We start from the raw sequence: 288,358 nt of genomic DNA, 5'->3' as shown, positions 1-288,358 counted from the left end.
ATCTTAAGGAGCTAAAAAGCTTTCCTTATTCATTCATTTTTAATATAAACCTGTAATTGGATCATTTGGTTTTAACAGGTTCTTTGATTTAGAGAACCATACTCATTATAATTGCTATTTATAAATTCACGTCAAAGAGAAATGTATTAAGAATTCTGGTTAAATTTGAAATTGGCCAATATAAGAAATTTTTTCTATTAATCCTGAGATATATTTCTTCATAACAGTTTTTAAATAATTTAACGCTAAGATATTGCAACTGGAAATTTTAACCATTTTTAAAAGATAGTTAAAACTGCCATAAAACAGAAAAATCTTCCCAATATATTATTCCATGCCACAATGGGAAACCATAGCGCAGCCTGAAAAGGCAATTAATTTACATATTATTGCCTAGAAAAGTATCTCTAAGTGCACAATAATAGAGAGTAATTTTATTTGAAAACTCAAAACACCTTAAAAGACCAATAAAATGTTAAAATTATAATCCCTTATAGATAGTGAAGCTACACACATATTCCTGTGTGTACCTTCATATCATTTCTGAATATTATTATTCTGCTCATAAAAATGCTGTACTTTTTCTAAGGGAGATTATATACTAAATTCTTCATGGAATCTTTGGGAATTTGTGCCCATGCTAAAGCAATACACCAAAGCAGAATTCTAAAAGAAGCTGTTTTTAAACAAAAATGAATTGAAAGGCAATAATGTATTTATCTATTAGGAAGTTAAATATATAATCTCTTAATTTGAAGTCAGAAGATTAAAATTGCCTTTTCATTTACCTATACCACTACCCAAACCATTAAGGCAGTTGGCTTATGATTTCTACTTTGGCCTTTCTGGTCAACTGTCTGCCAGAAAGCAATGTAATTACCTCTTTGAACTTTAACTACTGCATCAGAAATAATGAGAACAATACTTTCTAAAATTCTATGACTTTACAGAGTATCTAGAAGACTCTGTATTTCATGATGTTGCTTCAACATAGTTGATTCAAAGTTCAAATAGCTTTCTAATTCTGCAGCTCTTTGTGACTGTTTTATTTATCATTACCTGGGAATTACTGGAGTATTCATATATGCACTGATCTTATCATTAATTTAATGGATATTCTCTTTTATCACAAACTCTGGAGTATTCTATTAGTCTTTAGGAAAAGAATGTCAGGAAGTAAGAAACTGGCTCCATCTCCATGGACACTATCGTTTCAAGTCAAAATAGAGTCAAAAGGAACCCCATCACATGCTGTAAGCAACTAGAAAAAATCAGACAAAACATAGGAAACACTGGTTTAGAGGCATTTGAAAAGAGGCATTATAAGACTGTGATCCCTGAGAGAAAGAAACCAGATGATGAGATGTTAACCTGCACCACCTTACTTCCTGTAGGCAGTTTCCAGGCAACAGCACAGAGTTAGGCAGTCTTTTTAAGCTGAAGAAAGAGAGATTAGAATTCAGGGATATTACAAAAGGTGGAGTTCGTGGGGCATGGTAGCACAGACGAAGGAGCTGCACAAAAAAGGAACTCTGGAGATCTGCAGTAGGGTCTGGAGGAGGCTTTGCCTAAGTACTGATCTGTGCATGCATGAGAGGAAATGACTCAAGCTTGGGAAAAAAACACAAGAAAGGAATAGTCAGAAATATTCCTGCAGCTCACAGAGCGCTAGGAATTGTTCATGTTCCCACCAGCCAAGATGAAACAATAACAACAACAACAAAATTTTAAAAACCAAAAACCAAATATATAAGGTATCAAGTAAAAGCTTGAGAATGGTATTAGATTCCAAAGCACTATATAATTAAATGGCCAAAAACTAATGATAAAAAGATAATCTTAAGATCAGCCATAAAAATAAGACACATTGCGACACACTGCAAACAAAGCAATAAAGAGAAGAATGATAGCAGACTTCCATCATAAACTATGCGAGCCAGATGTATTGAGAGGGGGAAATATTGTCTACCTACATTTCTTTATCAAGAAAAATATATTTCCAATATGAAGAATGAATGTCCATTTCTGGAAGAACAAAATGAAGAGAATTCATCACCAAAAGAATTCCACTCCAACAATGCTAAAGGAAGTTCTTTAGGCAGAGCTAAAATAACACCAGGTGGAAAATTAAATCTACACAAAGGATTAAAGAAAGCCAGAAATGGTAAGTATGTAGAGGAATGTAAAAAAACAATTTTCTCATTTTACAAAATATCATCGAAATAGAATCGACTGTTTAAAGCAAAAATGAGAGCAGTGTAGTATGGGATTCACAGCAAACATGGAAGTTAAATACATGAGAACAGCAGCCATCAGGACAAAGAGATGGAAGCACCCTGTTGTGAGGTTCTTATACTGCATGTGAAGAGGTATAAGGTAGATTGGGATAAGTTTTTTCTAATGAAAATTATTTGTATTTTTTTTTACCTCAATATGTGACTTTTTAAAAAATTTTAGGTTTGGGGTACACGTGCAGGTTTGTTACATAGGTAAATTGCATGTCACAGGGTTTGGTGTACAGATTATTTCATCATCCAGTAATAAGCATAATGCCTGATAGGTAGTTTTTGGATCTTCACTCTCCTCTCATCCTCCACCCTCAAATAGACCCTGGTGTCTGTTGTTCCCTTATTTGTGTCCATACCCAATGTTTAATTCCCACTTATAAGTGAGAACATGCAGTATTTGGTATTCTGTTCAGGCAACGGCCTACAGCTTCATTCATGTTGCTGCAAAGGACATGATCTTGTACTTTTTTATGGCTGCATAGTATTCGATGGTGTATATGTACCACATTTTCTTTAACTAGTCTACCATTGACGGGCATTTAGGTTGATTCCATGTCTTTGCTATTGTGAATACTGCTGTGATGAACATATGTGTGCATGTGTCTTTATGGTAGAATGACTTATATTCCTTTTAGTATATACCCAATAATGGAATTGCTGGATAAAATCTTAATTCTGTTTTAAGTTCTTTGAGAAATGGCCAAACTGCTTTCTACAATGGCTGAACTAATTTACATTCCCCCCAGCAGTGTATAAGTTTTCTCTTTTCTCCACAATCTCGCCAGCTAGACTGTGATAAATTAAAGTCCTTCGCTCTTCTGCTGAAAGGAAACTCCAGGTGATTTGGCATTTGATTAAAATTATTAGGCCACCATAGGTATGTCTCTGAGAATGTTCTGCGAAGAGATTAGAATTTGAGTCTTTGAACTGAGTGGGGAAGATCCACCCTTAATGTGGGCAGATACCTTTCAATTGGCTGGGGGTCCTGATGGAATAAAAGGGTGGAGAAAGGGCAAAATCTTGCTCTGTCTTCTAAAGCTAGGATAACTTCCAGCTGCTCTTGAATGTTACAACTCCCCTTCTCAGCTTTTGGACTCTGGGAAACACACCGGCAACCCCCAGGCTCCCAGGTTTTTGGCCTTGGACTGAGAGTTATGCTATTGGCTTCCTTGGTTCTGAAGCCTTCACACTTTGCAGTGAGCCATGCTACCAGTTGCCCTGGTTCTCTAGCTTGCAGACGCCTATCATGGGACTTCTCAGCCTCCATAATCAACTGAGCTAATTCATATATCTTATCAGTTCTGCCTCTCTGGAGAACCATGACTAAAACACCTATTGATTACTTATAATATGCCAGAAATGTTCTAAGTAATTTATACATATTGTCATTTAATTATCATAGTTCCAAATAGATGGGCACTATTATTAAACCCATTCTACAGAAGTAGTCCTAAGGCACTTGCCCAATGTAGATGTATGATGCTTTAGGAGTTCAGAAACAGGAGAAGGAGAAATTTAGGACCAGGAGGAACAATGAGAACTGTATTAGCCTACAGAAGTTGTCATGGAAGGTATAAGACTTGAGCTAGCTCTTGCAAAGGTATATGCTAATGACTACCAGAATTGTCACACCAAATGTCACAATCTAATATTATCAAAGATCTAGTACTTCAGCAGAGTAATTTAAATCAATTCCTCAGATCTCTCAACATTTATTAAATACCTATTATGTTTTAGCCTCCGCAATCAAAGAGATAAACAAAAAATGGCTATCTATTGAAAATGTATATATGATACTCAGCATATTACTAGATGTCACTGGGGTACAGCCCCCATTTTTGAAAAGCTTGTAATCTAGTTGGTCGTGTGTGTGTGCATGTGTGTGTATATGTACACGTGTGCAAACTAAAAAGCAACTGAGACTAGGTTATAATCATGAGCTACACTGAGCAATGCTCTATGATTCAGGAAAGCAGATTTCTGTGAATTACCCAGATAGCTTCACAGAGGAGATGGCTTGGAGCTGAATATTGAAAAAGCAGCCACATTTATATAAGTAAAGGAAGCAGGAAGAATTTACCAGCTGGTGATAACAAGATGAGAAGGACTTAGGTAGGGATAAGCATAGTTGGTGTGACTAAGAGTGAATAATATTAAAAGATAGCTGAAAATAAAGTCACACATTTGGGACACAAATTGGACATTAAAATTAACTCAAATCCCAGATTGTTGTTGAGAATATAGGCTTGATAATTTTCATCCTCAAATGCTAACTAAATCTTTCTGTTTTACTTATGCAGGAGAAAGGGCAGAAATATAAGAGAGAGTGCAGAGAATACTAAAAATAATAGAAAAAAATAAGGTTTCAAAGACCATCTGATATGTAAGTAATTTCCTTGGAATTCAGAAATACCAATAAAATTTAAAACAGAGAATGTTACCTGATCCAAGATCTTATTTTTAAGCCCAAATCTTCTGTAAGCAATTAACAAACAGGCATCATGGATCCCACTAAACATCATCAAACTATATAGAAAATGCGAACTTTATATCAAAGAGCAGCATGGATACTGACATCCCCATGGGCTGGTGACGTGCCTGCACTGCTCAAATGACAGGGCACTGGGCCTTCCATGCGTCCAGGGGATATTCCCACTGTAATGTGTCAGCAGATTTGCAAATGTTCTCGGTGACAGCAGCACACAGTCCAGGAATATATCCTTACCCCTGTGCTCAGCTCAGATCGCCTCAGTGCAACGTCGCTCTGCCCTGCGGGGTCCCTCTAATGGCCCCAGCTGGCAATGAAACACCTTCATCATCTCTGTATCTAAAATGGGACGAAGGTATCAAGTTTGGCTGCCTGATGAGACTAATTAAGTACTTTGCAGAGATGTGAAGAAGTAATCAGTCCTAGCCAGTGAGAAAAGAAAAAGAAAACATGAAGGAAACCCCCAGAGGTGACTCTGACACAGTTCCTGTCTCTATTGATGATTCATAAGATCACAGCTGAAAGAACCTCTACCATAAATCGAGGACCTGTGTTAACAGCAGGAAACGAAACATCATCTCACAACTCTTCCCCCACTAATTCAGCACATCAACCCCGCATCCTAAAATCGTTACATTGCTGTATACTGACACCTAGTGTCCAGAGTTAGGTGAGCCCAAAGGCAACATTTTTTTCGGTCAAACTGTGGGACATGGCTCTCTCCCGCATCAGGTTTCCTGGTGTGATTCCTCACTCTGCTTCAGGGCATCCACGTGAAAGTGTCATTAAGAATTTACTTTAGTACAGTTAAACTCCCATTTTGTGGCCTACCCTCCTCAAGTACTTTGAAACTGCAAAGTGTTCCCCAGGACGACCCTTCTTTCTACTGAGCACACAGCAAACTCCCACCTTTCCTTCTTCCTCCTCTCCTTCAGTATCAGGATGTGGTCTTTCTTTATATAAAGTCTATATATTTTAATAGCATTATTTGCTATACCAAATATAATTGGAAAGAGAAAGCTGTACCAAAAATGCCTCAGAATTGTTCATAACAGCAACATGTAAGTGGCTTTCGAATTATTTCATTTTGGAGAGTCACTTCTTCCCTCCTTCTACTCCCACAACCACGCAGTGAGACAGAGAAAGAGATGTTAATGAATAATCAAAAGTCAACAGAATAACAGCACACAAAAAAAATCAAAAATAATCCCAAGGAGTAAGTACTTAAGTGACTCTATTTTATTCTAAGCAATCTTTAGAGATAAGCCGGAGCCGTTTCTAGACAGGAAGTGTAAAAATTTTGGAAGATGTGAGCTTTCAGATAGCAATAATTTCTCTCAAGACCATTTTTAGATCTACATTACTGTCTTTGAGTCAGACTTTTTCCATACAGGCAAAATAGAAGATGTAAGCAATTAGATGAGATTGGTGAGTAGAAGATGCATGAATGTAGATAGCATTTGGTCTTGGAGTTAGATTTTCCAGTTTGCTGTGCAATATATGGGACATAGTCATACTAAAAAATTATTCATTGTCCTCTCGGCCTTAGCACCATTTTCTTGAAAACCTCTGTGCCATAAGAGCCAAGTGGAGGAAGAAGCGAACGCGCAGGTTGAAGCACAAAAGAAGAAAGATGAGTCAGATGTCCAAACCATTAGCTTCTTGTACCATGGAGGCCACAGGAGCAGAAACATGGAATGCTAGACGCTGGGGATGCTGGTACAAGTTGTAGGACTGCATGCTACTGTCCAGAGCTTATCTCATGATCTAGAACTTCATCACCCTCTGATCGCCAATCACCTGTAAGACCCATGTTGCTCATAACCAAAACTGCCCATTTTGGTCCTTTGCCCTGGACTTGTGACATTCTGGACTATTTCTGTGTTTACTTGTGGCCAAGTGTAACAACCATACAACAAATCATCTCTTCCGCTGTCTTAGCTGAAGAATTAAAAAGAAATCATTGTTTACATGAAATCAAACTTCATATCAAACTTACCTGGCTGTCCAGTATTTTATCAGGCAACGCTATTTGGGGTGGGGAAAAAAAATTACCTAACTAGGAAAAGTAACTAGGCTCCTAGTGAAACCTGAGTCATTTTTATGGAAATGGGTGCTATAGTGGGGTTCCAAAGATCAAATATAAAAGTGAAAGCCCAATGCCATAAGCATTCAAGTACTACTTTGCATTTATTTAATGCTTCATAATTGGTAGAGCATTTCATATTTATTATATTATCTGGATCCTCCTCATGACAACCCTTATGTGGGTATTTTTATGCACACTAAAAGACTCAGAGATGTTAAGGAATTGTCATTGTAATCTGCACGAGGCTATAAGGAAAAGACAGAATTCGAATCCAAGTCTCCCAGTATGGTGCAGTGTCTACAAATACAGAAAAAGTTCCTTTGAATACTGCACAAGACTTTTAATCCCTGAGCTACACAGGAAAATTAAGTATCTGAAAAACCCAGTAACATCAGGACATAATGCCAAGAAAATGAAAAGATATTCTTAGAAAGAGTCATTGACCTGCCTTACATACTTTCAAACTGTAGAGTCCAGTTTGGTTTTAAAACCACAAAAGCATTCACTTTATTTCCCCAAGTAGAGTAAGACATTATTCTGACATGGACTTACTCACACTTACCCAAAATCTCTAAATCTCCAAACACTACTCTCTGTAAACTATTTATATGTCTAGAGATCTTTGATAAAATCACAGGATAATTCAAATCTGTTTAACTTAGAGCTCATGTTCCCTAGATCTTTATTTCAAATTTAGAAAATGTTCTTGTAATAATTCTTTTCACTATTAACCATCAAGGTCGCTTTTAAATTGTAGAGTACTGACAGCTGGTGTTCATAGTGTATATTGCACTTCTCCCCTGAACTGTTTTTATTTCTTACCTGTGATCTTCAAATTGCAGTGTTTATAAAAATTCCCTGAGGAGCTTGTTAAAACATAGATTCCTAAGTCCCCACTCTTATAGATTCTGATTCTATATATCTGGGGCTATGTACATTGCAAGCACCACTGCTACCATCCGTTTTCCCACCTCTTGGCCAATCCTATTCAAGAGTCTGGAGCAGGGCTTTTCAAACATTATTGAGCATATGAGTCACTAGCAACCTTGTTAAAATACATATTCTGGGACAGTAGTTTGGGGATAGGACCAGAGATCTTGCATATCTAACAAGCTCTGGGTTGCTTTATACCCCGATTTTAAACCTAAGCATTTCCAGTTCTTATGTAGCTAGATCACCACAGACCAAATCCTCTGAGTTTACAAAATGCAACTTATAGGTGCTTCTTGCTCAGTGACTAAAGAGATTTTGCTTAAGTCTTCTCCTTAACCCTGTTCTCAACTCTGTCCACATGCTTGGGGCCTAAAGGATAGCCATAGTCACCTCAAGAAGTAGCTAGGAACAAAGAAGGCCATTATCCTGGTGGGAGTCCCACTAAAACCTTTGCCTGCTTTTCTCTAAACCAAATCATTTCCTGATACAAAGGAGACAGAAAGGCCCAGGGCAATATCACTCCCTATAAATCACAGTCAAACTAAGCACCAAAATATTAAATCAAGGGCTTCTTTTCTATTGTATCTCAGAGGCATGTAACATTCACTCTCCATAACATTTCTCTATGCCATTCACGCATTTCACCTAACAACAGATGGCTAGAACACAGAGGATAGCCTTGGCTTTTCTGGAAATGGCCAGAGCATATGCCTGTCTTCATATACTAAATACTGAAGAATTCTTGCAGCAACCATGCAGGCAACTTCAAAAATGCATTCTCAACAGTTGAGTTGTATAACCAGGTCTAGTATGTTCACATACTTTTACTTAATCTTTTTTATTCTTATTACCTTTTTTTACATGTTATTTTCTTACCACCAGGTAATAATGCTATAGAATCTTTTCTTAAAATAACACAGAATATTGTCTCCAAACTGCAAATGTGCTTTTAGATATGCTTAGTTGCGTGGGAAATATTCCCTGTTGTCTCTTTTGGTTTTATAATACTATTGTCTTTACCGAAAAAGCAGACTGCAATCCAATATTCTTTCCAGGTTGAGCATTTAGTGATAACTATATATGCCTTAGTTTGCTTAAGTATGCATCCTTTGTTATTCAGATCTAGTGTTTTCTAGAGTAAAAAGGAGACCATATGTTAATCAGAAAGCGTTAATACAGGCAGCTGTAAGGGTGAGATGAGAAAGGAAACCCCAAGGATTACATATTAGCCTCCAAATAATCTCATAATCTGGTACTTTGATCAACCTTTATAGCTCTCTGAAGGCTCCTCTTTACCTCTGAAGGATAAGAACAACCCAAGAGTGAAAGGAGGAAAACATGTAGATAAGGGAAAATAGAATAACCACTGAGAGACAGCTATTCACCTCTGTCTCTTCTCCTTAGTTTTGCTGTAGTGGGGGAAAAAAAAAAAAAAAAAAAAAAAAACCACCTAGAAATTTTGGAGCCAGATAAATCCAAGTTTGAATCTCACATCCATCATTGTGTGTTGCTATATGGCTTCAGGTAGTTTACTTAGCCTCTTTGAGTCTCAGTCTGTTTATGAAACACAGAAACTACTCCTTCCCTGGCAGAATTCTTGAGAAGATAGATGTTAGGTAGGTATGGAGCCTGAAAATAGAACAACAAAGAAAAGCTGTTATTAATGGTCGCTGCCACCACTTCTTCATCTGTTCAACTTTCAACAATATTTATTGATTACCTCTCTGTAGCAGGAATATAGTGCAGTCCTAAGACAGTGAACAGACAAAAAAATCTCTGTCCTCAAGAGGTTTGTGTTTCATCCTTTGAACACCACAGTAATCAAAATTTCATCTCTTACTGTTCCACTGAAATTCCTCCAGCAAAGTCACCATTGGCCTATCAAATATGATGATCTCTTTTTGGTCCTTAATAAGACCATTGTGTAGCATCTAATAATCTTGAGCAATTATCTTCATGATGTTTAAAATACGTCTTTCTCCTGATTTTTGTCTACCCACTGACTAAAGTTTTTCAGTCTCTGTTGCTAGTTTTCTTCTTCGGTTACTCCTTTAATTGATACTTCCTAGAGCTCTGAATTTTGCCCTTTTTCTTTTATACTCTCCACTAGTGGCCCTTGATCTTTTCAGAGGCACAGACTCCTTCAAAGACCTAAACAAGCTCAGCTCCCTTGAAGGGGAAACAGAACCTACTTATAAATATTCAGGAATTTACATGCATTTTCAGGAATTTCACAAATCTTCTTCACTCTCTGCAAAGCCCATCATTGTACTCCAGTTCAAGGGGTTCCAATGGCTTTAACTCTTTGTTAAAAACTCTCAAATTTTGGCTGGGCATGGTGGCTCACACCTGTAATCTCAGCACTTTGGGAGGCCAAGGTTGGCAGATCACTTGAAGTCAGGAGTTTGAGACCAGCTTGGCCAACATGGTGAAACCGGTCTCTACTAAAGATACAAAAATTAGCCCCAGCATGGTGGCGCATGCCTGTAATCCCAGATAATCGGGAAGTTGAGGCAGAAGAATCGCTTGAACCTGGGAGGCAGATGTTGCAGTGAGCAGAGATCACTCAGTGCACTCCAGCCTGGGTGTCAGAGCAAGACTCTGTCAAAAAAAAAAAAAATCTCAAATCTTGATCTCTCAGACAAGCCACTTTCTTGAGCAATAGACCTTTCAAATGACTTCTTGGACAAAAACCCACATGAATGCTCTCAGGCATCTTAAATTAAAATTCAAAATTCAAACTAAGCATATTATCATTCTCCTTAAATTTGCTTTCCTCTTAGGAGGAAGTATCCTATGAAAAAGGGAATACTAGTTTTAAACCAAACAGATTCAGATTTAAATCCAGCCCCAGAAGCTTCAGTAATATATTTCCTCTTTTTGCTTTCATTTTTTCATTTATGATATGAAGATAATAATACCTCAATTTTCTGCATGATTGAGGATTAAAATAGATATTGAAAAAATGCCTATCCAAGTGCCTGCCACGTAGGATATATTATACAAATATCCACTTTTTACTGGATTCCCAATCTCAGTAAAAGGAACCCCATTCGCCAAATATCCTGAATCAAAAATTTAGAAGTTGAAGATTCAACTTGTCCTCTTTTCCTCATCAGCAACCCATGGATAGCTATGTCATGTTGATTCCTTAACGCTCCCCTTCCCTTAGTTCAGGCTCTTTGTGTTCTTCCTCATGGATACTACAAGAGTCTCCTAACTGCTTGATCTAATTGCAGCCCAACACCCTTCCAATCTATTCTCTGTGCTGTAGCCAGAAGATCTTCCCAAGACACAAATCTGATAATGGCATGACTGCTTAAATCTGCCCACTTACTTTTCATTGCTTCCAGGATTACATCCGCCTTAGTATTGCATTGAAGACCAATTATGATCTGATCCCCATCTACCTCCAACTCAATTCCTTGAACTAGTTGTGGATCTCTCAAACTGCCCACAGTCTTTTGGATTCGATTCCTCTATTCATGTTGCTTCCTTTGCCTGAAATGTTCTCAACCCCCTACACTTCTTCTGGCCACAAGATGATGAAGCACACGGGCCCTCAGAAGATTCTAGCATATACTCTTGGACTTCCAGCTCCATAACCATGACCTAAATAAATTTCTTTATAAATTAGTCAGTCTGTGGGATTATGTTGTTATTTTATAACAATATGAAATAGACTAAGACAATGACTTAGCTAGAAATGTCAGATTCAAGAATCCAATAAGGGCCATATGGTGTTAGTCTATACCTGTACCATTACATACAACATTCTGCCTTTATAGAATAGCATCAGTAGTGGTGGTAGAGGTCTTCAGGCTGGTAACTCCTGGACATACTTAGTTTGGAAGGATAATCTAGAATTCTCTCTTCAAATTTAGAATTTCTCCTCAACTCTAGTTTCCTATCACTAATGTTTGCAAAGTAAAGGTCTCAAATCACCAGCTTCTTTGGCACTTTTCTGCTCTCTTCATCACTAAACAACTTGACACCCACAGACTTTAACTAGGAATCACAAAGTCACAACAGAGAAAGAGAGCTCCCACCCCTTCCTTGGTTGTGCCTTACATCTAGCATTTTCTGTAAGAAAATATGCAGCTCTCTTTCAATTTCACATCTCAGAAACTGAAAGAGAGTCTGATGATTTTAGTAATTGGCCCACTTTTGGAGCAACAAATTCCCAGCATAAAAAAGCATCAATTAAAGAAAAAGACAATTTGAAGTCAAAATTTTTGACTTCCATCCCACTACTGACCAGCTGTCTCCTACTATGTATAGGAAAAGAGGAAATAAATGTACAACATGAGAATTCTGGGGCAGGGATAATTTCCTAAGATTAAGGTTTTTTGAGATATCAGATGGTTTCCAAGGAAAGTCCTAGAATTCCTTCCCTGGATATCCTTAACAAAGACATTCCAAGATATTCTCCTTTATCTGTGATTGAGTATTCATTGATTTGAACAGCTAAAGGAGTGTCAGCCTGTGATTCGTAAAGCCTACTAATTTGTACATTACCAATTTGTAGTAATTGGACAGGAGTGGAATGAAGTTTGCTCTATGTTATCAATATAGAAGAGCATTTCTTAAATTAACTATATGTATGATTGTGGGGAAGATGCTCAAATAACCTAGCAGAACTATTTTCAAATATCTTATAAAAATACAATTGCCAGCAATTGTGCTTCTAGATATTTACTCAACTGACTTGAAACATGTTCACAGAAAAACCTGCACTTAAATACTTAATACCAGCTTTATTCACAATTGTCAAAAACTGGAAGAATCACAATGTTCTTTAATAGGTATAAACGGTGGTACATCTATACATTAGAATACTATTCAGGGATCAAAAAGACAGAAATAAAGACCAGGCATGGAGGCTCATACCTGTAATACTAATGCTTTGTGAGCTGATGTGGGAGGATCCCTTGAGGCCAGAAGTTTGAGGCCCCCTTCTCTACAAAAAAGTTTTTACAATTAGTGAAGCATGATGATGTGCACCTGTAGTCCCAGCTACGTGGGAAGCTGAGGCAGGAGGATTGCTTGAGCCCAGGAATTTGAGGTTACAGTGAGCTATGATCGTGCCACTGGACTGCAGCCTGGGCAACAGAGCTATCAGACCCTGTCTTAAAAAAGAATCCATAAAAAGACAGGAATGAACTGTTATGCCACACAAAAACATGGATGAATCTTAAATGTAGCTATTACTATGTGAAGAAAATGAGTCTGAAAATGCTACATGCTGTATTATTCCATTTCTATGTCATTCTGGAAAAGTCAAAATTATAGAGATGGTAAACACATCAGTGGTTGCTAGAGGTATAGGAAGGTGGGAGGGTTTACTACTAGATGAAACAAAGGGGATCTTTTTAGAACTACAACTTTTCTGTATGACACTGTAATAATGGTGGATCCATGACACTATGTATGGATTTGTCAAACCCCATAGAAAGAAAATTTGAAGTGAAAAAAATTTTTACTTCTATCCCACTACTGACCAGCTGTCTGCTATTATGTACAGGAAAAGAAAAAAATAAATGTGCAATATGAGGATTGCACAAAGAGAACTTAAACGGAGGAAGATTTTTTAAAAAATCTTGGGAACTCAAAGAATCCCAGGAGTAATGCAGATTGTGGCAAAAGATTACAACTGTATTATGAGCATATAAAATAACTTCACTGAGGCCGGGTAGAGGTAGGAGGGAGGGCTGCTGAGTTCAGTAACTTTGAAAATAAGTGGAGTCTATAAGATTAAAAGCAAAAGAACTATACATAAGCACTGTACTCTAATCGGTAAATCTGTTTCTCACAGGTATACCTGATAACAGTTCAGAAACAACTATACATGTACTCTGAATACGGGTTGACGGTTCTGAATCCATTACACATGTAACCTGGAATTGAACAATTAGGTAAATGGATGGCAGATGATGAGAGCCAGGTGTCTCACACTGGAGTGGAAGGCTACAGACAAGCAAGGGGAGAAGGCTGCAATGATCCATATGGTGCTGGAATTGAACTGAAGATAACAGCTCTAGTATTTGAACCTAGAACGCCTGTGTAGCTGTCAAAGATACAGATGGATACATATATAAATACTTACAGATATGCGTATTTAGTCAGGTTAGCATATGCACAAATATTTCCTTGCTCTGTCAGCTGAGAGTGTCTAGAAGCAACAACATCCCAAATGTCCAAATCTTGATTTCTAATATCATTTTCCATTAAAAGTACCCTTGACTCTTTGGGGAAACAGCTGATTCTAGGATTGGGGCAGGGAATATACAAGATGAGCCTGGAGCAACTTATAGAAATTAAGAAAATGCTCAAGAAAAAAATCGATAAACATAAAACGAGGAGGGTTTGTCAAAAAGACACAAATGTCAACTAAAGGAAATCTCAATAGCCAAAGCTGGAACCAATATGAACAACAAAATAAAGTAGTATTGGATTATAACCCAAAATGTAAAATAAATATCCATGAGTCCATACTGACATAAATGATTGAATACATAAATAAATGCAGTACAGACAAATCTCCCATGCAGAAGAATTCCAAATAATTCATGAAGATATTCTGCCCTCATAAAGGTGGAGTATAACAATTTTCCATTCCTACAGTTTGGGCTGCACAGAGTGATGTCCTTCCAAAGAGTATAGTATGGAGAGGAAAAGAAAAACAGTAACCTCACAGTGGAGAAACCTGACAAACCCTACATAGGGAGGTGGAAGGGGTTACTAGATGAAACAAAGGGGATCTTTGTAGAACTATAAAACTTTTCTGTATGACACTGTAATAATGGTGATAAAGGTTAGCATCAACAGTAATAAGTCATGTTGATAGTATACACCCTTGATGTGATGTGATGAGAAGATCACTTTACCTTACCTCTTAACTCAAGAAAAACCCATAACCTCAGTTAATGCATGAGAAAAATACAGGCAAAACCCAATTGAAGGACATTTGACCAAATGACCGATAAGTCGCTTCAAAACTATTAAGGTTATCAAAAACAAGGAAAGTCTGAGAAACAGTCACGGTCCAGAGGAGCCTGGAAGACATGGTGATGTACTCCGGACAGGATCCTGGAATGGAAAAGAATACCAGGTCGAAAACTAAGGACATCTGGAATAAAATATGGGCTTATGGGCTTTAATCAATTTTTAAAAAAGTATTAGATACATGAAAATGATACACGATTTACAAATCAATCGCCTAATATTTATCGAGCATATTGAGAGCCTGGCACTGTGGTAGGGCTGGGGACACAGAAAGAGGTAAGTGCCCTATGCTCAAAAACAGCGATTCATGAAAAATAAACAACTATGACAAAAAGAACAGAAGACTGTATCTCCTGGAGGCAGTAAGGAAGGCTTAAGTTGGGAGGACTATCAAACGCATCAAGGAGTTACTGAAGATTAACTGACCCGCCTAACGCAGGTCGGAAGCCCTCCTCTCCGTCCACCCAAATCACCCCTGCCCCACCTTTTCTCCTCCCTTGCGTTTACCCAATGGCAGGTCGGCTCCACGTAGGCCTACTTTGCGCGTGCGCATCATCGTTTCGACGCGCTCGGAAGCAACTTCTTTTGTCTGCTCACCGCCAGCGTAGGTGCCACCACCGCTGCCGTCGCCGCCGCCATTTTGATGGCAGGAAGAGTCCGGTTCTGGGACAGCTGGAGACAGTGGTGGTGACTGGTACGGATGGTTTCCGCCCATGTTAGCCCCTCCAAATTTGCCCGTGTTAGGGTTACAGCCCTCGGTATTGCCCGTATTTTCACTGGGTCCCTGTCGTTGTCCCCAGCCATCCTGTCCGTCTGTCTTTAGTCTCTTTTCTGCTTCCTCATCCTTCAGCTTAGCCTGAAGCTTTGCCTGGAGCTGTTGTTACGCAGCCCCAACCTCTGTTAAAGCAGCCGCTTCGATCCTCTGGACTGAATTTTGGCCGCCCAGCCCCCATTCCCCTCCCCGATCTGGTCCGAGTTGTTTTTCCGCGGCTGTAAACCGGAAGGGCTCTGAGCTGCACTGCCGGCTCCGGGCTGGGGGATCTGTGCCAGGCATGGGGGCGAGTTCTGGCCTCCTTAGGGTACGGGGAGAGCTTGGACTTTGGTCCTGACGTGGTGGACGACACACCTTCGAAGAGTGGACGTTACCTCAGTTGTCTGTTGTTAGAGTTTAATCGATCACTCGTCTGTTTTGTTGTGTTCTTTCCCAGAAATAACTTTACCAAAGGAAAGCTATTTTGCGAACTATCCTCTCCAGTGGAGATGGCCAATGTGAGTAAATTATCTCCTAAGAATCAGCATAGTAAACTCATTTGGGAATGTTAGGAAATGAAAGAACGGGTTTAATTATGATGGCATTAGGTGGCATAGTGTTAGATATAATGTATCAAAAATGTCAAGGGAAGCAAGTGGTGTGAAATTATGTTATGCTTTGAAGATGGTAGCATTCTTTGCACTGCAAATACACTTATTTATACAATTTCATTTGTACAGATGTGGAAATTCAAGCACCCTTTCGGTATTTTTTAAATACAGCGTTTCAGTAAATATTAGAATCTATGTTTAGGCTCTTTTTTAGCTTTTGGGTTAGCTAAACTGAAGGGTTTTTTAAATCTTTTTTTCTTTTTTTTTAAACAGTTTCCATATTGGAAGTGACCTTCTAAATCCTACAAAATAAGAATAGGAGATACTCTCACACACCAGAGATATTTATTGACTGTAACTTTCCAGTGATTAGACACATCCTATCTATAGAATTCATGTGTAGCGGTCATAAGACATATATAAAAACAGCTACAATTAAAGGATAAAGTAGTAATTTTTTTTAGAACCTACACGAAGGTGCAATGCAGATTCAAGTCTTTGTGGAGAGGAGTTTGGGATCACTTCATGAGGGAAACATTTAACTTGAGGTTTGAAAGATAGGTGGGATTTGTATAGTCTAAAATATGAGCGGGAAGGACAGGAAGGTATATTCAAAGAACTCTCCACCCCGCCTACCGCTTTGAAAAACTGAAAAGTGACTGCTGCCTGCCAACCTGAATGTAAGATGTATGAAAGAGATAAGTGGGAGATAAGGTTGAATTGTGAGGTTGGTACCAAGTAAATGAGAGCCTTGAATGCCGAACTCAGTAATTTAGACTTTATTCTTTAAATTGTGATTATTCACTTAGAGCTGTGTGCTAGGAAGATTTATATGGCAGCATTTAGCCAGGATGCTATTTCTGTAATTGAACATGGTATATTAAGTCTAAAGTGTGACTATAGAGACAAGTCATAAGAATAGATTACTAGTCTTGGCCAAGTTCTGTGGTGAATTTTTGCCTACCCGTAACCTGCACAGAAAGAGAATGCTGTAAAAGAAGTATGTGGTACTTTCGAAGGAGAGAAATTAATTGAAGTAGAATAGAATGCTATTATTTGACCTGGTTTTATTTTGGTTTAAATGAATAAATTATAATAGTTCAGTAGGGAAGATCCTTTTTTAAGTCTTTTGTTAGAAAGAAGTTAATATTAAATTTAAGTTTCAGTATCCAAATGTACGATAACAATTTTTGTGTTAATTTATATGGATTGTAAATTCTGGATGGATGTTACTAATGAAATATGCAGATAGTGTTTCATAACAAGGGGCAAAAATGTTCATGTTTCAGAGTCTAGACAGGTACATTAAGAAGCCTTCGTGGGGACTGTGACAAAGCCTTTCTGAACAAAGGGGAGCAGGCTTCCCTTAGCTACAGTGATTTGTTGCTAACTAATGCCATTTGGTTATGGGAATCCAATACTGCCAGATCTTCTGAGTTTTCAAGAAGAGCCAAATTTCTGGACCTTTTGTGTAAATATTTCGATTTCTCAATGTTTGTATTTAACTCAAATATCTTGCAACACTGTGGGATGCACAAAAATGTCTGGATAGATGTGGATGCACTACATAAACTACCAGTTTTTAGTTTTTGTACAGACCATATTTTTTCCTCACATGATCAAAAGCAGAACTTAGTCCTAAGGCAGTGCACAAAAGGCACTTTATATACTAATAAGGATTTTACAGTTAAAACATAATAGCATGTCATCTTCCCAAGTCTAGAAGTTTGAATTTAATCATATATAAAATAAGTGCTTTTCCTCAATCTAGAATGAACTCTCTGCTGTAATTTTGACTTGCTTTTTGGCTATTATCTTTAATTATGTTCACCAGCTGAACCAGTCATAAAATCTGTCAAGTTGTCAGAAAATATTCCACTTCCACAATTACAATTACAGATTTGTTTTTCTTTTTTTTTTTTTTTTGAGACGGAGTTTCACTCTTGTTTCCCAGGCCGGAGTGCAATGGCGGGATCTCTGCTCTCTGAAAGCCTGGCTCCTGGGTTCAAGTAATTCTCCTGCCTCAGCCTCCTGAGTAGCTGGGATTATAGGCACTCGCCACGATGCCCGGCTAATTGGCTTTTTTTGTATTTTTAGTAGAAATGGGGTTTCATCATGTTGGCCAGGCTAGACCTCAGGTAATCCACCCGCCTTCGCCTCCCTAAGAGCTGGGATTACAGGCATGAGCCACTGCACCTGGCCAAGATTTGAGAATCTTACAGGCTAACGGGTAAGGTTTGAAACAGTTTAGTACTATCATCAACTGTCCCTTTCAGTGGGCAATTTAGATACTGGTTTATTTTGCTATTAAAATGAAATTTGGTAATTGGATTTTCTTAGGCTAGGAACAAAACTCATATTTTATTATATAACTTTTGTTAAAAGTTCTATCACCAAGAAAAGAATGTCAAAATATAATCTAATGGCCTTGATAGGCTAAAATAATAAATAATAGGCGATTTTTGAAATAATTTGGATGATCTTCCTCTTCCTTCTGTTTTTTGCTTGTGAAACGATGTGAATGATCGCAGATTGTAGTTTAACCATGCTGAAACTAGTTCTAATAACAGTATATAGAATTGTTATGGAAATTAAATAAAACAATGTATATGTACAGCACTTACTATAGAACTTGGACCCATAGTGTCCAACATTGATTACATGCTCTCCAACTATTACATGCTCTCAAATATTGGCCCCTTCAGATAATCTTTTATTTTGCTGCTGCTTATTTTGAGCCCTTGCTGAAAATATTTTTGGAATTTGAAATTTTAGATTCCTTTAGATCCTGAGGCATTCTCTTAAATATCCTTAGTTGTAAAGGTAAATTTGTATTATATAAACACCCAAAAGTCTGAGTTTGTTTAGTAAGTAAAAAGCCAAATAATTACCATTTTTGTTTCTTTGGGCAAGTTGGGTACAGACCCCAAGAGAGGCGGCCTAAATTTTCAGGTTGACAGAATGCTTTGGAGACACGTATCACAAAGGAGGTTATATTTATCCAGGTCTTAAAGAAAAAGTAAGAATTTGCTAGAATTTTCTAGAACGATAAGGAAACAGTATCTTTTAGCAGAAGAATTCTTATGGCAGTATAAAGAATGAAGAGAAATGGGAAATGTTGGGGAGATATTTTTATGTGATTGAAAAGTAGAGTAAGGGAAGGGAGGGTAAATTTGTAGGAAATTATGTCAGAAAGGCAAAAAGACCAGTTAAGATACACTCATAGTGACAAAGGAGGAAGGAAAAAATAGGTTGGATATTAGAATACTGTACTTTGTGAAAGGGAAATAAAATAATTCTCAAGTGTCAGATGGCTGGATTTTTCCAACATCCTGGTAACTGATTTTCACACCACCTCTCTACTCCTCCTCCAGTCCATTTTTTATACTGCCCTTAGTGGTACATTTCTTAAAACAGCCTTTGTTTTTGTCAGTTTGCTCTGACTCTTTCCTGCCTACAAATTAAAATTCCGACTTACTATCTTGATGTAACAAGCCCTTTACCATCTGTATCAAATATACAGTCTTTTATAGTTGCCCATAAGTTCAATTTCAAACCTTTTTTTAATTGCATTCTTATACCTACCCTCACTGAATTTGTCACTCTTTGAAATATGTCTTCATTCCTTTGTTCCTGAAAGTCACTCACTGAAATGCACCTTTTCCCAAGCAAATTTTTACTGTCTTCAAAACTTAGTATATCCTCCATGAAATTTATTACCTTTTCTCCCAAGGATTTCTTAACAATTATTCAAATCTTTTCATAGCATTTCACAGATGATTTGATATTTGTTTTTACATCTTTTTCACTAAACTGAGAGTTGCCAATGTCTGTGTGTATGTGTGTTTTTAATACAAATATCCGAATAGTGCATATTTTAGGCTTTGTGGGCCACAGAATATCTCTTGTAACTACTTAACTCTGCCATTGTCATGGGAAAGTGATCATAGGCAGTACGTAAATTAGTATGGCTATGTTACAGTAAAACTTGATTTACCAAAACAGTGGGCTGTATTGGGAAATCGTTCGCCAATCCCTGCATTAAATTGTTCTGACCCAAGTACTTCGTTAAAAAATTTATGAATGAAAGATATTTACACATTCATCCATTGTAATACATGACCTCACTGTCTAATAAGTGAACATATAAGCAGAAAAAAATATACCACAAAGATATGTGCTGAAATGGAGAAAAGCAGACATTGCCATGAAACCACAATGAAAGGACAGTATGGGAGGGAATTAGCGCAATTTATAGCAGTAAAAGAAGAGAGAAAAGTTCAAAAGTAACAGATTTTGGTCCAAAGAGATGTCTTGAGAGTTCTTTATTGAGGATAGAAGAATCTTGTTAGTTGTGCTACCTTTTTAGTGTTGTGTCTAAATAAGACAACTTTTAGATGTCTATTCTGTCATGTGTGGCACTCTTGAATTCTAGCCTTTATTGAAAAGTACATAGACTTTTACCCAAGCTAACTTACTTGTTTTTTTAATTTTAATTTTTATTTTTAAAATTACAAATATATATAATGCTTTCATATAGTAGGTGTTCAGTAAAAGTAGAATAAATGTTGGTTTTAAAAGAACCTTGCAGTGTGAAGTTTGCCAGAGATTGTCTATGTAAGTATAACATTTATATTCAGAACAAATAGTTTTAATTTTGTGTCATTTTTAGGTGCTTTGTAACAGAGCCAGACTGGTTTCCTATCTCCCAGGATTTTGCTCTTTAGTTAAAAGGGTTGTCAATCCCAAAGCCTTTTTGACTGCAGGATCATCAGGTTCGGATGAGTCTCATGTGGCTGCTGCACCTCCAGATATATGTAAGTGAAAGTTGTTACTGCTTTACTTATAATTGTTTCAAAACATTTTTAGTTGTATTTTCCTCTAATATTTCTTCTTAAGGCTTAATGGATTTTTCTAAAGTTGTGTTTATTCAGTTGAAAATGAATCACAGCTCTGCCTAAATATATTTATGTCAGAAAGCTACAGTATTAAAAAGGAAAAAAGAATAAGTACTGGTTTCTAAAACTTACTTCTTAAACTTTTCTATCTTCAAACATAGAGTCTTCCCTGAAACAAATCTCCTTTTGGTCCTGTTAAACCATATTATTATTTCTTCCCATTCTTTGCTAGATTTCATAAATGTACCTTGTACTTTTTATGTGTTAGTGTTTATTGAACTTACCTGCTTTCTACAAAGTCTGTTTCTTCTAACCTGTTTGGTACACCACTACCATGCTAATCATTCTAAATTATTTTAACCATGTCCCTTTCTTGAAAAACCTGTTATCTTTCATTGCTTTCAGCAGTAGTTCCCCGACTACCTTCAAGCCATGAAGCTTTGTTCAAGGTTAAAAAGAAAAAGTGGGGGTAGGGGGATAGTCTGTGTGGTAGGTAAGTTTGAGAAATGCTACATGCCATATTCCTGTCTTGGAGGCTTATAAGGCACACTAAAATATTAAAGACTTTTAGAAACTTAACCTAATGTGTCCTAAAGATATTGGACATGGAATCCTTTTTTCATGGCACACATTACTTACAACGTAATTTAAGTTCACTTGAGCGTTCAGAGCCTTCCATCCTGCCCAAGTTTTCTAACTCTCTGACTACTCCCCAATTTACATCAACTAAAGACTAACCATATATTTATAATAAATGAAAGATTTTGCCATTCAAATTATATAAGATGTTAGTATCTGGAATATATAAAGAATTTATAATAGATCAATAGGAAAAGATAACCCAACAGAAAATCAGAAAACAAAAGGACATGAATAGGCCTTTCACAGAAAAGAAAACCTAAAATGACCAGTAAACATATGGTCAAATCCACTGCCCAAATCTACTATTAACATGGGATGCTTGTTTTCTGTAAAGAGAATCTAGAGATTGTTAGACTTTTAAAAACCATCTTGTTCAAAAATAGCTAACAGGTTTTCTCTTGGGAAGTGACTTGAGTAGTCATTAGTGGCTGTCTAGATAGAGCCTTGTTATTCAACATGATCTGCATCAGTATCATTTAGGAGCTTGTTAGAAATACAAAATCTTGAGCCCCACTCCAGACCTATTAAATCAGAATCTGCATTTAAACTAGATCCCAGATGTATCTTAAGTACATCTTTAGAGTTTGAGGGGCACTGGACTAGAGTGTTTATGTTGAGAATCTTGAGACATTGTCTGGGTTCAGCAGGAAATGGTTCCATGATTGATGGGTGATGTATGTCGTAAGTGTGGAAGAGGGATATGGTGGCTCATGATCCAGGAATGAGACAGCCATACTGACATGGCCATTCTCAGTTACTTAGTTCTCTGACAGGATATTTTTAAATATCTATTTTTATTGCTAAGTAATATGCATAGCAGTTGTCCCTCTGTTTCTCTAAGCCCAGATCTCTACTCTGAGTAATTATTAGTTTAATTTTCTACTTTATTCTTTTCTGAATCTTTCTGAATTTTTTATAAGTTAGGATTTTTTTAAAGTTTTAAGTGAATAAAGTAATGTGGTCTGTTCTATATTTGCAATCCATATTAACTCATGTGGCTGGTAAACAGAGCATTAGGTCACGTGATGCATGATTTTTTTTCCCATTCATATTTTGTGCCACCAGATAACAGCAGCAGAATGCCCCTCCCCAGATGACCATTACTAAGTTTCATTTTAGATCTTCTCTTTACTTAAAAACATGGGCCTGGCACAGTGGCTCATGACTGTAATCCCAGCACTTTGGGAGGCTGAGGGAGGAGGAGACCTTGTGTCTACCAAAAATAAACAAAATTAGCTGGGCATAGTGGTGTGCACCAGTGGTCCCAGCTACTTGGGAGGCTAAGGTGGACCTCAGAGGTCAAGGCTTCAGTGAGCTGCGATCACACCACTGTACTGCAAGAGACCCGTCTCAAAAACAAAACAATACATGAATATGGGGATGTAAATAAATGTTATTATACATGCTGTTCTTTGACTTAGCTTTTTCTTTTAATGCATTGTATCCTGGATTTCATTCAGTGTCAGTATGTAAAGGTTTATTGTCTTCTTTTTAATGACGTTCGAGCATTTCGTAGTATGGATTAGAGTATTTTATTCAGTCTTTCCCCTAATAACGGACTTGCCTGTGATCTGTCAATCAGTTGCTTTGATTAGTGTTTTGGAAACAATAGGAAACTATCTCTTTATATTCACATGGGAAAGCAGATTTTGAAGATCTTTTAGATAAAAATATACATAATTTTAAGAAGAGCATTCTTTCAGTCTACCAATATACTTGACTATTAAGGAGAAACTGTTCCTTTTGTTGTTTCTCTTCAGGCTCTCGAACAGTGTGGCCTGATGAAACTATGGGACCCTTTGGACCTCAAGATCAGAGGTTCCAGCTTCCTGGGAACATAGGTTTTGATTGTCACCTCAATGGGACTGCTTCACAGAAGAAAAGCCTGGTTCATAAAACTTTGCCTGATGTTCTAGCAGAACCCTTATCAAGTGAAAGACATGAGTTTGTGATGGCACAATATGTGAATGAATTTCAGGTAAATTGTTGGTAACATTTATTGTGCTTTCCTGATTGTTACTGCTATATGACTTTTGATTATTATAAGCATGTTACTTTTGTTGAAAAAGTAAAAAATCAATTTAATTCCAATACATGTGTATACAAAAACAGCATATATAGCTTTGGAAAACTTGGCATTGTCCTCTACAAAGTGTTTGCTATATAATTTTTTTACTGTAGATTATAATATTTTTAAAATATTTCTTGAAAAATATGTTTTTAAGTAACTACTCTAGATATACATAATGTAATTACGTCTGTATACTGGAAATTTAGGTTCCCTGTTTTTCATTTTTAATAAATGGCAATTAAATTTGTATATGGATCTAATTCCAACTGGTTCTGTATTCCTCTAGCCATTTAAAAGCTTAAGAAAAATTTGAGATCTCTGAAATTGTTCAGATATAGTAAAAAAAAAAAAAAAAAAGGAACCAGTTTCATAAGTTTATTTTTTCTTAAACAATTTATTAAGGTTTGTTTGGGTTTTTTTTTTTCGTTTTTAAATATTTTAAACTTGCATTTATGATTATTTATTTAAGTGGAAAGCTACATGCAATTCAGGGTTTTTGTCAAACCCCTGATGGTTATCATTTTTCATATTTTTGCATAGTTTTAGGCTGAGTTTTTTTTTTATCAAAGCCATATTATAAGCAGTACCAATTCCTTACATTTGAGTTATGTTAGATGACATGACACTGAGACACAGTTGACCTGTCCTATCTTTTTATCTCAGATAATTCCTTCTCAGCCTTCTTGGCTCCTTGTTCTTCGTGTCTACCAATTAAATTACATTTCCCATAAGTTTCTGTCCTACAGCTTCTCATTTGAATCACCCCTTGGTCACTTAATCCCTTGGCCTCCTCCACAGTCTATGTTTTTATAATTTCCAATTCAGTATTTCTATTTCTGACATTTCCAGTTCTGTATTTCTATATGCCTACTGAACCATCTTTGTTTGGATGTCTCACAAGTCCCCAGATTTTGTGTGTCTAATACTGAATTAATCTTTTTTTTCCTTAAAAACCTATCCTAACTCCTGTATAACCAATACTATTAGTGGAATAACCATCCTCCCCTCTCTCCTAAGATAAAACTTATAGCACCAACCTTCTTTCTCCATCATATCACTATAAATAATATAAAAATCACATCGCTTTTATCTCTCAAGTTGCTCCTAAAATATTAGTGTCCTTTGAATTCTTTGCCAGAGTTCAAGGCCTCTTTGTCTTACCTGGATTTTTAGAGTCATTGTAGCATGACACACAATGAAGATAGAATAAATCTGGGTTCAAAGATTGACTCTGCAACTTACTTAATTTTGTGACCTCGAGGAAATTACTTAACCTTTCTAAGCTCCTGTTTCTTTGTTGTTGTTGTTGTTGTTTGGTTTGTTTGTTTTGAGATGAAGTCTCGCTCTGTCACTAGGCTAGAATGCAGTAGTGCGATCTTGGCTCACTGCAACCTCCGACTCCCTAGTTCAAGTGATTCTCCTGCCTCAGCCTCCCAAGTAGCTGAGGTTACAGGCGTGCACTACCACACCCAGCTGATTTTTGTATTTTTAGTAGAGGTGGGGTTTCACCATGTTGGCTAGGATGGTCTCGATCACCTGACCTTGTGATCTGGCCGCCTTGGCCTCCCAAAGTTCTGGGATTACAGGCATGAGCCAGTGCGCCTGACCACTCCTGTTTCTTTATATGTCACACGAGGATAGTAATAATCTCTAGCCCACAAAATTTTTTTTTTCTTTCTTTTTTTTTTTGAGACAGAGTTTTGCTCTGTTGCCCAGGCTGGAGTGCAATGGCACGATCTTGGCTCACTGCAACCTCTGCCTCCTGGATTCAAGCAATTCTCATGCCTCAGCCTCCCAACGAGCAGGGATTACAGGCATATGCCACCATTCCTGGCTAATTTTTGTATTTGATATTGCTGTTTCTCTTTGCCTGTAGACTAAAGTCCACATTTCTTAATGCTGAATAAATGGCATTTCAGAATTTTGATCCCTTATCTTTCCCACCTTATCTGCCACTACTTCCTATTCCCTCTGCACTCCAGCCACAACATACTTGCCATTTTTCTTGAATACACATTCTGTGTCTTTGTACTTTATTATCTTTTGCTGGACTATTTTTCCTCCTGAATTCCTAACCTCTGTACCAGCTATTTTTTACCTGTCAGACATAACACATCAACTAACTTGTAGCTCAAATATCACCATTTCAATCATTTCCTGATTCCTCCCAGCAAAGTAAGTTTCTTCCTCATCTGTGCCCCTAGAAGACTTTATTCATAACTCTGTAGCACTTGTCATATTTAATTGCATTTATTTGCTTGTGCTTATTTTTTTTTATTAGGCCTGAAATAGCTGAGAGTGAGGACTGAATTTTTTACCATTGCAGCGCCTGCTCCTGTCATAGTGCCTGATGTATAGTAGGCTGTCAGTAAATTTCAGTTGAATAAAAGCCTCTAAGCTCTTCCTGTAGGAGAGGCTGTATTATTTAGTCATGTATCTTGTAAGTTAGTATCATTATCCCCCTTTTACAGATTATAGAAGAAAAGATAATTAAATATTACCATAAAATGGAAGAGGTAACATTATGAGACACATTATGGCATTTTAGTTACTTAGCCAATTTCTGTTTATACCAAGTTTTAGAATATCAGTATATTTATATATTCATGCTCTGCTGTATTCACATTTTTTGAACTTCCAAATCTTATATTCATTGTAGAGAAAAGTTTGAGTAAATGAGAAAATGTTATTACCTCACCTCCCAGTTAGATTATAATTTTTTGTTAAAACAAACAAAAAGCTTTCTAAGGAAGACAAGTTTATAACAGGCAAGATACCGTTTTATTTGAACTCCAGATTTTGTTGACTTACATCCTTGTTCCCCTTAGGGTAATGATGCACCTGTTGAACAAGAAATTAACAGTGCAGAAACTTACTTTGAAAGTGCCAGAGTAGAGTGTGCAATACAAACATGTCCAGAATTGCTGCGAAAAGGTATGTCATGCTTTATACTTTGAAACACTGTTATTAATTTTTTTAATATGTTGAATAATGTACTCTATAGAAATTGGAACGCTGTATACCTTAATATTATATTTTACCGTATCTGGCTGAAAGTGATTGCATGGCCAAGATAAAGGCTTTCAAATGTCCTGTGACATCTGACCTCATGCTGCCATTAGATAGGAAGAGTAAAATTTTTAATAACTTTTTTCCTAAGGCTAAATTAAAGTCATTTTTACTCCTGGGTGATTATTAGAGTTATAATTTTATGAGTTAATATAATACGGAAAAATCTTAACAGTAAGCATTTTTGAAAATTATATTAACCCCAAATAATGTGTAATCCTACTTACCCTTCAGGATTGTTGGTAGTAATATTTCAGTTCATCCAACAAAAGCAGAAGTAAACAAAACTAAGTGAATTTTACCCTTTTCAAAAATAACATACATTTATAAAAATTAACTAATACCACAGTAATTTTACTTAATCAGCATTTTTCTAAAGAAGTACTTTTATCCTTCTTTAAAAATTTGTTCTTTAAAAATCAAATTCTTTTCTACCTGGAATGTTTATTCTTATTTGTAGATTTTGAATCACTGTTTCCAGAAGTAGCTAATGGCAAACTAATGATTCTGACTGTAACACAAAAAACTAAGAATGATATGACTGTTTGGAGTGAAGAAGTAGAAATTGAAAGAGAAGTGCTCTTAGAAAAGGTAATTCTTTCAATTGCTAATAATTTAATTTTACGGTCATTATTTAAGTAATAGTGAATCAGTGTCTTAAAATGATGACTGTCATTTCCACCCTTTATTCATTTTCTGCCAAAGTATTATAATACTAAAGGACTTACATCTTTTTTGAGAATAAAAGTGCAGCTTTTTAGTATCCTTAAAAGTTTAGATTCTGTTTATTACTTTCCTCAATTTATTTTTAAAAAGTCTATTTTGGAAAATTTGGAAAATGACAAAAAGGTAAAATTAACTCTTTATCCTTCTCCCCTCAGCCTCCCCCTCCCTCTCCTTCTCCATCTCCCCCTTCATCTCCCCGTCTTCCCCTCCAAATCTATCCCCTTTCTCCTGGGCTTAGAACATGTCAAAATAAAGAGTGAAAATTATGCCAGCTCTCTCCAAGAGTAAACAGTAACAGTATGCAGTACAATAATAGTATAATAATGTATACCCACATTTTTTTCTGTGGTTTGCTTTTAACCTAAAGTATGCTTTGACATGTTTCCATGCTTACACATAGATATATTTCATTCTTTATAAAATCTGCATAGTATTAATATCACAGGGTAAACCATAAACTTTTTAATTTATTTAAGAATTTTAACCCTAGTGCAGTGGCTCACGCCTATAATTCTAACACTTTGGGAGGCTGAGGCTGGAGGATTGCTTGAATCCAGGAGTTTGAGACCAACCTGGGCACTGTAGTGAGACCCTGTCTCTACAAAAAAAATTATACAGGTTTAGTGGTACGCACCTGTAGTCCCAGCTACTCTGGAGGCTGAGGTGGCGGATCACTGGAGCCTGAGAGGTCGAGGCTGTAGTGAGCCTTGATGGTGCTACTGCCCTTCAGCCTGAGCGACAAAGTGATACCTCCCATCTCTTATAAAAGAAGTTTCTTAGTCATTTATAAGTTTAAAATCCAACTTTTGGCTATTATAGGCAACAAGCAGTGACAGTCTTTTTACAAATACTTTTATGCATGCTAATGTCTATAGATTCCTAAATAGAGAATTGCTGAATCAATGTGTATCTACATTTTAAATTTTGATAAGACACTTCCAATTTGCCCATCAAAAAGATTGTTCTAGTATATAAGCTGTCACGCTAGCTTACCCTGGGTGTTAGCAGTTCTTTCCAACTCAGGTTAGCTAAGGGGCCCAAGTCACTAACTTGAGTTAAAAAATCCCTTTAGTGATTTCTGTGTAGGATGTTAGGAAGTATTTTATATTTGGAATTAGATGTATGGTCTTTATTTGTAAAAGTATATTGTAATTTACATATTCAACAATATTATAATTTCACATTTAAATGTCACATAACTGCTAATAGATTTTGTGTGGTTTTTAACAATCACAAGCATATTAGTTATATACTAATTAACAAGGGAGTTATAGAGAGGTATAGGATATTTTCTATTTACATATTAAAATAATGCTTAGTAAATATATACTCATCACTATCATTGAAGTGCTAGTATATTGTCACATCTATATTGCATTAGTGGTTCTAATTTTTGGTCAGTTTAAGATTCTGAACCTAATTTGATACTGACTCCAGTATAGTTCTAAGTTTCCTATAACCAGTTTGAATGGCAACATGCTTCATCTTGAGAGTTTTAATTTTGTAATGACTGAAGCTATTTTATTTTCTGTGAAAAAAGATTTTTTTTTTTAAAGATTTCTTCATGATTATTTTGGAACCACACCTAGCTCTCCAAGTAAATATTTGATATTTTATGGTTTAAATCTGTTCTAATTTTTTCCAGCAGATGTCAGTGTTGGTGAACAGAAATCCTAAGAAAAATACTTCAGCTGGTTTTTTTGTTTTAATTTGAGATTCTTTCAGTTAACCTTTGTAAACATTTGATCGCATTGCATTGTTTTGCTCTCCTTGTAGTGTTTATGTATGACACATCTGTTCATTAAATTGAAATACATTCTAATGACTATTTTCTAAGCCATATTCAGTAGTTTTCTATTTTTAAGAATTATGAGGATTAATAAAATACAGCAATAAATATTAAACATGGAAGATAATCTAAAGAATACAGTATTATCTTAATGGTTATTGTTAGTTTATAAGAAAGTATTAAGAGAAAAGTTACCTTAGATCAAATAACTTTTTCTATAAAGGGTGTTAAAAGACAAATTATAACAAATTTAAAGATCTAATTGGTTTTTATTTCAAATTCTAGAATTAAGCAACGCCTCATTCTGTAAAATAGATTTGAGTGTTACAAACAGCTAAGCAGAGGAGGTTGGCTTTATAGACGGCAAAGGGCTGGAGAAAGCAGAAATAGGAAACAAGAAGCAGATTGTTCCTTTCAAAGTTACTTTCCTTACAGGGTTAAAACACAGGTGGCTTTCTTATGCTGGCTCAGGTAAACTAGGCCCATTATGATTGGATGCTGTGAATCTCCTGGGTTTTTTGTTGTTTGTTTGTTTGAAAACTAGTCTGTTTCAGAATTCAGTTCAATTAGGCAGTACCTAGCATGAGTGACCCCATTGTGGTTTGGTCTCATCTCCTGCGACCTAGTGCAGGAGGCTAGTTCAAAACAAGGAGCTCCCATAAAATTTGTTTAACAAGGGACAAATAGTAAATAGTTTAGCTTTTATAGGCCCTAGAGTCTCAGCTACCCAGCTCTACCCTTGTGTTGTTAAAGCATCTGTAGACAATATGTAAATGAATTGCCATGGCTGTGTCCAGTAAAACTGTTTATCCAAACAGGCACCGGATCAGATTTGGCCCTTGGGCTGTAGCTTACTAACCTCTGAATTACAGTATAGCCTTGATTTGTAAGGCTTGGACTTTTGGAGATCTCAGCTGAAATACCAGAGTTGGTCAGTAAGGTCTTTTCATTCTGGGTGGGTCGGAAATCCATGTGTCCCAGCACTGCGTGACACATGGATTTCTAGGCCTCTTGGAATCTTGCCTCATGAGTGCACAGCTCAGCCCTTAGCTAAGAAACCCTGGTGAATAGTTCTGCAGACTAACTCAGGAGCCCATTTTATGTATCTCCTTCTTTTCCAGTACCTTGCCGTACAATCCCAGGTGCCTCAGCTGTCTAGAACTCTTGCTTTCTACCTCCTCAGCTCCAGTGACACCATTACTTTGCTTGGGCTCTAGTTCTTTGCCCTGTGACAGGCAAATGTCCACACACAGAAAGCTAGAGCAGATATAGGGATTACTTCATTTGTTTCCCTTCTCTCAAAGATTATAGTCTTGTCTCACCTGTTGTTCAGGGTCCAAAAATAGTTAACTTGTATATTTTGATCAGTTTTATAGTTTTACAACAGGATGATGAGTTCAGTACCTGTTAACTGTGTTATGGCCAGAAGTGGAAATGTGCCCTTGATTTTTTTTTTTTTTTTTTTTGAGACGGAGTCCCTCTCGCCCAGGCCGGAGTGCTGTGGCATGATCTCGGCTCACTGCAATCTCTGCTTCCCGGGTTCAAGCAGTTCTTCTGCTTCAGCCTCCCGAGTAGCTATGTGCCCTTGTTTTTAAACATTCATGATCTCTTCTTTATTTCAACATTGTAATCTGGTCTTAATATTTGTTAATGTCTTTTCACTACTTAGACATCTGATAAAGCTAATAAAATATCTTATAAATTAGGATGGTAAGACCAAAATTTTTATATATGCACATGGTAGTAGTAATTGTACACTATACAAAAGACAGAGAAGAGTATATAATGAAAAGCAAGTACCTTGTTTAACTCTGTACACCATTTACCAGGTTATATCATTTTTATGTGTCTTTTCAGAATTATTTCATGACTATGTGAGTAGATAGATGTATATTGAAGGACACACAAACAAGTAAATGTTTTTAAACAACTTTCATTTAAACGAATGAATGTTTCAGATGTTTTCACTAAGAGCATTTTATTTTCCTTTACCTATTTCTTTTTTTTTTTTTTTTTTTTTTTGAGACGGAGTCTCGCTCTGTCGCCCAGGCTGGAGTGCAGTGGCGCGATCTCGGCTCACTGCAAGCTCTGCCTCCCGGGTTCAAGCCATTCTCCTGCCTCAGCCTCCCAAGTAGCTGGGACTACAGGCGCCCGCCACCACACCCAGCTAATTTTTTGTATTTTTAGTAGAGACGGGGTTTCACCGTGTTAGCCAGGATAGTCTCGATCTCCTGACCACACCTATTTCTATTAAAATACCTATTTAGTATTTTACCTATTTCTGTTATCACCATAGTAATACAAAATAGCAACCATAGTTGATAGTTTATGACAGATTCAGAAGTTAGTAGTACAGAACTCATTAGAAGTTTCTTTAAGTAGTTCATAAAGAAAGAAAGAATTCAGAAGAAAAAGTACAGAATTTAGTCTTTTTGAAATAAAGTGTTGGGTTAACCATTAATCTTCTGGAATGGTGAAAATAATCTTACGCCTTTACAGTCTAATTTGCCATTGGTTTTTATTTTTTTATTAATCTTGAGTTCTTTTCTGAAACAAGATAGTCACTTAAAATTTTATTTAAAAATAAAACAATCTCTAGTAATGCTATCTTAAGCATATTATTTGTGACTTCCATTGCAGTTCATCAATGGTGCTAAGGAAATTTGCTATGCTCTTCGAGCTGAGGGTTACTGGGCTGACTTTATTGACCCATCATCTGGTTTGGCAGTGAGTAATTATCATTTGAAAATCAGATTATGTGAAGTAGAGATGATTTTTATTATAAAATGTGTTTATAACTTTGGTAATAGATTAAGACTTTTTAAAAATCTCACAATTTTACCCAAAGAAATACTACTGTGAGTCAGTTGAATTCTCAACTTTTGAGAGACCTCTATCACTCACAGTTAAGTTTCTCCATCACTTTAATTTTTTTAATTAAAAATGTTTTTACTTTCTGCTCTCACTAGTAGATATTATATATTTGATTTGCATTGAATTAGTGTGTTTATTTTATATGTTGAAAATTATAAATTGGTACAGTCTAGTTTCTGTAAGGAAGAAATAATTATTCTTAGAATTAATTGAGTAAAATATAGGTGGTAAAAATAAATACTTAGACCAGTAAATTTTTGGAAATTAACATTTATAAGGTTATACTTTGAAGAAATAACTGAACTACCACTGTAGTCACATTTTAAATTCTGGATATATCTTTCTGTAACAAGTAGTAATTAAATCATTTTTTGAATCTTAAGATAGGAATATATACCATTTCTTCTCAAAGTCAAATAAGATATAATCAAGAAATGGAAAACTTTTGCTTGGGCTTTAGTTTCCTTGTCTTGAAAATGATGGTGAACTGTAGATAATTGTCTAGGGTTTATTCCATCTTCAAAGGATGCAATATTATGCATTTGATTCTAGGTAACATGTAATTTGCTAGATCATTTCAGATTTCCAGAATGCATAGGAATTGGGGGAAAGGGATATTAAGGCGGTTTAAGTGTTGCGTGTGACTTTTTACTTATTTAGTTTTTTAAATATTTGGAGTATTAAAGTAGATAGGTGTTCATGTTTACCTAAAAATTATTACTAAAATGTCTTTCTTACTAATGAGAATATTTCGTTTTTATTTCCTCAGTTTTTTGGACCGTATACAAACAACACTCTTTTTGAAACTGATGAACGCTACCGACATTTAGGATTCTCTGTTGATGACCTTGGATGCTGTAAAGTGATTCGTCATAGTCTCTGGGGTACCCATGTAGTTGTAGGGAGTATCTTCACTAATGCAACACCAGACAGCCATATTATGAAGAAATTAAGTGGAAATTAGCAGAAATATCCATTTATTTGCTGTACTATTTGTATGTAATGTTTGGGTTGATCTATAAACACTGTCAGACTAAAGTTTTTAAAATATACTTATTTCTAAAAGTATTTATTTCAGCATTTATGAATTTACAACATTGGCAAGTGATTTGGGATTTTAAAATTGCAAATGTTCATTATTCATATCATTGAATACACGTTGAACACATCCACATTGTATAGGATGTGGTAATTAGCTTGTAACCAGGGTATGATCTGCTATTGTTATTTCTCCTGTTTATTGGAAAAAGGCCCCAGTTTTAATTATTTTCTTCCCAAAATAAATCACACATTTGGTTACAATAATGTGTGTTTTCAATACAGTATTTTTTAAATACCATTATTGATTCTTAAGTTTCTATATTAATCTTTTTAAAGTTCTTTTTAATAATGCAATTGAGAATTTTGGATTCATTGTAGACTTTTTCAAATTTTCTTTTATCTTTATTGTCTATTAAGTGTTGTGGTACCAGTCCGAGTATTACTTTGAAATAATTTATGTTCAGGAAAAGAAGAAGAAGGATAATACATCTTTAAACGCATATGAGTCTTGTCCTTATCCCTACTAAAAAGGTAATTCTCTCTTAACTCCTGAGTTGAGACAGACAAATAGAACTATGCCTTAACTGACAAATTTATTTTTCAATTTTAGCAATAGATGGAAACTGCAGTACTTTACAGAGGTGCCTCATTTGAGACAGAGCTTGTTTTTACAGCATCATAAACTTCATCTTTCATTTTTGAAGCTTTTGCAAATAGAAATAGGCAGATCTAAGGAGTAAATGTAACTTCCACAAAATGAATTGAAATAGATTTTTTTCTGTTTTTTCTTCTTTGCATGAAATGCTTGTTTTGAAAAGGACTACATGGAGATAACTTTTTAATCACACCTTGTTTTAAAACCCCTAGCTTAGTTAACGTCATTTGATAAGAGGTGTTGCTTATGATCTAGAGCTAGAAAGTTTTCATTTATTTTGAAATGATGAAGTGTAGTGATTGCCACAGCATTTAGAAGAACATTTACTGAAGTGTATATATATATATGCACATCATATGTGCTCAATAAATTTTTATCTGTGTAACCAGCACCCAGATCAAAACACAGAATACTCAAACACACTCATCCTGCTCCCTTCTAGGTACTTACATGCCCCCAGCCTTTGCCCTTTCCATGAGTAACCACTGTCCAGATTTCCTTGTACAGTATAGGTTGGTTTTGCCTGTTTTGATGCTTTATATATACGTAGACACACATACACATGTATATATACACACACACACACATTTTACATATATATATGAAACTGTATAATGTGTTCGCTTCAGGGTCTGGCTGCTTTTACTCAACATTGTGAAATTAATTCCTGTTATTGTATATGGTATCAAATTTGTTTGCCTAGTTTTTGCCTTCTCATTGCTTCTGAATTGGGGCAGCTTTACCCCTCAAGGGAAATTTAGCAATGTCTGGAGACATTTTTTATTTTCATAATTTGGGGGGGCATGGGGGAGTTGTGCTACAGAACTTAGTAGGTAGAGGACAGGGTTAGTGCTGAGCATCCCACAGTACAGAGGACAGCCTTACACAATACAGAATTTGGTCAAGTACCTTGCACCACTCTCATTATTTCTAATGTGTATTTTGCTTATTCAGCCATTTCCTACCTTGCACCATTCTTTAAGGCAAGTTCCCTTGAAATTTCAACATTTGCTTTAACAATTAGGAAGTGTCACTTACTGATCGAAAATGATACTTATTCCCTATAGGTGACTAAGTATGTGCATTCTGTTGTACTGAGATAGGGTACATGGTGACGAGACTCTTTATCAACTTGCTTTTTAACAGGATTTCCAGAAACAAATATGATCAGCAGTAACTGTTAATTAAAAACTTTTTTTTCTGAAGTATTATGGCAAGATTCAGGTTTTAGAAATATAACTCAAGGAACTCTTACTGAATGATAATAATATAAAGTGGTTGACTATTATGTACCACAGAAGAAAACACCTCAGGTAACTGTTCACTTGATCAGGACCTTGTGGACAAGAAAGGATTTGTAAAATTAGGTATCTTAAACATAAATTTGCTACCTTTTAAAAAAATGACTGAGCCATTGAAATTATTATTAGATCTGTCACTGAATAAAAGTTTATTTGTTGTTAAAGTTATGTTTTCACAAGAACTTAGGAATTTTTGTTCTTGGATGCTGGTTACATAGATGAAAATTTATCAAGCACATAGAAATTAAATGCTGAAGGAGATCTTTCAGATCATGTGATCCACATTCCTCATTTTATGGTAGACAAAATGGGAAACAGGAGCATTTGCCATCAGGTCACACAGCTAGTGTTAAGACCCAGCACTGGGACTTGGCCGAGAGTCCATTAGTTATATATATTTCTTTTCTATATTCACTTCATGGTCATAATCAAGAAGTCTGTTAAGTGTCTGATTAAAAATATCAAAGAGTTGCAGAATTTAAAGTGAAAGAACTTTTGGGTTAACTACTAATGCTGCCACTTCATAAACTTAGGAAGTCATTACATTGAATGCTATGTGCTTTTAGTTTCTTTGAAAATTTACTGAAACATGTATCTAAAAATTCAATTATAGAATGCTGGACTTCAAACAATAGTTCTCTAGCTTCAAGTGTAAAACCTTCATGTCTTTCTTGGGCTTCTGTTACTTGTAATATCAACCTAGTCCTTACATTTGAACAAAACTCTCTGTTTAGTTCCAACTCTATATTCTCCTTGTGACTGTTGTTGCTCCACAGCAGGGTTTATCCACTTCTGCACTATTGACCTCTTGAACCAGTCTTTGTTGTGTGGGCTATCCTAGACATTGTAGGAAGTTTAGCAGCATTCCCTAGTTTCTGCTTAGTAGATACCAACAGCAATCCATGGTTATGACAAAAATGTCTTCAGTTATTGCTGTATTTCTCCTATGGGACAAAATACTTATCAGAAGTCAAATTTAACCAGGTGTTCTGAATTTTATCTGACAACTTTATCACTGGGGTTGAGAACCACTGATTCAAAGTCCTCAACTTTAACTGTACATTTAGATCCCCTGAGGGCATTTAGTACTGATGATTTGGCCTCACACCCACATATTGATATCATTAGTCTGATGAGGTTTGGACCTAAGTACGTTTTAAGGGTTTCCCAGGTGTTTCAGTGTGCATTCAGGGTTAGAACCTCTGGTCGGTTCTAAAACTCAGTAATAGTTGGTGGATTAGAGGCATCTAAGGAAATAAGAGTAAGATTTGCTAATCTATTTAATGTATTAAGGAGCTATAGAAAAGAATGAAGGCTCTAATATTTTGCATTAAGAGAGACCTAATCAGGCCTAAATCAATTCAAGGATTTGAGTCGCACTTCCTCTATGAAACCTTTCCTGGCTCTTCATCCCTCACTGGTCTTTTCCTTAATTTATATAGTACTTGGTCTCCACCACATGATTTTGTACACAGTTCCTTTATATTTTTTTGTCTTAAATCTTGCCTCCCATACTTGGAAAGTAAGGACCCAATTTCCTACTAACTTAAACACACCATTGAATATGCAGTAATAACTTTCCTGTTATCCTCTCATTACTAACCAGGATATTTTAAACTTTTTCATAGGGTTTTCATTGCCCTCTCAGAATACATGTAAACTGTAACTTAATTATTTAGACTTAAAGCTATGAGCATTTTTTGTTTTTTGAGACTTTGAGCATTTGTCTTCCATTCATTACTGGAAATTATAATCAGTTAAAACCATGTCACTACTATAAAAAGCACATAAGTGGTCACTTGATTGATCACAGAGGTGACACTGCAGTGCAGTGAGAAAAGAAGGATCTTTTCAGTATATATTGCTGGGTCAATTGGATATTCATATAGAAAAAATGTATTTTTACTTTTACATGACACGTACATCAAAATTCTAAATTGATTCCAAGTCTAAATGTGAAAGGTTAAAGCTTCTAGGGGGAAAAAAAATCTTTGTGCTTTGGAGTAGACAAAGATTTGTTTTTAAGAGAATACAACATAATCATATAAAGGGAAAAATGATTAATTGGATCATGTTAAAAGTAAGAACCCTTGGCCAGGTGCCATGGCTCACACCTGTAATCCCAGCACTTTGGGAGGCTGAGGCTGGCGGATCACCTGAGGTTGGGAATTCAAGACCAGCCTGACCAACATGGAGAAACCCCGTCTCTACTAAAAATAGAAAAAATTAGCCGGGCGTGGTGGTGCTGTAATCCCAGCTACCCAGGAGACAGGAGAATCGCTTGAACCTGGGAGGCGGAGGTTGCGGTGAGCTGAGATCATGCCATTGCACTCCAGCCTGGGCAATGATAGCGAAACTGTCTCAAAAAATAAAAACAAAAAACAACTAAGAACTCTTAATTCATCAAAAGACATCATGAAGGAGAAGGCAGCTAGCAGAGTTAAAGATAAATACATACTCAACAATCCGGCAATATACATATCCAATAAACAGCTTGTATTCAAAATATATAAAGACTCCTAAAATCAGTAAGCAAATAACCAGCAGAAAAATAAACATTTACAAAGAAAGATACTCAAATGGTCAATAAACACGGTAAGGTGCCATACTTCATTAATCATCAGAAATGTAAATTAAACCTACAATGCGATACCACTACATCTCTACCAGAATGAAAAATGAAAAAATAAATACACCAGGTTATAGATGTAGAACAACCTAAAATTCTGTTGATGGGAATGTAAAGTGGTATAAATACTTTGGAAAACTGACAGTTCTAAGGCTTAATGCGCCCTAGGACCTGGCACTTTCACTCTGAGGTATAGACCAACCGGAAATGCATATATGTGTGTGTGTGTGTGTGTGTGTGTGTGTGTGTGTGTGTGTGTGTGTGTGTATGTATTCACCAAAAGATGTTTACTCATGTAAAAGTCTATACCGGTGCTAAATAACCAAAAGTAAGAAACTACTCAAATGCACACTAGAATTTTTTTTGTCAATTTATATATCAGTTGTGTCACATTCACGTAATGGGATACTATATAATAGAATAAATGCTTTATAACTAGCAACAAAATGGATGAAAGTAATAAACAATATACCAAAGAAACCAGACGCAGGAGTACATCCTATGTAATTCTATTAATATGAAATACAAAAACACAACTATGCTGCTACAAGTCAGGATAGTGCTTACCCTTGGGAAAGGAAGAATTGACTGGAAGAAAGGACAAAAAGGATTCCGGAATGTTGGTAATGTTTTGTGTTCTGTTTTGTTTTTCTGAATTTGAGTTATTGACCACATGATGAATTCAGTTGTACAAACTTAGGTGCACTTTTTTGTATGTGCAGTATACTCCAATAAAGTTTTTAAAAATACAATCAAATCCACTCGTAAAATAGTGGGTGAACCTATTCAAAAATAAATGATGCCAGCAAAGGGCCCTTAAACTGAATCCAGTTTTTAAAAAGGAACTAAAATTTATAGGTAAAGGAAATTTTGAAGCAAAATTATTTTCTTTTTAAATGTTTAGAGTTTTAATTATACATTAATGCTTACATTATATAAAACAAGTTTTCAAAGCATTTTATTTTTCTTACTGTTATTAGACATGTTTTACATTATTTATAGCATGATCATTTTTGCCAAGAGCTTTAAGAGTTTTCCCAGAACTTCTTAATCCTTGGATAGTTAAATCATGCTTAGGGTTTCTAACATTGAGTCATCCATGTAGATTTCCTCTCTATCAATCAATCTAACAGTTCTTTCACTGTTTCAGTTATTTCATGAAATGTTGCATTTTGGGCACAGTGTATTTATATGAAATGGCATAGTCACTAACTTTGTTTCCTTTAAATGAAAATAGAGTAAACAGGTAGGGTTGCAATGCTATAATCTGCTTTGATCTCGTTCTATATAAAAATAGAGTCTCTAATTGCTTTAATTTTATGTAGATAGGATTATATTTAAGTTACAACTTCTTACATCTTCTAGTATAAAAATTTTGTGTCATTAAATTGCCACTCTATTTAAAATGAGTGGCAATTCAGTAGTACAAAAATAGGTATTAAACTTTTTAAACACTGGTTTGTACTCATAGCTTATGTTGTAGCTGTATATGCCATTTTGCTACAAATTTAATTTTTAGTAGTTTTTAAATAGTTTAAAGTCATCCTTGTCACAGACTTCACGAACAAGTGCCTGCCAGGAAGTCCAGTTTTGTTACAGGAAGAACGGTTGAGCACAGTTCCTGTCACATAGATGTTCAGTAATAGATGTGAATTAGATGCTGATCAACTTAATGATGATTCAGAAGAGTAAATCTAGATTTGTTGAGGTCAAACTGGAGCTTTGTCATGTATTCGCTTTAATCCAAAAACCTGGTGTAGAGATCTTTAATTGAAGTCATGCACCATATAACAACGTTTCTGTCAAGGTTGGACCACAAATATGATAGTAGTCCTATTTTTACTGTACCTTTTCTATGTTTAGATACACAAAAACATTGTGTTACAGTTGCCTACAGTATTCAGTACAGTAACATGCTGTACAGGTTTTTAGCCTAGGAGCAATAGCCTATACTATTAGAACCCAGGCGTATAGTAGGTTATACAATCCAGGTTTTGTACACTTGATATTCACACAATGATGAAGTCTCTTAACTACCCATTTCTCAGAACGTATCCCCGTAGTTAAGATATGCATGACCATAGTTTCAGACTAGTTTAACCTGTTTTACAACTGTAGCACTATTTTATCAGCACAATTGTGATAGTATATTTAATGAAATACACTGCCTGTCTCCCAAATATTGAATAGTACATATACTAAAAAAAAATTTTTATCTGAAATTCAAATTTATCTTAGTGTCTTCCTTTTTATATTTGCTGAATCTGGTGACTGTGTGAATGACAACATTGCTATCAAATGACAGTTATTTTTAATGGTAAAATTGTAGAGGGACTCAAAATTAAAAAAAAAATACTAAAGCCAAAAAGAGTACAAGCTTTGAGCACCCTAGAAAATCAGCACTTCCCAGGTTAAATAGTGCCTCCATGGCTCATCAGTTTATAATTTCAGGTTGTTGCCTTTGAAGGTTCATGGTTACTGTTCATTAATTGCTATTTTATCTCTCCTGTTTGTTTTAAATTTGTGACTAAGATCTTCGACATTGAAATCAACAACAATTTTATAAGAATTTTATTTTTCACATCCCTTTTTGATTGCAGAAGGACATGAGGTCTATTCCTTGTTTGCTTACAGTGAATGTGACTTCATTTACCCTTGTTTAAAGTTATTTTAAATAATATGAACTCCATTTTCAATGTCACACAATGTTGTCAGTTGCTGGATTTGTGCCCACTCAAACTGAGTTAAGTCACCAGTGGTCACAGAGGAGACTTTCTTCTGGTACTAAGTAAACAAGCTGAGAAAGAGAAAGGGAAACTATGTTTATGGCAGTGTAACTAAGTTACAGTAATAAGATTTGTCCTGTACGAAGCCTGGATGAGTTAAAATACCTTCTGAGTCAAGTGGTCACTCATGGGAAATAACTCTCCTGGGACACTGGAGCATGAATTAGTGATCTGAAGAGGCAATTAATCTCAAATGAATGAGCACTTGGCTTCTAGATTGCTCTCTATTTATGTTACAGTTTTTTTAGAATAAATGTAGGTTAACCTACAGTGTAGTTTTATGTAGATTAGCCAAAAGTCCATGTTAATTCAAGACAGTGTCTCTAAGAAGCAAAAAATATTTTAGCATATTGAAAAAAAAAAACCTGCAAGTTGGTCATGGAATCTAAAATAGAGATACAACTAATATTCCTCTCAACAAATTAGGAGAGTCACAATAAAGCAAAAAAGAAGCAGTTTATTCTTTAGGGCTACCAGAACTCGTGGCCTGCTTCTTAAATTAATTCTGGCTTTCATTTTAAAGTGACATTTATTTTCATGGGCAAGTTAAAGACTCTGTAGAAGCCTACTATGAGAACCCCTTTTCTGATACTGTATTATGAAGGATAACTGAAAATCACTGAGATTAACTAATTCCATAAGTTGTATGAAAAAACTATTACCAGTCATTTCCAATACTAGATCCCCAGTGTTGTAGGTACTGTTTAGTCCCAACCAGCAGAAAGAGCTATTGTAAGTCCAGGATTGCCTTTAGCTATTAGCTTTTCCAGTATGCCCCTCCATTTCAGAGTGAAAAATAACCTAATGCTACAATGAGTGTCCTTTTCATGAGCATATACATGTATTTCTTATTCATACATACACACACACACACCCCTTGTGGACAAACCTTCTAACAACAAAATAGCTATACATTTGAGATATGTTATCTAATTTAAAATATTGCATTAAAATTTATTCACAAATGTGACTGTCTCAAATGGATAAGAACCTCTAATTTTGCACTTAGGATTTTGCCAACTTTATTGAACATCCTCTATATTTAAAAAGATAGGCTGCAGTGATACATTTGGCCAATAGGTGGCACCATTTAATTACCTTGAAATTCCTCAAATTTGAGGCTTGTAGTTTGGCCAAGAAAAAAACAAACTACCTTATCAATTCTGCATGTTTGAAATGTAAACCATTTAGAAAGAAAAGTTCCTGTACATTGATAATTACTTCTTTTTTTTTGACTTTTTAGAAACTAGCATTTTTTTCTAGTGCTATTTCCTAGATGCCATTACTTGAGCTATGAAATAGAAAATGAATGCCTGGTGCAGTGTCATGTTGTTCAATCATTATACATGTAATTTTTATCATTTTTAAAATTGTGAGTTCCTAGAAAAGTATCAATCTGTGTCACAATACAATCTAGTGTCTTGAATCAGAAGAAAGATAAGGGAGCACTCCTAGGCACTTAGGGAAATAAGGAAAGAGGCAGCAAAAAGACCTGGTGTGAGATGGTCAAATTCTTTCTCACCAGCACGCAGTCAAGAAATCCTGGAATTGAGAGTACTGTGTTTAGTCAAAAGATCCGACATGATCTGAGATTTAAAATTAATTTTTAGTTGTTAAGCAATTATTTAGTCCCTCCATTCCTGCCAAAAAAAAAAAAAGCAGGGGGGGAGTGTGGCTCTGACATGAAAGCAAAAAATTAGTAAGGGTAAACTATTGAACTTTAGAAGTGTAGTAATGTATTATGGTTTTACAGAGTCATTAAAAACATACTATGTGAAGTGCAGAGAAAATGCATGAAAAAATGAACCAATTCAATTTTGTCATGTTACTATGCAGTATTTAGAACAGACCATGGCAAAATCCAAAGTGTCTTGTGAATAGTAAAAGAAAACTCAAGATTTATAATTATTTTAATATTAAGAAATTATATTCTAATTATTTGAAAAATAAGTTATGTGGGAATAGACATATTGAACTTCAAGGTCAGAGTAAGTAAGTAACATAACTTCACATAAATAATAGCCTTGTAGGCAAGAAAAATAAAAGAGTATAAAAATATTGATTTGGGAGGTCTTAGAAATTGTCTAGTCCTGCCCTTTATTTCTTGGATGAGAAAACTCAAGCCTTGAAAAGTTTAATGATTTGCCCAAGGTTAGAATTGGCAAATCTAGAATACAGCTTTTCTGGGTCTTAGTCCATGAACTACTTCTTGTCTAATTGGCAATTTCTGATAATTCAGGTAAGTGACTTTAACATTTTATTTTTTATGAAAAAAAATTTTACAGTATAGACTTTTATAATTCCATCAATTTGCATTACATGGTAATGTATTTGCAATGCAGTCTTAATTAGGAAGCTTCTCCACTCTGAAAAGGGAAACTCATTGTACTCTTTATTTGAGCAGCTCTGCTCCATTTATTGTATCGGTGATTATATAAATGGCAAGAAGTTCTGGCTAGTGGTAGTGCCAGGACTAATAAAGAAAGGTCTTTTGATATGATAAAATACTATATTTGCTCATTAATATTTAGGTTTCATAGTTATACACTTACGGGTATAAGAAAGCACCTTTATTATTGAAATTTCTTCAGAAACAATAATGGTATGCATTTAAAATTCCTGTTTGGTCTATTAATTTTTTTTTATCATGCAAGATTTCCTAGGAATGCATCTGTCACATAGCAGCATAGATACTTGAGATGATGGGGCTATTAATTTGATCTTGAACAATTATGTCAAGCATTCTGTTGTACACAATGCCATCTACTTATTAAAATAGATTACAGCAAGCCCTTTGCTACTTCTATCATTGCCTGCCATCGCTATATGGTTTTAATGTACCTGTCCCTCCAAAATTCATAGGTGGGAACTTAAACACCAAGTTGGTAATATTAAGAGGTGGAGCCTTTGGGAGAGTGATTAAGTTATGAGGACTCTGCCTTGTGAATGGGATTAATGCCCTTTTCAGAGAGCGCCTTGACCCTTCTACCCTTCCCTCCCTTTGCCATGTGAGGACACTGTTCATCCCTGCAGAGGGTGCAGCAACAAGGCACCATCTTGGAAGCAGAGAAAGAGCCCTTACCACACACCCCATCTGCCGGCACCCTGAACAGTGAGAAATTTCTATTACAGTTGACCCTTGAACAAGAGGGGTATTAGGGGTGCCGACCACCCCAACCCCAGGCTGAGTCAAAAATCCACATATAACTTTTGACTCCCCAGAAACTGAACTACTGACAGCCTACTGTTGACTGGAAGCCTTGTTGGCAACATGAGTAGTTAACGTATTTTGTTTGTTAAATGTATTACATTCTGTATTTTTTTTCCTTGGGCTGGAGTGCAGTGGCGCGATCTCAGCTCATTGCAAGCTCCGCCTCCCGGGTTCACGCCATTCTCCTGCCTCAGCCTCCTGAGAAGCTCGGACTACAGGCACTTGCCACCACGCCCAGCTACTTTTTGTATTTTTAGTACAGACGGGGTTTCACCATGTTAGCCAGAATGGTCTCGATCTCCTGACCTCGTGATCCGCCGCCTAGGCCTCCCAAAGTGCTGGGAAATAAACTAGAGAAAAGAAAATGTTAAAAAAAAAAAAAATCATGAAGAAGAGAAAATATATTTACTCTTTATTAAGTGGAAGGGGCTCCTCATGAAGGTCTTCATCCTCATTGTCTTCATGTTGAGAAGGCTGAGGAGGAGGAGGTAGAGGAGGGATTGTTCTTGCTGTCTCAGGGGTGGCAGAGGCAGAAGGAAATCTGAATATGAGTGGACCCGGGCAGTTCAAACCCAAATTGTTCAAGTTTACCTCTAACTATAAATTACCCAGTTTGTGGTATTCTGTCAAACCAGCCCAAACGGACTAACACGGTATAAAAATAATTAAATCATTTAAAATTTTATGATTCACAGAGGTTTTCTCAAACTCTACACCTTTCCTTTGCTTTTTACTTAATCATATCCAACATACGTCCACTCTGAATTAGTAAAGTTTGACGTTTGATGCTGACGTACTTTATGTCTGCTCCAAGTCGTAGAGCTTATGGCATGTCTAGAGACTCCTGGAGGAGAGGAAATCTCAGCTGGCCCTTGAAAGGCAGGCGGGATTTGAATAGTGAGCAGAGGATATTACAGGAGCTAAAACATGAGACTAACACAAGAGAGTGGACTGGTTTACCCAGAGTTTCCTTGACTGCAAGGACTTGGGAAATGAGGCTAGAAAGACACCTTGGGGCTAGATTGAAGGAATTTTTAGTTCCAGAATAAGGAATTCACCGATATGCTATAGCATTAAACACTGAAGGTTTTCAAGCAGAAGAATAATTCGATTAAATCAACTTTTGGAACGATAGATCTCCTGGTGGTATAGGATATAAATTGTAGGCAAAAAGTAACTGGCAACAAAAAGACTACTGTTGTAATGGGGTAACTCAAAGGTAATAGAGGCCTAAATTAGGGTGGTGGCCGTAAGAATGAAATAAATATTCCAAAGTAGAAATTAAAGCAGGAACTGACTGCTCCCTAGGTCTTGCTGTCCAATCCCACTTCCAGCAATCCAAACAAAAGACTGCAGTTTTCAACATGGATGACTAAAAGAATAATAATAATAGCACTGGTAATAATAGTAACAAGCCAACATTTTCATCGTGCTTACTGTGCCCAGCACTTAGCTAAGTGCTTTATACATAATGCATATAATCTTCATAACAACCCCATGAAATAAGTATTATTATTCCCATTTCATGGATCAGAAACCTGAAGCAGAGAGAGGCCAGGTGATGTGTTTAAAGTCGCATGGATATTGAATGGCAGAGCCAGGACTGGAACACAAGCAACTGGGCCTTGGACCCTAATGCCTAGCCTGGTGGTCTCACTACCAGTACTAGTTTGCAGCATATAGCCCTCTTAAATTTATGTGGTAAAGTTAAAATGGTGGTGAATATCTGTATATACTTAGAGTTGGGAACCTAGAATTCAGAGAGTAGTCAGGATAGAGGATATAAAATTGAATGACAAGCATACCTCACTCAACTTGAATATTTGAAACTCCATTATTGCATTTGATGATAGAATTTAACCCACTGATCTTCCACAGCTCAGGAGAGAGGGTGTGGTAGGGGTGGGATCAAAACAATAAAGATTTTCAGACCCATTGGAAAGAGTTTTGACAGGCTTTGTCATCATACCTCTCAGTAGTTATGCTCTGCTTATCTTTTGTTCTCTGATGTATGCTAATAATTTGCTACGTGATCATGTACTATTTTAATTTCCATTTGGTTCTAGGAAATCAAGTCGCTTATAATATTTTCATGCTCATTCTTATGTTCCAACCTTTAACAACCGTTTTAGGATTCTGAAATTTCTCAACATTACAACATGCATGAAATATCATGACTAGTTCAGTTATCCAGATACTCATCCAAAATCAAAGGACTGTACAACATCATGGTTAAGAGACTGGGGTTTGGAAAAAAACTCCTGAGTCTGGATCTCAGTTGTGCCATTTACAAGTTTTCTGACCTTGGGCAAGTTCCACTTCTGTTAATACCCATCTCATGAGAAGATTTAAGGTTTAGGAGGGAATGACATATGCAAGCCATTTCTTACTATTCCTGTGGAAGAGGTCAGTAAATTTTAGCTGCTCTTATTATCTGACCTCTGAATGTGTACAAATTTTGTGGACATCTAAACAGTAAAAATTACCCCCAAATATATTTTCCTAAAATTATAATACAAACATCTTCAAGAGGACATGTATTTGGCAGAACACTTTAGTATTTAATCTCACCACAACTTTGGAAAAGTAATACCATCACAAACAATTCATCACATCCAAAACAAATAAATGGAGCACTCCTACTAGCTGTACATACACAGATAGTGTGTTAAGTAATCACAGAATTCACTGCTTTAGACTTAATCAGCCATTACATGCCCAGAGATGTTTTTTTTTTTTTTGGAAAGTTTTTATTGGCATTTGAAATGGTTTCCTGTTGGCGAAGTGTGCAGTACCTCAAAACTCAACATGCAAACACTGTATCCAACAGAATTCCACCTCAATAGTTTAAAAACTTATATACATACACTGTGAGAGAACACAGGTCTTCAAAATATCAGTATTTGTAGTGACAGATACCGTGTGTTTAAAAAGCCAAGTTTTTAAAAGTCCTACATTAGTGCAAAATAGTTCCCTCCATAGAGATTTTGCTAGGTCTTCGCAAAGGTCAAACTGTTCACCTCTATTGTCATGATTCCATTTACGAGTCAGTAGGAGATTGGAAATTAACCATTTTTTCACATGCATTTACTGTTAAAATTTACAGAAGTACTGTATCTCATTTAATAATCATAAAAACAGTATGGGATAAGTGATAGTATCTCCAGTTCCTGAGGAGGAAATCGAAACTCAGAAAAAAATAAGTAAATTATTTAAGCTCACAACATTTCTAAGTAATGGACTAGGAATCCAAACTCAAGTCTTTTTCATATGAAAGTTCCAATCTTTCATGCCCTACTGCTTCATGAAAATCACTGGTCAAGCTTCTCACTTTTGGAAATGGCTTTTGGATATTTTATTGAAGGGCGGGCCTGTTGATTATAAGGAAGTGATTGGCACATGATTTAAAGTGATTTTGATAAATGATTTTTTTAGGTATCCCACAGTCATAAATGAAAAGGCTTGATAATACAAGTCTTTATATGGCAGGTGGCTCAGAGTATGTTCTCCTACGTTTGAAAACTAAAAGTTCAAGAAGCCTTTGAATTCTGGATTTAGAAAAAGTGCACTAGTATATTTTTAGGCTAATAAAATTTAGACGAAATTAAAAATTTTAGTATTGCAATCCCCAGCATGATTCCTGAATAAAGTGGCTATTAACACCTGCTTATATGGTTTGGTGAAGCTCAAGAATATTGTAAATACTTTAACTTGAATTCTACTATTTATAAAGTGATTGTACGAATAAATTAGAAAGAAACATCCCAAAAGAAGTCTTAATGGGTATAATGGCTATGGTTGACCTCAATAAAAAAGGTTACAAACATGTATGTGCATATGTCCAAACATACACAGATATGCACAGGTTTTTTTAATTTTTGTTATTTTATCATATTATATTATTACAAATTATTTAATATTATTCTGGTACTTAAGAAATACTATGAGTTTTTTAACTGTTATAATTCTGTTTCTTTATTACATCTTAGTTATTATTCAAACTAGAAATATAAAATTTGGAAGCAGCAACTCTTGTTTACATTAGCTATTCTTTGCTACATTGAAAAAATATCTTTCAGGGGCTCTTAGCCTTTTTTATGCCATGGGCCCCTTTTCAGAATTATGTTTTTAAATGCATAAAATATATATAGTTACTAAAAACTCAATTATTTTGAAACACATTTGTCAAAACATTTTTAAAGTTTGTGACATATATACTTTTTATTAATGCATTAAATTGCAAAATTGAACAGCAGTCTAATGCTGCTATAATTTTGAATTAGTGATAAGGAGAAATGACCTTATGAGATATCTGCAACAGCTGTAATATGATGGGGGAAAATCTGTGTTTTCTATTGGTGACAAGTCACAAGAACTGCCAATAACACTTGATTTGTTGCCTGTGTTCATAATGGAAAGGAATGCCAAAATAAAAATGTAATTTTCTTTCCAACCAAATTTTATTCTGTTCATGGACCCCCTGGAAGTCCATGGACCTCTTGTTAAGAAAGTAGCTGTTTTCCACAAGTTTGTATCAGCAATGATTATTTACTATTATTGCATACTTTGGGGCTCCTATTATAATAATCCCTGTCATATTTAAGGTAGACTACACTGCTATATTGGCTTGCACTGATATATATTTTGGCGTCCAACACAATGGAAGTCTTACTTCTTAGTCATATTACAGAAAGGCAGGTGGCTCTCCTCCAGAAGGTAATTCGGGGACCCAGACTCCTTCCACCTTGTATCCGTATTAACTCCTAAGTCCTTATTGTTGTCTACATTCGACTGATAGGAGCAGAAAGAGTGTGAGGAAAAAAAAGTGGTGGTGGTGATGTGAGCCATTTCTGGGCCAAGCCAACTTAAAAGCCAAGACAAAATTTGGGTAGAAAATTAGCTTTTGCTCCTAGAATCATTTTCTTTTAAGGTTCTTATAAGATAGATTTGAGGGAGTGTTTTTCTCATATCATCCCTCACGTTCCTGAGATAAACCTTACTTGGTTTTGGTGGACTGGCTGCTTTTCTAAATTATTGAGCTGGGAAGAACAAATAAAAAACTCAGCAGCCTTTGCACTGTGAATGGGAGCAGCTAAACTGCAAGCATAGAAGCTGTGTAAAGTGTCCTTCTCTTTGACTCCTCAAAAGGTGATCTATCAGTTGCTGCTTCCTATTATTTAACATCCTAAATACCACTTTAATCAGGACTGCCCCTGCCACTGCCTTACTTCAGATGCTCATAAATTCTCTCCAGTACTACTTCTGTAATAGCCTATGGATGGAATGTTTTGTCTTCAGTTTTGTCCTCCCTCCCAAGGTCATTTTTCTACCACTATTCTCCAAACTTTTAAAACTTCACACCCCTGTGAGTGAAAACATTGAGCATACACCTCCATACCTGCACATTGATTTCTTTATAAGTATGCACATTTTTTTGCTATTATATGTATATAATAAGATGTTTATACACATTAAAAATGTTTAAATGGACAGATTAAAAGATAAACGTAAATAGAAGTTCTAAGATGATCTTCCCCATTCAATGAATTATTTGACACATACATGTATCATCCTGTGTACTGTCAAGATAAAGGATGCTACAAGCATTGGAGGAGTCATTGAAGAATTACAGCTTACCTGAGAAGCTAGGAAGCACAGGTGGGTCTGGAAGGGGAGAGTCAGGACTAGAGAAACACAGCTTCAGCTTGAAGTAGAAATGCTGAGTTGGAGTTTGCAGGTAAGTCTCAGAAGCAGTGAAGTGGGAGCTCCTACAGAATTCTCAGAAAACTGCTGTGCGGGACCATCCCTGGGCACCCCAGGACCTTCTGCATATGATGCTTTTTGCTTCACCTCTACCTTCTAAATTTCCCCAAGTTCCTCTCCTCAGAAAACTCTAAAACATTACTCTACTAAGAAGGCAATTCCAAGAAATGTATTTCCCAGCCTCAGAAGATACTGGAGCTGATGGTGCCAGTTGACAACAACCCATTCAATCCAACATACTTTGGGGAACAGCCACTTCAGATTGGAGACTAATACTCTATTCTGGAATTCAGAGTAGTTTCCTCAAATTGCACCTGATTTTGTCTTTTTCAAAATCTTACAGCTTCCTTTTTCTTCCAGTGGTTTATAATCATTTTGGCCCTGAAAACTTTTGTTTACATACTTACGTAAGAGCATAAGCAAATAAAAATTCTTATATTAAGCATTGGTTGAGCAATGGGAGAGTGTCTGAAGCCTCTTCTATTTCCCCACAACCTGCACTGTTCCCCATAACACTACACACTGCTCCCTTAATAAGGGAACTTCCAGAACACCATGGAATGTGTCTAGAAATCACCGCCCTACAAAGGTCATGAACAGGCACTTCTCAAAAGGAGACATTCACACAACCAATAAAAAGATGAAAAAATGCTAATCATCACTAATCATTAAAGAAATGCAAATCAAAAGCACCATGAGATACTATGTCACACCAATCAGAATGGCTATTATTAAAAAGTTGAAAAATAACAGACGCTGGCTAGGTTGCAGAGAAAAGGGAACATTTATATATTGCTGGTAGGAATATAAATTAGCTTGGCCACTGTGGAAAGCAGTATGGAGATTTCCCAAAGAATGGAACACAGAACTACCATTCAACCCAGCAATCCCTCTATTGGATATATACTCAGAGGAAAATAGATCATGCTACCCAAAAGACACATGTACTCCTATGTTCACTTCAGTGCTATTCATAGTAGTAAAAATATGAAATCAACCAAGATGCCCATCAATGCCCACCGATGGACTCGATAAAGAAAATGTGGTACACATACACCACAGAATCCTACGCAGCCATAAAAAAGAATGAAATCATGTCCTTTGCAGCAACATGGATGCAGCTGGAGGCCATTATCCTAAGTGAACTAATGCAGGAAAAGAAAACTAAATACCACATGTTCTCACTTATAAGTAGGAGCTGAATATTAAATACACATGGACACAAAGATGGGAACAACAGAGGTAGGAGGGGAGAAAGGGGGATGGCTTGGAAGTCTGCCTGCCTACCGGGCACTATGCTCACTACCTTGGTGACAGGGTTAAGCCTCAGCGACACTATTTATTCATGTAACAAACCTGCACTTGTAGCTCCCGGACCTACAATAAGAGATTAAAAAAAAAAAAAAAAAGAAAGCATGCAAATGAATAGCCAACAGTTACATGAAAAAAAAAATGCTCAATATCACTAGTCACTGGGTAAATGCAAATGAAAAACCGCAATGGGATATCACTTCTCACCTGTTAGAATGGGATTTGTAAAAAAAAAAAAAAAAAAGAAAGATAATAAGTGTTGGCAAGAATGTGGACAAAAGGGAGCCGTTACACACTGTTGATGGAAATGTGAATTACTACAGCCATTGCAGAAAACAATATGGAATTTTCTCTAAAAATTAAAAGCAGAACTACCATAGGACCCAGCAATTCCACTTCTCGGTATGTAGTCAAAAGAATTGGAATCAATATGTTGAAGAGATATCTGTACCTCTATGTTCATTTCAGCATTATTTACAATGTACGAGATACAGAATTAACATGTGTCCACCAACAAATAAACGAACACATATATGTTTTTTGCACATATATATATATATATATATATATATATATATATGCAAAGGAATACTATTCAGCCTTAAAAATAAGGAAATTCTGTCATTTGCAAAAACATGGATAAACCTGGGGAACATTATTTTAAGTAAAATAAGTCTGACACAGAAAGATAAATACTACGTAATCTCATTTATAAGTGGAGTCTAAAAAAGGTCAAACTTATAACGTACAGTAGAATGGTGATTCCCAGAGGCTACGGAAAAGGAATGGTTGAGGAGATGTTGGTCAAGGAATACAAAATTTCAGTTAGACAGTAGGAATAAGTTTAAGATATCAATTGTATATTAGGGTAGGTATAATTAATAAAATATATTATATTCTTGAAAATTGCTAAAAGAGTAAACTTCCAATATTCTCATTACAAATAAAACTATGTGAGGTAATACATATGACAATTCACTTTATCCATTCCACAATGAAAACATCTATTAAAGGGCAGCCAAGATGGCCGAATAGGAAGAGCTCCGGTCTACAGATCCCAGCGTGAGTGACGCAGAAGACGGGTGATTTCTGCATTTCCATCTGAGGTACTGGGTTCATCTCACTAGGGAGTGCCAGACAGTGGGCACAGGACAGTGAGTGCAGCACACCATGCGCAAGCCGAAGCAGGGCAAGGCATTACCTCACTCGGGAAGCACAACGGGTCAGGGAGTTCCCTTTCCTAGTCAAAGAAAGGGGTGACAGACGGCACCTGGAAAATCGGGTCACTCCCACCCTAATACTGCACTTTTCCGACGGGCTTAAACAATGGCGCACCAGGAGATTATATCCCGCACATGGCCCAAAGGGTCCTACGCCCACGGAGTCTCACTGATTGCTAGCACAGCAGTCTGAGATCAAACTGCAAGGTGGCAGCGAGGCTGGGGGAGGGGCGCCCACCATTGCCCAGGCTTGCTTAGGTAAACAAAGCAGCCGGGAAGCTTGAACTGGGTGGAGCCCACCACAGCTCAAAGAGGCCTGCCTGCCTCTGTAGGCTCCACCTCTGGGGGCAGGGCACAGACAAACAAAAAGACAGCAGTAACCTCTGCAGACTTAAATGACCCTGTCTGACAGCTTTGAAGAGAGCAGTGGTTCTCCCAGCACGCAGCTGGAGATCTGAGAATGGGCAGACTGCCTCCTCAAGTGGGTCCCTGACCCCCAAGCAGCCTAACTGGGAGGCACCCCCCAGTAGGGGCAGACTGACACCTCAAATGGCCGGGTACTCCTCTGAGACAAAACTTCCAGAGGAATGATCAGACAGCAGCATTCGCGGTTCATGAAAATCCACTGCTCTGCAGCCACTGCTGCTGATACCCAGGCAAACAGGGTCTGGAGTGGACCTCTAGCAAATTCCAACAGACCTGCAGCTGAGGGTCCTGTCTGTTAGAAGGAAAACTAACAAACAGAAAGGACATCCACACCAAAAACCCATCTGTATATCACCATCATCAAAGATCAAAAGTAGATAAAACCACAAAGATGGGGAAAAAACAGAGCAGAAAAACTGGAAACTCTAAAAAGTAGAACACCTCTCCTCCTCCAAAGGAACGTAGTTCCTCACCAGCAATGGAACAAAGCTGGATGGAGAATGACTTTGACAAGTTGAGAGAAGAAGGCTTCAGACGATCAAACTACTCCGAGCTATAGGAGGAAATTCAAACCAAAGGCAAAGAAGTTGAAAAGTTTGAAAAAAATTTAGATGAATGTATAACTAGAAAAACCAATACAGAGAAGTGCTTAAAGGAGCTAATGGAGCTGAAAGCCAAGGCTCCAGAACTACGTGAAGAATGCAGAAGCCTCAGGAGCCGATGCGATCAAATGGAAGAAAGGGTATCAGTGATGGAAGATGAAATGAATGAAATGAAGTGAGAAGGGAAGTTTAGAGAAAAAAGAATAAAAAGAAATGAACAAAGCCTCCAAGAAATATGGGACTATATGAAAAGACCAAATCTACGTCTGATTGGTTTACCTGAAAGGGACGGGGAGAATGGAACCAAGTTGGAAAACACTCTGCAGGATATTATCCAGAACTTCCCCAATCTAGCAAGGCAGGCCAACATTCAGATTCAGGAAATACAGAGAACGCCACAAAGATACTCCTCGAGAAGAGCAACTCCAAGACACATAATTGTCAGATTCACCAACGTTGAAATGAAGGAAAAAATGTTAAGGGCAGCCAGAGAGAAAGGTTGGGTTACCCACAAAGGGAAGCCTAACAGACTAACAGCAGATCTCTCTGCAGAAACTCTACAAGCCAGAAGAGAGTGGGGGCCAATATTCAACATTCTTAAAGAAGAGAATTGTCAACCCAGAATTTCATATCCAGCCAAACTAAGCTTCATAAGTGAAGGAGAAATAAAATACTTTACAGACAAGCAAATGCTGAGAGATTTTGTCACAACCAGGCCTGCCCTAAAAGAGCTCCTGAAGGAAGCACTAACATGGAAAGGAACAACCGGTACCAGCCACTACAAAATCATACCAAATTGTAAAGACCATCAAGGCTAGGAAGAAACTGCATCAACTAACGAGCAAAATAACCAGCTAACATCATAATGACAGGATCAAATTCACACATAACAATATTAACTTTAAATGTAAATGGACTAAATGCTCCAATTAAAAGACACAGACTGGCAAATTGGATAAAGAGTCAAGACCCATCAGTGTGCTGTATTCAGGAAACCCATCTCATGTGCAGAGACACACATAGGCTCAAAATAAAAGGATGGAAGAAGATCTACCAAGCAAATGGAAAACAAAAAAAGGCAGGGGTTGCAATCCTAGTCTCTGATAAAACAGACTTTAAACCAACAAAGATCAAAAGAGACAAAGAAGGCCATTACATAATGGTAAAGGAATCAATTCAACAAGAAGAGCTAACTATCCTAAATATATATGCACCCAATACAGGAGCACCCAGATTCATGAAGCAAGTCCTGAGTGACCTACAAGGAGACTTAGACTCCCACACAATAATAATGGGAGACTTTAACACCCCACTGTCAACATTAGACAGATCAATGAGACAGAAAGTTAACAAGGATACCCACGAATTGAACTCAGCTCTGCACCAAGCAGACCTAATAGACATCTACAGAACTCTCCACCCCAAAACAACAGAATATACATTTTTTTCAGCACCACACCACATCTAGTCCAAAATTGACCACATAGTTGGAAGTAAAGCACTCCTCAGCAAATGTAAAAGAACAGAAATTATAGCAAACTGTCTCTCAGACCACAGTGCAATCAAACTAGAACTCAGGATTAAGAAACTCACTCAAAACCACTCAACTACATGGAAACTGAACAACCTGCTCCTGAATGACTACTGGATACATAACAAAATGAAGGCAGAAATAAAGATGTTCTTTGAAATCAACGAGAACAAAGACACAACATACCAGAATCTCTGGGACACATTCAAAGCAGTGTGTAGAGGGAAATTTATAGCACTAAATGCCCACAAGAGAAAGCAGGAAAGATCCAAAATTGATACCCTAACAACACAATTAAAAGAACTAGAAAAGCAAGAGCAAACACATTCAAAAGCTAGCAGAAGGCAAGAAATAACTAAAATCAGAGCAGAACTGAAGGAAATAGAGACACAAAAAACCCTTCAAACAATTAATGAATCCAGGAGCTGGTTTTTTGTAGGATCAACAAAATTGATACACCACTAGCAAGACTAATAAAGAAAAAAAGAGAGAAGAATCAAATAGATGCAATAAAAAATGACAAAGGGGATATCACCACCGATCCCACAGAAATACAAACTACCATCAGAGAATACTACAAACACCTCTATGCAAATAAACTGGAAAATCTAGAAGAAATGGATAAATTCCTCGACACATACACTCTCCCAAGACTAAACCAGGAAGAAGTTGAATCCTGCATAGACCAATAACAGGCTCTGAAATTGTGGCAATAATCAATAGCTTACCAACAAAAAGAGTCCAGGGCCAGATGGATTCACAGCCGAATTCTACCAGAGGTACAAGGAGGAATTGGTACCATTCCTTCTGAAACTATTCCAATTAATAGAAAAAGAGGGAATCCTCCCTGACTCATTTTATGAGGCCAGCATCATCCTGTTACCAAAGCCTGGCAGAGACACAACCAAAAAAGAGAATTTTAGACCAATAGCCTTGATGAACATTGATGCAAAAATCCTCAATAAAATAATGGCAAACCGAATCCAACAGCACATCCAAAAGCTTATCCACCATGATCAGGTGGGCTTCATCCCTGCGATGCAAGGCTGGTTCAATATATGCAAATCAATAAATGTAATCCAGCATATAAACAGAACCAAAGACAAAAACCACAAGATTATCTCAATAGATGCAGAAAAGGCCTTTGACAAAATTCAACAACGCTTTATGCTAAAAACTCTCAATCAATTAGGTATTGATGGGATGTATCTCAAAATAATAAGAGCTATCTATGACAAACCCACAGCCAATATCATACTGAATGGGCAAAAACTGGAAGCATTCCCTTTGAAAACTGGCACAAGACAGGGATGCCTTCTCTCACCACTCCTATTCAACATAGTGTGGGAAGTTCTGGCCAGGGCAATCAGGCAGCAGAAGGAAATAAAGGGTATTCAATTAGGAAAAGAGGAAGTCAAATTGTCCCTGTTTGCAGATGACATGATTGTATATCTAGAAAACCCCATTGTCTCAGCCCAAAATCTCCTTAAGCTGATAAGCAACTTCAGCAATGTCTCAGGATGCAAAATCAATGTACAAAAATCACAAGCATTCTTATACACCAATAACAGACAAACAGAGAGCCAAATCATGAGTGAACTCCCATTCACAATTGCTTCAAAGAGAATAAAATACCTAGGAATCCAACTTACAAGGGACGTGAAGGACCTCTTCAAGGAGAACTACAAACCACTGCTCAATGAAATAAAAGAGGATACAAACAAATGCAGGAACATTCCATGCTCATGGGTAGGAAGAATCAATATCGTGAAAATGGCCATACTGCCCAAGGTAATTTATAGATTCAATGCCATCCCCATCAAGCTACCAATGACTTTCTTCACAGAATTGGAAAAAAATACTTTAAAGTTCATATGGAACCAAAAAAGAGCCCGCATCACCAAGTCAGTCCTAAGCCAAAAGAACAAAGCTGGAGGCATCAGGCTACCTGACTTCAAACTATACTACAAGGCTACAGTAACCAAAACAGCATGGTACTGGTACCAAAACAGAGATATAGATCAATGGAACAGAACAGAGCCCTCAGAAATAACATCGCATATCTACAACTATCTGATCTTTGACAAACCTGAGAAAAACAAGCAATGGGGAAAGGATTCCCTATTTAATAAATGGTGCTGGGAAAACTGGCTAGCCATATGTAGAAAGCTGAAACTGGATCCCTTCCTTACACCTTATACAAAAATTAACTCAAGATGGATTAAAGACTTACATGTTAGACCTAAAACCATAAAAACCCTAGGAGAAAACCTAGGCATTACCATTCAGGACATAGGCATGGGCAAGTACTTCATGTCTAAAACACCAAAAGCAATGGCAACAAAAGCCAAAATTGACAAATGGGATCTAATTAAACTAAAGAGCTTCTGCACAGCAAAACAAACTACCATCAGAGTGAACAGGCAACCTTAAAAATGGGAGAAAATTTTCACAACCTACTCATCTGACAAAGGGCTAATATCCAGAATCTACAATGAACTCAAACAAATTTACCAGAAAAAAACACAACCCCATCAAAAAGTGGGTGAAGGATATGAACAGACACTTCTCAAAAGAAGACATTTATGCAGCCAAAAAACACATGAAAAAATGCTCATCATCACTGGCCATCAGAGAAATGCAAATCAAAACCACAATGAGATACCATCTCACACCAGTTAGAATGGCAATCATTAAAAAGTCAGGAAACAACAGGTGCTGAAGAGGATGTGGAGGAATAGGAACATTTTTACACTGTTGGTGGGACTGTAAACTAGTTCAACCACTGTGGAAGTCAGTGTGGCGATTCCTCAGGGATGTAGAACTAGAAATACCATTTGACCCAGCCATCCCATTACTGGGTATATATCCAAAGGACTATAAGTCATGCTGCTATAAAGACATATGCACACGTATGTTTATTGTGGCACTATTCACAATAGCAAAGACTTGGAACCAATCCAAATGTCCAACAATGATAGACTTGATTAAGAAAATGTGGCACATATACACCATGGAATACTATGCAGCCATAAAAAATGATGAGTTCATGTCCTTTGTAGAGACATGGATGAAGCTGGAAACCATCATTCTCAGCAAACTATCATAAGGACAAAAAATCAAACACCGCATGTTCTCACTCATAGGTGGGAATTGAACAATGAGAACACATGGACACAGGAAGGGGAATATCACACACAGGGGACTGTTGTGGGGTGGGGGGAGGGGGGAGGGATAGCATTAGGAGATATACCTAATGCTAAATGACGAGTTAATGGGTGCAGCACACCAGCATGGCACATGTATACATACGTAGCTAACCTGCACACACTGTGCACATGTACCCTAAAACTTAAAGTATAATAATAATAAAATAAAAAATAAAAATAAAAATAAAAAAGAAAACATCTATTAAAATATCATGTTACAAACCATAAGTATATAGAAGTTTGTCAATTAAAACATTTTTAAAGAGAAAGAAAGATCACTGCTTTGACATTCAAAGTAATTAGCACGGTATATAAGGCCCTTCATCATCTGGCTCCCTCCTACTTTCAGTTTCATTTTCCAATAGTCTCCAAGCACCCTGCATACTGGCATTGCCCATTTAATTATTCTAACCTCAAAGCTTTTCCTTGGCCTATCTGCTCCCCTTTACTTGGAATGCCCCCCTCCCTGCCACCTTATCCATCAGGTCCACTCTTATTCCTCAATTTCTGCAGGTAATTGTTCCCAGCCCTAACAATCCCTCCTTTTAGCAGAACACTTGGTACAGAGTAGGATTCCAGACTTGTTGATTGCATGAATTGAGGAAACATGAGTTGAGCTATCTCAGAAGAGCATCCCTAAAGATACAGTATACATTATCCCCACTCTTCATTTCTCAATTCTATTGGCACTTAGACAAAATATATATAGTGCATAGTTTTATTTTTGGCGTTCTTTTAATAGCGGATCATTTTGTGTCTCTGTGTATAATTTTGCCAAAACAAAGAGCTGTTCTGAAATTTATCAATGAAAATGAGATATTTTGCTTTTGCTGGATAAAAGTTGAAAATCATTGCAAAAATTGACAAAGACAAGCATTTCTTGACTCTCGTATTTGCAAAAGCAAACTACAGCATTCAGAATTCTCCACTAACTATCCTATGCTCTCCACTCAACTTTGTCATCCACCATTTCCTGATGCTACTCTCTTCCTCCAGGCTGGACAGTTTTCTTACTATATTTATGAACAACATGTTAGGTTTTACTTCCAATTCTTTCCTCATACTATTTCTTTTCTTAGAGCATTCTGTCATCTCCTTCTGCATTTTTTTAATCTCCATCCTTTCCAGCAAGAAAGATCCAGTTCACCATGTCTAAACAGTCCATTTTGTTCTCTTCTGCTCTGAACTTTATTATTAACATTTTTATTGTGTCATTTCATTTGGCAACTAATCCCACTTTGACTTGCATTATTATATGGCTCCTTATTGTTGTCTTGTCCTGAATTATCAAAGATATGGTATTGTACATTTATTCACATCATCTTCCTAAACTAGCCCATTAATATATACATAACAGGGGCTCTACACTTATTAAAAGGTCCTACATTTCAGAGCATGTCCAAGAACTAGGGAATTTTTGAGTTTTGTTTTGAGTGACTGATTCAGTGAATCAGTTCACTGAATAAATTAAAAAAAGATTCGTAATCTCTGCATGAATAAATTAGCGCTGCTTTAAATAATGGGCTACAATGTAAATGAAACCAAGATTCGAATGTCAAGCATAAAAATAGAATGGTAATGGCTAAGAACTGAATGGAGGCATAGGAGCAGTCTTCATGCAAGTGTTCACTGCATTGGCAAGAACACTAGGTTGAATGTTGGGAAGTATAGGTTTCAGTCCTGGATACCTCACAGGTACCTTTGGGCAAATTGTGTGACCTCTCTTGGGTTTCAGATTATACCTATCTAAAAGAAGAGTGTTGAGCTTCATCATTTTTATGACGATTTTGTGATCCATTCCAGCCAAAAATAAAATTTATCTCATTTGCCTTTGGGCAAGTAACTAACCAACTGACTTAAAATAAGGAGACTATCAGCCCGGTGCAGTGGCTCTCGCCTGTAATCCCAGCACTTTGGGAGGCCAAGGCAGACGGATCACCTGAGGTCAGGAGTTCGAGACTAGCCTGGCCAATATAGTGAAACCCCATCTCTACTAAAAATATAAAAATTAACTGCGCATGGAGGTGCATGCCTTTAGTCCCAGCTACTCGGGAGGCTGAGGCAGGAGAATCGCTTGAACCCAGGAGGTGGAGGATGTAGTGAGCAGAGATTGTGCCACCGCACTCCAGCCTGGGCAACAGATAGAGACTCCATCTCAAAAAAAGTAAAAATTTGAAAAAGGAGATGGTATCTAGGTGGTTCAATTAAATCATAAGAGGCCTTTAAATGTAGAAGAAGGAGGCAGCAGATATTCTGTCAGATGATGTATCGTCAACAAAACTCAACCTTCCATTGCTGGCTCTGAAGAGGGAAGGGGTCATGAACCTAGGATTGCCGCCAACCTCTAGACACTGGAAAGGGAAAGGGAACAAGTGGTTTTCCAAAGCCTCCAGGAGGAACCAGACCAGGGACACCTTGATATTAGCCCAAGAACACTAATATCAATAGTCTGACTTCCAGAATACTAAGTTACATAATTTGTGTAGTTTTAAACCACCAGATGTGTGGCAATTTGTTAAAGCAGTAACAGAAAATTAATACACTTCCTACCCAACAAAAAAGATTTTTAATTAGAGAAAAAAAACCTATACACTTTCTAGTAAAGTAATATGTGAACAAAATAAATCAACATGGCATGTATGAACTAGCAGCAGTCACTTTAGGGACTGTCTGAAACCTTCATTTACTAAAAAGAAAGAATAATTCAGCCACTTAAATACTTTATGAAGCATTTATTTTCATCTTCCTGGTCTCAGAAGATGTATTTGCTGTATATACTATTTCTTGATTCAGTTCTTAAGTAACTACTTATGTGTAAAGCATTCTGTTAGGAATAATAATATGTATTCCCTCTTCTTACATATATTATAACTGAAGAAAGGGCTAAGCATGGGTGGTATTGGATAAGAGGAGTTCAAAACATGTCTTAAAATATTATGTCAAAAAATTTGAGCATAATAGATTACTATGGCATAGCACAACCAATTTTTCTTATTGCTTAGCAGTTTTAAAAATGATTCCTACTAATAATCCATGCTGGCTATAGAGACAAATAACTTCAGGAACTCAGAAGATAATTAAATTAAAAGAAGCATTTATGAGCCTTTAGTCCATACCCTTCATCTTAGAGATAAGAGATTGAGCCCCAGAGGTAAAGAGACTTGTCCAAAGTTATCATTCCTAGCAGCAGAATGGGAAGTGAAATATAACTCCTGTCTGGTATTCCAGGCCAGTGTTGCTGCAGAGGTGAGAAGGGGGAAAATGCGAGGGAACAAGCACCTCAAGAAGAGAGGGGCAGCCACACACAGGAGTTTGGATTTAACCTAAGTACAACAGACAGCCAAAATCTGCTGTGTATTTTTAAATGTAAACATTTTAACATAAATTTAATTTTGTATAGATGCACGGATGAAAGTAAAGAGACCAACTGCAAGGTTGTTGCAGCAGTTAGGGAGAGAAGCTATGGCAGCCTGGATGAGGGTAGTAGCCAACGTGACTAAAAAAAAAAAAAAAGAAAAAACAGGTTCAGGATCTACCTTGGAGTAAATCAATAAAATTTGCTAATAGATGGGATGTATGGATACGAAAAACAGAGAAATCAAATATTATCCCCAGATTTTGGCTTAATGGTGCCATATACTGAAATGAGAAAACTCAAGGAGGGAAAAGGAGGACTTCTACTGTATCTTCCGAGTTTTCCCCTCAGTGTTCTACTCCGTGATTCACTCCTTAACTATTTACTTATGTGTAAAACATTCTGCCTGGAATAATAATATCCATTTCTTCTTCTTGTGGGGATCATAACTGAGGGAGGGGCTAGGCCTGGGTAGTATTGAACAAGAGGAGCTCAAAAACGACTGTGAGGGAAGACAGGCTAGGATTTGCCATGAGAGAGGTACTAATAAAGTGCTACAAGAGTAGTGAGTGAGACTGTTTCTCACTGGACTAAGCGAGAAGAAAGGCACAATGGAGGAAGCTTTTTGAAATGGGTCTTATTGGAGAGAGATGGTATTTCAGGAAGAGGGAACACTGTTATCAAAGGCAAAGTGGTGGGGAAGTTCAGAGCATGTCCAAAGACCAGGACAGAGTGCAGTGTGGTTTTCATTAGTTGATTCATCCATTCATTCATTCAGCAAATATTTATTGAAAACTTAGTATATGCCAGGTCATGTGTTACCTGATGAAGATTCAAAGATGTCTGAGACACAGTCCTGTCCCTCAGGAACTTTACTGCCCTAGAGTGGTGTTGAATGAATTCAATGAATATATGGGAGAGAGATAAGAAAATGAATAGCTTACTCATACATTTTTAAAATTCATTCAAAAAATTGTTGGATGCATTATTGTGCACCTACTAGATGTATTGCTCTAGAACTTACACATTGTTCTAAGAAGACTTTTACAGTAATACAAATGGATGTGCTTATAGAAGTATTAGGAAAGGACTAACAAAGTTCACCTGGTTTCCACTAGGGATGTGATTGTAATAAGGCTTTACAAATAGCTCAACTTTTATGCTAGAGTAGATGGAGTTAAGACCAAAACATCAGGCAAGAGCCATACCATGGAGGGCCCCTAATGCCCATCCAGGAGTCTGGCTTAATTCAATTGGCACTGGGAAGTCATTGAGAATTTTTTACCACTTGAGTGACAGAATCAGAGCTTTAATTTGGCTCTTATTAATTTGATAAAGGCAGAGCTAAAATAAGGAGAAACGGGAGGCAAGAGGAGTTTTGCACACCTTTCAGTCTCCCAGAGGAAAAGTAATGAAGCTATGGTGTAAGGCAGTACCAATGCTCATGGAAAGCAGGAGGCAGATTAAGGAGACATTGCGGAGATTGAATAAGTGAGATGAGGCAGCTAACTCGTTACCCCTTCTTTGTTTCTATATCTAAGCATGACTATGGCTTCAAAAGTGAGTGGCCTTATTGGTAAAGATGTATAGAAACTGAAACCCTTCTATACCGCCGATGAGAATGTAAAATAGTACAGCCACTGTGGAAAGCTGCTTGGCAGTTCGTCAAAAAGTCAGACATAGAGCTAGTGTAAGACCCAGCAATTCCACTCTCAGGGATATACAAGAGAATGGGAAACATGCGTCCACACAAAAACCTGCACGGGAATATTTACAGCAGCATCATTCCTGACAGCCCTAAGTGGCAGCAACTCAAATATCCATCAACTGATGAGTAGGTAAAGAAAATGTGGTATATCCACAGAATGGAGTATTAATCAGCTTTAAAAAGGAATAAAGTACTAATTCCTGCTACAACATGGACAAACCTTGAAAACATTGTGCTAAGTGAAAGAAGCCTGACACAAAAAGCTACATATTCTTTGATTCTATTTATATGAAGTGTGTGTCATAGGCCAATCCATAGAGAGAGAAAGTAGATTAGTGGCTCCCAAGTACTAGGGGGAGAGAGGGGTGAGAAATGACTGCTAATGGATTTGAGGTTCCTTTGTGAGATGATGATAACATTCTAAAATTAGACATTAGTAATGATTGCATGATTCTTTGAATCCACCAAAACCCACTGAATTGTACACTTTGAAGGGTTTTTATATTCATGTAAATATAAATGTAACATATTTCATGGTATGTGAATTGTATCTCAATGCAGATGTTATTTTAAAAAGGGAGTGACTTTAAGACTGCTGATACCATTACCATGATACAGTGAGAACAAGGAGGAGCAGATTTAGGAAAAAGGTGATTTTGAGACACATTAAATATTAAATTAAGGCATTTATAAGACTTTTAGATAGAAATATTCATACTGAAGATGTTTATCTGCAGCTTTAAAAGAGGTAGCTCTTCAAATGCAGGTGGTTCTAAATGGGAAAAAATATAAAAATTAAAAAGAGGTAGATACGTGTATTGTCCGCACAGAAATGATTATTGGAACCACAGAAGTTGATAAAACTAACCTCTGAGTGAGAAAGTGCAGAGAGAAGAGACTAAGCCAAGATAAAATCTCGAAAATTGCTATAGGAAGGCAACAAGGGAGAAAACGAAATTCCAGGAAGAAGAACTATTTGAAAAAGGTCTCTGGAAAGAAGGAGCCTAGAACACATGGAGACCTAAAATATAAGGCCAGTGTGGTAGAGCCCAGAGGTACGTCAGGGGACAAGGTGAGACATGATGAGTCCTCAGAGGTGAGTTCCTACAACCTTTGTAGGCAAGGCTAAGGTTAAGGCAGGGTTCACCTAAGAACAATATGAAGCTATTCAGCAAGAAGCATCGTAGTTAGATTTGAATTTCCAACAATCACTCTGGCCATGGTGTGGAGAAGAATTTGGAGAGGGTTCAATCAAAATAATCCTGGTGGGAGACACTATTAATAAGTTGGACAAGGTTGGTGGTAGAGTAGTTCTGAGCTGAATAATTTAGGGGTCATCATCATCTGGATGGTCAGTGAAGCCTTGGAGTGAATGAGATTGATTAGGGAGAGAGAATACAGCAAAAAGCAAAGAAGACCAGTTTAGGACGATAAGACTGAGGGCCACAGTGCACTTATAGAACATCTGTACTTAATGGTCATATTGAGGAGAATGAGCCACTAAATGAGAGAGAGAAGTGTTTGTCATAGAAGTAGAAGAACGTCAGCATAATGCAGTGTCATGGAAACCAAGGCAAGAGGGTGTTTCAAAGAGAAAGGAACAACCAGCAAGCAAGAGTGGTTTGGGTGCTGCTGAGAACTCAGTAAGGATAAAGACTGAAAAATGTTCGTTGTGAAAATTTCATATCATTCCATGGCAAAAGTGTTTCATAAAGAGATTAAATTACAAACCTCAGAACCAGACACAACCTTTTAATGAGGAGGCGTGACCAGTGTTGAACGCTGTTAAACACTGTTCGTGAATGTTAAAAGAAGTGTCTGATGCTGATTAGGGAACCTGAGACTTGGTGGCCTTCCAAGTAGCTTTAGTAATAAGCCATGACTCACCCACCTGAAGGGTGTTCTAGAGATGAAGTTTCCAAACCCATAGTACCCTGGCTCCTAGAACTTCCACCCAAAGAAGTCCAGGAATGCGGACATGAGCTGGGAATGCCCATTATCCTGCTAATCTCTAAAAACAGAGAGGGTAAACACACACATTTGCCTCGTCAAATCTTTTGGTAGTGCAAAACCATGTTGGCTTTTTTTTTTTTTTTCTTTTTTCTTTGAGTCGGAGTCTTACTCTGTCGCCCAGGCTGGAGTGCAGTGACACGAACTCGGCCCACTGCAACCTCCGCCTCCCAGGTTCAAGCAATTCTCCTGAGGCTGAGCAATACTCAGCCTCCCGAGTAGCTGGGATTATAGGTGCACACCACCATGCATGGCTAATTTTGTATTTTAGTAGAGCTGGGGTTTCACCATGTTGGCCAGGCTGATCTCAAACTCCTGACCTCTGGTGATCCATCCGCCTCGGCCTCCCAAAGTGCTGGGATTATAGGCATGCCGGCTAACCATGTATATTTCTTAATGAATAAGTTCATCTTACCCTCTTTCACATATCCCACTTCTACTTCCAACACCTAAAAGTTCATGCTCTCATTTATTTTTTCTGAAGGTATAATTGGTCAGTTTTGGAGGATTTAACCAATTAGAAGTGTAACAATACTAGCAATGTAAATTATAGCATCATCAACCATTTTTGTAAAATTGTCATAATCCAGTAATGACTTCAGTGTTGACTGTTATCAGTGAGGTAGGATGGTGATTTTCTGTTATTTAAGGTAATTCAATCCAAGCAGAACATACACATTATGAAAATTTATACTTTCAGCTAGATCTATTTTACATGCATTTGAAAGCTAGCTGTATTTAATCACTTTTTATTACATAAACTAATGATGTGGGTAATGTTGTTGATTTTTTATTCATCTCTTAATGGGTAGTTTCAGAGCAAAGGCACATAAGTATCCTGCTACAGTGCTGCTAACTGATATGATCAAAGTCATATAGGAAGATGCCAAATCATTCATCAAGAACCACAACCCCAAGTTACAGGGAAGATAAAATGAAACTGAAAGGTATTTATAGGATCTCTTGCAATTGCTCAAGAAATATTAAAGTATCTTTCAATTTGATTGCAGGTAACTTAAAAGTATACTGTGGGTAAAAGCTTGGCTACCTTACCAAACTTCTCTTTCCAAATGTAATTAATAAAGTTTGGCTTACAGAATGTGTGCATACTTTCAAATTAATGTGCAGTGAGCCCTTACTTTTTCAGAGGCCATAGCTTGGTAACAATGTTTTGGGATTGTATAGAGCCTCCACTTCCCTTCCTCTTTTTCTCCTCTTTGTTTTTTCTGCTGCCTACTTTCCAGATATGTCATCCCTTGTTAGTGCTTCCACTTGGCAAAGGAGCAGAGAAAGGAGCTGAAACTTAACTCCATTCATTTTACCTCTTGCTAGCAGCAATGGTAGAAGATTTATTACAGGAAGACGTTGAAAGTATTGGCTGAAATGAAGTACAGGGAATATAGTATATTTCAATTACTTGAGCTCTCACTCTGTTCTTTAGCCAAATAATCCAGTCCCAGGCATGCAGTCAGCTGTTCAAGTTTAATTATCTCAAGTGTGGTGTGTCCACATACACTGCTTCCCCCATCTTCCCCCACTCTATCTACCCAACTTCTTCAGCAGTCCTGTGCTTTAAATACAGCCTAAAGAAAGACAGCACAGTGAAGTCTAGCTTCCCAATGGGTTCACAGCATTCTAGAAAAAGCAAGAAATTATAGCATTAAGGACACAGTCCTTAGAGGTGGCTCTGAATCAACTGGGGATCTTGTTAAAATGCAAATTCTAACTCAGTGAGTCTGGAGTGGGGCCTATGATTTTGCATTTCTTTTTTTTTTTGAGACAGAGTCTCGCTCTGTCGCCCAGACTGGAGTGCAGTGGCGTGATCTCGGCTCACTGCAAGCTCCGCCTCCCGGGTTCACGCAATTCTCCTGCCTCAGACTCCCAAGTAGCTGGGACTACAGGCACCCGCCACCACACCTGGCTAATTTTTTGTATTTTTAGTAGAGACGGGGTTTCACCGTGTTAGCCAGGATGGTCTCCATCTCCTGACCTCGTGTTCCGCCCACCTCGGCCTCCCAAAGTGCTGGGATTACAGGCGTAACTCACTGCGCCCGGCCCGATTTTGCATTTCTAACAAGTTCTCACATGATGCTATCATCTTTGGTCTATGGATCCAAACATTTTGAGTAGAAAAGGCTTAGGCAAATTGTGGTATTCCTTGATAAGCAATAGATAAGAGCTCATTCTACTTTTACATAAGGTTCAGAATATAGGTAATCAAATAAAGATCCTCCCTGGTACATTTTTATTCAAATACAGAGCGATATATATTTTGCTATACATCAGCGGGTTTCAGACATGTTTTATTAAGAGCAGCAGAATTCCTTTCTCAAAATAAATATTTTATAAAACTGTGAAGTAAAAAACGGGCAAAAGTGGCGACATAGAAGGAGGAGACCTTAAACTCTGCCTATTTGGCCTCCTTCTCAGTGTCCTGCAGCCAGAAGTATCTCAGCAGAACTCTGTTTTCCAAAGGATATAGATAAAATCCCATTGCTTTAGGCCACAGTTTATATATCTTGGCCAGTGTCATAAGGTAGCATACATTCATTCAGCACATATTTATTGAGCACCTACTATGTGCCAAGCACATAGAGGAGTTTACATTCTAGTGGGAAAGAGAACCAGTAAACAATAAACAGGATGAATAAGTAAATCATGTAATACATTAAGGAGATAAGAGCTAGAGAGGAAAATGGAGGACAGAGCCAGAGGAGTCAGGAGTGCTGGTGTGGGGTGGGGCAGGTGCAACTGTAAATGGGTGCTCAGGGGAGGCCTCACTGAGACAGTGATACAAGCAAAGACTTGAAGGTGAGCCAATGCTACAATAATGGTGGATGGACTCACTGTAAAAGGTTGCTGCTGAGTCCCACCCTATGTCAGGTTGGCCTGGAGGCCATCTAAAGACAATCCATGATGGTAATTGCTCTTGCAGACCACTTGGCCTGACTCATATTTCTTGGATCTCAAGAGAACATGAAGCCACACACTAGTTTTTGCACCCTGCCATCTTGCAGAAATCAATCAAGATCTTGGAGTTGGTATCAATTATCCATTTGTGCATTTGTCAATCATGTATTAATTGTCCATCATGCTGGGAGCCTTGTGCTAGCAGAGTTCAATCAGCTGAGGTCCTACCTGTTCCTCAAGAAGCTTGCGACCTAGCCACAGGTGCAGGTGCATGAAATGGCAATCCCAAAACAATGCATTAGATGCAAAATAAAGTTATACGCGTGGGTAATGAGAGGTCAGAGGGCATCAACCCAGACGTGGGGTGGGGGGGCGTCTCATAAGATCACGTGACATGAAGGATGAGTAGGCTTCGGTGCTGGCAGCCTGCCTTCCACCTTAACAAACTCACTGGCTAAATAATTGCCCTGCACAAGTCTGAAACCCTTTATAAATATCAGGTTCTGACTTAGGGTTGTTGTTTTTTTTCCAAATAGTTGTTAATTGAAGTAAATTGTTACCTTCAGATATTTCTGCACTGTGCATTGGTGAAATGTTTTTCTTCGTTTATAGGGTAATTTATTTTGCTATATGTTCATTGTGCGTGACACTTCATCATGCTGTAATGCATTTTCTTGATTGTCTGTGGAGTTACTCAGGGATAATAAATGTGTTGCTACATTTTTTAGAATGAAAAATGTCTTGGGTGGGAGAGCAATAGAGAGAGGGAGGGCAGGGGAGAAGGAGGGAGGAAGAGACAGGTGTATAGAGAGAGGCAGAGAGCAAACTACAATGAGCCCAGAGCAGGGAGAGGAAAAGTACATTTTGTCCTTATGACATAGCATCCAAGCCATGCTTATACCCAAGTAATACAGCATCACTCATGCCAGGAAGCCCCAGAAGTCATCGTGCTGGCAGTCATCTCTGGCACTTTTGTCCTGAAACAAGTTGCCTGGAAGAGGAACTGGATAGATGGTATGATAACCCAGCTCAAGGGATTTGTGTTTCCCTCAGACCAGACTTTTCAATGAAGAGATCAAAGAGGAAATCTCAGAACAGAAACCAGGTTTCAAAGGATGTCACCAGAGCTGTGCACATGGGCCTGGGTGATTCCTTTGTCCTACAGTCCCATCCTGGCCTTTCCAGGATGCCACCCAGACTTCCTCTGGCTGTGGTCCTCTGACGTAAGGGCATGTGCACTCCTATAGATGTACATGCTTTTTTCTGCTTGTAGGAAATGACAACACTTTTCCCTGAGAAGCTAGCTGTCTGGTACAAAAGCTCTGTGTTCTGGGAGTGGCTCCAGGTGCTCTTTGTTGCTCTTTTCTGTCTACCTCCTGCTTCCTTGTCCATTCAGCCTCTACTCTAGAAGACATAGCAGCCAAAAATAGCTAGCACACTTTCCACTTTTTTGAACATTAATTAATTGTTACTCTCACTCTTTCAGGCTGCAGAAACTCCATCGCTATGATTTCTTGGACTGTGTCTTTTGACACAAATGGGCACAGAACCCTTTCCTGAGTGGCCACTCCTTTCTCGTGTCATGGATGTCTTTTTAGATAATGGCTGTCAGTCACAGAGCACTCCTCAGCATCTCCAAGCTGGCAGGCTCCATCTGAAAATCCTGTGGACAGAAGCAAATGTCTGGGTGGTGGTGGTTGTTGCTGTTGTTGTTGTTGTTGTCCTGGCTTTACTTTAAAAGCTTGTTTTTATAAAAGAAGAACCATACTGGACACAGAGACTGCTCATCCCACTATCCTCTTTCTGATAGTGACATCCAGGGATGATTTATAGAGAAGCATTGTTTGGAGAACTTCCCCTAAGTTACCCTATAGTTTAGCAACAATCTCAAAAGATAACCCTCAAACATCCCTTGCTTCCCTTAGCAACCCATTAATGATATATTGTTCATGAATTTATTTTTCCACTCTCAGTCCTACTAATTTTTTCGCGTTCTGCCTCTTAAGAAAACATGTTCCTTAGGTTTACTGTTCTTGTGCAAAGTGATTCTTTCTTTTTATGAGTGTGCTAAATTCATCCTCTTAATCCTCACTTCCAGCATTTGGTGAATATGTCTACATTCTATACCCTATAAGATTTTGATTAATTTATGTATTTATTTAACAAAGATTTAAAGAGCATTTACTTTATGCAAAAGTCCTTTTTATATTGTAGTTTACCTTCACAGAGCTAGATATTACTCTCCTTGCTTAGCTACTTGTCCTTACCTGTGATATCTCAGGTAACTTTCTGTCTTACTTAATAATTCACAGCTAGCACTTCCCACAGAACCCAGCATTTCTGAAACAAAGATAGGAAAACATTCTGTTTGGTTCCCAGTATTCCTTCTAATCATGGCCAACATTCTGTTTGTCTTTTTGTTGTAAAATATACCTATTTAGTACACATTGTCAGTAGTCATTATTAGAATTGTTCCATGAGTAATGCTTGAGTGTTTAGGGCTATGTCATCCTTTGGAGTACAGTCATGTGCCCCATGACAGCGTTGGACCATGTTGTCAATATTGGTCAACATTGGACCACATATAGGATGGTGGTCCCATAAGATTATAATTCCATATTTTTACTCTACATTTTCTATGTTTAGATACAGAAATACTTACCACTGTGTTATAACTGCTTATAGTAGTCAATATAGTAACATGCTATCTGGTTTGTAGCCTAGGAGCCATACGCTGTACCATACAGCCTAAGTGTGTAGTAAGCCATACAATCTAGGTTTGTGTAAATACATGCTATAATGTTTCCACAATGATGAATTCACCTAATGATGCATTTCTCAGAACATGTCTTTGTCATTAGGCGTAACATAACTGTATTTTCCCCAGCGCCATCACTTTCCCCCTTGCTCCTACTGAATTGCATTTGACATTAAAAAAAAAAATTTGCAAAGCCTAGAAAAATCTCACCGATTAGTTTCTTACTGTCTGAAAGATTCCAGCCTATCCTGCCTTCTAAGTTCAAGTCAACTCAAAAGCAGCTACACCTAGTAGTTATTGATTTGCCTATTATGTATTATGTCAAACACAAATTTAATTATATTAATAATTTTGACCCCTATCAATTACCTAAGATCAGAGTGGTGTCATCATTAAACCTACAAGTAATTCATCAGCTTCAACTGAAACCATAATTATAAGATCTTTCACTATTGAAACTTCTGTTAATATGATTTTTTATCTTCTTTGCCATTGTTCTTTATCTTTCTATCAAAAGAGTTATGAATGGTCAAAAGCCCTGATAAAAATAGTGGCCGGGCTCTTTGGCTCATGCCTGTAATCCCAGCATTTTGGGAAGCCAAGGTGGGTGGATCACTTAAGCTCAGCAGTTCGAGACCAGCCTGGGCAATATAGACATCCCGTTTCTATGAAAAATAAAAAAATTAGCCCAGAATGGTGGCATGCATCTGTAGTCCCAGTTACTCAGGAGGCTGAGGTGGGAGGATCACATCACCCTAGGAGGTTCAGGCTTCAGTAAACTATGATTGCACCACTGCACTCCAGCCTGGGCAACAGAGTGAGACCCTGTCTCAAAACAAAACAAAACAAAACAAAGTAGATATGTGAATAGTTGCCTATGTTTAAGCCAAACCCTTGATAAGCAAAGCAGTTGAAAGTACCACTTGCTATTTTAAATGGTTTCAGAGCATAAAATCTACTGCTGGTTGTCCCCCCAGTTCCATTTTCCTCATCTTCCTGGCATGCACCTGGACTTGATATTACAGCCTCTCTTCTAGTTCGGTGAGGTGATGTGACTGAATTCTAGCTAACTTCTATTGTTTGAGCCATTAAATGTTTGAGTCTATTTCTTACCTCAGTTTGGTCTAACTTATCTAATACAAAGAATTCTCTCTCTTAGAGTCAGGTCTTTCTCAGTCAAGAAAATAAGCAGTTGTGCAGGCTGCCAAGATGAGAGGTAGGATTCCGAGAGAGAAAAGGACACTGTTACCTACGTTACCAGCCATAGAGTTTGTGATTTCAAGAGATGGGAAAGAGTTTTATGTGGATGCTCGTGGCTAAGTCTCCTGGTAGATATTTCCCTGAGTTTAATTCATTGATTTTTCTTCCCAGGCTGTTTCTCTCACGGTTTTCATAACATATATAGCTTCTGCTGAAGGAGAAACCTCCATGGAGTTAAGGCCACAGTTCTGTGAGTTTTCACAAATAAACAGTCATGTAACTACCATCACAATAAAGACATAGAACATTTCAAAACCGCCAAAATTTCCCCCACACATTTTGTAGCTAACCACTTGAAATCATTGATCTTGTTTTCTGCGGCATGGCATAGAAATGAAATCACAGTTTGTATGTATCCTTTGGGTGTGGTTTCTCCCACTAACATGGAGCATTTAAGCTCCACCTGTGTTGTTGTGTATATCAATGATCTATTTTTATTGCTGGGTTGTATTTCATTATATTGATATATTACGACGTGGTTACTCATTCCACAGTTGAGGGACATTTGGGTTCTTTTTAGTTTGGGGGTTATTATGAATAAAAACATGCTAATCATTTATATATGGGTTTTTGTATGAACACAGGTTTTTTTCCACTTGGGTAAATAGCAAGGAATGGGATTGCTGGCTAAATGTATATGAACATTATAAGAAACTGATGAAGTGCTTTCCAAAGTGACTGTTCCATTTTGCATTCCCACCAGAGTTCCAGATTTTTTTAATCATTTGCTCATTCTAATAAATAGTGCCCAAGATTAATTTTGCCTGTTGTTGAATGTCAAATGGAGTCATTTACATGGCTTCTTTTGCTTAGCATAATGTATATAGAGTTAGTCCATGTTATTACACATACCAGTAATTCATTTTTTTTTACTGCTGAGTAGTATGCCATTGTATAAATATATATCTCTTCCTTTATGCATTCATCTCTTGATGGACATTTGGGTTGTACAGAAACAGGCAGTTACAAGCTCCTCCATAGTTTCTTGTCTTTTTGTTGTTGTTAACCTTGCTGAATCGACACCTTGCACAATGAATGTGCTATATTCTCTGGATCAAAAACAAGTAAAGACTGTATTAAGTTGGCGGATGGTCATTTTTCCAGCTAAAAGCAAGAAAAATCAAAATTTCTGATTAAATAGAGGAATTGCCTTAGAACCACTCTCTAAAGTGGAAAATTGATAGTCTGCAATCTCAAATAGCTAAAATTTCTGCAGTTTGGGGCCATTATGAATAAAGCTGCTGTGAGTGTTCTTGTATTAGTCTTTTTGTGGACATCTGCAAGAATTCTCTTGGGGATATAAGTCAGAGTCGAATTGCTGGGTCACAGAGTAGGTATATGGTTAACTTTATTAGAAACTCCTACACCCAATTTTGTACGCTTTTTCTTAAAGAGGACCCCTAAAAATGTGTAAGCTTAAGGTCTTGTAAAGCTGAATAGTCTCCCCACACATCATGAGGCCAAAGACACAGACAAATCCCCTTCCAGTGAGTTAAATCAGAGTACAAGTGGCAATGGTAAATGTCATCAGTCTTCTTTTTCTTGGAGGGCAGTATCCTGCTGGCAGTTGCAACAAGCTCTCCCACAAACACGGCAGGCCAGGGCTGGGTGTTTAGAACCTGTGCCCTGCAGTCAGCTCATCTGCACATCCTAAGAGAAGGGATAGTTGCCCAGGACCTTTACCCTGACTGGTTAACTCTCAGTTAATTGGATATTGAATTAACAGACCTTTGGGGTCTTGATATATCTGATTCATGGCATCAGTTCTCATCTTCACTTGAAGGGTGTTGACAGAGGCTCAATAAGTCAGTAACATATATTTGGGACCCACATTCTTTCAATTGCCAGGAAATCCAGTGCCCACCTGTTTGTGCATTGCAGCAGAAGACACACTGAGGTGTAGGGATATGTGGGGAAAGGTCTTTTTGTGCAGACAAGCCTGTTTCCACCACCTCTGAGTGAAGCCTGGGCAACAGACTTGCTTTAGCTAGAGGCTTCCTGCATTTGCCAGAATGCTAAATACTTCCTCATCCCTGGCCAGTCCTAACCACAGGTCAGCTTGTTTCCCAGCTTTGCTGGATCACTTTGCACGTGGTTCATTTCAGAAAACGATCCAGTGATGAAAGACATGAAGTTCTCCCATGATTATTGCTACCCCCTGTGCATAAAGAGAACGCTCACCCCACAGTGCCTTCCAAAGAACACACCTCTCATGCTTGGGAACCTGATGACAATGGTCTAATTAACCCACTAGGGGCTCAGACAGGTTTGAGTCAGTGTGAATTTACCTGGGCACTAGATTTTCAGTTAATCCTATCAAAACTTGTAGTCTGGGAGTGGGATAAGATTACAAATCCAAACATTTACACAGATGTCTTTTTTTTTCAGCCCTGCCACAAAGCCAGGATTGCATTTACATCTTGTAACAAAATCACAATTATCACAGACCAACCCTGTTAGAAATGTAAGACCAGGATATTGAGAGAGAGAGAAAAAAAAAGGGGAGAGAGGCAGAGAGAGAAAATGAATGAATGGAGCTTAAGTGAGGAAAGGAAAAAGCCCATGGGGAAGGGCCCAGCGGCAATCAGCTGAGAACAGCAGGCCTGTGTTCAGCCCATGTGGTTATTTTCTGATTGTGCTGGGTCGTTCTAATCAGATTTTCTGCTCTCTGCTATCCATCTTATTAGGCTCTTTCTATATGTGCGGCTTAGTGTTTCCTAGCAGTCACAAGATGATTCAAAGTAACAACCAACAAAGCCACTTTCGTAGGACAGTATTTATTAGGTTTATTCCAAGTCAGGGCCTCTTTGACTTTGAATAAATGAAAGGATAGATTTTCTTTCTCTTGAACTTAAGTCTCAGGAGAAGTCTAGTTTTCATGCAAATTTAATTATAAAAATAGTTTCTTGATTAATCAAAAAAGCTCCCCTGGGTAGAACCTGATCTAGTAACATTCCTTCAACATAAATAAATATTACTCAGACTGCGTATGTGCCAAGTGCGGGGCCAGCCAGTGGGCATAGCATAACAGATGGAATGATGGACAGAATGCATACAGGCTGCACCTATTAGCGTTCATGGTCTTGGCCACAGAGAAAAAAATGCTTTTCTTTCTTGGAAAAGTGCACAGGCAGTAGAGAGACAGGAAGTAATCTTTTGTATTGTTCTTGCTCTGCCAAAGGCAAAGTGACATTAGGAATTTTTTTTTTTCTTGACAGCCAGTGGTGGTTCCTGCTCGCCCAGTACATAGAACAGAATACTTCAGTGAAGTATTGATGTAAACTACTTTTGAAAACAAAGTAAAGTGACACAAGGTCTTCACACAGCCTTTCTGTACCTTTAAACTTGACTATTTGGAGCCATAGGAATGATGGAACAATCTGTGAAAATAGCATTTTAAATAAAACGTATTCAAGTCCAGGACAATTGCATTACACGTTGTACACAGGGCTATCTTATTTCAGATTCCATGACAAGCAAAATATGGCTATTTAGCAGAGGAGGCAAATTCTACCCTATGGCTAAGAACTGAAGTCTAAATGGAATGTGAAAAGGAAATTCAACTTCTCTTTAAATGCCATCTACAGATGGTTTCTAGCATGCCTTCAGCTATTTTACAATGTCATCCACTGAACAAGGACTTTTTGAAGACCATGTATGTAAGTATTTAGAGACACTTCTAAGAAATACATCCTTATAAATATCCTTTACTTGCTACTAAATCCAGCTATTACTAAGACAGAACGTCTCATTATTTGCAAAGAGGAAAAAATCCTGTTTACCTGTGAGTTCTTCTTGTTTCAGAACCTATGCCTCAGAAATAGGATTGCCTCATGTCTAGCACTTAAGACTGTGGAGTCCATGCGTGTTTAAAATAGAGGGGGAAGAGAAGGGTGAACAGGGCCAGAAGCTGACCTGCTTTGGGAGACAACCTTCCAGGAATGGCAAGTTCATGCATTGATCCAGCTCTCTGTCAACGAGATAACATATGTCAATGTCCAGTTACTATGTGACAGGGATTGGGCTAGACCCTGGAGCCACAAAAACAGAAAAACCACCCTTGAACGGTTCAAATGTTCTTTCTAGAAAAGGTTGCATGGCTCTGAGAGTCTATGCTTCATATCCTCTACTCCTGTAATGAGGGCCCTTGCCAGCTCCTCCTCTTTGCTCCACAGTGTCTGGAATCTTCTTTAAGGGGTTGCCAGAAGGCCAAACACTCTCAGGATATATTCTAGATTTTGTTCCCCCAAAAAGAGATTGGCAAAGCAAATATGAACCCTGTAATGGAGGGAAGGGGAGGCCTGTGCACTCACGATCTGTTCCAGTATTTACACAGGCCAAGAGCTCAGTGTACTCTGCAGGCTGGTACAGAATGATACCTCACCTCTCTGTTGCAGGGAAACTGAGGGGGGTGGGGATGGGGAACTAGTCCTAGAGGCATCTTCATTAATTAAATCCTGCGTCTTAGTCCTTCTTTTCTTACCTGCATGAAAGTCAGATTGGCCTTCCAACTCCTCCTTTCTTAATTGTCATTATCTGTGTTTGCTGCCACAATTCCTAACACTTCTGCCACCTGCTCCAGGACTCTCAGGCTTTCCAAATCAAACCCACTCCTCTTCAGATCCCTCCACCATCCTTCTAGCTTCTTCCTGTACCTCCATTTGATTACAAACAGCCTACCTGGTTATCAGACTTTTCTTTGTGTATATCGTCCACTAACATTTGTTTTTATTTTTATCCTCCATGACAGTGCAGAATCTCTCTAGTGGTACCATTCTCTCCGTTTCTCTCATCCTGTACCCCATCATCACGCCCTAGGCACAGGTCAGCAAATCCCTTACAGCCACCTGCAGATCATTGTCCCATGCCCTCCCTCCACAACTGGAGGAATTTCCCTTCTTTGTTTATCCTACTATTTAACTATGGCATCCTCTCACTAGCCTCTTCTCTGAGCCCCCAGGTTTCCATTACACTCAGTGATGTTTCTCTAGGAATTAGCAATGCCTGACTCAAGCTACTTATCAAATACTTGAACTCCTAGTTCAAGCCTCAACAGAGCAATAGAAAATTCACTACAGTGGGGCCAAAATGGCTGATTAGAAGCAGCTGGGTCTGTAGCACTCAAGGAGAGAAATGAAAGAGACAAGTGAATTCAGCACCTTCAACTGAAACATCCAGGTTCTCGCACTGGAACTGACGAGGCAAACAACTCGACCCATGGAGAACAAAGAAAAGCAGGGTGGTGGGATGGCACACCTGGGAGCGCACGAAGCCAAAGGAACCTCCATCCCCAGCCAGGGGAAGTGGTGAGTGATTGTGCAACCCCTCCGGGAAACCATGCTTCTCCCACAGATCTTTGCAACCTGCAGATCAGGAGATCCCCTCGTGAGCCCACACCACCAGGGCCTTGGCTCCGATACACAGAGCTGGTGGAGTCTCAGCAGAGCTGAGACTGTTCAGGCACACCTAGAAACCAAGGAGTCTTACATACCTCAGCCCTAGGATCCCTGGCGAGGCGGCAGATCCGTCCATACATACCTCCAGGAATGGGGCTGAATACCAGGAGCCAAGCAGTGTCATTCTGTGGGCCCTAATTCCATGGCACCTCACAAGTTAAGACCCACTGGCTTGGAATTCCAGCCAGCCAACAGCAACAGGCTGGAGTCTACCTGGGAGGGGACTGAGCTCCCCCAGGGAGGGGTGGCCGCCAGCTCTGGGGTTTGGTTGACTCAGCCATTCTAGCCCGCTGGCTTGGAGAATCCAAACGGTCCTGACAAGGAAGGGTCCCCACAGCACAGCACAGCACAGCACAGCACAGCATAGCACAGCACAGCTGCGTTGCCAGATTGTGGCCAGACTGCTTCTTTAAGAAGGACACCGATCCACTCTTCTTCACTGGGCAGAATCTCCCTGCAGGGGCTTCAGCCACTCCAGCCAGGGTTATATGCACACAGCTCTGATCTCTCCCTGGGATGGAGGTCCCTAGGAGACGGGTGGCCACCATCTCTGTGGTTTGGTGGACTCAGCCATTCCAGCCTGCCAGATTTGGAGAATCTAAACAGTCCGGATGAGGAAGGGTCCCCCTCAACACAGCACACCTGCTCTACTAAAAAGCAGCCAGAATGTTTCTTTAAGAGGGGCAAACCACACAACTACATGGAAATTGAACAACCTGCTCCTGAATGACTCCTGGGTAAATAATGAAATTAAGGCAGAAATCAAGAAGTTCTTTGAAACTAATGAGAATAAAGAGACAACAAAACAGAATCTTTGGGACACGGCTAAAGCTGTGTTAAGAGGGAAATTTACAGCACTAAATGCCCATATCAAAAAGCTAGAAAGATCTCAGGTTAACAACCTAACATCACAACTAAAAGAACTAGAGAACCAAGGGGAAAAAGAAAAAAACCCAAAGCTAGCAGAAGACAAGAAATAACCAAGTTCAGAGAGGAACTGAAGGAGACAGAGACATGAAAAGCCCTTCAAAAAAATCAACAAATCCAGGAGATGGATTTAAAAAAAATTAATAAAATAGATTGCTAGCTAGACTAATAAAGAAGAAAAGAGAGAAGAATCAAATAAATACTATTAGAAATGATAAGAGGAATATCACCACTGGCCTTACAGAAATATAAACAACCAGCCGAGAATACTATAAACACCTCAATGCACATAAACTACAAAATCTAGAAGAAATGGATAAATTCCTGGACACATACATCCTCCCAAGACTGAACCAGTAAGAAATTGAATCCAAATAGACCAATAACAAGTCTGAAATTGAGGTGTAATAAACAGCCTACCAACCAAAAAAATCCCAGGACCAGATGGAGTCACAGCTGAGTTATACCAGCGGTACAAAGAAGAGCTGGTACCATTTCTACTGAAGCTATTCCAAATAATTGAAAAGGAGGGACTCCTCCCTAACTCATTCTATGAGGCCAGTATCATCCTGATACCAAAACCCGGCAGAGATACAACAAAAGAAGAAAGCTTCAGGCCAATATCCTTGATGAACATCAATGCAAAAATCCTCAATAAAATACTGGCAAACCAAATCCAGCAGCACATCAAGAAGCTTATCCACCACAATCAAGTTGGCTTCATCCCCAGGATGCAGGCTTGGTTCAACGTACACAAATCAATAAAAGTAATTTATCACATAAACAGTCCTAAAGATAAAAAATACATGATTATCTCAATAGATACAGAAAAGGCTTTCGATAAAACTCAACATCCCTTCATGTTAAAAACTCTCAATCAACTAGGTGTTGAAGGAACATACCTCAAATGAATAAGAGCCATACATGACAAACTCATAGCCAATATCATACTGAATGGGCAAAAGCTGGAATCATTCCCCTTGAAAACCAGCACAAGACAAGGATGCCCTCTATCACCATTCCCATTCAACATAGTATTGGAAGTTCTGGCCAGGACAATCAGGCAAGAGAAAGAAAGAAAGTGTATCAAATAAAAAGAGAGGAAGTCAAATTATCTTTGTTTGCAGATGACATGATTCTATATCTAGAATATCCCATCATCTCAGCCCAAAATCTTCTTAAGCTGATAAGGAACTTCAGCAAAGTCTTAGGATATAAAATTGATGTGCAAAAATCACTAGCATTCCTATACACCAACAACAGTTAAGCAGAGAGCCAAACCATGAATGAAATTCCATTCACAATTGCTATAAAAAGAATAAAATACCTAGGAATACAACTAACAAGGGAAGTGAAGGGCCTCTTCAAGGAGAATTACAAACCACTGCTCAAAGAAATCAGGGAGGACACAAACAAATGGAAAAACGTTCCATGCTCATGTATGATAAAAATCAATATCGTGAAAATGGCCATATTGCCCAAAGTAATTTATAGATTGAATGCTATTACCATTAAACTACTATTGACATTCTTCACAGAATTAGAAAAAAAACTATTTTAAAATTCATATGGAACCAAAAAAGAGTCCAAATAGCCAAGACAATCCTAAGAAAAAGAACAAAGCTAGAGGTGTCATGCTACCTGACTTCAAACTATACTACAAGGCTACAGTAACCAAAACAGCATGGTACTACTACAAAAACAGACACATAGACCAATGAAACAGAACAGAGAACTCAGAAATAAGACTGCACACCTACAACCATCTGATCTTCCACAAACCTGCCGAAAACAAGCAATGGGGAAATGATTCCTTATTTATTAAATGGTGCTGGGAGAACTGGCTAGCCATATGCAGAAAATTGAAACTGGACTCCTTCCTTACACTATAAACAAAAATTAACTAGGGATGAATTAAAGACTTAATTGTAAACACCAAAACTATAAAAACTCTAGAAGAAAATTTAGGCAATACCCTTCAGGACATAGGCATGGGTAAAGATTTCATGATGAAAATGCCAAAAGCAATTGCAACAAAAGCCAAAATTGACAAATGGGATCTAATTAAACTAAGGAGCTTCTGCACAGCAAAAGAAACTATCATCAGAGTGAACAGACAACCTACAGAACGGGAGAAAAGTTTTGCAATCTATCCATCTGACAAAGGTCTAATATCCAGACTCTACAAGGAACTTTTAAAACAATTTTACAAGAAACAACCCCATTAAAAAGTAGGCAAAGAACATGAAGAGACACTTCTCAAAAGAAGACATACACATGCAGCCAACACACATGAGAAAAAGCTCAACATCACTGATCATTAAAGACATGCAAATTGAAACTACAATAAGATACCATCTCATTCAAGTCAGAATGTCTATTATTAAAAAGTCAAAAATAACAGATGCTGGTGAGGTTGCAGAGAGAAAGGAATGCTTTTACACTGTTGGGGGGAGTGTAAATTAGTTCAACCATTGTGGAAGAGAGTGTGGTGATTCCTCAAAGACCTAGAGGCATGGATACCATTTGACCCAGCAATCACATTACTAGGTATAATCTCAAAGGAATGGAAATCATCCTATTATAAAGATATTTACACGTGTATGTTCATTGCAGCACTATTCAAAATAGCAAAGACATGGAATCTATCTAAATGCCCATCAGTGATAAACTGGATAAAAAAAAATGTGGTACATATACACCATGGAATACTATGCAGCCATACAAAGGAACGAGATCATGTCCTTTGCAGGGACATGGATGAAGCTGGAGGCCATTATCCTCAGCAAACTAATCCAGGAACAGAAAGCCAAATACTGCATGTTCTCACTTATAACTGGGAGCTGAATGATGAGAATACATGGACACATGGGGGAAACAATACACACTGGAGCCTGTCTGGGGAGGAAGAGTATCAGGAAGAATAGTTTATGGATGCTGGGCTTAATACCTAGGTGATGGGATAATCTGTGCAGCAAATCACCATGGCACACATTTACCTACGTAACAAACCTACACATCCTACACATGGACTCCTGAACTTAAAAGTTGAAGAAGAAAAGAAAGAAAAAGGAAATTCACTACAGCAGGAGCCACACCTTCCATTTGCAAACACCTCTATCAATGAGAAATGTTTTAATAAGCTGAAGCCTGTGTTCCTATCATCAGTGTTAATTGTCTAGTCCTGCTTTTTGAAGTTCTATAAAAGAAATTAAATTGCTTTTCTTATATCACAGCCCTTGGACCATTTGGGAATTTTTATCATATTCCTGCTAAGACTTCTCTACTGCAGGCTAACCAACTCCAAGGCCTTTTAGTTTTGTGAATATAACATATTATAAGGTTTCTTCACTCATATAATTGCTCTCCCCCTGAATATTCTCCAGGCTTTGCATGTGGTAAGACTGTATATGTAGTTTTCAGTGTGATGTGATCAGTGGTGCTATCCCTTCCACTCCAGAAACAGTTTTTCCATGAACACAACCTAAGAACACATCAAGTCATTGTGGTGGTGGTGATGGTGATTATGGTGGTAACAGTGGTGGTGATGATGGTTGTGGTGGTGGTAGTTATGGTGGTGGTTGGGATGGTGAGGAGGGTGATGGTAGTAGTGGAGTTGGTGGTGTGGTGGTGGTGTTGATAGTGGTGTGGTATCTTCATCTTCGGTGTGGTATCACCATCTTTGGTGATAGTCTCAGTAATCATGTAATACTCTTGACTTAGTGAAATTAAGTAAAACTAAAAGCTTGTTTTGCTGTTACTAAGTCACATCTCCATCATCTTTTCAATCTACTGTTGTCTTTTGGACCAAGATAAAGACTACTGACCATATGTTGGTAGATTTGAGCCATCATTTCAACCTAACAAAGGTCAGTTTAGATCCTGATTTTGTCACTGTTTGTTCACCATTCTTCCCAGCTTTGGTTCATCTGCAGATTAATGATCATGTCTTCTATATCTTTATCCAAGTTTCTGATTAAATATGAATCAAGCAGTGTTAAAGTTAGAGGCCTATGAAAAGACACTAAAGAGTGTCCTTCAGGGTAACATCTATCTATTAATCAGCATCCTTTGGATAAAATTGTTCAATTCATCAATTTTAATGTACCTCATTTTTATTCTGTTCCATTCCCAAGGCTATCATGAAATTTGGATGCTCTCTCTATATGTTGCATTTCTTCTTTGTACCAATTTAATAATCAATGCCCCCCCTTGAAAAAAAAATAGTTTGATATGACTTTTTTGTGTTGCTATAAGAGAATACCACAGACTGGGTAATTTATAAAGGACAGAAATTTAATTTCTCACATTTCTGGAGGTTAGGAAGTTCAAGATCAAGATGCCAGCATCTGGTAAGTATTGCTCTCTACTTCCAACAAGGTATCTCGAATGCTGAGTCCTCTGAAGAAGAGGAACATTATATCTTCACATGGCAGAAGGCAGAAGGGCAAAAAATGGCACACTCCCTCCATCAAGCCCTTCTACAAGGAGACTTCCTAGTCTCATTCTTGAGGGTGGAGCCCACATGACTCAATCACCTCCCAAAGCCCATATCTCCCAATAATGTTTCATTGGGAATTATGTTTCAACATAAATTTGGAGATGACTGAAACATTCCATCTACAACAGACTTCTTTTTCTTTTTCCATAGGTTATTGGGGGCACAGGTGGTGTTTGGTTACATGAGTAAGTTCTTTAGTGGTGATTTGTGAGATTTTGGTGCACTCATCACCTGAGCAGTATACACTGCACCCTATTTGTAGTCTTTTATCCCTCACTCCCTTCCCATCCTTCCCCCCAAGTTCCCAAAGTCCATTGTATCATTCTTATGCCTTTGCATCCTCATAGCTTAGCTCCCACATATCAGTGGGAACATACGATGTTTGGTTTTCTATTCCTGAGTCACTTCACTTAGAATAATAGTCTCCAATCTCATCCAGGTTGCTGCGAATGTTGTTAATTCATTCTTTTTTATGTCTGAGTAGTATTCCATCATTTTATATATATATATATATATATGTATGTATGTATACATGCATGTATACATATATATATGTGTATATATGTATGTATACATGTATATGTATGTGTATATATGTATGTATACATGTATATGTATGTGTATATATGTATGTATACATATATATACGAGTAGATAAACTGTGATATATATGTATATATGTATATATGTGTGTATATATATGTATGTGTGTGTGTGTGATATATCTCACAGTTTCTTTATCCACTCGTTGATTAATGGGCATTTGAATTGGTTCCATGATTTTGCAATTGCAAATTGTGCTGCTATAAACATATGTGTGCAAGTATATTTTTCGTGTAATGACTTCTTTTCCTCCGAGTAGATACCCAGTACTGGGATTGCTGTATCAAATGGTAGTTCTACTTTTAGTTCTTTAAGGAGTCTCCACACTACTTTCCACAGTGACTGTACTATTAGCATTCCCACTAGCAGAGTAGAGTGTTCCCTGATCACCACATCCACACCAACATCTACTGTTTTTTGACTTTTTATTATGGCCGTTCTTGCAGGGGTAAGGTGGTATCACATTGTGGTTTTGATTTACATTTCCCTGATCATTAGTGATGTTGAGCATTTTTTTTCCATATGTTTGTTGGCCATTTTTGTATCTTCTTTTGAGAATTGTCTATTCATGTCCTTAGCCCACTTTTTGATGGGATTATTTGTTTTTGTTTTTGTTTTTTCTTACTGATTTGTTTGAGTTCGTTGTAGATTCTGGATATTAGTTCTTTGTCAGATGTATAGATTGTGAAGATTTTCTCCCACTCTGTGGGTTATCTGTTTACTCTGCTGACTGTTCCTTTTGTCGTGCAAAAGCTCTTCAGTTTAATTAAGTCCCAGCTATTTATCTTTGTTTTTATTGCATTTGCTTTTGGGTTCTTGGTCATGAAATCCTTACCTAAGCCATTGTCTAGAAGGGTTTTTCCAATGTTATCTTCTAGAAATTTTATAGTTTCAGGTCTTAGATTTAAGTCCTTAATCCATATTGAGTTGATTTTTGTATAAGGTGAGAGATGAGGATCCAGTTTCATTCTCCTACATGTGGCTAGCCGATTATCCCAGCACCATGTGTTGAATAGGGTGTCCTTTCCCCACTTTATGTTTTTGTTTGCTTTGTCAAAGATCAGTTGGCTGTAAGTATTTGGGTTTATTTCTGGGTTCTCTATACTGTTCCATTGGTTTGTGTGCCTATTTTTATAGCAGTACCATGCTGTTTTGGTGACTATGGCCTTATAGTATAGTTTTAAATCAGGTAATGTTATGCCTCCAAATTTGTTCTTTTTGCTTAGTCTTGCTTTGGCTATGCAGGCTCTTTTTAAGTTTCATATGAATTTTAGAATTGTTTTTTCTAATTCTGTGAAGAATGATGGTTGTATTTTGATGGGGATTGCATTGAATTTGTAGATTGCTTTTGGCAGTATGGTCATTTTCACACTACTGATTCTACCTATCTATGAGCATGGGATGTGTTTCCATTTTTTTTGTGTTGTCTACGATTTCTTTCAGCAGTGTTTTGTAGGGTTACTTGGAGAGGTCTTTCACCTCCTTGGTTAAGTATATGCCTAAGTATTTTCTTTTTCAGCTATTGTGAAAGGCGAGGAGTTCTTGATTTGATTCTCCGCTTGGTCGCTGTTGGTGTATAGAAGAGCTACTGATTTGTTTACATCAATATTGTATCTGGAAACTTTGCTGAATTCTTTTATCAGTTCTAGGAGCTTTCTGGAGGAGTCTCTAAGGTTTTTGAGTTAAACAATAATATTATCTGCAAGCAGTGACAGTTTTGACTTACTTTTTACAGATTTGGATGTCCTTTATTTTTTTCTCTTGTCTCATTGCTCTGGCTAGGACTTCCAGTACTATGCTGAAGAGGAGTGGTAAGATTGGGCATCCTTGTCTTGTTCCAGTTCTCAGAGGGAATGCTTTCAACTTTTTCCCATTCAGTATTATGTTGGCTGTGGGTTTGTCATAGGTGGCTTTTATTACATTGAGGTATGTCCCTTGTATGCTGATTTTGCTTAGAGTTTTTATCATAAAGGGATGCTGGATTTTGTTGAATGCTTTTTCTGCATCTATTCAGATGATCATGCGATTTTTGTTTTTAATTATGTTTATGTGGTGTATCACATTTGTTGACTTGCATATGTTAAACTATCCCTGCAACCCTTGTATGAACCCCAGTTGATCATGGTAGATTATCTTTTTGACATATTGTTGGATTCGGTTAGTTAGTATTTTGTTAAAGATTTTAGCATCTATGTTCACCAGCGATATCTGTCTGTAGTTTCCTTTTTTGGTTATGTCCTTTCCTGGTTTTGGTATTAGGGTGATAATGGCTTTATAGAATGACTTAGGGAAGGTTCCCTCTTTCTCTATCTTGTCGAATAGTGTCAATAGGATTGGTAACAATTCTTCACAGCAGACTTTTTCAATATTTGTGATCACCAGATTCCTTTCTCACCGCCATCCTGTTAATAATTAATACTAGAATCTTACTTGGAATCTATACAATTCCCAATGATCTTTAGTGAAAAAATGCTGCTTCTTCATTTTGAGAACCAGAATCACATTTGTCCATTCCACTTTTTAATACCTTTCCCCTCTACAATTCTCTCATTGGAGAAACAATTCATTCCTCCTCGGAGCCTCAGAGCTCATCGAAACCTCATGAAACAGCTCTTGCTCTGCCTTCTATTAGGGTTGTTTATTTAGATAGACATCATATTCCTTCTACCCCCAAGATATTCACACTTGATTATACATTCCTTGGTAACAAAAGACATTGTTTTGTTTTGTTTTTTTTTTTTGCAGTGCCTTACACCATATATTTGAAAGACTGAATTGAACTAAAGTGCACAAAGGAAGAAAATTAGTTTTATCTATGCAGTCTCAAAATTATTTTTGGTCAAATTGGATTTTTTTCATGTATCTTAATGTCTAATTTGTTCATAGTTGAATCAGTCTTGCAGTTAATCTGATGTGGCCATTAAGACTATTGAAGACAGTAAATTCATTTTCCTGATCTGGTGATTTTTAATCATATAGTCACAACCACTCACACAGAAAAATAAAACAGCAGACTAAATAGCAAACTAATAGCAGAATGATTAATGGAATTATCCCTAGGCCCAAAGGCTATTATACGTAATCTACAGTCTCTGTCTAATTCATTCATTCAGCTTTGATTCAACACCCTTTTGTTAAGTGACAGTAATAGTTACCAGTTACTGAATCCTTCCTATGGGCTAAGCACTTGAATAAGACAGTAATGTGGTGGCTACCAATATCAGGCTTGCCTTGAGTCCTGGCAACACCAGTTATTATTTGTGCAACCATAAGCCAGCTACTTCATTTTAAAACAAGTTATCATAAATATTAGTTATACCATTATTGTTCCAATGTATTATCTCATTGAATCCCCACAACAACCTTGTGAGCCACTTTTATTTCTTCCTACTTTAAAAATTTGCAAGGTACTCGGTGCTGGATGCTGTAGGATTTATAGAAATGACCACGTCTATAAATGACCTGATCCTGCCCTCAAGGACTTTACAATGAAGTAAAAAGGACTGAATTTTAAATAATTAATTATAATCAAAAGCAGAATGAAATATTTCCCATAGCAATGTGAATGCAAAATGTTGGAGAGCACAGAGGATTCAACGGATGATGGCTTTATATAAAAGGTAGAATATGAGTTGAAACTGGAGGGGTGAAAAGGATTTGCAGAGTCATAACAGAGGTAAAGGACAATCCACAAAAGTGAGGGAGCCACAAAAGCAAAGCATGGCAGCATAAAAAAGCATTAGGAGTGCAATGCTGACCAGCGAGTGTTTCTCAACCTGCCGGCTGTAAGAATTATTTTACTGTGGCCCTACCAGGATTATTTTTGTATATGGAGTATATCAGCAAGACAATTAGAGTGCATCACACATAGAAAAGTTAAGGTTGGTTTTGTGAAATTTTTTTGAATGATATGTATGAGTATTGGGTCATAATGTAAAACATACTTCTTATTGCAGGTTGTGGTCTAATAAGTGGGGAAGGCGCTCATCTAGAGAGGCTGGAACCTAAGTCATGAAGAGAGATGGAGTGTGGGGATGAGGCTGGTGTCCTAGAAAAATCATGTCTAGAAAAATAACGCTGTGGGATGATGTATTTACATTTTAGATGAGGAATGGAAGAAAGGAAACAAGTTAGGGAAAGCTGCAACAGTCTGTGCCAGCACATCCCAAATTGCTGTGAATCAAGCCTGTTCTGGGAGTTATTAGTAGGCATGAGGAGGGGAAAGTCTTTGGGTGAGCAAATACAGGCATTGTAACATGTAGATAGAAGTGGGTTTATGGTAAAGCTAAGGAAGCTAAATCTTCTTGTTTTCATAAGTCCCTTCCAAGGCTCTGTTCTGAATTTTGTGTTCATAATTCTGTGTTCTTTTTCTTAAAAAGGACCTTCAGATTGTATAAACTTTGATACCCATCAAACCTGAATCTTCCTCAGCTTGTATATAAATTTAAGTAGGTGGCTTTTTCACAAAATAGGGCTTCTCAGAGACTTTAAGCTACTGATGTGCAGGCCGGGAACGGTGGCTCACGCCTGTAATCCCAGCACTTTGGGAGGCCGAGGCAGGCAGATCACAAGGTCAGGAGTTCGAGACCAGCCTGGCCAACATAGTGAAACCCTGTCGCTACTAAAAATACAAACATTAGCCGGGCATGTGCCTGTCGTCCCAGCTACTCAGGAGGCTGAGGCAGGAGAATCGCTCTGTTGCCCAGGAGATGGAGGTTGTGGTGAGCCGAGATCATGCCAGCCTGGGCAACAGAGCGAGACTCGGTCTCAAAATATATATACTCGGTCTCAGTATATATATACTGATGTGCATTTTGAATCCCCCTGAGATAGTAATATTATACCTTCTCCTCCTTCCTCAAACTCCCACACCTCTCCCTTAACCCTTCCTCTCAACTGTCACTCACACCTCACATTGCACGAGCAACACAGAAGCCATTCAATGCAATTTCACTCATTGTCTCACCAATAAACCTACTGTATGGCTGTCAAAATTTATATCACAGCCCATGTTTAGGAAAAGGGTGACTTTTTTTCTTTATGTCTAATTGACCCCATCTTTCTCTGGAGTTCTCATTTCCACAAAAAAAAAAAAATGATGACAAGTTTACTAAGAGTAACTTGGTTTCTTTCCATTTAAAAGAAGCTGTTGGTTAAATAGTCTCTGTGGAGGTAAATACTCAATTTTTCAAAGTGTTTTCCATTTCCTGTTGTCTTTCTCTTCTCCTTAGGTAGCATCTGGACATAGTGGAACCCTCTGTGAATTCACAGCAGTGGGAGAGAGGCCTCTGGTCCACCTCCTCTCCTTTGAGCCCCCAATCCCGCTAGGGGATAAGTCATTTCTAGTGGGCTTCTGGCCATCCAGCAGCCTCCACAGATGATACCCTGGTCTCTCACCACATCACAGACTCCCATCTCAACCTCAGTCTTATTCTGAGCCTTGGCTCCTCTCAGCACTTCCGCCACCACTGGGGGCTGGAACCAGCTGCTTTCTCAAACCTGTGGGAGAGGCTTTGTGTTGATGGAAATGTTTGTTGAAGCATCATCTCTCAAGCATCTCTTTCAGCCTTGATTCCTCTCCCATTCCTTTGCCTTCTTGGAGATGATGCCTCCTCAAATGTAGGGCTCATTTGAGAGGATTTCAACCACCCCAGGCTGTGTCTCAGGAAAGTAAGTACTGGCCATATAAATTTTGTTTTCTACAAATCTATCTAGAACTTTCCAACATAACATCCTCTCAAGTTAGACCTCAAGAGCATTCGTGTGGCTGCTTCTTTCTTTTACACTTCTCTCTGGCCTCTCCTCCCTTTGTCCTCCCCTTGCCTGCCTGGCAGGAAGTCCCCTCATATCGTTTTCTCCTCCTCTTCTATTCTTTGTGCTTTACTCAAGACAGTACCCTCCACTTCTTCCTTGGGGCAATAATATGTGTAATTTAACCTTATAGTAGAAGGTCAGCAAGAGAGAGAAACCCAGAAAACAAAGAAAAAAAAAAGTCAGGTTATGGTTTTTAGATGTCCATTCTCCTACATGACAAATGTATTTGTTAATCCGTAGTGTCTTTATCTTTTTCCATCACCACAGAGACTATTCATATAAAAGGTTAATCCTCCACTTTGTCAACAACCACAGGTACCCTCCAGGATTTCCCTTTTAGGTTATCTCCCCTCAGTCTGCCTCATCAGTCTCCTCCTCTGAGATCATCACCCTCCACATATGAACAGATTCCAAAATCACCCATTTGACTCATTCTTGATTCTAAATGCTCCTCCAGGACAGCACCATTTCTCCTGTCATTCAGAGCAAACCTCTCAAAACAGTTGTCTCATACCACATTTCCATTTTCTTGTATCTCTCTATTTAATCCACTACATTCTGATTTCTTCCTGAACCATCCCACTGAATTTAATATTGTCAAGATCACCAATGACTTTTGTATTAGTCAGCTCCAGCTACCATAACAAAATATCAGAGATTGAGTCGGTTAAACAACAAAAATTTAATTTTTCACAGTTCTAGAGGCTGGAAAATCCAAGATCAAGGTGCCAGCAGGATTTGGTTTCTTGTGAGGGTGCTCCTTCCGGCTTGCAGATGGCCACCTTCACACTGTCTTCACATGACCTTTTCTTGGTTTATTTGTACATATGTGTGGTTGAGGGGTAGTGGGGAGAGAGACAGAGAGAGAAGAGATCTTCCTCTTTTTATAAAGCCACCAATTCTATGTATTAGGATTACACCATTATGACCTCATTCAACCTTAATTAGCTTCTAAAAGCCCTGTCTCCAAATACAATCACATTGGAAGCAGGGGCTTCAATAGATGAATTTTGTAGGGTTGGGGTGGTGTGGAGGAGAACACGGTTTTGTCCATAGCAACTTGCTTATTGCTAAAGCCAATGAAGATTTGGATTCTCATGCTTGTCTTCTTAATAATATTTGAAATAAGAAATTATGACTGCCTTCTTGAAACACGTTTCTTAGTTCTCTGTTATCACTTTTGTTTTTCTGTGCTTTTTCCTCTGCCACTAGCCTGTCCTTCTCAAGCTTGCTTGCTAGGTCTGGCATTTGATTCTGGGGGCTGCTGAGGGTCAGTCCTGAATGCTCTCTCTCTCTGCCCTTTCTTTATGTTCATGACTCTCAAATTTATACTGCCAACCCAGACTTCTGGTTTGAGTTTGCTACCATATAGCCATGTGCCTACTTAACATCTTTTGAATGTTTCACACATGTATCTTCAGCTTGACAGATTTGAAAAATAATTATTGATTTTTCTTAACACACTGCACCCCAACCCCAATTTCTTCCTATCTTATTAAATAGCATCATTTTCTTTTTCTTTTTTTTGTGGGGTGCGGTGGGGGGAGGGGGTGCAGGGAGGTAGGGGAGGGGACAGAGTTTTGCTCTTGTTGCCCAGGGTGGAGTGCAATGGCCCGATCTTGGCTCACTGCAACCTCTGCCTCCCCGGTTCAAGCAGTTCTCCTGCCTCAGCCCACCAAGTAGCTGGGATTACAGGTGCCCACCACCACACCTGGCTATTTTTTTTGTATTTTTAGTACAGATGAGGTTTCACCATGTTGGCCAGGCTGGTGTCGAACTCCTGATCTCAGGTGATTCACCCACCTTGGCCTCCCAAAATGCTGGGATTGCAGGCATGAGCTACTGTGCCTGGCCCAAGAGCATCATTTTCTAACAGTTGTTCAAGCTATAAATCTAGGAATTTTCCTTAATTTCTACCTTTCCCTTACCTTCTGCATGTAATCCAAGAAAAAGTGCTTTCAACTCTCCAAATATGTATTTTTCTCTCCTCTGCCTGCCCCTTACATCATACCACAATTATGCCACAATCACCTCTCACCAGACCTTGCACGTTAGCCCCTTAACTAGTTTCCCTGCTTCAGTTCCTGTCTTCTCCAATTCACATTCCATATAAATGTAAGGGATGTTGGTTTAAAATATACCATAGCTCTTCTTCCTTCTCCTCCTCTTTCTTTTTCCTTTGTTTCTTTACCCTTCCTCAACAATTCAGCCCCTAAGCCATTCATTGGTGTTACACAACATAGGCATTCATTTTGTGGGGGATTGGCCACAATGACCAGAAACGGGGGTCAGAACCCAGGGAAAGTTCAGGAGGGCATCCATGTGGGGAGAGAGCTTGATGGGTATTGCCTAAGCCTGGATGAGTGAGAAGGATATCCACATAGGAGGGCAAGGAGATGGCAATAGCCCGGCATGGCTGTTAGAGCCTGAGTGGGTGAGATTGTCAATGCGGGGAGGTGCAGAGGGTTGGCGGCAGAAATGGGAGATTGATTATATGCAGGCATGCTGATCAAATAAGTTAAATAGATTAAGGGTAATGAAAGCCATATTTCTCACTGTGGGAGAAAAGGGCTACAAATATGGAAAGGTATAAAAATAGGATTTACCCTGTGGTGTTGCACTGGAATTGGAGGCAGCAGTATGAATTCATGATCTCCAATATATACCAATGGACATAAAAATCAACAGAGGTAAATATGTGTAAACACACACACATACATACACATATAGCTCCCTAACTCTGTCCACTGAGAAAGCCTGGGAGCAGTGACACCCAAGTAACAATAAGCACAAATCTTAGTGTCTAAATACCATTTTCTACTAAAAAGAACCAGGGCTCCTAATTGAAATGGATCATCCCAAGCCTGGGGCAAGGGAAGTACTAGATGACTGTGGAAAATGTTTTGTGTGAGAAATTGAGAAAGTGTTCATAAAATGATGGAAACATATCAAAAGAACACAGAAGCCACCTTGAAGGGGTTGCCACTGGTCACATCTGGAACTATTTTAGCACCAAAAAAATAGTGATCATACTAAATAATTATTCATTAAATAAAATAACAAATTTTAAAGGTAACTTTTCAGTGGAGAGGCCTGGCTCTTACCTGACCATAATCAGGTGATCAAAGTTAAAATCACTGGCTTAAATAGGTTGCTCAAAACCATTCACCACTTTATAGGATGTAATGCATCATTCTGATGATATTCCTGCCAATTACACATAACCTGAATTTAATCATAAAGTGATATCAGAAACACCACAATTGAGAGATGTCTACAAATTAGCCTCCAATCTTGCAAAATGTCAAGATCATGGCCATCGAAGAAAGGTAGGGCACTATAGCAGATTGAGGAAAACTAGAGATATGCTACCTAAAAGCAAAGCATGATTTTGAATGGAATCCTTTTGCTATAAAGGACATTATTGTGACAATTGGCAAAACTTGAATAGGGTCCAAGGATTAGTTAATAGTAATGTACTGACTGTAATTACAGCACTTTGGGAGACCCAGGTGGGTGGACCACTTGAGGTCAGGAGTTCAAGCCCAGCCTGGCCAACATGGTGAAACCCCATCTTTACTAAAAATACAAAAAGTAGCTGGGTGTGTTGGTGTGCACCTGTAATCTCAGCTACTCAGGAGGCAGGAGGATGGCTTGAAGCCAGGAGGCGGAGGTTTTAGTGAGCCGAGAGCCTAGGTGACAGAGCAAGACTGTCTTAAAAAAAAAAAAAAAAAGTAATGTATTGATTTAATTTCCTGATTTGTGGGATCGTATTTTGAGTAGTAGAATATCCTTGTTATAAAGTGGTTGGGTTGATGTGTCACATGGTAGGCAGCCTTTAAAATGTCTCCATGATCCTTTCCTCTTGATATTCATGCACTCATATAATCCCCACCCACTGAGTTACATCTATGCCTAGTGACTCACTTCCAAATAATAGAACACAGCAAAAATGATGGCATATCACTTATGAGATTAGCCTTTTTGGTTACAAAAAGATTGTGGCTGCCATCTTGGATACTCTTTCTCCTTTTCTTGCTCACTCACACTGAGAAGTCAGCTTCCATGCTGTGAGCTTCCCCATAATGGGAAGTACATGGCAAGGAACTGAGGGAGGCCTCCAGCCACATGCCAGTGAGGAACTGAATCCTCAGAAAGCAACTGAAGGCCTTAGTTCAGAAGCCTAAAAGGGGCTAAATCCTGCCAATGACCATTTGAAAGAGCTTGGAAGTGAATCTTCCTACAGTTGAGTATTTGAGTGAGATTGCAGCCCTAGCCAACACCTTGTTCAAAGACTTCTGAGAGTCTCTGAGGCAGATGACCCAGCCAAACCACACCTGGATTTTGACCCACAGAAACTCTGAGATAATAAATGTTGTTTAGTATTTACATTTCTTTCTGGATTTTCTTGGATTTTAATGAAAAGTTGGGACACAAGGCATCAGTCTTCAAACTACATTCTGCTGTCTGCGGGCAAATAGAACTTCCTTTCTCCCTTTATTTTAGAATTAAATACATTCTAAATACATAATCTCATTCCTAAAGCTGCTAAGCTTTAGGGTAATTTGTTAGGCAACAATAGATAACTAATATAGGGCATCATATTGCAACTTACTCTCAAATGGTTCTGAGGAAAAGGCTGTACTTGAAGTCTGATATTGTTTTTTGTTTTATAAAGTGTGTGCCTGTGTGTGCATAATGGATTATGTCACTTTCCAATTTAAATGTCTTTACTGGCTTCCCATCACATGTAGAACAAAATCCAAACTCCTTGCCATGTCCTCCATATTGCCCTTGCCCATTTCTTCAGCTCCTTTTCCCCCTTACCCCTCCTAACTTCTGCCACACTGGTTTTCTGTCAGTTCCTTGGACAGATCCTGCCCTCTCCTATCATAGGGCCATTGAATTCACTGCTACCCCTTCCTGGGATGCTCTCTCCCAATTCCTCATGTGAATATTCTAATCTTATCTTTGGAATCTCACTATAAACATTAGCTTAAGTCCCTTACCCCTCCTTCATATTCTCTTGTTCAGCCCCTCATTCATTTCTTTCATATACTTTATCAGAGGTTGTAATTCTCCTATTTGTGTACTTGTTTTGATCAGTCTCAGCCTTTGATAAAGACAAACCCCATGGGAGACATCCTCCTCTTCTACACCATTATATTCCCAGTACCTAACAAATAGTAAATACTCTTTAAATACTTGTTGAATGAATTGATTAATATAATGTTGATCATCTGTGCAGAATTTTTCAAAGTAAAATTTGATTAATACTCACTCCCGAAAAGAAATTTTAAGGCTACATAGAGAGTTCAATTGTACCAATATAGGCTGATCATACCGATCAAGACTCATCATAATAGATTATTTATCTTTCAACATCAAAATTAAGAGTGTCCTTTTTCTATATTACATTCTGGTTATCTTGGTTACCACACTTACCTGTCTCTACAAGTGGGTTTCTTTTTCTTTTTTTTTTTCATTCTTTCAATCCCTGTTTTGCAGATATCACAACAGAGTTGTATTCTACGTACAGTAAAATCCCACATTCAGATAACAGCACATTCTTCCAAGAGTTCCAGGAACAGCCTCCGTGTGGATTTAATAGGCCAAGGAGCATGGCTTTCAAGAAGGCAATGACGGTGGGGCTGGGGACCCTCCTCTGACAGCTACATGACCCCATTCCTCTTCAACAGTTCAGCACCATCAGTGAGGAGAGAAAAAGGCAGAGAGAGAGACAGAAAGACAGACAGAGCATGCCCAAAATCCCCCAGCTTGTTTCTGTCAGAACACATCAGTTCCAGGTCATGTTTCTGCAGCAAGCATGTCATGGAGCAAGCACCAGCTGTCAATATAGAGAACAGAGAAGCTCCTTTGACAGATCCCACATCTACATTCCAGGCCCATTATGTCAAGATAACTTGTTGTTCCCCTTGAATGAGCTGCCTCTCCCTCTGCTCGGTCCCCAGCTGTGGAAATCCTCACTGTAGAGCCCTGAAAGATGCCACGTCTCTGCTTGTCATACATATTTACAGGCCAGAACTGCTATAGTCATAGTTGGGAGTAGGGGTGAGGAGGGACAAACAGGCAGGAACATGGCCCATCTTCCAGAAGTGCCACCTGCCACTCCACATTCTCATCATGGGAGGTGTGTTCAGTTCAAACCTAGAATCATTAAAGTCAGCATCAGAGTTCACTTCTTTTAGTGGGAACCTCACACTTCTGAAAGTAGCTTTCAAGAAATGGGGAAACAAATCTTTTAATGAAAATTATACACTCTGCTAATTCCTCATTACCTTTGGCTTCCAGTTTCTGGGTATGAGGGGGTTGGGGAAGAAGACAAATGTGTTTATTTGTTGACTGGGGCTGTATATTGTAAAATAAAGGGAGAAAGGTAGTTCTATTTGACAGGAGACTGTAGTGGGAAGACTGATGCCTAGTGTCCCAATTTTTTATTAACATCCAAGAAAATCCAGAATGAAATGTAAGTATTTACACTGGCCAGAGCTAGTACAGACAGTCAGGCTATTGCCCAACTCTAGGAGGAATTTTTATAAACTACAAGACTGGGTAGATTGAAAAACACATTTGTGGGGGGTAGAGCCAAGATGGCCGAATAGGAACAGCTCCGGTCTACAGCTCCCAGCATGAATGACGCAGAAGACGGGTGATTTCTGCATTTCCATCTGAGGTACTGGGTTCATCTCACTAGGGAGTGCCAGACAGTGGGAGCAGGACAGTGGGTGCAGCGCACTGCGTGCAAGCGGAAGCAGGGCGAGGCATTGCCTCACTCGGGAAGCGCAAGGGGTCAGGGAGTTCCCTTTCCTAGACAAAGAAAGGGGTGACAGAGGGCACCTGGAAAATCGGGTCACTCCCACCCAAATACAGCGCTTTTCCAATGGGCTTAAAAAACGGCACACCAAGAGGTTATATCCTGCACCTGGCTCAGAGGGTCCTACGCCCACGGAATCTCGCTGATTGCTAGCACAGCAGTCTGAGATCAAACTGCAAGGTGGCAGCGAGGCTGGGGGAGGGGCGCCTGCCATTGCCCAGGCTTAATTAGGTAAACAAAGCAGCCAGGAAGCTTGAACTGGGTGGAGCCCACCACAGCTCAAGGAGGCCTGCCTGCCTCTGTAGGCTCCACCTCTGGGGGCAGGTCACAGACAAACAAAAAGACAGCAGTAACCTCTGCAGACTTAAATGTCCCTGTCTGACAGCTTTGAAGAGAGTAGTGGTTCTTCTGCCAGCACACAGCTGGAGATCTGAGAACAGGCAGACTGCCTCCTCAAGTGGGTCCCTGACACCCGAGCAGCCTAACTGGGAGGCACCCCCCAGTAGGGGCAGACTGACACCGCACATGGCCGGGTACTCCTCTGAGACAAAACTTCCAGAGGAATGATCAGGCAGCAGCATTTGCGGTTCACCAACATCTGCTGTTCTACAGCCACCACTGTTCTGCAGCCACTGCTGCTGATACCCAGGCAAACAAAGTCTGGAGTGGACCTCTAGCAAACTCCAACAGACCTGCAGCTGAGGGTCCTGTCTGTTAGAAGGAAAACTAACAAACAGAAAGGACATCCACACCAAAAACCCATTTGTACGTCACCATCATCAAAGACCAAAAGTAGACAAAACCACAAAGATGGGGAAAAAACAGAGCAGAAAAACTGGAAACTCTAAAAAGCAGAGCGCCTCTCTTACTCCAAAGGAACACAGCTCCTCACCAGCAACGGAACAAAGCTGGATGGAGAATGACTTTGACGAATTGAGAGAGGAAGGCTTCAGACGATCAAACTACTCTGAGCTACAGGAGGAAATTCAAACCAATGGCAAAGAAGTTAAAAACTTTGAAAAAAAAATTAGACGAATGGATACCTAGAATAACCAATGCACAGAAGTCCTTAAAGGAGCTGATGGAGCTGAAAGCCAAGGCTCGAGAACTACATGAAGAATGCAGAAGGCTCAGGAGCCGATGCAATCAACTGGAAGAAAGGGTATCAGTGATGGAAGATGAAATGAATGAAATGAAGTGAGAAGAGAAGTTTAGAGAAAAAAGAATAAAAAGAAATGAACAAAGCCTCCAAGAAATATGGGACTCTGTGAAAAGACCAAATCTACGTCTGATTGGTGTACCTGAAAGTGACCAGGAGAATGGAACCAAGTTGGAAAACACTCTGCAGGATATTATCCAGGAGAACTTCCCCAATCTAGCAAGGCAGGCCAACATTCAGATTCAGGAAATACAGAGAACGCCACAAAGATACTCCTCGAGAAGAGCAACTCCAAGACACGTAATTGTCAGATTCACCAAAGTTGAAATGAAGGAAAAAATGTTAAGGGCAGCCAGAGAGAAAGGTTGGGTTACCCACAAAGGGAAGCCCATCAGACTAACAGCGGATCTCTCGGCAGAAACTCTACAAGCCAGAAGAGAGTGGGGCCAATATTCAACATTCTTAAAGAAGAGAATTTTCAACCCAGAATTTCATATCCAGCCAAACTAAGCTTCATAAGTGAAGGAGAAATAAAATACTTTACAGACAAGCAAATGCTGAGAGATTTTGTCACCACCAGCCCTGCCCTAAAAGAGCTCCTGAAGGAAGCACTAAACATGGAAAAGAACAACCGGTACCAGCCACTGCAAAAACATGCCAAATTGTAAAGACCATCAAAGCTAGGAAGAAACTGCATCAACTAACAAGCAAAATAACCAGCTAACATCATAATGACAGGACCAAATTCACCCATAACAAGATTAACTTTAAACGTAAATGGGCTAAATGCTCCAATTAAAAGACACAGACTGGCAAATTGGATAAAGAGTCAAGACCCATCAGTGTGCTGTATTCAGGAAACCCATCTCACATACAGAGGCACACATAGGCTCAAAATAAAGGGATGGAGGAAGATCTACCAAGCAAATGGAAAACAAAAAAAGGCAGGGGTTGCAATCCTAGTCTCTGATAAAACAGACTTTAAACCAACAAAGATCAAAAGAGACAAAGAAGGCCATTACATAATGGTAAAGGGATCAATTCAACAAGAAGAGCTTACTATCCTAAATATATATGCACCCAATACAGGAGCACCCAGATTCATAAAGCAAGTCCTGAGTGACCTACAAAGAGACTTAGACTCCCACACAATAATAATGGGAGACTTTAACACCCCACTGTCAACATTAGACAGATTAACGAGACAGAAAGTCAACAAGGATACCCAGGAATTGAACTCAGCTCTGCACCAAGTGGACCTAATAGACATCTACAGAACTCTCCACCCCAAATCAACAGAATATACATTTTTTTCAGCAACACACCACGCCTATTCCAAAATTGACCACATAGTTGGAAGTAAAGCACTCCTCAGCAAATGTAAAAGAACGGAAACTATAACTGTCTCTCAGACCACAGTGCAATCAAACTAGAACTTGGGATTAAGAAACTCACTCAAAACTGCTCGACTACATGGAAACTGAACAACCTGCTCCTGAATGACTACTGGGTACATAACAAAATGAAGGCAGAAATAAAAATGTTCTTTGAAACCAACGAGAACAAAGACACAACATACCAGAATCTCTGGGACACATTCAAAGCAGTGTGTAGAGGGAAATTTATAGCACTAAATGCCCACAAGAGAAAGCAGGAAAGATCTAAAATTGACACCCTAACATCACAATTAAAAGAACCAGAAAAGCAAGAGCAAACACATTCAAAAGCTAGCAGAAGGCAAGAAATAACTAAGATCAGAGCAGAACTGAAGGAAATAGAGACACAAAAAAACCTTCAACCGGCCGGGTGCGGTGGCTCACGCCTGTAATCCCAGCACTTTGGGAGGCCGAGGTGGGCGGATCACGAGGTCAGGAGATCGAGACCATGGTGAAACCCCATCTCTACTAAAAATACAAAAAATTAGCCGGGTGCAGTGGCGGGCGCCTGTAGTCCCAGCTACTCGGGAGGCTGAGGCAGGAGAATGGCGTGAACCCGGGAGGCGGAGCTTGCAGTGAGCCGAGATTGCACCACTGCACTCCAGCCTGGGCGACAGAGCGAGACTCCGTCTCAAAAAAAAAAAAAAAAAAACCTTCAACCAATTAATGAATCCAGCAGCTGGTTTTTTGAAAAGATCAACAAAATTGATAGACTGCTAGCAAGACTAATAAAGAAGAAAAGACAGAAGAATCAAATAGATGCAATAAAAAATGATAAAGTGGATATCACCACCGATCCCACAGAAATACAAACTACCATCAGAGAATACTACAAAAACCTCTACACTAGAAAATAACTAGAAAATAAACTAGAAAATCTAGAAGAAATGGATAAATTCCTCGACACATACACCCTCCCAAGACTAAACCAGGAAGAAGTTGAATCCTGCATAGACCAATAACAGGCTCTGAAATTGTGGCAATAATCAATAGCTTACCAACCAAAAAAAGTCCAGGACCAGACGGATTCATAGCCAAATTCTATCAGAGATACAAGGAGGAGCTGGTACCATTCCTTCTGAAAGTATTCCAATCAATAGAAAAAGAGGGAATCCTCCCTAACTCATTTTATGAGGCCAGCATCATCCTGATACCAAAGCCGGGCAGAGACACAACCAAAAAAGAGAATTTTAGACCAATAGCCTTGATGAACATTGATGCAAAAATCCTCAATAAAATACTGGCAAACCAAATCCAGCAGCACATCAAAAAGCTTATCCACCATGATCAAGAGGGCTTCATCTCTGGGATGCAAGGCTGGTTCAACATATGCAAATCAATAAATGTAATCCAGCATATAAACAGAACCAAAGACAAAAACCACATGATTATCTCAATAGATGCAGAAAAGACCTTTGACAAAATTCAACAACCCTTCATGCTAAAAACTCTCAATCAATTAGGTATTGATGGGACTTATCTCAAAATAATAAGAGCTATCTATGACAAACCCACAGCCAATATCATACTGAATGGGCAAAAACTGGAAGCATTCCCTTTGAAAACTGGCACAAGACAGGGATGCCCTCTCTCACCACTCCTATTCAACATAGTGTTGGAAGTTCTGGCCAGGGCAATCAGGTAGCAGAAGGAAATAAAGTGTATTCAAATATGAAAAGAGGAAGTCAAATTGTCCCTGTTTGCAGATGACATGATTGTATATCTAGAAAACCCCATTGTCTCAGCCCAAAATCTCCTTAAGCTGATAAGCAACTTCAGCAAGGTCTCAGGATACAAAAATCAATGTGCAAAAATCACAAGCATTCTTATACACCAATAACAGACAAACAGAGAGCCAAATCATGAGTGAACTCCCATTCACAATTGCTTCAAAGAGAATAAAATACCTAGGAATCCAACTTACAAGGGACGTGAAGGACCTCTTCAAGAAGAACTACAAACCACTGCTAAATGAAATAAAGGAGGATACAAACAAATGGAAGAACATTCTATGCTCATGGGTAGGAAGAATCAATATCGTGAAAATGGCCATACTTCCCAAGGTAATTTATAGATTCAATGCCATCCCCATCAAGCTACCAATGACTTTCTTCACAGAATTGGAAAAAACTGCTTGAAAGTTCATATGGAACCAAAAAACTGCCCACATCACCAAGTCAATCCTAAGACAAAAGAACAAAGCTGGAGGCATCACACTACCTGACTTCAAACTATACTACAAGGCTACAGTAACAAAAACAGCATGGTGCTGGTACCAAAACAGAGATATAGATCAATGGAACAGAACAGAGCCCTCAGAAATAACGCCGCATATCTACAACTATCTGATCTTTGACAAACCTGACAAAAACAAGAAATGGGGAAAGGATTCCCTATTTAATAAATGGTGTTGGGAAAACTGGCTAGCCATATGTAGAAAGCTGAAACTGGATCCCTTCCTTACACCTTATACAAAAATTAATTCAAGATGGATTAAAGACTTACATGTTTGACCTAAAACAATAAAAACCCTAGAAGAAAACCTAGGCAATACCATTCAGGACATAGGCATGGGCAAGGACTTCATGTCTAAAACACCAAAAGTAATGGCAACAAAAGCCAAAATTGACAAATGGGATCTAATTAAACTAAAGAGCTTCTGCACAGCAAAACAAACTACCATCAGAGTGAACAGGCAACCTACAAAATGGGAGAAAATTTTCACAACCTACTCATCTGACAAAGGGCTAATATCCAGAATCTACAATGAACTCAAACAAATTTACAAGAAAAAAACAAACAACCCCATCAAAAAGTGGGTGAAGGATATGAACAGACACTTCTCAAAAGAAGACATTTATGCAGCCAAAAAACACATGAAAAAATGCTCACCATCACTGGCCATCAGAGAAATGCAAATCAAAACCACAATGAGATACCATCTCACACCAGTTAGAATGGCAATCATTAAAAAGTCAGGAAACAACAGGTGCTGGAGAGGATGTGGAGAAATAGGAACACTTTTACACTGTTGGTGGGACTGTAAACTAGTTCAACCATTGTGGATGTCAGTGTGGCGATTCCTCAGGGATCTAGAACTAGAAATACCATTTGACTCAGCCATCCCATTACTGGGTATATACCCAAAGGATTATAAATCATGCAGCTATAAAGACACATGCACAGATACGTTTATTGTGGCACTATTCACAATAGCAAAGACTTGGAACCAACCCAAATGTCCAACAATGATAGACTGGATTAAGAAAACGTGGCACATATACACCATGGAATACTACGCAGCCATTAAAAATGATGAGTTCATGTCTTTTGTAGAGACATGGATGAAGCTGGAAACCATCATTCTCAGCAAACTATCGCAAGGACAAAAAACCAAACACCGCACGTTCTCACTCATAGGTGGGAATTGAACAATGAGAACACATGGACACAGGAAGGGGAACATCACACACAGGGGACTGTTGTGGGGTTGGGGGACGGAGGAGGGATAGCATTTGGAGATATACCTAATGCTAAATGACGAGTTAATGGGTGCAGCACACCAACATGGCACATGTATACATATGTAACAAACCTGCACATTATGCACATGTACCCTAAAACTTAAAGCATAATAATAATAAAATAAAATAAAAAAAGAAAAACACATTTGCCACCTTCTAATTTTTTACCTCCAGAAGGGGAGCAATCTGACAGCCTTTTTCCTGTCCCTGCTGGTTGTCACGGGCCCAGCAAATAAGGTCTGAACCAGCCAGAGAAATGAGGAATTGTCTGTACTACAAAGGTGGAGAGGGTAACTGGCACTGCTATTGACTAATGATGAAGAAGGACAGGGTAGGAATGAATGACAGTGGGAAAATCTGACAGTGGCAATGTCACATGTATTCCAGAGGTTCTGAGTGTCAGAGCACCTTGCCACAGCCCAGCAGAGTCACGGCATGGAAACATGTGGGGTGAGAGGAACTGGCCTTGGGATTGTGTTTAAAAATCCTTCCTTCCTTCTGAGGTAAAGTTATTCATTCACTCAGCAAATATTTATTTAGTGGTTACTATATGCTAGACACCCTTCCTGGCAATGGGGTAAACTACTTGCCTTCGAGCAGCTTACCTTCACATAGGAAATAAAGAACAAATGTTGCTTTTTAACATGAAGTGCTGTGAAGAAAATTAATCTAGTGATCTGGTAAGATGGCCAAATAGGAACAGCTCCAGTCTGCAGCTCCCAGGGAGACCAATGAAGAAGGTGTGCGATTTCTGCATTTCCAACTGAGGTACCCAATTCATCTCACTGAGACTGATTAGATAGTGGGTGCAGCCCAGGGAGGGAGAGCAGAAGCAGGGTGGGGCGTTGCCTCACCTGGGAAGTACAAGGGGCTGGGGAACTCCCACCCCAAGCCAAGGGAAGCTGTGAGGGACTGTGCCATGAGGGATGGTGCTATCTGGCCCAGATACTATGCTTTTCCCATGGTTTTTGCAACCCTCAGACCAGTAGATTCCCTCGGGTGCCTACATCACCTGGGCCCTGAGTTTCAAGCACAAAACTGAGTGGCTGTTTGGGCAGACACCGAGCTAGCTGCGGTTTTTTTTTCATACCCTAGTGGCGCCTGGAACCCCAGTGAGACAAAACCATTCAGTCCCCTGGAAAGGGGGCTGAAGCCATGGAGCCAAGTGGTCTTGCCCAGCGGGTCCCACCCCCACAGAGTCCAGCAAGCTAAGATCCACTGGCTTGAAATTCTCACTGCTAGCACAGAAGTCTGAAGTCAATCTGGGACACTTGAGCTTGGTGGGGGGAGGGGGATCCACCATTACTGAGGCTTGAGTAAGCAGTTTTCCCCTCACAGTATAAACGAAGATGCCAGGAAGTTCAGACTGGGTGGAACCCACCACAGTGCAGCAAAGCCACTGTAGCCAGACTGCCTCTCTAGATTCCTCCTCACTGAGCAGGGCATCTCTGAAAGAAAGACCCTAGCCCCAGTCAGGGGCTTACAGATAAAACTCCCATCTCTCTGGGACAGAGCAGCTGGGGGAAGGGGCAGCTGTGAGCGCAGCTTCAGCAGACAAACATTCCTGCCTGCCAGCTCTGAAGAGAGTAGCAGATCTCCCAGCACAGCACTTGAGCTCTGCTAAGGGACAGACTGCCTCCTCAAGTGGGTTCCTGACCCCTGTGCTTCCTGACTGGGAGACACCTCACAGCAGGGGCCAACAGATACCTCACACAGGAGAGCTCTGGCGGGCATCCAGTGGGTGCCCCTCTGGGATGAAGCTTCCAGAAGAAGGAGCAGGCAGCAATTTTTGCTGTTCTGCAGCCTCTGCTGGTGATATCCAGGCAAACAGGGCCTGGAGTAGATCTCCAGCAAACTCCAGCAGACCTGCAGAAGAGGGGCCTGTTAGAAGGAAAACTGACAAACAGAAAGCAACAACATCAACATCAACAAAAAGGATGACCATGCAAAAACCCCATCCAAAGGTCATCAGCATCAAAGATCAAAGGTAGATAAATCCACAAAGATGACAAAAAACCAGCACAAAAATGCTGAAAATTTCAAAAACCAGAATGCCTCTTTTCCTCTAAAGGATCACAACTCATCACCAGTAAGGGAACAAAACTAGACAGAGAATAAGTTTGATGAATTGACAGAAGTAGGCTTCAGAAGGTGGGTAATAAACTCCTCTGAGCTAAAGGAGCATGTTCTAACTCAATGCAAGGAAGCTAAGAACCTTGATAAAGGTTAGAGGAATTGCTAACTAGAATAACCAGTTTAGAGAAGAACATAAATGACCTAATGGAGCTGAAAAACACAGCATGAGAACTTTGTGAAGCGTACACAAGTATCGATAGCTGAATTGATCAAGCAGAAGAAAGGATATCAGAGATCAAAGATCAACTTAATGAAATAAAGTGTGAAGACAAGATAAGAGAAAAAAGAATGAAAAGAAATGAACAAAGCCTCCAAGAAATATGGGACGATGTGAAAAGACCAAACCTACATTTGATAGGTGTACCTGAAAGTGAGCAGGAAAATGGAACCAAGTTGGAAAACACACTTCAAGAGAATTTCCCCAACCTAGAAATACAGGCCAACATTCAAATTCAGGAACTGCAGAGAACACCACAAAGATACTCCTCAAGAAGAGCAACCCCAAGACACATAATCACCAGATTCACCAAGGTTGAAATGAAGGAAAAAATGTTAACAGCAGCCAGAAAGAAACATCAGGTTACCTACAAAGGGAAGCCTATCAGACTAAAAGCAGATCGCTCTGCAGAAGTCCCACAAGCTGGAAGAGAGTGGGACCAATATTCAACATTCTTAAAGAAAAGAATTTTCAACCCAGAATTTCATATCCAGCCAAACTAAGCTTCACAAGTGAAGGAGAAATAAAACCCTTAACAGGCAAGCAAATGCTGAAGAATTTTGCCGCCATCAGTCCTGCCTTACAAGAACTCCTTAAGGAAGCACTAAATATGGAAAGGAAAAACTGGTACCAGCCACTGCAAAAACATACCAAAATATAAAGACCAATGACATTATGAATAAACTGCATCAATTAATGTGCAAAATAACCAGCTAGCATAATGGTGACAGGATCAAATTCATACATACCAATATTAACCTTAAATGTAAATGGGCTAAATGCCTCAATTAAAAGACACAGACTGGCAAATTGGATGAAGAGTCAAGACTCAGTGGTGTGCTGTATTCAGAAGACCCATCTCACATGCAAAGACATACATAGGCTCAAAATAAAGGGACATAAAAAAAAAAAGCAGGGGTTGCAATCCTAGTCTCTAATAAAACAGACTTTAAACCAGCAAAGATCAAAAAAGACAAAGAAGGGCATTACATAGTGGTAACAGGATCAATGCAACAAGAAGAGCTAACTGCCCTAAATATATATGCACCCAATACTGGATCACCCAGATTCATAAAGCAAGTTCTTAGAGACCTACAAAGAGACTTAGACTCCCACACAATAATAGTGGGAGCCTTTAACACCCCACTGTCAACATTAGATCAATGAGACAGAAAATTAACAAGATTATTCAGGACTTGAACTCAGCTCTGGAACAAGTAGACCTAATAGACAGAAGTCTCCACCCCACATCTGCAGAATATACATTCTTCGCAGCACCACTTAGCAGTTATTCTAAAATTGACCACATAATTGGAAGTAAAACACTCCTCAGCAAATGCAAAATAACAGAAATCATAACAGTCTCTCAGACCACAGTACAATCAAATTAGAACTCAGGATTAAGAAACTCACTCAAAACCACACAACTACAAGGAAACTGAACAACCTGCTCCTGAATGACTACTGGGTAAATAACAAAGTTAAGGCAGAAATAAATAAGTTCTTTGAAACCAATGAGAACAAAGACACAACATACCAGAATCTCTGGGACACAGCTAAAGCAGTGTTTAGAAGGAAATGTATAGCACTAAATGCCCACATCAGAAAGCAAGAAAGATCTAAAATTGACACCCTAACATCAAATTAAAGGAACTAGAGAAGCAAGAGCAAACAAATTCAAAAGCTAGCAGAAGGCAAGAAATAACTAAGATTAGAGCAGAAGTGAAGGAGATAGAGACACGAAAAACCCTTCAAAATATCAATGAATCCAGGAGCCAGTTTTTTGAAAAGATTAACAAAATAGGTAGACCACTAGCCAGGCTAATAAAGAAGAAAAGAGAGAAGAATCAAATAGCCACAATAAAAAATGATAAAGTGGATACCACCAAGAATCCCACAGAAATACAAATTACCATCAAAGAATACTATAAACACCTCTATACAAATAAACTAGAAAATCTAGAAGAAACTGATAAATTCCTGGACACATACAGCCTCCCCAGTCTAAACCAGGAAGAAGCCAAATCCCTGAATAGACCAATAACAAGTTCTGAAACTGAGGCAGTAATTAATAGCCTACCAACAAAAAAAGCCCAGGACCAGATGAATTCACAGCTGAATTCTACAAGAGGTACAAAGAGGAGCTGGTACCATTCCTTCTGAAACTATTCCAAACAAAAGAAAAAGAAGAACTCCTCCCTAATTCATTTTATGAGGCCAACATCATCCTGATACCAAAATCTGGCAGAAACACAACAAAAAAAGGAAATTTTAGGCTAATATCCCTGATGAACATTGATGCAAAAATCCTCAATAAAATACTGGCAAACCGAAACCAGCAGCATATTAAAAAGCTTATCCACCACGATCAAGTCAGCTTCATCCCTGGGATGTAAGGCTGGTTCAACATATGCAAATCAATAAATGTAATCCATCACATAAACAGAACCGATGACAAAAACCACATGATTATCTCTATAGATGCAGAAAAGGCCTTCAGTAAAATTCAACACTGCTTCATGCTAAAAACATTCAATAAACTAGGTATTGATGGAACATATCTCACAATAATAAGAGCTATTTATGACAAACCCATAGCCAATATCATACTGAATGGGTAAAACTGGAAGCATTCCCTTTGAAAACTGGCACAAGACAAAGATGCCCTCTCACCACTCCTATTCAACATAGTATTGGAAGTTTAGGCCAGGACAGTCAGGCAAGAGAAAGAAATAAAGCGTATTCAAATAGGAAGAGAGGAAGTCAAATTGTCTCTGTTTGCAGATGACATGATTTTATATTTAGCAAATCCCATCATCTCAGCCCCAAAACTCCTTAAGCTGATAAGCGACTTCCGCAGTCTCAGGATACAAAATAAATGTGCAAAAATCACAAGCTTTCTTATACCCAAAAATAGACAAACAGAGAGCCCAATCATGAGTGAACTCCCATTTACAATTGCTACAAAGAGAATATAATACCTAGGAATACAACTTACAAGGGACATAAAGGACCTCTTCAAGGAGAACTACAAACCATTGCTCAAGGAAATAAAAGAGGACAACAACAAATGAAAAAACATTCCATGTTCATTGATAGGAAGAATCAATAATGTGTAGATGGCTATACTGCCCAGAGTAATTTATAGATTCAATGCTATTCCCATCAAGCTACCACTGACTTTCTTCAGAGAATTAGAAAAAAACTACTTTAAATTTCATATGGAACCAAAAAAGAGCCCACATAGCCAAGACAATCCTAAGCAAAAACAACAAAGCTGGAGGCATCATGCTACCTGACTTCAAACTATACTACAAGTCTACCGTAACCAAAACAGTATGGTACGGATACCAAAACAGATATATAGACCAATGAAACAGAACAGAGGCCTCAGAAATAATGCCATACATCTATAACCATCTGATCTTTGACAAACCTGACAAAGACAAGCAATAGGGAAAGGATTCCATATTAAATAAATGGTGTTGGGAAAACTGGCTAGCCATATGCAGAAAACTGAAATTGCACCCCTTCATTACACCTTCTACAAAAATTAACTCAAGATGGATTAAGACTTAAACATAAAACCTAAAACCATAAAAACTCTAGAAGAAAACCTAGGTAATACCATTCAGGACACAGGCATGGCCAAAGACTTCACGACTAAAACACCAAAAGCAGTGGCAACAAAAGTTAAAATTGACAAATGGTATCTAATTAAATTAAAGAGCTTCTGCACAGCAAAAGAAACTACCATCAGAGTGAACAGGCAATCTACAGAATGAGAGAAAATTTGTGCAATCTATTCATCTGACAAAGATCTAATATCCAGAATCTACAAGGAACTTGAACAAATTTACAAGAAAAAAAAAACCCATCTAAAAGTGGGCAAAGGAGATGAACAGACACGTCTCAAAAGAAGATGTTTATGTAGCCAACAAACATACGAAAAAAAGCTCATCATCATTGGTCATTAGAGAAATGCAAATCAAAACCACAATGAGATACCATCTTATGGCAGTTAGAATGGCCATCATTAAAAAGTCAGGAAAAAACAGATGCTGGAGAGGATGTGGAAAAATAGAAATACTTTTACACTGTTAGTGGGAGTGTAAATTTGTTCAACCATTGTGAAGACAGTCTGTCAATTCCTCAAGGATCTAGAACTAGAAATGCCATTTCACTCAACAATCCCATTACTGGGTATATACTCAAAGGATTATAAATCATTCTACTATAAAGACACACACACATGTATGTTTATTGCAGCACTGTTCACAATAGCAAAGACTTGGAACCAACCCAAATGCCCATCAATGATAGACTGGATAAAGAAAGTATGGCACATATACATCATGGAATACTATGCAGCCATAAAAAAGGATGAGTTCATGTCCTTTGCAGGGACATGGAGGAAGCTGGAAACCATCATTCTCAGCAAACTAACAGGAACAGAAAACCAAACACCACATTTTCTCACTCATAAATGGGAGTTGAACAATGAGAACACATGGACACAGGGAGGGGAACATCACACACTGGTGCCTGTCAGGTGGTGCAGGGCAAGGAGAGGGATAGCACTGGGACAAATACCTAATGCATGTGGGGCTTAAAACCTAGATAACGGGTTAATGAGTGCAGCAAACCACCATGGCACATGTATACCTACATAACAAACCTGCACATTCTGCACATGTATCCCAGAACTTAGAGTATAATTTAAAAAAAGAAAATTAATCTAAATAAGGAAATGGAGATGGGAGTCTAAAAAGGCCTGAGGAGGTGACATCTGAAGAAAGACCAGGAAGAAATAATGAGGCCAGTGTGAAGGTCATGATGAGCATTACAGAGACAAAGAAAATTAAAGAAGTAGAGGCAGAAATGAATGCAGAGCCTGGGATGGGGAAGCAGCACAATCAACAGAGAGGTTGTGGGAGAAAAGAGAACACAGGTGACTAGGGGGCAGGTAATGGAGGGTTTCGGTTTTATTCCAAAGGGGAATGACATGATCGGGTTTATATCATTTAAAGATAATTGCAGTTACTGTGTTGAGAATTTATGGAATGTGAACAAAGGTGGAAGAGGCACACAAGTTAGGAGGCTGCTGCACCAGTCCAGCCTGGAGGTGGATGTACCATGGATTAGGGTAATAGCTATGCACATGATTAGAAGTGGTCATATTCAGGATATAATTTGAAGGCAGAGACGATAAAGTCTTCTGATGAATTAGATGTAGTATGTGAGAGAAAGAGTATTAAAGATGACTCCTTGGTCCTGCATCAGCACTACTGGATGAGTGATGGTGCCATTGTGATGGAAAAATCTGGGGAAGAATACAGTTGAGAAGGTAGAAATTGAGGTTCCGTTTTGCCTTGTTTTTTTTTTGTTTGTTTTTTTTTTTTTTTCTGAGACAGAGTCCCACTCTGTCACCCAGGCTGGAAGCAGTGGCATGATCTCAGCTCATTGAAACCTCCACCTCCCGGGTTCAAGCAATTCTCCTGCCTCAGCCTCCTGAATTGCTGGGACTACAGGTGCACGCCACCAAGGCTTGCTACATTTTTTTTTTGTATTTTTAGTAGAGATAGGGCTTCACCATATTGGTCACGCTGGTCTTGAATTCCTGACCTCAGGTGATCTACCCTCCTCGGCCTCCCAAAGTGCTTGGATTACAGGCATGAGCCACCGTGCCCAGCCTTGCATATGTTTAATAGAGCTAACTTTTAGGCATCCAAGCTAAGATGTGTGTGTAGCTCAGGGGAGAGATTTGGACAGAAGACATGAATTTGAGGGTCATCTGTAAAGAACTGTAATTTAAAGCTATGACACTACACAGGATCTGTGGAATGAGGGTAGATCCAGAAGAGGAAACAGCCAGGATCTGAGCCTGGGGCACTCCTGCATTTAGTCAGAGAGAGAAGGCAAGAAGGTATGAGAGGAACTCAGAAAAGGAAGACAATGGAAGACAGAGTTCAGACACTGCCAAGAGATGAAGATGAGGACTGGGAATTGGCCTTGGGAGTTGGCAAGATGGGGACTGCTGACTTTAGGAAAAATATTTCATGTAAGGGTCGACCAAACACGGATAGGAGCGGGTTCAAGAGAGAAAGGGAGCAGAGGAAGTGGGGATATCAAGGACAGACCAACATTTTAGGGAGTTTATTGTAGAGGGAAGTAGAGAAGTGGGGCAGTGGTAGAGGGAGGTGTCGGTCTAAGCCAATATTTTTTCTTTTCCTTTCTTTTTGCAACAGAAGTAGAGGGAGGATCAGTTCTCCTCACTCCTATCACAATGCACTTTCCATCTGACCACATGGATTCCCACTTCATTTGAACTGAGATGAGAAATTATGATGAACTTCACAGTTGGAAGAGTATTTGTTAAAATGGGTGGTATTGCAGCACACTTATACACTGATGGGAAAAAAAACCCTAGTAGAGCTGGAGAAATTATGGATGACATAGGACAGGAATTGGCAAACAATTGTTGCAGGACAAATCCGGACTTCTGCCTACTTTTAAAAGTAAAATGTCATTGAAACATAGTGACAGATATCATGAGACTTACAATTCCTAAAATACGTATTATCTAGTCTTTTACAGAAAAAGCATGCTGACCCCCGATATAGGAGGTCAGGGGAAATTAGAGGAACGGTGGACTTGAAGAGATTAAGAGAGATGAGATTCAGGGTACAAGTGGAAGCACTGGCCTTAACTACAAGCAAGGACACCTCCCCTCTGTAACTGGAGAAGGCAGGTATGGTATACAAATCGCACATTAGTGAATCTGGAGGTGCTTCTTCAGGTTGTTTTCTTCACATTATTTATATTTTTTCCATTAAATAAGAACTGAAGTCATTTATTGAGAGTGTGGAGGGAAGAGAGTGTTGGATCTGAAAATATGAGAAATGCATTTAATAGCACCAAGGCAAGGGAAGGTGATGAGAAGAAACATCATATCCACTCATGCAACAAAGAGTACATCTGCATAGATCTTCCTTCACTGGAGAAATTGCAAATTAAAATAAATTAACATGGGGCCTCACACAATCACTAAAGATCAAGAGGAAAGAAATATTCTCACCAAGATTTCAAGAAGAAAACAAATGGAAACTAATAATTTGAGATATTAACATCTAGCAAAACTTAAAATGTGTGTTCTCAATGACTGAGTAATCACATTTTCAGATAATACTCCTTAAATGTGTAAACATAAGTAAATAGATAAATAGCCTAATTCAAACACTTTTACTGCAGTCCTCCTAGAAAGAAAACAAACTTGATAACAACCCATATTTTCATAGCAGTGGTACAGCCAAATTAATCTTGGTATATTTATATAATGGAGCTCAGTGTATATGTAGATCTTGAAAACATCATGTTGAGAAACATTCAATTTGCAAAATATTATGTGCAGTAAATCATTTATGTAAAATTTACTTACACAAACAATGTTGTTTATTAATATATATTTAGTAAACATATAAAACCTGACTCACAAAATTCATGATAGCATTTCACTCTGAGGAGAGAAGAATAAAAAGAAATATAACCAGGGAAAGGCTGATAGAGAACTCAATTTATTGGTAATAGTTTATTTCTTTAAAAATCAAATGAAATATGACATTAATATTTGCTAGTTCTGGATGGGAAGTACATGGGTATTTATCTTATCCTTTTAAAAAACTTTTTTATCTTTAGTTATTCAAAATAAAAAATAAATTATAACAGTTTATAAAATTTTGAAAAAACACAAAAACAGGAGCTGAGATAGGTTAACAGGATGAGAATCACCATTATAAAAAGCTCACCAGCCTGGACAACACGGCAAAACTCAGTCTTTATGAAAAAGTACACACACACACGCACACACACACACACACACACACACAAACCCAACCAGCCATGGTGGCATGCACCTGTAATACCAGGTGCATCTACTCGGGAGGCTGAGGTGGGAGGATTGCTTGAGCCCAGGATGTCAAGGCTGCAGTGAGCCGAGATCACACCTCTGCACTCCAGCCTGGGTGACAGTGTAAGACCCTGTCTCAAAATAATAATAATAACAATCATCATTATCCCATTATCTCAGTGGTCAGGGATGCTGCCGTGAGTAAACTACAAAGCCCTTCACCCTTTGCTTCCTACTTAGGGGCGTGCAGCCTGAGTCCCAGAATGGATTTCCTCTCCTCCCTATCACCTAGCTGGCTCCGCCTCATCCTTCATCTCTCAGTTTATAAATCATCCTCTCTAGGAAGCCTTTCCTATTTTGTAAAAGTGAGTTATACTTTCCTCCTTTGTACTTGAAAAGTTCTTTTTGTACCTCAACCTTGCAGCATTCATCACTCTAGTATAATTTCTTGTTTACTTGTTTGTCTCCCCTCTGAGATTGCTGGCTTCTGAGGGGAGGGGCTGTGTGGGATCCAGCGTTTCAGCTCCAGCTGGCATAGTTCCTAGCCCTGAGTACACGTGTCCTACATTTTTGCTGAATTTTGTAGTTTCCTGGCCCAGAGTACTGCAGAGGGCAGCATGAGGGTACTGAATGCCTGAAGATCCCAGCGGGAAAAAAGGCAAGGCAAACCATCCACTGAAAACCCTTTGCTGGAGCTGGACTTGCATTTCAGAATCAACATCTAAAACTGATTTTCATGAGAAAAAAAAAAAAGTAGACTCATTTCATTTTTAAAAAGCAGCTGATCTTCAGTCTTGCTTTTTTTCCTTGTTTTATCTAAACACACAAGTAGGGAAAATTGGTTCAGAAATGATTCAAAATTGGATTTTTCTTTCACAGCCACCACTCAAAATCACCCACTTAAACCATTTTTCCTCATAAAAAGAAAATCCAAGCCTCAGCCGTATGGAAAACATCCTAATAGATATTTTTCTGTTGTTTCCATCTTGTCCAATTTTGGAAAACGTAGAAACCACATCAAACCTACCTATTTCAGTAAGGAGAAAAAGACGAGGGTGGGACGGGTGGGTAACGCGGGTTGCATAGAGTGAAACCACACCTCCCATGAACTTTGACCTTAGCCCAACCCTACTTTTAGAATCATGACTTAATATTGATGCCCCTTGGCTTCAGAGCTATTGGTCAGAACACGTCAAAGGCAGGAGCCCCATCCCCTCTGATTTTTGAGGAGCGCAACGTTTCTGGGACTTAACCTGAATGGTGGGTAGCACAGTTGTTCCCGAGTGTTCACTGCCCCTTCCCTCACTCGGTTTGCCCCTGCCACGTGACTTGCAGAGTCCCCAGTCGGAGGAGAGGAGGAGTGTGCTGCTCTGCGCTGCCGTATTGACAGCAGCTTGGCTAAGGGACCTGCTTTGGCCAATGAAATGAGACCGGAAGCGAAAGTGTGTGTTCCTAGCAGAAGGCGTTAAGAGGCATTGTGGCTTCCCCACAGCGATCTTGCTCTCTTTGCCCTCTATCAAGAGAATGGCATGCTCCAGACAGAGGCTGCGCTTGTAGCCTGAATTCCAGAATGAAGGAGACCAATGGTGCCAACTTGCAGCTGATAGTGTGAGCAAGGAGGGAAAACAACAACAACAAAACCCTTTCTTTTTGAAGCCACTAAGCTTTTAGTGTTGTTGGCTACCGTGGCATAACCTACTGAAAGATGACAGATAGTGAGTTTAATAATAATAATAATAAACTAAACTGTGCCCCACACAGAAAGCACCAGGGTGCGGCTCAGCGGCTTCTGTGGAAGGTGGGAGGGAACTGTGCCCGGGGTTGGCCTCTTTTCTTCTGCAAGCCCACGTGTAGTGAATGTTCTGTTTCTGGTACACAAGCCGACAAAAAGCCTTTTGATTTTTTTTTTTCATCCCAAAGACCCAGAATTTTCTGAGTCTAAGACAAGCTGCCGTGTTCCACTGAACTTCCCAGGGAGAACTTTGCTGTTTGGGCAGAGCAGATTGTTTCCTATCTTTCCAGTATCATTGGTTGGAAGTGCTAGAATTTCCCAAATTAAAGTGTTTTTCCCCCTATTGATTTTGCCATTAGCGACAACAGCAGCTTCTCTAGGAAGTTGGAAAACCTTTCATAAAATATTTCCAGAATGTGGGTGTAGCCTAGAGCCTGCCTGTGGTTATCTTATTTCAGAGGAGCAAGACAAGAGTTTCATAGTTGCAGAGAAAAAAACAACAGCGTTTCATGGAAACATGGTGCTCAGCAGGGGTGTTGCTCTGAAGGAAAGAAATTCGACTAGAGAAGGTGATTAAAATGCTCTATTAACACTGGAAATGTAGAATAAACTGGATATTGCATCCGTTTGATTTTAGCGCATTCAATACATGACGTTATTCAGCTCACATAGGAGCATTCTGTACATAAAAATAATTCCCTTTCAATACCAAATGTACACGCTGTTGAGAATTCAACATGCCATTCTTATTTGCTATTATCATAGGTCACGACAGTGCCTCTAACTTACTATGTGACCTGGGATAAGTCATATCTCCTCTTTGTGTATCCATGTTCTCCTCTATCAAATGAACTGAGGATGTTTGGTTTAATTATTTCTGAGGTCCATTGTCACATTTTAACAATAGAAATCTTGCTGATTCCGTGTACATTTGGTCATTTGAATCTGCTAGTTTTGAATCATCTGCTAGTTTTCATTTGAATCTGCTAGTTTCCTTGAGCCAGTTTTACTACTTCTTTATCATTACTATTTATTGATATGTGGACTTTGAAAGCAGGTATTTTCTCTTATTTAACAGTTGCTGTTATATTGAAACCTGATATTGATGGTCCCTAAAATGATATTTTTAATTTGTAGATTTTCTTAACAAAAATTCAGAATACAGAGTTGCAGAATCTAAAAGGGATAGGGGTGGGGTGGGGAGGGGATGAGGATTTTCTTCTGCCTGAAGATGGCAAGTGAGTTAATCCATGTTTCCAAAGAAAATAATCATAAAGCTATTCCTAAGAGAATTTCAGCATCTGTCCTGCATCATAAGGCAAGAGTGTTGATTTCCAATGTGCTCCCAGAGTCTATTCTTCATAAGCCAGGACCTAAGCAACAGAAGATGGTGGTGTGATAGCGACCTCTCTGTTGGTGAATAAAGGGAAGGAAGTAAAATCAGTCACATCAGCATCAACATAGCTGCATGTGGCAGGGCTGAGAAAGGCTCTCTAGGCTTGTAGGTCATTTGATTCATGATCTGTCACACGGTAGATGCCTCAAGCTTTCAAAAAAAGTGTGTGCTGCACATATAGTCAATGGCCAGTGTCGAATCTCTCCTGGAAGGTAAAATGACTTGTCCCATGAGCAGCTTTCCTCCCAAATAATTCCAGAATGGGCAAGGGCATTAACCCATCTTATCCAAATGTCTCCTACTTTTCTCCACTGAGTTAACATAAACATTCTTGTTAATATTTCCAAATGAGAAAAAAAGAGATCTCAAAGATAAAATATTGATGGGATACCAAGTTTAGAGAGGCTTTGCAGATACAGACATTCTCATACACTGTTGGTATAGGCCTAAATTGGCACCTCTTTCAAGAGGGTAACTTGGTAACATAGAACACAGCTATAAACACATAAAATAATTCCATTTCTATTAGTTATCCCACAGTTACCTCTAGAGGGTGCACAGATGTTTATGGCATAATTGTTTATAATAGCAAAATCTAGACACAACTTTTAGAACACACTGAATTTAAGTAAGTAGGGGATGAGTTAAATAAATTATGGCCCATCTATACAATGGAATACATACAGCCACTTAGAAAACAAAATGAATCTACATGTGCTAGCAGCAAAAGTTGTTCCATATGTACTAATTTTAAAAGGCATATTGCAGATCTTGTTTTCTACATGTATATATGAATTCATTCACATAATTATATAAATATATGCAAAATTGTATATGCATTAGAAAATATTTAAAAAGTATACTCAAGAAATCATTAATAGCAGTTATTGCTGAAGAATGGGAAGAGATGGAGTGGAAAGGGAGAATGGTTTTACTTTTCTACAGAACAATTTCAAATTTCAATGCTCATGCATTACTTTTATATAAAAAGATTTTGAAAGTAAAAAACTAGAAACACCTAAAAAATAAGAGAGAGGAAATGATGAAATAAATTATGGTGCAATCATAAAATGTAATACTAACCAACCATTAAAAATTATTTCCTACAGTTCTACTTGCTGACAGAAAAATGTTTGTGATGTATTGGTAAATTTTCAAGGCAGTTTACAAAACAAAAAGAGAAAGCGGGTGAGCCTGATAAGCACCGGAGCCCCTTAGGGGTACATTCCAAGTCATGGTCTTTGTCACACCAATGCCAGCACAGTGCCCAGCACACCCGTCAAGAAAGGACTGCTTATTTGATGCTCGCACATGCCTGCACCTGCACATGCTATGGGCTTACATTGCTGATGGCTGACCCTCGCAACAAGCTCATTTATCCCATTTTACAAGCAGAAGATTGAAGAAGATTAGGGAGAGTGTTTTAACTAGCGAAGCTTGAATCCAAAGCTAGATTTGTCTTTTCAAACAAGAAGATTTGTGAGACAATTAATCAACACATCAAAAAACATTCAAATGAACTGCAGAAAGATTATAGGACTACACTTGAGTTAGTACAAGAGTGAATGTGGAACTCATAATTCAGGAAGAGATCATTACCTTATCGAAACACCTGAGCAGGGAGGGGGCATGGTCTTTAGACCAGGTATTGAGTTCTTGATTTCTTGACTTCAGGTATATAACTGGAAATAAATATTGAAAGGATCATTAATAATCATATAGTTCACTGTTTTTCAAACTATAAGTTTTAACCCATTAGTGGAGTCATGAAATCAATATTGGTGTGTTGAAATTAAGACTTTTAAAAAATAGTAAACTGGAACAGAATGGAATAGAGACAATATTCAAGTGTAATATAATAATGAATACTGTGAAGGTCTATATCTTTTTGTGAAATGTATTTCAGTTGCATTTTTATATACATTAGAAATATGTGCATTGAGTCACACTACAACCTATTAGGATGAATGGCAGCCAGAAATGTTTTAAAACCCCTGATTCAATGTCTACTCCTTCACCAGTTGGTGACCCTGAGGTCTGGAGGGATTAGATGGCTCCTTTAGGCCATAGGGTCTTTGCCTACAGAACCCGGCTCCATATTGTGCTTCCCATGTACATTTTGTGTTTTAATGTTCCCATCTTTCAAATGGGGCTAATTTTGAGCTCACCTTTCTGACAGGGCCATTAGGGGAATGAAATTATCTTAAAGTGCTTTGAAAAGATAAAACCTATAAATACGGAAACTCTACCCCCTAAGACTTGCCGTGCTATTAATACAGGATGAGCTGCTGGGCTCTGGCAGGATCCAAAGTCACTGGCTCAGCGTCAGACAAACAGAGCAGGTTTCATGACCTGGAGAGTGAGAATTCCAGGTCCACATATGCTGACAGCTTAGAAAAAATGTTTCCAATCCCTAAATGGCTCACAGGTAGAGAGGAAAGCATGTGGCACAGGACCAGCAATGCAACATGGCAATGAGTACTTACAGAGCATTCCACATCACTGTCCTCCAAACACCTGAAAGCAATTCCCTTTCAACTGCAATCCTTGCTCTACCTGCAACCCTTTAGCCTCAACAGGTGTACTAAATTGATAAGAAAGTTGCAATTGTGATTCACCTTAATGCTTTTTCCAGTGCCTTACTCTACTCAGTTTCATGCTGAGTAAAAACTTGCTTTTCTTTAGTCTACCAATGTACCATTTTATTACAGAAGTACAAAATTTTCTCCCCTCAGGAGCATAAGGAATGCCCTCCCCTTCTCCATCTCAAGATGTAAACACTTCATTCCTCCCTGGCCCTTAACTATGATCACTTGTGCTATGAATCCTTTTGGCTTGTGCTGAGGGGCCCGTGATGACCCAATTAACAGGGCTCTTTATGGAAGGTTTAATATCACGCACTCCACATGCATAGTCAAAACACTGTGGCTGGATATCAGATATCCCAAGACAAGAAACAGAACAAGGCTAAGAAGTAGATATTGTGAGATTGCTAAGTTTCCAACTTTTGTTGGGTTTTGCCACCTTTGGTTTGGTGTGGTCTGGGCATGGGCAGTACTAAAGACATCCTTAGAGGGACACAGGGAAAAAATAACACCAAAAACGCAGTACCTTTTTGCAGTTGTTGATCCCTTTTTTTTTTAACCTAAATTACTCATTTGCTCATTACAACTCGCTTGATTTAGGTGTGCTTCTTTTTATCTTACCTTGTTTTGGTCCCACTAGGATTCGCCTGAGCTGGAGTGTTCGTTTCTTGATTTGGAATTCCATTTCTAATCCTTGCTTATTCATTTGCTCAAAGAACAGCCCAAACACCTTGACACATTAATTTCTAAGGAAAGCTTTGCCTGCATCCACCAGGTTCTGAAGGATTGCTGTGCATGGACTATGGGGGTTTCTATGGAGCTATGAAGGTCTGTGTTTGTATCTGAATTTTCTCTGCCATTTATGGTCTTTCCATAGGATCCAAGCTTTCTCCTCTCTATTCCCATGGAAGGCATTTTAAATCTATGCTTAGAGTTTAGTCTGAAAATGGATTTTCCATTGGACAGAAGCCGTGGCATCATGACAATTCCTGTGTAAAATTAAACATACCCCAGCCATAACTGCAAGCTGCAGTCCTCTGGCATTGACACTAGATCACTTATTTTTCAATAAGGTACAGGATAGGGATAATCAGTCCACACTAAAAGAGTCACGTTGGGTCCCTTGCTATTCTACTCCATTTCTCTACAATCTGAAATGTCAAACAGTTTGGTAAACTTCAACCTAAATCGGTTGACAGTACTATATAGGTTTATCAAATTCAAGTCAGTGGAAACTTAATAAGCAGTTGAAAGAGAGCAACCCATACACAAATCCATTAACATTTGTTGTAAGCTCACTGTGTGCCCAGAGTTAAGAGCTTTCCATGATCTCTTCTGAGCCTCAACACAATGTGAAGAAATTTAACTGAGGTCACTTCGCTTTTTGGTGGCTGAACCATGACTTGAGACCTAGCCTGCTGATCCCAAGCTAATGCTTATTCCATTTTACAGTTCTCTCTTGTCACTATGATATACACCACATTTTCTGGATTTATTTATTCTGGCACTGATTGTAAAATGTGCCATTAGGTTCAATACCATTTCAGAAAAAAGTATACTTCAAAAATTTCTAAATGTAATTCTATTTTTAATTGATAAATAATAATTGTATAATTTATGGCTGCAATGTAATGCTTTGATATATGCTTACATTGTGAATGATTAAATCGAGCTGCTTACCATATCCATCACTTAACAGACTTATCAATTTTTTGCAGTGAGAACATTTAAAATCTATTTTTTTAACCAACTGCAAATAGCATATATTCATCTCCTCAATTGCATTTATTTATAGTCAGAATTTCAGTCTAAGCCTTCTTCCCATTTAGAGTCTTCTAAATAATTATTGACCAGGGAGTCAGAAAGTTCTGAAAGAAGGAAGACGTCAAGAGAAAGAGAGCGGAAGGAGAGACCGTCTCGTGCTTTAGTATTCAATGGGAGCATTAAAACCTCCCTTCCTTCTTAGCACAGTCCCACATACGTAATCAACACAGATTAGAGAGTGAGAAGCAGAGAGGCAGAAAATGCATTTTTCAGCATCTTTTTTTCCTCCAGGGAAATATGCAGCCCACAACTCCTGGAGTTGAGCAGACTTGCCCAGACAGAAGTTCCCTGGTCAAAGGTTTTCTTATCGTGGAGCAGGCAAAAGCCCTGCACTTGAATGCCGGAATGCTGGAATGCCAGACAAAGGCAGGCTCCTGACATCCTGCCTGGAGGCCAGTGGGTCCCCTGGGGCCCACAGACAACTGGTTTCCCTCCACTAAGACCTGAAGGGGTGTCCATGACAGATGCAATCTTGACAAACCTCCACCGGGCTCTCATCCAGGGGACTCTCCAGACACAGGGAACTGAAGTAGTCACCTTTGGAGTCCCGTGTCTGCAGGAGGTCCCTGGCCATGGCTTCCTCTGGTCTTGGGATCAGCAGCTTTTAGCAATGCTTTCTGCTCACTCAGAGCCTCAGCCTTCCAGGATTTTTCTTAAGTCAGGATTTGATCCTTGGAGCCCTGGTCAGTTGTGGTCAGATCTCCTGTGGACAGGAATGATACTTGTCTTCCACCAGTTTCTGTATCCTGAAGCATTTTGTGTCCTAAAAAGGAGAGGGGGAATGTCCTAGAACAGCCCAGTAAGCTTAAAGACATGAAGAACTCAAGTATTCTAGGAACAGTCCCAGCTCAACTACCCTAAACCAGCAGGGTTCTTTGGTGGCAAGCAACAGAAACTGACCCTAGCTAACATAAAACTTTGTTGGAATAAAAGGGGACTGGCTAGAATGATATATGGGAGCTCAGAGAATGGAAGGGGTCTGAAGAAACATGAGAAAGGACAGGTCTGACTCCTGGTATAAGGGCTGATTCCTGCTGCTTTGTAGCTGATGGTCTGTGTAGCCAGAGTAACAATGAGAAGAAAGCCAGTTCCTCCATAATAACTACCTTCTTCGTCAAATGCTTGTCTTAGAATTAGAATATGGATAATAAGCTGTTGTGTCTATGTTAAATTTCTTGATTTTTATAACTGCATTCTGGTTATGATAGAGAATATCTTTGTTCTTAGGAAATGCTGAAGTATTAAGGGGTAAGGAGGCATGGTGTTTTTAACCTTCCTTAAAATGGTTCAGAAGACAAACTGTAATATTATATTAAAGACAAAGAGAGTGATAAATCAAATGTGGCAAAATTTAAAAATTAATGTGTCTTGAAATTTTTCTATATGTTTGGAATTTTTTTTAAAGTAAGTAGTTTTAAAAGAAATAATTTTTTAAAGTCATTTTCTCCAGATTATCTCATCCAAGATCAGTACAATTTGCATCTCTGGGGATAGGATTCCAACACTGGTAGATTTTAAAGCTACCCAGGGACTGCACTGGGCAGCCACAGCTGGGAACCAGGCTCCCAGGGTCTGAGCCCTGATCTGGGCTAAAAGCAACACTTCTGAGGAATCCCTAAAGTAATAACCACAAACTTAACATATATAGTCTTAACCATTTATTATATTTATGTTTTTCATTATAAAAGTAATATAACTACATTGCATAAAATTGGAAAATTTTTTTAAAAGAAAAAAGTTATTACCATAACATAAACAATGAGAGAATTTTGGCTTATTTTCTCCAAGCATTTTTTTAATGTACATATTTGCTTCCTACATAGTATGACACATTGAACATATGACTTTAGCACTATTTTCATTTGACTTGAAAATGTCTTTAGAGCAATCATTTTTGTTGATAGTATATCAAGTGGATGTGCTGTTACTGACTTAACTACTCCCTTACTTTCGTGTATTTACATTGTCACGATTTGTTTTTTGTTTTGTTTTGTTTTTGTAATTACAAATAATGCTTCAAGGAACAAATTTGTTCATAACAGTGTTTCTAATATTTCAGGCCACTTTACAGAAGTAGGATTATGGGGTCAGAATATGTCCATTCTCATAGCACTCAACACATACTGCCAAACTGCTTTGTGAAAGAGCTTTAACAATTTATGTTGCAACCAGCAAGAGATGCTAGTTTTATGGCTTTGACATTATACATTTTTTAGTGCAAGATTAAATATATGAAGATGTGTCAGAAGTAGGCCAGGACTAGCAGAAGCACAACCTCCATTTTAACTCTTGTTGTGTCACTTACTAGCTGTGATGCTTTGAGATTGCCCCTTACTCTTTCTTCCTCATTTTATGGGTCTACTCCACACATTTACCAAGCACCTATTATGTTCCAGGCACTATTCTCCATGCCGGGAATATGTATTGCTATAGGTCAGGACTCTTGAGAAGGAGGCTCTGAGATGGAGATTAGTGTGCAAGAGACTGATTAGGGACTGTTCTTGGCATCGACACTTGTGGAAGGGAGGTGACAGATGCAGGCTTGAACAGAGAGGGGAGCCGGGCTGCAATGAAGTCTCAGTGAAGCCACAGCCAACCCCACATGAGCTCTGAAGATGGGATATGCCTTCAAAGGTGTCTGAGGTAGGTGATGGGGGCTGGGCCTTTATATTCTTACTTTGCTCCATGACTGCATGTAGGGGCTGCCTAGGGAAGGGGGCATGGCCTTGGGTGAGGCAACTCTATTCAGCCCCATCACTTCATGAAGAGGACTACTATCAGAGGGCTGCTGGGGCAATGCTCCCCCAACAACGAGGAAACAATCATTCCTGAAGGGAAATCTGGGTGGTGCACGGCAATACCACTGCAAGTGATGAGCAAAGCAGACAATGGTCCTGGCCCCATGGAACTTAGAGCTAGAAGGAGAGCCAGGCACTGATATTACAGACACAAACACCTCCCCACACAGGAAGACAAACTGAAAAGCACTGTGAAAGGAAAGTTCAGGGTCCCATGAGAGTGGGCAACAAGGGGACTTGATCTAATTTGGGGGTGTCAGGGAAGATGTTCTTGAGGAAGTGATAATGAGCTGAGATATGGAGGGTATAAAGGGGGTTACCAGGTCAATGGAGAGAGGGTGAAGAGTACACCTGGCAGAGGAAAGAACACTGTGCAAAGAGCTGAGGCTGGAGGGAGCACAGTGTTCAAAGAAAAGAAAAGCAGAGGCCAGGCATGGTGGCTCATGCCTGTAATCACAGCACTTTGAGAGGCCGAGGCAGGCTGATCACCTGAGGTCAGGAGTTTGAGACCAGCCTGACTAACATGGTGAAACCCTGTCTCTACTAAAAAGACAAAAGTTAGCCAGATGTGGTGGTGCATGCCTGTAATCCTAGCTACTTGGGAGGCTGAAGCAGAAGAATCGCTTGAACCTGGGAGGCGGAGGTTGAAGTGAGCCACTGCACTCCAGCCTGGGCGACAAGAGCGAAACTCCATCTCAAAACAAAAAAAAAAAAAAAAAAGAAAAAGAAAAGCAGAGTGGCAGGTACCTTTCAAGTCAAAGGGCATGTAACAGGTGTGAGGCCATGGAGGAAGGCTATGTGGCCAGTGCAGGGGGACTTGCTGGCCCATAGAGAGGGCATTGTTTTCCACCCCATGAACAATGTGAAATTCTTGAATGGTATTAAGCAGATGGGTGACTTAATCTGGTTTGCATTTTAATATCTACTTCTGGCTATGAAAACTGGATTGAAATAGGGCAAGAAAGGATGGGTGAGATCAATAAGGATGCTGGGAAAGATGTGATCATAGCTGGGACCAGAGGGGTGGAATTGGACATGGAAAGGAGTGGATAGACTTGAAAGAGAAAAAATTGACAGGATTTGACAGTAGATTAGACCTGGGAGGTGAAGTAGAGGGAAGTGTGAAGGAGAAACCCAGGTTTCTGGTCCACACAACCAGATGATGTCAATGCTGTTCACTGAGATGGGGACACTAGATGAGGTGAGCCTGGGAGTGGATGATACATTTGGTTTTGGTCACTCTTACGTCGGAGGTGCTTGAGTTTGAGGAGTCATACAAATGAAATGTTGCGTAGATAATTTGGGGAGAGCATTCTAGAATTCATAGAAGGAGTCTGAGGGGGAGAGATTATTTGTCAGCCACTGACAAATGGCTGGAAACTTAAATAACAGGCATGGAAGAATCACCTAGGAAAGATTATAGAATGGGGAGGAACTTTAGCACCAAATTTCAAGGAACTCTGACATTTAAATTTGTATAGAAGGCAGGTTTTCTAAGTAGGAAAGCTCCTGGGGTGGGTGGTTCATGGAAGCCAATGGAAGTATTTCAAGTAGGAGGGACTAGACGACGTGTTGAACGAAGCTGAGAAGTTAGGTGAGGAGAGGACTGAGAAGTGACTGTTGCGCTGAGCAGCTTGTCCTTCATTAGTGAATTCAGTGAATTCACTGTGAGGCCTGAGGACAGACTGGACTGGTATAAAGAGTGAGTGGATTGTGAGGAAATGGGGTCAGTGAGCACAAAAGTCTTTCAAGAGGTTTGGCTGTAGAGGGTACTAAAGAGAGGGGGTAGCTGGATGGAGAATTAGGGTTTAGGTCAATTTTCCTTTGTTTTGCTTTTATGATGTGTGAATGTGGGTGGGACAGATCCAGTTCTTTCAACTTTATCATTCCCTTCATGTAAGTACCAGGGGTGAAGTGCCCCAGGTAGCAGGTGGAAAAATAAAGTAAAAGTATCCAGAGTTGTGCTCAAAAGAGGCATTTCCTAGACTGAACCAAATGTTCATTTCCAGAGCCAAGTGCGGTGCCTCATTCCCGTAATCCCAGCACATTGGGAGGCTGAGGCTGGCAGATCACTTGAGGCCAGGAGTTTTTGACCAGTCTGGGCAATATAGCAAGACCCCATCTCTACAAAAAAGTAAAAAGTTAGCCAGGTGTGGTGGCACACACCTGTAGTCCTAGCTACTTAGGAGGCTGAGACAGGTGGATCATTTGAGCCCAGGAATCGGAGGCTGCAGTGAGCCATGACTGTGCCACTGTACTCTAACCTGGGCAACAGAGTGAGACCCTGTCTCTAAAAAAATTAAAAAAACCGCACGCGCGTGCACACACACACACACACACACACACACACACACACCCCTCTATATACCAAAGGGTGAATTCCCTGTCTTCTGAGAATTTGGGGCAGTATTTTTCTGCCCTATTTGTTCAGTTGACAGAACCACTGAACAGGGGCTCTGAGGACCCTAGTGAAAATCATATTCCTAGTAGGCTGCCTTGGTACTCCAGAATTCTTGAGGTGAGTATGAAGAGAAGCCCTTGCTGTCCCACTGTCTTTAAAATTAAGGTGGTTATGAGCCCAGCTAATCAAGTTGGTCTGGAGTGCTCTAAAACATCAGGTAGTTTTTGGAAGCTCCCCTACCCCAGGTGATTCTAACAGGCAGATACTAGCTAACAGACTGGAAGGGCTACAACCGTCAAAGATGAACAATAATAATCACAGAAGCAGCCTTAGTGAAGACCAATCTATAAAAATTAATCATGGACAGGTCTATTGGCAAGTTATATTTACCTACAGCTAATTACCAATTTATCTCAAGACTGATCTCACAGCTTTCCTAAAATTCCACATCCGTGACCTTTTGATGCCTGTCTGAGCAGGGGACTCTTTTCACTAGCCTGACACCTTCTCATTTTCCAAGAATTGGATTAAATATTATTTTTCCTGGGGAGTCTTCTCTCACCTCTAATCAGAAGCCAGACTTATACTCTGGCTGTTTTCAAGATCCTCAGATATAGCCTGGCTGAAACATACCACTATGCTTTTTTCCTAAATACTCCAAATAGGCCTTTCAGGGTTGTTGTTTCTTTCTTTCCTTTTTTTTTTTTTTTTTTTTTTTTTGAGACACAGTCTTGCTCTGTCACCCAGGCTGGAGTGCAGTGGCACACTCTCGGCTCACTGCAACCTCTGCCTCCCAGGTTCAAGCGATTCTCCTGCCTCAGCCTCCCAAGTAGCTGGGATTACAGGTGTGTGCCACCATGTCTGGCTAATTTTTGTTTTCTTAGTAGAGACTACTACTTTGTTTTTTAGTTTCACCATGTTGGCCAAGCTGGTCTCGAACTCCTGACCTCAGGTGATCTGCCCTCCTTGGCCTCCCAAAGTGCTGGGATTGTAGGCGTGAGCCACCACGCCCGGCTGACCTTTCAGTTTTTTCAAGATGATCTGACTTTAAAGAAAGGGCATTCATGGGAGGGCTGATGGCACATCTCACGTGGTCTCAGGCTGTCTTGCATCAAGGAGAATGTGTCTCTACACAGCACACTTGGTATTTAGGGCGGTGGCAAAACATACACAAGGTTATTAAGTAATTAAACATATTAAAGTCAAGGATGGGCCCAATGCTTTGAGTGTTTAAAGCCTTTAAAGGTAGGGATAAACCCAGTGCTGACATGTGCCAGGACTGAGCCAGGCTGAGTCATGAGTGAGTTCAGGAGTGTTCTCTCCCACCACTGACATCTACTCAGCCCCTTTCCACCCAAAGCACCTCAGTGCCAAGCTTCTCAAGGGTGATCCCTCTCCCCAAACAACTGGTCTTCACATGCCACTGTGTGATGTGGGTTGCTCGTTGTTCACAGACCTTCTTTATGGCTGGGAGAAGCTAGGGTCAGGGGAAAGCTTAGCCAGCAGGTAGCTGTGAAGTTGGACCAGTAGCCATCGCCAGGTGCACACCAGTGGGAAGGTGGATGGCATGTGCTCAGACTCCGGGTGCAAACTCCATGGGACCCAAACAGTCACGCTCCTCTGTAGATGGAAGAGGAGCAAGACACTAAGTCTATTCTGAATTCTTCTCAAAGATGAATGGATTTATTGAGAGCATGGCTTATTTTTAGCCCTTCTCTTTGCATCATGGCTACATCCTGGTGGCATTTTGTTCATTTTTCCTAAATCCAACAGAGTTGCTTTTCAGATACACTTTCCCCACTTTGACAACACAAGCCCTGTCACCTCCCCAGGAGGACATCAATGGAGGCCTGAACTCTGAGCATAGAGACAACACACGGTTTTGGGAGGCCAGTTTCTGACATGGGACATGCCATAAACCCCGAGAAAACTACTTCTGAATAACTGATAAGGTCTAATTTAGACACATCATTCTACCTTTTTAGGCCATGATTCTGAAAATGATTATTTTCCCAGAATATTTTTCTTCTCATATTAGAATGAAAAATCTGTTTCCATTAGGCTAGCTTGCTGTCCTGCAAAAGCTTACCCTTTTATTCTCTACCCTTCACTACCATGATGGTCCTCGTAAGACTGCCAATCCCACAGTAAAGGGAGAGGAGGCCTCTAAATTGTTTTCTATCAGCCATGTCTTCATTACTCTGAGCATCAAAGAAGGGACATTTTGATGAGTTGTAACAAAAGCAATGTGGCATGCTCAGAGACAAATGATCTGAGTTCTCCAGGGTTCTTTTCTCTCCTGTATAAATCTAAGCAGGTAGACTAGATGTTTTCTAAGGTTCTACTCACTCTAACTTTGTGACCTGAGAAACGGCTTTCTAGTAAAAGTGCCAGAGAAGGATGAGGCCATTATGCATGTCACCCTTGTGACATGTGTGTGGAACAAAGAGTCCTGGATCAGGGATCAAAATCCTTGTAGTATAAACTACCAGTGGGGCCTCCCAAAACCACTCCAAAGCTTTAGCTATGAAAGCTATAAATGGGGTCATGCTGATCAACCGAAGCAAGGTATATAAAACTGCTTTGCAAATAAAGTCATATACAAAAATCATTCTACTGGCGTAACAGAAAAGAGGACCCCAGATAAATTTCTTAGGCTCTAGATTTTAGGTCTCTACCCAGTTTCAAATACAGCTATGTAGAGGTCCCCCAATCCAATTCCAGCAATTGCAATGGAGTTAAAATTTGTCAAAGATAATAAACAGCAAGACAATAGTAATTGCTAATGAGAAAGGCCATAATTTTTTACTATAGCTAGAGTGAGTAACTGCTGAAAGTGAAGGCTTCATTTGAAAGACATTTTGGAAATTCGCGTTGGTTTTGTAACACCAAATTATGTCAGAAATGTTTATATTTTTTTAAAAAAATCATAGGCCCATTTTCAGTAGACTCCAGTGAAGAGTGCCCCAAGGTGAAGTCATGATGCTTCATGTCCATGCCTTAATCCTGCCCCAAGTTCCTGTGCAATCTTAGAAAAATATCTGAATCTTTAAGTTCAAGTGCCCCCAGTTACAATGAGATTCATAACAGATTCTCAGTGTTTTCATGTACTTCACTCCTAGTAGGTAAGTTAAAGGAAAGTTATTAAAACATTTGTAAGTGCTCTAAGTATTTCAGATAAAAGATACTGTCACACTGCCAAGGCACCACTTCTAACTTTTATAGAACTCGCATGCCCTAAATTTTGTTTGTAAATAAAATCTTAAAAATGTGTTAGGAAAGGGATATGAAATACATTTATAAAGTGAAGAATTTCTTTTAAAACCCCTTTGGGAGGCTGAGGCGGGTGGATCGTGAGGTCAGGAGATTGAGACCATCCTGGCCAACATGGTGAAACCCCGTCTCTACTAAAAACACAAAAATTAGCTGGGCGTGGTGGCGGACACCTGTAATCCCAGCTACCCGGGAGGCTGAGGCAGGAGAATCGCTTGCACCCAGGAGGCAGAAGTTGCAGTAAGTGTGAGATCGTGCCATTGCACTCCAGCCTGGCGACAAGAGTGAGACTCTGTCTCAAACAAACAAACAAAAAACCCACATTAAGTAAACATGTAAGTCTATATCTTCAAAATCAAATTTTCTAAAAGCACAGTCCACCTGCAGTACCACTTACATTAAACACAGAACTATCCACGGAGATCAGCAATAAGAGCTATCTTCAAGTAAGTACCACACTTTAAGGAGCATCAGTGACCAACTGTGTCACTGATTCAGACCAAGAGAAAACATATAACTTTGTGGAAAAGATTTCCCTGGAAATTTCAAAACATAGGTAATTAAATAACCAGAGATTGGATGCAGTGGCTCACACCTATAATCCCAGAACTTTGGGAGGCTGAGGTTGGAGGATTGCTTGAGCCTCAGAGTTTGAGGCCAGGCTGGGCAACATAGTTGGATCCTGTCTCTGCAAGACATTTCATTAAAACCTAGCCAGGTGTGGTGGCACATGCCTATACTGTAGTCCCAGCTACTCGGGAGGCTGAGGCAGGAGGATATCACTTGAGCCCAGGAGTTGGAGGCTCCAATGAGCCATCATGGTGACACTGCATTCCAGCCTGGGCAACAGAGCAAGACCCTGCTGTCTCAAAAAAAAAAAAAAAAAAAAAAAAGAGGAGGAGAAGAATAATCAGCAATCACAAACAAGCTGACATTTTTCAAGCGTGCTTTCAATGTCTATCACTTTACTAAGAAAAATATAATAAATTCATTGTATAGATAAAAATGACATGTACACTATTCCAATATTTGTTTCCTGTTGAAGAAACCATCAAGAGAAAATCTTTTCTGGTTCATCATCATTAACACAACCCCCAAAATAGAATACGATTTAAAGATAGTTAATAGGGTGGTATATATATATACATACACATACACACATAATTTTTATATTTCCTGATTTAACAAAGACATGCTCTTGGGAAGCTGTAGACCTTATTGAAAAGTCTGGTAGTCTTTCCTTCTTTTATTTTCTGCAGTAAACAGCCTGTATGAATCATTTGGCATGGGTGAATTGTCTTGTATCTTCTCATGCATGTATTCTTGTCTACACAACTAGAAAGCGAGCCTCTGGAAGGAAGTTCCCTGTGGTGCTAAGCCCAGTGCCTTGTACATAACCTGGGTGCATTAATCATTGATTGACATGTGCATTTGCAGGGAGGAGCCTGGTAAGATACACTCAAAACCTTTATTCATTGATTTACAAACTGTACAATATTTACAAAGTTTAGGCATTAATCCCATATTGACATGAATGCTGTGGAGAGTCTAAAAATAAATATGTGGCACATAGCTTAATATACACATCATGGCTCTTTACACTTAAGCCATTACCAATGGTGAGATGTAATGGAGAATTCAATGTGGTAGAAAAGTCAGATGGCTGACCAGTCCTGGACCTTCCATGTGAATGACTCTTCCTTGGCTCCTTGAGGCTGGGGATAGTGAGCAAATAACTTTCTTTCAAGAGAATTAAACACAGCCATTCTGACAGGCACATGGGATGCATGCAGCAACATCTATGCAGAGTCTGCAAGCACTCCCTGGGTGGTGGTTGAATCTGCACCACTGTGGACCTGATCCCTGTACACCAGCCAGGGAGGCTTTGGTGTGGTCACTTTCTTGTTTCTTATTCAATCACATGCAGTACTTGGAAGACGTCAGTGGAGTGTAATCATGCACAAAAATGGTACTTGTAGGTATGTACAACATCAAACTTTCATTGTCTTATAGCATCTTTAGATGCAACATCAACTATCTCCTCTTTTAGCAAGAGGGATGAATGAGGAAGCCAAACCTCTACTCCCCAAAGAAAAAACATCATCTGGGGACACATGCAAATGGCATCCTGCAACAGCAGGGTGAGATAAACTCCACATGATAATATGGATGAATTCCTATGAAGTCAGGCCTGAAAGTCTTCCTAGGGGGATAATTCCACCTTTCTTTCCTCTTCAATCCCACATCATCCCACATAACCTAAATCTGAAGGAAACAGCTTCACAACATTGCGTTTGAGCTTTGGTACCTTCATTTGGGAAGTGTAAATGCTAGTAACATTCCTTATAGGATTCTTGCAGGGATTAATCCTAACTTATGTAAAGTGCTTAGCATAGTGCCTGGCACATATGAGGTGCTTAATGTCTTGCTTTCTCTCCCTCTACTTTCCCACCCCAATTAAAAGCAACATATTGATAAGCCTAACAAACTCTGAATTAAGGCCATTTGATACAATTTAGATTATTCTGTATCAGAGTTACTGCTGTCAGTTCATATTTAGTCCCTGAGGGAGTCTCATTTTATGAGCCAGAGACATTTTCTACGGAGGGCAGATGGACCCTGACAACACTGTCCTCTTTATTAGCCATGGTTCTACCAAGTTTCACAAAAACACATCCGAAAACCCTGCACACAAACTTAGACCAGTGATGGTCACCACCTGAATAATTCCAGGACACCATCACTGAGGAAACCATGAGAAAAATCCTTGAGACAAACATATTGCTCTTGCCTACATGTTAACTTTTTTCAACACTGGTGCAAGTATTATAGATAACTTTCAATAAACATATATTAAAAGCTCTACCACTGTTGAAAAATATGTATTCTAATTTGATCACTTTGTTCAGAATAATGAATTTTTTAGAATATATTTTAGTTTCTAGTTATGCCTTACAAAAATAAATACTGTTTAAATTATTTACAAGGAAGAAGAAAAATTGTAACTTGGGGTACAAAAAATACAGGAAGGATGACAAAAATTTTACCATCTACTTCAAAAGCAATATCTAAAAGAAAGAAAAACTTCCCATTGAGTCTCCTTGTCAGTCTTGCAATCACCTCACTGGTCTACTTTCTCCTCATCATCGCATATTATGCCTTGCTTCCCTATCATTCGAAAGACAATTTAATGCAGAATCTTCTCCATAAAATCGCTGGGGATTTGGAAGTGGGAGCTCTTTGGCAGTATGAACTGCAGATGGAGTAAGAAGCTGGCTGAGCCACTTAGTCGGCCCTCAGAATGAACTAGGACTAATCTCCACACATTTTTCCTTTCATTCTGAAATCCTCTGTCTAGATTATCTATGGCTGAATAGAACCCCATATCTGGGGAAAACAACTCCATCCTGGTTTGGGGCTCTGGACACAATTGACTCAGGTGGAATCTAGGATCTCATGAAGCATAATTAGGTGCCAAGTCAAGGAGAAGGCCGATCTCACCAATTATATGAAGGGATAACACAGCCACTTTATGGACAGTGGCTCCATTAAGTTGAGGAAAATCCTCCTCCAGGCACCCCCACAAATATAACTTTTACGATTGCCTTTTTGTCTTCTGCACAGAACAGAGGGAATGTGATTCCCAGCACTGGGAGAAGAATGTTGGGAAAATTAATTGAACAAATGGCTGGAATTGTTGGAATTACTACTCTTCCAGGGACTCAGTCAGAATTTCCAAGGAAATAGTCCATTCAGTTTGGAGTCAATGTTTTAAAATTCTAAAGCTACAAATGAACTCATGATTATATTTAAACCAATGGTTACTTTTCTCCTGAAAAGCCCACATCTATACATGCCCCTATAACATACTCCTAATATCTTACAGTCTCAGGACCTACTGCATCTCATGCATGTATTCTTCCAAATTAAGAACCCCAGATCTCGATAAATGCAGAACTACTTCTTGGAATGAAAACAAAGGTTTATGGTATGGAACTTGGGCTGTACTGACAGAAGGCTTTGATGAGTCTCGGTTAGACTCAAAATGGCTACAATGAAGCAACATTTATTCCTCATGGTAAGTGGCAATTCTTGGCTGTGATGACCTCCAAGAGTGTTGTGTCTCACATGTGTAATTACTCTCAGGCCAATGACTCATGCAGGTCTGTGGACCATCGAGATCCCCATGGATCGCTATTAACACATGGAGCCACTGAGCCGCTATAACATAAGCCCTAACCACAACCACAAGCAGGACACTATCACTGACATACAGCGTGGGTGCCCATTTGTCTGATTTATAGGTGACGTCGTGGCAAATGTGGCATCAGTTTCATTTCGGGGCAGTGGCAAGTTACAGATATTTCCTTCACAACAAGAAGTGCAGACCTGAAAGAAAGGAAGAAAAAAAGATAATGAGAAGCCAGCATGTCTTGGAAGGAGGCAGGGTTTTGGAAGGCACTGTCGCCCACATGGCAAGATGCAAGTAAAAATTACCTCATCTATAAAGGAGATGCCAACTCTACGTTCAGGAAGGCTGGGGATAATATTTCTTCTAGAAGCAATCTGGTCAACATGAAAACTCCCCAGGCCAAACTTCAAGAGATCTAGGTTTTGTTTTTGACACCCTCCACCCATACAATTCTTACAAAGGTGTATAGCCTTCCTGGGCCTCAGTTCTTTGGCCCTTAAAATGGGAATAAAGAAACTCGTCCTTCTTTTTTCCATGAGGCTCTTTCTGACTACTTGAGGAAGAGAGGGTAAGCCTTCATTTGCCAAGTTTTCAAGTGAGAGTCAAGTGGCAACAACCCGGGTAATTTAAACTTGAGTACTGACTTTCATAGAACTGTTTGCATAAGTGTCTCCATTCTCATTGGGTGAGTTAATGTTTGAAGGGTTTTCATTCATGCAGTTACTCCTGCTTTACACCACCTTACTCGTGGATCATTAGAAAGAAATAAACCCACAGAGTTAGTGACAAAAACTTTCTTGGGGCATGGCTACACAAAGTACAGACCAGCAGCTCCAACATCAGCTGGGAGTTTGTTACAAGTGCAGAATCTCAAACCTTGCCCCAAAGAATTAGGACTACATTTTAACAAGATTCCAAGGTGATTCCTAGTCATAGGATGGTTATTAATAATATTCTATACAGTCATTTTCCTGCAGGGATTTGAGTCTTTAGTCACAGTGACATGTGCCAGGAAGACAGTATAATGTTGCAGAGGTAGACTCCAAACCAGAGGTGAGTTGGAATTCTGTGCCTGTCACTTACCAGCTGTGTGACCGAGCATATGACCCAACTTCTCTAATCCTTAACTTTCTCCTCAGTAAAGAGGCCATAGTAACTCCTCAGAATCAAGTCCAATTTGCTGGAGAGGTCAGGGAAAGCCTTTGGTTTTACTCATTTTGAACCAGGAGCAGAATAGGCAGATTATATTTAAAATTTTAATTATTAGTGTATTCAAGAGGTTGCTTGAAAATTAGGTGTCTGCCTTCTTAAGAAAAATAAGCCCTCCTGACAGTGCTGTTCCCAGGTATTGAGAATGGACATTGCCCAAACCTCCAGGAAGGCCACCTGCAGGAGAAGTGTTCAGCTGCTAAATAAAGGCCAAAGCATGATATGTTAAGGTCACACGTATAGACAGCATATAGACATGTATAGACACACGTATAGAGGGCAAGGCTGCCTTTCTGTGATTCTTTATATGCCCCTTCAAGGCTGCCTCCCAAGCTCATTTTACCCTGAGTGCTTCTGTAAATAGGCACCATGTGTTTCCGTATACAGGCTTCTACAGGTACCAGGTGAAGCTTAAGCGAACACACAAGATGGGTCTCCATCAACTATCAAATGACTCAAGAGCCAATGGAGACCCTCCCCAAACTGACATCCCAGTCACAACATGAGCCCTACTTTACAGAAAGTTATCAAAGCTGAATTGCCTCGGTCCTCCTGTGATGAATGAACTGGGTACATCTGCAAAGCTTCACTGTGATGGACATAACTGGTCTCTTGCTCCTCTTTTTTCTGGTAGCTTTATTACTTTCCTCTGAGTGAAGAAAGTTATTAAAATAACACTGAACACCCTCTTGATGTGTGTTTACACAATTTATATCAGTTGTCCTATGCTCTGGTATAAATGTGTATTCTTTTAGAGTAAACAGGAAAGGAAGCGTCTTTTCATAGAGCATAAAGACAATCAAAAGACAGCCTTCATGGGGGAGTAAGAATCTGCACATGAGTACTGGCAGATGTCTGAAGAGAAGGCAGCTGGCTATGTAGTACTGGTCACTTGCTCTGTTGCCCAGACCTTGTGGCCTTCATGCTCGGAGTCTCTGCAGCCAGTGGATAAGCACTCTTCCAGTGGGACACAGCGTTTGGTGACTGAGATACTGTTTCCTGTCACTTCCATTGTGTGCTGAGTGTAGCAGTATCTGGTCTCTGTCAACAGAGAAAATATATTTGAGATGGGAAATGTTGACCCAACCTGTCTAAAAGGAAAATAACAGGAGTGTCAGAAAAGACCTAATAGCACATAAGATGTGCACTGCTTTGAGTTTATGTCCAACCCCAAAGACCTCTTTGGAGAGCTCCACTTTGCCATGGTAGGAGGACAACCTTCAAAGAATATTGATTTCTCTGCCCAGCATTATTCCCATAAACCAAGACACAATGGTTTCTCCTTGACTTTCAACAAATTTTGCCACTGGACTGATTTTTATTTTTAGGGGATGAGTGGTTTTGGGGGGATGATTTAAGAGGTGTAAGTCATAGCAATTTTAAGGAAGATGAAAGGACAAAGAGGTTCAAATAACTCAGGGTTAAAATGAGTTAGGCAGGTAACAGTAGTCCTCAAGGAGATAAAACACTACAGCAGTGGCTGGTGTGTGTGTGTGTGTTTGTGTGTGTGTGTGTGTTGGGGGGAAGCAGCTATTCACAAGAGCAGAACAATTTAAAACTTTGCGCCAATGAGCATAGCTGGGTCCAGGGTGCATTACAGACGAAGACTGAAACAATAATAAACATTTTTCCAAAACTGAGGAGCTTCGTTTCTCCCTAGCATGATTTCAGTGTCTTCCTAGGACAACAGATGAAGACCATGATGGGAGTTTCCAGAGGTCCCTCTATGTCTAATGAATCTGAAAGCTTGAGATCTCTTCCTAAATTCTTTGGGGAACTTTTACTGTGTAATTTAAAAACTACAGAAAAATGGCTTTGTCAATGTAATTCTTTACGGCCTCCAGGCAATGTTCAGCTCTCTAAGTCTGGGATTTAGGAGAATGTTCTTGCTCTACTTTCATATTAAAAAAGAAAATGAATAATTCTTAAGAAATGTCACTGAGCTGTTTTTCATCCACATCTTGGATCCAACTTTGCATGCTTTATACATTTCAGATATTTAGTGGCTAATATGGAATTATGACCTCCTATGAGATTATTTATTAGGCAATAAAAATTCCTCCCCCCACCCCCGCACCAGATTCTGTCATGATTTTGGCAGCTTTTAACTGAAGAACTAATGTCCAAAGAAGAAAGTGTAAGAAAATTTTAGGTCTTGAGAATGAGCTAATACAGACCCTTCAACATATCCTGGAAGTCATCAAAACTCAGGGGTTTTAACAGTCTTCCTAGAGACCCTCACCTGACAGGAATCCCAAATGGTCTCCAATTAAGTCGTACTAAGAGCTGCCAGTTTCCCAGTGGTGATGCTATTGGCGAGTGTGCCTGGGCAAAGTCTGTGTCAACACCTTCCCCTAAATGCTGTCCCACACTGCATCCCGGCTGGAATTGTTAGTTGGATTGGGCTGAAGCTTGCTCCAAGGTTGCCCAGGGTCCTACGGAGCTCTTTGGGAGTAGGGTAAGGTCATCTGGGGAGCTCACAATAAGAATAGTTGAAAGTCTTCTACCTGGCAATAATTCTCCCAAAGCCCTAAACTATCTTAACATTGGAGTGATTGCTTTTCTGTTGAAGAAGAGGCAGCAGCTCTCCTCTTTTTTAAGCCTTAACAGGTTTTGACAAATGGAGGCCAGTGGCCTGGGAGATTTACCACATCTTCTAAGAGGACTGGTTTACTTCTTTGGTATCAGACTCGATGGACGTTTATGGTCACAATAGGTTCATCTTTCCCACCCCCACCCCAACTTCAAATGTTCTAGAAAGCAATAAAATCAGGAATGTTCTTATCTCCTGTCTCCTCTTCATGCAGACAGCTAAGAGCAGCTGCCAGAGGTTTTACTGCTCCAAATGTAAATCCGAGCAGATAAGATCATAGGCTTATGGAATAAGTAAATCACTACATAGCTGCAGTTTTGGAAATTAGCCTTTTCCCCCAAGTAGTGAATTATCCTGTTTTAAGTAAGCCTTAAAATAACAATTGGTGAACTTGATATGACTACTTCTTTGTTCATACTTTTCTATCTTTAACAAAATATCTTATACATAATGGAGAGCGTATTCCATTGAATGAAAGTAGATGCAACAACTGATAAAAATAATTTTTCAGGAACACATGCAAAACCTTAGTACCTAATAAGCTGATTGTTTGCCATTCTGGGGGTAGAAGGGAGATCAGTGCACTAAGAATTTTTTCTTGTACTTCACCCAGTCCAATCCATGAAACAAAAATATATGGAGAACACTGCCATCACTTCCAGCAGTACAGACCTCAGTGCTGAAGCATCAATCCTTCAAAAGCATTTATTCCACTTCTTATCTTACAAAAACCCTAGGTGAGTTATGAAATGTTAATGTGGAAAAAGGTTCTGTGGTTTAAGAAGTTTTGAAAATGCTCAAATAAACTTGAACAGGTTTCTTCAGTGCACAACTTATGAGAACCTTCTATATGTGTTGTGATCTCATGATCTCCAAAGGTATATCGGGGTGAGCAGGCAGAATTTCCCAAGTAGAACTAGGTGGGCCACATTTGGCTTATCACTGGACTGGAGTAGTGATAAAAACCTAGTTTCAGCCACAGAGCATTGTTCTCCATGCATTTTGAAAACTCCTTGGGTTAGTAATGAGGTAATATGAGAATCAAACCTGCTGATAACTTCACACTAAAAGGCTTTCAAAGGCTTTTATCTAAAAGATAAAAGATGAGTTTGAATTTCCACCAGGTTAGTTTCAGTCTCTAAAATCTCATATTCTGCAACTACATGGTATTCCCAGAGGTTGTGAAACAAAAGTCTTTTACTATTAGATTAACAGGCATTCAACTAAAATCAGAAATGGGAAAGAGAACTTCATCAACAATTGGAAAATATAATTTTTATGAAATTCACACCCATGTGCACGCATGCACACAGAGTTCATAATCTAGTTCTGAAAGTTAAAAGTAATCCAAAGCTAAATTGCAAACTTTCATTTACCCACCAATATTGTTTTTAATAACAGAAACTATATTTAAACAAAACATACATAAGATGATTGGAATTGAGACATTACAAATGTCCAACTTTCTTATAAAAGGCTTTCTTGCCACTCAATTATTCTTCATGGTTCTGCTTATTTTAGTTTCTTCACAAACATACAGGTTGATAAAAATGATGCTAGAGAATAATTTTCCAGGTGCAAGAAAATTAATGGGAGGAAAATACTTTAATAGTAATATTACGAATTATACTGAAAAATGAAAGGCCAGTCACAGCTGCCTGCTCTCTCCCTGCCCCCATTCCTTACCGTTCACACAGCTCTTCACTTCTGCCACACTACTCCCCTGCAACGACTGTTCCCTACGCATCAAATTCCATGCCCTTTTCCCATGTCTGACCCTGTAGGATCTCTTTGTGACTCTGGGACTCTACTATGGATAATCTCATCTGTGGGACTCTCCATCCTAGACTTCAGAGTTCTGTCTTCCAGATGTTCTCCTAATCTCTGTTCTCTCCACTTTCAACACTTTCCCTAATATGAAAGTCGATATTCTCCCATGTTCTGTCCTTGAATCTCCTCTCACTCAAGTGGCCTCATCAAACTTCTCATGCCATGTGTTCAGTCTGACTCTTTTTCCTGAACTGTAGAACCAAATTACCAACTATTTTCTGGACACTTCCAGCATTACCTCACACCTAATGTGTCTCAACCCAATGCATTATCTCCCTCACCCTTCCATCTTTTTATCTTCACATGTGTCTATCTCAGGAAGGGACCTCCTGGGATATTGTACCTCCATCTTCTCCAGTAACTTGAACTAGAAATCTGGAATCAGCTCAGACTTTTCTCCCTAATCTGGGAGTCTCCAAGTCTTCTGAAATGTCTCCATTATCCATCTGGTCTTTTCTATTCCATTTTCCATTTCCTCAATTCCGGACCTCACTGTTTCTTGTTTTGTCTCTGACATGCAACCCACCATGCACAAAAGCATGAATGCCACCTAATTGTCAAGGAATCCTGATTGCTGAACTACTAGGCTTATTTGGCCTGCCTGAGCGGCTTGGGAATAGGCCATTGCTCTCTCTGCTCCTGAAGCTGTGTGTCAAGTGCATTGGAGTAACTGCACTTCCCTGATAGAATCATCAGTTAATTTAATTTCTAACTCAGAGCTTGGCATTTGAAACTCAGCCCTCATTACTCACGGTTCTCCTTGATGGAGGCTCCAAACTATCTCCTCATTGCCTCGTATATACCTTGAGACATAGTACCACAACTTTTGACCATGCACGATGAAAAATGTGCATCCTTAGCATGGTCTGCATATTTTTTCCTATCTTCTACTCCTGGACACCTGATATTCTTCAAGGCTCAATCCAAATGTGATAAATTCTGTGAAATCTTCCTGATCTTCCTCCCAACCAGGTCAATGCTAATCTTCTCTCTTCTCCATGTTGCCTCAGTCCTTCTTAACTTTCTCATTTGGGATATCTGGCTTTTCTTCTAGATCATGGTTCCTGATCAAAACAATTGACTTTTTGTGTTTAAACTGTGTTTTTTTTTTAATTTAACCTGTTATTTTGAGATAACTGTAGATTCCCATGCATTTGTAAGGAATATTAATAATAGGAGATCCTCTACACCTTTTACCTAGTTTCCCCAAATGGTAACAACTGCAAAACTATGGTATAATATCACAACTGTGATATTGACATTAACCCAATCAAGATACTGAACTTCTCCACAGCCATAAGGATCCCTTATGTTGACCTTTTATAGTCACACCCTCTTCCCTCCTGCCCCCACCCCTTCCCTAACCCTTGGCAACCACTAAACGGTACTGCATTTCTATAATTTTGTCATTTTGAGAATGTTATATAAATGAGTCACACAACATATAATATTTTGGAACTGGGCATTTTCACTCAGTCTCATTCACTGGGTTTGTTAATTTTTAAGAGTTTGTTAACTTTTATTGCTGAGTAGTATTCCACGGCATAGATGTACTAAAGTTGGTTTAACCATTCAGCCACTGAAGAAAGGACATCCAGGTTTGTTTCCAGTTTAGAGATATTATTAATAAAGCTACCATGAACATTTGTGTAGAGGTTGCTCTGTGAATATAAGTTTTTACTTCTCTGTATGAGTGACCAGAAGTGAAACTGCTGGGTTATACGGTAGTTGCATGTTTAGTTGTTTAAGAAACAAACAACCCCATCAAAAAGTGGGCAAAGGATATGAACAGACACTTCTCAAAAGAAGACATTTATGCAGCCAAAAAACACATGAAAAAATGCTCATCATCACTGGCCATCAGAGAAATGCAAATCAAAACCACTATGAGATATCATCTCACACCAGTTAGAATGGCAATCATTAAAAAGTCAGGAAACAACAGATGCTGGAGAGGATGTGGAGAAATAGGAACACTTTTACACTGTTGGTGGGACTGTAAACTAGTTCAACCATTGTGGAAGTCAGTGTGGCGATTCCTCAGGGATCTAGAACTAGAAATACCATTTGACCCAGCCATCCCATTACTGGGTATATACCCAAAGGACTATAAATCATGCTGCTATAAAGACACATGCACATGTATGTTTATTGCGGCATTATTCACAATAGCAAAGACTTGGAACCAACCCAAATGTCCAACAATGATAGACTGGATTAAGAAAATGTGGCACATATACACCATGGAATACTATGCAGCCATAAAAAATGATGAGTTCATGTCCTTTGTAGGGACATGGATGAAATTGGAAACCATCATTCTCAGTAAACTATCGCAAGAACAAAAAACCAAACACCGCATATTCTCACTCATAGGTGGGAATTGAACAATGAGATCACATGGACACAGGAAGGGGAATATCACACTCTGGGGACTGTTGTGGGGTGGGGGGAAGGGGGAGGGATAGCATTGGGAGATATACCTAATGATAGATGACGAGTTAGTGGGTGCAGCACACCAGCATGGCACATGTATACATATGTAACTAACCTGCACAATGTGCACATGTACCCTAAAACTTAAAGTATAATAAAAAAATAAAAAATAAAAAAAATAAAAAAAAGGAAAAAAGAAACTGTCAAGCTGCTTTCCAGAGTGGCTGTACCATTTTATATTCCTACCAACAACATATTGAGTGATCTAGTTTCTCCTCCTTTTTACTAGCATGTGGCATTTTTCCTATTCTTTACTTTAGGTATTCTGATAGAAGTATCATAATATCTCATGTTTGAAATTTGCATTTCCCTTATGGCTAATGAAGTTAAATGTTTTCATGTGTTTATTTGCCATCTGGTTATCTTCTTTGGTGAAATGTCTGTTCATATTTTTCCTATTTTCTAATTATGTATTTTGTTTACTGGTGTGTTCTGAAAATTATTTATATATTCTAGATAGCAGTTCTTTGTCAGATATGTGATTTGCAAATATTTTTCCCATTTCATAGCTTGCATTTTCATTCTCTTAACAGGGTCTTGTGCAGGGTAAAAAAGTTTTAAATTTTGATGAAGTCTAATTTATTATTTTTTCTTTTATGAGTCATGCTTTTGGTATTAAGTCTAAGAACCTCACCTAGCCCTAGATTTATGAAGATTTTCTTCTATTTTTTCCTAAATGCTGTATGTTTTTATATTTCACATTTAAGTCTGTGATCCACTTTAACTTTTGTAAAAGGTGTGAGACTTAGGCTGAGATTCATTTTTTGCCTGTGAATGTCCAGTTCCTCCAGTACCATTTGTTAAAAAGGCTATCTTTCCTCCACTGAATTGCTTTTACACCTTTGTTAAAAATTAGATGGGCATATTTTTAAGGGTCTATTTATTCTGTTTAATTGATCTATGTCTATTTCTCTGTCAGTACCGCAGTCTTGATTACTACAGCTGTATATTAAATCCTGAAATAAGGTAGTTTGATTCCTTCCACTTTAGTCTTCTTTTTCAAAATCGTTTTAGCTATACCAGTTTCTTATCTTTCCATATAAACTGTAGAACACTTTTGTCTATATCTAAAAAAAAAAAAAATCTTCCTGGGATTTTGACAGGAATTGTGTTAAACCTATATAACAATCTGTAGAGAACTGACATTTTACTATACTGTCTTTCAATCTATGAACACGGTCTTTCCATTTATTTAAATTTTATTTTTTTCATTGATGTTTTGTAATTTTCAGCTTACAAGTCCTATACATGTTTTGCTTAGATTTACCTGGAAGTATTTAATTCTTCTGAGCAATATAATGCTATATTTTAAATGGTATATTTTTAAATGGTATATATACATGGGATATTTTAAATTTCAGTGTCCACATGTTAATTGATAGCATAAACACAATTAAGTTCTCAATTTATCTTATATCCTATGACCTTGCTGAACTCATTTATTAGTTCCAGGAATTCTCTTTAGATTTGTTGGAATTTTCTACATAGAAATCATGTTGTCTGTGAAAAAGGACAGTCATATTTTCCTTTCCAATCTGTATGTCTTTTATTTTACTTTTCTTGTCTTATTGCACTCGCTAGAATCTACAGGATTGCACTAAATAAAAGTAGTGAAAGCAGACATAATTGCCTAGTTCTCTGTCTTAGCAGGAATGCATGCAGTCTTTTACCATTAAGCATAATGTTAGTGGTAGGTTTTTAATCAATGTTATCAAGTTGAAGAAGTTTCTCGCTATTCCTATTTTTATGAGAGGTTTTAATCATAAATGGTGTTTAATTTTGCCAATTTTTTTACATTGACTGATATGAACATGTGATTTTTCATCTTTAGCCTATTAACACTGTGGATTATATTGGTTGATTTTCAGAGATTAAACCAGCCTTGTATCCATGGACTAAGCCCCACTTTGTCATGGTGCATAATTCTTTTCATATATTGCTACATTCTATTTGCCAATATTTTGTTAAGAACTTTAGTGTCTATATTCATAAAAAAAATAGATTGGAATTTTGTATTTGTTTGTTTGTTTGTTTGGTGCTGTGTTGGTCTGGTTTTGGTATCAGGGTAACTCCAGCTTGATAAAATGAATTGAGTATTCCCCCTTCTCTTCCATTTTCTGGAAGGTTTTATGTAGAATTGGTGTTAATTCCTCTATTAAAACTTGGTAAAATTCTCCAGTGAAATTATTTGGGCCTGAAGAGTTCTTTTATGAGTGTTTTTAAGTTATAAAAAAAAATTATTAGGAGTTATAGGACTATTTATCTCATTTTTGGTGAATTGTGGTACTTTGTTTTTTGAGTTATGGTCCATTTCATCTAACTTGTCAAACTTATGTTTTTGAGTTGTTCATACTATTCCCTTATATTCCTTTTCTTACTACCTTAATGTTTTTCTCCATTGATTTTAATTGAAAAAAATTGTATATGTTTATGGTGTACAATGAAATGTTTTAGTATATGTATTCTCATTGAGTTTTATTTTTATCATTATTATTTCCCGATTTTTGCTTAGTCTTGTTTTACTTTTGGTTTGTTTTTCTCTTCCTTTTTCATCTTCTTGATGTGTGACCTTAGAGAATTGATTTTCCTGTTTTTAAATATGTGCATATAGTGCTATAAATTTTGGTCTCAGCATTGTTTTTGCTGTGTCCTACAAATTTTCATATGTTTTAATTTCATTCAGTTCATTGTCTTTTAAATTTCCCTTAAGACTTTATCTTTGATCTGTGGATTATTTAGATGTGCACTGTTTAGTTTCCAAGTGTTTTGTGATCTTCCTTTTATCTTACTGTCATTGATCTCTAGTTTAATTCTATTGTGTCAGAAAACACTCTGTATGATTTCAATTTTTAAAAGTTTGTTGAGGTTTGCTTTATGGCCCAGGATATACTTTATTTTGGTATGTGTTCCATGGTCACTTGAAAACCATGTATATTCTGGTGTTGCTGGATGGAGTGTTCTGTAAACGTCAATTAGATTCTGTTGGTTAATGCTGCTGTTGAATTCTTCTATATCTTTGCTGATTTTCTTTCTGTAGTTCTATCAGTTTTTGAAAGAGTGGTGTTGAAGTCTCCAACTATAATTGTAGATTTATCTATTCCTCCTTTCCTTTATATTATTCTGTTGCACATATTTTTCAGCTCTGTTATGTGATGCTTATATACTTAAGATTGCTATATCTTCTTAGTGGATGGGCTTCTTTTCAATCATGCTATAATGTTCCTCTCTGCCTCTGGTAATTTTATTTGCACTGAAGTCTTTTGATTAATGTTTCCCTACTATCTTTTTCCATTCTTTTAATTTGCTTATATAATTATTTTGAAGTAAATTTATTACAGATGACATATATTTGGGTCATGGTTTAACATATTCTGTCGATACATTTCATTTATTTTGTATATTTATGCCATTTACATTTAAGGTAGTTATTGATATGGTAAGACAAATTTTGTTGTTTTCTGTCTTGTTTTTGTTTTTTCTTACATTTCTATGGGTTACAGCAACTTTTTTAGAATTCCATTGTGATTTATCTACAGTGCTTTTGAGTATATCTCTTTTTAAAATTGTTGCACTAGGTATTAAATTATATGCAAAACTTATCACATCCTGCTGGCATCATAATTTTACCAATTAAAGTGAAGTGTACAAAACTTACCTCTTTTTATGCCCTAATACCTTCACTTGTTTGTAATAAATTTTTTTTTTTTTTGAGATGAAGTCTTGCTCTGTCACCCAGGCTAGAGTGCAGTGGTGTGATCTTGGCTCACTGTAACCTCCGCCTCCCAGATTTAAGCAATTCTCCTGCCTCAGCCTCCCGAGTAGCTGGGACTACAGGTGCCTGCCACCAAGCCTGGCTAATTTTTGTATTTTTAGTAGAGATGGGGTTTCATCAACCTGACCAGGCTGGTCTTGAACTCCTGACCTCAGGTGATCCACCTGCCTTGGTCTCCCAAAGTGCTGGGATTACAGGCATAAGCCACTGTGCCTGGCTGTAATATAATTGTATTAAATAATCCTCTACAATATATTTAGAACCACATCAGACAGCATTATAATTTTTGCTTCAACTGTCAAACATAATTCAGAAAACTCAAGAGAAGAAGGACATTCTGTTGTACTGCATTGTAGTATAAAGTACGTTTACTAAGTTTTTTCTTCCTTTCTGATGTTTCAAGTTTCCTTCTTTTATCATTTCCTTTCTGCTTATAGAGCTTCCTTCAGCCATTCTTTTAAGGTAGGTCTGCTAGTGACAAATTCTCTCAGTTTTCCTTCCCCTGAAAATGTCTTAATTTCTTCACATTCCTGAAGGATATTTTCTCTGAATATAAGATTCAGCATTGATAGCTTTTTTTAACAGTTGGAAAATATTGTACCATTGACTTCTGGCCTCCATAGTTTCTGATGAAAACGTTTCATTCAACTAATGTTTCTCATATCAGATGTTCTTTTTCTCTTGCTATTTCAAGACGTTTTGTTTTTAGAAGTTTTATTATTATGTGTTTTTGTGTGGATTGCTTTAGTTTTGTCCTCTTTGGGGTTTGCTCAGCTTCTTAGAAAAACTTTTAGCTGCTAATTCTTTGAGTACTTTTTTCAGCTTCACCCTCTTTCTACTGTTCTCTTGAAACTCTGATGATGTAGTGTTAAAACATTTGTTACAGCTCCACAGATCTCTGAGGCTCTGTAGAGGTTTCTTTCCCCTCAGCCTATTTTCTCTGTTGTTCAGATTGGATAATTTTTATTGCTCTATTTTCCAAATTCATCACTAATTCTTCCCTTTGTTCCTTCCATTCTGCTGTTGAGTCCATCTATTGAGATTTTTATTTCAGGTACATTATGTTACAATTCTACAATTTCCATTTGGTTCTCCTTTATATTTTCTGTATCTTTGATGAGATTTACAAAATTTGTTTCAAGTGTGTTTGTTATTACTTACTGAAACATTTTTATTATGGCTGCTTTAAAATCCCTGCCAGATAATTCTAACATCTCTATTTATCTTGGTGTTGGTGTCTATTGATTGCTATTTTTCATTCAGTTTGAGATCTTCCTGGTATGACAAGTGGTTTTTTTTATTGAAGTCTGGACATATTGTTATTATGTTAGGGCACTCTTGATCTTATACTCCGTGTTTGACAGTGGTAAGAGTGCCTCATTAATGCTTCCCATGTAGCCTCTACTGATGCCATGGGATGGGAGATGTGTTGTAGCCTCAATACCAATGGGTGGCGGTGAAGGGTGAAGTCTTGACTTTCCATTAAGCCTTCTTTGACACAACCTTAGTCAGGGGAAAGTAGAGGCATCTCATTGTTGCTGGTGGAGGTGAAAGTCTAGGCTCCCTAACACGGTCTCCATTGACACTGTGGAAGAGACCTTGTTAGTGCCTGGTGGGGAGGGACAAATGTCACCTTTACTTGTCCTTCTCTGATACAATCCCAAGCAGAAAGGTTGGGACATCTCATTACAGCCTATTGAGGATGAAGTCAAGGCTTTCCATTCAGCCTCTGCTGGTATGGGATTGGGGCTACAATTTTTTCCATAGTGTTTTCCTGGAGTAGAGCAGCTATTGTCTAAAAGTTATCTTTCTAGGCTTCCCCCTTCCTGGTCCTTTTGCTAGAGAGCAAACTTTTGTTGGGGGGTTATTTTGCCAGTGCCTATGGCATTTGCAGGATGTTGACTTCTTTAGCTTCAAGTCTAGAATATATGAGACTGAAAGAAAACCTAGTGAACTCAGCACTGTGTTGTTCCTTGAGTCTTGAAGTCCCTATTCTGTCATTTTCTTTACACCTTTCAGAGTCTTTTCATGTTTTTGGTTTGCTTTTTAATAAATAATGTTCAGAATTTGTTGTCGTACTTAGCAGGAGGAATAGAAAAGTACATCCACTCCATCTTTCCAGAAACGGGAGTTTTCAGCTTCTGACATTTTGGGCTAGATAATTTTGTTTTGGGCAGACTGCTCTGTGAATTGTAGGACATTTAAAGCATCTAACAGCCTCTTCTCACTAGATGCCAATGTCACTGCCAACAGTAACAACTAAGAATGTCTCCAGTCATTGACAAATATACTTCGGGCAGGGAAGAGGGAATTGCTCCTGGTTGAGATCTACTGTTGTATTATACATTATAATCTTGAGAATCAGGCCCATTCTTGTTGGTGTCTGCATTCCCTCCAACATATAACACAGGGCATTGCACACAATAGCAGGCATTTAATCTCTAATAAACTCTGTATTACCAGCAGAGATGGATGGGTAGGAAGAATATCTCTAGCTAAGCTCTTCCATTCAAAGTTGAACCAAATTAAAACATTTTAATTTAGTTCTACAATGTCTATAACATATCTTCCATTGAATTTGAATAGTCTCATCAAATTTAAAAGAGAAATAATACTACACTTCTACCAGTAGTGCAATTTTCATATACTATCATGACTTCTCAAAATTATTTGCCACGACTACTAAAAGTAAACCTATGCATATTCTATGAAGCTAAAATTCTATTTCTCAATATACATCCAACAGGAATGATAAGTCCTAGAACGCGCATAGAAGAACTATTTGTACAAACACGCTGTGAAAATGTCAATTAGCGACAGAATGAATAAATTATAGTATCTGTTCCCATAACAATGAGAATGAATGGATTACAACTAAATCTAATGAAATAGATGAATCTCACATAATATTGAGTGAAAGAAGTCAGACACAAAAGAGTTATACTGTATGATTCCACTTCTACAAAGAACCCAGTAAGACAAAATTAACCTACACTACTGGAAATTAGGAGGGTAACTATATTAGTTTCCAGGGTTGCCATAAAAAACCACCGAATGAATGCTTAAACAAAGGTTTTCTCACAGTCCTGCAGGCTAGAAATTGAAAATCAAGGTGTTGGCCAAGGATGGTTTCTTCTGAGGCCTCTCTTTTTGGGCAGTCTTTTCCTTGTGTCTTCACAACAGTTTCCCTCGGTTCCTGTCTGTGTTCGAATCTCTTCTTATAAGGATGCTTCTCAGACTGGATCAGGGCCCACCTGAATGACCTCACTTAATTACCTCTCTAAAGACTATTTCCAAATACGGTCTCATTCTGAGGTACTAAAGGTTAAGACTTCAACATAAGAATTTGAGAGCAGGTAGGGGGAAAAATGGGGAGGACACAAGTTAGTCTATAACAGCGACCCTTGGTGGTAGGAAAAGTGACTGAAAACAGCCATGCGAGGAGCTTCTAAGATGCTGGTCATTTCTTAATCAGGGTGCTGCTTACATGGAGTATTCAATTTGTGAAAGTCCATCATGCTATTTACTATTTGGTATGTATATTATACTTCAAAGTTCGGTAAAATTGAAAGCGAAAGAAAAAAAGAGCCCAAGATGAAAGAAAATAGACTCAAGAAAAGGATGAACTACAAATTGAGTTGCAGATAAACTGAATTATTTTAAACTTACCCTAATTAGTAATTACTACAGTCTCTGCTTTCAGGCACCAGATTATTGTTTTGGCTTTTCTGCTCTTAACAATTATTCTCCATAGATCTTTTAAAAAGATGTGTTTTCTCCTCTTGTCCCAAGTAAAAAATTCCTCAAGGCAGAAATTAAAAACAAATAAATGCTCATCAAACTGACTGAATCATAACTGGTTAGTCTCCTCTACCCTGAAGTCAGCACCTTTTGAGGAAGCTGCCAAATGGAGACTTCCCTATTTTCTTTTAAAAAATATTCATCCACATTTCTTAATGAACCTCTCACTGGAGGAACTTCTTTTAAAACTAATCACTGAAATTCAGGAGGCAATGTACTTATTACCAAGGCCAACTCCAAAAAGGCAGCTGGGAAGGTATGCAAAGGTAGTGAGGATAGACAGGACTTTATGGTGAACAGTGGTCAGGATAAAAGTGATAAGGCAGACCATCAAATGGAAGCATCCCAGCTGAGGCAACTGGATTTGTAAAATATATTTGGACAAAATATTGTGAATTGGAGAAGGTTAGATGCTCTCAGTGTACGAAAAAAAGTCTTGTATAGGCTGATAGAACTTAAGGTTAAAAACTTGCTGGAGGCCAGGTGTGGTGGCTCACACCTATAATCCCAGCACTTTGGGAGGCCGAGGTGGGTGGATCACGAGGTCAGGAGATCGAGACCATCCTGGCTAACATGGTGAAACCCCGTCTCTACTAAAAATACACAAAATTAGTTGGGTGTGGTGGTGGGCGCCTGTAGTCCCAGCTACTCGGGAGGTTGAGGCAGAAGAATGGCGTGAACCCGGGAGGCGGAGCTTGCAGTGAGCTGAGATCGTGCCACTGCACTCTAGCCTGGGCAATACAGCAAGACCCTGTCTCAAAAAAAAAAAAAAACTTGCTAGAAAAGTTCTAAGACTAATTCCGAGAATTATAATGCCAGCTGAAATGGGATGGCTTACATTGTCTTACCAAGAAACAGAATAAAATTAAAATAGCCAATTAAAATGTAAACAACAAAAATCTGTGCGAAAGCACAGGCCTGCCATTGTAGACTGGATTTAAAGAGCAAGGTACCAGAGAAAAGACAAGCCCCCTGAGTGGTGCCTGACATTCTATACCTGTTCTCCCCTCGAGGCATTTGCTGGTTCAAAAATTGCACAGGTGGAGAGGCTGAGAAACCAAGCAGAAAGCTCTGCTAAGGGGTAGAGAAGTAGGGCAGCACCTTCATCGCTCTCAAGGGGACTGGGAGCACAAACAGGAGATCAGAGCTAGCAGGGCAGCCGCAGGAGAAATGAGGTTCAGAGAAGCGAGACTGATGGTCTCCACATAGAATTCCAGGACGCCAGTTATTTACTTTCTGCACTTTAAAAATGTCATCTGGTTAACGTCTACCTTCTATTGTTTCTGTCAATACTAGGTGTTGGCAAGACTGTGCAGCAACTAGCACTTGCATGCACTGCTGGTGAGATTATAAATGGTACCGTCATTTTGCAAACGGTCAGGCAGTATCTAGTAAAGCCAACGCTTACATGCCCCATGCCTAGCAATCCCACTTCTGGGAAAGACCTAGCGGAAACGCATATGAACACGTACCACAAGACATAGAGAAGAATGTTCATAGTATTAAGAAACTGGAAACAATCCAAATGTCCTTCAATAGTGGAATAGATGAATTTTGGTATATTCATATAATGATCTACTATACATCCCTGAGAAAACATGACTTTGTTGCTCAAAAAGACATGGAGGAATGTCACATACATAATGTTTGAAAGCAAGGAGTACATTCTATACAACTCCACATACATGAAGCTCGATGATAACAGTCTCAACATTGTTACCTTTGGGGATGGAGTATAATGACTGGGGCACCCTAGCAGCCTCTGGGGTTCTATTGCTTCATATGGGTGGAAACACAGCATGTTCACTTTGTAAACATTCACAAATTGTGCACTTATGATCTCTTCACTTTGCGGTATGTATATTCAACTTTACTTTAAAATTACTTTTAAAAAGGAGGATGTCTAAGACTTTCACTTAGCAATATGACAATAATATGACGAGAGATCATCTGAAAAACATCTTATTACATAGCAGCCAGAAGTATTGGATAAAATGTAACCAGCACTTTTTGTAAATTACAAATGAATTCTCCAGAAAGGAAAGTGTCAAGGGCCAACACTGGATAAGGTACTGATTTCTCTATCCTAGGGAAAGAACAATGTTAAAAGATAAGCCATAATAAATTGCAAGGCGTTGGGTCCCCATGGGATTCAGAGAGACAATAGAGACTCCTATATAAATGAAAAAAAAATTGGAGGGCTATATTCTAACTGTAAAATTGCCTAAAAGGAAGAAAATTCCACTCTTAGGTTAAGTCAAACACAAAGGTTGTCTGTTTCAGCCTGGGCTATGCCTGAAAAAAGTCAACAATAAATCGTTCCTGAAAATTTGTAACTATGGTCTTGCCTTCAGTTGAGCTGAGGATCACATTTACATTTCCTGCTTGTAGCAAGAACCATCAGGCAACCAAACTGGAAAAAGCCATCAAGGGATATGTCCAGCTCTTTCTTTACTTTTACAGAAAAACAGTGAAGAGCACAGAAGCTGGAGCCAAAAGAATATGTGTCCTCTAACTCAAGAATTTTCTTTTTCTGATTATATATCAGCAATATTTTGAAATGGAGATTCTGCCTTAGAGGGAGGCATCTGTACTTCATAATTAAGAAGGAACATAATGTCTTTGGCTTAGCTATCCTCCACAAAACAAGCCTTTTTAAAAACTGGAATGTCTTTGACTTCACATTTAATTCCACAGACTTTTAATAACTATTTTTACAGTCCCTCTCTCTAGGATCTTTTCATCTTGCAGCACAGAGAAAAGTCACGGGCAAACGTAGATCCAAGCACACGACATTCAACTCTTGTTTTAGATCATCAGTTCCTTCCACTGGCTCCTCACGTAATGTGATTTCAAGATCCTTTTCCATTCTGGTTCACAAAATCAAGAAAATTGAACAGATTTATGAGTAGCTGATGAAATTAAAGTTGTTGCAAAGGAAGTGCTCAGAGATCAAAGATGAAATGGAAGCCAAGCAAGTAAAGCAACCAGAGTCAGTTATGGAGAGCATCTTAAGCTCCCATTTCTAGGAAGGGAGTATAGTACTATGAATCTGGAAGCACCAGAGGCACAAATAATGTAATGGAGGAGAACGCCCTTATATCACACACCTTCTGAAAAGAAGAGAGACAGGGAACCTGAGTTAGCTAGAGTTGTGTCCAGTTGATGCCGCCACTGCCAAAAGAGGGATTCCAGTCAGGAGAAAGCTTTCCTGACACTTACTTGGCCAAACAATAACTCAAAACAAGTCTGAATCCCTGAATGTCAGTCGCTAAGATACACTATGTCTCTATGCACATGCATGTGACTGAGGTTAGCTTTAGAAAATTCTTGACATTCAGTGAATCCCCTAAGCAATTTGGGGTGTGCACTTATTCTGCGTTTATAAGATTGAATACTTAGATGAGGTGATTTTTTTCACTTTCAACAAATTATTTTCACATCAGGTGATAATTTAAACCTAGTTAACTTTGTCACAAAGCAAACCAAAAAAACCCAGGAATGTCTTAGAATTTCCATAGCATGTCTCAGTTGCCCTTCCTAAGCCCATTGGTAGTCCTAGAGCTGCTTCAGACTACTAACAAACAGAAAAATCTAGAGTTAGCTAGTAGTGAAATACATTTTCTATTTTAATTTATTAATAAAATGGCATTATTTTCATTGTTAGAAAAATCTGAAGAAAACCTGGAGGAAAGAGCAGAAGACTCGTGGGAAATAGGGCTGGCCAAGCAGGAAGCTGAGTGTGGCCTCACCCCTTCTCAGGTTACAGCTTTAAGTTCCCACTCCTTACCTGATGCTCAAGGCCCCACAAAAATCACCTGGCTCCACTATTTTGGGTCCCTAATTCTCTCATACAAACTAGTTGCTACTCCCAGGTCAGCTCTCTCCCCATCCACTGAGCACACCTGGGGAGTCTTGTCTCTATGCCTTTGCTCTGAGTGAGTTCCTGGAAGACATGTTCTCTTCAATGCTGGACCTCCAGTTCCAAGTTGTAGAGCTACTGCAATCTTCTCAGCACGTGATGCTTTTGCTGGCTACCTCAGTCCCCAGTAGCTCTTCTTCCTGTAAACTCCCACAGTGCTTAATGCCAGGTTCCACTTGGCACTTACCTTTGTCCTGCTAATTTTGACATCTGATATGTTCAGATCCTATCGGCCCAACTAAACCGCCTGCTCCCTGAAAGAAGAAACCAGATTCCTATCTTTCACTTTGTAATTCCCCAAGGGGCCTAGCATGGTTGTTTTGTGTTCTGAACCTCAGTGCATGACTTTCTATTTATCCCTTTAAATTGAAGGACAGAAAGATAAAAGTAGAGGGGAAAAAAGAGAAAAGGATAAATTGTGTAGAGACCACTCTGCAATACCTTTAGGTATCTGGACTTTGAAATGATAGATTATGACCTCAAAAGAAAGTATCAAGATGGAACTTCCTCTTTTCTCTGAGAGGCATTCAAGCAGTGTTTCTGGTCCCTTGCTTTTTCTTTTTGACAGGGATATACTTGTATACCATCAAACGTGGCCCAGAGCCTACACAGAATACCAGTTCACATTCCTTTTTCCTCTGCATTATCTCCACTAAGGTTACCTCAAAGCTCAGTCAGTACCAGGAGAAGCACAGTCACATTTTGCTATGGTCCAAATGTGTCCCCCAAAGTTCATATGCAACTTAATCACCAATGTGAGGATATTAAGAGGTGGGGCATTTAAGGGGTGATTAAGTCATGAGTCTGGAGCCCTCAAGAATGGGATTAGGACCCTTATAAAAGGGTTTGAGGGAGTGGGTCTGTTCCCTTCCCCCCCTTTTGTCTTCTGCCACGTGAGGCCACAGTGTTCCTCTCCTCCAGAGGATGCAGCAGCAAGGTGTCACCTTGAAAGCAGAGAGTCTATGCCCTTCTAGAACCTGCCGGCACCTTGATCTGGGACTTCCCAGCCTCAAGAACTGCGAGAAATAACTTCTATTGTTTATATATTACCCAGTGTGAGGTATTTTATGACAGCATCACAAGTCGACTAAAACATGCTTCCTATATACTAGCTCTGACCAACAGGGAAACAGCTTCAAAAGCAAATCAGCCGGCTTTATCACCACAGGAACTAGCCCAAAGATGACTAGATATACAAAGCAAATCATCTTGGTTTTGCCTGAAGTCACTGTTCATGATGGTTCTTAAATTTGGTTGCATATTAGAACCATCTGGAGGGCTTTTAAAAATCCTTATGCCTAGCTGGACCATTTAATATGAATCGCTGGGAACAAATCTAGGTGTTAGTGTTTTCGAAAGTTTACCAGGTAATTTCAATAGACAGCCAAGTCTGAGAAGCAGTGGTTTAATTAGATCCATTAGCAATGTTCATTCCACAGTGGTAATGTTAGAAAATACTGGCCCATTTGGAAATGAGCAGTGACTACAGACGGCAATAAAACTTATTTTCGATTACTCAGATGGCTGGATATCTAGTTTTCAGTTAAGCCAATCTTTAGTGCTTCCATGTTTTTCTCTGCCCTATAGACCCTATTATCATCTCTACCTAAAAGTCAACAAGAAGAGCCTAGAAATGACAACACTACATTTCTGTTTCTTACGTAGAGGAGCTCCCTGTGGTTCTTGCCCCTGACTTTTCATTAGAATCATCTGCAATATTTAAAGTACCAATGCAGGGCCCTAATCTCAGAAATGCTGGCTCAATTTGTGTAGAGCTGTGATTCTTAACTCATCACCTGACAACCCTTTACAAATGCAAATTCTCAGGCCCTATCTCAGACCCACTGAATCAGAAATGTGGGTGAAGAAGTGGGTGGGAGCAGAAATCTATGTTTTAATAAGCCCTCTGGAGAATGATGCTGCTGCTGAAGCTTGAAAACCACTGGTCTAGGCAGGGCAAGGCTTTCAGTGATTTCTTTGAAAAATTCCACAGGTGTTTCTACTGCACACACTAGGTGGAGTGGAGGCTCCTGGGTTAGAGTACCAGCTTGGATAGTTGACATGTTTCCTTTAATTTTGGTTTCCATGCTCTCCCAATTTCCAATCCTCCACAAGAGGCAGAATACCATTCACTGGGTTAAGTATGAAAACTCTTATATAATACTCGTGTTATACTGAAAAATAATGGATTTGGTGTGGTTGTGTCCAAGCCATTTTAACAACTGAATTAGATCAGCAGTGAAACCCATCTAACTATTCACAAGAACATTTGTCAATAAAATTCCCTGTGCTCATTATCTCTACCCCCACCAAATAAATAGACTTTCCTCCAAAGTAAAATAGCCAGTTAACAGTGACTCTGTAGCCAAATATAACCATCTATTTTTTTTGATAGGATAAAAGAGACATGAATATAATGGGTATTTATTTTGAAATGGGCCTTTGGGTCAAAATTCCATGCTTCAGTTCAGTGTTCATCTCATCCTTCAAAAAAAGTAGTTTAAAAATCTCAGGGATTTTATTTATGCAATGATGACATTCAGAATTCTAAATTCTAGAGACTGCATGAAAGTCTCTGGCAAGACTTAATCAATGGAATCTTTATATGAACATCAATTCATACATTACATAAAAGAGGTTACTATGCACTGACTAATGCCTCAAAGAGTGGCAGACAGACTGGCTGTTCTCTCTTCCTACATTTGACTGGGCCTGGGGGTACAGGCGAAGGTATCACCTCCTGTGGAGTGCCAAAAATACTTCATGAGAAAGGAAACAATCCTGTGGCTCAGTTTATGTCTCTGAGAATCTCTGATAAGTTATTGGTGTGGTACAAAAGATCTAATAGCCTTAGACAAGAGGAGCAGCTGAGATTGCAAGCATGCCTCTCTTTATACATCACCAAAGTCAAAAGGGCTGTTCACTCACAGACAGCCCAGGGGACCCCAATCAGTCTACTGAGAGTTTACCTCGAGGGCAGTAGATGTCTGGAGCCCATCGGTTGCACTCATAATTGTCTGCTGCCTTTTCACAGGTGAAACATTTAAATCCACCAGGATATGGTGTGGCTAAAAAGAAGGATTAAGAGAAAAGATTAATTTTTAGACAAGGCACAGAATCCTGTGAAGTTAAGACATTTTCATTATTTTAAAGAAAGCATTCTCAAGACAACTTAGCAGTTTCTTAAACCTTCAACTACCATATGAACCAGCAACTTTACTCTTGGGCATCTGTCCCTGAGAAATGAACATTTGTATTCATGCAAAAATCTGTACACAAATGTCAACAGAAACTTTATTTGTAATAGCCCAAAAACTGGAAATATCCTTGATGTCCTTCAGTGGGTGAATGGTTAAACAAACTGTTGGACATCCATACTATGGAACATTAGTCAGCAATAAAAAGGAATGAACTATTACTACTTTCAACAACTTGGGTGAGTTTCCAGGAAATTATTTGGAGTGAATAAAGCCCATCCCAAAAGGTTATATATTGCATGGTTCCATTTATATGACATTTTTGAAATGATTAGTGGTTGTCAGGGGTTAGGAATGGCAGAGGTGGGGGTAGGGGTGGAGAGGTGGGGAGAGAGGTGGGTTTGAGGCCAGTAGGAGGAACCCTTGTGTTACTGAAATTCTTCAGTGTCTCAACTGTGGTGGAGGATACACAAACCTACACATGATAAAATTAGGTAGAACTAAATGTACACACACAGAGTAAAATTAGGGAAATCAGAATGACATTGGTAGACTAATTGTATTGATATTAATATACTGGTTGTGGTATTATGCTATAGTTTTTCTTTTCTTTCTTTCTTTTCTTTTTTTCTGAGTTTCACTCTCGTTGCCCAGACCGGAGTGCAGTGGCACAATCTCAGCTCACAGCAACCTCCATCTCCTGGGTTCAAGCGATTCTCCTGCCTCAGCCTCCCAAGTAGCTGGGATTACAGGCATGTGCCACTATACCCGGCTAATTTTGTATTTTTAGTAGAGATGGAGTTTTACCATGTTGGCCAGGCTGGTCTTGAACTCCTGACCTCAGGTGATCCACCCACCTTGGCCTCCCAAAGTGCTGGGATTACAGGTATGAGCCACCACACCCGGCCTATGCTATAGTTTTTCAAAATGTCACCACTGGGACAAACTGGATAATGGGTACATGGGATCTCACTGTATTATTTCTCGAACTCCTGGCCTCAAGGGATTTTCCAGCCTCGGCCTCCCAAACTGCTGGGATTATAGGCATGAACTACCACACTCAGCATCATGTACTATGTCCTAAAATTGCATATGACTTTAAAATTATCTCAACAAAAATTTTAATTAAAAAGGCATTCTCTGGATTTCTAATAACTTACTCATGTCAACTTATACACAGATGTCAACATGCAAATAAAAATATTGGGTTGAATCATCATAAAATTTCCTGATGTTTGACCATTTCAATCTACAAAAGTGGCAATTTCTCTGGTACACTGTAAAATTTTTATCTGTTCAGACCTGATGTCATTATGAACCCCTGGAGATGGTAAGCCTTAGCTAAGAGAAGAGTCTTCATTGCTAAAATATATGCTGCCCATGCAGAGGTGACCCTCTTCAGGTGGCTTTCGGACCCATGTCCATAGAAGCTAGATGCTGAGGGGACGTGGGGATGAGGCACCAGAGGCTACCAGTTCTAGCCTGAGGACTAGGCCATTCCAGGAAGCCCCACTTATCTCTTCCTACTGCTCCCACTGGTGAGTTGCCTCTTCCTGCCTTCAGAAGGAACTGTCCTCCAAGTGCTTCGATTCTTCACCTATAAGCTCAGGTGAGGAGGGGTCACATGAGATTTGAGCTCTGGAGACTGTCGCGGGCACCCAAGGCCTTCTCTCCACAAAAAGATGAGGATCACCGAGGAATGTCAGGCCCAGCTGTTCTTTGTCCTTACCACTGATGTGCATTTAATTGCTTCTTAGCTCTAATCATTTGCTTGCTTCACTACTTAGAGTTTTGCCTTTCATAAACAAAACTTGTGTTGTTTAATTTGTAAAATTACCTGGCCTATTTGAAAGCTGCAAACACTCAAACACTTCATCTGCAGGAGCCAACTGTTCTCTCTCGCAGATGGCTGAGCCTGCATATCCCACTGGCGGAAATAATCATCTCAGGGTAAATTGCTCTGCCCACATGGAACCAATTAGATATGTTATCAAAAATAAATGAAGGAGAAGGCAGTAGCTTAAGGCCAGAATGATGGACCAGATATCACTTTGATTTTCACCTTGCCGAGAATAGCTGCCCATCCATGTACATGCTTGCATTACTTCACAGACCTGACTATGACAATATCAAATAATGTATCATGATCAAAAGTCATAAACAGTCTAAAAAAGACAAGTAATCGGAACTTTTTATGGGCCCATTTGCGTGCTCTAAGTCTCTCACATAGTAACTCAAATTCATAAACAGAATGATAGAAAAAGTGCATAGATCATTTTACAAAATGATGGAAAGCAGCTTAGACACAGCCATCCAACCACTCCATTTTCATAAGGAAATTTTAATAGGGGGAAAATGTCATATAACTGTGACAAAGAGAAGTATTTTGTAAACTATAAACAAATACTTTTTATACCTTCACATTACCCACCTATAGAAAAATGGGTTACATTTGAATTGAAAGGTTCTATTTAGGTAAGGGCAGGTATACCTTGTTGTATCACAATTCATTTTAGCACACTTTGCAGATACTGTATTTTTACAAATTGAAGTTTTGTGGCAACCCTGCATTGAGCAAGTCTATCGGTGTCATTTTCCAATTGCACGTGCTCACTTCATGTCTGTGTCACATTTTGGGAATGCTTGCAGTATGTCAAACTTTTCCATTACTTTTGTATCTGTATGGTGACTTGTGATCAGTAATCTCTGAAATACTATTATAATTGTTTGGGGGCACCACAAACTGCACCCACATAAAATGGTGAACTGAATAAATGTGTATGTTTTGACTGCTCCATCGACCTGCTATTCTTCCATCTCTCTCTCTCTCCCTTTCCCTGCCCCAGACCTCCATATTTCCTGAGATACAACAATACTGAAATTAGGCCAACTAGTATCCCTACAAATGCCTCTAAGTGTTCAGGTGAAAGGAAGAGTAACACAATTTTCACTTTAAATCAAAACCTAGAAATGATTAAGACTGGTGAGGAAGGCATGTTGAAAGCTGAGATAGGCTGAGAGCTAGGCCTCTTGTGCCAGTTAGCCAAGTTGTAAATATAAAGGAAAGGTTCTTGAAGGAAGTTAAAAGTGCTACTTTAATGAATACACGAATGTTAAGAATGTAGAACAGCCTTTTTGCTGATACAGAGAAAGTCTGAGTGGTCTGGATAGAAGATCAAACCAGCCACAGCATTCCCTTAAACCAAAGCCTAATCCAAGTCAAGGTCCTAACTCTCATTAGTTCTATAAAGGCTGAGAGACATTAAGATGCAGAAGAAAAGTCTGCAGCTAGCAGAGAATGGTTCACAAGGTTTAAGGAAAAAATCTATTTCCATAATATAAAATCATAAGGTAAAATGGAAAGTGCTAATGAAGAAGTTGCAGCAAGTTATCCAGAAAATCTAGTTAAGATCACTGAAGATGATGACACTAAACAGATTTTCAGTGTAGACAAAACAGCCTTATATTGGAAGAAGATGACATCTAGGACTTTCATAGCTAGAGAGAAAAGTCAATGCCTGGCTTCAAAGGACAGGCTGATTCTTTTGTTAGGTGCTAATACAGCTGGTGACTTTTAAATTGAAGCCAATGCTAATTTATCATTCTTAAAATCCTTGAGACTTTAAAAATTATGTTAAATCTACTCTGTACTCTATAAATGGAACAACAAAGCCTGGATGACAGCACATTTATTTACAGAATTGTCTACTGAATATTGTAAGCCCCTGTTGGGATCTACTGCTCAGAAAAAAAAATATTTCTTTCAAAATACTACTGCTCATTGGCAATACAGCTGGTCACTCAAGAGCTCTGATGGAGATCTACAAGGAAATTAATGTCATTTTCATGCCTGTGAACCCAACATCCCTTCTGTAGTTGATGGATCAAGAAGTCATTTTGAGTTTCAAGTTTTATTATTTAAGAAATATATTTGTAAGCCTATAGCTGCCATAGATCATGATTCTGCTGATGAATATGAGCAAAGTAAATTAAAAACCCTTCTAGAAAGGATTAATCATCTAGGTGCCATTAAGGACATTTGTGATTCACAGGTGGTCAAAATGTCAACATTAACAGCAGTTTGGAAATACGCGATTCCAACCATCACAGATGACTGTGATTTCAGTAGAGAAAGTAACTGCAGATGTGGTGGACACAGCAAGAGAACTAGAATTAGAAGCGGAGCCTGAAAAGGTGACTGAACTGCTGTAATCTCATAATAGAAGTTAAATGAATGAGGAGTTGGCTTCTTATGAACGAGCAAAAAAGTAAGCCGTTTCTTGAGATGGAATCTACTCCTGGTGAAGATGCTGTGAACATTGTTGAAATGACAAAAAAGGATTTAGAACATCATAGAACTGTTGATAAAGCAGTGGCAGGGTTTTGAGAAGATTAATTCCAATTTTGAAAGAAGTTCTGCTGTGAGTAGAATGCTGTCAAACAGCATCACATGCTACTGAGAAATCTTTTGTGAAGGGCAGAATCAGCTCATATGGTAAACTTCATTGTTGTCTTATTTTTAAAAATTGCCACAGCTACCCCAGCCTTCAGCAACCATCACCCTGATCATTCAACAGCCATCAGTATCAAGGCAAGACCCTCCACCAGCAAAAAGATTATAACTCACTAAAGGCTCAGATGATCTTAGCATTTTTAGCAATAAAGTCTTTTTAAATTAAGATACGTACATTGTTGGTGGAACATGGTGGCCAACGATGTAATCTCAGCACTTTGGGAGGCCGAGTCAGGTGGATAGCTAGAGCTCACAAGTTCGAGACCAGCCTTAGCAACATGAAGAAATCCTGTCTCTACTAAAAATACAAAAATTAGCCAGGCGTGGTGGTGCACACCTGTGGTCCCAGCTACTCAGGAGGCTGAGGTGGGAGGATCGCTTGAGCCCAGGTGGCGGTGGCTGCAGTAAACTGAGATTGCACCACTGCACTCCAGCCTGGGCCACAGAGCCAAGCCCTGCCTCAAAAAAAAAAAAAAAAAAAAAAAAAAAAAGATATGCACATTGTTTTTTAGACATAATGCTATTCCACACTTAATAGACTATGGTATAATACAAACATAACTTTTATACGCACAAGGAGACCAAAAAATTTGCATAACTTGCTTTATTGTGGTAATTGCTTTGTTGTGGTGGTCTGGAACTGATCCTGCAATAATCTCTAAGGTATTCCTGTACATGGCTGAAGAATTAAAAAAAAAAAAAAAAAACAGGTTCTCAAACACCAAAGCCATGCAATACTCTTGCAGATATTTTATCACATAAAATATTTTAGGAAATTGTCCTGATTGGATACATTAAAAAATAGTTTCCCTATCAAGTTTAAAATACTTAATATATAAACAACTTTCAAAGATTGGACTTTAAAATAGCTTGTAAAATTTGAAGTGGAATGATCAAAGTAGACATTTTGGAAAAAAAAAGATATAAAGCATTTGTCAAAGAACTGCATTTCTCAAAAAAATGATCATCATATTCACCAAGGTTTATGGCTGCAAGCTACTCGTACCACTTCAGTTTGCATGATTAATTCACTGGGGCATCCAATTTTATCTGTCTGTCACTGCAGCCAGTAAAATTTTTGGATGGAATACTGAATTAGTTATTCCTGGAAACTTTCCCATCAAAGAGATAAATTAAGAATTCTGAATGAAGATTGACAATCCAGCTACTCCAAGAACAAACTTATTGAGACCCTAACACTAGTAAGTTGTAGTGTTCACAAATTTGAATTACTTAATAGACTTTTCAAAATGATCTTTTGTGAGACAAGTGACATACTATAAACACTTATTTCTTACATAAGAGGCCTGGATTCTGAAAATGAACCCAAAGTATATTGAAATTTAAACAGGAGTGGGAACTAAAATACTATGGCAGCAAAATGAAGCTTTGCTTAAATTCTTTTATCTCTGAGTTTATCAGCACGTATCGTTGACAACCAAATTATCGCATTTTTGGTGAGTTTTCTTTTAGAATCTACAGCTCCGTATCTGTGCACATTCTCAATGGCTAGAGTTTAATATTTGCTTGTAGGAACTTTTACTGACATCTTGGCAGGTAATACCAATTAGTGAATAATCACACCCTGATTAATGACAAATCTCTGCAAACATACTGCTTTCAGTGGATAATTAAGGTATAATACCAAGTAAATGGTTAAATTCTTCCCTCTTGAGATATTTTGCCAGAAATGAGGTCTACAGATGAACAACTATCTCCAGTAACTTGCTAATTGATACTGCATCTGATAAAGAGGTTTTTTTTTTTTTTTAAAGGACGGAAAGAGGTTCCTAAGAGATGTGCTATTTGCTTCTTTGTTACTTCAAAGCATTGTAGAGCAAGCGGAGTTTCAAATTGTTGTGGCCCCAGCTGTGAATGAATCTAATTTGGCTCTTGATCACAGAGTTAATAAGCTCAGTTACTCTGTATTTCAGGGCATAAGTCCTTGGTCCCTTAAGAGAAGGTGATTGTAAAGAAAAAAAGAAACGCCAAAGTGCCCAGTTACTTCCTGTAAAATAATCTGTCCATTAACTCTCATGGTCAGCCATAGTTCAACCGACCATAATTTATTTGTACGGTATCAGAAAAGATTTAGTCTTTGTTTCCATCTCTTGGAACTTTTGCCTAGACAAAGGCCTTCAGTTACCAGAACCGTGGTGAGAACAGACTTTTGTTTTGAAAGGTATGCTGATGTGTAATGCATCCAAACATTTTTCTATCCTTACCAAATTAACTTCCATTGTTTCTGAAAACTGGATGCATATATAAAAATTCTAGAAATCTAATAAATGTATCTTTTTTCTCAGTCCACTTGGCAACAAAATATTGTAAGTATAATTTTAATATGAACATATTTCTGACAGAAATAAATACATTATCTGGTACCTTTCTAGAAAGTCCCCTTACTCTCTAAGACTTACATAGTCTAGTCTGAACAAACTTATTTGGCTCTCTACATGGGCACAAACAAGCCCCCACAGGAATACAGCTCTTTGGTGTACATGATTAAGGAAAGATTCAAAACATGCAACCAGAGGAAAATTGGATATTCTTAGGAAAGGTTTCTTTCTATTCTAAGGAAAGAAATGGAGGCTAAGAATAGGTCGCAGCCACTTAGTATATTAAACTCTGCTATCTCTTACTATGTCTGACTACCAAATAAGCAGCTCTATTTCTCTTAATAGTAACTCTTGTTTTGAAAGTTTTTATTTGATTTGGTATTTGAATCATAGGCTGGGAAGAAATTCATTTTTCACATAAAAACGAGCAAAGAAAAACTCAACAACAAATGACACAAGGATTATAGAAAAGAACATTATTGACGACAGTGCTTCAGATTTGAAAGCCATGAAGTTTCTTTCTTTTAAATGTTCAGAAACTTCAAAGATTAGGAAACCAGGGAGCAAAAAAGATGAGTCATGGGAGGCTGAATTTTCCCAGCCTGGGTTCCAATCTCTCCCCAGTTATTATCAGTGATGGCTGTTCTGGGCATCGGAATGAGGAGAAAATAGCTTCTGTTTGTCTGGTACAGAAAATGTGTGTGTCTTCTCATATCTCCAGCATCACCATATTTCTCCTTCAGCAGGTTCCGAGCTTCATGTTACACATTGTAACATTAATGAAATGTGGCTCATTCACAAAAGAATGCTGTTTGTGCCTTCACCTACAAAGTGAGGTGACTATATAAATAATTCAAAATCAAACTAATCCCATACTTCCCTCATATATTTTTTACAGTCTACGTTCAACAGATACCTGCTTATTTGTAGAGACTACATCTTAATATGGTCTAGTGCTCAAGGACATAGAACCACGCCATTTAAAAAATCAAAGTGTGAAAACACACACCACAAACTTCTAAAATAGTTCAAAGAAATTAGAAGTTAATACTGATTTAAAAGTGGACAGAATAGGCCAGGCGCGGTGGCTCACGCCTGTAATCCCAACACTTTGGGAGGCCGAGGCGGACAGATCACGAGGTCAGGCGATGGAGACCATCCTGGCTAACACGATGAAACCCGTCTCTACTAAAAACAAAAAAAAAAAATTAGTCAGGCCTGGTGGTGGGCACCTATAGTCCCAGCTTCTCAGGAGGCTGAGGCAGGAGAATGGCGTGAACCCAGGAGGCGGAGCTTGCAGTGAGCCAAGATCGCACCACTGCACTCCAGCCTGGGCGACAGAGTGAGACTCTGTCTCAAAAAAAAAAAAAAAAAAAAGTGGACAGAATAAACGAAGTTCTGGCCAAGCAGGAGCCATTCATAGTAACTTCACTCTAACAACAATTTACACAGTATTCCCATCATAAGTTACGGAGGGAGACTCTAAAGAGAACTTGGACCCTGATCTGCTGGTGAATCATCTACTTATAATCTCACTTAGGAACAACTTCCATCCTTCTCCATATCTCAAAATCATATCAGAAAACCTCACCAATTCTTTTTTCTTTTACTTTTATTTGCATTTGTTTTATGCTGCATTTATTTCCATGTCATACGTTTTTGTTTCTTCAGTTTCTTCCAGGATATCTTTTTCTTCTCTGCAACCCCCTCTTCTGGTTTAGGAACAATTTGATTCTTTCCAGTAAGGGTCACCTCGATGTGACAGGGGGAGCTCATGTATGGCTCTTTAAGTAAGTTCAGCCGTGCATCTTGGATTACTTGTTCACCTGGATAGAGGCTCAATGACCAGGGAATCTACATCTAAACCCTTAAGTACAGCATGACTCTGCGTTTTAAAGCATGTGCAGCAAAAAATCAGCACTCTTTTCAGGCCACTGATCCTGTGTTCAGCCTCACTGTTTGGCCTGGGCACACCTACCGACTCCACCACTGTAATGTTAGAATGGTAGACATTATTTTTGTAAAGTGACATCTTTCAGACAACTCAGTGGCTTTTTGTACATGCATACGCTTGATGGTCTGGGCAGTTTCACAGGTGTTCTTAAAGTGAACATGAAGATTTGAACCCTGATTTGCATGATTTGGTTTTCCAGGTCAAATGAATAGTGAACCATTTTTGCAGATCACCTCAGGCCAGTGAGGGGAAGAGGAAGCCCTACTAATTCTTTACATATGGCGAGTTTCTTCTAATCAGGCCATGGCTTTACTTAATTAACATTGGTCATATGAGCAGAACTTTTTCATCAACTTTTCAAGAGCAGAAGTGATTTTCCTCTGCTTGCAAGGCTCAGCCTTCAAGACCTCCTTCTGAAATTGAATTTCCCAATAGAGACCCAACACACAGGGCACTGACCCACCACACTACTGAGGCAGAAGTGGTGTGTATGTTGTTAAATCCAGTCACCTTAATTCTCCTTCCCACTCTGTGTGTACAATCACAGCCTCTGTGTAAGTCCAGTGTGGACCTTTTCTGCAGCCCAGTTACTACTGAGTCTGTCACTGAAGTTGAGAAGGAATCATACAGAAGCTGAAAACTCTGGCAATCAACACTAAGAGACAGAAACCTAGGTTTTTGATTCACCAAGTCTAATAAAGTAGCATGCCTGCTTGGAGAAAACAGCAAAATGCAATCTAGAAAACAGAACAAATATTAAAGCACCTTCTCTTCATGCATATTATTAAAATAAAAAGCCCCACAAAACAAGCAGCCAGATAAGTCTTCCATACGATTAACCAGTGGGCACCAGACTATACTGATAAGAGGGTACAGAGACAATAGAAATCTAAAGAAATTATTTGCTGCCTATTAAAAGTATGTTGGAGTTATACAACACTGGAGCAGTGTATTCTCAGCACCCCCAGTTTACTAAGCCAACGATAATAAAAACAATAATGTAAACAACCATTTGATTGCCTGGTGTGGTATAGGCCTAGTGTTTTACAGATATTATTTCTGCTCCATAAAATAATGCTATTGAGTATGTATTATATTACTTTACCACTTTAGAAAAGACAAAATTAACACAAAGAATTCTCCTAACATTGATTGAGCATTTCCTATGTCTCACACTCAGTGCTAAGTGCTTCATACACATTTTTAATTTAATCTTCACAATGATAGGGAATTTATTTTAAGTCAAAAGGCCACAAAGCAGCTGAGCTAGTTGCTGATCCTAGGTCAGGTGGACTCCAAGCCCCAGGGCATTCTGCATACCACCTCTCAGCTAACCCAGAACAAGCAGACATTAAATATTCCAACCACGTGGATTGAAGGAGTCCACATGGCTGCCTTCACTTTGTAGACTATGTGATCCTCAAAAGCAAGGACTGTGTTTGATTTGCCTTTATGCTTTCAAGCCTATCACAATCCTTGACACACAGTGGACACTCAAACTATATTTGTTAAGCAGAGCATTTCAAAAGAGTAATGCACCTTGGGGCAAAAGCCGAAGGTCAGAATATACACAATACAACCAGCTCTCACCTCAAAAGGGGCAATACAGAAGAGGATTCATACAAAGAGACAATAAATACAAAGATAGAGACGAAAAGAGGAAGTCAAACTGCTGTGTTTCCTAAAGCGTGATCCTTAGAATATCTGCAGCAGAAGTACTTGAAGTTCTTGCTGAATGCAAAAATCCACAGGTACAGCCTGAGATACATGCAAATCAGAAACTCTAGGGCAGGGATCTGCGCATCTATGTTATTAAGCATTCCCTAGATAATTCTTAAATATAGGAAACCAAAAGGAGGCACAGGGCATTGGAAGTTGTGGGAGGAAATTACGCTGAAATTGAGAATTAGATGCACAGAGAGGAAGACCAGCTATTATCTTACGTATAAAGGATTGATCTTTTACAAACAATCCTCCTTCTGGGATATGGTGGTTCACTTTAATAGCTGACTTAGGACTGGCATGCGTACAAGGGGAAGAGTGTTCAGAATCAGAGTGATTGTGTAGGGAACTGAGAAAACAAGCCCAATAATTTGCCTTACCACCACCACCAAAAATCTTCTTGTGACAAGGTGAGGGTAAAGCATAAAACATCTTTTGTAAATTACCACACCACAACAATTAAATCACGGGAGGTTTTCACTATACTGAAGGATGCCTTTTCCTGGCCAGTTTTTGAACCACTTCTTATTTGAAATAAAGTGATGTTTCTGCAGCAAAGAGAACAGTCTTACTTGAAGGGTGGAGGTAGATAATGTCTTTCACTGTGAAGTCTCGGGACTGAGCAGCTTTCAGACAATCCGCCAGCAGGCTCAGGAGCAGGAGCCAGGCCAGAGCAGGGCCAGGTTCCATGGCAGACCGAAATGTCACTCATACAGAGGGCCTGGGAGCGGGCACTCAGGGCAACAGGAGAGAACTTGCACCTGAAAAATGAAGAAAGAATCATCTCAGTGATCGACTGGAGAAAGCCACAGGAGGCTTGGCTGAGCTCCCATGCTGGTAAGATGGGATGGAGAGCAACAGGGCACAAGGAAGTGGGTAGACATGGAGAGAAACTTTATCAACAATAATTTTAGAGCACTGAGAACATTCCAGCCCAGATCTAGTCTTAATCAGGTTGCTAAGGCTCCACTGGTAGCCATCCCCTCTCATATCCAGCAGAGATGGTATCAAGAGAGACTGAATTTTAACAAAATCCAGCTACTTTTTGCAGGAGGCCAGGCGATGGCTGCCAGAGTACGATAAAGAAGTCAGGAGCAAAAGCTCAGAAGCATTTCCCTGAGAATGGTGCAGGTCAGATAGGGAGTTCAGCCATACGGGGCCACGGTGTCCATGCAAACCTGTACAGGGCAGACTTTCAGATTTAGGAAAACAAACAAATACAGGAAAACCGACCTCTCCAAAATTAAAAAGTGCCTCCGTAACACAAAATCTCCTTAATGTAACTAATATTTGTTGGCCAGGTACTACTGAAGTCCTTTATGTATATCCATTTATTCTCCCAGCAACCGTACGAGGTAGGCATAATTATTAACCCATTTTGGGTAAACTGGGGTTCAGCAAATAAGTAGCAGATCTGACTCCAACCCAGGCAATGTGGCTTTGGAGTCTGCACATTTAAACACTAGGCAATTCTTTGTTCTTAAGACTGACTTAAGGTGTATTTAAAAAACAGATTGGATGGGCGCGGTGGCTCATGCCTGTAATCCCAGCACTTTGGGAGGCCAAGGCCTGGATCGCCTGAGGTTGGGAGTTCGAGACCAGCCTGGCCAATATAGTGAAACCCTGTCTCTACTAAAAATACAAAAAATTAGTTGGGTGTGGTGGCAGGCACCTGTAATCTCAGCTACTCTCGGGAGGGTGAGGCAGAAGAATCGCTTAAACCTGGGAGGCAGAGGTTGCAGTGAGCTGACTTTGTGCCGTTGCACTCCAGCCTGGGCAACAAGAGTGAAACTCCATCTCAGAAAAAAAAACCAAACTGATAAGATCGTGTTGTCGCTATAGCACTAAGTGATTACTATCTACTGTGTCCTTTATTCTGATTGTCCTTTTCACTCAAAATTAAGGAAAAGACAAATCTGTAATAAGCCTGAATTGCTCTGCTTACTGGGAATGCAGAGATCTGTCTTATTTTTTATATAGGTGCTATTCTCTTGCTATCTTCTTGGTTTCCTATAAAGCTTATTCCTCATGTTCTACTACTTTTCCAAGTACCATTATCTCTATTGCTCTGCAAGGGGACAAGGTTACTCATTTTATTTTAACCTAGCTGAAAACCAACAGTTTTGATATTTTGTTTAATATAAATGTTCAACAAGATTTTTTAAATAGCATAATTACTTTGTAAAAATACATAGGCAAGGAAATATATTATGAAACAGAAACTCAGTACAGAAAATCAATACAACCCAATCAGATCTAGAATATACTACAAAGCAAAATTAATCAAAACACAATGATAGAAGGTATAAAAATGAACTTAGAAAGTAGAACACTCTAAGGAGCCCAATAGACCCAATTGTTTATAGGGTGCAAGCAATTGTTCAAAATTACAGAATGGGACCACATTAAGTGAATAGTATTATAACTTTTTTAAATATTTTTTTAAATAGCTGAAACCATAAAATGCATAACATGCTAAATTACTTCCAGATGTGCTGATTATTCTTTTTTAATTGGCAAATTGTTAGACAACAGAGTAGAGCTCTCTTATCACTTGTAACAGCTTGATAAGGCCAACCTTGCTAATTTCATGCTCACTACGCCATCTTCTGTTTACAATTTAATTCCCCAAGCAAACCTGGCATTCAGGAAGAGAATGGGCCACTCAATCACTTAATAAATGTGACTGCCAGGCACTGTGCTGGGCACTTGGTTGAACAATATGATGAAAAAACAAGTATCCACCAGTATCTTTCCCTTGCAAGTCAGCAGCCAAGTGACAGAGACAAACATCACTTCATCTTGAATGAATGCAACAGTGCTTCTTTCCACATCCATCTGGCTTTTCTCTGCCAGCATGGTGAGGTTGGTAAGGTGAGGCTGCACCTCTGGGACAGGTCTGCACAGCATCCCATGGATACCTGGCAGCACCATGGCCAACACCCCCATCTCCTCCCAATCTTTATGTAGCAGGGCTCAGTTTGAGAGTCAGAGATCAAAATGGCATGAACATTATGTGTGTAACTGTAAACATAAATGTGAACAAATGCACAGACAAAATACTGGAGAGGAAAATACAAAATTAAGATAGTAAAGCCATGGTGTATGAGTTAGCCCAGGCTGCTGTAACAAAATACCATAGACTGGGGGGCTTATACAACAGAGATTTCTCACAGTTCTGGAAGCTAGGAAGTCCAAGATCAAGGTGTTGGCAAGGCTGCTGTCTCCTGAGGCCTCTCTTCTTGGCTTGCTGATGGCTTTGCCCTACATGCATAGTCCTGGTGTCACTTCCTCTACTCATAAGAACCCAGTCAGATTGGATTAGGGTCTCAGCTTTATGGCCTCAGTTAGCCTTAATTACCTCCTTAAAGGCTCAATCTCCAAATATAGTCACATTCCAAGATACCAGGGGTTAGGCTTCAACATATGAATTTTGGGGGCACACATTTCAGTCCACTGCATGTTTTCTGTTGTTGTTGTTTTGTTTTTTAGGCAACATTTCCTCCCACAAGACATGTCCCAGTGATGATGATGTTTCATAATTTTAAAAGAGTATAATTGATCTGAGGTGACACAGAGTACTGTAAACTCCTTCCCAGGTTATAGGACCATGAGCTCCTCAGGACAGGAACTTGCCGTGATTATCCTTACTTTCCCTGCCTCAGACCCTGGCCACAGAGAGGGTTCTGAGAGCCTCTGTGGGAGTGGATGGGAACATTTATGTCAGACTATTCTAATACCTCAGGGTTGGCCTCTTGCCCTCCACTCCCTTTCTTCGTCAACTCATCCTTTGTTTTGCCATAAGAGATGTGTGATAAAAACATCATCACATCTGCTAAAAATAAAAATCCAGATCCATGCTATAGAAAAAGACTTAATTTGAAGTCATGTATACTATATCTTTTATGACCAAAAATATGAGCAGATGGGAGTGAGAAATGTCTTGAAGGGATAGTTAAAAATTCACAATAACAAGAATATGAAAAATTATATTCATAGTAAAGTACATAGTAAAGCAAACTCATGGCAAAGTTTAAATTGATGAGGATTAAGTATAGCAGAACTTTTGTTCTGGTTACTTTTTGGAAAAAAGTAATGACTTACAAAACTATGTGGCATCACTTCAATTTTTAACTTACTCTTCCATGTAATCTTATGCAGCATTTTCCATTTTTGTTTTGTTGCCTTTAATAGTGTGTTTAAATTGTCAAACATGCTTCCCCCCTCCCTCCACCATACCACTTATTTATCATTTAATTGGTTTGCAAATGTCTATGTGCAGAACTAAGAGTGATCATGGTACCTCCATGGTGCCTAACATAGATGACGGGCTGACAGATGCAGCAAACCACCATGGCACATGTATACCTATGTAACAAATCTGCACGTTCTACCCATGTATCCCAAAATTTAAAGTATAATAATAATAATAAAAAGAAATGGTGGGAGATGTCTTCACAATATATCATGATTCCACATCCTTTCTGATAAAATTATACACTAATGCTAATGATATATTAAAGGACAATACCAAAAAGCCAAGGCTCAGGTCAAAAAGGAGATGGATATTTTTACAGACTAGACACAGAGTACATACACAATGTGGGGAAAATGCCATAGGGCTGCTGGGAAATGGACCCAGTAGCAGGGATGTGGCAGCAGGAACTTGGCCTCTGTGGAGAATAGTCTTACATGTCTTCATGTGAGATAGGGAACTAAAACCAGGCTCACAGCATAAAACTAGGGACTGGAGTACAGCACCCTGCTCATAGAAGCTAAAAAACCCAAATGGCCAAAAACCCCAAATGGCTACAATTGCTGCTTGAAGCTATGCCTCATAACAAGCAGGGTGCCTCATGAGAAAACAATCAAAGTTCCTGCTTTGCAGCCAGGAACTAAACCAAGTCCCCCACAGCTTTCCTGACTGTATGGCAATATCTCCATACCAAAGAAAAAAATTTTTTACTTGTATAAAAGATGCTGATGGAGGTCAGGAGCACATTGCCTTGTATCACCTTCCAAGCCTATGTCCTGTGTGTGCACAGGATGGTGGATCAGCGTGGATGAAATTAAGCAACTATTTCATTCATTACAAGAGATCCACCTCTACTCATCACAGGAAAGAGCAAGCTGAATTCATTAGGCCTGATTTCTTTAGCACAAGTTTTCAAATTTGGGGGTTTCAAATAATTTTTTAACCATGAATTTCATGTGTTTAATGCTGAATTTCCAAATTCTTAAAGTAGTTGAATTTTAATTCTCCCAATACATTTTACTTGTGAAATCATTTCTTCTTTGGAAAAAAAAGAGTATGTCTTTTCTAGGTTTATGTGTAATTAGAAAAAGGACTGAAAGGATAGACACCAAAATAATGTAGGATTTAGGGAGTGTTTTAATATTCATTTACATATTCAAAACATCTTAGTGAGCATGTATTATTTTATAGAGAAAAAACTTTTAATAACATTTTTCAAAGAATGAGTTTGACAGACTTACTTTTTATGCACAAGTCAGTCAGCTTTTCACCTAAAAGCAATGAACATAACCTCAAAATAGTCATGTCTTCTAAAATAACAGATTCAATATGAAACAGAATGTTCTCTCTTCTCATCTCTTACCATGCCCTCCCCTGGTGTCCTAACACTATTTGGAAGATGCAAGCCTAAGACAATGAGGGAAAGGGGGAAAAGAGAGATGGAAATAAATCTAGAAAACAGAAGGCAATGTGCTCATAGGGTACTATGCTGCTCACCACCTCAAATGACACCACAACGGTAGAAGATTAAGAGGAGGGCCTGCACCTTGGTGTAGCCCATGGAAGGAGAAAGAGACAAGTCATCTACCTGGTTCCTTCCTGCTAGATCACCATTGATCAAGCTTCACTCCACAAGGAACTCCCTCCCTCCCTTACACTTCAGCAGCCAGAATGGAGGGCCATAACCCAGTGTGGACAAACCTCTGATCAGGAAACAGAAAGAAAGCACCTGGCACAGAAATCTGAAGTTTCTTTTATTGTATGAACATACTATGTTTATCCATTATCAGATGATAGACATTGGGTGATTTTCACTTTTTGGCTATTGTGAATACTGCTGCTAACATTCATGTACATGTTTGTGTGTGGACATATGCATTCTGTTTTTCTTGGGTATATATGCAGCAGTGGAACTGCTGGGTCTTGTGGTCTTATGTTTTACTTTTGGAGGAACTGCCAGTTTTGCACTGAAGCTGCACCATTTTACATTCTCATCAGCAATATATGTGTTCCAATTTCCCCACATCCTCACCAACACTTTTCTTTTCTTTCTTTTTTAAAAAAATTATAGCCATCCTAGTGGCTGTGAAGTATATCTCACGCTGGTTTTGACTTGTATTTCCCAAGCAACCAGTGATGTTGAACATCTTTTCATGTGCTTATTAGCCATTTGTATATCTTCTTTGGAGTGATGTCTATTCAAATCCTTTGCCCAATATTTTGCCTGAATATTATCTAATTATTTTTGAGTTGTAAGAGTTCTATATTCTGGATTCTAGATCCTTTTCAGATAAATGTTTGCAAATATCCTCTCCCATTCTTTGTTGTCTTTTACTTTCTTGATGGAGTCCTTTGATCTACAAAAGTTTTTAATTTTGATAGAGCCCACACATTATTTTTTATAAACATAGATTTTGTTCCCTTATAAAAGTCACAACCAACACAGGACTAAAAAAAATGCATACAATGCACAGTAAAATAACTTGTCTACTTTATAGTAGACAAGGCTGTATTTTCCACCTCTCTTTTCCATGAGAAAAACAGGATGGGCAGGACTGTTTATTCATATCACCAACTGTTTACATTCCTGCAGTAAATCATGAAGCACCACTCACTCTATTAGTATTTTCTAGGAACTGAAAAATGAAAGATGAGTGGCATGCATTCACAATTAACCTAACAGCTACCGAAATACAAACACTGCTAAGGGGATGTATCTTTTCCTCATAGATTCTCAGTAGTTGATGGAGCTTTTATCCACAAACCTCACAAATGTGACGCTGGATATGTTCAGATGATATGAAGTCTTTCCTGGGACTTTGATGCTTTTCCACAGAATCTGCAGTGCCTTTGTACTGTATCAGACATTTAGAAAAGACATTGTGTTTCCATTTTATGATGCTGCTATTTGAATATGCACTGCGGATCCTGTCCCTGAATACGGTTCTCTTTATGAAGAAGTACACTCTCATTTTCACAGCTCTGTGACCTTTCATTTGTTATTTATGAGCTTTTGCAAATCTAATACCGCTCTGACAGATTTAATTTGTGCTCTAAATTACCTTTGCATGAGTTACTCAACTGCTGGTTTTATTCCAATGGATTACTTGCTACATTCCAAAACAGAAAAAAAAAAAATTAGTTCAAGATCTATTGGACTTCCTCCATTCGGGAGAAAGTTGAGAAGAGTTGCATTCTGAACCTTCACTGTGTGGATGGTACTAGACAATATAAAGGAGGATTTCTACATCAGTCAGAGGCAAAGTGCTAGGACCAACAGCCAGGTCAAGTTTTACAAGTCTACATCCTAATTACTATTTCATGTACAGTCTATAAAATGAGATACTTCCACTTAAACTGGTCACTAGATGAAAATTAAGCACTTTGGAAGCTATCTTAAGAACCAAGTACTAAATTACAAAATCTCAGGACTAAGTCAGTATATACGCAATTATAAAGTGGCAAACAAATACAAATCTAAATATTTCAATGCTATTCAAACGGAAATTTAAAAATGCCTAATACAAGAGCAGAATGGAATTCTGAAGCCTCAAAGATCACAATCAATCTTGATTTAATTTTTAATATGGTGGTACCTTAGTTGTCTGAAAAAGTTAATACAGTTTCCAAAAGTATAAACTAAAGGTAGGTCTTTCGAAAGCTAAGTCTCCTTAAATATATCACACTGACCACAGGCACCTTTCATGCAATTTGGGAATTGCTCAAGATATGCCCTGCTTTAAAAACTTGTCTGGGGGCTAGGTGCGGCAGCTCATGCCTGTAATCCCAGCACTTTGGGAGGCTGAAGCAGGAGGATCAACTGAGGTCAGGAGTTTGAGACCAGTCTGGCCAACATGGTAAAACCCCATCTCTACTAAAGACACAAAAATCAGCTGGGCACGGCGGCGGGCACCTGTAATCCCAGCTACTCCAGATGCTGAGGCAGGAGAACTGCTTGAACCTGGGAGGCGGAGGTTGCAGTGAGCCGAGATCACGCAAACGCACTCCAGCTTGGGTGACAGAGTGAGACTTCATCTCAAATAAATAAATAAATAAATAAATAAATACAATTGCGAATTCTTTCACACGTCTCCATTGAGATGTGAGGTCTACATCTTGTCATTTTGACTCTGGGCCAACTTTACTAACTAGTTGACCAGAGTGTGGTATAAATGATGCTTTGTGATTTCCAAAGCTAGGTCACAGAGCGTGATGCAACTTAAACCTGGTACTCTGGAATAATTGTGCTGAAGCTCTGAGACACCATGTTAGCAGCCTAAGTGCCTTGAGGCTGCCATGCTATAAGGAAGCCCAAGTAGTCCACAAGGAGCTACTGAGACTTCATAAAAAAGAGAGCTGCCCAGCCAACCCCCAGGGGCTCCAATCCCAGCTCCTCCCTTCTATTCCATAGCCACAGTTACCTTGCAACAGCATAGAAACTTCCAGAAAAGCCTAGCTTAGCCCTTCTTACATTCCCGACCCACAGAAATCATGAGAGAAAATAAAATGATTGTTACTGCCTTCCAGCCACTAAGGTCTGTGGTGACTTGCAAAGCAGCTACAGATACCTAAACACAAGGAAGTGGAGCTAAAGAGCTAACTAGAAATTACAGTTCAGCTCACGAAGATAGTAGCATTTTTAAGAACACATTGGTTGTAAGGTACAGAAATCCCAATCAAATAGGCTGTAACTAAAACTGCAACTGGGAAGGAAGAGGAAGCATTTTACTGTCTCACCTAACCATCCAGTTTAGACATGGCTGGACTTTTAACCTTGTTTTCAGGAATTTTCATCCCTCAACTTTGCTCTGCCCCCTCTTTTACTTTTATTGTCATCAGGTCCTCCCAAACTACAGCCACCAGCAGTTCCAAAGGCATTCTCCAGAAGTCTCTTCAAAATGTTTCAAGAAAAGCTCTAAGAAAGGAGGGAGGTCCATCTTTGGACCAAGAATTGGCCAGAGGAATGTGCCATTCCACTTGCCCAGGGCTGTGTCACTAGCATGTAGCTGAAACCAGAGCAAAAGTGTCATTTTTATTGAAATCACAAGGTATGAGAGTGCGGGAGGTATTGGTTTCCCACAGGAAAACCTAGGTGTTTCAAGCTGAAGCAGAAGGACTGACTAGTTGCTGGGAGAGCAAAACCACAGATGACCACTACAACAACAACACAGAGTTTGAATAACCTCATTAGCCTAGGCATGCAAAATGAAGCTAAAGGTTGCTCTGGTGAATATTTCTGCAAATACCAGAAGACAGCAGTGTTCCTCATTGACATGTTACCTATTGACAAGTAGGAACGTTACCTATTTTCTTCTCTAAAAATTGAATACCACTCCATTACAACTTTTCAAATCAAAATATAAGGTTGAAACAATAAAACCAAAGTTCTAGGGGGCATTTGCAATGCATTCTGCTCTATACTTCCCCCTTCTTACGGGAACGGGTCTTCTGCTAACACCAGTCATGTGTTACTATTGAAGAGTTTCACGTTCTTACATGGCTAAGCCTACTGGCTACTGTTATTTGGGTCAGTGTTGGACATTTTCACCAAGTCCGGCCAATTAGAAGTCTTCCTGAATATTTTTCAAGTGAGAATGGAAAAATAAACCAGTCTTCTCCGGTACAGGAGCCCCCAAGGTGTGACACGCAGAAACATGTGTATGCCATGTTCCTCCCATCATGGAGGAGGAAGAAGAGAATGAAACTTGCTGGCTAAGAGAAACGGTGATGAGAGAGAGCCAAAAAAGCCCCAACTGTGTTCAACCCTCGCATTTTTGGCTAGTTTTTAACTCTTCCCTTAATTATTATAGAAGCCTTAATATCCATCCAATAAATCTCCCTTTGCCCAAGCTAGTTTGAGCTGGCATTCTGTCCCTTGCAGCCAGGAACTCTGGCTCCAAAAGAGTCCTCCAAAAGGATCCAGCCACTAGCTTAAATTTTGTTTTGTAAACAAATCTGCTTTTTACATTAATATTTCTTTAAGCCTTATGAACTAAAGGTTGAAGGTGGTTTCGAAAATGTCAATAATAGAGAACTAGCCAGAGATGATCTCTCTTGGACTTCATAGACACTAATACTCTATTCTACACCTAGATGGAGAAAGTTATTCATGCATACCCAATCTTAACTGCGAATCTATTTGCATAAAAATCAATGTTTTTTAAAAAAGTTCATTTCTCTTTCTGGAGCCCCTTGGCAAGGCTAGAGTTATAGGGAAAAGCTGTCTTGCCCCAATTTGATTTAAAGTTCAATTGCATCAAAATACTTCAACTCCTGAAGGGCAAATGATGTCTTGTTGTGTATGTCTAGTAATATACAATCATACATCATTTAACAACGAGGATGAGCTCTGAGAAATGCATTGTTAGGTGATTTTGGTGTTGTGTGAACATCATAGAGTGTACATATACAAGCCTAGATGGTATAGCCTACTATACACCTAGGCTATTGAGTATAGCCATTATAATCGTATGGGATTACTGTTGGATATGCAGTCCATTGTTGACCAAAATGTCATTATGCAGTCATTATGCATATGCATGACTGTATTCACAATTCTAAAGGATGTATTTACTCTAGGAGCTATTCAGCTTGTTGGCTGTATGCTTGTTTGCTTTCTCCATCAATCTGAAGGTTCTTGAGAACTGACAAGAAGGCATTTTCAAGTGCAAACAGCCAGAAGGGAAAGGAGTCAAGGAACTCCCAGGCAGGAATGGAACACTAGGTACATTTCAGTTACAGCTTGTCATTTTTTATTTATTGGGAGGGGGTGGTGGTCTGAAGAAATTTTTGCCTTTAGTGTCTTTTATTAAACTCTTCTTATGTTTCAGAATGCCATTTTTCATTTTATTTTTTCCAGGAGTTTTTACCCTAGAGATATTCCAAAAATGCAGAAGTGTAAAATGTACTCAGAAACAATATAATAGTTCTAAGTGAACTAAATTGCAGCCAGGTCTGTTCTTACATTCAAAATAACCTGGTTCCAAATCTAACATTAGATTATGAGGCATATGCTTTATATCCTTTAATCAAAAAAAGATTTATCTTGGCACTATATAGAGGTAGTCATTTCTGTATTTGGAGTGATGCATTTACCTTTCTTTTATTCATGTTTCCAAATCTTCAGAAACAAGAAGTACTAGTAATCAGTTATAAAGCAGATGCTGCCTGCTATGCACCCGTGGAGATATTCTGCACTATTTGAACTGAGTTTTATTGGCAGTGCCCACTGGAAGGTGTTTTGGGCCACTCTGTCATCATTTTAGAGGGCTGGCATGAAGATTCTGTTTGAGGCTTTGAGATCAGTTCATTCTCCCACCCCACCCAGTGTCTTTGGCACTGCCCTGCTCACCCACATTATTAAGGGTTTTCTGCCCTTCCTGACACCCCTCACCACATTGTCTGAAAGCCAAATGTAAACAAACCACTCTGAAATCTTTAACCTCTTCATGAAATGTTTCTTCCATTGCTTTGTGTTGACAGAAGCCCAGCTCACAGCAAAAAACTGCTACTTCCTTTTGAGCTATTTCCAGTACAGAGTACTCACTCTTCCAAGTCCCATGGATTCTGGGGACAGGAGGAAGCCAGAATTCTCCCTCCCACCATAATTTACAAATCATGCCCTTTCTTTCTACACAAATTCTCCTCCTTACCACAAAGCCTAAAACATCTGCCCTTGTAGCTAGCTGTCAAGAAATGGTTAGAGAACGTGAAGAATACGGCTCACCTTCAACCATTAACAAGCACTTAGCCTCATCTTGATTCCCACTTAAGACTGGGAAGAACCAACTCATGCTGAATCTTGTGTCCTACCTGGCATGGAGTAGGGTTTTTCCCATGGTTCCAAGAATCCTGACCAAATATTTGTCAAAAAACCCTAAGAGTTGTTTCCATTTGGCCTTTGAAATAATTTAAGTTCAAGAAAGAGCTGTAATTACTAATCTGGTAGGTGTGCAGAGTCCTTCCAGAATTTCTTACAGCAGAGAAGAGCCAGCCTGTGCTCTCTTTTCTTGTAGGAAAAAGAAAAAAAATTCAAACAGCCAACAACAAAACAATGGCTTAGGTAAAAACCCTATGGCTAAACCACTATTTGCAAACCACTGGGTTCATTAGCAGCCAACTTCTAAATCTTAACCAATATTTCTCACTTGACAATGAATGTTTTAAAAACAAATCTATGTGTGTACATATCCTCCAAATCTGTGATCAATACCTTCAGCTACACACAGTATGTCTCCTGACAGCTCAAAGACCATCGCAGTTTTATTTTTGTGAAAGGGTATAAGATTGGCTAAATCAACCTAAACTATAATTTGACTTTTCAAACACATTTAACTAATTAGCACACTTATTTAGAGGAAAGAAGGATTTCCTCATCCTGCATTTGAAGGCAAAAAAATGTATCAAATAAGCTCCCAACTCTGTATCACTGAGGCAGGAATTCTTCCTTTTAACGCACCATCTTCATTTATAAATCTCTATAAATAACAATAATTAAAGAAGTGTATTATTGTAGCAAAGCAGAATATAATAAGATTTTACATAGCATTCACTCAGGCAGAAAAGGATACAGGGGTTATTAATAAAAGAGGGTTGTCCTTGATAATAGAACATTTTTGTTTTTGCATCTAAATTAATTTCTTTCTTAGAGAAAAAAGTACTGAGTAGCCTCCTATGGATAAGAAAATTGTCCTCCTTGTTTTCTATTTTACCTGTTCACTCATTCACCCACTCATCATGCTCTACAAGGCAGGCACAGATAACAGTATCTGTTATATACATTATTGTTAATAGTTCTAGCATAATACTCAAATTCTTGAGCTCTCTTAGTAAAATCATTAATGTTATTCTTAAAATAAAAGTCCCCACAAAGACTGCTAAGAGCATGCGAAGAAATACTGGCTTCAGTCACTTAGTGAATAGTGAGCATGGTGTGATGTTGATGTGCCATCCTTAGAACCAAGGCCACACACATGTGAGACGCAGGAAGAGGATCCAGGTGACATGACTGCATCAACCCTACACAGGCATTATCCATGAAAACCAATAAGACATCCATAATCCTTCCTTCCAACTAGGGCAGCTTACCTGGAAGAAAAAAGGAAGGAAAAAATGGAGAGAGACAGGGATGACACACAACCTGAGGGGCAGGTGCGAGCTGTGGAATGCCCTGGACTCCCTGATCCAAGGTGATCCCATTGAAGCTTTCCAGTCTCCAACCAGACTGGCAACTAGGGCCCAATTCTGTCTTCAAAACAACCCTAAGACAAACCTTTGGGGAGGAAGTAAAGTGGGAGCTCCATCAGCAATGAGAAGCATCGGTTCTGGGTAGAAGGGGAAGTCTACAAGCCTTCTTCCCATGATCTGGTGCCTGCCTACCACTTGCCCCTTGACATTTCAGCTCAACTGACAGCGCCACTATGAATAGGTGTCTAGTGCACCATGCTGCTTCTCATTCAGTGCCTTGGCTCCTGCTGTCGTCCTTGGTTTCCTTCAATTCACTACTGAAGTCTCAGTTCACTTCCTTTAGAAAGCTTCCCATCCCCTCTCCTCACACCAGATCAATTAGAAACCACCTTCTCTGCTCCTGTTTTGGCCTCTACCTATCTAAGGTGGCTACAGGCCTTATTTCGTAAGGACAATGGGCTTTGTATTTTGACAGATTTGGGCTCAAGTCCCAGCTTTGCCACTTATCAGGACTATGACCTTGGACAGGTTACTTTTTCTTTCCTCATCTCTAAAATGAGACCGATAGCTTCTATGCTGTAGGGACAAGATATGAATTAATATACCACGTATAGCTTTCATTAGTTATTATGATTGCCAACATGTAGTAGAACTGTTAAGATGACATACTTTTTATTAAATTTTGAGCTCCTTAAGGGCATAAATTTTATGGACATCATCTGATTTATCCTTAGGTCCCCAACCCCTATGACATAGGAGGTCTCTGATAGCGATTTGTTGATTTGTTGATTTGATATAGAAGTAATCATAACTGCTTTTATAACAGAGGGATGTGTGTGTGTGTTGTGTGCATATTGACATGTGTACGCATGCTACAGGAACTTGGAAGAAGAAAAGAATTTGGGGTGTTTCTGGGGAGGAGGGTGAGAAGATAAAGCCATCTTGAGACGATGGCATCTTTCGGGGAAATCTTCAAGTCTTTGAGTAATACTTTATCAGGGCTGGGTTGGACCAGCAAAGGGTTCTGTCCCACATCTCCCAAATCAAGCTTACTTAGAGGCATCCATGGGAAATACTGTGCATTAAGAGTCAGAATACACATGAGCATATTAAAGGCTCTGAAATGTGCTGCAGTGAAGAAATCTCTTTGGTTTTGCTTAAGTCAGCATTTTCCCCACACTTATTTGAACAGCGACACCCCCCCACCCCCCGCCCCGGCAGAGAGCTTATTTTTTAATGAACGTCTATTAACTAGTCTAGTTTTCTGAGGAGTAGTTTGGGGAACCAATGTCCTATTCAAAGTGTGTTATTTTATACATGAAGGAATTGAGGCACAGAGTATTTCAGGTATCTATCCACAGAAAAAAGCTGGTAAACAATTAGAGCTTCAAGGGCAGCCTCGTTTTCCTGCCACCCTGGCTAGGACACTTTTCAGCCCAGCGTGCCATGTCACAGTCAGCAGAAACATGGCAACTCTAAACCTTGCTTAACTTCAACAGAGAAAGTAGGCAATCGTCTCATTTTGCAATGTACAGGGTGGTTAAAATCTACCCCAAATCTGCATCCCACCTATCAAAATTTCCCCCCTTCATCATGCAGCCTGATATCATCACGAACTGGAAATGTATTTAAGGTTCACAAATGTTTTCTTTTAAAATTCAAATAACCCAGAAGCTTACTTTAAGAGAACCTTCCTTTATTGAATGCTTCAGGCCAATCTAATTCCTTGACCTCCACATCCCACCTGAGATACAGCTGCCCCCACAGTGCTGATGAAAGAGGAAGGCAGAGGCTGGGAGGTGGGCAGGGCAGTCCAGCTGATCCTCCAGCTACATATGAGGTCACCCTGTACCTCCTTGCCCTGTGGGGGCAGGTGGTTATCTGTCTTGGTGTTGCCTCCAACTGCCAACCCAGCTCAGGATCCATTACATTTTATAAAGATCAGATAAACCTCTATGTTCATTCCAATAATCAAATAAGTATACAAGGGGTATACTTCTTTGATTATTGGTCCCTGGAAATAAAAGGGCTTAGAGAAAAAGCTGTTAAAATTCAATTGCAGCAACATGGATGAACCTAGAGGACATTATGTTAAGTGAAATAAACCAGGCACAGAAAGACAAACATTGTATTCTATGATCTCACTATATGTAGGACCTAAAAAAGTTGAACTCACAGAGGAAGAGTAGAATGATGCTTGTCAGGAGCTGATGGGGGAAGACAGGTAGATGGGAGACGTTGGTCAAAGGGTATAAAATGTCAGTGAGATAAGAGGAATAAGTTCTGGGGATCTGTTGTACAGCATGGTGACTAGAGTTAATAACAGTGTATCATATACTTGAAACTTGCTAAGAGAATAGTTCTTAAATGCTCTCATCACTAAAAAATCTTAAGTATGTGAAGTGATTGATAAGTTAATTAGCCTGATTTAATCATTTCACAATGTACACATATTTCAAATGGGTGTGGCAGCCACACCCAACAGCCACAAGCAGGCTGACCAGGAACCACTACAGCAACGACATGAAGTGCTGGGCTCCAGAGCAGAGACCCCAGGCCCCATTACCCACTTGCTAGGCTTACTGTGAGGGAGAATACGTAATGCATCGAAAGCAGTGTGGTACAGTCCAGGAGCACAGGCTCTGGAGTGGGCCAGCTCAGCCCAGCACGCTGACTGCTACTGGGAAGGTTGCTTAACCTCTCTGTGCCTTAGTTTCCTCAATTGCAAAATAGGGAAATTAAAACCTCTAGTTTACTGGGCTCTTAGGAGGTTTAAAGGAGATAGTACACTTTGAACAATGCTAGCACATGCTTGCTAGCTAATATAGTCCTTAAAATCAGCTCACAGTAGGCGAAGAAGGCACCTGGTTACTCATCTGGGTCAAGACACTGCCCAGGAACGTTTGCTTTCCATTCAGAAAGACCTTTGAAAGGTCTTCCAAAAGGCGCCATGGCATGCCAAGCTCTATTATAAGAAGTCAAAAGCCTGGGTCACCACCTGTCAGACTTTCTAGCTGATCCCAAGCTAAGATCAGCATCTTGTGGTGAGGATAAAAACACAGGCAGAAGTGAAGCAAATTAGTTAGGGAAGGTCTGGGGCAGACCTTCTCAAATTTGAAAAGTGTTTTCTCCTATAAAAGGAGAAAACGGTTTCACAGACAGAACCTCTCCCATTCCGTTAACTAATGGATGTTAATTATGATACTACTTATGAATACAGACAGAAAACTGATATTAAGCTTTAAAGTCCATATATGGCTTTAAAACTAAATAAAAATTGCCAAATATAAATATTATATTCAAATAAAATACATTGGTTACATGGAAAATAACAGCAACAATTAACGTTTATTGAGCACTTACTATAGGACTGAATAGTATTAGATTGCCACTATCCCATCATTTTCGACCTACATAAAGAGCAACTTCATATGGCTCAACCTAGTATGTGCAAGGTGCTTCCATAGGTGCTTTCTGTAATCCCCACAACACTCAGTGTAGTAGGGGTAATTATTATTACTCCATTTTACAGATACAGAAACTGGGACATCAAGAAATAAAAACGCACTTTTTTTTTTTTTTTTTTTTTTTTTGAGATGGAGTCTTGCTCTGTCACCCAGGCTGGAGTGCAGTGGTATGATCTCAGCTCACTGCAACTTCTGTCTCCCAAGTTCAAGTAATTCTCTTACCTCAGCCTCCCAAGTAGCTGGGATTACAGGCACGCGCCACCAGGCCGGGCTAATGTTTTGTATTTTTAATAGAGACAGGGTTGTTGGCCAGGCTGGTCTCAAACTCCTGACTTCAAGTGATCTGCCCGCCTTGGCCTCCCAAAGTGCTGGGATTAAAGAAAGAGGTGGGATTAAAGAGGTGGGATTAATGAAAAGTGCTGGGATTAAAGAAAGAGGGTATCAAAAAGGGCCAAGGTTTCCAAATTTGCTACACATCGGAATCCCCTGGGGATCCTGAAAAACTCCTGATGATGGCTCTCACCCATTACCATTTCACTGCTATGGGATGCGACCTTGACACTGGGATTTTAAGAATCCTCCAGGTGATTCTAATTTGCAACACAGTTTGGGAAACCTTATAATACTTCTGCAAAGTTGCCAGCGGGAAGAAACAGCCCGAAATGTGTTCTGTTATTTCACAGGCTGCAGCAAACAGCACTGAGAAGTTCTCCACACGGCTCAGTTAAGGGGCTCTTAGCAGTCCCGCATAATCAGAGTACGATGTATTCCACCAGGTCTCCTCTCTCTCTCCTGCCTGTGGGTCTTCCGAGTCTTTGGGGAATGGAAGTAGGCAGGCCCTGACCTATGAAACTACCACAGCATCTTTCCTGGTTTCTACAATGCTCAGCCCTAAACCTGATGGGATTCTCTTCACTTCTTTGGCAGTAACTTCCCTAAAGTGTTTTTCACCCTCTTGATGGAAGTAGTTGTCTGGTGTTACCCTTGAAATACTCCAGGTGAAGTACACTCTACCTTTCCAGCCAAGCACACTCGATTTTTATGACAACAAAAGAGAAAATGTCTTGAGGCCTCTCCAGGGACGAACATACACTCACACCTATTACTCTAAAGGTAGCCAGCGGGACGGTCACATTTTGAGAAATGAAACACACACAGACACCAACATTTTCAGAGGCAGCATGGAGCAACCAGAAAAGAACAGCTTTTGCAGACTGCAAACTTGAACTTTGACTCCTGCTCTGCTACAAAGAGCAGGGTGAACATGAGCAATAAAACCTCCCTGCAGTTCAATGTCCTCGTTTGCAGTGGCACACTGAGATGCCTTCAGCTCACTGGGACCCCCGCCCTGACATCTGGACTGCGAGTAACTATGCTTGTGAGAACTAAGCCTTGATTACATGACCCCTCTCTAAAGGCGGCATACTTTCTGGCCTCTCTTTCTAGTCACTTATTCTGATGTTATTCACAGCAGAAGAGCAGGCAGGCCTGGGATTAAGGCAAAAGGGAATAAATACAAGTAATGCAGTCAGGAATCAACAGGAAAGGTAATGATACATTCATTCTGATTTCACTCTGTAACGTAGAATAACATAGTTCCAATATCAAAACCATACAATTTCTGTAGTTACACTGTATCCTGCAAGGTCTTTTTCCTTATGAGCAGAAAGAAACACAGACACACACACACACAGCCTGAGCACATATTGTAGAGAATTATCCTACAAGAGGCAAAGGAATTTGATCAAAAGTCTTCGAAGGATCGGCATTTGATATGAGATAACGGGTTGTTCTAATTCCTGTTTTTATGCTTACAGGGATCTGAAGCTTTCTGCCAGCTTGTCTGTCATGAGAGCACGCAGGTAGTGAGGATAAATGCTACAGTGATTCTCTATAACAACGGCAGCAAAAGAAAGGGTCTAAGTCAGCTGTCCAATAAGACTTTCTGTAATGACGGAAATGTTCTATGTCAATGCTGTCCGATTTGGGAGCCACTAGCCACAACTGAAATGTGTGACTGAGGCACTGAATTTAATTGTATTTAATTGAAATTTAAGTTAAACAGTCACATGTGGCCAGTGGCTACAGTACTGGACAGTAGAGTTCTTAATTAATGATAAATGAATAAAATCCAATCACTTAAAGCTGTGACCTCAGAACCAATTAGGACTAGGGTGAAGAATGAGTATTACCCAGTGAAATACCAACACATCAACGTTAATTAAATAAGAAAATATAACACAGTTGCTTCTATGGGAGATACTCTGGGCCTGATTATTAGAGCCCAGTAAAAGGGGATCAAAAGGAAATGAAATAGACCAGGCATCATACCTGCAGAAGTACTACAAAGAAACACTCCACCCTCACCTTTCTTCTGTAGTTGATGGCTGAAAAATGATAGATTATTTGAAAAGAATCATTCCATGCTTTACATTTGACTCCGTCAATTACCCTCTGAGGTAGGTTATTATCTTAATCCCAGTTTTTACAGATGAGTAAGCTAAGGAAGATCAACTGTCACCTATAATTGTATTATAGAAAGTGGCAGACTCAAAATTTGAATTGAAGCAGCCTGGTTTCATATGCCAGGTTTTAAAAGTCTTCAGCCAGTTAGAAGATAAGGTGAACAAAAGAACTGCCTTTGAGAGAGGCTGGCTTGCTCAATGTATCCTGGACATGCTAAGAATGTGTCACTGTAGGGGAAAGTGGTCATTTAGGTTTTAAGAAGTATAAAGCAAGCATGTGAAAGCTGGGTGCTGAAGAAGGGTGAAGAGAAGGAAGCAAATATTGAAACCTGGGGCTCTGGGGTACTCGCACTTTGCCAACTGGCCAAATGCTCTAGGCCTTCTCTGAATCTGCTAGCTTCTCCTCAAGCTATTAAAGTCAATGGGAAAATTGTGGACAGGTATCTGAGAAATAGCGCAAGGTCTTGAGAGAATTAGAGGAAAGAAGTGTTTCTATATGTTAGAAGTTGGTTTCTCTTTAACCCAGTTTGCTTTAATTATAAAATCTTATCAATACAGATCAAAATGTAGGTTATTTTAAAGGGCCATGTCCCCCTTTCAACTTCTTATTATTACTCATTTCAGAGAGTTCCAAATTTTTATGCTCTAGATAATGCGTGAGCAACATTCTTGCTACTACATTATATGGTCTATGCCCCATTATTTTCTTAGAATAAACTCCTAGACATGAGGGAAAAAAAGGAAATGATCGAATCGCAGCTTGCACTGGTTGGACCAGTAAGAATGTGGGGGTTTCCCTTCCCCTACAATTGTGTCACAAAGGAATTTCCATATTGCCTGGAAATCTTTGTTCCCTTTGGCTCATAATCAACAAGAGAAAAAAGAGGATCTCTCTTGGTCCCTTCCTGCTGTGAAGATTTGATGAGGCCATAGAGATCGAGCCCATGCAAAATCAGAAAACATCCAAATTGTCTGTAATTTAATACAATCAGTCCTGCTTACCACAAGACGAGTGAACAAAGCATTTCTCCTCCAATATTTATTACACTGCAAGTTCAACATCTCCCAGTAGTAACTCAATGCTCATGGCAAAAATGAATCACAAATTTCGGATTATTGATTTAGTTGGGAAAATTCATTCATTTAATAAATATTTACTGTGTCTAATATGTATTAGGTACTACTCTAGGTTCTGGTGTTACAAAGAAAACAAAACAGATGAAAACAATATTGATATTCTGGTTCATTATATTTCTAGTTTATCCCAGCTCAGTATTTTTTGGAAGAAAAAAATTAATTCAATATGAATTAATATTGGGATTCACTTAAAAATCCAGCTGATTAAGTATAGCTCAACACAGGTCAAGTTTCTTTTAGTGGTATAGTCCTTGGGAACTCTTTACTCTAAAATGCAGCATCAAAAATTTAACACATGAAATCCTTTCTGGTTACTTTGCAGACCCCCAAACCCCAGAATTGTTCCAGACAGTTTTTCCCTCCCAACATGCAATTTCCCCATTTTACTGATCCTACTTTCTAAATACTCTTCAAATCACTTCCCCTTTCTTCATCATGCCTATGGCCTAAATTTTAGTTCAGACGCTTAATTTTTACTGGTCTGACTGTTTCTTTTCTTTCCAAACATTCTGTATTACAGTTTTCTAAAAGATCTAATAATATAGGTCCACAGTTAGAAACTGTCAGTGGTTCCCCACTGCTCACAGGATAAAGTCTAAATGCTTTATCAGTATATATAAGGCAGTATAGAGCTTATGGCGAGCCCCAGTGGGAGAATCATAAAATAGGCCTCGGGATTCTGGAGCAAGTCCATGTCATCTGCAGTAGAAGAGTAAAGCCCTTTTAAGAAACTGCCCTTGGCATGTTACTGATTCCTGCTAACAATGGAGTGTTGCCCATGTGATAATGAGTGATCCTGAATCTGGAACTACCCATCATGAGCTGGGTTCTATTGGGCATGCCCAGTCATAAAGGCACTCACACCCAGCAGAGCCCCAGCCAGCATTGCTACCTGGGGGCTTGTGGACTGCCTGGTCCATAGGCACGAGATCCTGTACAGCATAACATCTTCCCATGCTGTCACAGAAAAGAGATGCAAGATTGGGCCCAAGACCATGGAATCCAGTGTTGTATCACATACCGCACCACTCACAAGCAGCAGGCCTCACAGAACACTAGAACTGCCTTCTAAATGTGCAGCTGAAGCACCAGCTAGGAGGCGATCTTCTGAAAGGATGTGGTGCTGTCCTTCAGGATGCAGCATACGCACTGCATCAGAGTCCTCCACGGGGTGCTGTCTCCAATAGGAAGATGGCATGGGCCCCAAAACCAAGTACAGGAGTAGCCCCGCTTATTAGCACTCCTGATAACTCATCAGGGGATTCTATGCTTCTCTTTCACAAAACTCTGGGCTTTGTAAGGGAGGTCCTGGGCTCCTTACCCTCTTGCCAAAGAACTCAGCAAGGGTCCCACTGAACTACAGTTATAGCTGCCACAAGGGCACCATGGATTCTTTGTGTCCAGGGACCAAATGGCAGAGATAACTGACCCTAATTGGCAGGAAGAGGCAGGGCTGTTATTACCCAGGTAAGGCAGAGAGGAATACATATGAAACCGAGGCAACCCATGTGGGTGCCTCCTGATACTCCCTTACCCCACTGTAACTGAACAGACACATGCAGCAATCCCAGCCTCTGAAGGGCATGACTACAAGGTTTCATTCCCCCAGGAAAGAGGATTTGGGTCACATCATTAAGTAAGCCAGCAAGACCCACCAAGGTGATAATTAGGGATATGGAGAACTCAGAGTGGGTAGCTCAGGAAGGAGAAGATGAGTACCCACTGCAGACCCCAAATTAACTGTGGTGAGGAAGGCATATAGTTTGTCATGCTAACCTTCCTCTTCTGAGTTCTCTCTCAGGAAAAGCAGCCCATGGAAATCACGGAGGCACTGCTCTTCAAACTTGAGTAGAAAAAGAGGTCTGTAAAGCACAACTGTGGCAACTTTGACTCGGGATTGTTAGCTTTGTCAAACTTTCTTAGAATTACAGGTTAGGCTGGGCATGGTGACTCCTGCCTATAATCCTAGCACTTTGAGAGACCAAGGTGGGCAGATGGCTTGAGCCCAGGAGTTCAAGACCAGCCTGGGCAACATGAAGAGAAACCCCATCTCTACAAAAAATACAAAAAAAAATTACAAAAATTAGCCTGGCACAGTGGTGTGCGCCTGTAGTCCCAGCTTCTCAGGAGGCTGGGGTGGGAGGATCACTTGAGCCCAGGAGGTTGACGCTGCAGTGAGCCGTGATCTTGCCACTGCACCCCAGCCTGGGGGACAATGTGAAACCCTGTCTCCAAGAAAAAAAGAATTACAGTTTAGTGTAAGGCCTACCCAGCCCTTCCTTCTTTCTTTCCTTCCTTCCTTCCTCCCTTCCCTCTCTCCTTCGTTAAGGGTGAGACCTGCATTGCAGTCTGATAGCTCTCCAAGCCTTCCCCAGCTCCAGCACCATTTCCCTTAGAGATATTTCTCCCTGTCAGTTGCTCTCAGCATCTGCTTCAGTCCTTCCCAATCTGCCTGTACCATCTCTAGGCTTAGCCCCATTCTTTGCCCCTAGCAAGCCCCCTGCCTTCTGCCATGTGCTTCACATACTCCACACTAAAGAGCCATCCTCCTTTTTCAGCCAGGCAGAGGGGGATCTATACTACTCCCTCTGCTCTCTCTCCAGGAACTGAGGTTTGGCAGCCAGTCTAAGGACGAGAGTTGATTCTGGCCCTGCTTTCCCTGTTTGTTTTTGCATGGCCAGTTCAAAAGGATCTGCCTGACTGTGGAGCACAGATTCCTCCACATCCTACACCAAGTTGTAGGGTTCCATATATTTATACTACACAGCATGCATCCCGCAGAATGTCTATTTCCCATCGGACAGTGATAAAATCTAGAGTGTGTGTCCATCTATAAGGAACACCCACTACCAGCTCTGGCTGAATGTTGCCACAAGGGCTAGTGAGGTTAGCTCTGCTGAGTTTTTAAGAAACCTCAGAAGTCTGTACTTTTATTGTAAGATCACTGCATTTTTAATGTTGTAAACTGGCTCAAAATTAACAAAACGTAACAGGAGGACTAACGCACCCCATGACTGTTTTGGTTCCTGCCTGCCAGCTGGTGTCCACCATTCTAAATGCTCCAACAGCCTCAACATGACCTCCACAGAATGCCTCTTAAGAAGCTAAACTGTCACCATTTTAAGAAACTAAGTCATTATATTTTGGATTTCGTCCTTTCAGTTCATGGGGTATTTCATAACCCCAGGGTACTACAGAATATATTAACTTCACCAAAGAGGCAATTAATTTATTGACTTATTCAAGCAGTATTTTCTGAGAATTCAATACGGGCCAAGCCCTGTGCTAGTTATGAAGGTTCAGATTTGTATAAGAGTTGATCCTTATCCTCCAGAAAATCATAATTTAATAGGAAAGACAGAAATGTTAAAAGTATAATTTTATATTATTTGAGGCGATTTTAATATATATATTCTCTACTAAACGCCAATGTTTTGATTTTTCAAAGAATAGTACCATCTTTCAAACAGACAAAAATATAATGCAAATTTAAAAATACTATTTTTTTAGAAACACCTTTAAACCATAAGCTATTTCCAAAGAAAGATTTTAATGGATGAGAAAGTTTGTCATTACAAAACTGCAGAATGTGAGAATTTAAGAAATATTAACAGTGAGTATTAAAAATATATTAGGGACCATTTAGTAAATGTTTTAACAAATGCTTTAATAAAATCACTTTAAAATTATATCTTATTCTAATACTCTGAAATTTCTTTTTCTGAATAGTGGCATAAAACACAAATTAATCTGGGGAAGAAAAAAGGTACAAGTTCTTTAACTGAACATCTATCAAAGTTCTATTGCTTATCAAGTCCTATTTCTAATACATAAATTTGTAAAAATATACAAACACAACACCAACTAGTTCTAGGGAAAAGTGGCCATAGATTCTGGGATTGCTAAAGAACCACCTACACATTTTAAAGATGCAAGTGGCCACCCTTTGGCCAGTATCCCTAACTTATGCACATTTTCAATAACCTGTAAAGGTTATAAGATATGTTCTTATTGATCACGCTGTATGGTGCAGAATGCAGATGGACCCCAGAATTAGAGTAGACTTGGTAATTGTTCTCTATACCTCTTCCCTTCTTCTTCCCCAAAACCCACAGTCACATAGCAAATCAATTGCCAGGTACTGTCCTTGTGCCACAAAGTAGATATGTGAACTTCGCTTTTCTAATGACTCTGGCCAACACTTTAAAACACACAAATTGAAACTGCTCCATGTTAGTGAGTATTGGGAGAATTTTAACAACTAGATTAAAAGGCCAATCAATAGGTAAGTCCCCAGGGGAAGTGCTAATGCCAGGGAATAGATTAACTGTTAACTGATTTCAAGAATAAGTGGAAAGTGCAAATCTCACAGAAATGAGGTGGAAAGGAGAATAAAATAAGTGGGAGATGAACAACTAAAAGAATTTTGGGCCAGATAAACTGTAGTGTGGTAAGTCTGTAACATAGTAGAAAGATGAAATTCTTCTTTTTTCTAATCTCTCTCTCTCTCTCTATCTCGTCATTTCACTTTTCTTTACACATGAGAAAATTTGGGCTGGTTTATTTATCCATGTTTCTGTATCATGTTGCAGTAAATCAGAAGGTAGAAAATGTACCCAGTAACTCACAAACTCAACCTCCTCTTTCCCCCATCTTAGTCTCTCCTGGGCAAGGAACAGCTGCCTGGCAGGATGTTGGCGCCATAATTACTGAGTAACAGAGGGTGTCTGGAGGACCCAGTTGGGGACTCCCAAATATCCTCAGTTTCCCTTGGGTGAGGAAAAGGCCAACTGCAGATGGTACTTAAAGATGTGTTAATCCTTTATAAAGTCAAGAAAAAGGGAAAACACAAGCCCTGGGAGAGTTTTGGAGATGAGTGTAACATTCTCAAAAACAATGGAAATTTGGAAAAAAACATAAATATCAGAAACCTAGCAAAATACAGTTGCTATGATTGGTCTTAAAATTCAGCTCTGGGCTTCTAGGCTCAAAAGGTAGTATGGAGAGCATGATGAGTTAATGATTATGAAAGGAAAACACTGAACTAGCACATCGTTCACAAATGGGAATTCTCCTAGAAAAAATTATTCTCTATATTCCATTTTCATTTCTGCCACAAAAGGCAGTTTGGATCCTAATATGATATTACTTTTTACATATACTTTTTTTGCTTAAAAAAAGTTGACACACTATTTTGGCTTCCAATGGTAATATTGCTCACAATGCAATATTGAAAACTGATTTCTAGTCAATTGGATATAGATAGCAGAGACACTGCTGGTGTGAGAAAGCTCCCTTAGATGCTATGTTTATGCTGCTCTTGGATCACAGCCTACACCTGACTGATTGGCAACAGACTCAGTAAAAGCAGGCTATTAAGAGTTGAGAAACAGACTCGAGAACTCTAGAGTAGAATCAGAAAATCTGTATTAAAAAAATTAACAAAAATAGCTTCTCTGATGGATTCTAAGGATTTCCAGGTATGGGAACTTGAAGATTAGATCATGAAAAACATAGATAAGTGTCATCTCTAAACACCAGTCCACAAAAAAAGAAAAGAAATAAAATTAGCTAATAAATCTTTTTTAAATGTTCAACCTTATCAGAGTCAAAGAAATGTGAATCAAAACAATTAGATTCGATTTGTACACCCATAAAATTGGTAAAAAGGTTTTCATTTGATAATATCCTATGGGAAAAGAGAGTCTCATTTGAAAAGCAAATTAATTTATATTTTCTGGAAAGTTACTAGGCAGTACCTATTCATTTTTTAAATGTATATACTCTTTAATCCCAAAATTCCATTTCCAACAATTTTCCTAGCTGATAAATTTCAAAAGTGTGTCAAGATAATATAGGCGAGAATGCACATAATCTAAATACCTGATAATAGGAGGTAGGTTTATAAAGTACAATCATACAAAAGAATATCATATAGACTTTAATAAGAAGACCATATGCTATATTATGAGAAAAAAAGATGCAAACAAGAATGTACACTAGGTCCTTTTTGTGATTTTTAAAAGGCAAATGCATAAATACATATACATATATATGTGGGCTCTATGTCTAACCTTTATTTTCTAAACTGTGTTAATGATTATCTTTGGGGAAAGAGCCATTACTAAGGGAGTGAGGGAGGTTTTAAACTTTTCATTTTATATTTCTCTATACTGTTTGCATTGTCTTACCATGTGTAAGCATTCAAGGGCATACATGGTATTCTGCAAAATATGCTTAATTCCATGCTAGCTTCCCCTACTATCATTTCTTTGTCAAATACTTCCACTGTCAATCATATCATGTGAGTGAGTCAATTTGTTTCAAATTATATCGCACCCCACACCACCAACCCACTAACTAGCAAAATGGATTTGAGAAGGCCTATAATAAAAGATTCATAGAAAGGCTGTTAAATAAAACAAGCAAATAAAATTCATGGAAAGGAAGAGGAAATAAAAAGCCCAGGCAAATGGAGTAAATGGAATGCCTATGATTAAGCAATAAGCACAGCTCCAAGTTTCCTCAAGGAAAAGGCAGAAATGGAAACATGATGAGTGATGTCACTCTTGTTGTCTGGAGAAAGACTTCATACCTGTTTATAAAAAAAGAAAAATACACACACATTTTTACCAGACGATGAATTCTGAGATGTTATGCAAGACACTGAAAACATCTTGATTTTACGGCTCAGCCAGTGGTTCCCAAACTTGACGCTGCGTCAGAGGGCTTGTTAAAACAGATTGCTGGACCCCACTCTCATTTGAGTCATTAGGTCTGTGGAATGGAGCTTGAGACTACATTTCTAACAGTTTCCTAGATGATGCTGATGTTGCTGATCTGGCACCACACTTTGGGACCTTAGACCAACCATTCCACTGTACTAATCCTAATGGTCGATGACTTCATCAGTAGTTCTGCTGAAGATCTGGAGATACTCTTCACATAAGCATTTCAGTAAAACAATGAAATGTAACATGGCGAAAGCATTTACAAACCTAATGAGGCCACATAACTTTCCTATGATCTAAATAGAAAACACAGATGGAACTTGAGTACACCCATCCATTCAGATGTATTGTACTTGCCTGGGCCCTTCATAATGCAAATGTATTACACATCACCTGCCCCTGATAGGGCTTAGACAAGAGCTCATAATACAGATTTATTGAATACTGACTCGCATGAACAATAGCCTTGTTTTATCCACACAGAAGGCTGGTTTCCTGCCAGCATCCAAAATACATTATAATTCAATTCAAAATCAGGAATCAATGACTTAAGACAATCTGCACTCTTTTTTTTTTCTACTGACATGGGGAATAGAGGATTAACTGTACCAGAAATTAGCATAGGACTTTTCACTGGAGAAGCAAGAGTTACTTTTCAGGTAAACAACCTCATTTGTTTTCCAACATCCCTGAGGGGTAAACTGCACCTTAGTCACAGCACTAGAATCCTATGTCTGAGACCACCATTTCTCACTCCTACTTGGTTCACACTTGTCAAAAGTACTTGATGCCATAGGAAATGGCTCACGTATTTAACAACTGCACCTAGATACAAATCACAAACACATACAAATATTCACGTATACTGGCACAAACCACCAGCATGTTTTACAAGATTAAAAACAACTAAAAATGTATCCAACAGATGCACTTACAAACGTATGCATTATACTCAAAAAAGAGAAAAATAAAAAAGGAATTTTTATAAAAACTAGAAGTACTCTGAGACCCCTAAATTTAAGTAAATTTTACTAGCTTTTGACAGTTCAAGTCAACAAACTTCAACTGAGCACCTACTATATGCCAAGTGTTGAGTTAAGAGCTGGGAACTGGGGATTAAGATGGCAGACAGAAGGCAGGACTAGCTTGCAGCTCCTGCTCAGAGGGACAGAGCAGTGTGTGCAGATGCACATCATGACCTTTTGCTCCAAGAACTACCGCAGGAACACACCAGGAAAGCTGAGAGAATCCACAGGCCCTTAGAAGGAACTGAATCACTGCTGCAGGCCCTCTAAGATGCTGAAAAACTGTGATTCTGCTGCTTCCTTTCTCGATGGCTCATGGTCTGGGGCAAGTTCTCAGCCCTGGTAGTGAGCCCTCCTACTCACGGTAGGAGTGAGACCAGCATTTAGGACTTCCAGCTGTGTGGAAGCAGGACGAAGCCAGTGACTGCCAGCTTTCTCCCACTTCCCTGGCAACCTATATGACTCAAAAGAGGCAGCCATAATCCCCCTGGGAATATAACTCCACTGGACTGGGAACCATACTCCCAACCCCCACAGCAGCTGCAACAAGCCCCACCCAAAGAGATGCTGAGCTCAGACATGCCTATCCCTGCCCCAACCTGGTGGTCTTTCCCTACCTGCCCTGGTAACCAAAGACAAAGGCCACAATCTCTTGGGAGTTCTATGGCCCTGCTCACCACCTGAGAAACCTGAATACTTAACCAGGTGTCCCTAGGGCAAGTGTGCATCCTCCCTACAGGACTGCAGCTGATGCGCTCTTGAAAGCTCCACCTCCTGACTGGAGGCTAACCAACACAAAATCAGTGCTCTAAAAAAAACACAACCAAGGACCCTCAGAGTCCACATCACTCCCCTGCTACCTCCACCAGAGCAGGTGCTGGCATCCACGGCTGCAAGACCTGAAGATGAGATACATCACAGGACTCTGCAGATACTACACAGTACCAGCCTGGAGCCTGGTAGCTCTGCTAGGTGGCTAGACCAAGAAAAGAAAAAACATTTACTACAGTTTAGCTCTCAGGAAGGCCCATTCCTAGGGCAAAGGAGAGAGCACCATATCAAGGGAGCACCCCATGGGCCAAAAGAATCTGAACAGCAGCCCTTGAATCACACATCTTCCTTATGACATCATCTACTCAAATGAGAAAGAACCAGAAAAACAATTCTGGTAATATGACAAAACAAGGTTAACACCCCCAAAAGATCATACCAGCTCACCAGCAATTAATCCAAACCAAGACAAAATCTCTGAATTGCCAGAAAAAGAATTCAGAAAGTCGACTATTAAGCTAATCAAGGAGGCATCAGAGAAAGGCAAAGTCCCACTTAAACAAATCAAAAACATGATTAAGTCCCACTTAATCAAAAACATGGTACGGGATATAAAAGGAAAATTCTTCAGTGAAATTGAAGACTAAATAAAAAACAATCACACCTTCTGTAAATCAAGGACACACTTAGAGAAAAGCAAAATGCACTGGGAAGTCTTCACAACAGTATCAAACGAGCAGAAGAAAAAACTTCAGAGCTTGAAGACAAGGCTTTCAAATTAACCCAATCTGCCAAAGACAAAGAAAAAATTTTTAAAAATGAAAAAAGCCTCCAAGAAGTTTGGGACTCTGCTAAACATCCAAATCTAAGAGTAATAGGCATTCCCAAGGAAGAAGAGAAGTCTAAAAGTTTGGAAAACATATTTGAGGAAATAATCAAGGAAAACATCCCCAGCCTTGCTAAAGATCTGGATATTCAAATACAAGAAGCTCAAAGAACACCTGGGAAATTCAATGCAAAATGATCATTGCCTAAGCACATAGTCCTCAGCTTACCTAAAGTCAAGACGAAGGAAAGAATCTTAACAGCTGTGAGGCAAAAGTATCAGGTAACCGATAAAGAAAAACATATTGAAAATGTCCCTGTTTGACAGCTTTGAGGAGAACAGTGGTTCTCACAGCACACAGCTGGAGATCTGAGAACGGGCAGACTGCCTCCTCAAGTGGGTCCCTGACTCCTGACCCCCAAGCAGCCTAACTGGGAGGCACCCCCAAGTAGGGGCAGACTGACACCTCACACAGCCGGGTACTCCTCTGAGACAAAACATCCAGAGGAACGATCAGACAGCAGCATTCGCGGATCACAAAAATCCACGGTTCTGCAGACACCACTGCTGATACCCAGGCAAACAGGGTCTGGAGTGGACCTCTAGCAAACTCCAACAGACCTGCAGCTGAGGGTCCTGTCTGTTAGAATGAAAACTAACAAACAGAAAGGACATCCACACCAAAAACCCATCTGTACGTCACCATCATCAAAGACCAAAAGTACCTAAAACCACAAAGATAGGGAAAAAACAGAGCAGAAAAACTGGAAACTCTAAAAACCAGAGCGCCTCTCCTCCTCCAAAGGAATGCAGTTTCTCACCAGCAATGCAACAAAGCTGGATGGAGAATGACTTTCACGAGTTGAGAGAAGAAGGCTTCAGATGATCAAACTACTCCGAGCTACAGGAAGAAAATTCAAACCGAAGGCAAAGAAGTTGAAAACTTTGAAAAAAATTTAGACGAATGTATAACTAGAAAAACCAATACAGAGAAGTGCTTAAAGGAGCTGATGGAGCTGAAAGCCAAGGCTCCAGAACTACGTGAAGAATGGAGAAGCCTCAGGAGCCGATGCAATCAACTGGAAGAAAGGGTATCAGTGATGGAAGATGAAATGAATGAAATGAAGTGAGAAGGGAAGTTTAGAGAAAAAAGAATAAAAAGAAATGAACAAAGCCTCCAAGAAATATGGGACTATGTGAAAAGACCAAATCTACGTCTGATTGGTGTACCTGAAAGTGACGGGGAGAATGGAACCAAGTTGGAAAACATTTTGCAATATATTATCCAGGAGAACTTCCCCAATCTAGCAAGGCAGGCCAATATTCAGATTCAGGAAATACAGAGAACGCCACAAAGATACTCCTCAAGAAGAGGAACTCCAAGACACATAATTGTCAGATTCATCAAAGTTGAAATGAAGGAAAAAATGTTAAGGGCAGCCAGAGAGAAAGGTTGGGTTAACCACAAAGGGAAGCCCATCAGACTAACAACAGATCTCTCGGCAGACACTCTACAAGCCAGAAGAGAGTGGGGGCCAATATTCAAAATTCTTAAAGAAAAGAATTTTCAACCCAGAATTTCATATCCAGCCAAACTAAGCTTCATAAGTGAAGGAGAAATAAAATACTTTACAGACAAGCAAATGCTGAGAGATTTTGTCACCACCAGGCCTGCCCTAAAAGAGCTCCTGAAGGAAGCACTAAACATGGACAGGAACAACCGATGCCAGCCACTGCAAAATCATGCCAAATTGTAAAGACCATCGAGGCTAGGAAGAAACTGCATCAACTAACGAGCAAAATAACCAGCTAACATCAAAATGACAGGATCAAATTCACACATAACAATATTAACTTTAAATGTAAATGGACTAAATGCTCCAATTAAAAGACACAGACTGGCAAATTGGATAAACAGTCAAGACCCATCAGTGTGCTGTATTCAGGAAACCCATCTCACGTGCAGAGACACATATAGGCTCAAAATAAAAGGATGGAGGAAGATCTACCAAGCAAATGGAAAACAAAAAAAGGCAGGGGTTGCAATCCTAGTCTCTGATAAAACAGACTTTAAAACAACAAAGATCAAAAGAGACAAAGAAGGCCATTACATAATGGTAAAGGGATCAATTCAACAAGAAGAGCTAACTATCCTAAACATATATGCACCCAATACAGGAGCACCCAGTTTCATAAAGCAAGTCCTGAGTGACCTACAAAGAGACTTAGACTCCCACACAATAATAATGGGAGACTTTAACACCCCACTGTCAACATTAGACATATCAACGAGACAGAAAGTTAACAAGATACCCAGGAATTGAACTCAGCTCTGCACCAAGTGGACCTAATAGACATCTACAGAACTCTCCACCCCAAATCAACAGAATATACATTTTTTTCAGCACCACACCACGCCTATTCCAAAATTGACCACACAGTTGGAAGTAAAGCTCTCCTCAGCAAATGTAAAAGAACAGAAATTATAACAAACTGTCTCTCAGACCACAGTGCAATCAAACTAGAACTCAGGATTAAGAAACTCACTCAAAACCGCTCAACTACATGGAAACTGAACAACCTGCTCCTGAATGACTACTGGGTACATAACAAAATGAAGGCAGAAATAAAGATGTTATTTGAAACCAAAGAGAACAAAGACACAACATACCAGAATCTCTGGGACACATTCAAAGCAGTGTGTAGAGGGAAATTTATAGCACTAAATGCCCACAAGAGAAAGCAGGAAAGATCCAAAATTGACACCCTAACATCACGATTAAAAGAACTAGAAAAGCAAGAGCAAACACATTCAAAAGCTAGCAGAAGGCAAGAAATAACTAAAATCAGAGCAGAACTGAAGGAAATAGAGACACAAAAAACCCTTCACAAAATTATTGAATCCAGGAGCTGGTTTTGTGAAAGGATCAACAAAATTGATAGACTGCTAGCAAGACTAATAAAGAAGAAAAGAGAGAAGAATCAAATAGACGCAAGAAAAAATGATAAAGGGTATATCACCACCAATCCCACAGAAATACAAACTACCATCAGAGAATACTACAAACACCTCTACGCAAATAAACTAGAAAATCTAGAAGAAATGGATAAATTCCTCGACACATACACCCTCCCAAGACTAAACCAGGAAGAAGTTGAATCCCTGAATAGACCAATAACAGGCTCTGAAATTGTGGCAATAATCAATAGCTTACCAACCAAAAAGAGTACAGGACCAGATGGATTCACAGCCAAATTCTACCGGAGGTACAAGGAAGAATTGGTACCATTCCTTCAGAAACTATTCCAATCAATAGAAAAAGAGGGAATCCTCCCTAACTCATTTTATGAGGCCAGCATCATCCTGATACCAAAGCCGGGCAGAGACACAACCAAAAAAGAGAATTTTAGACCAATAGCCTTGATGAACATTGATGCAAAAATCCTCAATAAAATAATGGCAAACCAAATCCAGCAGCACATCAAAAAGCTTATCCACCATGATCAAGTAGGCTTCATCCCTGGGATGCAAGGCTGGTTCAATATACGCAAATCGATAAATGTAATCCAGCATATAAACAGAACCAAAGACAAAAACCACATGATTATCTCAATAGATGCAGAAAAGGCCTTTGACAAAATTCAACAACCCTTCATGCTAAAAACTCTCAATCAATTAGGTATTGATGGGACGTATCTCAAAATAATAAGAGCTATCTATGACAAACCCACAGCCAATATCATACTGAATGGGCAAAAACTGCAAGCATTCCCTTTGAAAACTGGCACAAGACAGGGATGCCCTCTCTCACCACTCCTATTCAACATAGTGTTGGAAGTTCTGGCCAGGGCAATTAGGCAGGAGAAGGAAATAAAGGGTATTCAAATACGAAAAGAGGAAGTCAAATTGTCCCTGTTTGCAGATGACATGATTGTATACCTAGAAAACCCCATTGTCTCAGCCCAAAATCTCCTTAAGCTGATAAGCAACTTCAGCAAAGTCTCAGGATACAAAATCCTTGTCCTGAGACAAGGTGGCAACTGGCCTGACCCAAAACACACTTCCCAGAATTCCATACAGGTGGTCATGTGGTGCACTCCTGACCAATGAGATGTAAGTGGAAGCCACTAGATGGATCCATACTGATGGTCATGTTGTACATTCCTGATCAATGAGATGTAAGTGGAAGCCACTAGATGGATCCATACTGATGGACATATGGTGCATTCCTGATCAATGAGATGTAAGTGGAAGCCACTAGCAGGCCTTCCAAGAAAGCTTTGCACTGGACTTTTGCTTTTCCTTCTTTGTCCTTCAGCCTTCTAGCTGCCTGAAATACAGATAAGAAGCCCAAAGGCATGGCTGTCATTTGGGGGAGCATGAGGTATGGAAAGATGAAATGAGAATGGTATCCCAAAGCTTTCATACCTGCTTTCGGCTACCCACTACCAGTCTTCATATTACTGAGAAGAGTAAATCCCAATTTAGTTAAGCCCCCGGAGAGAGGATCCATCTAGATTTACACAAACAAAAACCCATCTCATACACACAGTGCATTTAAGCATTACTATTTGTTTGCATATGCTGGAGAAGGCCCCAAGTTTTAGATAACTGAAAGCAAACTTTCTGAATCTTTCACTCTTATCAAAACATAAATTAAGGATGCCCTGACACTTTTGTAAAATACTGTTATAATTAAGTAGCAAAGGTTATTAAAATTGTGTTACCAGGAAGTTTATATATGACATTTAGTCAAGAACTAACACAATTACAATGGCTAGCAACATTTGCAGTTTCCTCCAAAAAAGTTCACATGAATATATAATCCCAGGGTTTAAACAGCATTCGTTTAAACAATACTTGTTCCTCTCTCATGCTCCGGAAAGACACTGAACTGTAAACACACCAATGCGGCATTCACTCACACACACACCCTGCCCCCATCCTTTTATCGTTTTCTCACATACAGTCACCAGTCTCAAGAACTGATGTTGCTTTCCGTTTGCTACATAAACAGCCATGTGCGACCTATCGATCAGCAGGAAACGATTCAAGCGTTCTCAAATCCATGTCTTCATTACCCCATATAAGAATGGTAAGAGCTGGGTAACCCAGGAGGGTAGAGTAAGTGGCAAGAAGTGCTCAGACAGTGGACACACTACTGCAGCTGCTGCCCGCACAGTGCACGCATCACTCACTAGCTGTTCTCACAGGTGGAAAAGCACCAGGCCATTGTGCTGAGACTTCCCACTGCCAGGACACTCTCTCCAGCTGCAGTGTGCTGGGAAGGACCCAGCTGCTCCCCTCCGACAGTCACACAGGCTTTTCCACCCTGCATCTGTGGGTTGTCAGCTGGAGGGTTTTGTGGACCAGTAAAAGTGTGGTCCAACAAAGCTTTGCCAATGCTGTGTTTTTCTTAAAATGAGCATCCAAATAAAGCAACAACAAAGGACAAAAGCCTTATTAGACATAATGTTCCCAACCACCACCCTTTATTGGGAAGATTTATCCTTTTATTATGAAGGATTCTGTTCTTCCCATTTTGGGTGTGTTAGACTGTCCTCCAAGTCTCTTTATGTCCCTCTAATGATTTTATTTATTTCATTATGTACTTATTTTTATTTATCCATATACTTACTTATAATTTATATATTTTATTTTATAATTTATTATTTATATTTTATTTGTTTTTTTTCCACTTTTATTTTTATATTTTTATATGTTTTTGCTCTTCCACTTGATCTTCTGGGCCAATAGTTTACTCCAATGGTCCCTATATCCCATAGGTTTCTTGACCTTTTTGAGGGCATGATCCCTTTGGCAGTCTAATGAAAGCTAGAGACCCTACGCCAAATATAATGTTTAAATGTATAAAGTGAAATCCATAGGATTACTAAGGAAACCAATCCTATTTAAGTATCAAAATACTAAAATACACAAACTCAATGACGTGCTTTTATTATGACATTGAATACCAAGCTCTAATGGTGGTACTATGAACAATTATAACTTTAAGCTCTGATGAACATAAATGACATTCAAGATGTCTGCAACAACTGTAATATTATATGAAAATATTTTTGATTTCTATTGCTGACAAAGTTACAGGTACTAATAACACTGTTGCCGTTTCATTAGAAGAAAATGAAAAAAAAGATGTATTTTTTTAATTCCAAATTAAATGTTGTATTCTACTATAATTCATAAACAGGAAATTTCCACCCTGGCCTAACACCACTGCTTGATTTTTTTTTAACACCTTCTTCTTCATTCTCCATTCAACTACATAACTGCATATATACATGATGTATCATTTTGGCATAGTGGCAAATGTCAATGAATAAAGGAAGTCATCTTCTCACCTTGGTCCCCAGCCATCCCTTTGCCTCCTCTCTGGAGGTAATCTCTTAGCAATTTCTTGGGTATCTTTTCCATATATTGAATGTCTCATTTTTAAACTACTTGTTTAAATTCTAGAAAACTTTATTTTTTGCAATGGAATTATTTTATACCTTTTTGTTAGGATTAAACCTTCTCCTCTATCCATTCTGTTTGACTTGCACCACTTACCTTCTGCTTATTATTTTCTGGTAGCTGAGTCCCCTTATGTTGGTTTCCAGGCTTCTCATTGTTCTATTCACCCTCAGAGTTCAATTCAGGTCGAGCTGTTTGGGAACTGTGAACAGCAACAACCCCATCAGAGGGCTAGGGCTGGAGCAGGTCTAGCTGCCTGTCCTTTGTGGAGGTCTCCAGGAAAGCTTCTCTGCTACCCCTATCCCTTCCCCACTCTAGCCTCCTCAGTAACAGGAAAGTAAGGAAAGCAGCATCCCTCTGAAAATCTGCTGGAAACACTTTCAGGACAGCCAGGAGACAAAAACAACAAAACGAGTGTGCACGTACACATACACACACACACACACACACACACAAAGCCATCTTTGCTATTCCCATCATATCATAAAGGATAATCTTCTACAATAGGAAAAACAGAACTTTATAACAAAAGAACACATCTTCCCATGAAAAGGCAATTGTCATATCACAGCCAAGCAAATAATAGAGAAAAAGGAGTATACGGAAGAGAGACAGTAACTGAAGAAATAAAAGAGAAAAAAATCCCTGCTTTTTTAAAAGACTCCAGTTGGCATAAGAAGTCTCATCCAACTGAACTGAAAGAGCTCATCCAGTACAAGGTTAAGAATATATTATAAATGACTTCTATCAATCCAAACTATGGTACTTGCTAGAATAGAAAAAAAGAAAAGCTATTGTGTTTACATGTTTATCTTGTAATGTCTCATCTTACCATGTTCCCTCTTTAATTCTAGTTAGTTGTTTTTTTCTTAATGGAGTTTCCTGGGCTTGCTAAAAATAATCATCAGCACAGAGAGGATATTTTATCTTTTTCAACAACTACTTCTTCCTTTTCTTGTCTTATATTTTCTAGAACCTCCAAAGGTCTGTTAATAAGTGGTGATAACTATCTTATTTCTGCTTTTACTGAAAAATCGTGAAAGCTCCTAGATAAAAATAACAGCTTGCCTACAAAGGAAAAGTCATTAGACTGGCATCACACTTCATCTGCACATTACTTACAGAAAAGAACCACAGTCCTAGACTTCTATACTCATACAAGACATCATTCAGCTCTCACAGTAAAAGCAAATTCTGAAGGTAACTGAACAACTGCAATAATATCACTGAGTTAATAATTCTATAGCACTCATTCAGTGCCAGATTCTAGTCTAAGCACTTCACTTATTGTGGTAGTTTGTCTATAAATGTGGCTATCATTAATTCCTTCCCTCCCTCTACTTGTGCCACTCCTCCAACTCAAGGTAGAGTGTATTCTTCCACCTCATAGAATGTGGTTGAAGCACTGCTACACCAGTTCTGGGCCAAGACATTATGAAGACCAGCAGTTTTCTGCCTCTGGGAACCCTGACTTAGCATAGCAGGTAAGAAATCCAGGCTACTCTGATGGAGACAGAGGCCTCATGGAGGAACACTGAAACAATAAATAAAAAAGCCATCTGGGACTCCCAGCCCAGCTGAACCTTCAGATGACTCCAGCCACTGCTGCTATCTGACTCCGACCATGACAGCCCCCAAGCAAGAACTGCCCAGCTAAACCCAGCCAACTCATAGACCCATGAGAGATAATAATACATTGTTGTTACACTGCTGTTTTAAGGTAGTTCATTATATACTGCTGGCCCTCCATATCCACAGGTTCGACACCGATGAAGTGAACCAACCACGGATAGAATATATTTTTTAAAACATAAAAAATACAGTATAACAACTGTTTGCATAGCATTTACATTGTATTAGGTATTATAATATAGAAATAATTTAAAGTATATAGGAGAGCTGCAAAGGTTATATGCAAATAATAAGCCATTTTATATAAGGGACTTGAGCACTTGTGGATTTTGGTATGGGAGGGCAGAGGGTGTCCTGGAACCAGTGCCCCACAGCTACTGAGGGACAATGTAGCAACAGATAACCAGAATGCATATATTAACTCATTTCATCTTCATAAAGTTCCTATAAGGTCTCTGTTCTTAGAATTCCCATTTTACAGTTAAGGAGACTGAGACCCAGATAAGTTAAATAACATTCTCAAGATTATACAGTTAGAAAGAAAATCTTTGGAATAATGCAGTTTCAATAGTAAATCAACCCCATGCTTCATCTGAGGAAAACATCAAGAAAGACTCTAATGCAACAAAAATAAATCAGAGCAGAGATCTCCAGGCACAGGGGAGGGGAAAGGAGAAAAGAGTGGTGAGAAGGGTATCTTGCAAATACACTATGAAATCTAAATGGATAATGATACCATGACTGAGAACATGTAAATAAATATTAAAGATTTCTGAAATAAGAGGCAAACTTCAAGGGTATAGTAATACTCAGAAACAAAAGAAAACATAGGCATTAGGAAGAAGCAGGGCTGCAGGCAGAAGGGGGAGAGAGAAGAGCATTCTGAAGTTCTTGGTGTGACTTTCCACAAAATATAAAGGAACAAAACTGACTCAAGTAGAAAATTGAATAGACCAGTTACCACAGGAGAGATAGGAGAAGTGATTTTCTAGGAGGAAAAAAAAAGCAGAGAGCAAAAACAGTTGATTTCACAGAGAGTTCTATATAACTTAAAGGAAAGAAATGTTATTTAAATTATTCATAACAATAGAAACATAGGGAAAATCACCTAAGTCCATATCATTAAACTGGTTTGGCCTTAAAACCAAAACTGGTAAAGGCAGTACAATAAAAGAAAACTACAGAGCAATCTCATTTGTAAATATTTGTTAAAATTCTAAATAAAACATTATGAAGTAAAACCCAAAACTATATCAAATGAATATTGTCAATGATCAAACAAGGACAACTCCAGAAAGGCAGTTTTCACATCAGCAAATCCATTACCATCATACATGAGAGCAACAAATGCATGGAGTAAAAGTGGTTGGTTACATCAATAGGTTCTAAAAAAGCATTTGGTGAAATTCAACAGCCATTTCTAATAAAACTTCAAGTAAAATAGGAATAAAAGAAACCTTGAATATGGATTCATCAAAAATCAATTGCAAACATCATTCCAAACAATCAAATGCCAGGAATAAGATGGGATACCTGCTGTTATCATTATAATTCAAATTGAGGGGAAAAAATAGTTACTATAAACAGAGTAAATGAGAAGACAAAATTTTCCCTTCTTGCTAATAATATATTCATACTCCTAGGAACACCAACTCTAAAAATAAAAAGTACTCGAATCAATGAAGGAATTTAATCAGGTGGCTGGAAAAGTTTAGGGCTTTTTAAAATACCTGTAATGCAAATTGAAAAAAATTACAATAGCATTATACTGTCATTAAAAAGGAAAAGAAAAATTAAAGCATATAAATTCAAAATTCACATATACATTTAATTAGAATCCCAAAATTTTTAATGTGGATATAATACATTTTTAGGTAATATCAAATATCCAAAAATTGGCAGAAAACTTTTGAAAAAGAATTATGAGGGGAGTATCATACCAGACTTAAATCCACTAAAATGAAAACATGGCATGGGAACAAACAACAGAACTGACTGATGAACTCAGAAATCAATTCCAGTATCAACAGAAGCTTCTACGTGACAAGGTAAGTCTTGTGATCCATGGTGGAGAGAACAGCTTATTGATAAATGGCACATGCACAACTGACTACTCAAATGGAAAAAAAAAAAATGGTTGGTTTCCCAACTCACATCCTATTCCAAGGCCATTACAGAGTGAGTCAGCCCTAAACCATCAGGAAGGGCAGTCCATGAGGTATTGTTGAGTGAGAAAAGTAACATACAGAGAATATATGTTTCAATAATCTCATTTTTTGGAATATCTTGTTCACCATTTTGAATTGTGAATGATGGATCCTGGGCACATGACAAATACCGCTTTGGAGGGTGACTTTTTGTAGAAAACAAAACATAAATATATACATAAACATGGATAGAAATGTGGACATCTACAAACTAGGCTGTTCAACACTGGTTGATGGTGGTGAGCAGGGAGTGAGTATCAAGGGAAGGAAAGGAACAAAACATAACTTTTAAAAGCTATGTACAATAAGTACAAAATGTATAATATCATTTGTGAAAATCTATACCCATGCCACACACCAGTGCATGTGTAGAGAGAGACAGAAAGAGAGAGAGATATATGAAAGAATGAGCACCAAAATGCTATTTGTGGTCATTACAGACAGATGAAATGTCAAATAGTTTTTACTTTATGTGATCAAAAAAACAAATTTTATTATCAAAAATACTAAAATTATAAAATATAAATGTATGGGTGTAAATTTAGTTTTAAAATATATCCAAAATAGATGCCAAGTTGGTGGGCTTTCCTATTATATTTTGAGGAGTTAAATACGGTGAAGAGTAAAAGCCCATGGCACAGTGCCTGACACATAGAATAATGATTGCTACTTTTACTACTATTTTCAGAGGTCCGTGATCACCTGTTGACAACTCTGTCTACTTGTACCAAAAGAATCCCCTCAGGGACCCAGAGGGGAGGGAAGCTTCTAGAAGCACTAATGGCTCTAAAATCACCTCCATCCAGAGGAAAACAAGAATACGGACTGATTTTCTCCACAGGACTGTGCAGCAACAGGAGATGACATCATTGTGAGTTAAGAGTTGAAGCAAAAACATTAGTTTCTGACTTTCCAAACAGAAGGTCTTAAGTCCTCTTGCCATTCAGCTAGAAACGTGACAGTGTAAGCTAATGACCGAATTTTATATTTGAGACTGTCGAGCTGCCCGATTTGTAAGCAGGCTTTGTGTAATATCTCCCTACCTCTATCAGCAGGTCTGGAGAGCCCTTCCAGTCTCATCTGGCACCTTGGGATTCAAACCTCACCACAAAGGAGAGCAAATCGCCCTGTCACTGACCTATCTTTTTGGCAGTCAGTGTTTCAAAGCTAATAGATGGTAATGGATTCCAGGAGAACTTAGAAAACCCTCTGGTTAAAATGCTTTTTAAAATGTCTCCAGTCTCACCAGCCGGGGAAAGCTAATCTCATCTCTCACGGTACAGAGCAACCCAGACCCCTTAATCTTCCTCAGATTTGTGCATAATACTTACCTCTGATGTTTAAGTAATGCAGTCCAAAAAGGTAGCTCCTTAGTGCACCACAGAGTCAGTAGCCTGCTGGCTGCCCGCACGGGGCCAGGAGGACCACACTTGGCTCAAGCTCCATCTTGGTGAGGCTGCCCTGTCCACCCTGCTTTTATGCCCCCTAACTCAGTGGGCCTTAATTATTGATAAATTGGCTCTTTAGTACCTGAAAGAACAACTATGAGGCTATTTACTTTCAAAATGTATGCTTCTGTAATTGTGAGCAGAAAATACCCTGTTATCATCACAGAGAGAAGCTTTTAATTCACACACTCACCCGAAGCCATTTATGAGCACACTGACCTCAGTTGCCTGGCTGCCGAAAATGATGGGAACACAAGAATAGGTTTTAAATGGACCCTCTTCGAGCTAAATCAGCCCTCAAAATACTTCTGATGGCATCTATTTACGTGTAAAACTGAGAAGCTATAGATGCATAAATGTATTCAGATGTCTGATTATAATTACCATAAAAAAAGGCTTTTATAGCTGTCACTGAGTCATTGTAACTTCAGAAGCAAGGGAAGACTTGTGTGAGATTCTGCTCAATCAGGTGAGTATGTCAAAAGAACACAAGACAATACACTTCACCATGTACCTGGGCCAAAGTACAAGGATTGGTCTTTCTTTGTGAGATGGAGTCTCGCTCTGTCGCCCAGGCTGGAGCGCAGTGGCACGATCTTGGCTCACTGCATCCTCTGCTTCCCGGTTCAAGTGATTCTCCTGCCTCAGCCTCCCAAGTAGCTGGAACTATAGGCACTCACCATCAGGCCCAGCTAAATTTTTTTGTATTTTTAGAAGAGACGGAGTTTCACCATATTGGTCAGGCTGGTCTTGAACTCCTGACCTTGTGATGCGGCCGCCTCAGCCTCCCAAAGTGCTGGGATCACAGGCATGAGCCACTGCGCCCAGCCAAGGATTAGTCTTTCTAGTGGGGTCATACATAAAGCAGTATCCTCTCAAGTGACAGAAAACTTTCCCAGGGGGTCAAATTTGGACCTAATATATTTCAAAAGAACAGATATTCGTATAGCCTCAAAAATAAATAAATACGACGTCTGCATTCTGCTTATGGCAATGGGGACAACACTCTCTCCCATGCCGTCACAGCTTCCCTGGTCCTCAGCGGGACTGGTTACCCTGTGAGTTTCCAAGAGTTGAGAGAAGAGCTGAGTTATGCCAAGCATTCACAAGTCCCACTTTCCTCTTACTTGCAGTCCAAACAGACCACTGAGACATTGTTTTCTATAACCTTGTTGATTGTGTCTTTTATGCCCACAATTAAACACCCACACACTTGCCCTGACCATCCTGGAGTGCGATCTTCCTCCACATGTTTTAACCTCTCCACCATTATGCTATGTACTGAATGGTATCCCCACAAAATTCATGGTGAAGCCCTAATCTCCAGTGTGACGGTATTTGGAGATGTGCCTTTGGGAGGTGATTAGGGTTAGATGAGTTCAGGAGAGTAGGACTCTCATGGTGAGATTAGTGCCCTATAGGAAGGGGCACCATGGAACTTGGTCTGCCCTAACCACCCCATCCCCATGGGAGGACACAACTAGAAGGCAAAAGTCTGTAAGCCAGGAGGTGGGTCCTCACCAAGACCCAAATTGGCTGGCACCTTGATCTTGGCCTTCTTCGCCTCCAGAACTATGGGAAGATAAATGTCTGTTGTATGAGCCACCCAGTCTGCGGTATTTCGTTATGGCAGCCCTAGCTGATTCAGGCACCGACTTCTATGGCTTCCCCCTGCTTTGTTTCTGGGCCCCAGTTGGCCAAACCATTTGTCCTGGTGACGTACATCAATTAGTTTCTATTTCCCCACCAATAAGGATGCACATAGCCACATTTCCTTCTAATATACCTTCTATTCTTCCAGAAAGCTTCTGCCAGCAACACCTCTTCCTCTTATTGAAAGGGAGGTATGTCACAGGCAGGGAGAACTCAGGGTCATGTCCAGCTCATCACATACCCTTGAGTGGCCCCTAAGTGTACCACTGTGAAACAGGGATCAAATATTTGCCCTTCTAGGAGCAAATCAAATAATGTATATGGAAGGCATTTTATAGATCATGAGGGGCCCTATAGATGTGAAACATAATTATACAATCTTAGCTCCTTTTGTGGAATTTGACCTCAAAGCGAAGATCACACAGCTCCAGTAACAAAATTAGTTTAAAGAAAAAAAAAAACCCCACAAGCATATGAAGATCCACAATAGTCTATGCCATCCCTTAAGGTGCGTTTCTTTAGGGCAAGAAATTTTCTCCATTATCGGGGGGGAGAAAGGGAGTTGGAATAAGAAAAAGCTCAAAGGTAGTAATTTCATGACCTTTCTACAACAGACCAAAAAATCAGTGACATTAAACAAGTGGTTCCCCCACTCAACTATGAAATGTTTGAGGTAAGAGCCGAGTCTTACTTACCTTTAAAACTCAAGACCACGTCAGTGTCTGGCAGATAACAAAAAAGGATCAATCAGTTGATAAGCAAATATGGTGTACATTCAAGAGAATGCTAGTGTCTTCTCCTGCCAATAGTAGGTCACTAATTATCACCACTAGGATTCTTCTTTGTGAATATATAGCCACATAGCCTAATGGAAAACTGACTTTGAAGTCAGATATACTGGCACAATAACACTGATTCCACCTCAGGCAAGCATCTCATGTCCTTCCTCTATAAAATGGGGATACCAATGCTCACCATACAGGCTGAAAGTGTTAGAGGAAATACTTAGAGCATTATGCAATCCAGCATATGTTCTCAATAAATAACAGTTGTTTTTATTATTGATGAATCTCTCCAAGGAAGAACCCAATTATATCTACATGATGTCATAATCTGTTCATCATCTATAAAGTACATCTAGTAATATTTCCATTCAATTAACTGTCTACACTACTCTGTGTGTTAATGGATTGCAATATTTTCTGCTGGACATCAAGAAGTCATAATACTAAGATAGAATTGGCTTTCATAAGAATTGAGGTACTGAGATTTAAAATGTAAGCTAGGATAAGCAGTACAGGCAGGGCCTACATGACTGAGGAGTGGGCAATGCTGCAACAAATCTCAAGGAATTTTCCAGAAAGCCAAAAAAGTTAGCTGTCTCTAAGTAGGACAGAGGGCCACTAAGCAAGGTTGAAATGACCAACATACAAATGCACAATTAAATGGAACCACAGGAAGTACTGCATGAGTAGAAGATAGGGATCCAGGACAAGCCAGGCCTCCGCAAATCCCCTAAACCAGTAAGAACCAGTGGGCATTTAGCTTCACAGCTACAGCATGTAGGAGGGTCTCCCCTGAGGGACAAGGGCCACTGTCCTTCCCAAAGGATGGAAAAGAGATCATTCGAAGTAGAGATCAAGTAATAAGATGCTTCAGGTAAGAGGCCAGAAAGCCAAACTAAATGGTGGGGCTGAAGGACTAACCACTGCATGGTTAAAGATTTTCAAAACTGACCAAGACTTCTTTCAAGGTCAATATATGGCACTGTGAAAATTAATCAAGATCCAAAATATGAATGAACTACCTGTACAGAATATCTACCAACAAGGAACTGAATGCAAGATAATTATAGTCAACCACATCTGATTAGCAAACAGCAGATAATGCTGTTCAATGTGCTTACACATATATTATTCCATTTGGGAAAATGCCAAGAGGCTGTATGCTAAAAGGTCAAGAGCCAGGGATAGGGAGGGGGTCTGCTAACATAATCTCAAGAGAGCCAGCCACCATGCTAACCATACAAATGACAGTTCAGTACTAAAGTGGATCACTGCACTGCAGCTCAAAGAGAGAGAGGGCTTGGGGGTCCTGAACTGACAGGACATCCATCAGTAGTCAGGAGCAGGGGGAGTGTCTGACTAATTAGAAACATGAAGCCAGTCCACCTCCACTCAAGGCCTGGCTCAGGGAGAGATCAACTTTGCCTTGAACAAAAGAGCTTACAGACCAAAAATAAAGATACCAAACCTAAACCCCATTGCGCTGACAGGTCAAAACTCTTAATCCTGGTGACCTTCCATGCTATTCAGATGCAGGCATTGTGATGAAAACGTCCCTGGATTCAGTTTGTAAGCTAAGACGCAGACAACCACAGATGTTCCCTCAGGCCATTCATTAATGCATGGGGTCATTTTGGCTTCTCTAATTTTCATATATCTGTAATTTGGTTCTCATCCTCTAAATGCCTAACTTGGTCATTCTCCCTGAAACCAGTTCCATGCCTAGCTGTGACTGTTTTTATGCCACAAAATTTTAATCTCTTCAGGTGTCTTGATTTCAGTAAATTCAAGGAAGCAGTATCAAATCAACTCGGAGAGACAGGAGTAGCTCCCCAAACTCTCCACCACCCTGTATAACTGGCCCCAACTCTCTCGGGCATCTACAGGACAGTATTTTTGCCATGAAAGAGCTTCCTAGGAAAAGGTTAGGGAGATTGTTATCAGAATGGAAATTAAGAAAAGTGATTCATCAAATGTCACAAAGGGAATACAATTTCATAAGTCTTTAAAAGCCACAACTTAGGGGTTTTTTTTTAACCTTCTAGTCACTCTTTCTTTCCCCTAAAGTCATGGCATAATTGACCTTTAAATGCTATGCTGTAACCTGATCTGACAATGCCCACAGTAAAGCTGAACAAAGTGTGCAGTACAGTACTAACCTATTTTGTTGGGCAACTACTTTCCAGAATTTTCTCAGTCCATCCAGGAAAGGAGAGCCAATGTGCCCAGCATTAGGCAGGGTTAAGTATACCAAGCTGTTGATAACTTTTAATTTTCTTTTCATCTAAGTCATAGTACTATTAACTTGAATGTTATTGAAAACAGATTGAGTTGATCTGCTCATAAAATACCAACACAGAGAAGAGGAAAAGATATTCCAACTCCAGCAAAATTAAGAATGTGTAAAGAATAGGTTTCTAAATGTAGCTAATCATCTTGTAAAAAAGAAGCCAGGCCTTGAAACAAGAATTACGACTCTCCCTCCCACCACACCCCCCACCTTCCCAGCTCCTCATCCCCCTAGTGGAGTTGTGAGACTTCCACAAGCATTAACTAACACCCAGACATGTTCTCCTGACACATCGTCTTTGCATAAGGACCTTCTTGTGCTTGGCTTTGCTCAACAACAGAGCCCAGTGCTTCTCAGTCTTCTTGACAACCCCACTGCAGGCACCCACCCAAAAGGGCTTGAGATTCAGCCCAAAGTAGAAACTTCCTTCATGCCTCATGTTTGTTTTTAAAACATGCCAATTGCATTCTACTCTATAATAAATACATTTTTTTCATTTAATAGCAATGTTTCTGAATTCATGTGAATGAATCATCCCAGGCTAACCCTGCACCCTTGTATATCCATGGCACACCAACAGTATCAAAGTACACTTCCTCTGCTTCTAAAGAAATCCATTCAACTCTTTCAGACACTGTAGACCAACTCAGACCAAAAAAAAAAAAGAGAGAGAGAGAAAGAAAGGTAGTTACACATATTTAATTATCTAAATGAAATTTAGGTTACTATTTAGAAGACATAGAATATTTCAACTTTACTCAAAATTTCCTTTAGGCATAAGGTGATTTAAGTAAGGCTCGGTCATTTAGAACTGAGGGTCACAATACATTTTCCAAAATGAAAATATGGACATGTAAGTCCCAACTGCAAATCCTTCAGTGCTCCCTACCAAATACTTAGAAGTCAAAACTGCTTAGTGTAACACCAAGGTCATATTTCATGTAGATCCCACCTTCCATAGGCCAAGAGTGACTGATGAATGAGCCTTGGTTTTATGCACTACATGCAAAGACAATTGAGAAGATGCTCCAACTCTTGATAAAAGTACACGTTCCCATCTTCTCCATTTATTTCATCATTTACTTCATGGCTCCCTCTATATTCTCTCACTCACCCACATTTGTCTGACCTATTCCCCTTGCTGGGAGCACCTCGTGCTCACTGTCTGCCCTATCTCAGCTCAAGCAGATTCCCCCTCTAGAACTCCACCCCAATCCTTTCCCACTGAGTTGCTAAATTCTTTGATGCTTCCTTAATTCCACCCAAAGGAGTCACTCCAGGCTGCAACCTGTCTTTTTAATCTTTGCATCACTAGCATCTAACACAGCGCTTCCCATGAAGTAAATCTTAGGTACATATTTATTAAATGAAAAATGAACCATCGAAATTAACATACCAGTCAGTGCTACCTCAAAAAAGGGCAAGATGAGAAAGAGAATGGAACTGAATGCCAGTTTGCTTCTTTCCACCTGGAACTTAGCCAAGGACCTCTGTTACTCAAAGTGGTTTGGCCTAAAAGTATCAAGAAGACTAAATGGAACTAGAAGTACTAAAACATTTTCTTTCTCATTCTGCTATCCACACTCAATACAATATCTCCCCTTGGCTCTATTCATTTGGAAAAAACTTTTTGTTCAGATGTTCACATTGAAATGAGAGTTAATATTATACAAAAATAGAGGATCTCAAACTAAGGAAGAGGCTGGCTTTCCTAAACAGCACATTTTGATATTGCTAGAGAGAAGTGGCCTGCTGGGTGCACTGAGATTTTTTTTCCACTTGGTCTCAATGGCCACTACAGTCCCCAGCCTTTCCAGGAGACATAGATTCCTGTGGGTCATGTTGGGGGTGGGGACAGAGTGCTCTGTTTTCATAACTGGGAAGCAAGATAGCTGGTATGTGACCCATGATTGTGCACTACATGCAAGGGTGATTTAAAGATCTTCCAAGTCTTGATAAAACTCTTTCCATGTTCTCAATTTTTTTCATTGTCTCTACTCAAGAGGTAGTGAAGGTAAGGCCCACTGTCAGCCATCTGGCTGGGCAGCAGGCTGCCACACAGAAACTGTACATTCATTTTGGTCTACCAGAACTTCCCAGTGTTGATTACAGTATACTTTATATCCATTCTCTTCCTTTTCAGAAATTCTATTAGCATTCAGATTTGTTCTAAAATGTCTATTTTCTGAATAGTCTTTGTTAAATGAGAAGACATGGTTCTTCGCCATCAGCACCATCCTGTGCTCACCACCTCTTTGTTTTCAGCAACTGGGAATATGTCTACATGCACGGCTCTCACGGTTTCCATCTGGAAAGCAGGTCACAGGTCCCCACTCTGAGCCTGATATTCAAGAACCCATTTCCACCCTCACTGCTGAAGGCTTTAGGATGCAAACAGGCTTACTGTGGAGAGAACAGTTTCTAGCAGCTGAGGTAAGAGGATGAGACTGGTAAGAAGCAGAAAATCAGGACCTTCCATGTCTATAACATTATTAAAATTTAAAGCATGTGGTGAATGAGAAATGTAAAAATCATCTTACACAGAGGAAGAAATGCTCAGGCAGCTGTAATGGAAACCAAAATACTCTAAATCTAGGTACAACAGGACATAAAACCTAGTACCCTGCCATTGCTTTTCTAAAGATTCTCCTTTCCTTATAATTATAGCTGAGTTCAGGTTAATTGTCATTCTTCAAGAAGGGGTAACTTCCCCCACATGCTATTTATCTCTTTACAAAAGATTTAAAAGGTTAAAACATGTGGATTAAGTTTTAAGGAAATTTTCATTTTGGAAAACATAGGCAATTGTAATGGTTAATTACAGGTCTGGGGGGGAATTCTGAATCTTTTGCCAAGATGTATCTATTTAACCACACCTGGGGAACAGTAGCAGTGTTCCAGACCCAAGTGCTGCCTTAATCTTCCAACCCCTGGAAAGGGAGTCCCAACCCCACTCCACTCTCTAAAGCAGGTAATTTCTGTTCTCTGCCTCACTTCTTCTCTGCCTCTCTCCTTCTCTGCCCCTCTTGTTCTCTTTTTCCCTCTCTTTCTGTATACACAAAGACAAATGTGCATTTTGATTTCCAGTGCCAGAGAAAAGTCAACCCCTTTCCCCTCCCCCTTTGCCATAGCTGTTCTGTTCCAGAATGAGCACAAACAAACAAGGCTTAATTACTCTGTTTGTTAATCATGGGAAAGGAAAATTCCAGTATCTATACAAAGTCAGTCTAATTGCTTTCACTGAATCCACTGGTCATTTCAGTCCCAGAAAATAAATCACTCCAACTGCCTGGCTGAGGAGACCAGCTAAGTCCCTGAATTTTAGCAAAAAAGTCACCAAGGTAGCCCTATACAGACATGACTGACATTAGGACTCTGTTGGTAGTTTTCCAAATTGCCAATGTCTTTGGCACATCATGGCTGGTCTCAAGCTAATACCATTAAACTCAGATAAATCCACTATGTCCTTGCTGGGTTTGTCCTCTTGGAGGTTTAGTGGAAGAAATGTGCCTTTCAGACACTTCTGCTCTGAATGCCACATGTTAAATAGAGGATTTCAGGCAAAGGTGGTCTCTGAGATGGGTAGGCTGGGTTTACACACAGTGAATACATCAGGCGCTAATGAACATCCCATCTTTACCCATTTGCACTCTGCCACCTAGAGCTTCATAACTTTCCTTCAGGGCAAAGGGGAAACAAAGGGAAGAGAAATAAAATGAAAAGAGAGGAAATGAAAGGATGGTCCAATGAAGCTACTGAAGGTAGAGAAATGCTGTCTACATCCATAAACAGATGAAATTGGAAATCATCATTCTCAGTAAACTATCGCAAGGACAAAAAACCAGACACCGCAAGTTCTCACTCATAGGTGGGAATTGAACAATGAGAACACATGGACACAGGAAGGGGAACATCACGCTCTGGGGACTGTTGTGGGGTAGGGGGAGGGGGGAGGGATAGCTTTAGGAGATATACCTAATGCTAAATGACGAGTTAATGGGTGCAGCACACCAGCATGGCACATGTATACATATGTAACTAACCTGCACATTGTGCACATGTACCCTAAAACTTAAAGTATAATAATAATAAAATAAAAAAATAAAAATAAATAAAAAAACAGAGCCTGGAGAGGAGTAAGGGAAGTCCCACTGTCTAGTCACAAAGATGCATGGTGAAACCTTGGGTCAGGCTATTCCCTCTGTGCTATTACCTCTGTGGTACTGTTAACAGCTATAGTGCCAACACGAGCACACCTCTGTGGTAGGCGCCATGTCAAATGGAATGTTCCCCCAACCAGTGCCCATGACTGGGGCCAGTGCTGAGCCTTTGCCCAGGAACAAAGCAGATGATGGAGATATCACAGTCTAGCATAGGCAACTTGGAGGAGACACATCCCCCTGTAATGCCTTCTCAAACCCCACAACCAACAAACACAGACATCCAGGTATTTCTATTGCAGATGTCATTTGAGTTTTCTACAGGCACTGACAAATGCCCAGGAGTTTGTGATAAGAATACTTTGTCTTCAGCTTATGTCATAAATGGAAATGTCTGCTGCCTCAATGCATATGACTGAACCCTATATATATTTTGCTAATTGCCTTAGTAAATAAAATATGAACATCTTATAATTGAGATGCTGTTAAAAAATGAAGACTCCAGTATGGATGCTTACATTGATCAGTTCATCCATTCAAATAGTGAGTCAACAAATATTTAATGGGATTCTACTATGGGACATGAACTATACTGAGAATATAAGCAGGAATAAAAGATAGCCTCTACCCTTGAGCAGCTTACAGTGTAGAAAAAACAGGAATTTAATGTGATGTTTGCTATAATATGTATTTCTTATAGCATATTATTAACACCAAAGGAAGATTGATTGACTGTCTATGGGAGTTGAGGAAGACTTCACAAAACATAATTTAGATCCTTAGGGACAAATATGTGTTTTATAGGTGAAGAAAGAGGTGTAGGTTATAACAAACACACCATATGCAGGGAAACTCAGTTTTATTACTTACTAGTACATATCATCAGTTACTAGGAAATCATCCCCACTATTATCCAAAAGCAAATGGACCAATGCTTTAAATTGAAAAGTTATAAATGTGCTCAATGTATGATCACTTCATTGGAATTTACCAAACTGGTTCTTTCTATGGTTTTTACACAGTACATGGAAGGCTTTGACCCATAATGACTCAGTAAGATGAATGTTTCTCTCACTCCCATTTCCAAGTACTGTTTCCTTTAGTCATCTGTTTTTGGAGTCTCTTTAAACTGAACTGAGTTTCATCTTTGGACTGTACATGTGGCAACGCACATGATCATCAAATCTCTTTGATGTTAAACAGATGTTGAGTTTAATTTTGTGATACTCTGATAAAAAGGATTAAAAGAAGGCTCACAAAAGCAATCACCCTACCCCCAAAAAAACTGAATTTTAACAATAATCAATGAGCCAAAAGATGTGGTTAAGTTTATCCCAGTAAGAAACAAAAATATTACAAAATGAACACTCGGTTTTTGACCCAAAACATTTTTACTGACCTATTAAAACTCAAGGCATTATTCAGGGTTAGTCAACCGGCATAGAAAAGTTTTAATATTTTCCTGTAATTTCAAAAGCACTTATTAAGTTTAGGTAATGAAAAGGTTTTGGAAATAGTGGTGATAGTTGCAAAACACTGAATTAATTAATGCCACTGAATTACACACTTTAGTTAAAATTGTAAATTTTATGCAATATATATTTCACCACAATAAAAATATCCTATTGAAATGTTTTATTTAAAAAGCACTTATTAGAATTTTTTATAGACCAGATATTGACATTTGAAATTTTTATTCTGACCATTTTCCTTGGAGAGTATTGTAAGAGATCAAAGATTCTAGATATATTGCCTTTTATCCAGGCAAAACCATATGTGAAGTACTATAAGAAAACTTAATCTATCTTAAAGAATTCTAGAAAAGAGTCCACAATATTTTCATAAATTTCTGTTACATTAATGAGCTAACAGAATTATAATAGGCTATCAATTTGATATCAAATCTACTACTATCTACTACTTTTCTACAGATGTTCTAAAATGATCTCAATTCTTATAGTTTTTGTTTGACCAGAATTTGTGCACAGTTGAATTGTTCTGACACTAACTAAATCTTATGTAAGATTTGAATCAAGCTAATGAGAGACTTAGAAACTCCAGTGATTTATGGTATAGAGAGTAATACTGAACTGAAATGCTGACTGATGTCAACATGAGGTTCACAAACATGATATAGGGCCACAGAATCAAGTCTGAAAAAAGGTGGAAAGAAATGAGCAAATATTCAGATGGCAGAGTATGCCAAAGAGTTCATTTTAAGAGTAGGCATTTTGAGGAGAAGATGTATGAATTGAAACTGATTAAATGACTTCTAATACAATAGGAAAATATTTCCACCTAAAAATTCTAATCATCTCTAAGGGAACATGAGAGATATTTTAACCCAATATTACTTATGCGTATGGCACAATTAGCATTGTATGAGATGTGACTGCAAGGTAAGAAGAGCAATTCCATATACCTCAACCTTATTTATGATAATACTTTGCACTTAAGGAAATTATAACTTCTAGTGTTAATTAATATATTTCTAAAAATGTATTTTTGGGCTGGAAAGCAACCAAAACTTCCATTAACAAGGTTATGTTTTTCCTATTAAGAACGTTTCATTTTTAAGCTCTGCAAGGACTTTCTCCCCATTAAAACTTGCTATACACTGGACTATAACTGAAAAATGGTGAAATTCAACATTTAATAGTAATGAACAAAAAATACTTAATCTGATCTTTTCTCTCTAGAACTATTCAGAGCAATAAAACACATAAGGGGAAAAAAGAGATCCTATGAGTACATTCAGACCTGGAAATCATCACGAATTAACAGTCATTTAAAAAGAGAATATTAACAGAAGGAAAGAATTCTATACTGCAATTCAGATGACCTGGATTTGAGATCCACACTTTGACTTCAAGCTGTGTGATTTTAGAACACCCAACTCTCTGCCAACTTCACAGGGTTGTTGGGGCAACCAGAATATGAGAAAGCACTTGGTAAATGGAAAAGCATTGACAAATGTAGGTTAATAAAAATCTACTGTTACCATTAAAATTTAGTCTGCAGTATTAAACATTAGTCCACTCGTGCTCTCACTCTCTTTGATGACAATGTTCTATCTTCCTTCTCTATCTTCAAATTTCTATCATTTTCTACCCAAGCATCACTCTTTGTTGGTGACCTGTTTTCTGACTTCACTGAAAAATCTGAAGCAATCAGAAAAGAACTGGCACATGGTCTCACCACCACCTCTATCTACCTGTGAGAATCTTGCCCATACACTCTGCCTACCTCCGGTTACAGAGGATGAACTATATTCCTAAAACAGCGCCACCTCGTCAACAGACCCCATCTCTTCCTCCCTACTCAGCAACCCAATAGCAATTCTCCCCTCCGTATCTTAACTTTTTGCTCTCTACTACATCAGTACCAGCAATAAACCTTCATACTGTTGTTTCGCCCCTCTAAAGGCAAAAACCAAACCAAACAACAAAACAGAATCCTCCTGACTGAAGTTCCCCTATAAGGTACCAGACTATTCTTCTCTTCCTTTTGCAGCAAAACTCTTCAAGAGTCTTTACACTTGTCTCCAGTTCCTCTTCTTCCATTTTGTTGTCAACTCCCTCCAAAAAGCATCTGCCCCACCACACCACCCAAACAATTCTCCTCAAGGCCACCAATTATGTCCACGGTGCTCAATATACTGCTCAGTTCTCAGTTGTCATCTTATTTACAGCATTTGACCCAGCAGATCACATCTTCTTCACATCCTCTTCTTCAGTTGGCTTCTGGGACTCTTCTCTGGGTTGGCTTTCCTTCTCTTTTAATGGTTGCTTTTTCTCACCTTCCTTTGCTATTTCCCTATGTCCCAGACTCAAAATTGAGTACCCCAAAGGTCAGTCCTTAAACCCTTCATTCAATAACTTCTTTCTCACTCATACCTTGGTGTGCTTATCCAGGCTGATGGCTTTAAATACCATCCGTATGCTCATGTCTCTCAACTATATATTTTTATCCCAGATGTCTTCATTGAGTTGCATACTTCTGTATCCAACTGTCTACCCAACGTTTCCTCCTGGAGGTCTCATGCCCTTATAAAACTTTCAATGTCCAAAACAGAATAACTGGTCAGTCTCCAAACATCTGCTATGGTCACAGAGTACCCTGCCTGAGTTAATGGCCACTCCCATATTTCTAGCCGTTCAGGCCAAAATGCTTGGACTATCCTTGACTCTACACTTTGTCCCACACTCACAACTTACCATATGCAAATCTTTCAAATGGATCGCCCCTTTACCACCTCCATCAATTCTTGTCTGGATATCGCATTAGCCTCCCACCTGGGCTCCCTGCTTTGCCTCTATAGCCTCTTAGCATGTCATGTAGAGTGATTCTTTTAAAAGATAAGTTATGTTATATCTTCGCTCTGCTTAGCACGCCCCTGTGGCTTTCTTCCTCACTCAGTAAAATCCAGAGGTATAACAAAGTCCTTCAAGACACTATATAATCAAGAGCTGCCCCCGCTCCCCATTTCTGACCTTATCTCCTATTCAGGATCATTCCACTGCTTGCTATTTCTCACACTTGCCAACTAGCTCCTGCCTCAGGGCATCTGCATGTGCTCTTTCCTCTGTCAGGAAGATTCCCCAGAGACCTGTGGCATTTGCCTCCTTACCTCCATCTAGTTTTTATTCAAGGTCACCTTCTCAGGGAAGCCCTCCTTATCGAAAACTGCAAATCCTTCCCATTCCTCTGCTCTGTTTCGAGGGAGTTCTCTACAGTACTTCTTTCTCACCTTCTGATATCTACTGTTGTTTACTGATTTATCTTGCTCACTGTCAGTTTCACCCATGCTGCAGATTGAAGCTTCTCAAGGGTAGGGATTCTGTTTGTTCACTGCTGTAAACTAGCACTTAGGAAGATGCCTGGCACTTAGTAGGTGATGCTTGATAAACATTTGTTGAATTAATGAACTAAATGATGGAATTACAGCTATTAGCTGTGAATGATTTCAGATGTCTAGTCCTTGCCTTATTCTGTGGTTCTGAAGGAGCATGGCTGACATGAGACACAGCTGAGCTCAGGGCTCTTTCCAGCCCACAGCCTTTCCTGACACAAAGACACAGAACTGAAGCACCCACCCAAGGTAAGTTCAATCACGATCATGAGAATAAATTCTTCCACTGCTGATTTTCATTGAATCTAATAGGAACTAACCCAGAATTTTTTCCAAATATCAATTGTAAAATGAAGGTCTATTCTATTCCAGGAATTGAGCATCCTTTGGTAAACTTTCAAAATTTTTTTCTTAAAATTTAAGCGTTAAACATTTAAGGTAAGTGGTTTGTAAACCTCAGGCTTCCAAAGGTTTAGCAGTTATGTCCATAAAGACCTGAGGCAGGTGTTGATGCACAGGTCCTAGTGGTTTCTGAGCCATCTCTGCTTCAAATACTTTCCTCTTGGACTCAAGTCTTCAAGTTCTCCTAACTCCCAATTTAAAGCTGCTCATCTGATACCAAAACCAGCTGCAGCATAAATGCTGTTTTTTTCTAGCCTCTAGTTGAGGGGGCTCCCATACCATGGATGCACATCCCTCCTGCCTGCTTGAACCAACACAAACTTTGGTTTATATAGTGCTGAAGAATCATTCAGAGGGCAGGTTTCAGTCAATTCGGTGAATTCATAACTTCTTCAAATAGCCTGAGATGATCAGAAAAAAATGTTTGCTAATTCTTGGCATCCTCAAATATAATCTCTCTGTTAAATGTCAGTTACTTTGACATTTGACAACCAGTACTTTTTGTGATCTATATTCTGGTCAAGGACCTGGCTAAACACTGTATAGAAAACAAGGATATAGGCACAAGTTTCCAGGATGGGGCAGTAAGGAGTACATTGCAAGATCATGCCCCAGAAGTGGAGGAAAAAGAGTATTTGAGAGATACTGACCCTGTGGGTTTCATGAGAGAAGTTTTCATGTGGCAATTGTAGGGTGAGCTGAAGGGCTATGTCATAGGAGGGGAAGACACAAGGTGGCTGGCTCATTAAATACAGGGCAAATTGCTGAATGCAAGACTCCCCTTTCATCTTCTGCAAACTCTCATTTAAACGATCTGTACAAATGAAAATAATCACTCATCAAAAACATGAACCACATAGCACCTTACAGATAAGAGACATCCAAAAATATTTGTTAATAAATTAATGAGTATTAGAATAAGTTAAAATATTGCTGCTAAACTGACTACTTAAAAACAGGAGAATTAACATGAAATGATGGGACAAGTCCTCTTAAAAAGTTTAATCGGGCCAAGCCCAATGTCTCATGCCTGTAATCCTAGCACTTTGGGAGGCCAGGGCAGGTGGACAGCTTGAGCCAAGGAGTTCAAGACCAGCTTGGGCAACATGGCGAAACTCTGTCTCTATAAAAAGTACAAAAATTAGCTGGGCGTGGTGGCAGGCACCTGTAATCCTAGCTACTCAGGAGGCTAAGGTGGGAGGATCACCTAAGCCAGGGAAGGTTAAGGCTGCAAGCAGCTGTGATTGTGCTACTACATTCCAGCCTGGGTGACAGAGTGAAACCCTGTCTCAAAATATATATATTATTAATCATAGATACTCCCTTGATTATTACTATGAGTTACATATAGCTGGGAAAGTCTTTCGAAGAATAGGTAAAACGGCATCTCCAGCTTTAGGGGGTACATAGAAAAAGGAAGAGACAATATATAGATAGGAACTATGTCTCATTACTGGATCCCCAGGGCCTGACCTCATGCCAAGCACATTGGAGATGGTATATTTGCGATGAATACACATGAGGCCTGCAGGAGGCTCCAGGGCAAGAGTAATGATAAAGCCAGCAAACACAGATACAGACACTGGAAGGATCAGAGGCACCCTAACAATTTCCCTTGCTTTTTTGAGGGGGTGGGGGGGTGGGGACAAAGTCTCGCTCTGTTGTCCAGGCTGGAGTGCAGTGGTGTGATCTCAGCTCACTGCAACCTCCGCCTCCCAGAATCAAGCAATTCTCCTGTCTCAGCCTCCCGAGTAGCTGGAACTATAGGCGTGTGCCACCACACCAGGCTAACTTTTGTATCTGTAGTAGAGACGGGGTTTCACCATGTTGCCCAGGCTGGTCTCAAACTCCTGACCTCAGGTGATTCACCCACCTTGGCCTCCCAAATGCTGGGATTACAGGTATGAGCCACCGCACCCAGCCACTTTGCTTTTTTATGCTCACATTATTACCGGGCCTGTGAGAGCCACTGTTCCTTCAAGGTTAGAGCCTACATCTGGGAGAAGTGCTCCTGCCTCTCGCAGCATCCCTTTAAGTCTGATAAAGCAGCTCCTGTGCACAGTGCCCACTTCAACCTGGGACTTGCTCGGCAATTGTGTTTTTTTTCCAGTGATTAAGCCAAGCAGGCAGATTCCTGCATAGTCTCCTTGCAACAAAACCTGCCAGCAGACCTGAGAGACAACATCACTCCGCATGTTTCCAAGAAAAAAGAAAAAGGAAAAAAGAAAGAAAAGAGTCACCTACTTCACCACAAAAAACCACTTGCCTATTCAAAGTCGTTTGTTGTTAGACAAAGTTCTAAACCAGGGGTCATCAGTTTTCTTAGCAGCAATAGTCCAGACCCTGGTTAAGACAGTGGAGCCCTATAGTGAGATGGCTCATATATGTATAACCATATACAGCAGAAGTCTGATTTTATGCTATCTCCTGATCCCAGTGACAAAGGAGATGCAAAGGTTTGGTGACTGCACTGTAGACAGTTTATATAAAACCAGGAGAAAAGAACATGGGAGCTTTGGATTGCTCCATATTTAATTAAATGAATTTAGTCAGTACTGCACCTACAAAATGCCAGATTCCAAATTAGGGAACAGTAGCAATGGTTACATGTGAGCTTTACCAGCAGTTCTGAGGATTTCAAATCTTTCTACACTTTATAAGCTTTATATGCGTCCCTGGATTAAGTTGCTTATCCCAAATAAGAAATTGTATATAAAGACAGTGAAACAGTGGGTAAGACACGATGAGTACCCAGTAATATATTTTTATTAGATCTTCTACACACGTATGGCATCTAATGATAATGAATTTTGTATTAAATTGCAATATTATTAATTGCATTTAATTCTCACAACAACCCTATGAAGTAGTTATTAGTAGTAGTATTTTACAGATGGGAGATTAGGAGATTAGGTTTATCTGACTTTGTTCTTTATCCCCTCCTCTAGAACACCCAAGCAGTGGTTTTTCCAAACTAGGAAGGCCCCCCTACTGAGCAGAGTTAAGAAGGCAATGGAAAAAAAAAAATGTTCTGGGCTCAGAATGGCATGGGTGAGGGACTTCTAATTCCATTTATTTTAATAGTATTCAGATGAAATGCACGGCATACAAATAGATATGCACAGTGCAAGTTAAACCACCAGAAAGCTCTTCAATCTTGCCAAGTTAGACAGAGCTGTTTCTTTTGTACCAGTTTTAGACCGCAAATCTGGAGAATTTATCTGTAGGGCTGTTTTCCCAAGGCCTCCAAAACAGACCCAGGGCAAACCACACATCCCGGGCTGACACTGCTCAACTTCAGCTTCTGTTGTTTCAGCTCTGAGGCGGTTTCCATGCCAGCATGCAGCCCTTTTGTGTTTTTGCAGCTTCATCCCAGGCCACATTTGTTTAGGTGCGTTCACTATCTCCAGTTCAGCTGCCTCCTCTCAGGCTAAAATAACACTTGGCTTATGCACTAAGAAAACGCTGCTATTGTAATTTTGCAGTGGTAGCATTTTCGGAACCAGATTCACAATTCTGTATGCTTTGCATATTGATGGCATTGTTCTCGTTAGTCACATCCTGTCTAACTCTCTCGGTATCCCAGTCCTCAGCTTCCCATCATCCCAGACGTACTCTTGTTGGAATTCCCCCTTCCACCTGTCAAACCCAGTTCCTTGCCTCCCTGCAATCACAGCAATAATAAAAATAACAAACAGCAATAATAACAACACTGTCTCTTTATAGCACTTGGGAATTTCAAATGTCATGGTAACAGTTATAGCAATGGGCCCACAAAAAAGCATGGTAGAATAAACAGAGAAACAAGAATACACGAAGAGAAAATGTTGGGAGAACCCCAAACATTTTTCTGATTCTCTTTAGGAAAGGTATTTTCTAAGTCTATTTTTAGACAATTGGGATTTCAGGGTCAAAGAACACATAAGAACTTGCTAAGCTTTATTTTCGTCATGCCAAGACAGAGGGCAGGACCACATCAGTGCCTATTCAATAAACAGTAGGCATCATTATCATCATCATCATTCCTTCAGAGGAAAAGAAACCTCTCACTCAAGTGTTCCCCACTCACACCCCACCTACCTCCCACAGTCCATGACTTCATCTTGCCAAGACCCATTACAATTAGTTTGATACCAACTGTATATCAAAAATCACAGTGCTACCCATGGGCACTTACTTATTGGGTTCATTTACGCTGATGAAAAATACTGAAGAAATCAAGGTAAATCCTGGTTTGTCTACCTTCATAATAAATCTACTCATACCTTCACCTCCATCTAAGAAAAATTTACGAAGGCACTGTGATTCTAACCCTTAACAAACCCTGAGGTCTCTGAAACAGCTCTTCTGATGAATCATGGACAACCCCCAAGTCTCTCTAGATCCTTGAAGACTGAAGATCACCTGGACCAAACTGAACATCCCATCTCCTCTGAAACCCTGACTTCCTGCCAGAACCAAACAAGCTCCACAAATAGTGGGAGTGAAGTTGTTTCCTTCACTGCTTTCTTTCCTGGTCATCCCAGCACATTTCCTTGCATGCAAAACAAAACAAAACCACTGTTTTTCCTCATAATTGTATTATAATATCATATTGCATAAATATGACTATGCTGTAAAATCAAATTTCATCCTGAAAATATTAACCATGTATAGTAAAAGCCTAACATGTGCTACCTTCCTGTGAAGCAGGATGTTAACCCTCCCTGTTGACACCAGCATAGGGAAACTTACTATAGACTGGACTTTCCGATTCTCAGGAGAACCTCCTAAATGCAAGAATAAGGAGAAAATTAATATAGATCATTTCTCTTAAGAGCCTAAGACTCAGCAAACAAGAGAAGGGAGATTGTCAGGGACAGACTTCCCTTCAGTGTAACTTTATTCAACACAGTATCACTGGGGCACCTACTACTTGCTGGGCTCTATCTAGATAATACTCAAATTGTTGCCTTCATTCCCAATATCATGGAGCACTAGGATCCAGAGCTAGATGTCACTGTGTCACAGGAAGTAGGAAAGTCACACGTCTACTCTACTTTTCAACCTTGACTAAACATTGAGTTGACATCAAATACAAAGCCAGAAGATGCATCGTATTCACAAAACACTTCCTAAACTCCAGACCTGAACATAATTGAGACTTTTTTCCTTTTTCTTTTTTCTCAGTCTATGTATTTTAGTCAACAAAACCATATGCTTGACTTCTGAAATAAAGTGATGTGAGCCTTCCCTGCCCTGGTTTCTTTCCATTATTGGGATTTCCATAAGTTTAAGAAAAGATGCTGGCCATTTAGCCTCCAAGGATACTTAGCCTCAGGATCAGCTAGACAAAATCTAAATTTCCCAAGAAGTTCCCTCAATACTTTGCCCTTTAAAGCAATATGAATCAATTATCATGCAGTTCATTCCTGCATGGGGGCAGGAATGGACCATAAAATGACCTCTTTAAAAATCTAACTGAGTAAATACAAAGCCACAAAAATAGTTTCCCACAGCAATTTTCTATCTTCAATGTCTTTCACTAAAACAGCTAAAGAAACTAGATTCCAATTAATCTCTTTACATTACATAATAGAATTAAGCTTATACAATTAAATGTTACATGAAGGATTGATATTTTGAATACATGACTAAAGCAACAAATAACCTGCAAGAAAAACACATAGAGCTTTGTTTCACTACCGTGTGGCTTCTACCAGCGCATCTCCAAATAAGCCATTCTTGCTGAGATGAGCAATGGCCTCCATGCTATGAAATCCAAGTGAGGATTTCAGTCCTCCACTTACTTGACTCCTCAATGCCACTCACCACAGTTCACCACTCTCCACTTCTTGTAACATTCTTCCCTTGGACACCAGGACAGCTCGGTCTCCTTGTGGTCCTTGTACTCCCCGTTTCATCCCTTTTCAGCCTCCTATTCTGACTCCTCCCCTACCTGACCTCTAAATGTGGCAATTTCTCAGGACACAGTCCTGGAAGCCCTTTCCTTCCTACTCTATGCTCTCTCCCAAAGTGATTTCATGCATTCTCATTGCTTTAAATACCATGCCAGCAACTCCCAAATTTATAACTTCAGCTCAGACTGATTTTCTGACTCCAGACTCATCTACTTAATTACCTACTTGTCATCTTCAACGGTGGCTCACTGGCATTAGAAACTAAACTTGCCTGCAGCTGAATTCTTGATCTCCAGGCACTGGCCCTTCCCTCCACACAACTGCTCCTGTAGGACTCCTGGGAGTCACCCTCAACACCTTCTCCTGCACCCCACAAAGCCCCTTGCCTGCCCTCTAATCAAGGGCCTGCTCTCTCTTGCTGACCACAGCATCAGCCTCCCAGCCATGGCCACTGCTCTCACTTAGTCCCCTCCAACCCTTTCTCTAGCAACAACCAGAGAGAGCTACTCAAAGCACAAATCTGATCCTGTAACTCCCTAAAGGATCTTAAAACCCCAGAAAGGTTTACACTGAGGACCTATAATGAAGCCTGCAATCTTAGGGAATGATGGGATCAACCCCTAGATGAAAATTTTTGTATTCTTTCTCACTGCTGTAAATCAAGCTCTGTGAATTTTTACATTTGTATGCTCCTGTGTAACTCAACACCTGAAACAAGTTATAAACACTTCCAGCATTCTAGAAAGCTTATGCCCCTGTCCCATCCCCACCCTCTTCAGAGGAATCTACTATTCTAGCCTTTATTACAATGAATTAATATTGTCTTTTCTTGACCATTATATACATTGGCTCATAGAGATCAATAATTTTTTAAACTAAACCAAATTCTTTGAATGCTCTGCAAGTTGATTAGACCAGCTTTAGGGCAGTGAAATCCTGGAGTCATCTAATGTCAAATGTCTTAATTCCCAAAATAGTTTGTTAATTTAAAAGTGAGAATGAAATGCACCCAACACCCGAGATGAAGGCGTCCTTGTGAATTGTCCCTCAGCATTTAAGACAACAGTGTTTAAGAGGAACTACTGCCCCTACTCACGGGCTTTGAACCAATCTGGATATTCTGCTAGGGAAATTTAGTCAAAGAGACCAGTCTTTAAATTCAAACAGGGACTTCCAAGTGACAAAAGTACAATAGCATAAGTAAAGTATACGGTTATAGTCTTAAGAGAGGAACGGGACTTTATCAGGCGTAAGGTCTTACTGATAGAGTTGTATTGCAAGTATTAGGAATTAATGAGGATGGGCTGTGGTGGGGCAGCTTGAAGTCTGATAAAGCCTCACCTGCACCCACTGAACATTCTATAAACCCAGGAAGAAGACTGACAAATCTCTGTTTTCAAGGCATAGTCCTTAATTTTGTCTTTCTGTCCAGAATAAGGACCTATTCAAATAAATATCCCAGGGAAGCAAATCCCTGGAATGCCTCCACTCTCCTACAAGTTATTCTGCCACCTGAAGGTCAAAGAGCCATCTCCCCTGGGTTTGGAATTTCGGAAGCCTCTGTGGAGGGGCAGGTGGAAGGGCTTAAGGACTTGTTTTTGCTCCCTCGATGGTCCAATACCCCTCCCTCAGATCAAGCAGAGAATTTCTAGGCCTAAAATCAGGATTAAATAGGAGTACTATGGACACTCCAGCAAAGTCTGGCAGATTTGACGAAGCTACTCTCACAGCTCATCCCATTTCTTACTAGAAAGTCTGCCCTCTGCATCTTCTGGTAGCACAAACACTCGTTAAGTGCATCAGCAGACCTGTGCCTCCTGACGCCTGCTAAGTGCCAGGCACGGGTTCTGACGACACGATTCCAGGCACATGTGAGGCACTCAAAAAATGCTGGTGACTATTATTACCATGAAAGAATTCCCACAAATCATGGTTTCTGCTTCCTAAACACACACACACACACAAAACCTGCTTGCTTCTTCCATTTGAAACATAAATTAACTTGGGTAACATCACCATCATCCCATCCTCTTTTTGGTAAACTAAACCAGAAGATTTCTTAGAGGAAAAAATACTGCTTTCGAATATTTAATGATATATAAGTCCACTTTCTCTTTTTTACTAAACCTAAGTTTCTCTTGAATCCCATGCTAGTAATTCTCACTTAGCCTTGCTAAAGATGCATGGAAGAAAACCTTCCAGGTCTTCTGGTAAATGGAGTGGTGGTGGGAGGATGAGTCCATTTAGGGCCAGACATCCTTAGATACGTGCTTTGCCAGTGACAGCTGACAAACTTGGGAGCAAGGCCATCTTGCACAGGATCCCAGCCCTATACTGTTCATGCAACCAAGAATCACCTGAGACTGAGAGGTCAAGGCTGCAGTGAGCCATGGTCTCACCCCCTACTCTTCAGCCTGGGCAACAGAGTGGGATCCTCTCACTTATAAAAAGAGTCAGCCTCAGTGAGGAGAGGAAAGCCATGGCAAGAAGACAGGAGAAAGACAACCTCAAAGCTTTCTAATTCTTGTACAGTTGTCATTAGCTACGTTCATTATTTTTAAGAGACAGGGTCTTACTCTGTTGTCTAGGCAGGAGTACAGTGGAGCAATCATAGCTCACTTACGTAACTTCGAAGTCCTAGGCTCAAGCAATTATCCTGCTTCACCCTCCTGAGTAGCAGGGACTACAGGTGCACACCACCATGCCCAGCTAACATTTTTTTTATTTTTTGTAGGGACAGGGTCTCACTGTTGCCCAGGCTGGAGTGACACATTCATATTTTTATGTTTGCTTCTCATGGGATGTTCTTGAACTTACTTAGGAATTGTCCGAGTCTGTTTGTTCTGCTATAACAATATACCACAGACCGGGTAACTTATTTATAAGCAAGAGAAGTGTACTACTCACAGTTCTAGATAGTGGGAATTCCAAGATCAGGGCACCAGCAGATTCTGTGTCTGGTGAAGGCTGTTCTCCGCTTCCAAAATAGTGCCTTGTTGCTCACCCTCACAAGGTAAAAGAGATGGGAGGGAAACAGGGATGAACAGCACCCTCACGCCTCTTATATAAGGTCATTAATCCCACTCATGAGGGCTCCACCCTCATGACTAAATCGCCTCCTAAAGGCTCCACCTCTTAATACTATCACACTGGAAATTTAGTTCCAACATATGGATTCTGGAGGAACACAGACCACAGCGGGAACACAGGAGCATTTACTCCAGACAGGGACACTGGGCCCAACTTGGGGCTCCTATAAGGAGTCCTGGCCTGGCGTAAGCTCTCTGTGTCAATCCCCTGGCATATGGAATACCAGATTCTTCAGTTGTCAAAGACCTTTAAATTGCTCTTCTCAGCATTTATTCAGTACATTTAAGGAGCAAAAGAAGAACTTAGGGTTTTGTAAAGAGTAAATAATTCCTCTCACCAGAATCTGGACTTAATTTCTTAGCAGCTCACCCTCCAAATTATCTACATCTGCACCCTACTTTCCTGCCAGCCTTGGTGAGAGCCGTGGCCCGTTCCCGTCTGCTGCTAATCGCTCCATCTCTGTTCCCTCTTGATTTCTCGGGAATCTCATCCATCAGTTATGCCCTCCTTCAGCTGTATTGTCTACCCTCCCACTTTAATGCCTGTTCCTCCTCTTCCCCCACAGAGAAGCATACTTACGCCTTACCTGTCTAAATGAAAACCAACAATTTCCCACTTCTTTTCACAAACTTAGCTACTCAAAGTCATGGACTCACAGTCCTTTTCTTCCTGAATTCAATCCTTCTGTTGGGTCAGCGGCGTCTAGCACAGTGGACCACTTCCTCCCTCCTCTTTGAATCTCTCCCTTTGTCTGGCTTTTTTGACCCCTCTTCCTGCCACTGTCTTCCTATCATTTCAGCTGCCCATGGTAGATACGATTCTAACTACATCCTTCTTTCTCTAAGGGCTGACTACAGCCAGGGTGGGCCCTCATTAGCCACATTTGTATTGCATGACACCATGGGCACCTTTCCAAGATGAAACACTAGACTAAGTCTCCCAGAAAACTGGAGTTGAGGTCAAAAGGCAGTCAATTGGATGGGTGATCTCATTATCTGCAGAGGCTTCAACTCAGGAGCTGTGGGTATGTCGCCCGCACAGAGCAGTGGAGGAAGATGGTGTTTAGACAGAAAAAGGGAACAGCCTTGCTGCAATATGAGGACCTTAGTGTGACAGAGTGCCTGCTGTGCTCCTGGAGACTTTTTGGGTCCTAGTTCCAGAACCTTGAGTGTCTTTGATATCCTAAATTCTAAAAAGTGTGTTTGCTTGAGCTAGCTTGTGTTGGCTCCCGTGGCCTGTAACCCCGGGAACCTTGATTATCATACCACTCATTTCTCCTCCTCTCTTACAGTGTCCTCTCCCCTCTAACTGCAGATGTCACAGGCACTCACCCTTCACCCTATTTCTCCTCTGGGTCCGCATACTCTCCCTTGGTGGTCTCCTCCACATTCACCTGAGCTCCAGATCTGGACACCCTGAAACACTGCTCATCTCTGCTCAGATTCCTACAAATTCCTATAATTAATAATTCCAAAACTAAACTCAAACGTATCACTTTCCCAATATTTTGTAGACTGGCGAGTCACCCCACCATCTACCCAGTCACTAAAGTCAGAAATCTAAGTCAAGCTTCCCTTCTTCCTCTGTTTCCCCCTCCACAACCAGTGCCATCACCCTGTCTTGATGATTCTGCATCTTTAGGATCTCAAATTCACTGTCTCCTCTCCCTCTGACTTCACCGTATTTTAGACCCCCTCTCCCTTCGCCTACATACCATTTGGTCTTCTTGTCGCCTAACACCCCTCCAATCCTTCTCTACTTCTAAAGCACAATCTGATTGGATTATCCCCTGATTCCTTTAAGGTAAAGTCCAAAATCCCTGGAACAACATCCAAGAACTCTGATGATCATTTTATTCCTGCCTACCTTGCCAGCCTCATCTTTTTATTTTTTATTTGTAGAGACAGGGTCTCACTCTGTCACCCAGGCTGGAGTGCAGTGGTGCAATCATAGATCACTGAAGCCTCTGACTCCTGGGCTCAAGTGATCCTCATGCCTCAGCCTCCTGAATAGCTGGGATTTCAGGCAACACCACACCCAGTTCCAGCCTCAATTTTTACTACTTTCCAAGAAGGCTCCTAAACTCCATCCATACTGAACAACTTGCAGTTTTGTGAGGTCCCAAATGCTCTCCTGCTTCTAAACCTTTATATCTAATACTCCAATGCCTCCCAGCAAAGCCTGCCTTCATTTCTTCAAAGGTTAAGTCCAACTAATTCAACTCTGTGTCACCTCTTCCAGGAAGCCTTCCTTGAGTGATGTCTAATACTCACCCACCTGCAACTTAGGATTAGGTTTACAGCCTCTGTGCTCACTCAGTAGCTTTTGCATAACTTTTTCTCAGGCTTTTTGATGATATTTGGTAATTGTGCACTTCCATCTGTGTCTCTTCCATAAGACTGTAAGTTCCTTAAAGGAAGAGATGGTGTCTTTCCTCTACTTATATTCACGGTACCTGCGATTCAAAAAAGGCTTTTTGGATATCTTGTCCTGGAACACCCAGCCAGGAATTAATGAGATAAAAAGAAAACTGAAAATCTGCAGAACCAGAATATATTCCTTTCCCTCTAACACAGCTTTGAAAATGAGAAGGAAAAGATAAGGGTATGTTTTCTCCCATTGTTTTGCTGGAGCTCAGAGGCCTCTTCTTTCTCTTGCTTGAGACTGCTCAAGGAGGTTGTTCTTTATGTGCATTTACAGAGTGGTTGGTCTTTCATGCCCTGCACAGCGCTAGCCCAGGGCTCCACAATCCAGTTCAGCGCAAAGCGCTAGCTATGACCTCACAAAGGTTTTGTAAATATTTTAACTACGAAAAAAAGGTCTCTTCCCTCAAAGAATCTAAGATCCTGAAGGCTTGTTGGGATGGAGTCACATATCTCCTTGGCCTAGGATCCTAAGGTGCCCCTCGATCTGGTGTTAATGCGCTTGTGTAATCTCCTGCCCTTTAGTGTCGGCTGGTCTAGTGACTCTCTAACCAACAGAATATAGCAAAGATGGTGGATGTCTTTGCAGCAGACTATCTCTTGCTGGCTTTGAGGAGGCAAGTTCCAATGTTGAGAAGGCCCACATAACCAGGAACTGAGGGTGGCCTCCAAAGCAGTTAGGAACTGAGGCCCTCAGTCCAAAAACCCTCAACAAACTGGATTATGCGGCAACCATGGGAGCATGGAAGTGGATCTTTCCCGGTTGAGCTTTCAGATAAGATCCCTGTCCTGGCTAACAACCGACTGCAGCCTTGTAATAGACCCTGAAGCACAGGACCCACCTAAGCCAAACAAAATTTGAGATAATAAATATTTGTTGTTTTACTTGTGGCAATTTGTTATGCAACAACAAATAATTCATACAATCTCCTTTATCCTGATTGACAGTCTAGCACCTGAAAAAAAGAAAAAAAAAACTTTTGTTTTTCAGCAGGTTACACAGGAAGCCAGCATCATGTAAACGTTTAACTAAAAATGAAATAGCCTCTAAAAACAGGCTTGTAAATCATTTTCGTATTCTAAAAGCTAAGGCTAAAAGAATCACACATGACAGTGTGTAAAATGAAGTGGGGGGGAATGGAAACAAAGTTAAAACTTGTAAAGGGGCCCTGGAGAAAATCTGCAGGCTCCATTGGTTTATTTAACTTTCAAATCTTATTAAATTTGCTAGATGCGTGTTAGCATTCATGATTCATTTACTTTTATTCTGACTTCTATAAATAGGTACTCTATGAGCCCTGATAAATGACTTAAAATCTTGCTTGACTTCAATAAAAAAATTAGCAAGTTAATCTTAAAAATTCTACACATAGAAATGAATGAAAACCTTCCTCTGGGCCAACCTCCACCTCCTGGAAGTGCACCTCCCCCAGTCCCTGGACTCTTCTTGCCATCCTTGTTCTTTTTCTCTGGCTCTGTGTTTATAGTATCTGGCATTCTCCCAAATCACCTAGCTCTGGCTCTCTTGTAAAAACAAACAGAAGCTACCTGGGGCTCTTTATTCTCGCTCATTTACATTCTTTCCCTGCCAAGGGGTCAGGGATGTCAGAGTTGGTGGCAACCAGTCAAGCCCAGCATGGAATGGCCCTTATCTACCAATGCAGTGTTTTCCTGCCTGTGAACATGCCGGCATTTATTTATCTAAAATTATAAGTAAAAATGTAGGTAACTGCCACAAATCAGAGACTAATGAATCTAAAAGTTCAGCCCAGAGATGTGACCAAAAGTAGACAAAAGCCTTATACAAAGCTCATATTTAATAAAAAAGGCAGGCAGTGGGTGAAAGGTGGAGATATAATCTATATGACCCACAAAATATATGGAAAACAAAAGCAAATGTGAAATTCCATGTGATTTAATCATACAGAATGCAAGTTTGAATAATTAGCCACCCACACTGAAGCACAGCTTCCTTGTAAGTCATTAGTTGATGTGAACTGAGAGTAATGTCAGTGTCATGTGTTCCACTAGTTGCACACATACAGTTATATGATCCATCAGAATGTTCAACAGCTCTCCTTTCTGCCCTGATAGCCAGGGTTAGTCATCTAAATTGGTGTGTCCATTAACAGCATTTTTGAACTCCCAAGATTAAAATTGGTTGTTGAGGAACAAAAACATCAGACATCATAGTCTGTGGTCCTCCAAGGCTCAACCCTAACCTGTCAAAATTTTATTCCTTAATATTTAATTTCTCTTCACTTCTCAGCCTTTTGGCTAAGATCAAGTGTAGTAGCTGTTCTTATCAGTTTAATATTTAATTTTTCTCATTAGGAAGAATGTAAATTAAATTAAATTTTTTTCCTAGGGAAGGAGGAGTAATAATAAAAATAAAAGTTGAGAAACACAGCTGTAAATATGTAGAATTCTAAATGAGCATACAGAGAAGAAAATAAGCGTAAGAAATGCAGACACTGAAAAAAAAAAACCTTAATAACAATCCAATAACCAGATCCATTTGTGTATTAAAAAAGCAGCAGAACTAGCGAAAGCCAAAGACAGGTTCTGACACAGCACTGGAAACTGTGAACTTGAAATCAGAAGACCTACATTGAGTCAGTTCCTAACATGTGATTATAAGTTGCACAACCTTAGAGAAAAGCTACTTATTTGGGTTCCTTTTCCTTTCTCTGTAAAAATAGAATGAAAATGTCTAATTCCAAGGTCCCTGCAATAGTTAAATGAGATAGTATTCATGAGGTGCTTTGCCAACAAGATGATGTGGTTCAGTTGAAAGGTAACATCATCCAGCAGAATTATCTGAACATTGGAGAGCTTTGCATGGGCAAAAGATTATATTAATAAGCCTAGAAGTGACACTACTGTGAATTAGTGGTTCAAGAGTGTTAGACTGATGAAGCGGCTGTTCATTAGGAATAGTATGTCCTGTGTAGCAAAACACACCAATGACCTAAAGTGACTGATCTATTTTAAGGGGATAGTGAGAGAGATTCAAACCACTAAGAGATAGTGAGAGAATGCTTTTCTCCTATTAACTAAACCAGTGGTTTCAGCTTCAAATCACCTGGGGTGATTTTGAAAACTTCTGAAAAATGTCTGAACCTGGAAGATTGTGAGTACTCCAGAGATGCTACGGAGTAAGTGAACAATGACAAAGTTGCCGTGAGATATGCATTCTCATACACTACTGGTGGGAGTGTTAATTAGCACAGCCTTTAGGGAATACAATCTATTAATATGTATCTTGTTCTTGTTTGGTTTGATTTTAATGTTTTAAATTGGTACCCTTCCTGGAGTAATTCTATGTCTAAGAATTCATCCCAGGGAAACAATGAAAGAGGAACAAAAATGTATCCAAAAGGATGCCCCTCAAAGTATCATTTTATGTCTGTATGTTGCACCAATCAGGATAGCTTGACTTTGAACATGCAAAAAAAAAAAAAAAATTGTACTCTGTAAATCCATGTCATGGGCGGGAATATCTGACAAGTAAACAAAAGAAACAATAAATCAAAACAAGATGCTGTAAAAAGTCAGGTGTCATCTCAGCCAAAACTCATTAATTTTTTCAAAAAGTTGAGAATTTGCCAATGAATTCAGGTCTGGTCAGGTCAGGCCTTCCATCATCCTGGTGATTTCAACTAACCTCAAAATCAAACAGCAGACAATTAGCAATTAAAGCATCTTAAAGGAATAAGTAACATTGCAGGCTAAGGCAGGACAGGGAAAAAGAGAATCAAATGTATTTCACTGGCTTTCTTTTTAAATTCCCTATCTTCTTGAGTCAGGACTCCCCAGGATTTGCAACTCAACACTGGCCTAAGATTCTCCACCACAAATGACTTTGCATTCTCAAGAGATTAACCGTTCACTCAAAGCCCTTCTGAAAAGCTGCTGAAATCATTGCAAATCTTCTATAAGTCGTACCTTCCTATGGGCTACAAGATAAAAATATTAGCTCAGGAGTGAGATAAGAAAGGCTCATTTTTTTAAAAGTAGGAAAGAAAATAAAGTTCTATGAAGGAGACTAAATTCTGAGCTTTCAGATTTTTAGTGTCAACAACCCAAAATATAAGAATGAGAACTAGGAGGGCAAAAGAGCATTTTTATCAAATGCATTTACCAAATATTATTAGGCCCCTACTCACCAAATGAATCAGACCAGCCAGGTAATCCTGGTATGAGGAAATCTGCAAAAGATCTAGATCAACCAAATATATACTTATAAATAGCATATGTGTAGTGCCTGCTGTTTCTCAAAGCACTTTCCCATGTGATTTATCATTCAGTCTTCATATTAACCCCATAAGGTAAGCAGAAAATGAATGATTTAACAAAGACAGGCACACAGATCTAGGTTAGCTGACTTGCCCACATTTACAGAGTCAACTGATTACTGGAGGCATCAATATTCAAATCTAGCTCTTCCAATTTTCTTCACGACATATCACACTAGGACAGCACACATAAATTGCATATATGTGACATGAGAACATGACTAAGCAGGATACAGCGCTGTGGCCACAGACCTGGGAGCCAGACTGCTCACTTCCAAGTCCCAGTGCCATCACATATTGGGTAGTGTGATTGGGGGAAAATTATTAAAACACTTTATGCACCAGTTTTCTCACCTGCCAAATAGGGATAATAATGGTGCCATACAGTGATTATGAAGATCAAGTATAAATGTTGACCACAGTGACTGGCACACAGCAAAAGGTTCAATAAATGTTAGCTTTGATCATCACGGGCATCAAGAACAATTCTCTTGATTAGTCAAGGTCAGATGCAAATACACTAAGCCCAACTGCATGTTACATGTAAGTGCTGTTGATGGGGTTCAGAACATACTAACCCAAAATATGGCACCTTGGCACAGTGAAACTTTAAGGCTAAAGGAATGTGAGAAAAATTCCTTCAGTAGCAGGAAGGTCTCTCTGACCTGCCCCCATACTTCTCCCCTGAAGCTGGTCAAAAAACCTAAGAAGGACTTTCTAACTTTCCCTTGAAGCAGATCATTGACCCTCATCTAAGAGGTGCTTCCCTATACCAGGAGACAAGGAACATCTTTGTCGCTGAAGATGAAGCGCCACTGTTTTGAGTTGAATGTGTCCCCCAAATTGCATGTGTTGAAAACTTAATCTCCCATGCAACAGTGTTGAGAGGTGGGATCTTTAAGAGGTGACTCGGAATGGATTAATGTCATTATTTTGGGAGTGGGTTATTTATCATAAGACTACGTTCCTAAGAAAATAATGAGTTCTGGCCCCTTCACTTCTCACTCTCTCATATGCACTCTCCCATATGCACTCTCCTTCCCTTCTACCTTCCGCCATGGGATGATGTAGCAAAAAGGCCCCCAGCAGATGCCAGATCCTTGATATTTAACTTCTCAGACTCTGGAACCATGAAACAAGTAAACTTATATTGTTTATAAGTTGCCTAGTCTCAGCCATTCTGTTGTAGCAGCACAAAATGGATTAAGACAGTCATGGGCAGAATCTGAACAAACAGACCTTTCTAAGTTCCCCTCAGTTTATTCCTATTACATTATACCCTTTTTATCCCATCATATTTCTCCACAACTATCCACTTGTTATCAAACCTAGCCTAAAAATACTCAGGTTTACCCATTTCTGTGGGTCTCAATTTCCTTATGAAGGCTCCCATGTCACATAAAAATTTATTAAATACATTTGTATGCTTTTCTCTTGTGAATCTGTTTTTTGTCATAGAGGCCTCATCCATAAACCTACAATGGGTAGAGAAAAAAATATTTTTCCTCTCCTCCACTGTATTAGTTTCCTATTGCTGCTGTAACAAATTACCACAAAATTAGTAGCTCGAAACTTACACAAATGTGTTATCTCAAAGTTCTGAAGGTCAGAAGTCCAATATGGGTCTTACTGGGTAAAATCAAGCATCTGCACAGTTTCATTCCTTATGGAGGCTCTCAGGGAGAATGAGCTTCCTTGCCTTTTCTGACTTCCAGAGGCTACATGCAGTCCTTGGCTCATGGTGCCTTCCTTTATCTTCAAAGCACATCATTGCAACCTCTGCTTCTTCTGACTATCCCCTCTCTACCCCTGCTTCTCTCATCACATCACCTTCTCTGCCCCAACCCTCCTGCTTTTCTCCACCATGATAATAAGATAATAGCCCCATCTCAGGATCCTTAATTAACCACATCTAAGAAATCCCTTTTACCATGTAAGGTAACATACTGACAGGTTCCAGGGATTAGAAGATGCAAATCTACAGGGGACCATTATTCAATTTACCACAGGTACCAAGGATATAAAAATGAATTTGATACAACTGCTGAGCTCAAGGACTTCATAAACTATTGAATAAAACAGACATATTCAAAAAGAAAATTAATTCTCATGCACATCAGACTACAGCACTCAGTATGGTTAGAGAAGAAACAAAGTGCTCTGTGGGTAACAGAGGATCCATCTGTTTATCTCGACCAAGAAAGGAAAGGAGGACTCAAAGAAAGTGATGTGTGTTTAAGAGACCAGAATATGCCATCCCAAAGTATGCCTCTTTGGCATAAAGATTATTTCAAGCTGATTATTTTGAACACTGAAAATACAGGAGAAGCTCTAAAAGCAGAGTAGAAGTTACCCTTTTGTAGGAAAATTTACATCTATAAAGGAAATATCTATTTGTAACTGTGTCACCCTCTCTGCATCAGGAAAGATGACTCTAAATCACTAGAGACTCGTATTAATGGAGAAGGCACTGACTTAAATCCATATAAGGAATCTTACCCTTGTGTCTTATGCTTTTCCTGGTTACCTCCCATAACTGTATCCCCCAACAGCTTTCTTTGTTCTAGCTGAAGATGATATTTAAGCCTGAATTCAAATCTACCCTTTTGAGATTTACTCATTTATCTGGGTATCTCCCATGTATATTTGAAATATACATGTTAATACACTTGTTTTTCTCATCTTAATCTGTCTTTTGTTACAGGGGTCCACCCCAACTAAGAACTATAAAGAACAGAGGAAAACAACTTTTCTTTTCCTACGCATGCATAGAATTGAGCACTGATGTGTGCTCAAACTGAGGTGATGAAGGGTGTCCCAGGAAAGTACATTGAAAAATTAGGAACATTGAATGGGCTGGTGTGATCAGAGTCTGGCAGATAAAGGGAGTAGAAAAATGATCAGAAGAAAATGTTGAAAAGGGACATCAAAGCTATATTGTGAAAGGCTACAGCTAGAGAAAGGGACTTTTCAATAGAATGAAAGGCCACTGAAGGCTACTGAACCCATCATTCGGATTTATATTTCAAAAAGAAAACTCCAGAGGCAGTGGAGACAGTGGACTGCAGAAGGCAGAACCCAATCTAAAAGCTACTTCAGTAGTCCAGAGGGAAAAAAAAAAAAAACAAGTAAAGACTAAATTAAGGAAGTAATATAGGAAATAGAAGCAAAGATAGATGTGAGAGACATTTCCAAAGTGATACCAACAGGACTCGATGACTAGCTGAATACTGTATAAGATGGAGACAAAATTGATGCTGAAATGACTAGCTCAAGTGCATGGTAGATGTTGATGCCACTGAGGTGTCAGAGGCATCTGAACCACAGCAACTCCATCTTGAATAGGGGCTGGGTAAAATAAGGCTGACACCTACTGAGCTGCATTCCGAGGAGATTAAGGCATTCTTAGTCACAGGATGAGATAGGAGGCTGGTACAAAATACAGGTCACAAAGCCCCTGCTGATAAACAAGTTGTGGTAAAGAAGCTAGCCAAAACCCACCAAAGCCAAGATGGTGACAAAAGTGACCTCCAGTCGTCCTCACTGCTCATTATACACTAATTATAATGTATTAGCATGCTAAAAGACACTTCCAACAGCACCATGACAGTTTACAAATGCCATAGCAACGTCAGGAAGTTACTTTATATGGTCCAAAACCGGGAGGAACTCTCAGTTCCAGGAATTGCCTACCTCTTTCCCAGAAAACTCATGAATAATCCACCCCTTGTTTAGCATATAATCAAGAAGTAACTGTAAGTATACTCAGGTGAGCAGCCCATGCCGCTGCTCTGCCTATGGAACAGCCATTCTTTTGTTTATTTTCTTTCTTAATAAACTTACTTTCACTTTACAATATGAACTTGCCACAAATTCTTTCCTGCACGAGGTCCAGGAACCCTCTCTTGGGGTCTGGATTGGGATCCCTTTCTAGTAATAGAGGGATACAAAAAGCAGAGAAAGAGGAAGAAGTTCATGAAGGGCTATGTTTTAGATATGCTGATTAGAACCTTTCATGGAGCTAACTCTAAGAAAAAGAAAAAACAGGAAGAAATGGCATCTACATGTCTGAGAGACATGAAGGAGTTAAAGGACCTGGCTTCTGGTCCTTTTCTGTAATTTAATAGCCTTGTGATGTCAAGTCACTCAACCTCTCTCAGGGCCTTGGTTTCACCAACTGTGAAGCAGAAGGTTGGGATACGAGACAATCATTAAATTCCCTTCTAATGTTTATATGTGTCTAATATCTGAGACACTATTTTCTCCTCAGTTTCAAACATTTTTCTCAGCCACTCTTGACATTAGCCACTAACAGAAAATCCAGTGGCTCCTAATTTTCAACTAAAGAGCTAAAGTTTAAAAGGAGAAGCTAAAGACACTAGCAATCATTGTGTGCCTACTGTGTGCCAGGCACTTGGCCTGCCTTACTCTCCTCCAGCTGCTTCTCCCATTAGCCTGGACACCCCCATAGGAATCTCAGAAAAGCTCTGAGTCATGAAAATCAAAGACATGCATGGAAATCAAAGATGTGCAATCATGGAAATCAAAGACAGACATATATAATGTTAATATTTTTTTCCATTTGTTTTATGTTCCATTCCCAAACACTCCTTTAAAATATGTTTGTGCCAACAGCACAACAAATGAGTTTTTTTAAAATTTGATACTGAAAAATTACAGAGGATCACGGGAGCATAGAGATGGAGGATGTAAGTATATTTTTCAATTGTTTTATTTAAAAAATAATAAATTGAGATAGTACTTTAATGGGGTCACTGATATTAAGGACTCCACTTAAAACTCAGTGGTTTCCACTGCCCATAGCAATAATTCTCAACGGAGAGGACGCAAGGACTTATCACAATCACCTTGCGGGTTTTTAAAATTATTAACGTGCCCCTGTCCTCCACCCAACAAGATTCTGGTACTTCCCCAAGTTGACAATCACAGGAATATGCATCCTCCTCTTAAATTTAATACTGTAAACCAAAAACGTTGGAAAACTACTAATATCTAGAATAAAATTCAAATTCTACTCAAATATATATATATTTAGAAAATACATATATTTGCATATTCATCTCTGATTAGGGTCTATCCCACCTTTTTTGTGTCCCACTTCTAGATACTCACTCCCTTACACATTTGACTCTAAATTTAAACAAACAACTTCCCCAATTGCCCATGCCGCTTTATGCTCTAGGACTTGATTCACATTCTTTTGGCCTTCTTTCTGGCCCTCTCTGGGCACACCCAGTTAGCATAAGTGGCTTACTTCAAGCGTTATCTTCTAGTTAAAGCAATCCCTGAATGCAACCAGCCCGTCCCTATCTTTGTGTCCCCATTGTACTTTATGTCATGATTTCTCTAACTCTTTATTAAAGACTTGTTACTTGTCTGTATGTCCCTAGTATGTTTTAGGTTCCCGGAGGTAGAGTAATCGATGTTTGCTGACTGAGTGAATGAATATGATAATATAATAGGAAGAAACAGCAAGTATATTATTTGGTCTCTTTAAGGCAAGGATATCTTCAAAATCCATTTATAGGTCCAGAAAACATTATTTTGTTTATTCACTATTAACAATTAAAGGTAAGAACTTCTAAAGGTAGTACTATTTTTGAAATATAATGTATTTCAGCAAGGCGCAGTGGCTCATGCCTGTAATCCCAGCACTTTGGGAGGCCGAAGCGGGTGGATCACCTGAGGTCAGGAGTTCAAGACCAGCCTGGACAACATGGTAAAACCCTATCTCTACTAAAAATCCAAGAATTAGCCAGGCATGGTGGCACATGCTTGTAATCCCAGCTACTCAGGAGGCTGAGGCAGGAGAATCGCTTGAACCTGGAAGGTGGAGGTTGAAATGAGCCGAGATTGTGCCACTGCACTCCAGCCTGGGCAACAGAGTGAGGCTCCGTCTTAAAAAAAAAAAAAAAGAAAAGAAAAGAAAAGAAAGAAAGAAATGTATTTTATGATTTAGAGAGCACAGAATGAACCAGGCACACAAAATGGTCACTGAAAATTAATTGAATAAAATGTTTTTAAATTGTATTTATTCTACCATCATGTCAAAAACAAAGAGCAGAAATTGAACTATCACCACCTTAAAGTACATGCTGTAGTGAGATTATAATTTGTAATACTAAAACAGTGGGACATTTATTTTTGTTTCATCTGTGCTGAAACAGGTACAGTTTTAGCCTTTGGGGATATATTTATGGCCATATCAGTCAACAGGCCCAGAGAAACAGTTCTCAGGGAATATGATCGTTACTGATTGCAAAAATAAAGTAACCATGTTAACATGTGCCAGGTGAGATTGTTATTGATGTGCACAACTATTAAATGGAACCCTGGAAAAAAGTGTCAGGAGACTATGTGTCCAAATCCTCCCTCAATCCTAAAAGACAATGCCTTTTCCTGCAAAAAGTGCTTACTCAGTGTCAATCATAATGCAAACAAATCACACTGTGACACAGACACTTGAAGTTAAAGCTCATAAAGCTCTCTTCAGTAGAAGAAAAATCTAATTCAATGGTTAAATGCCAATCAGGGTAGATAACTAAGTAGGAGCCAAAAATACAAGGCTTAAAATTCTACTGCAACTCCTTTGGAAATGCATTATTACTGAATGGCTGTCAGAATTAGAACATTAAGTGAGTTAGCACCATTAACTTGGGGAAAAAAGACAGAATGGCTCCTATTTAAGCAAATACAAAGAATCCCAGTAAATTTTTGAAGAGTTGCATGTTAAAATGGTTTGGAAAACTTTCTCAGCCTAAAAGTACATACAAGTGAATTTGGATAATGAAAACAAATCAGTAAACAAAGAAAAATCAAAATTGCTTTATCTACAACTATTAACACATATGTTACACATACATAAAGAATCAAATATCTCCTACAGTAGACAAGAATATTTGGACTCCACTGATCCACTCATCCTGAAAAAACATTTAGCCTTTAAGAAAAGGGCATTATTTCCTTGGCCAAGCAGACTGTGAGCTTCACCATTTAACCTTTCCATCTGCCTTCTCCTGAGTTGCCACTTCCTCCTGCATGACAAAAAGTAAATGAGGGGTACTGGGCTCAGGGGAAAGGATCAGAAGAGATCTGCTCTAAATCACCAACCCAGAAATTCTCCTCCTGTCTACAATATGTCTTGCCCCAAGTTCTTTACCAAATCATGAAAAGAAATGGCACTCAGGCTAGAGGTAATGGGGAAAAAGAAGACATCCAGAAGAGGCCAGTAGTCATACTTGGGAAGACTGAGGTGATGTGTCCACATAGGGAAGGAAAACATCTCATGTGTTTGAAGCTTCTCCAGCCCACAGTGATTTTTCTTTTACTAATACATAGAAAAGGGGTCACCAATGACAACTTTGTACAATGTGGTCCTACCTCCTGCCATAACTTATTGGTCCATGTTGATATCTGTCCCAAGATAGGCCAATGAGCTTTCTTCCCTAGGACTGTTGAGTCTGGTACTGGAGAAAGCATGAGTCAGTCCTAAACGCTGGCATAAACTATGAGATGTGTACATTTCAGCAGCATCTGAGGACATCACTCCCACCTTGTTTGCATACTTGCTTTGCATTAAGAAAGAATGAAACCAGTAAGGTAATAGGAAAAAAAAAAAAAGGTGGGGAAAAAGTATTAAATGCTCTCAAGTCACTGCTATTACCCTGTTCTTCCAGCATTTTGACTATTTAACTCTTCTTTCAATTTATTTTACACTTAATAACATAACAGAGGGGTGGCACAGTTCATCACCATAAAAATTTATTGTTAGGCAAGCACACAGACCCAGAGTGCAAAGGCCAATCCTCACAGAGTCCACAGAGAGTAAGTCAAGTGAAAGAGAAAGACACATTCTGGCCCATACACGAGATTAATGTTCCTAAGTTAATTTGAGCCAGGTATTTGCTGCTTACAAACAAGATTCTACATACTTGATAAGAAAAATAAAAAGATTTTATTCCTGGGTACCTTTGAACGTAACAGGAGAGTTAAGGGGATGACTAGTTTGAGAAATAAAGACCTCCATGACATTTGGCCATCTGAGTATACACAAGTCCCTTGTCTTGCTGACCACTAGGTTCCTTGGGAACTGATTACTCATATATGTGGATATATGTGCATATATATGTATGTAGGTTTATGACTATCGGGTCTTAAAGCCAACATCTCCTCTCTGATTCAATGCAATCTCAAGATAACATAAGATTATTTTGGAAGGGTAACAAAAACGATTTTGAAGTCCTCAAAGAAGTTCTGAAAGTTTCTAATTTTCGAAAAGTGTATGCAAGACTCTGACAAAGTATTTAAAATGCTAATGTTTATGAGATAAGATTAATTGAAGACCATGTCTCATGCAGCTGATTAGAACTGACAACTGAGGCTGATTTAATTCCTATCATATCAATGTAAACTATGCATTTTAGCAAAAGGTGATGTTACCAAAAAGATGTATTCTTCTACTGACACTAGCAAGTTTTGATATTTAGAAATATAATGCTGAGACTGATGGTAGTTCTCTTGGGCACATCTTGATACACAACTCTATGAGCCTGCAATATTAAAAACACTCCAGACTAACATTTAATGTAACTTTGAAAAGATTAAGCCATTTACCAGGAACAGTTTTATCCCATAGGAAAAAATATAATTAATTAAACAACTTTTAATTAAATAAATTCTAGTTTTCTTTACTTGAGTGTCTAGTGGCTACTTCACAACACCACAAGTGCTCTATGCTCATAAGTCTATGGTTCCTCAAACTCTTAAATGCCCCAATTCTCAGGGCTCACGAGCTTTCAAGGCAAACAAATCTGCACATTGTGAGTGAGTACAGGAGGCACAATTTTTGGCTAGCCCTACCATTACGTAAGCCAATATAGCCAAGGTTAGCTGCTTCTTCAAATTTTGCAGGTCATTAATATTCTTGAACTTCTATTCAAGCTTGAAGCATGTCGGCTTTTTCACAATGTATAAGGTTAATTGCATTCCAAGCCCCCTTATGCTGTACAGTGAAAAGAAAAGGTGAGCAGGTGGTTGATGGACTCGTCTTATGGTTTTCCAACAACACAGGTGCATTCCTTAATACAAATTAAATAATGGGGCCATAGAAAGCTGCTGTAGCTTGGTCTAATCTCTTATTCCTTCATGTGTTGATGCTCTGTGCCTCTGTTTTGAATGGTTTGCCTTTTAAAATGCTATAGGAGGCCGGGTGTGGTGGTTCATGCCTGTAATGCCAGCACTTTGGGAGGCTGAGGTGGGCAGATCATGAGGTCAGGAGTTTGAGACCAGCCTGGCCAACATGGTAAAACCCCGTCTCTACTAAAAATACAAAAATTAGCCGGGTGTGGTGGCGTGCACCTGTAATCCCAGCTACTCAGGAGGCTGAGGCAGGAGAATTGCTTGAACCCAGGTGACGGAAGTTGCGGTGAGCTGAGATCATGCCACTGCACTCCAGCCTGGGTGACAGAGCAAGACTCCATCTTGGAGGAAAAAAAATGGCTATACGAAAGAAGCCACCAAAATGGCCTGAACTAACAGGTGCAGCCTCTACAGCCACCATCATCACTGCTCCCACCTCTCATGCCTTATCCACCAGTACAACCCAATGCGGGGGGAAGGACAGGTGAATCCGGGAGGAGACAAACACAGGATCTTCTGTTTGTATCTTTCTGACACCAGACCCTATCACTAGTTATATGTTCTCATGCCAGACTTCACACACTGCTAAATTCACACTCAGTTTTCTGAGTGAAGTTTCAGCCCCTGAATGGAAGGCAGAACCACCCTTTTGTGGCTCCTCATTAACAAGTGATCTTTGTTACAGGCCCACTGTTTCCACCATCATCTCTCTGGTGTCAGAAAGATTTGATTTAATTTACAAGCTGGACAGTCAGAGAAAACAGCCTTAAAAAGGTTTCAAGGTGGAATTTTTTTTTTTAATGAGCACATTTATGTTGTTATGAGCCAACTTCAAAATTCAAGTCACATATGAACAAATTTTATAGAGGGAGGAGTAACCTGATGTTCAAATTCATTTGCCTCCCATTTTCAAGTAATTCATCTTTAAAATTTCTGTGAAAATTCTAGAGTTGCCCAGAAAATGGCACCGACCATCTGTAAGTAAAAACAAAAGCTCTCCATAGTATATATCACAGGTTCAAAGCACTTTGGCATCGGCAGATTGAACACGTTATTAAAGGAATTTAACTGCAAGAAGAGCTACCATAATTACACAGCGGCTGGTCTAATGTTGACAACAACTTTTAAAGGCTTGCAGAAGCCTTAAAGGCTAATCAATTAAAAAGGCATGAATAGTAATGTGCATCATCCTATCCTTAACACTCCGAGTTGCATCTCCTACAAATACAGTGAGGTTTTCGTTTTGGAACCATCATTTCTTACATCCTACAATTAAGCAGAATATAGAAATAAATTCTAAGTTTTGTCTAGGTGAGACAATTATACTTAAAATAACTCTGTAAAACTCAATGATAAACATTGAACTTTACGAGCATTTTCACTCTGGCAAAGTTAGTAACAAAATGCCAACAGCTCATGCCAGAATTTGTGCTTACTTTACCAAGAGCAGGCCAAGAAGTGTTTGTAGATGACTACATTGGCCTGCAATATGCTGGAGTCACAATGCATGAATGAATGCATGGATGTTGGAATGAGTCTGTACACTGCATTCAAGGACCAGAGATGCAGTCCTCTTGAGATCTGCTCAAGTGTTCCATGTGGACAGGCCTCCTCTGCCAGGACCAGCAAGTGTTTTCTTTTAAGGCCCAACCGAAAGTTCACATCTTGCAAGAAACCTTCTTCAGACTTCCCACAAGGCTTTTGTCTTCTTTTCTGAATCCCTTACAACCAGAAAATTAAAAAGGATTTTACATATCTCTAAATCCAATCCTATGTAGGGCCCAGCAAACTTTTTCTATAAAGGGCCAGATAACAAATATTTTAGGCTTTGAGGGACAAGTGATCTCTGTCCCAATTACACACTTTTACCATTGTAGTGCAAAACCAACCATGCAGGATACGTACACAAATGGGCAATGGCTGAGTTCTAACAAAACTTCATTTACAAAAGGAGGTAGCCACCCAGATTTGACTGACCCCTGCTCTACCAGTATGAATCCCCTTTCCCAGCCAGTAGGCAACGTCTCTTTGTGAACACCTCCGAGGAAGGGGGATAACCTCCTCACAGCAGCCTGTTGTGTTTTCTGAAGCTCTCCCTTCTATTCACTGGAATGAACTTCCCTGTAACTTGCAGCCACTGTCACATCTCCATATCCTGCACATGCTGTCCTCTCCTAAATCATTCTCTCTCCCCAGAGTACTCTACATAAATAGGCCTTCAAAAATCATTTTTTTAATTAAAAAGAAATACCACCAGTTTTGCCTTCCGGAGCCCCAGAGAGTAAGTCTAACACCTCTTCCACCTGCCAGCCCTTTATGCATTTGAAGACAACTATCGGATATTGCAGTTACTGTCTGCACCACTCATTGGGGATCTACCTTATAGCATTTTTTATCGTTAGTTTTCTTCTTCCATGTACACATTTTTTTCCTCCTCATTTAGATGGCAAGTGAAGCATGGTCCCTGGCACATAAGCTCCATTTAGTTTTACGAGTGAGAGTGGCAGAATGTCCACAGAAATATCAACCAACAAATCTTTTTAAACACCTTTCTCAGCAAATTCAACTGGGACAGCTTCTGATACTGGGGCAGGGCGGGGGCAGCTCACCACAGCAGCAATAAGACTGTGGCCAACTTCTTCAGTGTAAAAACTGACCACCGAGAGACAAAAGACCTCCTTTATCCTGCACCACCTACCATGCTCCTGGAGTGTGATTTTAACCAGGACTTCCATAACAGCAACGCCCTTCTGGAGAATCCTGGGGTGGGGCCCAGCGCCTGTCTTTGTCACACACTCAGCCCTTCCCTGGCTTACAGTGACCCAATCTTCATCATTTTTATGTCCTGTGCTATCTATGCCCTTCTTTAATAACCCCCTTCCTGGAACAATACATACACATTTTGTATTTATGTGAAGGTGCATGGTAGACCTTCAATAATCCACTTTTAAATTTTTAAAATGATAATCTAGAGAATATTCCTTATGAACATGCAATCTTCCTCCAGGTATGAAATTTGGTTCTTCACAGAATTCTCACTTTCAAAACACCAGCAAGATGAGTACGTACTAATGCTGCATCTAACATCTACGGCCCAGGATAATTCTCAGTCAGTAATAAAATATTCAAATAGGCTTGTTTTCTTTCTTTCTTTCTTTTTTTTTTTTTAGATGGAGTCTCACTCTGTCACCCAGGCTGGAGTGCAGCGGCATGATCTCAGCTCAATGCAACCTCCACCTCCCAGGTTCAAGGGATTCTCATGCCTCAGCCTCCCGAGTAGCTGGGATTGCAGGTGTGCACCACCACACCCATTTAATTTTTGTATTTTTATTAGACGCAGGGTTTCACCACGTTGGCCAAGTTGGTCTCGAACTTCTGGCTTCAAGTGATCCACCTGTACGGTCTCCCAAAGTGCTGGGATTACAGGCGTGAGCCACCATACCCAGCCTAGGCTATTTTTTAAAATATCTCTGTGAGAAAAAGGTCTTTAAGACCATAAAAATGACCTCACCTCATCTAATGTCATTCTGCCTTTCCTTATTCCTTCTCCCCACTTCTGGGAAGGACAAGACGGAGGCATTTCAAAAAGTCCTGTGTACTGTCCAGTTCCTGGAAATAAGCAGGGGTGCCATGTCCCTGTGTGAAAGATCTGCCTGTGGACACTCACCAGGATGGCAGAAAGGCCCCGGCAAGCGTAGTGTGGGCATCTGTCCACTCTGTGCTCCAGAAAGCCCAAGATGAACTGTTAGCTTTGGCTGTGCAGTCACTATTTTATTTACAGAATAAAAACAAGTGCACAGCAGACACTAACTACATGTGGCTACTTGCATTTAATTAAAATGAAATCAACTTAAAATTCATTCCTCAACTGTACTAACCACACTTCAAGTACTCAGTAGCCGGTATGGGTAGCATCTGCCCATGTATTGGAAAGTACATACATAGAATATTCCTGTCACCAAGAATAGGATAGAAAATTCTACTGGACAGCACTAGAGAGTCCACAGGGTTTCTTTATAAACCCCTTTGCCACTAACTGCTTACTACTCTCCAGCCAACACCTGCAGGATTCAAGGGACACAGATAAACTGTCAAGTCCTGCAGGAGTTGTACTCTGAACCTCCTTGAAACCCACAGAACAAATGGGGATATGGAATGTCACACCTGGTTATGCCAAACAATTAACACCACATTATTTTAAAGGCATTCTTTAAGGAAAATGAACAATGAAATGTATAATTTGCTCTTACTTCAGAGAGTTCTGCCAAAGTCCTTAGCTTTTGCAACTCCATGAAAACCTTTGACAGAATAAAAACAATACTTGATTCTTACATAGATTCTAGGAAAAAGTAGGGAGAGGGGACAAGAGGCAAAATGTCTCTAACCATTTGTTCTGAAGCTGGCATCCTTTGTATTCTTTTATGAGGTTCATTTTTGCTTTGTTACTTTGTATCAAAAAGGAATGCAGGGTTGTTGATTTTTTTCCTTTTTAAAAATGTAACCCCAAAGTTGCTGGGAAAGCGTTAAAATACTCATGCACCTTAGATTTATCACCAGGCAAGTAAAGTTATTCAATAATCTGCCTCTAGGTAACATAGCATATATATTTTTTTTCAGGTTTAATGAAATTGCCATCTCTCTAAAATCTAAGAACAAGAGAAAGTTGCTAATAAATTTTAAATTTCTCATATAGTTACTTTGGAGCATGAAATTATAAGAGGAACTAAATTCAAATTCCAGGCTGCTTTTTGAAAGACAAGATGACCTCCTGATAGTCTATAAAGTCTGTGAAACATCTGCTTTGATAACATATGTACTTAAAATTCCCCACATGTCAGTTTCAAGTTACTACAAAATATAAGGCAGCACCAGCTGCAAGGGTAAGGAGGAAAAGCTGTTAGCAAAGTATTGGGAAATGTTAAAAAATTTAATGGGACCCAAGTCTCTTTATCATTTGCATATAATGATCCTTGGAAACAGACTGAACAAAATCTTCAAGTATTACCCCTTCCACACATGAGAAAATCCCATCATGACTTTGGTGTGTTTTCCCTTACTACCTCATATTGCACTGTGTTTAATTCTGGTAACTTTTAACCAAAATGCCCTCTCCTCATTTTCTCTACCCCTCCAAATCCTAACCATTTGCAAGGACCAGTCCAAGTCCCACACTTTTCATGAAAGTTGCTTCAGTTTTCTAGCCCACAAATTCCTACTTCTCTCTGTACCTACAGCAAATAATAATGGAGCACACAACTGCAACTTCATTGTCTTCACTCTGTCTCTGACAGACTGATCTCCTCACTCTCGAGGATTTGCTCCCCTTTTATGGCTTTTACTGAGATCATGAAGCTCCCAACATTATATCTTCAGCCCAGATGTCTCCCCTGAATTAATACTCATATTCCCAACCTCCTACTCCATTTCTCCATTTAGAAGCCTAATAGGTGTCTCAAATCTAAGGTGTGCACACCTGATATGATCCTCTTCCAAATCTGTTCCTCTTCAGTCTTTGCATCTCAGTAAACGACAGCCCCACCCTTTCAGTTATCAGGTCCCAAACCTTAGAAGCATGCTTGACACTGCTTTCTCACTTATACTCCACATCCTATCCTTCAGAGATCCTCTCCTCCACTCTTTCCAAATAGACGAAGAATGCCCTTTTTTAGCGTCTCCACTGCAACCACCCAGATCTAAGCCAACATCTGGACTGCTACAACAGCCTCTTATTTAGTCTCCCTCATTCCAACCTTGTCCTCCTATATTTATTCTCACAGTAACCAGTGATCTTTAAAATCATTTAATCAGGTCATTCCTCAGTGCAGAATTTTCTAATGGCTCCCCAACTCACAAAGAAGGAAGGAAGAGAGTGGGGGAAGAGTCAACATAGTGTGATAACCTCTAAGGCTTTGCATGTTGGACAGCCTGCCCTGTACATCTTTGACTTTTTACTACACTCCCCCTGGCTTGCTCTACCCGCCTTCTTGGAGGGCAAGCCAGGCATGAGGCCATCACAGCACTTTTGCATTTCTGCCTGGAGGGCTCTTCCCACAGAGGTCCTCAGGGCTCTCTCCCTTAGCTGGTACAGGTGCTCATGTGATACCTTCACAGTGGAGTCATCCATGACAACCACAGTTAAAGGTACCAGCTGCCTCCCACCCACCCCTGTACTTCCTCTCCCCTTCCTCGCTTTAGTTTCTCCATAGCACTTACCACCGCCTAACATACTGCACGTTTCTTATTTATTTCCTTATTTTCTGCCTCTATTCCTGTAGAATGTAAGCTCTACCAGGACAGGAATTTTTTGTGGTTTTTGTTCACTGCTTTATCCCTAGAGACTTTTATCCATTTCATTTATTATTGTATTTCCACCCAGAACTATGATTGGCACAAGTTGGCCCTCGGGTATTTAAAGAGAGAGACAGGGAGAGAAGCCAACTTCCATGAGAACAGTTGCTGTGTCTTCCATTTTTTTTTTTTTTTTTTTTTTTTTTTGTATTTTTAGTAGAGTCAGGGTTTCGCAATGTTGGCCAGACTGGTCCTGAACTCCTGACCTCAGGTGATCCACCTGCCTCGGCCTCCCAAAATGCTGGGATTACAGGCTTGAGCCACCACGCCCAGCTCTACTCTATTTTTTTATATCCCTGGGTAGGGCCCAGAAAAAAAGTACTTGTTGCCTGACAGTTGCTATGTTTGCATTGGCAAATATAAAATATTAGGTCATTTAAATAGTTGGACATGTTAAATATAGACAGTGTTGATGCAATTAAAAGATGTAACTATTTTTTAAAGATTTCAAAGCTATTTAAACTTAAGCTCATAATCTCTGTTCAAGTATGAACAATTCTCAAAATCACCAATAAGAGACAGTTTCTTAAGCGCTGCCAAAAAAATGACACAAATACCCACTCAAAAAATATGAAAAAGGAATCTGTCATTTTGGGGATAAAATTACAGCAAATAAAATTTCAATCCAGACCCCAAAATAAGTAACTTGAATTCTTTTTCCTTTAGGTTGATTCTTAAAATGAACAAGCGCTTTAACAAATCAATTCCATTTTGTCAAGTGATGATGTTGGTCATGGCTTTGGTCAAATTGTTAGGGAACTGGGGAAAATAGGGGGAATGCCACAGAGAGATGAGGAGCCTGTTCCCTGTCCATCCTAAAAAAGAATGATACGTACTATAAAATGAATGTTTGTGTCCCCCAAAATTCATACACTGAAACCCTAAACCCCAATGTGATGCGACAGTATTTGGAGATGGGACCTTTGGGAGGTCATGATGGTGGGGCTCTCTTGAATAGCATTAGTGCTCTTAATGAGACATAGAAGAACTTGCTTCTCTCTCTTCTCTCTTCTTCCTCCACCTCCTCCTCCTCTTTCTCTTCTTCTCTCTCTCGCCCTCTCTTCTTTCTCTCACCTTCCCCTCCAACCCCACCCCATATAAGAATACAAGTAAGAAGGCAGCCATCTGCAAGTCACCAGACGCCAGACCGGCCAGCACCTTGACCTCTGACTGCCAAGCTTCCAGAATTGTGAGAAAAACAACTAGTTTTTAGGCAGGGCGCGGTGGCTCATGCCTGTAATTCCAGAACTTTGGGAGGCCGAGGCGGGCGGATCATAAGGTAAAGAGATCAAGACCATCCTGGCCAACATGGTGAAACCCCGTCTCTACTAAAAATACAAAAATTAGCTGGGCGTGGTGGCACTTGCCTGTAGTCTCAGCTACTTGGGAGGCTGAGGCAGGAGAACCGCTAGAACCCGGGAGGCGGAGGTTGCAGTGAGCCGAGATCACGCCACTGCACTCCAGCCTGGGTGACAGAGTGAGACTCCGTCTCAAAAAACAAAAAACAAAACTAGTTTTTAATAACAGAGACTTACTAGTCAGTAAGTCTGAGAAGTGCCTGGAAAGCCTCAATCTTTCTACACATCTAGAGTGTTACCTATAAAACATCAACAATTATCTACAGAACAAATGCAAACTAAGTTCTTTTTCACACAAGATGACTTGAAGGTTATGTAGAAGACTTTATGGAAATCCTTCATCCATAAAATGTTTGAGCATTCCCGAGGGGAAATGCTGTAACATGCCAAAACAAACCCTACCAAGTGGTTTTATGGCACTTATGTTCAGTCCCATAAAGAGCAACTCAGTCCTACGTGAGAGGACTCAGGTCTCTCCCAAGTTCATTGAGCTGCTGCAGTACAGAACCAATTGCACAGACACATGTGTTCAGCTTTGTGAAATCTGTATAAAAATTTTTATGTACAATAATTTTAACTTTATGCATTTTTTAAATAGAAAAACAAACATTAAATACTAATTAACATCAAGTTTGTGAGTTACGAAAAAAATATTTTTAACTGTTTTTAAAAAATAGTATTAGATGCCAGGCACTGGCTACATTACTGGAATAAAAGTGGTGACAATTATAATAAGCACTTATCATTAACAATGTATTCATTTATTCAAGAAACACTGATCAAGTAGGGAGAGTCTGCTCATCAAATATCTACTTGACATCTATTCTCTGCCAGGGCTTGAGACTAGTAAACTAAGGCATCATTTATATGTTTAGGAGAATAGTAAAGGTGGCCTCTAAAAATGGAAGAGTTTAATTCAAAAACTGGAGCACGGTGCAGTTTGGAAGCCTCACTAAGGCAACTCAAGGAGGCTACAGACCTATGAGACCTCAGAGCAAAGCTAATATTATTAATATATCTTTTATATATTTGAGAAAAATACAGTTATCAGTTGTCTGCCAAATTTCAAAATGCAATTTGGAGTTTTAAAATATACATAATCAAATGTACACAACAAATTCCAATTTTTTAAACAAGACAAGGAAAACCAAATAGAAATATTAATGTTTCATCAGAGGTAAGCTTGAAATCAAATAACAGAAAATTTGCCAAATATTCTTAAAAATTTAAATTAAGGCCGGGTGCGTTGGCTCCCACCTGTAATCCCAGCACTTTGGGAGGCCGAGGTGGGTGGATCACAATGTCAGGAGATCGAAACTGTCCTGGCTAACATGGTGAAACCCTGTCTCTACTAAAAAATACAAAAAAAAAAAAAAATAGCCAGGCGTGGTGGCAGGTGCCTGTAGTCCCAGCTACTCGGGAGGCTGAGGCCAGGGAATGGCATGAACCCAGGAGGCAGAGCTTGCAGTGACCCGAGATCGCGCCACTGCACTCCAGCCTGGGCAACAAAGCGAGACTCCGTCTCAAAAAAAAAAAAAAAAAATTTAAATTAAGGGTGGACCATAGACAATCAAACCAAACACATAGCCTACAGTAAGATGTCTGCTATAGATTACCTGTAGGTTACCTGTAGATATTCAGATCATTTTACTTTCAGAGAATTCACGACATGCAAAAATAAGTATATGAAAAATAGTCAGTGTGAATCCTTACTCTTTATTCATTCTTTTTTCAGAGATGGGGTCGGGGGGTGTCTGAGAATCCTTACTCTCTTTTTATTTTTTTTAAAGATGGAGTCTCACTGTGTTGCTCAGGCTAGAATGCAATGACTATTTACAGGTGCAGTCACAGCACACCGCAGCCCCAAACTCCTGGACTCAATCCATACTCCTGCCTCAGCCTGCCAAGTAGGTGGACTATAGGCACGAGACACTATGTCTGCCTCTTTCTCTTTCTGACTCAATAGATTACAGATGACCACCTTGTATTCCCTCACTTTAAAAAACATCTGGAAGAGGAGCTATTTTTGTAGGAGGAGGTCTAATTCAGACACAGCCATCCTACATCCTGGATGTCTATACCTTCCTCCACTCCTGCACCCACTCCCACAAAGCACTTCAGCTTTTACCTGCTCCTCATCAAGTCAAGGGTGAATCTGGTGCAGAAGCCAAATAAAAAATCCAAGACTGGTGTTGGTAAGGCAAGGGGTGATAAACATCTTTTGTAATTCTAAAGATGAAGGGAAGAATAGCGCGCATTTTCTATATATTCAGTATTCATCTTTCCATCTTTATGTTACAGCTCTATGATTAATTGCCCTGCTTTGCTTAGAAATGCCTCTGTCGGAATAAAATCTGGGTCTTTTGTAAATTATTCTTTTCTGAAATATTATCCCCTCTATTAGTATAAATGTTTCATATTTTTATTAGGATATTGGGCAGGGTGTACAGCACTTGGGGAATTTATTATTTGCTTTTTGACTGCCTTTGACTTAATGTAGTCTAAAATATAAAAATAAAAGGGAAAAGTGCATAGCTTGCAGATTTGCACTATCTCAACATGCACTTCTCTTAAAGTAGATGCAGAGAATTTCTAACAGAGTACATTGTTGATCAAATGGTTTAGACACAACACAAAAACAGTTCTAGATAAGAGGCAAGGGGGCTGGCTAGGAAAGAAATAGGAGGAGAGACAAACTAATTGTACATTCACAGAATTTAAAACATAGAAGGATGTCAGACACCAGATAGTCCAATATTTTGTGTTCAGAAAACACTGACCCTCAAGATGAACCCTCAAAATGAGTATCACTGTCAAATAGGTCTGGGAATCACTGAATATTATATATTACACCTTCTTTCACATATATAGAGTGAACATTCAGTTACTAAATGTTCTAAAAGTCCTGCAACTCAAAAAACAAAAACATTTTTAATCCACTGTTTTTTCTTCCTGTAATATCCCACAGAACCAGTGTTTTTCCTTACAGGTCCTCCTTTGGAAGTGCTGATCTTATGCAATCATTTTGAGGAAACTGAAGTTCAAAGAAGTTACCTGGCTTGGCCTAAAACCTACCACTAATTGGTGGTTGATAATTCAGCAAACAGCATGATGAGAGTTTAGATGAAAGTGGGAAACAAGCAAAGATCTCAACATCTTTCCTTTCCACCCACATCTTACAAGGAAAAAGTTACCTCCTCTATTTCCCCATCTCAGTCCCCTTGCTTGGACTCATATTCCCCCAGCTTTCACTTGCCTACTGGAAGAGGATGTTACCCAGCTTAGATTCATTCATTAACGAGCATGATTTTCCCTTCAGGGAAGGCTTTTAACAGTGATCTTCTAAGGCTGAATCAATGACTTGCCAAAGGAGTGGCTTTGAAGCTGGGAGTGGCAGAAATTTGGAAGATAATTTAAGGCAGATGGATGTTTGTCGTTCTCCTCAAATTTGTTCATTTTAGGGATTTCTCTGATAGGACAGGAATCAGATAGGATCGAAAAGTTTTTTTTTAATCTATTATAAAGTAGATGATACTTTCTTTATTAAAAGTCCTTTAGCTCCTTCTTCTCTGCCCACTCTTCCTTTCCATTTTCCATGTTCGATCTTATTCAGTACACTGCTTCTCCCGAAGAGATCTGAAACCCACGTGCAATGCCAGAACTGCCCAGAAGCTATAGGAAACGAGTTTGCTTGCTTCTCTACAAGACGTCTTGTAGACGCTATGGCACTGGACCTTTCTTGAATTTGCATGTCCTAGCTGAAAACTGTCTCCTCTAGCACAGATCTCTCCTAGATAGTTCCCAACTGAGAAGAAAGTACCATTATAGACAGTACATGTCTTTAAAATGCTATTCTATCTATGAAATGCAGTGCCCTTCATTTAGAAAGTTGCGCCACCAAATAGCTTTGGCGAGAAAAGTTTTTTTGTACCATGTTGATTTTTGCTTGCCTGGTTCACCTTACCAAAGAATAACAACATTGGCAACTGGAGGAGTTGAACCCTGAGTCATTTATCAGGACTGTGGGGAGCTGATGCTGATCTGGCCACCTCTCACCTGGTGCTCCTTAAAACAACATTTTAAGCCAGTTGGCTGTGATTCTAATCTATGGGAATGAACAGAAAGAACATTCGCCATTAGAGATTAAACAGATCTGGCCTTGTCTATTTCTTTGTTTAAAAAATACCAGCCCTAACTATGCACATTATTCCCTCCCACAAATAGGAGGCCATATGGGAGACTACTGATGAAAGAGTTTTTCAGTAGCATAGAAGAACAGTGTACATCTTTATAGATAGTAAATTTGCTATATTGGCCTCTGGTTTACTCTAGGAAGATAAGGATCAAATACATTCAACATATGCTGTATCCATAACTAGGTAGCCACCATGTGACACAGAGAAAAAGAATATCATTAAAATAATAAAGAAATTACACACGAATAATTAAATCTGTGTGATAAAATGGGGAATGATTATTTTCTTCCTTAAACTTTGGTATATTTTAAAAATAGAAATTACCCACTGATATGGTTTGGGTGTTGTATCCCATCCAAATCTCATGTTGAAATGTGATCCCAAGTGTTGAAGGTGGGGCCTAGTATTTGGGTCATGGGGGCATATCCTTCACTAATAGTTTTGTGCCTTCCCCAGGGTAAGGGTAAAAATATCATACCTAACTTTCCAAAGTCCTAGGTCATGGGCAACTCAGGGCTTAGAGTCTGTTTTGTGAATACTCTCAATACCTAAAAGGTATTCATTATAAGGACACAGCGGCAGAGTAGAGTCTCTAAGAAGAATGTGTATAGCTTGTGGTATTCATTTGTTCTTCCTGGACATCCAGGGACCAAAATTAGGTAACAGTTCGTCATATAATGCAAAACCCATCCTTTCCATCTAAACCAATCTGCTATGGTTTCCCTGTGATCCCTCCAAAATTCAGGTGTGGTCATGTGATAGTATTAAGAGATGGAACTTTCAAGAGGTGATTATGCATGAAGGCTCCTCCCTCGCAAATGGGATTAGGGCCCTATAGAAGAGACTTCTTCACATGGCCTTAACTCACTTGCTCTTCTGTCTTCCCCTGTGTGAGGACCCAGCAACAAAGTGCCATCTTAGAAGCAGAGAGACTGTGCCCTCACCAGCCGGTGCCTTGATCTTGGACTTCTCAGCCTCAGATGTGTGAGAAATAAATTATTGTTTGATATAAATTTCCCAGTCTCAGGTATTTTGTTATAGTAGCACAACGAGTCTAAGATGCAATCCTTTGTGATTCCCCCCAGATCTTTACAGCTTTTCTCTATGAAAGGCATTATTCTATTAAGCATATTGACTGAGGGCTTACTCTATGCAAAACATGTTCATGCTGGCATCCATGAGAAATAAGACTAAAAATACAGGTAACAAGAGAATGTAGAGAATGTAACAAAGAATATGTTACTATAAAATACAGGTATATGTAAAAGAGCAAAATTTACACTGATGAGGGAATCAGGAGAAAAGGCGTCTTTGGGGAGACTGCATTGAACTAGGCTTTGAAGGATGAGAAGCATTGTAAATTGTGGAATAATGGATGGAAGGACACCCCTGACCAAGGACACACCTGACTGAGAACAAGGCACAACTGCTGCAAACTTTTTGTGAATTCACTCGGGTAGTTCTTTTAATTCAGATCGGGAATCTGAATTAAAAGAACTCAACAAAAGAAAATTCTCCTATGAAGTTATACATAAAAGAAAAACCATGTACTTCTAATACCATTCCTTTGATCTTCCATGAAAAGCCACTATATAAACGCAGGATATTACTTCTATTAAAGTCAGTATTTTTAAGTGGCAATATTTTTAGAACACTTGAAAGTGATTTTTTTTCTCCAAGATTGAAAATTTTCTAAGAAATTAAATGTATTCCACATGGCGAGTCAAAGAACAGTGAAGATTTACATAGCAAGAAAATATATTCTGGGGGGATGTGCTACACCTTTTAAATTATTTATTAGAGGTCTCATGTTCTTAGAAGACAAGAATTCTTGAATGTTTATTTATTTTAGTCTATATACCAATATTATGCCACACTTTCAGTTAATCAAAGCAATTTTATTAGATCAGCATTAATGGGTAATTTTAAATGTCAAAAACTATATGTTGGTTCCTACTCATCTGGGAATTTAGTGAAGCCTTTTGATTTGTACAGTTGAAGCAAATGATGCCCAGTGGGTGACCTACTGGCTAAAGGTCAGCCAGCTAGTTAATGGTGTAGCCGGTAAAACTGGAGGAAACTAAACAACTTGCCCAAGGTCACACAGGTAGCAACTGGTGGAGGCAGAATTACACCACAGGAGAGCCCAGACCTCCAACCTTCCCTCTACATTGCCTCTCTGCCCATGGAAAATTCACATAATCTCTCACAAGCAGGTAGAGTCCTGCGGATGAAAAACCATGCAAGTAAAAGTAGAGGGTAATAACTGCTGTTATTATAAGTGCAAGTAAATGATTATATTATCTAAAGTTCTGTAACAGCATAAAAGAACTAGTATTTCTAGATATCTTGATAGAAATTTAAGTAATATGTACATCTGGGCTAATATGTTATACTACAAGGCACTAAAAATTGTGCTTAAAATAATCTTTATTTCTCCTGCTTTTTTAGGTCATAAAAATATTAAATATTTTTTGAAAATGTTTACCCAAAATCCTACTACAAAAACACACTAACTGCATTGTTATTTAATCACCTGGAATGCTTAAATATACTTTTTTGGTAGTTCAAGTAGCAATAATGATTTCCAAAAGAAAAGGCAGAAATAGTAGGACAATCCTGGGTTTACGAATTCCTTTATCTATGGCTGAGAACAAGTCATAACTGCTGCAAAAGTTGTTGTGAATTCATTCGGTTAGGTGATCAGGAATCTGAATTAAAAGAATTCAATAAAAATTCTAGCAAAAGATGAAGATTTTACACCCAATACTTTCGTTTTGCCTAACAATCCATTATGTGGTAATTACTCACACATACACCTAAACACTTTTGAACCTATTTTTAATTTTACTTTGCATCCTCTTGTCCAGAGAATAAGGATGAGCAGGTGGGAATGCAGGACAGGAGGTAGGGGTATTACATAGTCTGACCTCATTGCTTTCTGTCTAAAATCCCTTGTTTTCAGATATCAACAGATGTATTCTAGTTCTAGTTTTTAATTTTTGTGAAAAATAATGCAAATTCACTCTACTTGTAACTGCATGAGAATTTGACTTCGGGTATCTGTCTAGCTGTTTTATTGTAGCAACCTGATAAGAGTAAAAACGTCATAGTAACAAGTTACAGCTATGACTGTAATTGGTAGGCTGGTTGAAAACTAAAATTACCTGATAGGACACCATGCTTGGGGCTTCCCTGAGGGCCATGATTCTGGAAACTGGGCACATCCCTATGAGACCTTGGAAGCTTTGTCTATGGAGTTACAAGAGATATCAACTCCTAGGGGAATGAGGCTTCTAAGCCACGATGGCTCCAGAACCTGTCCAATATAGATCTCATCTCTTCACACCTGAGCCGTGGACCATTTCAAGAACTCCCTCAAAGAGAAGCACCTGATGGCAAGCAGGAGTTCCTGCCCTATGGCCTTCTGGTTATACGTAGTCTTTGGGTTGGTCTATGTTAGTCTTGGAGTCAGATTAGTTAAAGAAGACTCTCTAGCAGGCAGTGGCCCTCATAATGTATACACTAGGCTCCTATCCCTTGAGCCTTTATCTTCCAAGCCAGAGTTCTATTTACATTCTGTCGTCAGAAAATAGCTACTTCCCCTAAGTCCTCACTCAAAGTCCTGGGCACTGGCTTGACCATGTTATTGCTCTTATCCAATTCCTCCCTATCTGTCTTTCTTGAAAATGACAATAAGGGTTGCATGTTGTAACATATATACCAGATTTTATGTAAAAACAACATAAAATTTTCTGTTCTTCTGCCAAGACTCCTTCTGACAATACCAGGGATATTACTGAATAATCTGACTACAGTGCCTTATTAAGCTAATATTGGAGAACAATCTACAGTGACTCCTAGATCCCTTCTGGGGATCAGGTGTTAATATTTGTCTTAGTCCATCAGGCTGCTATAATAAAATGCCTTAGCCGGGGTAATTTATAAATAACAGAATTTCATTGCTCACAGTCCTGAAGGCTGAGAAGTCCAAGATGACAATACCAGCAGATCTGGTGTCTGGTGAGGGCTCATTCTCTGCCTCATGGATGGCACCTTGTTGCTGTGTCCTCACATGGCAGAAGAAACAAGGGAGCTCCTTTCAACCTCTTTTATAAAGGCACTAATCCCACTCATGAGGGCTCTGCCCAAAAGGCCCCACCTTTTGATACTATTACATTGGGGATTATGTTCCAACACATAATTTTGGAGGTATGCCACTATTCAGACCACAGTAATATTAAATTGTTAATATTTAATAGTTTGTGGTATAAACCACTCTTTAAAAGATTCTAGCTTATCAAGAAGGGTCAGTCAAAAAATAAAAGATGCTGACATGGTTGCAGAGAAAAGGGAACTCTTATACGCTGCTGGTGGAATTGTAAATTAGATCAGCTACTGTGGAAAGCAGTTTGGCAATTTCTCAAAGAACTTAAAACAGAATTACCACTTGACCCAGCAATCCCATTATTGGGTATATACCCAAAGGAATACAAATTGTTCTACATAAAAACACATGAATGTGTATGTTCGTTGCAACACTATCCATAATAGCAAATACATGGAATCAAGCTAAATGCTCATCAACAGTAAACTGGATTAAAAAAATGTGGTACATATACACCACGGAATACTATGCAGCCATAAAAATGAGATCACGTACTTTGCAGCAACATGGATGAAGCTGGAGGCCATTATCCTAAGTGAACTAATCCAAGAACAGAAAACCTAATACCACATGCTCTTATAAGTGAGAGCTAAACATTGAGAACACATGGACACAAAGAAGAGAACAACAAACACTGGGGTCTACTTGAGGGTAAAGGGTGGGAAGAGAGTGAGGAATGAAAAATTACCTATTGAGAACTATGCTTATTTCCTGGGTGAGGAAATAATCTGTACACCAAATCCCTGTGACATGCAATTTACCTATCTAACAAACCTGTGTATGTACCCCTGAACCTAAAATATAAGTTTTTTTTTAAAGGGGGCCAGAGCTAACTGGGATTATATACACTGGTGTCCACAGTGGGAGAAAAAGATGATGAACCCAAGCCAAAGGCTGAAAGAGAGACAAAATCCAGAGCCAAGGAAAGAAACAAAACACCAGCCCCAAAGCACAAAACAAACTGAAATGAGAGATGGATGCAAGTGGCAGGAGCTGGACCAAAACTTGAGAATAAGCCAGAGGATCCCAGATGACCAGCACAAACCACTTTTGTGGCCCAGGGGTCATATAATACGAAGACTGCCAGGATAACTTACAGAGAAACAAACTAAAACGTGAGTGAATCATATGACCTCAGAGGATACAATGGGCCCTAGAAACTCTTATTTCAAATTTCTACATGCTTATCAGAGTTTTTAATCCTATCATTCAATTCAAAACATTCCAACGTATTTACTGGGAGAGTCTTCTGTGCTAGACACCAAGGCAAGCACTACACAGTCAGAAAGGAAAGAAACAGATTCGGTGCCTGTCCTCATAGTGCTTACAGTCTAGAAAGAAATCAGCAATGCTTCTATAACTTTGTTCTTCAAATACTGAGTCATGGCAAAAACGAAATCTTTTTACATTTCCTAGTTCTATTTTAAAAAGCACATCAACCACATTTTTTCCTAACACCAAACACACACACACACACACACACACACACACACACACACACACGTTATTTCAACATGCTGCCCTTTTTACATGGGGAATTCAGAGGGGAGAAAAAGGCAAAATTTTCAACTACAGATTTTCAGAAGACATAGAAATAATAATCAAATGAGCTTTCTTTCTATTAACACTACATGAAACCTGAGGTTATAATACTAAATCTTATTTTCATAATGTTTTGTCTTATAAGAATATGTGTTTAATGTAGAAAATTTGGAGAACACAGGTAAAAGAAGATAATAAAAATCACTTCCAATTCCATATTACTTAGAGAGAGTCACTGTTAATATTTTGACGTATTTCTTTCCACACATATGAACAAATAGAGAGGGTTTATTTATATAAACTTATTCAGCCATATATATTTTTAAAATAGCATCACATTAATACAGAGTTTCATATCCTACACTTTTTCTAACATTGACTTTAACTTGGTAGACACATGTGTTTTAGAGAGCTGAGAGACTACTAGCCAGCTATGCTGTCTGCTGATGGGAACAGAATTTAAAACTATCTCCTATAAATGTTCTTGGGATTGCTTTTTCCAAGTACACTTATCTTCAATCTTCCATTTTGACTTTAATCTTCTATTATTTTTCTTCCTATTTAGATGATCTTTTAAGTTATTTCTATAGTTCAACTTTAGCAGCTTGGTTTTTACTTACCATAAGAACTGCATATCACCCATAAGCATGTACAAAAGTGTTAAATTAGACCATCCTCAAACTACTTCCTGGAAGAGGCTATTTGTCCACTCAGAGATATACCTATTGATCTCCATTTTTTGTTTTTTGTTTCCTTAGCCAATTTCCCATTCATAAGAAAAGGTCATGAATGAGGAGGGAACTGGAATCGGAAACCTGGTTAGGCTTTCTGAAACATTAAAATATATTTCCTGCAACACTTGGCAACAAACATGTAGTCATGTATCACTAACAATGGAGATATGTTCTGAGAGAGCCATCATTAGGTGATTTTGTCACTGTGTGAACATCACAGAGTATATTTACACAAGCCTAGATGCATAGCCTACTACACACCTAAGTTATATGGTATAGCCTTTTGTTCCTAGGCTACAAACCTGTGCAGTATGTTACTGCCCTAAATACTACAGGCAACTGTAACACAACAGTAAGTATGTGTGTATCTAAACATAGACAAGGTACCATAAAAATACGGTATAAAAGAAAAAAGATACACCTATATAGGGCACTTACCATGAATGGAGCTTGCAGGACTGTAAGTTGCTCTGGGTGAGTGAGTGAGTGGCAAGTGAGTGAGTGGGAAGTGGAAGTGAAGGCTGAGGACGTTACTGTAGACTACTATAGGTTTTATAAATACTACACTTAGGCTACCCTAAATTTATTTTAACATTTTTTCTTTCTTCAATGATAAATTAACCTTAGTTTACTGTAATTTTTTTATTTTACAAACTTTTATTTGTTTTAACTTTTTGATTCCTTTGTAATAACACTTAGCTTAAAACACAAACACATGGTACACACATATTTCCTTCAAATCTTTATTCTGTAAGCTTTTTTTCTATTAAACGAAAACATGTTTTAAACTTTTTTGTTAAAAACTAAGACATAAACACACACATTAGCCTGGCCTATACAGGATTAGGATCATCAATATCACTGTCTTCCACCACCACATCTTGTCCCACTGGAAGGTCTTCAGGGGCAATAACACGCATGGAGCTGACATCTCCTATGATAACAATGCTTTCTTCTGGAATACCTCCTGAAGGACCTGCCTGAGGCTGTTTACAGTTCACTTTTTAAAAAAAAAATAAGTAGGAGTTCTCTCTAAGATAATGATAAATTGCATTAACAGTAAATACATAAATCAGTAACATAGGTGTTTAATATCATTCTCAAGTAGTATGTACTGTACATAATTGTACGTGCTATACTCTTCTAAGACTGGTAACACAGTAAGTGTGTTTACACAAGCATTACCACAAGTGAGTAATGTGTTGTGCCACAACATCACCACGGCTAAGATGTCACTAGGTGATAGGAATTTTTCAGCTCCACTATACTCGTATGGGACCACCATCATATAAGCAGTGCATTCTTGACCCAAACATTGTTATGAGGTGCATGACCGTATTTTCCTTCTTTAACTCTAATACGTCAATCTCCCTTCTTCAGAAAAAAAAAATCATTACTTGCTGTAATCTGTGTTTACTTTGAATATCCATCTCCCAATCATCCACAGGGACACGGGTCTGGTTTCCTGGCCCCCAGTCCTTCTGGAAACCCTTCCCCTGACTGGAGCCCCCAAGGACACCAGTCAATCCCCCAGCAATGCCCCAGATTGCTGTCACATACACACCAGGCTTCTTCAATATACTTAGGTGAAGGCCATCTAGTCTTGGTGATTTATCTGTAATTAGTCTGCTGATTAGGTCTGGAATATCCTCAGCACTTGCCACTTCTTGATCTACTACCTCCAATGTGTGTATTGCTTGAGAAAGCCTGGGTGTAGGAATATTACTCAGCAAAAACAGAAACAAAGAATTCATTAACACTCTGTTTTATCTCTTTTTATCTCCCAGTACATGTTTGGTATGATGAAAGATGAGTAGTTCCACAATCCTTATTTCACAGTATTTAAGGGACTTTCATTATTGTTTTGGAAATCCATTGCAAGAATTTTTTTTTAACAAATTCACTTTTGGTTACCCCATTTCTAGTATGCCTGGGATCTGTTGCCCTTCATAAGGTCAATTTAATAAACTGACCCTTCAAATTTTCCTTTTTCATTACATGTATCCAGGTAAGCTTTCTTTTTCTTCTCTTTCCCTGTGTTTTCACTACGAGTTTAGTGTTTTACAGAGCTTGGGTACAAGACTTGTTTTTCTTATCACTTTTGGGTTTCTATAAGGTAATTCATATGCTTCCCACTTTCTTATGGGTAAATTAAGTATTTCTTTTCATTTCTTCCCTAACATATCAGCATTGAATTCCCTTTTAGAGACTGATTATACTCTTGATGTCCTTCTTTGGAGTCCCCTCTTCCATTAGAAGACTTAATTGAATTGAAACACATATCATTCATCATTACATGCTGCAATCTGTGTTACATCTGGTAGGCACTCTGAACAGTTCCTGAAAGAATGTATGATACCAACAGCTAACAATAACGGGGCATTTGGTAGGTGTAAGGTCCCATCCCAAGCATTTTAAATGCATTGTGTCATTAGATTTCAGGCACCAGACAGTAAACTTCATTGGCAAGGAGTTTGCACATGTATCCCTAGCATCTAGAGCAGAGCTGGTACCTAACAGGCAATCATTAAATATTTGCTGCATGAATAAATTTTAAAAACTGCATGAGGTAGGTGCATTATTCATGCTTTACACATAAGAAAACTAAAGCACAGAGAAGTTCTATCATTTTTTGAAGTCCCACAGTTAGTATATGTGAAGACAAGACTTGAATCCAAAGCCCACATACTTAACCAAGACTTATTACTAGTAAGCTCAACACTTAACCACGTTATTGCAAATGAAATTAATCTCATTAATAGTATGCAATGACACAAGTAAATATTGTAAGCAATCATTTTCCAAGAAAAGATTTGCAAATGATGAGCCCTTAAAAAATAATCAGATAGGCAGATATCTGTATGCTTCTTATTGCTAGCTTTGCAAGTAAAAATATGATTTCTCTCTAACCAATGTCTTCTGCTACATTTGTACACTAGTCAATGAGGATTTCAGGACTTTTGATAAGTGGGTGCTTTTTGTGTTTCCAGAGTAGTTCTGATTTTATTTAAGTCATCTATTTTGTCAATTCTTTTTAAAATAAGAAGAGCACTAACGAGATATTCATTTATTATTTCTATTGTTAATCGTCTACAGAGCTTATACGGAGTGTGTTTATAAAATAGGAGACTTACATATTTCTCACACATCTCTCCTACTGTTGCTTGTTTTTCTGAAACATTACAATTAGGACATCATCCTTTAGGGTTTTGATTATATGTACCTTTAACAACTCATTAGCAAAAATAACGTATCTCTTTGAAAAGGGTAGCTCTTTAAAACTATTCCTAGTTTTCACTTTAAATCTTTATCAGCCCTCACCTTAGTGGAAGCTAAATGATATTTAGCAGACAGCAAAGCCTTTTGGGGATGATTCACAACGGTCCCTCAAGCTATGGGTTAAACAGTAAAAAGAGGTGCAGAAATCAGAAGTAGGTAAACAACAAAGAAGTAGGTAAACACCAAAAAGGAAGGAAGGAAGGGAACGGGTGAGGGAGGAAAGAATTTGAAAAACACTTGACTGAACTCTGCTATTGTTCTTGGAAAAGTCAATCTTTGAAATCCTCAGTTGTTTCATCTGTGAAATGGGGATGATAAAGATATGATTTCCTCAGACACTTTAATAGTAGATTTCAATATGCCATATAAACTATCCAGTATGATACAACACATGGTATGGTTTTTTACTTGATATTATTTGCCTAGAATCAGCCCCCTTTATACATTATGTACTATAAACATTCACCTTACAAAGATTGTCAACAGCTTCAGAGTGTAGCTTCATCAATTGTCTGTCTTAATTGGTCTGGAAGCATTTCCATTATTTCTAACTCAAGGAACCATTTCACAATTTTTAACAAGCTTTGTGTGCCTACAAGCTCAGAAAGCTTACTGTGTGCTCTCAGGACTAGAGTTCTATAAACCTCTATTTAAACAAGGAAGCCTCTTTTAAGTCTTGTTTCAGTCTGGTGCCTTTGGTCGAGGTGGAAACTAAAATTGAAAACAGATAGATGTTTTACATTTAAATGGGTTTAACATAAATGTGCATTAAGCCATTTCATGAGCGATTGCACAAATACCTTTTGCAAACTTGGTACACGTGAGCGCATATACAGTAACCATTAATGTCTTCTAGAGAAATAAGGCGCAGATCCAAAATTTTAAACAGCTAGCTCGAGTTCCTCTCACTCGAAAGAAAATGTAATAGCTTTAAGGGAACTGCTCTAATAATATCATGGCATCTGCAATGGCTGGCCAGAGCAGAGCAGAACAGTGTGTATGTCACCGCAAGTCAATTTAACAAGAAATAAGCTTCCCCCTGGAGAATCTAAACTCCCTTGCCTCCCACAAAGAAAATTGAATTTTGGAGGTCACACCTTGGGTAGGTTACCATAGAAAGAAGCTTAACATTCTTTTTGTCATATGCTCTGGGAGGTCAATGCTGTTCTTCCAACAAGTGACTACCAAAGACCCTCTTCCATTCCCCCCCACCCAATTCTCTCCCCCCATCCCATTATAACAAGTCTTTGGAGTCCTCTAGGAAACGGGATGTGATTGTGACACTTGAAAATGCCAAGGACCACACCGAAGGCAATCATGCTCAAACACCAAGTTTTGAGCCCCGCAGTGAGGAGCAGGGCAGATACTGGGGCGGGAGAGGGGACTGGAGGAGGGCAGCGGTAGAGATAGTGAGGATATGGTGGGGGTCAGAGCGAGTCAGACCGTCAGATAGTGAGCTTTAGGTTGTAACTGAACGCTTAGCCAAATGTGAATCAACGGAACTGCTGTTACCAGAGAGAAAAACAGGTCGCCAAGTCAAGCCCAGGCCAAATCCCAACTCTGTGGGTGGATGGTCCCTTCCCGGGGTTGTCGGGGTGGATGGCTGAAAGGCCTAGCGTGGTCTTGCAGCGGCGGGGAGGTACCTCCAGCACACTGCACCTCCCTTAGAGGCTCCGGGTGGCCGCAGCCGGGCCACCGCCACTGCCCTCCGCCCCGCAGCAACATGTGGGGTGCTGCCAGTCCGCCGCCCAGGAACTCCCTCCGGCTGGAGTTCCTGGTGGACGCATGCTGGGCCGTGAGAAGATGCTGAATTACTCCTGGGAAAGGTTCCTCCAGCCTTGAACTTGGCAGCTCCTGACCTTTCCATCCCACCCTCCACGCGCCAGCCCAACACACACGAGTACACACGCCCCTCTGGACCCGTCCAGGCTGCGCGCGGGGCTCTCTGCCCACTCGGGGCAAAACGCCGGAGGTCGGGACCCCAGTTCCTCTGGCCCCAGGGGGCTGCCCTAGCATCGGGTAGTTCCAGCGACTCAGCGCACTCCCTGGCTTGGCCAGGCCCCGCCTAAGCCGGGGCCGCTGGCACCAACCCCCGGTTCTTTTGTGCTCTCCCGGGAAGCCCGCCTCTACTCACCCGGGCTGCGCGCGGATTCCGGCCGCCAGCTGCAGCCCGCTGCCCCATCCCACGAACACTGCGGCGCCCCCAGAGTGTGCAATGCGGCGCCCCGCCAGCGCGCTGCCGGAGCCCGGGAGCTCAGGGAGGGAGCGAGGGAGCGCGGCGGGGAGAGGCGGGGGGCGGCTGGGGGCGCGCGCGCCACTCCCACTCGCGCCGGGCACTGGCCGCCGCCCGCAGCCGCGGCCGGCCCGGCCTCGAGGGCCGCGGGACCAATCAGCGCGCGCGGGGGGAGCGGAGCCCTCCGCGGGGCGCGCTCATTGGCCCGGCGCGCGCGACCCAACTCCGGGAGAATCGGCCTGAGCACCAAGTCTGCAAACTCCGGCCAGCGGGAGCCGACCGCCCGGCGCAGGTGGGGCACCCGGGCGCCGCGTTCCCGCCCGCAGGGTGAGCGGAACTGGAGAGATTTGGGACCTTCCCGGGAAGCCTGTTCCCAGTGAGCGTTGGAAGCGAGCAGTGTTTGCTCAGGGTGCACCGATACCTTCCTGTGCGCGACCCCCTGCGCCTCTCCCTCGCGGCCAGCCTCAGCCGGGCCAGCAGCTGCGTGCGTGGCTGCGGCCCGGCAGTGTGAAATGACCCTGGCCAAATCTCACTCCCCGCCATCCCCTGGGCCCCGCGAAATCCGCCGGACCGCAGAGCTCAAGAGCAAGTGAAGCTCCGAACCCAGGGAAGGCGGAGACCACTTGACGTTTGCAGTAAAAGACCTAAGCTGCGGGGCGGAGCATGGAGGCGGTGGGAAGAGCCAGGAAGGCAGGTCTTAGGAAGTGGGAATCCGGTTATGGGTTTGGTGCAAAAAAGTCCAGGGCATAATACTGCCACCCTCTGCCCAACCCTTCCTCCAGGTAAAGCCCCTGCAGTCCTCTTGGGACGTATTGGTTTTTCTCTTCCTTGTTGTAAATCGTGTTTGACCCCCCTGGACGGTTCGATCTAGAGCCTTCGAGTGGAAGTGGGTCATAGCCCCCCGCGGGGGGCCGGCGGGGAGCCGGGGTGACCGGGGAGACCGGGGAAGGTCCCCAGGAAGGTCTGGAAGGACTCCACGGATATGCCCGGAAACTTGGAACCAGCCTCCCCACCTCCCCCCGAACTTGGCCTGCAAGGCTACCTTCGTAAGGGCGGCCCGCCCTGTGGCTATTTGTCCATCTTTGAGACCCCTCCACCTTCTCCTTCTACCCCTGGAGCATTTTTTCAGGCCTCTCCTGAATCACCCTGCCTTCCCAATAATCTATCCATCCCAACATAAAAACATTCTTACTGTTTTTTTAATTAAACTTCCTTCCCCAGTCCCTCTATTTGGGAGGGCCTAGGATAACCTATTTTTGATCGACAGCTGCTAGACCTCAGAAAGTTTTTCTCTTAGTGTATGTGCACAGGCTTGCCCAAGCTCAGGGTTCAAGTACGCAAAAAATAATTAGCGCCCCCTCAAGGTGGAGATCGCTGCCGCGCTGTCTTCCTGCAGGGCTCAGCAGGGTGAAGGAATTGAATATGAATTAATCAACTTGAACTTGGAAATGTCTCTCCGTGTCTAGGCAGGTTACCTCTGCGGGTTAGCATCTACTAATGAGGGCATGTCCCGGGTGTCACTGCTGACACTCATTTAGTTTCCAGTTGGCAGTTCCGGTCCATGTACTTATTCACTTTATTAAAAAAAAAATCGTGCATAGTTTAGTGAAAATATTCATATTTGGGTTCAAAGTGAAGTTCAACGTATTAATGCAATTTATGAGAGCCGAGTTCCTGGTAGAGATGGAACCCTTAGGATCTCTTTTCAGAAATATATTTTCAAAGAAGGCTGGAAAGATATGCATATGAAATGTCTGCAGTGGTTATCTCTGCGTGTTGGGATAATGGATGGTTTTCTTGTTCTTTATACTTTATGGTATTTTCTAAAGAACATTAATATTAATTTAAAAATTTTTTAAAAATGACTACCAACATACAACACTCCTCAGGCATCAGAAGAGCGAAAATCTTAAATCTTCCTTCTGCTTTTCCCTTCACATCTTATCAATCGCCCAGTCCTGTGTTTCTGTCTCCTAGGGTGACTTCTAGATCCATCCCTCCCAGCATCTCTATTTCACTGCCAGACCTCATCATGCCTTACCAGCGCTTCAGCAACAGGCTTTCACTGCTCTGCTCTCCAGTCGACCACACGCTGCCCTCTCTATTTGAGAATCACTAATGTAATCATGTCACTTTCAAGCTTAAAATTCTTCAGTTCCAACCCCACTGTTAGGAAGTTCAAATGGAGCCTGGTTGGCAAGGCGTTTCCTTCCCAGTCCGTTCCCAGCCTTCCACGTTGGTCTCATCTTCTGTCCTCACAGTTCCGCAGGCAGGATGGTTCTGCTCCACATACAACTGTCTGTCCGTGGACCTTCACACACCCGTGTCTAAGATTTCATAGTGCTAGAATTCTGTGCTTCTCTTCCTTCTCAACTCTCTCCTGCCCCAACAGCAAGTTCCTGTCTTTGCTTCAAGATTCACTTCGAATACCACCTTTTTTAAAATCCAGTCTTCGAAACTGCCAGGGGCAGAATTAAGCAACGCCTTCTTTCTGTACATCAGCAGCAAGCATTTTTTTTTTTTTTTTTTTTTGACGGAGTCTCACTCTGTTGCCCAGGCTGGAGCGAAGTGACGCGATGAAGAAAACATATATTGTATTTACACTCCTGGAGTGCACGAAGAGAGAGAGACGCACTTTATTTATTTATTTATTTTAAGCCCTCTCCTTCTCACCCCTGCCCAACACGGCTGAGTGCCATCCTCTGTTTCACCCCTGCTGAGTCTGCCAGCTCACATTTACCATAGTCGGTCTCACCCTGAACCTTCCCAACCTGCCCAGCTCTCACTACAGATCTGTTTATTGATTATTTTTTGTTGTTATTGTTTCATGTTTTTGTTTTTGAGACAGTCTTGCTCTGTCGCCCAGGCTGGAGTGCAGTGGCACAATCTTGGCTCACTGCAACCTCTGCCTCCCAGGTTCCAGTGATTCTCATGTCTCAGCCTCCTGAGTTGTTGATGCCCAGCTAATTTTTTTATTTTTAGTAGAGATGGGGTTTCACCATTTTGGCCAGGCTGGTCTTGAACTCCTGACCTCAGGTAATCTGCCCATCCTGGCCTCCCAAAGTGCTAGGATTACAGGCATGAGCCACCATGCCCAGCCTTGTTTATTGATTATTTTAAAAGCAGCCCTTTCTGATTTTTTAAATTAATGTATATTTTTATTTCAATAGCTCTGGAAGTACAAGTGGTTTTTGGCATGGGTGAATTGTATAGTGGTGAAGTCAGATTGTAGTGCACCCATCACCTGAGTAGGAGAGAAAGACTTTAGATCAGATAGTCATGTGAGCAATTTCGTACTGAGATAGGCATGATGACACTACCACATGTAAAAAAAGAAACCTGGTTCATTTTGAATACATGTCAATCACAGTTCTTACCAAATTGTGTTATCCATTGATCTATTTATTGCAAGTTCTTTGTCCCATCATATGAATCTATATGCCCCCATGTAGAACACAGTGCCTGGTTTATAGTGGGTGCTCAGTAAATATTCTAAAACGAATGGGTAAATAAATGAATGGGTATTTGAAACCCCATGAGGCATTTTATTTCATGTGTCTACATGCAACTATTATCCAAGATCGAAAAGACATTAGTTCCGTGTTTTAAAAATTATTAGATCCTTGTCTCATCTTTCTTAACTCTAATTTGTTTTTTCTGCACAAATTGTCTAATGTCTTATTTAATTTCACATTTAGGAGATATAGGTAATTATTATTTACATACATGTAGATAATCTGCTGTTGCTAGGAGGAAATCTTTTTTTTAGAAATTTTACTTTTAATATATAAAAATTGAAGGTTGAAAATGCAAAGCCAAAAGCACAATACATAACAAAAAGTAAATCAATTGGACTTTCTAAAAGTTAAAACATTTTGTCTCCAAACAACACGGTTATGAGAATGAAAAGACAAGAATAGACAGGGAGAAAATAGTTGCAAATCATACACCTGACACAGGACTTGTAGTTAATACGTACAAAGAACTCTCAAAACTCAGCAATAAGAAAACAACAAAATTTTATTAAATGGACAAAAGATTTGAACAAACACTTTACCAAAGAAGATATATGGGTGACAAATATCACATGAAATGATACTCATATCATTAGTCTTTAGTGAAATGCTAATTAAAACTGCAATGATAACTTCTAGACACCTATTAGAATGGCAAAAAAAAAAAAAAAAACCTGACAACACCAAGTGTTGATGAGGCTGCAGAGCAACTGAAACTCTCATACCACACTGGTGAGGGTGCAAAATGGTATGTCCACACTAAAAATAGTTTGGCCACTTTTATAAAGTTCATTATACACCTAACCATATAGCCCAATAATCCTACTCCTACATACAGACATACATTGTTTTATTTCACTTCCCTTCATTGCATTTCAAAGATACTGCATTTTTTTTTTTACAAATTGAAGGTTTGAAGTAACCCTGCATTGAACAAATCTATCAGTGCCATTTTCCCAAAAACATGTGCTCACTTTGTGTCTCTGTGTCACATTTTAGTAATTCTCACAATATTTCAAGCTTTTTCATTATTATTATATTCATTATGGTGACCTGTGATCAGTGATCTTTGTTGTTACTATTGTTAATTGTTTTGGGGGGCCATGGACCGTGTCCAGATAAGACAGCAAACTTAATTGATAAATGTGTGTGTTCTGACTGTTACACCAACAAGCCATTCTCCATCTCTCTTTCCTCCAGCCTCCCCATTCCCTGAGGTGCAACAGTATTGAAAATAGACCATTAATAACCCTACAAGTCCCTCTAAGTGAAAGTTGTATGTTTCCCACTTTAAATCAAAAGCTAAAAATGATTAAGCTTAGTGAAGAAGGTGAAGGTGTCAAAAGCTGAAATAGGCCAAAGCTAGGCCTCTTGTACCGGTTAGCCAGAGTGTAAATGTAAAGGAAAAGTCCTTGAAAGAAATTAAAAATGCTACTCCAGTGAATACAAGAATGATAAGAAAGCAAAACAGTCTTGTTGCTGATATGGAGAAAGTTTCAGTGGTTCAGATTAAAGATAGCTAAAACGTTCCCCCGAGCAGAAGCCTAATCCAGAGCAAGACCCTAACTCTCTTCACTTCTATGAAGGCCGAGAGAGGTGAAGAAGCTGCAGGAGAAAAAAAAATTGGAAGCTAATAGAGGTTGGTTTATGAAGTTGAAGGAAAGAAGCCATGCCCCTAACATGAAAGCATAAGGTGAAACAGCAAGTGCTGATGGAGAAGCTGCGGCAAGTTATCCAGAATATCTAGCTAAGATCATTGATGAAAGTGGCTACACTAAACAACGGATTTTCAATATAGACAAAGCAGCCTTCCATGGGAAGAAGATGCCATCTAATAATTTCATAGCTAGAGAGAAGTCAATGCCTGACTTTAAAGCTTCACAAAACAGGCCGACTCTCTTGTTAGGGGCTGACGCAGCTAGTGAAGCTACCCCACTTACCATTCCAAAAATCCTAGGGCCCTTCAGAATTATACTAAATCTACTCTGTATATGCTCTTTAAATAGAACAACAAAGTCTATATGACAGCACATCTGTTTACAGAATAGTTTGCTGAATATTGTAAGCCCACTGTTGAGACCTACTGCTTAGAAAAAAAAAAAGATTTATTTCAAAAATACTACTACTCATTGACAATTCATCTAGTCATCTCAGAGCTCGGATGAAAATGTACAAGGAGATTCATGTGTTTCCTTGCCTGATAACACAACATCAATTCTGCAGCTCATAGAGCAGGGAGTCATTGTTGGGGTGATAAGACCTAACACCAGGTCTTGAGGGCAATGAAGTCCAGCAGAGTCAAAGGAATGAGAAAAAGTATGAGAGAGAAAGTGAGACCAGGGGGCCATCGCGAGTGTGGAGGCTGCAAAGGCCCTCGAGCTCTGGGAGCCCACGCTATTTATTGATGCTCAAACAGGTGGTGAGGATGTGGGGATTGAAAGGAAACAGTGTATTAAGTGAATGAAAAACATGGCTGCTTGAGATAATGGGAGTGCTAGAAGCAAGGAGCCAACACGTCTAGCAGACATGCAAGCCCTGCCTCAGCTTCTCTCCCAACACTCAGCTTTTCTCCCAACATGGCCCCCGTCTCTTTTTTGTAAAAACCACCACAGCTATTATTATTAGCATAAGGTGGCCTCTTTTTGAAATTAATTGAGCAACGCAATTGCAGGCTGTACAGCCCTTATTTGCCGGTTGGTGATCCAGCTTTATTTTTCTTAGCCCTTATTCAAAATGGAGTTGCTCTGGTTTGAATGCTTCCCACATATCTCCCCTTTCCCTTTTACAAGAGGACCCTTAATCCTAGGGGTTGCAGAAGGATGAAGGTCCATCTTCTGTAACTTCTTCATGCTGAATAGGGGCGATCCTACCTATTAGGGTCTCTTGTATTCAGGGTAGAGAGGAGTTCAGTCAGAAAGCACTGGTCCATTAAGCAACTATAGGTAAAACCTTGGCACACCAGCAGTTTCTCAGCATGGCTCATACTGGGGGAACCCAGTCCATGGTTGGGATCCATGGGTCCTTCCAGTCTCCTGTTCCATGGTCGTACACATCTTGAGGGCACCTACATGGTTTGTTTATCTCCTGCAAAACCACAAGCCTACCCTCACCCCCACGTTAGTAAATCTAGTGAAACAGAAGCAAAAACTTTTGTGGCTGCAGCCAGGAGGCATGCCATTGCTGAAGCATTTGTAACTCAGCTTCTGCCTCTTTGGTTAATTACCACGGGGTAAAACTTACCATTGATAACAAGAGCAGGCCCCTTCTAACAGAAGGCACAGAGAAAGGAAATCGAGGCTTAAAAGCAATCCTTCAGCCTTCAATTTGCACTGTACAGGTGGGTCCACTAGATGCTGTGGCTCATGATAGATCTTTAGATGTTTGGTGGGCACCCACACAGGGACCTGATTGTCACCTGGAGAGACACAAGCAAATCCTCTTCCCCATAAGATTATTTTCCTTTTTCCTAGCTCTTTGTATGTGCATCCCTCCACCATATATCTTGTCCAGCCTTTTTATTTTCCTTTTGCCCTGTCAAATGTTGTTCAGCTGCAGTCATGGGTTGATCTTTTTGTAAATTAAAAAAATTTAATGTTAATAAAGTTAAATGCAATTGTATATGTGGTGTCTTATATTCCTGGTCCCCTCCCTTTTGCTTTTTGTATTTGAGTTTTTAAAGTACGATTAGCTCTTTCCACTATTGCTTGTCCTGTGAGTTATGTGGAATACCCGTAGTATGGGCAATATTCCATTGCTGAAAAAACGTAGCCATGGCTTTATTGAAAGGGAGTAGAAGTTTGGATTTTATCGAGGGCTATAATTAACCCTGCTGCATTTACAGCCTTTTCTAACAGTTTGTAGCACAACATCAGTTCTTCCCTAGTTTCAGCTGCACACAGAATATCATCCATGGGATGGATGATACAACATTTTTTAAACTGTTCTCTAACTGGCTTAATAGCTTTCCCGACATAAGTTTGACAAATAGTCGGACTATTTAGCATGCCTTGTGGTAGTGCTTTCCAATGGTATCTGTCTGCTGGTTCTTTATTATTTATGGCGGGAACAGTAAAAGCAAATTTCTCATAATCTTGGGCAGCTAAAGGAATGGTAAAAAAGCAATCCTTTAGATCTATCACTATGAGAGGCCAGTATTTGGGGATCATTGTTGGGGAGGGCAGCCCTGGTTGTAGTGCGCCCATGGGTTGAATCACAGCATTAACAGCCCTTAAATCTGTTAACGTTTTCCATTTCCCTGATTTTTTCTTAATGACAAATACAGGAGAATTCCAAGGGGAGAAAGTAGGCTCTATATGTCCCTTTTGCACTTGTTCCTGTACCAGTTCTTTTAAAGCCTCCAGTTTTTCCTGTTTCAGCGGCCGTTGCTCCACCCAAACTGGTTTGGCATTTAGCCAAACAAGAGAAATGGGAGCCAGAGGCTCAACAATGGCCGCTTCTAAAAATGACACCCCAATCTGGTCCGATCTATTTGCCCTTTTAATTCTAAAGGTTCTGATTGGCCATTTTTATCTTTTCCTAGTCCTTTTCCCAGGTGATATCCCATATTTTTCATCATTTGTCTACTACGATTACTATATTGATCCGTAGGAATAAGTATTTCAGCATCCCATTGTTACAATGAGTCTCTACCCCATAAATGGACAGGCATAGGTGTAATGATAGGCTGAATTGTCCCTTCCTGACCATCCAGCCCTTGACATTGTAAAATCAAAGAACTCTGAAGGCAGCTCCTACTCCAACAATACCAATGGATGCCTTTTGCTTAGGCCAGTGCCAGGGCCATTGATTTACAGCAATAATAGAGACATCAGCTCCAGTATCTTCTACTCCTTCAAAATCTTTTCCCTGAATAGTTACTGTGCAAATAGGTCTTTTGTCAGACACTTGATTAACCCAATACACAGCCCTTCATGCTGGATTAGTATTACCAAAGCCTCCTGTTCTTTTCACTGTGCTGCTTCCTAGTTTTATGTAAGGTAACAGCAACAACTGAGCAATTCTTTTTCCTGGGGAGGCAGATCAAGGAGTCGAGGAACTAATAACTAATTGAATCTCTCCAGTATAATCAGAGTCAATTATTCCTGTATGTACAGTAACATCTTTTAAATTTAGACCTTCCAAGTAATAGACCAACTGTTCCTGAGGGTAAGGGTCCCCTAACTCCTATGGGGACCTTCTTTGGTGGCTCCCCAGGAAGTGTGAACTAAAAGATGAGTTACATACATGTTTACAAAACACAACTGGACATTTTCCATTGTTTTGGGATAAACCAAAATAAATTTTAAAGTTTCATTTGGAGATTTCAAAGCTGAAAATGCTTTCAGCAAATTCTTAGATCTTATGAAAGTGCCTTAGATCTTAAGAAAGTATATATTGTTCATTGTTTATAAAATCATTTGCCTTTTTGATCTAAAAATGTTAATACTTGAATTTAATAGGTTTTTCTTGTGGAAAAGTTTTTGGCATTCAAGTAAAATCAATACTTTCAGAGTAGTCAGCTGCATCACACTGGAGTGATTGCTTTAATTTCTAAATCATCAGTTAGTGTAACCCAGGGATACTGATGGCCTTGATACATAATTTAGTCTTGTCATTATAGCGTGTGGAAATCAGGTCTTTCGGGGGGCATCTCTGACCCCATTTCTTTTTACCACAATGGTTCCTGCTACAATGTCATAGGCTGTTCGATTATGCTGAAAAAACAGCAGTGTGATAAAAGCAGGGAAAAAAGAAGCAATCAAAAAATTCTTGATCAGAGCTCGTATAGTGGACGTTGTAATGCTAACATTTGAAAAAGGAATCACTAAAACACGACTTAGTGCAATAAGCACTAATGTATCACATGTCACAACTCGAAGCCCCACCAGGAGCTTCCCTGGGGTAGCTCCACCTGCTCCCCAAATGAAAATTATCTCATAAAAACAAACTAATAATCTGTATATAAGAGCCACAACCATCATTTTCTGCAAGTCTTCCATTGATGTGTCCTCATCTATTTCTTCCATTATATAATGCATAGCAAACTTAGAGATATCCTTTATCCCACTGAGGTGCATAATGCTTAAGACAATGATTGCTTTTACAAAGAAGATAATAAAGAAATCCACCATCCTTGCCACCCGTGGCCCAAGGATGGAATAACATATTCTTTGCCTGCCGGTTGCCCGGTCTCACTCGGGCTTCGGGAAGGGGCTGCAGATTCTACCTTTGTCACTGGAGTGGCCCGGACTGACGCCTGCACGTGAGGAACCCAGGGTCCCAGGCCCGTGACTGTAGCAGGGGTGCTGATGCCAGCAGCTGCCCCCGGGTCAGGCCCCCGCGACCCTGGGGCTCAGGAAGTAGAAGGGGTTGTAATAGCCCAGCCGCGGGGATGGCGGCGCCGCGGCCTGGGGGACGGCAGTGCCTCCAAAGAGAAGCTCTGCCGGGACGGTTGGGGGCTACAGCAGTCGGGGAGTGTAGCCGGGCCACTGGGCCAGGTGAGGTAGCCGCAGCAGGACTGCCACAGTCACTCGTGCACTCGCCAGGAGCACCCAAGGGCGCTCAGCCGCGCCGGCCTCTCCCACGGCGCCGCAGCTTTGGACACTTCAAGCAGCCTACCTGCTCCTGCAGCCCCGCAAGGGAGCCCGAGGCCGCCTCCCGGCTCCTCCTGAGCCCGCGGGGTGGCTCCAACCCATCAGCGGCGGTGGCCCTGGGGGCCGGCGCGGGGGCATGGGATGGCGGCAGTAGGGCCCCTCAGGGAAGGGACGGGCTCCTGGTCCCCTCCGCCCTCGTCATGCCCCAGAGGACAGTCTCGGGCTTCCTTGGGCCCCTCTGCCATCATCGCCTCAGCAGCACCCTCCGTGGTACCTGTCACTGCTCTGTCTTTATACACCTTTTTTTTAAAAATCTCTTCCAATTCACAATTGCTTCAAAGAGAATAAAATACTTAGGAATCCAACTTACAAGGGACGTGAAGGACCTCTTCAAGGAGAACTACAAACCACTGCTCAATGAAATAAAAGAGGATACAAACAAATGGAAGAACATTCCATGCTCATGAGTAGGAAGAATCAATATCATGAAAATGGCCATACTGCCAAAGGTAATTTATAGATTCAATGCCATCCCCATCAAGCTACCAATGACTGTCTTCACAGAATTGGAAAAAACTACTTTAAAGTTCATGTGGAACCAAAAAAGAGCCCGCATTGCCAAGTCAATCCTAAGCCAAAAGAACAAAGCTGGAGGCATCACACTACCTGACTTCAAACTATACTACAAGGCTACAGTAACCAAAACAGCATGGTACTGGTACCAAAACAGAGATACAGACCAAGGGAACAGAACAGAGCCCTCAGAAATAATGCCGCATATCTACAACCATCTGACCTTTGACAAACGTGACAAAAACAAGAAATGGGGAAAGGATTCCCTATTTAATAAATGGTGCTGGGAAAACTGGTTAGCCATGTGTAGAAAGCTGAAACTGGATCCCTTCCTTACACCTTATACAAAAATTAATTCAAGACGGATTAAAGACTTAAATGTTAGACCTGAAACCATCAAAACCCTAGAAGAAAACCTAGGCAATACCATTCAGGACATAGGCATGGGCAAGGACTTCATGTCTAAAACACCAAAAGCAATGGCAACAAAAGCCAAAATTGACAAATGGGATCTAATTAAACTAAAGAGCTTCTGCACAGCAAAAAAACTACCATCAGAGTGAACAGGCAACCTACAGAATGGGAGAAAATTTTTGCAATCTACTCATCTGACAAAGGGCTAATATCCAGAATCTACAATGAACTCAAACAAATTTACAAGAAAAAAAAAACCCCATCAACAATTGGGCGAAGGATATGAACAGACACTTCTCAAAAGAAGACATTAATGCAGCCAAAAGACACATGAAAAAATGCTCATCATCACTGGCCATCAGAGAAATGCAAATCAAAACCACAATGAGATACCATCTCACACCAGTTAGAATGGCGATCATTAAAAAGTCAGAAAACAACAGATGCTGGAGAGGACGTGGAGAAATAGGAACACTTTTACACTGTTGATGGGACTGTAAACTAGTTCAACCATTGTGGAAGTCAGTGTGGCGATTCCTCAGAGATCTAGAACTAGAAATACCATTTGACCCAGCCATCCCATTACTGGGTATATACCCAAAGGATTACAAATCATGCTGCTATAAAGACACATGCACATGTATGTTTATTGCAGCACTACTCACAATAGCAAAGACTTGGAACCAAGCGAAATGTCCAACAATGATGGACTGGATTAAGAAAATGTGGCACACATACACCATGGAATACTATGCAGCCATAAAAAAAGATGAGTTCATGTCCTTTGTAGGGACATGGATGAAGCTAGAAACCATCATTCTCGGCAAACTATCGCAAGGACAAAAAACCAAACACCGCATGTTCTCACTCATAGGTGGGAATTGAACAATGATAACACATGGACACTGGAAGAGGAACATCACACACCGGGGCCTGTTGTGGGGTGGGGGGAGGGGGGAGGGATAGCATTAGGAGATATACCTAATGTTAAATGACAAGTTAATGGGTGCAGCACACCAACATGGCACATGTATACATATGTAACAAATCTGCACGTTGTGCACATGTACCCTAAAACTTACAGTATAATTTAAAAAAAAAAATCTCTTCCAATTCTCTCCCATTCATCCAACTCCATAGTCCCTGTTCCAGGAACCAAGGGCAAAACTGCCTTACTGTACTAAAAAATGATAACAAACTCTGAGTCCTAACTTTTACTCCCCCACTTCATAACAAATGCTTTAAAGAACTTAAGCAGAATGTCTGCTTTCACTTTGTCACATTGTTACCCTGGTTCTTCCAAGCACTCAGCTTTCCCACCGAGCTTCTTTTAGACATCTTCGGGTATCCTTTGATGATGCATCTTCTGCTTTCACATGCTCTGGCGTTCTTTCACCGGGGTCTTTGTGGCCCCACAATTTCCTTCCACAACACCATTACACAGAGTGCGTATTTGATAAATATTAGTTAAATGATTAAACAGATAAGAATGAAAATAAAGTTAGGGTTTTACAGGAATATAACAAGATTTTACATTCAGATGAGCATGCTCCCCTTCAAAGTAGCGACTTTGGCACGTTACATTTTTCATTCCAGTGATGCTGCTTTCATTTGAAAATATATTCCCTCTCTTATTTCTGCTTATTAAAATATTTCCCTTTCTTTAAGTAAAATTGTTTCTCTTAAATAAATTATTGACTTTCTTTCCCTCAATGAGCCAACACTAAGTTTAACATGTCTTAACATTTTATTCATTTTTCAATATCCCAAGTAGTGTCCAATTTATCTTCTTTTCCTCTAACAAATATAAGAAGTTTATATAACAGGCACAGAGTAAAAATAAAAATTCAGATTCTATGCAAAGCTTGAGAGACTTTGGCTCAAAAAACCATCGTATTTCCAGATGTATCACTAAAAGTAATTTTCATTTATTGGACACTGATGGTTGACATTAAGCTCTTGAAATATCATTAAAATATTTATGCTCTAACCAGTTTGCACAGTCAAGTGACTTTTAAAAAATCATTTACAGCTAAGCTGCTGTTATGGAATTTATTATAAGAACTCAATTTTCTCTACCAGTTTTTCTACTAGGAAACGGTAATCCTGGCTACCAGTAGAGACCCCTTAGTTGGTTTGAGACATCAATCAGTTTTATACCTTGTTTGTGTCACGGAGCACTTTTGCGTAAACACATAGACCATCCTACATGGGACTGACACTATAATTCTTCAGATAAATAAGCTTTTGTCCTAATGACCATCTGACAATAAAAATATTGGGGGTTAAGGAGAGGAAGTTAAGGGAGATGGGCAGATATATATAAGCTCAATAGGATATTGTAAAGAAAGTCTAAAAGTTTTATTACCTTCATTATTTCTAGTTTCTATCATTCCACTTGAGAGCAAGCATAGTATGAATTTTTCCCTGTGATCTTATTTCTGTACTCAGGGCCAGGAAAGGTGAAATGGGTAAGATTTTAAGACACTGGGTTTCCACCATCCCATCAACTTTTTCTCTTACCCCCATTGCTGACGCCTGTAATTCCACCATCAGAGCAAGTTTCCTTAGTCAGATGGCAAAGAGGGTTTATTTTGAATTGAGTACTAATCTGAAATGTGGTAATGGCTGCCTGGGACACAATGCTCATAGGGATCATGATGCCAATTTGATGGATCAGTTAACCCACTTTTATTTTAATTTTAGGCATGTACAGATTGAGGTAGTTGGGGCATCCAGATAAGATTACCCAGTGGGTAGTTGAATGTGCAGGTCCGAAGTCCAATAGAGACAATAGAGATAGACATTTTGAGACTTAAGTATAAAGTTGAACCTCTCACTACTCTCCACTTGTGTCCATAATAGACAGGGTGAGCCACTCATGCACTTGTTTCTTCTGAGCTCAGCTTGTTTCTTTGTACACTGCCGCTCAAAGCCACCACCAACAGACAGTTGGAACCAGATATGAAAAACAATCTTCATTACAAGTTGTATTAGGTTGGTGCAAAAGTAACTGCAGTTTAGAATTACTCCATGTTTAGCACTCTGTGGGCTAGTACAACAGGATAGTAGTCAAGGAAGTGTTTATGATAGTAAGATCATTATTCAAGTGACTGACCATGTTATCTAAGTTGGATAAAAAAAAGAAAAAAACAGGAATATACTTTAAAATAATTTTTTCCTCATGAGTCACAAGAATCACTATGCCCAGATACTGTATTTTCTCGCCGGTTTCCTTAGCTCTTGTGAGTGTATTTTCATGCATAGATACTTTTTCAAATTGATGTTTCTGCAGGGAGATGGACCTGGAGAATGCTATTATGCCATCTTCCTGAGGTCCCTCCCAATCCCAAGAATTGAAACCAATAGAATTCCCCTGTCTTGTGCTAACCAATTCTGGGACCAGGCATACTTTTCTCTCCCTGTGTTAAATATGATTGAGACCAAGCAAAAATTAGCCTAACTCTTTGCTTCATAAATACCTGCTCCTGTCCACCTATTTAAACTGTTTTCATTTTGAGAATAACTTCTCAGGGAGTGAGTACTTCAAGATCCTCACCTCACTAGGCCTTCCAATCTAAAAGTATCATGTTATAAACTGCCCGTTCCAACCAGTCCATTTCACAGGGTTTTCAGAATGCAGGAACTATCTAGTTTGTCTTTGTAAGCCTAAGCTGAAACTGGAAAAGAAACCTGGAGTATAAGGATAATCTTTCAATCACTTAGCAAATTCCACTTTTGTTAAGTATCCCTCATAATCTCATACAGATACATGAGATTATACAGATACCATTACAGATACCAAATACAGATACCATTGGGTGGGTAAAGTTCTGAGTGAATTGCTTAACAAGCATGAGCCAGATTTCGGCTATTGTGTTGTGAGTAAGCCCACTCTCTACTGGGAAGTACTTGGGGGCTAAAGTGCTTGCCTGTATTTCTTCTGCAGATGTCACACCTTGTCGCCAGCCACCCCCACCGTGAGGAGAACACCCTGCAGGCATCTGTTCCCTTGAGTAAATGCCACCCTCCAAAGGGTTTTATTCTTTCTACAGGATAAAACATGCTTTCTTTGCACAAAGTCAATTCCTGATTCCATGAGGGGCGCACATGCCAAAAAAAAATTCTTCTCAGAAGTAAATAAGTGATCTAAAATGCAGAGGATACAAAGTTTTGTGTTTTTCCCACTGGCTGCATCTTATCAAAGGAAAGATTCTTATTGCTGAATTATGAACAACTGATGGTGTGCATTAATTAAGTTATTGGAATGAAAAGAAAAAAGAGAAAACTAACAAGTATTTTGGTTGGCAGACACAGGAGCCTTTCCATGCAACAGAGTAGAAAAAGCCTGGTAAGATGTATTTTGTTGGATTTCTTCAGTCTTTGCCTGGGGCAGTGCAACCCCTGTCTTTGAACAAGGTCAGGTGCATTGTGCGTGCCCACGATTTAAAGAGCATTGAAAGATTCCTGCAGGGGGTGTAATCCCAGTAACAAATGGCTCTGTGGAGGAGAAGGGACCCCACACAGACTGCCTCTTTATCTCCCAAAGGTAAGGGCCCTGCAGGCTCTTAACTAGTGGGGGTGGGTTAACACCTGCTCCCAGAAAAAATGTACTCAGGCTCTCTGGTCACAGGTAGCTGACTTCCTGATAGGCAAGGCTGGAGGCCCCTTTCATGGGGAATTTTTCTCTCTCCGTATAAATGCAAAATGGATTGTAAATAACTGTACAATGTTTTCCAAGTTGAAGGTCAATAGGCACTAACTCTCAAAGCATGTAGCAAGGAAATCCCCCCCAAAAGTGTCAAATATGTGTACACATTTCTATGTTGTATATAGTTGTCCATTTTTTTATTTCAACATTACCTTTGGATATATAAATATTTTTATTAAGTGTCATAGTGCACTTGATTAAGAAAATTTGGGATACCTGGAGTAAATCAATCAGATAATTGATATTTATACTGAAGCTTACTGTGTGTGGCTACCAGAAAATATGTCATTTAGGGAATACTTTAACGATAAGTCATGGTCCCTGATTTTAAGCAATTGGCAGATTATATGGAGAATGGTGCATGCACACACATAACATTTCTAGCAAATCAACAAGTACCAACTTGTACAACATACCACAAATATTAATAGAAGATATCGATGCTCAGGCTCTGTCAAGTGGAGGAATAAATAGGAGTTAATCAGAGGTGTCTTCCACAAGGATTTCTTATGTTGTTGTAGAGGATGTGGATCTCACTCCAGAGACTTGTGCTTGAAAGAAATGTCATTTATTTACCATTTTCAAATGAATTAATTCAGACTTTTATAATGATCAAAACGCAGTGAATTCACCTTCTGTGAACAAAAAGCAATGACAGATGAAATATTTTTTAAAAAGAAAAAAAAGCAGGAAGATCTAACTAGGCTCTGGTACAAGATAAACATCTCCGTGGACCAGAAACAAAAGAAAACCATAAATCGTGGGTTGTCTGAGCTCTGGAAGTAGACACTGGTGACTGAGAGTTTGGTCCCTATGGGAAAAGGAGTTTTAAATGTGAGTGAGACCTGGAGCAGGGCCAGGCTTCCTATGTGATGCCAGAGGCGAACAAGGCTCGCTGCTCTATTATGACTATGGCTTCAGATGAAGCTGCAAACCTGAAGAGACAAAGGGCGAAGACGAACTGTGACTCCCAGGAACTGAGCCAGCACCATGCACTCGGTAATGGATCTGCTATACTCCACAATGTCCCCTAGGGGCAGTACATCCCAAGCTGGATTGTAAACCTGATTCTGGTTTAGGAGTAAAAGGGCTGGGCTAGGTAAAGAAAATCACTAAATTCTTAGGGAGGGAAAAGTTTGAAGGGGATGCTCAAAATGAGCCTGCAAACCAAAGTTCAAAAACACATGAAGAAGTCTAATTTCTCAAAGGACAGCCAAGGAACAGAAGACTTGGTAGTATAATTCATAAACAGTAATTCACCCAAATAAAAATTATTTTAGAAAATAGCCTGAAAATAGGTCAGAATAAATTTGTTGATGTGATTCAAAGACATAATAAAGCATTTATACATTAAATAAATAAATTATGGAACATAAATAGGCAGAAATGAAATGAAGCAAATTAAATCACATCATCAGCTCCTACATTGTTGGAAGAGCTGGGAACCAGCCTATGTAATTATCAGACTCCTTCCCCTACCTTGGAAGGGATGATAAGACTATAAGGCTTATCTAACATTATAAGATGAATGAAAGATCCCTATGGTTAGTCCATCCTGGCCATTGTTACTATCCTCATGTCTAGGCTCTTACAGTCTTCCATGATGACTGAACTGCTTGAGTTACAGGTGGACAGAAGTTATATGAAGCTGAGACCCCTCCTGTTCAGAGCTGAGACTGCCTACCTTGCATCTCCTCAGAAGTCATGTCACTGAACAGAATGCCACCAAGAAGGAGGACACTTTCTCTCTTAGAACATTCTATTACTATTGTGTTTAAATACACATGTTCTCAGGCTGGGCTTGGTAGCTTACTGCCTGTAAATTCAGCACTTTGTGAGACCAGCGTGGGAAGATTACTTGAGCCCAGATATTTGAGACTAGCTTGGGCAACATGGAGAGATCCCATCTCTACAAAAAAAAAAAAAAAAAAATTAACCAAGGGAGGTGGCCAGTACCTGTGGTCCCAGCTACTTGGGGAGACTGAGGCAGGAGGATTGCTTGAGCCCAGGAGGTTGAGGCTGTGGTGAGCCATGTTTGTGCCACTGCACTCCAGCCTGGGCCTCAGAGTGAGAC

The 288,358-nt window shown here is 39.5% G+C and overlaps 2 protein-coding genes, 1 long non-coding RNA gene and 2 pseudogenes across 3 annotated transcripts; 3 read left to right on the top strand and 2 right to left on the bottom strand.

Annotated features, from left to right (window-relative positions):
- The first annotated feature begins 15,360 nt into the window (after positions 1-15,360).
- Positions 15,361-33,302, top strand: MMADHC (metabolism of cobalamin associated D). Its single transcript, XM_004032640.4, has 8 exons — positions 15,361-15,497; positions 16,012-16,072; positions 20,838-20,982; positions 23,466-23,683; positions 26,605-26,710; positions 27,306-27,436; positions 32,001-32,087; positions 33,004-33,302. The coding sequence occupies exons 2-8, from the start codon at positions 16,064-16,066 to the stop codon at positions 33,196-33,198; spliced, it is 891 nt and encodes a 296-aa protein (XP_004032688.2). The 5' UTR covers positions 15,361-15,497; positions 16,012-16,063; the 3' UTR covers positions 33,199-33,302.
- Positions 33,303-64,575: 31,273 nt separating this feature from the next.
- LOC129532076 (uncharacterized) lies at positions 64,576-75,365 on the top strand. Its single transcript, XR_008677699.2, has 3 exons — positions 64,576-64,647; positions 65,805-65,939; positions 75,139-75,365. It is a non-coding gene; the product is annotated as an uncharacterized lncRNA (long non-coding RNA).
- A 54,532-nt stretch (positions 75,366-129,897) lies between these two features.
- LYPD6 (LY6/PLAUR domain containing 6) lies at positions 129,898-270,617 on the bottom strand. The gene is made up of 5 exons (XM_004032637.5): positions 270,380-270,617; positions 166,556-166,744; positions 155,228-155,326; positions 134,755-134,885; positions 129,898-132,832 (listed from the first exon to the last, which is right to left on the bottom strand). The coding sequence occupies exons 2-5, from the start codon at positions 166,671-166,673 to the stop codon at positions 132,665-132,667; spliced, it is 516 nt and encodes a 171-aa protein (XP_004032685.1). The 5' UTR covers positions 166,674-166,744; positions 270,380-270,617; the 3' UTR covers positions 129,898-132,664.
- On the top strand, positions 235,421-235,547 carry LOC115933906 (uncharacterized; annotated as a pseudogene).
- Positions 270,618-279,623: 9,006 nt separating the features above from the next.
- Positions 279,624-280,831, bottom strand: LOC109025854 (protein FAM8A1-like; annotated as a pseudogene).
- Between the last annotated feature and the right edge of the window lie 7,527 nt (positions 280,832-288,358).

This window comes from Gorilla gorilla, chromosome 11, assembly GCF_029281585.2.
Source record: "Gorilla gorilla gorilla isolate KB3781 chromosome 11, NHGRI_mGorGor1-v2.1_pri, whole genome shotgun sequence".
Classification (NCBI taxonomy): domain Eukaryota; kingdom Metazoa; phylum Chordata; class Mammalia; order Primates; family Hominidae; genus Gorilla; species Gorilla gorilla.
This window is presented reverse-complemented; position numbering and strand designations above follow the sequence as displayed.

Bases quoted from the DNA above. Each gene is read 5' to 3' on its own strand.
- MMADHC (XM_004032640.4), top strand. The intron at 26,711-27,305 runs GTATGTCATGCT...TCTTATTTGTAG, and splicing joins TCCAGAATTGCTGCGAAAAG to ATTTTGAATCACTGTTTCCA. The intron at 32,088-33,003 runs GTGAGTAATTAT...TTATTTCCTCAG, and splicing joins ACCCATCATCTGGTTTGGCA to TTTTTTGGACCGTATACAAA.
- LYPD6 (XM_004032637.5), bottom strand. From the start codon at position 166,673: ATGGAACCTGGCCCTGCTCTGGCCTGGCTCCTGCTCCTGAGCCTGCTG. The intron at 134,886-155,227 runs GTAAACTCTCAG...CTCTGTTGACAG, and splicing joins AGACATCTACTGCCCTCGAG to AGACCAGATACTGCTACACT. The intron at 132,833-134,754 runs GTCTGGGCAACA...CCTTTCTTTCAG, and splicing joins CCGAGCATGAAGGCCACAAG to GTCTGCACTTCTTGTTGTGA.